We start from the raw sequence: 288,358 nt of genomic DNA, 5'->3' as shown, positions 1-288,358 counted from the left end.
GTCATCCACCCATTCACACACTGGTGATGGCAAGCTGCAGGGGCCCTTGGGCACACTGACAGAGGTGAGGCTGCTGGACACTGGTGCCACCGGGCCCTCTGCCCACCACCAGTAAGCAATGGGTGAAGTGTCTTGCCCAAGGACACAATGACCGAGACTGTTGGAGCCAGGGCTCAAACCGGCAACCTTCCGATTACAAGACGAACTGCCAACTCTTTGAGCCACAATCGCCGAACATAAGAGTCTCCATGAGTACATGTGGCACCAGGATGCTCTAGGCTGCAGGTCGATGATCGATTTTGTATCACCAGACCTGAGGCCATATGTTCTGGACACTATCAGACTTGACTAGCCTGTAGGACTTTGGAGGCAGCTCATAGGTACCAACAGGCCAGGCAGAATGTGGCTCAGGCGATGGATGAAGCAAAAACTCGGGTGTGGAAGGAGTTCAGAGAGGCCATGGACAAAGACTTTTGGACTGCCTCGAAGAGATTCCTGCAAACCATCAGGCGAATCAGGAGGGGAAAGCAGTGTTCTACCTGCACTGTGTATAGTGCGGGTAGAGCACTGCTGACTTCAACTGAAAAAATTGTTGTGCGGTGAAAGGAATACTTCCAGGGCTTCCTAAATCCCACTGAGGAAGCAGAGTCTGGGGACAAAGGAAATGACCTACCAGTCTCTGGGGGTGAGGTCACTGAGGCAGTTAAACAACTTCTTGGTGGCAGAGCCCCTGGGTTGGATGAGGTCTGTCCTGAGTTCCTGAAGGCTCTGGATGTTATAGGGCTGTCCTGGTTGGCACGCATGTGGCGTGGAGATCAGGGGCAGTATCCCTGGACTGGCAGACCGGGGTGATGGTCCCCATTTTCAAGAAGGGGGGCCGGAGGGTGTGTTCCAATTACAGGGGGATCACACTCCTCAGCCTCCCTGGGAAAATCTATGCCAGGGTGCTGGAAAGTAAAGTCCGTCCGTTAGTCGAACCTGGACTGGAGGAACATGTGGTTTTCCTCCTTGTCGTGGCAAACTGGATCAGGCCTTTATCCTCTCAAGGATACTTAAAGGGGCATGGGAGTTTGCCCAACCAGTCTACATGTCTTTTCTGTTTTGTCAACTGTGTCCAGGGTGTCTTGTGGGAGGTGCTGTGGGAGTATGGGGTGTTTGGCCAATTGCTACAGGCCAACAGTTGCAAGAGCTTGGTCCGCATAGCTGGCAGTAACTTGGACTTGGTCCTGGTGCGTGATGGGCTCCGCTAGGGCTGCCCTTTGTCACTGATGCTGTTCATAATCTTTATGGACAGGATTTCTGGGCGCAGCCAAGTGGCGAAAGGCTTTCACTTGGGTGGTCTGAGAATTTCATTTCTGCTTTTTGCAGATGATGTGGTTCTGTGGGCATCATCGGGTGATGGCTTCCAGCTCGCAGCCGAGTGTGAATGAAGATCAGCACCTCCAAATCGGAGGCCATGATTCTCAGCCGGAAAAGGTTCTCAACCTTTTGTGGTTGAGAACCTTTTCCGGCTCAGAGACGAGTTCCTGCACCAAGTGGAGGAGTTTAAGTATCTTGGGGTCTTGTTCACAAGTGATGTGAGAAGGGAGCCGGAGATCGACAGATGGATTGGTGCTGTAGCTGCAGTGATGCGGATGCTTTACCGGTCCGTCATGGTGAAGAGAGAGCTGAGCAGTTACGAGCTGTGAGTAGTGACCGAAAGAGCGAGATCGCGCATACAAGCGGCGGAAATGGGTTTCCTCTGAAGGGTGCCTGGACTCTCCCTTAGAGATAGGGTGAGAAGTTCAGCCATCCAGAAGGGGCTCAGAATAGAGCTGCTGCTCCTCCACATCAAAAGGAGTCAGTTGAGATGGTTTGGGCATCTGACAAGGATGTCTCCTGGGTGCCTCCTGGGTGAGGTGTTCCAGGTATGTCCCACCGGGAGGAGGCCTGGTGACACGCTGTCTCTCGGCTGGCATGGGAACGCCTTGGTGTTCCCCCGGACAAGTTGGAGGAGGTGGCTGAGGAGAGGGAGGTCTGGGCTTCTCTGCTTAGGCTGCTGCCCCTGCGACTCGGCCCTGGATAAGCTGAAGAAGATGGATGGATGGATGGTGTGAACATGGTAAGAAACGGACTGGTAATTAGAGGAAGCAGCCGAAAATGATATAAAAATGGCAGGAAGTGAATTGATGCAAAGTTGAAAACTTTGTGGAAGAATGAATTATAATGTGAATTTCATTTTGAAAAACGTGTATACCATGTGCTCTGAACTAAAGAGTAGAGAGACCATCCAGCTTATCATCAGTGCTCAGTTCAAAATCCTGCATCTCTGATTGTGTCAGAGTTTGTGAGTGCCTATGAAACTGGCAGATCTGACATTCATTTTGCACATGTTGTATCTCTGTAACCATCAGTGCTCTAAGCTATATACGAACAGATTTTAGGACAACATGTGCTCCCATTCTCATATCTTTTTTTTCAGAAGTGACAAAGTCTTAAGGACATTAAACCACAAGCAAAAGTCTGAAGTATGATTTTAGAATTTCACAAAACATTGACAGTCAGAATTTCCTAAAGAAACCCACCTGAGGAATTAATAAAGTTATATCTAATCTAATCTAATATCTTTTTCTCAGTTACTAGATTTTTAGGCTTCTTTGATTTAAAAATGAAAGCCACAGTGAGTCCCCCAGACCTAGAAACATTTGCTGTAACAAAAACCACGGACACTACAAATAGAAAATATGATAATTTGCATAAAATACAGGAAACATTTGTCTTCTTGTGCTGTTGTGGTTCCCCCTTTTTGTCGGTAACACCATCTCCAAACCATACATCACAGCAGGTCTCACTGCCATCTTGTAAACTTTCACTTGTTCTGCCACAAATCACCCCTGACAGTAATCTCCACCCACTCCACCCTGCTTGCATTCTTTTTCTTCTTCTCCTCTCTTGTTCATGTTTGCTTGACATTTTTTTTGTTTCAACACTGAATAAAAAGTTGGTTGAGTCATTGCCATCTCTTTACAGTAGACTCCACAGGCTGTGGTGACTAAATAGTGTTTAACACACGTTTTAACATCTCATGACAAAAATAACATAAATTCACTTTGTATCTGTAACACTCTACGTTTCAAACTGTGGAGATTTTTTGTTGTTAGTCATAATGCAGTTGAAAAAATAAACATAAAAAAACAGAAATATTATGAAGCCTGGATTATGATAACTAACAGAATCTAAGCCGTAATTACTGTATTTAAATAAGTTTTAGTACCTAAAAGTACCTAATACTGTGCAGTGCTGATAGAATTCATCATTCCAACTCATTCATCAAAAAACCTGTTGTGACACACAACCTCATCATAGTATAAAGTGTTTGGGAAAATTTTGAAATTCGCTGACACGACTTTGGAAACAGTTTTGAACAGAGTGCTGTTTAAACTCCTTCTCATGACGTCATATTGCATTTGCATCCTGCCACCTGTAGGAGCAACACTCGTGGTTCTTATGTGAGGGTGGGAGAAGAGAGCTCATTTCATCACTTTGACTGGACGACTTGCTCATTTCACTGCTGCTATAGGACTGAGATATCAAGCTGACTTTCAAAGAGACTGTGATACTTGGTGTGAAAAGCAGGAAATATTTCTTTTTCCGTGTCTGTAATTTTACAGGTCAGAAGCTGCAGCCTCAGCAGGCACTGAACTGCTCAAGATGTTGAAAAAACTCCTGCAATATGCTCGTAGTGGAAAAATCGGCACCACTGGCACAGGCTTTGGGATTTTCTTCGCATTTATGTATCTGCAGGCCAAGATGTGCGCTTGCTCAGGCCACACTTTCGATTGCAATGAAATGGTGGTCGTGCCTGTTTTTTTAATATTTTTCCTGGTGCTCCTGATAGACCAGACATTTCGGAGCACAGCGGAGCATCCATCCACGTTTTTATGCATTGTACTCAAGCGCGTTATCAGAGCGTTTCTAATCAGTCTGCTGTGGATTGTAGCTGTGTTGCTTTTCACAGACTGGTATAGCTGCTGTACCACTGATGAAAAAAAGAGGAAGCTGTTCTGCGAACCTGAGGGTCTCACAGCTAATGAAACAGCTCAAATAACTGAGCTGCAAATGAAGTCAAAGGTGAGGATGTGCATATGTACTCAGTGAATATGTAATGTTATTGTACTGTTATGTTTTTTTTAATTTATGAAAGTATAATAAATACACAGACACATTAATGCTGTTAAATGTTTTGTATGTTTGTTGCTTCTTTTTCAGCTTGCTGCTTACTCTCTGCTCCTCAGCATGACTCTTGCAGCTTTCTTCATGACTTGGAGTGGATGGAGAAAATGGTTTGAAGAAAAATACAGTTGGTGCAACAAGAAAACGTTTTACTACAAACTGATTTTGGAAGAAGAGAAAAAAGTTCTGGAGGAGCTTTTGAGGAAAGAAGCAAATGAAACTCTGACTAAAGAAATCATGAGCAACATAAAAAGGAAAGACTGGGACGGCTGTTTAAATGTTGCTCAACAAATGATCAATAAAGCAAAACATCAAAAACCAGAAGCAACCAACCAGCAGATCAACTGGATCAGTGAGGGGAGCTCCAACAGAGGGGGGCAGCATCATCAAGCAGCAGCACATCAGCAGGTAAAGTGATGTGTTATATACATACCAGATGTTACAGCTGCCAGACTCTGTCAGGGGCGCCATGCTCAATCACTGAAGGAGCACATTTTTTTTATTCATTCATAAAATTATTTTGCAGGCACAAAAGTATGAGCTTCAAGCATTGTCACAAGGTAAATACACCCACAATCCTTATTTCACCTTACAGCTTTCTTGATATCACTTAACTTAACTTTTACTGTGATAATTCAAAAAACCAGACACTTCACCCGAGGCCTCTGCTGTACTTGTTTTCACTAAAACTGTTGCATATCAATTGCTTATTTTTTGCTGGTTTTACATTTACAAAACTATCATAATGACACATCAGACAGTAAATTTCTAAACTGAGTCAAAAGCTGTGATTCAGCTTAGACATGAACTTTCAAACTGATCTGTTATTAGAAATTTATATTTTATCCAATAAAAGTAATAAGTGGTGAACCAGCGTATTTATCATCCTATTTGAATTAATGAAGGATGAACTCATTTAAATGTTACACTTTTTAATAATTAGAGTTCAATTTAACCACTTTATAGTGTGTTTGGATTGTGGAAAGAAGGCAGAGAACCGAGGTATTCTGGAGTTGTTCAAACAGACAAACTCCACACAGAAAGGCCCGAGCCAGGTTTGAATCTCGCTCCTGTGAGGTGACTGTGCTAACTACTGCGACGCCCTGCCAGCCTGTCTCAGATCTCCAGTCCATGTCACCTTCTGCTCCCTGTCCCCTTGAACTTTGTGGCATGTAGAGTTTCACAGTTTCATGACTCCATAAAATTAGTAAAATGTATTTTCCTTTATTTGACCCAAACTCAGTATCTCAGGAGCTACAGGTAAAATTTGACAGTCACAGCCTCAATGTAAAAAAAATGTAGCATTTGGAAAAGCAAAAAAAAGTATAAATTTTTTAAATAATGTATTGTTTGTGTATTTTGGGTCACTTCAAGTAATCAAATTTAAAGTTAAAAAAAATGAAATTTAGGGTGTTTGCTGCTGTTAAATGTCAAAATGGGTCAGTTCAACCTGAATAGTATATATGGGTTAAACTTCTTTGTATGAAGCTTCAGACACATAACAAACTGATGAGTCATGTGTTGGATGGATACGATGTGAATATATGAGTGAAAACGAGCACCAAATTACTTTAAAAATCTAAAATGGGATTAAAAGTAGTCTAAAGGGAATTTTTAAATGCAGACTGTCTGTATTCTGAACATTTTAAGTAGGAACTTGTTCACAGAAAGACATTCAGTCATTTAAATTATGTTAAACAACAATTTTAATGCTGCAGTTTTTAAAAATTTGGGCTGTACCTCAATATATCTTTCACTGAAAATCACCTAAATGGTCACTCATAGGCCAATTGCATAGCAAGAACATGAATAAGAATCATTAATTCAGACTAAATCAGGCTCAGATCCAATTCTGATCATTCTGGTCTTTTCCCATCCAGATCAGATTTTAGATCTGCTCACAGTGCCTGTAAAATAAAGCTTTTAATCGCCTATTCCTGTTTTTTCTATTCAACATCACCATCTTCTCAATTCCTCAGTGAACAAAGTCAGAACTCTGTGTTTGTTGCACACACTGCCTGGAATAGGGCCCAGAAGTAAGAATAGGCTTTAAGTACAATTTTGTCCCAGTAAAAACTAACGATTCCTCAGGTTGTGTGTGTATTGTGTTTTATTTTAATTGTTTTAATTTTTCAAGTCTGGTTTAATTTGATTCAGTTTACACCAAAGTTTAGTTTTCATTCTAGTTCTGACTGTAATAACTTTGTTCTTTACAGACACAATTCTGTTTTCTGACAAAAATGTTTTTCTGTCCGATAGAGATCAGAGACAGCGAACCATTATTTGATGAATCCTCCTGAAAGAGGATTATGAGAGGCAGCTACAGAATCAATGCAAGTTACCACAAGAAATCGTGCCCATCCAGCAGTCTGTTTTCTGAATCTTACCTGGGTTCATGTGTTGGGTTCAGCAGTCTAAGCAGAGACACCCAGACCTCCTTTCCTTTGCAACTTCCTGCACCAGAGGCCCAGTCTCTCTTTATACAATCTTTGTCAGACTATGTAAAGTGTCCATTTTGTGTTGTTGCTGTTTGTAATGATAAATCTAAAGAACTTTTTTATTATGCTTTATTGTCTCTGTAGCCTACTGAAAATTCAGCTTTCAGATTAATAAATATACAAACTGAGTGCTGTAAATAAAAAAACATTCATCAAAATAAATTCTTCTGCAAAAAAAGTCATACCATTTGATATTTTGTTGGTCCTCCTTAAGCTCTGATAATAGCACATTGTTCCCGTGACATTGTTTTGATAGCTAATGTGGTGTCATTTTACACAAAGATCTTCTCTTGATGATGGCAAAATTGGACCGCTATGATTTTTGGGGAGCACATAGAATTGGTGAACCTAGATCTCCAATCCATCTCTTACCTATTTCTCTAATTTATTTAATATTCAATCATGTTAAAATAGTGTTTTCCTGTTTTCTAGACTTTTTTTATGACTGCACAGGAAGAAATAAGAAATAGGTCTGCTACCTCAGTTTTTTGAATAAAATATGAAAGTCTAGAGAAATTAAAACTGTACATCCTGCAGTGGACTGCTACATAATGTGAACCTGTATGTGTCTGCCATGAAGTCATCACTGAGAGCTTGGAAAACTCCAGCAGTCAACCCACCAATCCAAGCACCAGAACACAAACTGACAGGGTTTAGCATACAAAACTGTACCAAAGTAATGAAGTACTTTAGCTTTCACTTGTTTTGTTTGTTTGTTTTGTTTTTGTAGTTTTCTTATTATTTTATTTTATTTTTAAAAAATATATAGCGATATAGAGATATAGATAGATATCTACAAACACATACACACGTTTTTTTGGACAAAATGGGAGAAATTTCTGGCTTTGCTGATAATAAAAGACTGCACATTAAGAACTCGAGTACTTGTATCCGGTGAGGCTACATATAAGATAAAAATATTACTACTACTAACCATTACATCACGGAAACCTTCATGTTGAGCTTAAAGTAGCAAACTCAAATCTCAGTCTCAAAGATTTCAGTTCTGCTTGATTTGGCAATATTAGTGGTTGGTGTTGGTAACAGCACATACACAGGTCACAATTATATGAGCAGCAGAACAAATTTCATTTTTTCTAAGAAAGATCAAAGGTCATTTTCAGGTGCGTTTGATGTTTTAAACAATTAAACTGTTCCATTTGCATTAACAGTCACCTTGCAGCCCATTGGGTCTTGTCTGACAACAATGCATTGTTTTGACCAAGCACTATCCAATCACATTCAGTTTCAGCACTAACTTCAAACAGCTTGTTTACCTTGTAACTGTCACCATGGACACCAGTTTGCCCACACACCAGCTGCTTCCTGTTCGTGTTGGTATCAGATGTTCCTCTTTGTTACTTTTTATGTTTTACAATAAGCTCACCACAAATTTAGTGTTGCATTTGAATATGCGTTAGCTCATTACAAAACCAACGAGATGTTCTGTGGTTTAAAAAAGAAAAAGACTGAATTTGCAGAAGTGATGAAGTTAATCCCTTTGATTTTATTCAAAATGTTTCCTGTCTCATAAATGTTTCTCAAAATGTTTCCTGAGCCCTTTGATTTGTTAACAATGTTTGTTCTAAAATCTAGTAAAGGAAGTCATGTTCTTCATTATTTCTCCTGCCTAATCACAGTGATTTAAAACGTTTTAATGGCACACATAATTGATCCTTAAAAGAGGCCAATCTAAGACAAATGCTGCAGTAGAAATATGTGTTTGTTTGCAAGTGCCTTATTGTGGAAAGGGTTACAAAGCCATTTGGAGGGCTGTGAGACTCCAGCAAACCACAATAAAATTAGGGATGCACTGATACCGATACTGGTATCGGGTATCGGGGCCGATACTGTAAAATGTGTGTGTACTCATACTCGTAAAAGTTAACCGATACCATGAACCGATACTAACTTATTTCATTAGTCAGAGGGTGGCTGGTCATTTCTGTTGTAGTTTTTTAGATTGGCCACTAGGGGGACATCCCGTGCTAAACAGGCACAGGGTTAGGCGAGTGAGACTGGCGGCTCCAGATAAAAAAGAGAAACTGGAGGCTGCTGTAGCTAGGCTAAACAAAATGTCAGCAGTGTGGACCACAACAGCTAACTTGAACTCAGGTTTTGGAAAAGCGATGAAAAATGTCAAGAGAAAATCCACTGGCTGTTAAAATAACAGAGGCTCTGACTCATTTTATTTCTCTGGATGACCGTCTTCTCAGCATACTCGAGCCGCGATATGAAATTCCCAGCCGCCCCTACATCAGGGAGATAATGGTGCCAAAACTTTCTGAAGAGGTAAAGACAAGCAGTGTGTGCGCGATGTCAGTCCTCAGTGTAACGGCACAGTGGACTGATGATCCACGGGCAGATGAGGAGTTTGTTCGTCAATGCCAAATACTTTGGTTATTTTGTTTGTTTGTTTACAATATGGACACTCTGCAATAATTTAAAAGTTTATTTTATTCTCAAACCTAATTTGTATTTATTTTATTCCAAACAGAAGTGTTTATTTATTATTCTGAAAGCTCGAGACAGTGCCCAATAGTTCAGTGATATTTTGTTAAATTACAATGTGGATACTCCGCAATAATTTAACAGAAGTGCTTATTTTTCACTTGAAATTTTTTTGTGGTCATTTTTATTAAGAATAAAATAAAACCTGTCTTCCAATTCATTGCATTTGTGTGTGTGTGTGTGTGTGTGGTAGAAGTATCGGTTTTTGTACTCAGTATCGGCAAGTACTCAGATCCAAGTATCGGTATCGTATCGGTTTGAAAAAATTGGTATAGTTGCATCCCTAAATAAAATCCATTATCCATAAATGGAGGAAATGAATGGAAAATTACTTCCAAAACAAACTTGACAACTCATCGAGGAAGTAATTAAACACGGAACAACATCTAGAAAACTGCAGGTGACACAGGGTTGTCCTGTACCCGTTATAGTTGTTGTGATATTTGATCGTAGCACACCCCAAAAAGAGTATAGCTCTGTATAGCTCTCTGTGGCGACTGAAGCAAGTCAGCTTGGCAGGTACAAATGGAGTGGTAAACAACCAGCAAAACACACAGGCAAGGGATCACTCCACAAATATAAACAATATTTCAAAATAAAACTGGATAAAGCAAGGTGAGATGAACAAAACAAGACAAGACAGCAGTTCCTTCAAGGATGAGCCCAAAGCAGTGGTTGGACCAACAAAGCTTGGTCAAACCACAAAGTGAGGCAGTAGTGTTTCAATGTGTGCTGCATATATGAAGTTTTAAGTAATGTAGAAATGTGTTTATGTAGTAATAAAATCCAAATGACAGCCTTTACCTTTATTTTAAACAATCAGGTTGTTTTTCTGTTCAGACACTGCTTCACGCTGGCCTGCAGCACTCTTTAGTCTATAGCGCCTCCCTGAGGATAAAAGCTCAATATGCAGGTAATTTACTTTCTTAATTCATGGAAAACTTTCTAGAGCTGAGGCTGATGTAAATTTTCAAATACAACCCTCCACCCCCCCCAACAGATAAACAGATGTAGTCATGTGGGCTACTCTCCACCGCTCCCACTCACTTTTTTGCTCTGTTTCTGTAGTGCTACTAGTCAAGTTTGGATGAGTGGGAACACACCTGCACTTTATTTAAAGGGTGGCCTATGCCAGTATAAGACCACACAGGCTTTTCCCCCAATCACTGCTCATTTGCCTTCTGCGAGCGCCGTATTGAGCACTAATGTACTTTCTTCAAGATAACCAGGCAGTTTTGACTAAGCTGCACGGCAGTCACAGGTAGGCCGTATGTTTGTCCTCCTATCCAGTCTCTAGATCTGAGCAGTATAGAAGCTTATTCATGGTCCTGTCTGTGGAGTGGCCATTTTTTTTATTCCAACTGTTGTGGAGAGGGCAGCAGCACTACTACAGTTCCAACAGTTCTAAGATCTAAGTTCTAAAAGTTCTACTAGGGCTGGGTCTCTGATTTTTTTAATTGATTCGATTTGATTCCAGTCGGGGGAAAATTGCCTCTGGCAGTCAGAAATATTATAATTCTGATCACTTATCAGTACATATCCATATTTTTATAGCAATAAAAAGAAAGCTGATACTTGTGAGACTTCATCAGAGGTCTGAGCATCACAGCACATGCCTTTGAGCCTTTATTATGTATTGATTAAAGATCCCTGATCAATGGCCATGAGTGCCATTCAGAGAAATTTGGGGAAAGGCTGCAATCACAGCACTGTAACATGGCGAAAGATGTACCACTAGGCCCCCTCAGGGAAATCAAACAACCTCTGGCAAAGCGGATGGCACAAAACAGAAGAGCTACCTCATCAGGCCAGGACTCTGCAGTCTGTTTACACCTACAGGCCGGTGGACACTCTTTCAAGGATGAAGATGCCCACATCCTGGACAGGGAGGAACGCTGGTTTGAGCGCAGAGTCAAGGAGGCCATTTACGTGAAAAGGGAAAGACCATCTCTGAACTGATTGCAGCCATTCCCCAATTAATGGTCTTGATCAATGATTAATGGTCTTTCATTAATGGTCTTTGATCAGTTGTTGTTGATCAATGGTCATGACAATTTGCATATTAATCATCAAGGAGCTGACCTCACAGCCCATTGTTCATTCAGTGGTGCTACTTTCAGTTACTGTGCAAATGTTTATAAGATTGGGGAAACCTGCAGTCAGCTGAGACTGAAGAAGTTACTTGTACATGGCGTAGATTGTTTTCGGGCTTAAAAGCCACAGAGACGCGGTGTTGTCCTTCTCTCCTGGATCAGCTGGAGCTTTCTTTTGGCGTCTTCCCAGCTTTGACAAAAGTCCAGCTGGGATAACAACATTTACTCAGGGCCTTCTTGATGTGCTGTTCTTCTGCTTCCCTGGCTGCTGTGTTTGTGGGGATGGTGTTCGCTCTGTGTTGTAGCGTCTTGATGACACCCAGTTCGTGCTCCAGTGGATAATGAGAGTCAAACATTAAATACTGTATGTGTTGGTTTACGGTACACATCAACGTTTAAATGTTCCCCATTACTGATGGAAATCTCAGTCTAAGAAGGCTTTGTACTGTTGTCAACAGTTCACTTTGGAGTTACTTGTCTGTTGTCACTGGGTGGTGTTTGGTGTCTGAATCTGAGGGCTGCTCATGTAATCACAAAGAGAACATAATCATCACAAACCGTTGTGAAATACAACGTTTATCCCTAATGTATTATTGCACTCTACATTGACAGAGAGGAAGTTACCGACCTTACCTGGTCCACAAACATTTCCTACCAGGTAGGAAAAGCACATCAAAGGATGTACTTTCTCAGGAAGCTGCGTCAAGCCCAAATACCCCAAAGACTGCTAATTAACTTTTACTGCTCTACCATCAAGAGCCTTCTAACCTACTGCTGTACACTCTGTTTCAACTGCTGTATTGTGGACGACAAGAGGTGGTGAGGGTGGCAGAGCGGCCAGTTGGCACTACACTAACTCCCCTCAGACACATTTATTCTGGCAGACTTCTGCGGAAAGCCAGGACCCCTCGCACCCTAGACACTCACTTTTTTTCCTCACTCCCTCTTGTACATTACACAGGTCCATCAGGACAAAGAAAAACAGACTCAATAGAAGCTTCTATCCACAAGCTGTCATATATGCCCTACCTCCACCCTGACTGTAGGTTAACTTACAATATTCATTACTCACAATGTTCATTACAATATAATAAAACCAACATTCCTACATCTATTTATAAAACTGTAATTTTTTACAGCAGGAACCAGCATTCCTACCCCTTACTCAATGTGAAAAACCACCAATCACGTCACACCTTACACTGCACTAATCACTACTCCTTACACTGTACCTGCAGATATATTTATATATTTTGTTTCTGTGTATAACTTGTGCAAATCCTTTTGTGTAGATATATTCCCTGTGTAGCTACCTCTTAAACTTATATTATCATTAAAGTAAAAACCTACAAGCTGCCAATGGAGAGATGCCAAACTGTGTTCTAGGAACAGTAACCACAGTGGCCTCCAAAATGAATTGAGAGCCACATATTCATTTAAAATTTCGATAGAAGAGTAGCAGTATAATCTCCTTGTAAGTGGATATCAGGCCCTTGTAGAGGAAGGCACATTAAGAAACCTAAAGTCTAGAAATCAGGAGATACTGTGGAACTAGAAATACAGAAACAAAAGCCAAGAGACTAGCAAAGATAAATTATAATGAAATCAAGGATCAATAATATTACAAAACACTGTGTCACCGATTCAGGACCATGACAATTTTTTTTTAACAAAATTTCACTGCCGCACCATTTTGTTGATCCAAGCAATGACATAGGAGTTGAAGCACAAGTGATACCAAGGAGTGTAATGAAGTCAACGCACTGAAAAAGAAGCATCATAAATTAATATTTTAACAGTTGTGTTTTTAGATAAACAGAACAATTTTAACTCTAGAGGTAATAGAAAACACTCATGCTTGAATAATATTTTAGTCCAGGAATGATTATTTGTCCTCTGTTGTGATGTTGGTTTTATCCTTGCAGGTTAACTGTCACGTCTGCTATGGCAGACAAGTGGAGGTGGAAAGTAGGACCCCAGATGCAGGCAGCTTCTGGTGCGAGCGAGCTTTACTGAAGTGACAGGTGAAACAAACAGGAGTATAACGGGCATGAACCTAAACCAAAGAATGACCTAAACAGGGAAAAACTAACAGAGACTAACCAGAAACGGAGATGCAGGGATACACAGGGAATTACACAGAATGACGGAGGGGAGTAACACAGACGAACCAGCAACGAAGACGAGGGAACACAGGGCTTAAATACACGCAGGGCAATCAGGGAATGGGAAACAGGAGGGAGGCACGGCTGGGAATAAAAGGACATAACGAGACAGGGGGAGTGAAACTAGAAACACTGACAAGAGACACGAACCATAAAACAGGAAACACACCGACTGAACACAACACACACAAACGTAACACAGACTGCGGGACACAGAACATAGGAACGTGAAACGTGAAAAAGGAGAGTACAAAAACCCAGAATAAACAAAACCACAGAATAATAATAAACTAAAACATAAACACGGAGACTCCGGACCATGACACTAACTGTGTTTGTTGTACAGAGTGATCAGTCTGTCAACAAACAAATCAGTCTCCATCGATTAAGACTGTGACAAACCACAGAAGACCAACAAGAGTAGTCTTCAAAATACTTCGCAAGAAAACTCCACATTGCTCGGTACCACATCAGAAAACTGAAGGAAACAGGGTTGATGGAAGAACTTCCCAACACCTGCTTGTCACTGTTGGATGCTGATTTAGTCTTCTGCCGTGAGACTTTCTGGCGCATACCAGGGGATTTAATCTTTTGTTAAATCAACACTTCAGTTATGTTGTAACCACAGAATTATCTGAAAAAATATACAGTTTTTGCATGGATCTGTCACGGTCCTGTGTCTGTGACCCAGTGTCTTCTGTTCTGTATTGTTAATCTTTGATTTCTTGATGTGTCTTTGTTTATTCTTGTGTTTTGGTTCTGTGTATCCCCTCTAGCGTTGTCAGATCTATGTGTTTAGCCCGCATCTCTGTGTCTGTGTCTTTGCGTGTGTGTGTTTCCTGTTTTACTTTGTTATGTACCAGGCTAACACCCCGGAAAACCTGGCCGTGGTGCAGAAAGGGCTTATAATAGCGTGGGAAAGGTTTCTATGAGTGTGATGAGGGGTTTTATGGATAACATATAAATAAACGGATGGTTTCTACTTCACGGATTTTCACCTTTTTGCTGGGGTTTCCGGTATTGTGCCAAAAAGTGATCATCTGCCAAAAACTGATTTCCGGTATTGTCAAAATCTGATTGCTCATATTTAAACCGCTTTAAATAACTTGCTGGCCTTAATATGTGAAACGTGTCACATGTATCCCTCATTAATGATGTCATGTCACCTTGAGACACAAACAACATTCCTGTAACAAGGTAGAAGCCGCAGTCAGTTTTTGGTAGTGACTTTTATATATCCTTTACTTATCCAGTTAAAAAAATCATTGACATTAAGAATGTGGGATACTGTTTGTCCGTGATTTGGAGAGCCCAGCGCTGCTCCCGATGAAGGGAAAACCAATTCTGCAGGGGAGACCTACCTCGGCACTTGTGCAGGTGAAGCCAAAGGGAAGATATGCTTCACCATATTTTCTAGTCTTTGGCTTAGAATGAAGTTGGTTTGGAAACATATTCAGCGATGCTTCATCTCCTGCTTTGCATTTGTGTGGGAGCCCCGTGCTAGCAGTGTCCAAGCGTTCCCCCCCCTTTTCATACCACGCTCCCCCTGCAATGACTCTGCCCCCCCACTTTGGGAAGCTCTGTTCTAACGTGATATTATGTGTATCTAGACAAAGGTGGGCTCTTGAACAGCTGCTTGAAAGACTGATAAAAATTTGGGGGACTACCCCTGATGACAGAGTCCTCTTAACACCCACCAGTGGCAGATCTAGAAAAATTTACACAGGATGCGGGTCAGGAGGGGAGGAACAGAGGAGGGCGAAGAGGTCTAGACAGTGTTGCGCATACCTTTTCAGTGAAGTATGTGAAAATTCTCTAAATGTAAATGGAGTTAACAAAATATCCAGAAAAACATTTTAAAACTATTTATTCTATCATTATTTTTGATACGTTATCAATTTTTGTGTATAAGTGAGTCAAAGAAAGTTCCCCAAAATACACAAATAAATAAATACAGAGAACAAATACAAAAAAAGAACTTAAATTACTGTACAGGACTAATTTCAGCATCACTTTTAGTAGAGCTTTAGGCGATAATTCATCTCACAATGACCTGCTTTGGCACGCTGCTTCTAAGGATAGCAGATTAATGGACATATTAAACTGTGACCTTCCATCACCTTCAGCAGACATTTCATTCATTACAAACTTAATTTGACTTTATGATTCAACAGTTTTTATTCATTATCAGCACAAACACAAAAACATAACAAAACAAACAAACAAAAACCCAAAGAGAATCACATACATTTAAAGTCATGCATACATTTACAGTTACACATATGGGGAAAGGACGAGAGAGGGGGAAATCTACAAGGAAAAGAAAAAAAAGGTATTTACCATGTATTCACCCACAGATTTTAAAAACAACCCACAAGAGTGAACTCTCATCCTTTGTGCTCACTTCCCAATTACCTGGGGGCACCTTAAAAACAACCAGCCCCTCTCAACAGTTGGGACAGAACATTTGGCAAAAAAGTAAGCAAAGGGGAGCAAACAGTGAGGAACAAATCCTCAGCAGCAACTCTTTCATGAGGAATAACTTTAAACAATTCCCTGTATCACTAAGTAACAGTGGGAGGTTTATCTTTAATAAGATCTAAATCTAAGATTTCTCTCCCATTTATGAATACCACTCAATGTGCTGTTACTATGAGCATATAGTAAAGAATAAAACGCAGAAATAAAAGTTTTATCTTTTCGCCTAATAAGAAATGTCTCCAAATCATCACACATTGTCACAGTCCTGGATGTTTCCCAGTGTTTTGTGTTTAAGTTCTATTTCCTGATGGTTATTCATGGTTTTGTTCTCTTGATGTTATTTGTTGTTCTGGTTTCTAGTTTGAGTCACTGTCTTCCTTTTGTTCCATGTGTCATATTCTTTCAATCTGTCTCTCAGTGTCTAGTCTGCATCTTTTACAGATTGTTTCTTGTTTTATTCATTTTATTATTGTTGTATAATTTACCCCAGCTGTGTCTCCCTCCTGTTTCTCATTCCCTGATTGCTCCTGTGTTTTCTCCTGCTTGTTACTGGTCTGTCTGTGTCCTTTCATGCTGTTCTCCCTGCTGGTCATTTTTCATGTTACTGCCGCTCTCTGTCCTCTCGTGTTCAAGTTGTTATTTAGTTCTTAGTTTTCCCAGTTTTAGAGTATTTCTTAGTTCTGTTTCTCACCACCCTCGCTTTTGGTTGTATGTTACTCTCCTTCAATGAAAGCTCACTCACATCTCAGCCATTGCCTAAATTTTGGGTCCTTATCTCACCTCCACACGGCCTGCCACTGCAGCCATGACATATATAGCTGTTTCTCCAGATTGTGAAATTTTGGAATGAACAAAATTACAAACCTGGAGAAAGCCAAAAAATTCAGAAACTGGGGTTTGGTTAACTGCCGGTAGATATGGTGCCCTAGGTGCTGAAATTTTATCTATAAAGTAATGTAAGATTTATTCACAGAGCCAGGGAGGCATCCCCCTGAGTGGTAGAGCAGGGATTAATAACTGAATTAAATATTTAAACAGAGCGTGGGGCTTGTGACTGTTGTTAGTAATAAGTTCTGTCAGGAAGGAAGCTTTAGCAGTTTTGACAGTCTTCTGATATTTTGATCGGCAGTTATGCAGGATTTCCAGGGACACCTGAAGTTTGTCTTTTTTCCATTTCCTCTGGGCTCGGCGACATTCATGCCTGAGAGCGCGAGTGGATTCATTAAGCCATGGTTGGTAAGTGGGCTGGAAGCGTTTAGCCCTTAATGGAGCCACAGTGTTTAACATCGAGGAGCATGTTGAAATAAAGGAGTTAGAAAATTCATCAACCGATATAGCTGAATTACAGTAGGTTTTATAATAATTAAAGGCCACAGAGAAGCTGGTGATAGTCTCAGGATTAATCACGCGCACTTGGCACAGGGGGCCCGCACAATTCAATTCCACATTACAAAGTTCAATATCAAACATGACTGGGAAGTGGTCCAAGATCCGAGTGTTGCTTATATCCGTAATGTGCACGTCCAGACCATATGACAATATTGGTCCACTTACCCACTGTGTAAGATTAAAAGAGTCAATAAGGGTAAGAAAGTCCTTAACCAGTGGGTCCTCCTCACAACAAACATGAATATTAAAATCACCAATAATAAGAATAGGATCGTACTGTGAAACGAGACTTCCTAAAAACCTAGCCCTCCACCTCGACCTGAGGTCCTGGGAGAGCTCAGAAAGGCATTAATGACCTGGTGTTGAGCAGTGCCATCCGGATCCTAGTCACATTGTCACTTCTAGGAGCGCGTCTCAACAGGCGTAGATTGCTGTGCTTCACGCCCCCTCTGGAGGTCCGCATCCAACACCGAGCAGGTAGACACTCAGCCGGTAAGTCCGAGTGGGCATGCTGGCCGACATGGCGGGTCCATCGATGGCGAATCAGCCTGAAGGTAGCCGAGCGGGCTGCTTCTAGGTTCTTCAATATAGTTTTGGACCCAGTGATTTTAAACTGTACTTCCAGTTTTTGTGTTGTGTGTTCTAAATCGAGTTCTTCTTTCATTAATGCCTTTTTCTCCGCTGTGGTATATGAAATAATACTAACCCTAAGATAGGCTTTAGCAGTCTCCCACAGTAAACATGGGCTAACATCTTCTGTTTTGTTAGTGGCCATAATTTGGAAATATATAAGAATACTAGTCTTATTCGCTGAATTGCTGTCGGTGTACTTCATTCTAACTCAAGCTGTCCAAAAAGGCAGGAGCATCTTCAGGTTTACGGAAAGAATAATTTTTCCCTCTGTGCAAAAAGTTCAGTATCGCAGGGTAGCGCATAGAAAAGCACGTAATTTTTGGATAAGCTTTGGCATTCCCCTTTAAATGCACGTTGTATCTCTTTAACTCCGGTTGCCAAATCTTGTCGGAAATAAATGATCTGCCCATTATAAGACAGAGGGTTCTCATCTAGTCCACCGGATTATGTAACTTCATAATTATTGCACGAGGATGATTAGGTCTTGATAATCCAATAGACTAAGAGGCTCTGTTAGTTTTGATCTTCCCCTGTTTAGTTCATAGACTCAGCAAAACTGGTAGCCAGCTTTCAAGGAATCTCACCTGTTCTTGTCCTTCTTCAGACCTTCTTTTAAATTCAGGATTACAATGTGATCTCTTCACCTCCAGCCCTCCAAATCTAGACATTTTCCTCCAAGCATGTGCAATTTAGTCTCCATATCAGCCAGTCTAGTTCCTATACCTGACATGGAGTCTTCTGCAGTTTATAGGCGATTCTCAGTGTCAGCAATCAGTTTAAAATTTAATTCAAATTGTGCTAATATATTCTTTAGTAGTGTTGAGAGCTCGTCGAATTTATTGTCCATCATAGTAGATATTTTGTCCACAACGTTCTTTGATATCTCCACAGCGAGGGCGTCAGCATCCAGGGGTGTAATTGGTGTGGTAGCTGTAACATGCCTTCCTTCACTCCTGACTTTTCAGGAGGGGATAGCACACCTGTTTCCGGACAAATACTTCTTTTTAAAAAATCCTGTCCTTTCTGGAAGCTTTATGATCTGAATTCACTATTGTGCCAAACACATTTTGCTTTCCCTAGATTAGCTCTATAAAACCCCTTGTTCATGTGAATATTTTATCTGTTTATTATTATTCTGTGTATTCATTAATACACAGAATTTCGGTAATACCTGAAATATCACAGGCAGAAGAAAAAGAAGTACAGGCTTTGTTTTTTATAAATATGTTTTGGACACATGAGTCTCCTGTAGAAAGACAATGTCTGCCTGTAGGTTCTTTAACTGGTTAGTAATTTTAAGCTTCTTTTCCCTTGAACCAACTCCATGTACATTCCATGTGACAAACCTTAGGATTGGTTAAACTAACTGGTGGAGTGTTGAATAGTCACGAAATTTCTTTGAGCAAACTTTCTGATCGCTTCCCATCCTGCTGAAAAACAGCACCTACACGATGATGCCACAGTTATGCTTCACAGTACGAGAAACACACATGGAAAATTAGACTAAGACACACAACTTGCCATGGGAAGACAATAGCACACACGGCAGACAAAGCCAAGAGACAGAGAGCGAGGGGGGGGACAACAGTGGCTGACACAAACAAGGAAAACAAACATGAGACAGCAGAGAACTGACTGAGGACTGACTAAGTTAGACAATAACTAGGAACTAGAACTTAAGTTACAAAACTCAGAGGCAGCGAACATCAGAATCTCAATATTTTGCAAAAAAAATCACAACAAGCTGTTTAAGCTTGTTGTGATTTGATGATGACCCAGAAGAAGAAGATCAGACACCAGCGAGGGAGGATAAGAAAGACAGACGCAACAATGTTGTCATCCCCTATGTAGCCGGTGTATCAGAAAAAGTCAGGAGAGTTTTCTCCAAGCACAACATCCCAGTGTACTTCAGACCCAGCAACACACTCAGACAAAAACTGGTTCACCCGAAAGACAAAACTCCAAAACACAGACTTAACAATGCAGTGTATGCTGTACAGTGCAGCGAGGAATGCCCAGACCTCTACATTGGAGAGACCAAACAGCCACTTCACAAGTGCATGGCACAACATAGAAGAGCCACCTCCACAGGACAAGACTCAGCAGTCCACCTGCATCTAAAGGACAAAGGTCACTCTTTCGAGGATGCCAATGTTCACATATTGGACAGAGAGGACAGATGGTTTGAAAGAGGAGTGAAAGAGGCCATCTATGTCCACTGTGAGCGACCATCTTTGAACAGAGGCGGTGGTTTACGACACCAACTGTCTGCCATCTATAATCCAGTTTTGAATTCCCTCCCCAGACGCCTTAACGCCCACTCACATCCTGGGCCATCTGACCTCAGGAATTTGCATGACAAGGTGGGGCCAGGTTTCACAATGAGCTCACCCAAAACCCTGGCTGATTGGGACCCACACCCACTTTCACACCTTGGCTCAGGTGATTAGAGGATCATCAGGGGGTCCTTTTGTCCCTCTTTGGGGGGGAAACTCCCACTGGGTTTAAATCTGGGACTTTCGGCCATTTGACCTTAGAACTGAAGAAGCTTCTCGGATGAGAGGTGAAACGTCTTCAAGCAACTTAAAGAAATCCAGACGCTTTTCTTTGCAAGCTCCTTTGACCATAAAGAATAACAAAATTCTTCAGGACAATATGACATCAATGCACTGAACTCACTATGTTATCCACCTAACAGCCTCCACATGTTCTCACTGTAATTTCCCCCTCATGAATGAATTTATGCTGCACTAATCTGAATGTTTGGAGGGAAATCAAACGCATTTCACACGCAGTACTCGAGCTGACTTACCTTTGTTTGAATGACAACTTGTACGCGCTGACTCCACAGACAAGGTACGAAAATATGTCAGGCTACGTCAATAGTGGTTGGTCTTCAGGGTTTCTACTCCACAGCCGTATTTCATACGGGTCCACATTTCCAATGCACGCTATTTTCTGCAAGTACCACTGCTTCGCCTCTGGACGCAATCGGTCTCTATACAGTCCATTCTCTCTTGAGCTGCTTTTAAGCATCTTTCTTGTCGTCGTCGTTCCAACACAGTGGTCGTGTCCAAATTGATTGATTGATTGATTGATATACCTTTATTAGTCCCAAGGGGGAAATTCATGGGCTGCATACTCCTGAGGCCACATTTGTAGACCGATTACATCACAGCGTCGCGCTGAAGGCTGTCCAAATTCGTAGACTCCTCCGAATGAGGCCGACAAATGCGTCCTCCTTTTCCCCGAATTTGAAGGATGGGTCGGGTGTGTCCTTCGTGGCCCACCATATCCCAGAATTCATAGCGCAGCCCAGCCAAACTCCAGTTTCCAACAATGGCGGCCGCTACTAAGTTTTAAAATTACTCTTACTAATCTTTCTAGTATTAGTATTATTAATCTTTCTGAGTCACAAAATAAACTTTTAACATATTTTCAGGCGAGAAAGTAGCTATGTAAACATCAAATATCTGCTCGGTTTATCAAGATATCGCATATTTGCAAAAGTGCTTCGATGTTTTCGGAGACGTCTGTTACCCACCAGCTCGATAGCTAGCCAGGAGCTCGAGGGTCACTGAAGCCGCCGAGAACGGCACAACTCCCGGCACATCATTTTCAGATCAATGCGGACTTTCGTAACTCAGGTTAAACGTAATATATGTCACTTAGACAACCTAAAAAGGATATTGTTTGGCTTTTTTCAGTGTTTTGTTTGTTCGTGAGTAAATCGGTTTGGCTGAGATTAAAGTTATTAGATTAGATTAGATAAAATAAAACTTTATTAATCCCCCGGGTGGTTTTCACACAGCTGACTAAACGTCAAACAGAAAACTGATTAAACAGAAGTGTGAGACGGTCGAGAATTTACGCCAGTGTCCTGTTATATTTTAGATAGCAAGGAGCAGATGGCTGAGTTTATTAAACTCCACCGACACAGCGGTGACACTAATCAGAAGGCTAGACCGTCCAATTTCCCCAGCCGTTTACTTCCGGCCTACCCGACCTTCTGAGGACCCGGCCCACGTAGACCGTGAAGGCCCGGTCCTCAGGAGGATGCAGCCCATGAATTTGGACACGACCTGTGTGTTTGTTTTGATTCGTAGACCCCGAAAATGGCACCGCGCTCCCACAATGCATTGCGGCGTGACGTCAACTCCAAAGCCCTATAGGGAAAGTTTATTGATCAAAATGTATTAAGCAAATAAGCATTACAATTTTTTCAGCCCCCCAAACGAAAAAAACAAAAAAATGTTCAAAGCAACGCAACGCAACGGTGGCCCAATATCTGTGGAGTGAACATTGATAATTAAGCCGTCCGTTTTATTTTGTAGATTCAAGCTGCTCTTCAAAATTTTCGCTACTAGATGTCACCAGAGAGGACTGTGTTGAAAAGCTTCGAGTAATGAACTGTTTTTCAATACAAGCGTCTGTGCTTCAGAAAGCTTCATTTGGCCATCACTACAGAAACCTAAACTGGGAACAAACTATAAAAGCTAACTATGACTGTGACTGTAACTATGGCGAGGAAAACAGACGACCTGACAATGACACACTGAAAACAGAGGACTTAAATACACAGGAGGTAATTAGGGGAAGAGGAAACACACGAGGGCAAACAGCTGACATGCATGAATCTAATGACAGGACAGGGAAGAGTAAAACTAAGCACATGAACACAGAACACAAGACCTTTTTCAAAATAAAACAGGAAACATGGAAACTAGACATGATAACACAAGCTTAACAAACCTAAAACACATGATAAAACTAGACAAGAACCCAAAAATAGAGACCAAGGAAACAATAATAAATAAAGGCTGCCTTTAACCTCAACTAAAAGCTAAATATGAATGACACAAGAACTATAATCACAAATCTAACATGAACTGAATACAAAACTATACCAAAAATAACTGGATCAACTTATATTGTTGTTACAGCTAGTAACGTCCAAATGTCCATGACATTTGTACATTTCTTACCTCTACGGGAATCCTCCATTGCTCTGAGGATTACCCAGAATTTCTTACCCTTTGTAAATATTGCAGGGTGATTTTTGCAACAGTAGGTGGTGCCAATGCTTTAACTTGGACTCTATTTAACTATGTTACACTTCCATAACCTTTTTTAAAAAACCTGTTCTAACAAACAGAATCATAGACTGAATGCTTTGTCATGCAAACACATTTTCTTTCACAAGAGGAGCACTGTGGCACTATCCACTCTTTGTAGGCTCCTCTTTTAATCTTGTTTTCATAATATTATCTGTGTGGAATATTAAAAAAAAAGAGACAGAAAGAAGGAGGGGAATAAGGCAGGAGGTGGATTGAGGCTCAAACAGAGAGACATGCTGCATCTGTAACAAAACACACTCAAACTCTACTCAACACCTGAAAGACAAGAAATGGAAGGTACATAAAGAAACATTGCATTCTCTGTGTGTGTGAGCAAGTGTCTGTATGAGCACTTTTCAAGAAACATAGTTGAAAATGAGTGTGAGAGACTACAATAATGCCCCTAGTGAGCCAGGCAAAGACCTCATATTACTCTGTAATATTCCTGTCAACATTCTTCATATTTATTTATAATCACCTCTGTCGATCCTTGATATTTATTATTGAGTGATTTGTATATATTTTGCTATTTCTTAAATCTGTAACATATTGTATTGTTAAAGATCTTGTCTGTTTCTGTTACTGTATTGATACTGGAGCAACTGTAACCCAGATAATTTCATTAGGGATTAATAAAGTATGCTGATTATGACCATCCACGGCTCCCCAAGAGTGCCGAGTGCTGAAGACCCAAGGCCACGTATCTCGATGAAAGCTGAAGCCCTGTCATGTTTCAACATGCTGAAGTCTCAGTACATGCACATTTGATGCTCTAGAAATGTGTGAAAAAGAGGTTCTATGTGGGTGTGTTCCCCGTCTTCCGTCAACATGCTGATGCCTCAAATAATAAATTAAATGCATCGCAAAGCATAAAGACTATTTGAGTATGTCAAAATGGTGGGAAGTCAGGACCCGAAATTCCGACTCGACAGATCGTTCTTGTCATGGATTGGTGCTGTGGCTGGCAGGATGAGGACCCAAAAACAGGACTCGTAAGCACAGAGAAGATGAACTCAAACAGGCAGCTTTATTGCACTGTTGATACTCGAAACACAAACTCACGAAGAATGAACCAAACTAGAAACTAAGAACTTAAACACTAGGGAAACCAGAAATACTAGAAAACTAGGAGTGAAGTAACTTGGAAACACACAGCACATAGAGTGGTATGACACAACAACAAACAGGGGAAGACTGAGGCCTAAAATCAGGACTGACGAGACAAGGAAGCAAAGCAGGACACATTCACATAAGACACGGACCTTCAAAGTAAAACAGGAAGTATGACACAGAGACGCGAACTTGGCACAGTGGAGACAGCAACCAAGAAACACAGAGACATAAATCATAAGGCAGAGGGCTCTAAGAACCAAAATACACAGAGGGAAATACTAAGCTTGGAACACAATTCAATTCAATTTTATTTATATAGCGCCAAATCACAACAAAAGTCGCCTCAAGGCGCTTTATATTATACAGTAGATCGCACAATAATAAATACAGAGAAAAACCCAACAATCATATGACCCCCTATGAGCAAGCACTTGGCGACAGTGGGAAGGAAAAACTCCCTTTTAACAGGAAGAAACCTCCGGCAGAACCAGGCTCAGGGAGGGGCGGGGCCATCTGCTGCGACCGGTTGGGGTGAGAGAAGGAAGACAGGATAAAGACATGCTGTGGAAGAGAGACAGAGATTAATAACAAGTATGTTTAAATGCAGAGAGGTCTATTAACACATAGTGAGTGAGAAAGGTGACTGAAGAAGAAATACTCAATGTGTCAAGCCTACACTTATTGCAGCATAACTAAGGGAGGATTCAGGGTCACCTGGTCCAGCCCTAACTATATGCTTTAGCAAAAAGGAAAGTTTGAAGCCTAATCTTGAAAGTAGAGATAGTGTCTGTCTCCTGAATCCAACCTGGAAGCTGGTTCCACAGAAGAGGGGCCTGAAAACTGAAGGCTCTGCCTCCCATTCTACTTTTAAATACTCTAGGAACAACAAGTAAGCCTGCAGTGTGAGAGCGAAGTGCTCTAATAGGGTGATATGGTACTACAAGGTCATTAAGATAAGATGGGGCCTGATTATTTAAGACCTTGTATGTGAGGAGCAGGATTTTGAATTCAATTCTGGATTTAACAGGAAGCCAATGAAGGGAAGCCAAAACAGGAGAAATATGCTCTCTCTTTCTAGTCCCTGTCAGTACTCTTGCTGCAGCACTTTGGATCAGCTGAAGGCTTTTCAGCGAGTTTTTAGGACATCCTGATAATAAAGAATTACAGTCGTCCAGCCTGGAAGTAATAAATGCATGAACTAGTTTTTCAGCGTCACTCTGAGACAGGATATTTCTAATTTTAGAGATGTTGCGCAAATGGAAGAAAGCAGTCTTACATATTTGTTTAATATGTGCATTGAAGGACATGTCCTGGTCAAAAATGACTCCAAGGTTCCTCACAGTGTTACTGGAGGCCACGGTAATGCCATCCAGAGTAAGAATCTGGTTAGATACCATATTTCTAAGATTTTCAGGGCCGAGTACAATAACCTCAGTTTTATCTGAATTAAGAATAATCCTTTAATAATCCTTTAATTGTCCCACAAGGGGAAATTTGGTTGTAACAGCAGCCAAAAAGACACATATACAAACAAACGGTACACAGGACACAGAACAGAAACATACACAATTTTTCTTACATATTTACATTAAGGACATTAAGAAGCAGAAAGTTAGCGGCCATCCAGGTCTTTATGTCTTTAAGACATTCCTGCAGTTTAACTAATTGGTGTGTGTTACCTGGCTTCATGGATAGATAGAGCTGCGTGTCATCTGCATAGCAGTGAAAATGTATGCTATGTCTTCTAATGATGCTGCCTAAGGGAAGCATGTATAATGGAAATAGAATTGGTCCTAGCACTGAACCCTGTGGAACTCCATAATTGACCTCAGTGTGTGAAGACGACTCTCCATTTACATGTACAAATTGGAGTCTATTAGATAGATATGATACAAACCACTGCAGTGCAGTACCTGTAATACCTACAGCATGTTCTAATCGCTCTAATAGGATATTATGGTCAACAGTATCGAACGCTGCACTGAGGTCTAGCAGGACAAGCACAGAGATGAGTCCACTGTCAGAGGCCATAAGAAGATCATTTGTAACCTTCACTAAAGCTGTTTCTGTGCTGTGATGAGCTCTGAAACCTGACTGAAACTCTTCAAATAAGCCATTCCTCTGCAGATGATCTGTTAGCTGTTTGACAACTACTCTTTCAAGGATTTTTGATATAAAAGGAAGGTTGGAGATTGGCCTGTAATTAGCTAAGACAGCTGGGTCTAGAGATGCTTTTTAAGTAAAGGTTTAACTACAGCCAGCTTGAAGGCCTGTGGTACATAGCCGATTATTAGAGATAGGTTGATCATATTTAAGATTGAAGCATTAATTAATGGCAGGACTTCTTTGAGCAGTTTTGTAGGAATGGGGTCTAAAAGACACGTTGATGGTTTGGAGGAATTAATTATTGAAGTTAACTCAGAAAGATCAATTGGAGAAAAAGAGTCTAACTTAGCATCAATGGTACTAAAAGTAGCTGTAGATAATATTACATCTGTGGGATGATTATTGGTAATTTTTTCTCTAATGATAAAAATTTTATTTGTGAAGAAGTTCATGAAGTCATTACTAGTTAACGTTAAAGGGATTGTTGGCTCAGTAGAGCTCTGACTGTTTGTCAGCCTGGCTACAGTGCTGAAGAGAAACCTGGGGTTGTTCTTATTTTCTTCAATCAGTGACGAATAGTAAGATGTTCTGGCTTTGCGGAGGGCTTTCTTATAAAGCAGCAAACTATTTCTCCAGGCTAAATGATGATCCTCTAAATTTGTGACACGCCATTTCCTCTCCAGCTTACGAGTTATCTGCTTTAGGCTACATGTTTGAGAATTATACCACGGAGTCAGGTACTTCTGATTTGAGGCTTTAGTTTTCACAGGAGCTACAGTATCCAGAGTCGTACGTAGTGAGGAGGTAAAATTATTAACAAGATAATCGACCTCTGTTGGAGTAGCGTTCAGATAGCTGCTCTGCTCTATGTTGGTACAGGGCATTGAAGATGATAACAGTGGGTGGATTATATTCTTAAACTTAGTTACAGCACTTTCAGAAAGACATCTACTTTGATAAAGTCTACTCTCCACTGCTGTGTAATCAATTATTGTAAATGTAAATGTTATCAGGAAATGATCAGACAGCAGAGGGTTTTCAGGAAACACTGTTAAATGTTCAGTTTCTATGCCATATGTTAAAACAAGATCTAGAGTGTGATTAAAGTGGTGGGTGGGTTCTTTTACATTCTGAGAGAAGCCAATTGAGTCTAATAACAGATTAAATGCCATGTTGAGGCTGTCATTTTTAGCATCTACATGGATGTTAAAATCACCCACAATAATTATTTTATCTGAGCTGAGCACTAAATCAGATAAAAAGTCTGAGAAATCAGAGAGAAACTCTGTGTAAGGCCCAGGTGGACGATAGATGATAACAAGTAAGACTGGTTTCTGAGTTTTACAGCTGGGGTGGACGAGGCTAAGCATCAGGCTTTCAAATGAAATTGAAAAAGAAACATCAAAAGAAACTAGACTTGAGGGAGTAACAAAAGACCAACTATGAGAACATAATTCATAATACAGAGTGATAGAAAACAAGAAACTCAAACATGCAAAGACAGACTTACACAGAACTGAGGGGACACAGAAACATGAAGGGCAAGGGATCAAAACTAGAAACCATAGAATAACTCACAAGTAGAATAATACAAAAACCTCAAAGAACTAAACACACTGGGTCAAGAGACCCAGGACCCTGACAATTTTATTATTATTGTATTCTAATTTTGCTATATAACTTTTGCACTGTCCACTTCCTGCTGTGACAAAACAAATTTCCCACGTGTGGGACTAATAAAGGTTATCTTATCTTATCTTATCTTATCTTATCTTATCTTATCTTAAGATAACAGTAATGGACTAAAGTCCAAACAATACATTATGTTACAGATTTTACACATTTAGGAAATAGCGCTAATATATGCAGATCACTCAATTATAAATATCAAGGATTAACAGAGGTGATTATAAATAGATATCAAGAAAAATGACAAGAGTTTTACAGAGTAGCAAAGAGTGTGTGTAAAAGGGGTGTAACTATTGCAGTGTTCACAGTGTGTTAGATGGAGGAGTTGTACAGGGAAATGGCCTCAGGCAGGAATGACTTCCTGTGCCGTTCAGTGGAGCTTTTTGGTAATCTCACGCTCTCACTCAATGTGCTCATGTTACTAGCCAGTACGTCATGGAGTGGGTGGGAGGTATTATCCATTATTGTCCTTATCTTAGACAACATCTGCCTCTCAGACACCACCCTAATGGAGTCCAGCTCAGTTCTCACAACATTTTGGAACAGGCACCGTGTCCTCAGGGGTAGTCCCCAAAATTTTATCAGCCTCTCAAGCAGCTCTGTTTTGGAGCCCGCCCACATAACATCACGATAGAAGGAACGCTCGGTTTCCTGTTTCTCCATTATAGGTTCAGAGGTGATAGGTTGCAAGTTACAGGTTTCGTAAGTAAATTCAAACGTTCTTTCAAAAATGGATAGTCTTAAAGTTACCCTGACAAAAATTGCAGACAGATTCCTTAAATCAGCAAGTCTCTATGTTGCAGTCATTGTGATTTTTTCTTACCATGTACTATTTGAAAAGGACTTGGCGTGCAGCTGCAAAGAACAAACATCTGACTGCTGGTTATACATGACTCTGCCTGCACTATGGCACTGTTCACTTTCTGTAGGCTTCTTTTCTAATCTTGTTTTCATAATATTATCTGTGTGGAATATTAAAAAAAAAGAGACAGAAAGAAGGAGGGGAATAAGGCAGGAGGTGGATTGAGGCTCAAACAGAGAGACATGCTGCATCTGTAACAAAACACACTCAAACTCTACTCAACACCTGAAAGACAAGAAATGGAAGGTACATAAAGAAACATTGCATTCTCTGTGTGTGTGAGCAAGTGTCTGTATGAGCACTTTTCAAGAAACATAGTTGAAAATGAGTGTGAGAGACTACAATAATGCCCCTAGTGAGCCAGGCAAAGACCTCATATTACTCTGTAATATTCCTGTCAACATTCTTCATATTTATTTATAATCACCTCTGTCGATCCTTGATATTTATTATTGAGTGATTTGTATATATTTTGCTATTTCTTAAATTTCTTAAATCTGTAACATATTGTATTGTTAAAGATCTTGTCTGTTTCTGTTACTGTACTGGAGCAACTGTAACCCAGATAATTTCATTGGGGATTAATAAAGTATGCTGAGTTTGACTGATTCAGATGCGTGGCCATCCACGGCTCCCCAAGAGTGCTGAAGACCCAAGGCCACGTATCTCGATGAAAGCTGAAGCCCTGTCATGTTTCAACATGCTGAAGTCTCAGTACACGCACATTTGATGCTCTAGAAATGTGTGAACAAGAGGTTCTATGTGGGTGTGTTCCCCGTCTTCCGTCAACATGCTGATGCCTCAAATAATAAATTAAATGCATCTCAAAGCATAAAGACTGTTTGAGTATGTCAAAATGGTGGGAAGTCAGGACCCGAAATTCCGACTTGACAGATCGTTCTTGTCATGGATTGGTGCTGTGGCTGGCAGGATGAGAACCCAAAAACAGGACTCGTAAGCACAGAGAAGATGAACTCAAACAGGCAGCTTGCTGTGTCAAAGGCACTTGCCAATACCCTTTTAACATATCCAGTTTAGTGATGTATTTTGCAGGCCCAATTTCATCAATGCAGTCATCGATAAGAGGTAAGGGAGGTGCATCTGGTACAGTGACAGAGTTCACCTTTCAGAAGTCAGTACAGAATCTTGGGCTTCCATCTGACTTCGTGTCTAAGAGACATGGTGAACTCCAAGAGCTGGAGCTTGGAACTGCAAACCCATTCTGAAGAAGATACTCAACTTCCTGTTTTATGATTTCCCTCTTTGTTGGACTAACCCGATAAGCGCGCTGTTTGATTGGTGTAGGGTTAGTCAGCACCACATCATGTTTTATGACAGTGGTTTGAGACGGGATGTCATTGAACAGAGATGGGAATCCCAATATGAGTTTTATGATATCATTGCTCTGTTCAGCAGGAAGGTGGGACAGGTATTGTGGTAGTGTTGACAATATCACAGAATTACCTAGTGCTGAGCACTTTGAGGCTCAGCACCCGGTAACACCAACCCATCTTCATCTGGAGTAATCTCCACCTTGGAAACAGAAGCCATCGGGGATGTAACCACTTGCTCTTGGACCACAGATGGCACAGTTGAAGGTTCACGCGAGTTGTACAGCTTCATCATGTTGACATGACACACCCGAGTAGGACGTCTGCGGTCTGAATAATGTAGTTGGTCTTGCTGAGTTTTCTCTCTACAACATAAGGACCAGAGAATTTAACGGAAAGAGAGGAGCTGGGCACCGGAAGGAGAGGGAGCACTCTGTCACCTGGCTGGAATGAACGGTCGACAGCCCGCTGGTCAAAGTGTCTCTTCATTTTCGCTTGTGAAGTGGCTAGTGCATTCCTTGTTAAGCAATAGGCCCTCTTTAACCTGTCGTTTAGTGTTTTGACATACTCAGGAAGGCTTTTGGTGTTGTCCACCGGATTAGCCAGCCTCTCTTTAAAAACCTTTAAAGGAACCCTCATCTCACGCCCAAACACAAGTTCCCCGGGACTAAACCCCAGAGACTCTTGGGTTGCTTCACGACAGGCAAATAAAACAAGAGGAACACTTTCATCCCAGTCCCGTTGAGAACTATAACAGTGCAGGGCTCTAGACTAACTTTTTGACATGGGCGCACTGGTACACCTAACTTTAAAAATTTAGGCGTACCGGCACAAAAGTTAGGCGCACTCAAATTTTTCAACCGCATCGCTTAACACCGCAGTTTTGCATGTGCACTTTCTTTGGGGGGGAAGTCCATACAGACAATATTCATTTCTAAATTATTAACTAACAAACTTGTGCTTAAAGTGCTTTGTCAATATTGTAGAAAATGTTAAACTTAATCATCATCTCGGCTCCTCTGACGACCTGTTTGCTGCTGCCTGCTGTTGAAAGGCAGTGGGGAGAGGGGACACTTGGGCAGTGCATTTATTGCAGCATATAATGTGTTTCCTGGATACACTGCTGTTTTTTCAGCATTCAAAGGTTGATGGCACCGTGTCAGAGCTGGCTATGAATTTCAGACGGATCAGGCCTTAACTTAACACAAAAGTTATCAATAGTTCTTTTCATCTTTTCTTATTACCCAAAGCTACATCCACTTCTGTCGGGCCTAGGCTGATCACTAGGGCTGGGTATCATCACTGATTTCTATAATCCATTCGATTCCGGTTCTCAAACTCCTGATTCGATTCAATTTAGCCTCAGACCGTCAGAAATATTATAATTCTGATCATTTATCAGCACTGATACACATGAGACTTCATCAGAATTGTGAACATCACAGCAGATGCCTTTGTGTCAAAGTAACTGAGAATAAAACACAGAAAAACATGAAGGAGATTTTCCTGGTCTCGCGTTTTATAGCAGATAACCTTAAAAATATTCTGCAATATTCTGCAATTTTGCATAATTTTAAGAAGTTTAAATTTCTTCAGTATTGAACAGCAGAAATTAGACTTTCTTGTCCGAGGTCATTTAAGTGAAAAAGAAAAGAAAAGAAAAAGACAGCAGCTGACAGCGCTGTAAACAACGGTAGACTGGTGGGTAATAAGCGAATGGATAATGCAGAAAACAGAGATTTGAGACGAGAAATTGTTCTTGAAGTACAGAGAGAGAGAGAGAGAGAGAGCTGTGCATGAAGTGTGATTTTTATCGTGGTGGAAGCAAAACAGCAAAAGTCAGAGGGAATTCATGACAACATTGATCAAATGTGAAGCGTAGTTTGCTGCTTCTTTTGCTGCTGGCTCGGCGAATTTTGGTTGGAGAGACAAAACCTGCAGCTCAGAATCTAGCGCAAAAAAGACGGAAACACAGCGCGGACCCGACGCATCAGAATCGCTAAGCTCCGACAGCGTGTCCGTGTTCGGGCCATGGGGTGAGAAAGCCGAGAAAGACAAAGCTGATTCTGATGCGTCGGGTCGCTCTGTGTTTACGTCTTTGTGTGGAATCCGTTAATGAATTGATATCGCTTTATTCAAGCTACTCACCTCTCTCTTCCACCTGCACTTTCAACTGGACCACGGCCAATCAGAGAGGTCCCGCCCCTGACTATCTCTGATTGGTTTAGTCCACGATAGGGGCATAATGTGTGTCTGTTGTTGACCACACGGAGAGTTGCAGAGATTTTTTTTGGGTCTTTTTGTTACCCGAAAATATTTGGTTGCACCGGTGCGACCAAATAATTTTTTTTTTAGTCGCACCACTGAAAAATTTGGTCGCATTTGCGACCAAATTGATCGCACTCTAGAGCCCTGCAGTGTTTCCTTAACATGGACTTCAAAGTCTGATGAAACCTCTCTAGCGCCCCCTGACTCTCAGGATGGTAAGAACTTGAGGTTGTGTGTTCAATGCCTAATGTTTTCAGGGCTTGGGCAAATATTCTAGACTTAAAGTTAGTGCCTTGGTCTGTTTGCACAACCTTAGGCAGACCAAAGGTAGAAAAGAATCTCAACAGCGCTTTGACAACAATCTGAGCTGTAATCCTCCGTAGTGGGATTGCCTCAGGAAACCTAGTTGAAACGCACATGACCGTCAACAGAAACTGGTTTCCAGTTTTAGATTTAGGTAAAGGCCCCACACAGTCAACAATCACTTTTTGAAATGGCTCCTCTACTACTGGGATAGGACAGAGGAGCTGGTGGGATTATTTGGTTTGGCTTGCCAGTCATTTGGCATACATGGCATGTACGGCAGTATTGAACAACATCAGATTTCAGTCCTGGCCAGAAGAAATGTTTCAGAATTCTGCTCTATGTCTTGTTAACCCCCAAATGTCCTGACCATGGGTGGTCATGTGCTAAGGACAATACCTGGGTACGATAGGCAGTAGGTAGGTACAACCACCTGATAAACGGCAGACCAGTCCACGTCTTCTGAGACCTCACTCGTCCATCTGCGCATTAGTAGATCTTCATCTAAGAAGTAAGCCAGCTTTTTGTTCTTGGCATCCTGTTGACTGAGGATAGAAGAATGACACTTGGACAGGGTTACATCATTTTTCTGTGCAGTAATGAACTCCTCTCGGGAGACTGGCAGATTCAGGATTGGTTGTGTTTTGTCAGCAGGTGGAACTTTGGCCTGACCCTTAGATCCAGAGGTAAATGTGATCACGTCACCAAAGGGATCTGATCTCATAAAGGAATTGGCCAAGTCAGGGCCATACTTTTTTGTCTGGGCCCTCGTAACTACACAAGCTGGAAAAATGGCAGGCTGTTCTTGGGCTGAGTCTGAGTCCAGACTCAGCTCAGGTCTGTCCAACACTTCAGGAACGGGCATGACCTTACCTCCAGCAAGGTCATTACCTAGGATGAAGTCAATACCTGGGATAGGCAATGCAGAACGAATAGCCACTTTAACAATCCCACTGACTAAGGAAGACTGAATGTGAACAGTGTGCAAAGGGGCAGATACAAATCCGAGTTCTACTCCCTGGACAATGACACTAGACTGGCAAAATGACTCCTCTGAAAACGGTAAGACATCTTCTCTAATGATGGACTGAGAGGCCCCTGTATCTCTCAGTATTTTTACTGGCTGTTGATCTTTTAGATTCCCAGTCAGTGAAACCACTCCCTCTAGAATGAATGGTTTGAAACAGGGATCAGGGTGGTTATTGTTCGGTTGAAATGCCCTCCCGTTCTCTGTAGCTTTAATCAGTCCCACCCCTTTTTGTTGTGAGGATAGTTGCTGTTTACGCTTTAATGCCTGACAATCTGCAATGAGATGACCCTTTTTGTGGCAATAAAAGCATTCACGCTCACCATGGGGAGGGGAAGGTAGTCTCACTGGCCTCGCAGCAGAGCGACTAGACTCAAGCTGTGCAGAGCGAAAGGCTGTGGGTCTATCTGGATGAGAAATAGGTGAAAAAACATTCTTATGTGTTAACACAAACTCATCAACACAGCTGCTTTTGACATTGACGTCACCTTCTGTTCATTTAAGAACATTATGACCCTCTCAGGTAATGAATTTTTAAAATCCTCCAGTAGCATTAACTCACGCAGAGACCCATAATCATCACCAACTTCGTTAGCAGTACACCACTTATCAAAAAGAGCCCCTTTTTCATGTGCAAACTCAACATATGTTTGACTGCTGGACTTCTTGTGGTTCCTAAATTTCTGCCTGTAGGCCTCAGGTACCAGTTCATAGGCACGTACAATTGTTTCCTTCAACACTTCATATTTCATGCTCTGCTCTAGCGAAATTGAAGCTACTACCTCCTGAGCTTTGCCCACTAATTTACACTGAAGTAAAATAGGCCACATGTCTCTTGGCCATTTCAGAGCAGTAGCCACCTTTTCAAAAGCGTTGAAATATGAATCTACCTCAGTCTCACGAAAGGTAGGTACTAGAGCAATATGTTTGCTAACATTAAAACTTTCCGGGGAGACTTTTGGGATTTCTTTAGTGGCATGTGTTTTCTCCTCTGAGGACATCTTCAGTGCTTCTACTTCAAGCTGCTTTAACCTGATTTCTTTTTCAGCTTCTATCTCAAGCCTACGGATCTCCAGCTGGAGATCATAATCTGCTTTACGCACCTTATCCTTCTCCTGTGCCTCCAACTGTAAACGTAATAAATGAACCTTAAGCTTTGCATCACTGCTAGATGTCTGGGATTCTGGAGAGAAAGGCTTAAAGCGAGGCAGAGTTTGGGGAGCCGCATCTGACTTAACTTGGGCACCCGGAGGTGTAGCAAGTAGAGCTTGCTCTTCAGTTCTCTCTGGAGAAGCTGGATTAGCAGAGGCTCCAGGGGAAGCTAAGGGGTCCTGAGAAGGTACTTCAGTTATAGCAGGGCTACTTAAGATACCCAACTCGATTAACCCCTCCAACAAAGCCTGCTTGATATAGCACCGGGAATACCCGTCTGTATTTACGTGCATGAAAGCTGGTGCAACAACGGGACAATTATAAACAGTCACTGCTCCCCGAACCTCGAGTACATGTCGGTAAGATGCCGGCCTTTTTTTCTACCGAGAGAGCTAACAGTAGTGATCATCACGGCTGTGTACATTCCACCCGATGCCAACGTAAACACGGCACTCTCTATCCTGCTGAACACCATTAACGAACAGCAGCGTGCCCACCCAGACGGTGTTCACATTATTGCAGGTGATTTTAATAAGGCCAACATAAAGACTGTACTCCCAAAGTTCTATTAGCATGTCAAATGTCCCACCAGGAGAGAAAACACTCTAGATCATGTTTACTCCAACATCAAGCATGCATATAGAGCCATACCCCTCCCCCACCTCGGTCAGTCCGACCACCTCTCCCTCCTGCTCTCCCCAGCCTACACCCCCCTCAGACGCAGTGCCAGGCCCACCACAAAGACTGTTACAACCTGGCCTGAAAATGCTCTCTCCAAACTACAGGACTGCTTCACAGAGACAGACTGGGACATATTTGAACACCAGGACCTAGAAACTTTCACAGGATCAGTACTGGACTACATCAAGTTCTGTACTGCAAATGTGACTGTGGACAAAAGCACTCGGGTTTTCCCAAACCAAAAACCCTGGATGACCAGCGAGGTCCACTCACTCCTCAAAGCCCGTGATGCCGCCTTCAGGTCAGGTGACAGAGCTCTGTACAGGCCTGCTCGAGCTGACCTGAAAAGGGGGATTAAAAAAGCCAAGTCAGACCACAAAAGGAACATCGAGTCCCACCTGTCCAGCAACAACATACGGGAGGTGTGGCAGGGAATGCAAGACATCATCAACCACAGAGGCAGCACTGCGAAAACAGAAAACCTGAGTGTGCAGCTGGCAGAGGAAATAAACAGCTTCTTCGCCCGCTTTGAAACACCACAACAGCAGCACTCATCTGCCTCAGCCCTGCTCCCATCCTCATCTGGTTCCTGCACCGCTCCACTCACTGTAACGGAGCACGATGTCAGACGTGTGCTCCTAGCAGTGAACCCCAGGAAGGCGGCCGGTCCAGACGGAGTACCTGGCAAGGTACTAAGAGCATGCGCACACCAGCTCACCCTCATCTTCACCAGACTCTTCAACCTCTCACTGGATCAGGCAGCCATCCCATCCTGTCTAAAATCAGCCACAATCATCCCAGTGCCGAAGAAGTCTCCCATCTCCAGCCTGAATGATTACCGCCCTGTGGCCCTCACGCCAGTAATCATGAAATGCTTTGAGAGACTAGTCCTTCAGCACATCAAGGATTACCTCCCCTCCAGAATTCGACCCCCACCAGTTTGCATACCGCGCAAACAGATCCACAGAAGACGCCATCGCCACAGCCCTCCACGCTGTGCTGAGTCACCTAGAGCAGCGGCAGAGCTACGTCCGAATGCTCTTCGTGGACTATAACGCAGCCTTCAATCATCCCGGACATCCTCATCACCAAACTGGTCACTCTTGGCCTCCCTCCTCTCACATGTGCCTGGATAAAAGACTTTCTCACAAACCGGCCCCAGACTGTAAGACTCGGCCCTCATCTCTCCTCCACTCGCACACTGAGCACCGGCTCCCCACAGGGCTGTGTGCTGAGCCCCCTCCTGTATTCTCTCTACACCCACGACTACAGTTCGACCCACAACAACACTCTCATCATCAAGTTTGCTGATGACACCACGGTAGTCGGACTCATCTCAAAGGGAGATGAGGCAGAGTACAGAGAGGAAGTCCTGAAGCTGGCAGCCTGGTGTTCAGAAAACAACCTGGCACTGAACACTAAGAAAACCAAAGAGCTCATTGTTGACTTCAGGAGACACAGCACTGACTTGGCCCCCCTCTACACCAACAGGGAGTGTGTGGAGAGGGTCCACACCTTCCGGTTCCTTGGTGTCCTCATCTCTGCTGACATCTCCTGGACAGAAAACATCTCAGCGGTCGTCAAGAAGGCCCAACAGCGGCTGCACTTCCTGAGAGTCCTCAGGAAGTACAAGCTGAACTCCAACCTGCTGCTGACCTTCTACCGCTCGTCCATTGAGAGCTTGCTAACCTACTGCATCACGGTATGGTACAGCCACTGCACCAAGGCGGATAGAGTGAGGCTTCAGAGTGTGGTCAAGACAGCACAAAAGATCATCGGCTGCCCTCTCCCCTCCCTGATGGACATTTATTCCTCCCGCTGCCTCAGCAGAGCAGCAAACATCATCAAGGACAGCTCCCACCCTGGCTTCAACATGTTCAGCCTGCTTCCCTCAGGGAAGCGCTACAGGTGCATCAGCACAAAAACCCACAGACTCAAAAACAGTTTCTTCCCCAAAGCGATAACCACCCTGAACTCACACATGCACCGATAACACAGCCCCCCACTTCCCACTTCCTCTATGGACCACCACTGTGCAATACCAATTCTATGTGCAATAACTCAACTGTATATACATAACACTATTTATTACATATTACTTTTTTTTTCTCTTTCTTAAAAATACGGCTTGTATATTGTATATTTTATATATATATAAACACCCAGCACGCCCCTGCGGGCGGTTTATCCTTCAAGCTCGGGTCCTCTACCAGAGGCCTGGGAGCTTGAGGGTCCTGCGCAGTATCTTAGCTGTTCCCAGGACTGCGCTCTTCTGGACAGAGATCTCCAATGTTGTTCCCGGGATCTGCTGGAGCCACTCGCCTAGCTTGGGAGTCACCGCACCTAGTGCTCCGATTACCACGGGGACCACCGTTACCTTCATCCTCCACATCCTCTCGAGCTCTTCTCTGAGCCCTTGGTATTTCTCCAGCTTCTCGTGTTCCTTCTTCCTGATATTGCTGTCATTCGGAACTGCTACATCTATCACTACAGCCGTCTTCTTCTGTTTGTCTACCACCACTATGTCCGGTTGGTTAGCCACCACCATTTTGTCCGTCTGCATCTGGAAGTCCCACAGGATATATATATATCTATATATATATATCTATATATAGATATATAAATAGCAGCTGGATAGCGTAGTGGTTAGACTACACGCCTTTGGAGCAGAAGATCACAAGTTCGATTCGAAAAAACTCATTAATATCAAAGCTGAATGTTTTTGGAAGTAGTTTTTAGTTTGTTTTTAGTTTTAGCTATTTTAGGGGGATATCTGTGTGTGCAGGTGACTATTACTGTGCATAATTATTAGGCAACTCAACAAAAAACAAATATATACCCATTTCAATTATTTATTTTTACCAGTGAAACCAATATAACATCTCCACATTCACAAATATACATTTCTGACATTCAAAAACAAAACAAAAACAAATCAGCGACCAATATAGCCACCTTTCTTTGCAAGGACACTCAAAAGCCTGCCATCCATGGATTCTGTCAGTGTTTTGATCTGTTCACCATCAACATTGCGTGCAGCAGCAACCACAGCCTCCCAGACACTGTTCAGAGAGGTGTACTGTTTTCCCTCCTTGTAAATCTCACATTTGATGATGGACCACAGGTTCTCAATGGGGTTCAGATCAGGTGAACAAGGAGGCCATGTCATTAGTTTGTCTTCTTTTATACCCTTTCTTGCCAGCCACGCTGTGGAGTACTTGGACGCGTGTGATGGAGCATTGTCCTGCATGAAAATCATGTTTTTCTTGAAGGATGCAGACTTCTTCCTGTACCACTGCTTGAAGAAGGTGTCTTCCAGAAACTGGCAGTAGGACTGGGAGTTGAGCTTGACTCCATCCTCAACCCGAAAAGGCCCCACAAGCTCATCTTTGATGATACCAGCCCAAACCAGTACTCCACCTCCACCTTGCTGGCGTCTGAGTCGGACTGGAGCTCTCTGCCCTTTACCAATCCAGCCACGGGCCCATCCATCTGGCCCATCAAGACTCACTCTCATTTCATCAGTCCATAAAACCTTAGAAAAATCAGTCTTGAGATATTTCTTTGATATTTCCTGAGTCTGTTGACTCAGTTTTTTGTTTTGACTAACGGTGCGTTCACACTGAACGAGATAGAGGCATCCAAAAGGCGCCAGATGCCCCTAGCTTGACCCGTGCACATTCGCACCTCGATTCGTGTCCAACGTGAATTATTCACGCGTCAAATATGCAATTTTGACGCACGTGAAGCAGAAATGTGGGAGGAAGCAGTGCCAGACGGTATGTTTGCAAGATGGCAGCTGTCAATCTAGTGTTTAAAGAGAGATTCTCCCTTCTCTATTTACTCTGGAGAGCAGCGGCGTAAAGGACGTCCTCACCGTACCTGGGTCCATCAAGTCCTCCAAAATCATGAGCAGTTTGGTGAGTTTCACCATTTGCTCCAGGAGCTGCAGCTGGATGACGGCCGCTTTCAGTGATACCACCGTCTTTCCCCCGCCCAGTTTGAGGACCTGCTGTCCTGCATGGTTCCAAGCATCGCCCGTCTAGACACCAACTACAGGCGCTCAATCCCACCTACAGAGCGCCTGTCCATCTGCCTGAGGTTAGTAAAAGTGTTTAATACGGTAGTCCTTTATTGATACCTGTGTTAATATATGGTAAACTATCTGTTTATACACTGATAACATGGATGTGGTATGCTAACAGTGAATGCTGTCGGTGTTTACTGATAGCAAACTGTGGTATGGAGACGACTGTTTATAATATTTCTAGTGATACTCGAAAGGTCTCATCAAGTCCCGATTTAATTCGATTTATGCTGTTATCAGTGTTAGCAATGATAGCATGGCTGTGGTGTCATATCAATGTATGCTCTCGGTGTTTGCTGATATCAAATTGTGGTATGAGGACCACTGTTGGTAATCCTTGTAGTGATACTCAGATGGTCTAGCTTATAAAGTCCTTTTTTTTATTTAGACCTGGTTTAATTCTGGTATAGAACCAGTTGAATATTTGTATATAATCCCTGCAGCTGACAGACTCTATAACAGGGGTCACCAGCCTTTCTTAAAACTGTGTGTGTGTGAACAGTTTGGTTCATCTTTAGTTATATGATAATAACTATTCTATCTTGATATGCTATGTCTTATCACAGGTTAATTTTTCAAAAAAGGCCTCCTCCAGAGAGGCTGTCCTGGTGAGGGAGAAGTTCATGGCCCACTTCTCAGCAGAGGGAGCAGTGTCTTGGAAGCCAAAAGAATAGCCTGTTTGAAGTCCCGGTGACTTCACCACAACGACTCTGAGCCACCCACAAACCTCTAAAGAGCGTTCCTGCCTTTTTAAAATTTTTCTTAATAAATGGAGCTTGCCTCCGAAATAAACTAACCTCTCTTTATTCTCTTCAATAATTGGTCTTCACTATGTTCCTATATATTAGTATATTTTGTCATTAGCATAATATGAAATAAATTCTACATGTGTCAAGTTGTGTGCCAATATTTGCTGTGTAGTGGAACTTAAAATTCTCAAACAGAAAACCATTAAACATAAATATATAAAATATAACTATTTACAGAGAGAAAGGAATAAAAAGGACCCAGCTTAAAGTGGAAGAGCCTCAGGGAGAAGGAGGAGAAATTTGACAAATTCTCTCGTCTGAGGCGGCATGCTCTCCTGAGCAGGAACAAGGCTGAGGAGGAAATGCTCCGTTGGAGACTCGCGTGGCCTCTTCAGGGACTCCAGGATGGCTAGCTCCACCGCAAATGGCCCGTCCTGGGACCCCTCCCTCGTCCGCCTCTGAGCTGTCCTGCTCTGTGGGCCTGTAAAACACAGCATAAAACAACACAAAGTAATGAGAAGGCTGCTACTAGATTTTCATTTTCAACATTGAAAAAAAACCAGGATATAATCAGATTGGTTGTAGATATTTAGTAAAGGTAATCACAAGGGAATCCAACCAAGTTAAATGCTATCACTGCTTGCTGTACATTTGTTACTACAATTGCATACCTGTGGGTGCAGCAGCATGAGCTGAGGGACTGGGGAGCCAGGAGAAGCAACAGGGGATTATTAAAACCCGGTTCTTTGATCCCCATGATAGAACAGAAAAAACCTGACTCATAGTGGTCAAAACATTTGTATTTCTTTTTATTTTACAAACTCCTACTCAGTTTCTCTTTTCTGTGTCTGATTTATTAATATGCCTGTGCACTAAAACTTCCTGTGCAGCTTGCAATAACTTCCCCTTTCTGAGGTCTGTTGCCAGGGCAACCTGTCTGAACTTAGTTTCACTCTGTCTGCTCCTCACATTCTGCAGAAACATGCAATTTTACTGTCAGCCTGTGACCCAGACTCAAAGCTTGCCCTCTCTTATACATAACACAATATAATCAGCAAATAAGCACTAAAAATATACATTTAAATCTCAATAGGATTAAATGTTAATAGGTTGAAAACAATAGTCATAGAGAAAGTATATACAGTGGTCCCTCATTTATTGCAGCAGGGGTTCTCAGAATAACTAGCCCCTTGCCACGCACTTTATACACTTTTTTTCACACACACATGAATATTACTCACAGTTCTCACACGTTAATTCTCAAAGTGCAAACCTTTGTAGATTTTAAAATGTAAAACTATTATTATGCTGCGTTTTTTCTTCGTTTGCGCACCACTTTTGTGCGCCTTTTTCCCTCCCGGTGCCGGTGTCTATTTCCGAATGAGGGTCATATTTATGGGTGTTTTTGTGCTGTTTTTTCTATTGGACGTGATGGTTATGTCAGGCTCAGAAGGGACTCAGAGGCAGACTGTCACAGAAGTTCACAATTTATTGACAAACGGACACCAGGTGCAGATATATACAGGTGAAGGTCACAGGGAAGGGGGCTCCAGGAAACACAGGCACGGGGAGGGAAACACACGGGGCTATATGCAACAATCCTCCTCCGCCGCTCAGGGTTGGCTCTTTCACTCCGGCTAAAGCTCACCAAAACAGCGGTCCTCAGGCTGGTGAGTTGAGTCTGGCACAGGGAGGAGAGAGCAGATAAGTCAGAGCACAAATGAAACTCAGGAAATAGTTAGAATCTAGCGTTGACACTGACGAGCGTTACACAATAATCCAGCGATGAAGTATTCTCAGCCGCCGCCTTAAGTAGTGAGCGTGATGATGAGATGATCGTTTGCAGGTGTCAGAGCCAGGGGCTGGAGTCTCCATGACCGGTAGAGCGCAGCGCGCGGGAGGAGAGAGAGAGAGACGAAACACAACAAAAATACTTGTGGCCATACTGAGTCAGCTGAGAAGGCACAGGGACCATGACAGGTTATCAAAACCAAACATGATAAATTTGGCAAGCGCAGGAGACATGACACGGAGGAGATTTGTCAATCAGGCTGCAGAATGCAATGCGCATTGTTGAAAGTTGTACTGAGTAATAAAAACCTCTGTGAAAAAGCGAGGCAGTGACGGATGAACAGCGGGACCACTGTATATTGTTTATAAATTAACGATAACATATATTCCTAACATACATATATTAACTGCCTACATTAATTCAATGTAAACATACCTTCTGAGTGACACTCCCCTGCTGCCTCTTCGGGCTGTCCCTGGTCCTCGGGGGGGATGTTCTCCACGGTCCCCACCATATTGCCGCTAGTCTCCCGCGGGGTGAAGAAAGGGTCCAGAAACCCCATGACGTGGAAGAACGTCCATCTCCTCCCGATCCTGCTGCAGACCCACTCCTCTTCTCCTTCTCCGTCCTCTTCTCCTTCTTGTATGTGCCCCTGAGGCTCTTCCACTTTCTCCTCTGAATAAACACATTATCTTGTTAGTGGAAAGGTATTTGTACATCAGTGTATTTTTATTCGCTCGTCAAACGTGTCAGTTGTGCGACTGACGCGTTTTCGTTACGCAAATTTGCTTCTGAATTTTCGCGGGACCCCGAGTCGTGCGTCATCGCGCTTCTCCATTGACTTTACATGTAAACCTGACGCTCTGGTCATCATGTGTTACACACCATAAGAGTGTCTTATGTGTCTGTCATGGCATGTGCTGTGTGGGAGAAAAGGACCCAAAATGCAGGCAACAGCTGAGATACGAGTGAGCGTTTATTTAGAACATGTGAGACTACAAACAAAAGTGAGGATGGCCAGAATGGAAACCAAGACACAAACTGAACTGGGAGAGCTAGCTAAACAAAACTGAAATAATAATTTGCTGGGTGAAACATGGGATGACATGCAGGGAGAATCACAGGGATGAGAAGCGGAGAAAAAATGAGAAATGTATGAACCGACAACGAGCACAGCTCTATATATCACTAAATATAAAGGGGAAAGAGGAATGGCGAAACAGGAGCAAGGCATAGCTGATCCTAATTGATATGAGGAGAGAACAGACACAGACCTTCAAAGTAAAACAGGAAATGTACGCAGACAGCAAACAGAGAAAACACATGGGTAGGGATGACTCGACACTAAAGAGAGGGAACACAAAACCAAAATTTAATTAGGAAAACATTAACAGAATACATAACCAGAGTAAACAAGAAAATAGTATAATATTAATAAACACAAAACCCTTAGTCAACAGACTCATGACCAGAGATGGGCAGTAACGCGTTACTTGTAACGTGTTACTGTAATCTGATTACTTTTTTCAAGTAACGAGTAATGTAAGGGATTACTATTGCAAAAATGGTAATTAGATTACCGTTACTTTCACGTAGAAACGCTGCGTTACTGCGTTACTAAAACCGTGATTTTTTGCGAGAATGTCTCATGACAGTGACGTAAGCGAGTGCGACGTTCGTGACAACAGCTGTCTGCAGATCAACAATGGATAAAATATGAGTACGGGAGAGAGTATGAGCGTGCAGCGTTTAAAGCGTGGAAGTACTGACCTTATTTTGAGTTTGATTCCATAAAAAGTGACAAAAACATTAGTGTCCGTTGTGCGTGGGAAGAAAACTTCTTTTTACAGCGATAAAAAACCATAAACTTCCAAGCAAGCAGCGAGTGCGCTACGACTGTAATGGGAAATTCACAGAGAAACTCGCGGAGTCTTCAACTGACCGCTGCGGCACACCTGCACCAGGGTAAACCCCCGCCTACCCCACTCCTGCTTTACAGGTGAAAATAGAGCAACTAGCCTTTGACTTTATTCATTTTCTGCTGTGTTTTACTTTCATCTATTTGAAAGACTGAGTGTAAACACAAAAACATATTTTATTTTATGTGCTGGAATGTGCAGAAAATAGGTTTAAATGTTAAACAAATTTCTTCCAGTCAGAGAATGTTGCATATAATTAAGTTTTTGCTTGATGCATAAAGTTAAAAGATTTGAAGTTTAAAGTTTTAAAAAGAGACGTTTCCATTTGATTACATTTTGTATGATGGATTATGCAGAAAAAGTAGAATTGGGCTGAAAGATCTATCGCTTTATCACCTATTCAGGTTGTAAATCGTGTTTTTAAAAAGTAACTGAGTAACTAAGTAACTAAGTAATTAATTACTTTTGAAAATAAGTAATCAGTAAAGTAACGGGATTACTTTTTGGGGGAAGTAATCAGTAATTAGTTACTGATTACTTTTTTCAAGTAACTTGACCAACACTGCTCAGGACCATGACAGTTTCCGTTTAATTCTTGTTAAGATTTGTTAGTTCTTAGGTTTTGGTTTCTGTGCTCCTTCTGTTTAGTGTCTAGTCTGTTTCTAGCCCTGGTCCCATGTCTCCTGTTTAAGTCATCCCTGTCCTTGTCTTTCCTCTGCACCGTATCAGTATTGTGTCTCTGAGTCTGTGTCTGTAAGTTCAGTCGGTGTGCTTCCCGTTTTACTTTGAAGGTCCATGTCTTATGTCAGTGTATACTGTTTTGCTCCCTGGTCTCATCCTGCCCAATTAGTCTCAGCTGTGTTTCCCTTCCATGTACCATTTACTGATTACCCCGCTGTGTATTTTAGTCCTCTGTCATTCCCTGCTTGTTGTCTCGTCGTCCCCTCAGCACGCTGTGTGTTTTTTCTTGTGTGTTCCTTGTAGTTCCCAGTGCTGTTTCCCAGTGTCTTAATGTTTAGATTTAAGTTTGTATTTCTAGTTCATCGTTTTCGGTTTTGTTTTCGGTATTAAGAGTTTTTACAGCCTCGATAAAGCTGCCTTTAGTTCAATCCAACGTTGCCATGAGTCCTGCATTTGGGTCCAATCTCCAGCCTGTCACACAGCAATTCATGACAGAAAGAAGGTACATAATTGAAAAACGCGCACAGAATAAATAGAGAATGCTTGTGACCAGTGTGAAGCGAACTATGAAAAGTAAATGTAAAGCTTCTTACTACAAAAGCTGCAATGTCACATGGGGGACAGTGGGGTGACAGTGTTCAGTTCAGTGATAGCTGTCAGATAGAAGCTGTTTCTTACTCTGGCAGTGGTCTGGCAATTTAGTATCATCTGTTTTAACACAATAGGTTTTTGCTATTTTTAAACAATTCTTAAATATGTCTTATGAATCATGTCCTATACCTGTACGATCCTTTTTAAATGAATCCCACAATATCAATACTAAAACCATGTGCTTGCTGTTATCATGTCACATTTTTAAACCAAAACCAAAAGGACTTGGAGACAACTCACTCAAGCAATGACACAGCTGGCTTTATATCATCCCATGCTTTCTGGTGTACTGCTATAAATAACAAACATTTTCACAGACGCATGATTTCGCATGGTTTCTCAAACAAAAACAACATTGCTGGAGACAGATAAAATCTTCTTGTCCCTAGTTTTTATCTACATCAGCTGAGTTTGTTTTGAGACTGGAATGCGACTATGCAATTAACCACAGGAAGGGGTTTGTAGAAATGTTTAGCTTATTTTAGAGTTTAGACATGTAGGAATGTTTAGTTTGTTTTAGAGTTTAGAAATGTGTTAAGATAGAATGTAGAATTATGGTAGAGACACTGATGCTGCCCTGGATATAAATAAAGGCCTGACTGTGTCGTGAGCTTAGAAGTAGATTTGTAACTGGATAACTGTGGTCTGGAGGGGAGATGGTATTTATGGCCCCTAGGAAGAGACACACACCCACAGTGTTTTAACTGATATACTCCCACACCTATATGCACACTCACTCACGTGCACTCACACATACACGCGGGTACGCGCACACACAGGCACTCATGTGCTAGTGCACATAGACACAGACACAGAGTTTGCAGCACATTGTGGGGGATTTATGATGGGGTCGCTGCTATAAAGCTGGGTGTAACTAACAAAGAGGTGAAGATTGTTTCAGAGGGACACCGGCCTCATCTTCCCTTCTAGAAGTGCATGCTTAAATGAAGATGAATAAAGATGAATAAAGTTTTTGTAAAAATGACTACTGGGTCCGGTGCCATCTCTGGAGGCCCGAGGAATAAAAAGAACCGGGGTAAAACTGATTTCCCAACAGTTTTGGTGCCGAAAACCCGGGATTCGCTCGAGGCCCAGAGAGGAATTGGCAGAGCTGAGATCGTGAAACGAGGCAAACAGAGAGCTAGCTCACATGATTAAAAGGTAAGCACGACCTGTTTATTTTCGAACCGTGCATATTTTTTAAAGCCTAAATTATCTGTTCGCTAAGTTGAGCGTATCTCAGTGTAAATTCACTCAGTAGCATAAAGGGGCGGCTAGGTCCGTCCCGGCACGACTAAAGCAAGAGACTTTTGCTAAGAACTCAGGTTGATGTTTAGCGTACTGATGAGAGCGACTAAAGCAAGAGACTTTTGTTAAGAACGTCAGGTTGATGTTTAGCGCCCCGTAAGAAAATCTCAGTGCGTTAAAGCAGGAGACGTTTGTTACGGATTAGTAGAATCGGTGTTTCATCCGTTTTAGTTATTAGGAAAAAGTGGCGGTGTGTGATCCGTCCTCCGTGCGTTAAAGCAGGAAACGTGTTACTATTAGTTAGAAAGCGAGGCTGAAAGGCCTCGTCGCAGCTGACGGCTGTGTGCTCAGAGTTTGGCAACTACACCCTCCTTTGGACATGTCGTTGGGACCAGTGGGACAGGATAGCCGGGGTGGTGACCTGGGCACTGAGTGCGCCTTAAATAACTAAAGCTAGGTGTTGGATCCTAGTCGCGGTTGATAACCTGACTGCGTAGTGTGTGTGTCAAAGCGCCGTTAGAGTCGGCGTCTCGTTTGAAGTACGGGAGTGTTAGGGTTCAATGTTGAGAGAGGAATCCATAAATAACCACAGATCCAGGCGTGTGCAATTTAGACGGCATTTTAATGAACACATGTGTGAGTTCAACAACCCAATCAGTATTGAACTGTCTTTACCATATTCAGACAACGGTTTTATGGGGTTCCAATAGTACAGCCCCCTTTTCTGTTGCTAGGCAGATTTAAACAAAGCATACGTCACTCCAAAACCACAATGACTTTTAACATAGAACATCATCTTCGCGTCGACGGCTGATGCTTCCTGTCTCCATCCTGCCCAGGCTTATCTTCCTGGAACATCAGGTGCACTTCCTGTACAAGATGTCACTCATACAGGCACAACTTTGCAGTTATAAACTCTTACCTAAATGAGTCTATCTGTGTGTGTGTGCACGTGCGGGGGCGCGTGCATGCTGTGTACTGCGTACGTGTCATGACCTCTCACTATTTGTGTGTGTATGTCTCGTCTGTCTGTACGTGCAGAGTTTGTATCTGCTTTCTGAACCTTAGTTGACCTCAACTTAAGCAACCAACCAGGCTAAGGCCATCCTGTGTGTAATGATCTTGACTTATATGTAAAATATATAAACAACTGTTTCAATCTACCACAACTACTTAAGGCTTAATCCGCAATAAATGCATAATAAACACCCTACTCTTTGGCTTGCACTTAAACTCTGGCTTCAGTTTCACTTCTGCAAAAGCATGCTCTGCAGACGCGTTTCCTGTCTCATTTTGGCACAGAGTGTATTTTCCTGTCTCTGCCCTCTACACAGAAACACTGAGATCATAGAAGCATTAAAAACATTTACAATTATAGATTCAACTCAACCGTTTAAAGTGATTCTTCTTGGACCTGTAATAAAGGCTAATATAATACCAATATATTTGAACATCTGAATGCATCTGAATGCAACATCCCTATTAACATGAAATGGTAATGATGATTATAAAAATAGCAGCAAATAATAGCAGGAAAATATTTCTATCCTTCACACTTCCACTCTCGACCTCTGGACCACCAGAGGTCGCAATACATTATGTTGGGTCACTCCTTGGCCCATTCAGCTGCTTCCCTGTCCACCCCTGACGTCATGGACATTAGGATCACTTTTCCCACTCTGACCCTCTCTCGGCATTCTGTGATTTAGCGAACCAGACAAACTCATGTCATCTAGGTGGTCTTAATAATAAAAGGCCCGCTCCCACTTGAGAACACTCATGCTTAAGGTTAATCACACCAAAGTATCAGCGAGCCTAAAGTTGATCGGGGGCATGAGAGAATAAGAGTGCGAGCAGAGCTCAATCAGCACTCCTCCCTCACCCCTGAACTCACTCATACCCGGTGAGAGACCCCCTACACTTGTGAATCTCCAGTGGTCTATCCCTTCCCTGGGTCCCTCTCTAGTGGAAATCAGGCCGCCTGCAAAGGATAGAAAACACCTTCTCCTCCTATGGCTCTAACTTACTCTGTTCCTCAGTGGTTCTCTTTATTCAAACCTGATTCAACCTAATATTACTCAAAACATGAACCTAATTGTGTATTCGTATTCGTAACATTACTCAGCCTTTGTAAAACTCTTAAAGCTCTGCTTGCAAGTCTCTGCAGGCTTCCTGTTGGTTCCTTATCTGATCACCAACATCCTATGCACAAAACTGTCGCTGCTGCTGCAGGCGCCTCTCATCTAAAGTCACCTATCACAAGAAAACTACTTATTCTACTAAAGGATCAAAGAGAAAACAACCACTTTAATCATTACGTGTACACACATAGTTAATTGCTCCTAGACAAATTTCATCATAGCTAAAAGCTCCCTAAGAACAACTTCTGTGTGTTGACACTAACTTCATTTTAAAACTCACATTTCCTGTGTTATAACCTGTTTTGGTATACCATTTTATTTCATTTTTGCTGCTCTTAATGTAATGATACATTCTAATTTATACTTTCTCAGACTTTACCAAAATATATAAGCTTTTTCCCTTTGCTTCTGTTTTTAAACAAAAACTTGGTCACTTCAACAAGCATTTGTTATTCTGTACCTGCATTTTATGTAATAAGACTAATTCAGAGCTGCATGTGTTATCTCAATATTTTACATGTCACACAGTTTAGTCACAAACAAACTCCTATTCAGTTCCTCTCTTCTGTCACTTGTTACAGGGCCAACTCAAATTCAGTTAAAAGCTAAATGGATTTCAGGCCTTTTGCCTGGAATCAATACTGTCCTGTGTGTTGATGAACTCTATATGTCTGTAAGCGTGTGCAATCCTTCAATAACTCAGGTCATTCTCACAGTAGATTGGCTAATCATAACGTTAACCAAAAGCTTGTGACCCTCAAGAGACGACTCTCTGAGCCACAACTCCGTTAAAGGCACAAAAATGCAATGTGTATGAAAAAATCATTTCTACATATATAATCTCCAATATTATTCATTTAAGTCAGCGAGACTTTTAAGCTCTCCTCTACCCTAGAAATAAATCTATTTACTATCTGTTTCTAAAGCCTACATTATAACAACATTCTAACATTATGCCACTGTGACAACTTATCCTAAAAATCAAAAAGAAATCCCACATTTTCTACTCATAAAATGTTCACTATTTTCCCCAAAGCATATCCTTTATTCCCACAATTTCCCTCTAAGTTTGGTGTACAACTTCTTATTAACACCAGCAATTTATCTTCTAAACAGAATTCAGTTCATTTTACTCCTTTCTTTAGAATTAACAATCTCTGCCCCAGTTTTACCATATCTAAATTATCAAACAACCCCAATCGTTATAAAATCCTAGTAAAACCCCTTTCAAATTAAACAAATTAAATCTTAAACCCCTCTCTTTTTGACACATCTCATGTGGCAAAAAACTCAAAATGCTCCACCCAAGCTTAACCAATTAAAAGGAAAAAAGGTTAGTCATATCATATCATTTCTCAGAACACTTCAGCCATCCTCCTCTCCGGTATTTTGCTCCAGCCCTGAAAACCTGTGTTTAAGGAACAAAATCAATTTAATCATCATGTCAAATCTTCTCAAACTCGTTGCTCCATCGAACTCTGGATCCTTGGAACTTCCTAGAAACAAAACCTGTACTTTACATTTCATACTCTCCCTCTATGATCCAGTCTGTGTCATGACAAAATAAACTTAAACAAAACAGTTATTAATCATGAGTTACCTCAGTTAATGGTAACTTGAATCTCATCAAACAATGTTTCCCTTTTAGCATTTTATAATGTATTAATATGGTCTAACCCAAATCAATAAAACAGAAATTCACTCAAAGGAACATCAGCATCCCCAGATTTAAGTCTCCCACTTGTCCTGCTTATGGCAAAAGCAAAACAAAGCATCCCCTTTCTTTTCCTCACATGATAAATTTGTCCACATTTATTCATCCCCACCTTAGTCTAGTCACTCACATTCACTCACATGCATTCACACATGATATTTTTTTGCTGATCTGCAGCCTTCTGCGCACGTCATCAGATGCTCCACATCAGCAAAATGAGCTCAATCATTTGTTTTATTTCGTTTTCCTTTTTAGGAAAATAGTTCTCTATATTTTGACTGGATTGACTCGCTGCAATCCTTACTTGGTAATTTGTCCGCGCCGTCAGTTCACTCTCTTCCAGGCCTGCTTAGAGCAAAAATGAGAAAAAAGAGCTGATTGTTAGCTCATCAAAGTACAAAACAAAATCACCTGACAGGTTTTTTTTCTTAAGTGCACTGTTCCAAAAACTATGGGCCCTTTTAGACATGTCCATGTTTATCAAAACTCCCTCTATTAAAATGAAAAACAACAGCCCCAAAAAATCTTAAACAATCTTAAATTTCACCCATTCAACGCACTGAAAACCTTGTCAAAAGATCAAAAACCGTTTGCACAATGTCACCCTTCCTCACTTTGGCATGTTTTCATTCAGCATATGATATAAACCGATTTTGACAACGTGTCATCACTAAATTATAAATTTCCTGTCCAAATCTGCACCTCTGAACAGACCTGACCACCGTAATCAACTATCCTGTTACTTTACCATTATATATCTCGCCAAATAATCTTCAACAGCCACCGCTCTCTCTTGAACTGAAAGCCTCCGACACACACGCACACAGGAAGTGTCTCTGCTCCAGCTAATTTGCATAGACTCACAGCTCAACAGCCAACCTGACAAGAGAAATACATGTTTAAACCTTATCACATTATTGAATTATTTTCATTTTCTTTCTATACTAATCACTGGTTTTAATCACTCAGTACGAGAGCACTCCTAAGTCACTTTTTTAAAACTGCTTTAGTCCCTTTTCTTCTGTTAATTTCCATAACTCACTCCCCTGTCATATAACTCCTCTGAGTCAACTTCAACTTCAAGCTGTAAGTCTATTTTTTTAAACATTCACACCATTCTATCACTCATACAAGTAGCAAGCTGATCTTCATTGCATATGCTTGTGTTCTTAGCCAGGTTTTCAATCAATGTCTCTATGCATTAAGCTTTGATTAGACAAGCTTCATGAGCTTGTCTTTGTAAGGTCAATGCATTTTCTGTTTGTGTGTGGTATTTTGCATGTATGGCTTCGCAGTCTCCCAGACACTTCCCAATTCTCCAGTTAAACAGTCAGTTTTCTTTTTCCCCGAGTTACTAACCCACATTTTTGATTTCCCACCTTAAATTACCATCCTCCTGGTCTTCAGCCAGGAGCTAGGGCTTGCTTTTCAGGTTCCTGGACACATCATGCTGTGAACAATTCAACCAGAAACTTGCCTTAACTTATCCATAGATGTTAACCTCTAACTTTCTTCCGACTGCTGGATCTGGAGACTTGGTCCAAGTCTGCTTTACTCCTGAAAATAACAAAACTAAGACATTTTCATTATTATCACAAGTGGTTAAATAACCCATTTCTCTATCTCTGATCAGAAACACCAATTATGCCAGGCATGTAAGCGTGTTCTTCCCTGCATTTTATGTTAATTAAGTGTAAACTGCTTCTTCATTAAATTAATTCATTGAGTTCTTCGTTACATTTCTATGTATTCATGTTAATGTACTCTACGTGTAAGCTGTTTCTTCATTGCATCTTAAATTATAATCAGTTTTACTTCATGCATTTTTTCACTGAGGTTTAGATTCAAACTATCTCACTTCTGATTCATTTCAAAAATAATCTCACATGTAACAACTTGTGTATGTGTGTTTTCAATTCATTAAGGTAATGACAATTATTTTCTTTCATTATTTTTACCTTTTCTAATGTTTACCTCCTTGTTATGCTGTGGTGGACATCCCTAAACAATTCATGAGTTCAGGCTTCAATTTTCAATCCAATTATATCCTATATTCTCGCAGTCAAACTCGTCCAGCTTCATCTCTCACCGGTCTCTTTTTCATTCACAATGTCCTGTTCGTGCTTCTCAACTCAGCTGTTGTCTTCTTCTCTGTTTCTTTACAGTCTTTTCTTTTAAGTTAAGTCCCAGGATGGCAAAATATCACATTCAGTGCCTTCAGTCTTATTTTCATTTGTTCTGTTTTCTTCTCCATTCATGGCAAATATGAGAGTCAGTGCCTTCAAGCAGACACATCACCCTGTTCTTCACCAGCATGCATGTTGCATCTTTCACACTGCTGGACTCATCAGTGGTCGTCAGTGTTACTGCCTTCGCTTGCACTGCTCTTAGCTTCAGTTAATTCTTCAAGTCCACGATGTTCTGTCGGTCTTCATCAGGAGATTGACTGTCCTTTAAGCTTCTTCTCAGGGTCAAAGACAAAGTGAGAGATCAAGCTGCACAATTTCGAGCCAAAGCCTGGCTTATTTTCTCCCAATTCTATTAATCTATTGTTCTGGTGGCGCACTCAAGGTTCCAAAGTTGAGAGACGTCCACCTGTATTGACACACTAAAGCATACAATTAGTATTATATTCATTTTTTCTTAAAGGCTTCATTTGCTTCATGTGCCTCATCTGTCTCTCTGTGTTCTTTCTTTACACACTCAGTTCCTTTTATGGGCATGCAGAGTTCCTGTTCACTATTTCCTGTTCTCTGCAGAGTCTGTCTCTCTTTATATTTATAGTCTAAAAACCCTCTTTAATTCTACTAAATCTTGATCTAAAAAACAATACACCTTCATTTCACTCACACACATTTAAATAGAGCTCTTTCAAACATCAGGACAACTAACACTTCTCCACACACATCACCCTTCACCCTTCCTTAGATCAGTTTGTAGCGTATACACTTATATGTTTTCCATCAGAAAAAATAAACTCAATTTCTCATACCATCACTCATGCGTTTCTTGAATTAAAAGCACTTGCAAACTTTAAACATCCTATTTTACATCACAAAAGAAATATATTTCACACTCCTTTATTTCATACACCCCTTTTAAATGCTCTAACCTCTTTCAGACGCCATAAATCGTCTCACACGCACTGCCTTTTCTCTCTCAAACTTCTCCCCTTTTCACTCACTCAGACAAATCATGCAGAGACATTCAAATCAAATACTGACAGCATTCACACAGTTAAAATCACTCAAAATACGCTTTCATACGAGTATTTTGGACATGCCTTCCATGATCAGAAAGAGCAAGTCAAAAGAAAAAAGAAAAAGAAAACTGAAACCTCTCATCGTCTCACAGCTTCTCCCCACACACACATAACTGAAAAATAAAACACACCAACATTTATGGCTCACGAAATATACATCTATCAAAATTCAGTCATTTACTATACATCCACACTAATATATTCAAACTGTATTTACACTCTCATGATAAGCAAAACCAACCTCTTATATACAGGCATTTATCGAAATTGGCAAACAATAGTCATAAAGCTCAATACTCTCGAAACTGAAACCACCCTCTCTGCGCATCACCGCTGCTCATTTGCATTTACACACACCATCAGTGCACATCCGGCTGTGCATTGCTGACACAGAGACTGATCTTACTCATAGATCTCATATTTTATATTACAGACGTCTTTAATTACAACTGCACAGATTTTTTAGGCCTTTTCAACTCCTATGTAATTTCGATAAATATAACATAACGGCTCCAACCGATCAGTCCCAGACTTTTTGTGCTCAATTCACCAGGGCGGTCCCAGACTGTCCTGTCCAGATTTCTAAACCTAACTTAATTTGCCAGCATACCCAATAAGCGCAAAAATAGGAGACTCTAACTCCTAGCAATTTTGGAGGTTCCCCAGTTCTCCCCGGTTTGTCGTACCGTACTATCCCATTAGTCGCCGCTAGGTCAAGGATAAACGTCTTTATCCAGGAGGGAGCGTTACCTCCGAGAAAATGCGCTTCTTAACAGACGCCGCTGTCGTCCTAGAAAAATTTAGAATAATTTGAAACAACAATCTACACCCAACACAGGATTAAGATTGAGGCAGATCTCCCGTTGTGGACATAGGGGACTCTAACCCACAAAAATGACCATCACACGTAGACCAGATGACCAACGGGACTTGAACCCACACAATGACCAAATTCCCTATCATTCTAAGAGTTCACTTAGCAGTCCAACTGCTTTCTCTTTTCATTCCTTTATTCTCATTACTCAGTACTGTCACTTATACTTCATTATCATTACTTCAACCGGTAAACTTCATGAAAACTTCACCAAAATTAAAAAACAGACATTCACCAGTAATTACAGTGACCAGGCTTTTAATTTGACATGCCCAATGTGACACCTTTTGGAAATATATTTCAACAGGCAGTGTCTTACCTTTAAATGCCCCGGGGAATGCCTGCTCACTTTCACCACTGATTACCGTCTGCCCGTCCAATTACCACGGACCCCGGATCTCTCAAAGTTCCTCCATCTCTCTCACCGGACGAAGCCCCCAAATGTTAGGGTTCAATGTTGAGAGAGGAATCCATAAATAACCACAGATCCAGGCGTGTGCAATTTAGACGGCATTTTAATGAACACATGTGTGAGTTCAACAACCCAATCAGTGTTGAACTGTCTTTACCATATTCAGACAACGGTTTTATGGGGTTCCAATAGTACAGCCCCCTTTTCTGTTGCTAGGCAGATTTAAACAAAGCATACGTCACTCCAAAACCACAATGACTTTTAACATAGAACATCATCTTCGCGTCGACGGCTGATGCTTCCTGTCTCCATCCTGCCCAGGCTTATCTTCCTGGAACATCAGGTGCACTTCCTGTACAAGATGTCACTCATACAGGCACAACTTTGCAGTTATAAACTCTTACCTAAATGAGTCTATCTGTGTGTGTGTGCACGTGCGGGGGCGCGTGCATGCTGTGTACTGCGTACGTGTCATGACCTCTCACTATTTGTGTGTGTATGTCTCGTCTGTCTGTACGTGCAGAGTTTGTATCTGCTTTCTGAACCTTAGTTGACCTCAACTTAAGCAACCAACCAGGCTAAGGCCATCCTGTGTGTAATGATCTTGACTTATATGTAAAATATATAAACAACTGTTTCAATCTACCACAACTACTTAAGGCTTAATCCGCAATAAATGCATAATAAACACCCTACTCTTTGGCTTGCACTTAAACTCTGGCTTCAGTTTCACTTCTGCAAAAGCATGCTCTGCAGACGCGTTTCCTGTCTCATTTTGGCACAGAGTGTATTTTCCTGTCTCTGCCCTCTACACAGAAACACTGAGATCATAGAAGCATTAAAAACATTTACAATTATAGATTCAACTCAACCGTTTAAAGTGATTCTTCTTGGACCTGTAATAAAGGCTAATATAATACCAATATATTTGAACATCTGAATGCATCTGAATGCAACATCCCTATTAACATGAAATGGTAATGATGATTATAAAAATAGCAGCAAATAATAGCAGGAAAATATTTCTATCCTTCACAGGAGTCAATTAAAGTAACAAAAAGAATTCGCGTCTAAAAGTGTGTGTTTGGGGAAAAGTGTGAGTGTGTGTAGGAACTAAGAGATTTGAGTTTAAGATTGTGTTTTTTGTGCTGTATGTGAACGGGAGGCCGTGCCACTAAATGTTGTGTATTCTGAGTTTATTGGGGACTGAATTTGACTGTGTTTTGAGACAGAAGAGAAATTGTGGTTAAAGGCTGCGATCTGAAGATTGTGAGTTTATAATTTTGTTTTTGTTCAGTTCTAAAAAGCGGACCATACCCGCTCTTTGTGCTGATCAGGGTGTTGTCCTGAGTCACAGCAGAGAAGGTGTTTTGCAGAGAGTTTGTATGGGACTGCGAGAAGCATGAGGTTTGTGTGAGCCAGCCTCGAGGGGCGGGTTCACAGGTGGAACAAAAGAGGAGTAAAATGTGTGTGTGTAAGTGAGAGAGAAAGAAAGGTGGGGGCGAGTGACCAGCCTGTGTGTGTGTGAGCTCCCTTGAGGAAAAAGGGGGGACGTTGATTGTCTGTGAAATAATAAGAGTTAAAAAATAAACGTGATCAAATAGGAGAAAGTGAACTAAAATAAATAAAGAAAACTAAACAGTGGATTAGTGTTAAGGTAATGATAAATAAATTGATAAAATTAATAGTGACATTTAAAGGTGACCAAGTACTCAAGGAGGAATGGAGAATTTGATTGCTGACTGTATGAGAACTGTTGGGGTGAAAGGAAAATGAGGTTGGAGGAGTGAGTTTACAGGTTAATGTGTGGGTGTTTAAAAAAAAAAAAGAGAGAGAGAGAAAGAAAATAATGACAACAAAGAAAATAAAAAGTGTGGAAGTGTGAGTGAGAAATTGTCTCCAACTGGGGAAAGCAGTGATACTACAGGTCATCTTCTTCCCCTGCTGGACACAAAAGAAAACATAATTTGGAGTGTTGTGGGTGAAAATAATTAATAACAACATTAAGAAGTTTTTTTGCGGTTAAGAACAATTAGGAATTTTATTTTCGGGGTTTAAAGTCAGTAGAGTTCAAAATAATATAAGTGGAGATGTGTTTCTTTAGGAGTGATGAAAACATATGCAGTCACACTGAATAATGAAAGTCTCTCAGTCTGTCGATTACAGGTGGGGAACGGACCTGGATCAATTCTCCACGGGCAGCAGTCGGAAGAAAATTATAGGTTAAGATCATTAGAAATTAAAAAAAAAAAGAAAAGAAACACCCAGCCACAATTTTTGGCTGAATTGTTTTGCAGCTTCCCGTCCTCATCCTGAAAAAGCAAGCTCCAAGGAAGCTAATCTCTCCCTGAAGACACAGAGTGCACTACCAGAAGCATGAGGATGAACATCAACAGTGGACAGCAGTCCAAGAGACCAGAGACCTGAGCAGAGAGGTCCAGCAGCACTATGGGCAAACGGCATCAGAAAGAGAAGATCCATCATCTTGATTGGATGAATGGAGATGCGTTTCCAGCAAGCTGCAACTTCACTGTGTGTGAAGGACCTTTGAGGAGATTGTTGGAGTTCGACATTTGCCGTGTTTGGAGCAAGATGGCAATGAAAGAGACTGAAGAGAACTGACTGCCATTGGACGGCAAAGTGGGAGAGGAGAAAGGAGCAGGTGAGGACAGAGGAATGCTGTTTTAGTGTGGGGAATCAAATTGGGTTAAGGAATCCAGGGAGACAAGCGACTGTCTTGAAGTGGAGAATTGACAAAGTGTCCAGACCACCACAAAAGGGGGAGGAAGACAAGCACTGAGGTATGCAAGAGTACTGTTAGAGAAAATGGAAAGACAACACCACACATGCACATTATATGCACTACAGAGAATACAAAATCATACATAAAGTGTTACACATCAAAAGAGGATATTTGTAGAAGGGGTTAATAACACACAGCGTGGTTGCCAATGGTAACCTGCAAGCATTTGGGGTTTAGCTGTGCCTGACTATGACAGAGGTTTTCATTTAGATGTTTCTGAAACAAAATTTGGAGTGAACGGAGTTTTGTTTCAGAAAAAAGGGGGAAGGTACATAAAGAACCCACAGAAATAGAAAATGTCTTAACCCTACTAACACACACACACACACACACACGCAATGAAGCTCATTAGGATCAAACACAATTTTAAGTAGGTAATACTGTTACCATCATCCTGTCTGGTTTATTGAGTGGGTTGAGAAGTGATACATAGACGACTGAATTAGTTTTATTTTGGGGAACATGATAACAGGGGTGAACAGAATCCTGCAGTCAGAGTTTAAATGAATAAAACTAGCAGATTTTTTGTTTTTTTGTTTTGTTTTGTTTGTTGTTTCTGATGTATGGGGAAGGTTTTACCATGGCACCCACTCTTAGACTTGGTGTGTTTTCACCCATTAGAAAAATAATATTCTGGGACAAGTCCTAAGACCGGGCTTCTGTATTTTTATTTAATTTTGTTTTTCATTTTGATCTGTTATTTTTATTTTTATTTTTATTTTGTTTTTGTTTTTTGGACAGTGCACTGGGAGTTTTGTTTGATAGTTTTGTTTGACAGTTTTGTTTGTTATTTTTATTTTATTTTTGTTTTGAACAAGTGCACTGACTTGTGTTTGTGAATTTCTTTTCTTTAAGCAGATCTGCACGACGGGAATTAAAAGCACTATACAACATGTCGAGAAAACCGTTGCAAGTGAGTTTCTCCAAAAATTACAATGGGCTCTGGAGAAAGCCGCTGATTTGGGACAATTAGAAAATGAGAGTCCCTGCCTAAAAAGGATTCAGCGAGATAATCCGATCTAAAAGGTCTTCTTTTCTTTTTTGAAATGACGTCATTTTGCTGTGGGTGGAAATGAAAATGCGATGATAATTTCCACTATCAGCAAAGAATGAATGAATGAATGAATGAATGAATGAATGAATGAGTGAAAGAAAAAACTGACTGACTGGTAAAAGCTGACAAGACTTGACCACTACTCAAGGTTAACCTCCACCTAGACAGGACAAAAGGGTGGATGAATTTATGTGTGTTTCTTTTACAGGAGCAGGAAGATGACAGCAGCATCCTAGGTTGCGCGACGATTTAACCTTTTAAATGCCACTTTCTGTGTTTGAGAATCTATCAGGGGTGTGTTATTCATGGGCTTGTGCGCAGCGTTAACATTTACATTTCTTTTCTACAGCAGAGAGTTAATCATGTGTTCGATTATGTGAGTTACAGCAGGACACACTAATGGTTAATGTTCTTTCTACTACAGGATTGCTGGGTTTATGTGGGAAGAAAACTGTGTTTACAGGTTATGAGTTGGTGATGCTGTTACACTGTGATGTTGGGAGAATGTGAAGGTTACTTTTACGATGTGAATAAAATGTAAGACACATCCTGTGTTGAAACCAGTGTCACTCCTTTTACAGCAGGCTTAACCTTATGACCTTTTACAGCACCTCTGGAACCTGTCGACCTGCGCCTGACCACCAGGATTGTCCATGTGTGTTGTTAATGTTTGTTTTTCTAAGAGTGCATGTAGAGGATTCAGCAGAAAACAGACAAGTGACATGAGAAAACAAATAAGAGATGCAGTGTTTATGGAATAGTTGAATATGGGCTCATTAGCTGGCCACTATTGAGCTCATAGTAAGTGGAGTGACATTGCTTAAGGAAAGTCACCGATTAAATTGTGGAATAAATTGGGATGATTCATGATTTGGGACAAATTATGGCAATAATTGTGATTTAATGATTGGAGACAACCTGCACATGATGCTTGTCTTTGATGCTGAATACTTTATTATTCTTATGATCTATAGTCGGTTGAAAATGTGAAGTTTGATTTAACAGATTTGTCTTCCAGGATACAGGCTCCAGGTGGAGCTGGGAGTTAGACAAGCTAAACATTTAATTGCTGACTGATGTTTTTACACAGGGTTACAGGTTGGAGTGAAGCTGCTCCAAGTGGGAAACCCTGGAGATTGTTTTAGGGAGACTGTGCAACATTCTATGTCTCATTGGGAAGTTGACACATGGTGGAAGCCATGTGGGGAGAGGAGTGTTATTTTTAAATCTGTAGATGTCGTGAGGTGCCATGACGAGAAGGAGTGACTGAGGAGATCGTCTACAAGATGGGAGCTGAGGCCAGGAGAGAGTCTTCAGGAGGATCAGAGATTACCTTCAGCACAGCAGACATCGTGCAGGAGATCGTCATGAGGAGAATCTGCACAGCAAAATCTTAAATAAAATGAAAGAGTGTCGACGTTGACGTTGAGGAAGACAACTAAGGTGTACGACATGCTCTGCCTTAAAATCTTCAGCAGCGTTGGAACGTAAGAATCGAGGGATGGAGAGAGCGTGCCAAGCTCCAAAAGTGACAGCGCAGAGGAAGTCCAGCGATGGAATTGTGATTCTGTGAACAGCACAAATGATTTGATGCTCTGTAGAGAAGCCTTCTGTGTGGGAAAAGATGTAAACAGACGAGCCTTTCATCTAAATTTACATCATGTCAACTTGTCTAGGCTGGTTGAGGGGAAATTGGAGAGAAACGGTAGTGTTAGGTGTGATAACTGTTGTTATTGTAACTGTGATTTTTCTTATAAGTGAATTGCCCAGAGACAGACCTGAATCCACTCCGGCGACTCCACCATCACAGGCCACGGCGAAGCGAACCAAACGCAGTGAAACAGGTAACTAACAAAGAGGTGAAGATTGTTAGAGAGGGACACCGGCCTCGTCTTCCCTTCTAGAAGTGCATGCTTAAATGAAGATGAATAAAGATGAATAAAGTTTTTGTAAAAATGACTACTGGGTCCGGTGCCATCTCTGGAGGCCCGAGGAATAAAAAAGAACCGGGGTAAAACTGATTTCCCAACAGTTTACATGAAGAGGATGTTGGGCCTATGGAATTTTCAATACCCAGCATCCAGGCTAATTGGAAAACAATTAGTAGCTTAGTGTTCCAAGATTCGGAAGAAGGAACTGCTATCAAAGCTACAGATCGATACAACACAAGTTGTGTAAGGACAAAAGAGGAGGAGAGGAAACTGCCTTTGATGCTGTTTGTGAGATCCACTGTACAATGAAACCACTGAGAAAAACGATGTTTTCTCAAATCCAGGATCATTTTGATCTCATAATGGCAAATAACTTAAATTGGTTTTTCCTTTTCAGTTTCCACTTTTGCTCAGTTATCCTTTAAGTTAATTATATTCCAATTTCTTTCTGAAAAACTCTTTATTTGAATTCATTTATTTTAAACAAATTAACATTATGAACTCCATTTCCATATAAAAGTGTCTACTCCTCTCACATACAAATACACAAGCACTATTTCCTGTGAAACTACTTGTAAAGTAAAACTCATGAGAAATAAAGACTTCACTTTTGTGTCAAGATTTTCTGTAAATTCTGTATTTGACAAACTGTGTTAATTAATCAAATGATTTTGATATCAAAAATCAAAATCAAAATCAAATAAGAAGTAACACACAGAGAATGAAACTAAGACATAAGGACTTGACACTTGGACAGGGGAGAAAAAGATATAGAGGTGAAACTAGGACAGACATGAACAGACCAGAAATTAGGGAACTATAAATTGAACTTAAAGGTGTGTAAAATGTCTGATTCATTCATCGCATACAAATGGTGAAGAAATATATCTCACTGACTGAGACTTGACAGTGTTTTCAGGCATCTCACTGTATGAGCAAGCGCACGTGACTGGGCATTAGGTCTGACTGTGTGTGTGTAGGCCTGTGTCTGTGCGTGGAAGGCTGTAAACAATGAGTTTGGTTCATGGACACCACTAGAAGAAGCCCAAGGCCAGAATGATGTCGGCCAAACAACAGCTCACACAGACTGGTGCCCGTTATCTTCCTCCAGCCGGTCAGCTAGAGCTACTCTGTTCTGTGGCCTTTTATGAGGTCCATGTCTTATGTCACTGTATACTGTTTTGCTCCCTGGTCTCATCCTGCCCAATTAGACCACTAGAAGAAGCCCAAGGCCAGAATGATGTTGGCCAAACAACAGCTCACACAGACCGGTGCCTGTTATCTTCCTCCAGCTGGCCAGCTAGAGCTACTCTGTTCTCTGGCCTTTTATGAGAACTAATAAACAAACTTGCCAGCAAAACTTGAGGATGCCTAACTGGCCATTTGAAATGGACTGCCTACTCTCTAAGTTAATAGTTTGAATTAGATATGTCCTTATACCTTCTGGTAGCAGCTGACAATATACAAAATGTTGGATTTGATTGATGGGAAAAATGTTGTCTTTCATGGCACATAAAATAAAAGATGTCAACATTTCAAAAAAAAAAAAAGAACTTAAAGGCACTCAAAATGTGACATGTTCTGAAACTAGAACAAATTACCTTATACTTTCAAAGAAGTACATAACAAATTCAACTTTCACAGACAACAAATTCAAAACAAAATTCAAACAATGGGTTGAAGACCCAGGACCATGATGATCCTAAACCAAGGCACCTACACTGTGCTTGCTGACTTCATGTCAAATCTATGCATAGACTAAGCCTTTCTTTGAATTCTCTTCTATATTTAACTCCCTGAAAAGCCTTCAGTTAATCAAAAATGCTGCAGCAAGAGTACTGACAGGGACTAGAAAGAGAGAGCATATTTCTCCAGTATTGGCTTCCCTTCTGTTATACTACATTTTAATTTGCTGCAAAGTTTCTTTCCCACTCCTGGAATTGCAGCAACTACAACACTCAAAGAATATCTGCTGAGTCAATCAAATTATTTCACTTTCATCTGCTGACAAACAGTGGCGGTCCTAGCCTGTTTGGCGCCTTGGACGAACACTCCCCCCCCCCTCCACACACACACACACACACACACACACACATACATACAAACAAAACATGTTAAGGATTGTACATTAACATAAAACTGTTGTAGGAACCATACTGTTTTTAACCAGAGAAACACACACACATGAAGACAGAGAGAGTATACATAGTATGCAAACGGCTACTAAACAGCCATCATAATTCGTCATACAATGAGAACAGGACAAATCAACAACTGACAATGACTAATTAATATTAAAATCTGTAACATAATGTATTGTTTGGAGTTTAGTCTGTTACTGTTACTATTTTTACCATTTCTTCTTGGAGCCACTGTAACCCAAATAATTTCCTTAGGGATTAATAAAGTATTCTGATTCTGATTGTTTCAGGATGACCTGCCATTATCCAATGACACATCTGCTTACCTGGATCTTTGGCTCGTTTCTCCTCCTCTTCTTTTCTTTTTTCTAAACTGAGCACCTGATGGCTGTGAACTTTTATTGTCCATCTTTCATTGGTTTTAATTTTGCACTCCAGTATGAACACCCATCCCTCAACCAGAGGATCACCGCAACATAACCTAACACACCTACACCTTAGTTCACAGATTCGCTTTGTCAAGCGTTTATTTTTGGGATTTCGCACAACCCAGGATTCAAATCATGAATACATAATGGGCTTGGATTTACAACATTATGAATGAAATGTGCTCTATTTGGAAGCAGCCGGGGCCCTCCCCTTTCAACAGGTTGTGTGTGAGACTTTAAATCATCAAACTGTAAAATATAAATTTTAAATTGTTATTGATCCCTTTACCCCGAGTCCTAAAGTGTATATTTATTTTCTTACTCTTCTTATATTTATTGTTTGTTTACTTGCACTGCAGGCGCACCGAGGGCTCTCTCGCTCACTTTTCGCGTATAAAATTTCGAAAAAAAAACCCCCCATCGGTGCAAATTATAAGTCTGTATCATGATGTCTGGTGTTTTCGTGTTCGTTGGTTTGTTTTTATTTTGTTTTATTTTGCGAGTTGGTTATTAGATGCTGCTCCAGCCAGCCAGAGAATCCCCGCCGCCCCGCCCTCTCCTCCCTGTGCCGCAAGCAGCAGGCGCACCTCGCAAACGGAGGGCGCCCTTACTCCCAGCAAATGGGCGGCAGAAAACCGATCGGTGCCTATGCCATTCCCAGTATGCGCTGGCTGATGTCGGGACAGCATGAGTATGAGCAATTTTTTTTTTTTTTTGCTGATGCCCATGATGCCGCCCTGGGCAACCGCCCATGTTGCCCATATCAAAAATAGAATAGAATAGAATAGAATAGAATTCAACTTTATTGTCATTGCACATGCACAGGTACAGGGCAACGAAATGCAGTTTGCATCCATCCAGAAGTGCTTTAGCCATGATATAGATATATTACAAATATATATTAGCAATAATATAGATATGTGAGTATATTACAGAAATGGGTCTATTATGGTATGTTATAATGTACACGGTATGAAGTATGTTATGAATATTCTATAACTATAAGTATGTACAGGCTGTAGTGAGTACAAGCTATGTACAGGCTATGAACAGGATATAAATATGAAAAACTATACAGAAATATGAGATATACAGTTATACAGAAATGGGAACTATGCAAGTTATGAACAGTTGTAGGATTAAAAATTATTGTATGTACAGAATGATTATTTACACAGAACTATACAGTAGTGCAGTTAAGATAAGTGAGATATGTGGATAATTTCTACAGAGGCTGTATAAAGTGCTAGTGGTTGTGAGTGGTGGTTCAGTCCATGTTATTATTGTGTGTTTGAGGGTACAGTTGTCCATTGTGTGTGTGTAGGTGGTTGTGGGTGTGTGTATGTTCAGTCCATGAGTTTAACGTGGGTCAGATGTCAGGAGGCAGAGTTCAGGAGTCTGACAGCTGCGGGGAAGAAGCTGTTCCGGTACCTGGTGGTCTTAGTCCGGAGGCTCCTGTAGCGCCTCCCAGAGGGCAGGAGGGTGAAGAGTCTATGTGATGGGTGACTGGGGTCTCTGATGATTTTCCCAGCCCTTTTCAGACACCGCTTCCTGTAGATGTCCTTTATGGCAGGAAGTGGTGCTCCGGCGATGCGCTGGGCAGTTTTCACGACCCTCTGCAACGCCTTCCGGTCCGAGGCAGAGCAGTTCCCGTACCAGACGATGGTGCAGCGATAGAAGTTCATCAGGATGTCTGAGGACAGGTGGTTCTTCCTCAGAGTCCTCAAGAAGAAGAGGTGCTGGTGAGCCTTCTTGACCAGCTTGGAGCAGTTGGTCGTCCAGATGAGATCCTCGGAGATGTGGACTCCCAGGAACTTGAAGCTGCTCACACGCTCCACAGCCGTCCCCTTAATGTAGATGGGTGGATGTGGGTCAGCATTCCTCCTGTAGTCCACGATGAATATGTCTGTCAGGACTCCTGCAAGCTCCCCAGAACACGCTCTGAGAACACGCCCGGGGATGCCATCAGGACCTGCAGCCTTGTGGACATTGATCCTGCTCAGCACCGCTCCTACATCAGTGGGGGAGAGAGTCAGAGGTTGGTGGTCTGGCGTCATGTCTGTTTTGGTTGTGGTTGTGGGGTTCCCTCGCTCAAAACGAGCATAAAAGTTGTTGAGCTTGTTGAGGAAGGAGACATCAGAGGATGCGGGGGAGGGTTTGGTGGTCCTGTAGTCTGTAATGGTCTGGAGTCCTTGCCACATGCGTCGGGGGTTGGAGTTGGAGAAGTGTTCTTCTACCTTCTTTTTGTAATGGTGTTTGGCTTTTTTGATGCCCTTCTTTGGATTAGCCCTGGCTGTACTGTAGGCGTGTGCATCTTCTGACCTAAAGGCGGTGTTGCGGGCCTTCAGGAGGAGACGAACATCCCGGTTCATCCAAGGCTTCTGGTTGGGGTACATGGTGATCCGTTTCTGGGTGGTGACACTGTCTGTGGTTTTGGAGATGTAATCCAGTACAGATGAGGCGGACTGGTCCAGGTCTGTGTGGGTGAACATATTCCAGTCTGTGTTTTTAAATCTGTCCTGGAGCACTGCGTCTGTCCCCTCTGGCCACACTTTAATTGTCCTCACAGCAGGTTTCACACATTGGATGAGTGGTGAATACCTAGGTGTGAGGAACAGGGAGAGATGGTCCGATTGTGCACTGTGGGGGAGGGGTGTTGCTTTGTAGGCTCCAGCCAGGTTGGAATACACATGGTCTAAAGTCTTGTCTCCTCTGGTGTGGCAGGAGACATGTTGGTGGAATCTGGGGAGGACTGTCTTTAAGTTGGTGTGGTTGAAGTCGCCAACAACAATAAAAGCAGCCTCGGGGTGTTTATTCTGGTGTTTGTTAATGGCTGCAGAAAGTTCTTTCATGGCCAACCTAGCATTAGCGTCCAGGGGGATATACACTGCAGTGAGTATGATCGAAGTGAGTTCTCTGGGGAGATAATAAGGTCTGCATTTGACCATTAAAAACTCTGCATTAGGTGAGCAGTGACTCTCAGTAGTAGTGGAGTTCATGCACCAAGCATTGTTAATATAAATGCACAAACCTCCACCTCTGGTCTTGCCGGAGTCATCTGCTAGCCTGTCGGCTCGGTGTGTGTAGCGTCCTGCTAACTCGATAGCATTGTCCGGGCAGCTGTTGTTCAACCATGTTTCGGTGAAAAACATGACATTTGAGTCCATAATCCGTCTGTTGTTAGTGATGGAGAGCCGTATCTCACCGCTACTACCGCTACTGCTGGCAAACAAAAGCTATTTTCACATCTTGTTTAAGACTATATAACCAATTTTTAAATGGATCTACTGTAGTGTAAAGTTTCAGAGTTCTAAAGTGCAGCTGTGACCTTTGACACAAACAGTACTACTAGCAGCGCACTTAGCCATAACGCCTAATGTATGAGTTTTTGAGATATGTCAGTGTTACGTCCCTCTGCAGCCCCTAATCTCCTCAATCTTCTCACTAACACTCTGGTATTCATCTCCTATCCATCTGCCTGTATTAGCATTGTTAGCTGGCACATTCCTAACTCTTGAGACTGACTGTTTCTGTTTATAGGCCTCACAATTTGCTATTAAATGGCCAGACTTGAAACAGAAAAAACACTTTCGTTTTCTCTTGGGATGGGACACAAGTACCTCACTCTTTGGGTACTGTGCAGCTGGCACATCGCTAACCTTCACTGAGGCGTCGCGTCGGTCATGCTTAATGACACTGGTTTTACAGATGAGGGCAAACTCATCAGCCAGTGTTGCAGCCTGCTCTAATGAGGAAACCTTCTGTTCGCTAAGGTATACTGCGATGCGCTCGTAGACGCAGTTCTTAAATTCCTCTATCAGCATTAATTCACGAATCGACGCCAGGTCAGTAGCTTTGCTGGATACACACCACCGATCAAAAAGTAGGATAACACATGCGACTGGTCATGCAAGAGTAAAACCTATGACAACCAACTACTGAAACCCAAGGCCACACATGTTGACCACACATTTTCGGTATGCACAGCAAATGTCACGCCCTAGCCCAGTCTCTCTCTCTCTCTCTCACACACACACACACACACACACACAGGGAGAGAGAGAGCGAGAGAGAGAGAAAGATGCATATCACAAAATTGCAGAAAACAAACCCCTCTTCTTGTTAGGGCTCATTTATCTTTCTGCTGTGAGACTTTACAGACATAATAGGAGATTTAAACTGTTGTTTTGTCTACACTGTAGGTATGTTGTAACCACAGTCCCATCTGATAAACTTTAGTCCTGGAATGGGTCAGTGAGAGAATACTAATCGCTGCCTCAAACTGGAGACAGATGTCCACAAATTCCTGGAGGGAGAATGCCCAAAACTATCAGAACAGACTGAAGGAAATGAGGAAGAAGTAGAAAAAAAATTTCATCCAATAAAACCACATATAAATTAGCACAAAGTAATTAACATAATGAGTGAATGAATGGTACATAAACATGAACAACCACCCCAGAGACCTAAGTTTGGTTCTTGCACAACTTATTAATTAAAAACTGTTACATTTATGTGAATGTCAAAACCTCAACAAGTCTCTAAAAGATAAGGTATTAATACTTAATTCATCTTTTATAAAGTATTACTCCTCCTTTGTATATCATATATAAATGTGTCTATAAATGTAAATGGTTACAAACTGGAATACCAGCCAAAACTTTAGACACACCTTCTCATTTAAAGGTTTTTCTTTATTTTCATGACTATTTATACTGTACAGGGAGTGCAGAATTATTAGGCAAATGAGTATTTTGTCCACATCATCCTCTTCATGCATGTTGTCTTGCTCCAAGCTGTATAGACTCGAAAGCCTACTACCAATTAAGCATATTAGGTGATGTGCATCTCTGTAATAAGAAGGGGTGTGGTCTAATGACATCAACACCCTATATCAGGTGTGCATAATTATTAGGCAACTTCCTTTCCTTTGGCAAAATGGGTCAAAAGAAGGACTTGACAGGCTCAGAAAAGTCAAAAATAGTGAGATATCTTGCAGAGGGATGCAGCAGTCTTAAAACTGCAAAGCTTCTGAAGCGTGATCATCGAACAATCAAGCGTTTCATTCAACCTATCTCTAATAATCGGCTATGTACCACAGGCCTTCAAGGTGGCTGTAGTTAAACCTTTACTTAAAAAGCATCTCTAGACCCAGCTTTCTTAGCTAATTATAGGCCAATCTCCAACCTTCCTTTCATATCAAAAATCCTTGAAAGAGTAGTTGTCAAACAGCTAACAGATCATCTGCAGAGGAATGGCTTATTTGAAGAGTTTCAGTCAGGTTTCAGAGCTCATCACAGCACAGAAACAGCTTTAGTGAAGGTTACAAATGATCTTCTTATGGCCTCTGACAGTGGACTCATCTCTGTGCTTGTCCTGCTAGACCTCAGTGCTGCGTTCGATACTGTTGACCATAATATCCTATTAGAGCGATTAGAACATGCTGTAGGTATTACAGGTACTGTGCTGCAGTGGTTTGTATCATATCTATCTAACAGACTCCAGTTTGTTCAAGTAAATGGAGAGTCGTCTTCACACACTAAGGTCAATTATGGTGTTCCACAGGGTTCAGTGCTAGGACCAATTCTATTTACATTATACATGCTTCCCTTAGGCAGCATCATTAGAAGACATAGCATACATTTTCACTGGTATGCAGATGACACGCAGCTCTATCTATCCATGAAGCCAGGTAACACACACCAATTAGTTAAACTGCAGGAATGTCTTAAGGACATAAAGACCTGGATGGCCGCTAACTTTCTGCTTCTTAATTCAGATCAAACTGAGGTTATTGTACTCGGCCCTGAAAATCTTAGAAATATGGTATCTAAGCAGATTCTTACTCTGGATGGCATTACCTTGGCCTCCAGTAATGCTGTGAGGAACCTTGGAGTCATTTTTGACCAGGACATGTCCTTCAATGCACATATTAAACAAATATGTAAGACTGCTTTCTTCCATTTGCGCAACATCTCTAAAATTAGAAATATTCTGTCTCAGAGTGATGCTGAAAAACTAGTTCATGCATTTATTACTTCCAGGCTGGACTACTGTAATTCACTATTATCAGGATGTCCTAAAAAACTCGCTGAAAAGCCTTCAGCTGATCCAAAGTGCTGCAGCAAGAGTCCTGACAGGGACTAGAAAGAGAGAGCAGATTTCTCCTGTTTTGGCTTCCCTTCATTGGCTTCCTGTTAAATCCAGAATTGAATTCAAAATCCTGCTCCTCACATACAAGGTCTTAAATAATCAGGCCCCATCTTATCTTAATGACCTTGTAGTGCCATATCACCCTATTAGAGCACTTCGCTCTCGCTCTGCAGGCCTACTTGCTGTTCCTAGAGTATTTAAAAGTAGAATGGGAGGCAGAGCCTTCAGTTTTCAGGTCCCTCTTCTGTGGAACCAGCTTCCAGTTTGGATTCGGGAGACAGACACTATCTCTACTTTCAAGATTAGGCTTAAAACTTTCCTTTTTGCTAAAGCATATAGTTAGGGCTGGACCAGGTGACCCTGAATCCTCCCTTAGTTATGCTGCAATAGACGTAGGCTGCCGGGGATTCCCATGATGCATTGAGTTTTTCCCTTCCAGTCACCTTTCTCACTCACTATGTGTTAATAGACCTCTCTGCATCGAATCATATCTGTTATTAATCTCTGTCTCTCTTCCACAGCATGTCTTTACCCTGTTTTTCTTCTTTCACCCCAACCAGTCGCAGCAGATGGCCCCGCCCCTCCCTGAGCCTGGTTCTGCCGGAGGTTTCTTCCTGTTAAAAGGGAGTTTTTCCTTCCCACTGTCGCCAAAGTGCTTGCTCATAGGGGGTCATATGATTGTTGGGTTTTTCTCTGTATTTATTATTGTGCGATCTACTGTACAATATAAAGCGCCTTGAGGCGACTTTTGTTGTGATTTGGCGCTATATAAATAAAATTGAATTGAATTGAATTGAATTGAAAATAGTCAACAGGGTCGCAAGAAGCGTGTGGAAAAACCAAGGTGCAAAATAACTGCCCATGAACTGAGAAAAGTCAAGCGTGCAGCTGCCAAGATGCCACTTGCAGTTTGGCCATATTTCAGAGCTGCAACATCACTGGAGTGCCCAAAAGCACAAGGTGTGCAATACTCAGAGACATGGCCAAGGTAAGAAAGGCTGAAAGACGACCACCACTGAACAAGACACACAAGCTGAAACGTCAAGACTGGGCCAAGAAATATCTCAAGACTGATTTTTCTAAGGTTTTATGGACTGATGAAATGAGAGTGAGTCTTGATGGGCCAGATGGATGGGCCCGTGGCTGGATTGGTAAAGGGCAGAGAGCTCCAGTCCGACTCAGACGCCAGCAAGGTGGAGGTGGAGTACTGGTTTGGGCTGGTATCATCAAAGATGAGCTTGTGGGGCCTTTTCGGGTTGAGGATGGAGTCAAGCTCAACTCCCAGTCCTACTGCCAGTTTCTGGAAGACACCTTCTTCAAGCAGTGGTACAGGAAGAAGTCTGCATCCTTCAAGAAAAACATGATTTTCATGCAGGACAATGCTCCATCACACGCGTCCAAGTACTCCACAGCGTGGCTGGCAAGAAAGGGTATAAAAGAAGACAAACTAATGACATGGCCTCCTTGTTCACCTGATCTGAACCCCATTGAGAACCTGTGGTCCATCATCAAATGTGAGATTTACAAGGAGGGAAAACAGTACACCTCTCTGAACAGTGTCTGTTCAGTGTCTGTTCAGAAATATAGAAATTATGTGGTAAGGAACAAAGTGGGGAAAAACTCAAAATATGTTTTATGGATTCTTCCAAATAGCCACCCTTTGATTTGATTACTGCTTTGCACACACTGTCATTCTCTCGATGAGCTTCAATTTTGAATAAATCCCCAACAGTGTCATCAGCAAAGCACCCCCAAACCATCACACCTGCTCCTCTGTGCTTCACAGTGGGAACCATGCATGTAGAGACCATCCATTCACCTTTTCTACATCGCACAGAGACATGTTTGTTTAACCCAACCAAATCTTTTCTGACTTAGTAATGGTTTCTTAGCAGCTACTTTTTTCCCCTCACCTGCCTAAAACATTTGCATAGTATTGTATATGAACTACAAATATTGGTCAGGAGTAAACATTTCTAATTTGATTTAATCAATTTTCTGTTTTGGGGTGGATTTGGTTGTTAATATTAACTATTTGTTGTTAATATTAAAATGACCATAAAATAGTTTCAATGTCAGTTTTGAGATTTTTTTCCCACACTGTAAAAAATGTTTGTGAAATTAACAGTAAAATTGTGTAAATTCTTGACATCAAAAATGTGTAAATAGAAAAACAAAAAAGCAATGTTTAATGTACATCAACATTTTGTAAATAATACATATATACCTGTAAAGTCCTGAACCAAATAAAAGTGTTAATATTACAGTAGTAATATGTTTTAAATATCAAATGTCCTTGTTGAATTTACAGTTTACTGTTTTATAAACACTGAAAAATTGTAATTTAAAAGTCAACACGTACAACTGAAACGGTAACAAAATAATGTTAAAATTACATATTTTGTTAGTTTTTTAAAGAAATTCAGAAAGTATCTGTATTACATTTTACAAATTCATTCAAACTCATTTACAACGTTGGTCACATACAGACCACTTTTTAAGTGGGCCAGACCAGTACAATTTCTGTCAGTGTAAAGAAGTTATCAGCGATATCTTTATATGACAGTACAATTTCAACAGTACTTGTCAGTTTTTCTACATTTTAAAGACAAACTGCTGTAGTAAATAAATGAAATAATTCAGCATAAGTCTTCAGTCTTAAACTGTAATAAATAAATGTTAAAAATGACCTAAAAGTTATGACAGCCCACTGGCCAGACTGTCATGTAATTATAAAATAGAAAGGTTTTGTTGATTCATAGAAAATGTCCTGGTTTTTTTTTAGATAGTTAAAAGACAGGAACTTTTCTTTCATTTAGTTGTAATTACTTTGGTGTAGTATGAATGGCTATGGGGAAGGTCTTTTTCAGTGGGAGAAAAATCCAAAACTTGTTAAAATCCAAATTTCCAAAACTGGCCAGCGGGCCAGACTAGAGTCTGTGCTGGGCTGATTATCTTTCAAATAGACAGCTGGTCATCTCCTCCATGTTAGTCATTTCTTTAATTTTGCACCACGTTCAATCAATTTTAGCCAGATTTAGTAAAAGTTAACTTAATCATTTGCTCAAATGTTTATTTTTTTTAATTGCCCAAAGTGTGTTAGTATTTAAAACTACACGAGCTCTACCTTGGCAAATCACTGAGCGTGAGAGTTTGTTCCTATTCTTTGATTGGACTAATTAAATTATTGCGGGAGTAGCAAGCTTGGCGGCTCGTGCCATTACGCGCTCAGTCTGCGAGCAGAGTGGTGGAGATGTGTGTACGTTGAGATATTCAGCTATTTTAGCACGAGCAAAAGATTTGGTAAGCTAACGTTGCATTTTCTGTTATCTTTAAATACATGAGAGTATGTTTTCCAGTAATAGTATTAATGGCGTCTGACCGAGCGATAGGCTAGTTCTATTTTTTCCAAGCTGTTTTCAAGCAGTGGTTATTGAAAGGTCATAGGTGGTTAGTAACCTGAAACAAATGTGCTGTCGACAGCTACAATGATTTCGTGCTCTTTTTGCAACAAAACGCTGAAGACGTTGAGGGGTTATGTGCTGCATTGTAGAGTTCACAGGAACGAACCCCATCATTTTTTCAAATGCGTCGGTAGTGAATGCAGACGTACATTTTATGCTTACGCGGCCTTTAAAGCCCATTTCTATGGGGTTCACAATGTACCTGCACCCCCTATTGCTGGTAGCGCCATTTTTACAGACTTGAAATGTGCCACTACACTCTGTGAGCCAATTTCACACAGTGAAAGAACTTATATCTCACTTAAAACAGCATATAGTGGAGGGGCGACCTGTGGCATGTCCAGTAACTGGTTGTAAAAGTATGTTTCTGTGAAATCATCATTTACTGCTCATATGTCCAGAAAACATAGAGAATGCTCTGTTGAAAGCATAAGCGACATGTATAGGGGGACACTTCCTCAGTCTTCTGCTGTATTTGCAGGTGAAGATGCTCCCCAGAGCTTAAATGAGGCAACAACAAATGAAGGCACTGAACTGCCACAGAATTTCAGTGAGGCCTCCCTTAGGAATGTGTCTTTGTTTTACCTAAAACTGCAAGAGCAGCTCCTTCTTCCAGCTTCAACAATACAGCCAATTGTTGAAGAGATGCAAAACATGCATGGGTTGGGCCAGCATTATGCTTTAGGTAAATTGCATTCACTTTTAAAAAATGACTTGTGCCTAACAGATGGCACTATTGTTAAAATCTGTGATTGTATTAAGGAGTCAGATTTGTTTTCTACCTGTCACAAGGGCCATAATAGATATAGAAAACCTTTGGCAAACAAGCCCACTATGGGGCTGCCTGTCACAAAGTGTCAGGGTGTCATTGATGGTTAATTACTTTTTATTACAATTAACTGCAGCAGCAAGTCAGGCTTACAGTTTTTGTATTTGGCAATGTTTTACACAGAAGACTCTTCTCACACAACTCCAACACCACAGGAAGACAAATGTTTCCTGTTTTTCATACCAACTATCACAGAGTCTGGTTGCCCTTGTGATGTACAGGGAGTGCAGAATTATTAGGCAAGTTGTATTTTTGAGGAATAATTTTATTATTGAACAACAACCATGTTCTCAATGAACCCAAAAAACTCATTAATATCAAAGCTGAATGTTTTTGGAAGTAGTTTTTAGTTTGTTTTTAGTTTTAGCTATTTTAGGGGGATATCTGTGTGTGCAGGTGACTATTACTGTGCATAATTATTAGGCAACTTAACAAAAAACAAATATATACCCATTTCAATTATTTATTTTTACCAGTGAAACCAATATAACATCTCCACATTCACAAATATACATTTCTGACATTCAAAAACAAAACAAAAACAAATCAGCGACCAATATAGCCACCTTTCTTTGCAAGGACACTCAAAAGCCTGCCATCCATGGATTCTGTCAGTGTTTTGATCTGTTCACCATCAACATTGCGTGCAGCAGCAACCACAGCCTCCCAGACACTGTTCAGAGAGGTGTACTGTTTTCCCTCCTTGTAAATCTCACATTTGATGATGGACCACAGGTTCTCAATGGGGTTCAGATCAGGTGAACAAGGAGGCCATGTCATTAGTTTGTCTTCTTTTATACCCTTTCTTGCCAGCCACGCTGTGGAGTACTTGGACGTGTGTGATGGAGCATTGTCCTGCATGAAAATCATGTTTTTCTTGAAGGATGCAGACTTCTTCCTGTACCACTGCTTGAAGAAGGTGTCTTCCAGAAACTGGCAGTAGGACTGGGAGTTGAGCTTGACTCCATCCTCAACCCGAAAAGGCCCCACAAGCTCATCTTTGATGATACCAGCCCAAACCAGTACTCCACCTCCACCTTGCTGGCGTCTGAGTCGGACTGGAGCTCTCTGCCCTTTACCAATCCAGCCACGGGCCCATCCATCTGGCCCATCAAGACTCACTCTCATTTCATCAGTCCATAAAACCTTAGAAAAATCAGTCTTGAGATATTTCTTGGCCCAGTCTTGACGTTTCAGCTTGTGTGTCTTGTTCAGTGGTGGTCGTCTTTCAGCCTTTCTTACCTTGGCCATGTCTCTGAGTATTGCACACCTTGTGCTTTTGGGCACTCCACTGATGTTGCAGCTCTGAAATATGGCCAAACTGGTGGCAAGTGGCATCTTGGCAGCTGCACGCTTGACTTTTCTCAGTTCATGGGCAGTTATTTTGCGCCTTGGTTTTTCCACACGCTTCTTGCAACCCTGTTGACTGTTTTGAATGAAACGCTTGATTGTTCGATGTTCACGCTTCAGAAGCTTTGCAGTTTTAAGACTGCTGCATCCCTCTGCAAGATATCTCACTATTTTTGACTTTTCTGAGCCTGTCAAGTCCTTCTTTTGACCCATTTTGCCAAAGGAAAGGAAGTTGCCTAATAATTATGCACACCCGATATAGGGCTTTGGAGTTGACGTCACTGGAGATGGGCCACGCCCCCTTTCCGCCATGACAGTAGGCTAGACACAGGATACAGCTTCAGCTATGGTTCGTACGTGTTGTGTTATCAGTTGCAACGTTTGATCACACGATCGTGAAGGCAAGAAGCTGGATAATGGGCTCTCTTTTCATTGTTTTTCAACCTGGAGGCAATGTGAAGGATCCCATGTATCCGATATTACTAAACAAAGACGTCAGGCTTGCATTGCAGCGGTGAGACGAGCGGATCGAGTTCTGTGCAATCCCAGCTTTTTGTTGGTTTGGTCTCCGCATCTTCTTTCCGGTGAGTTCTAAATTAATTCACATCACTATTAAAATGCTTTTAGTGTTTTTTCAATGTGCTGAGGTCATAGATAATGAGATAAAACGTGCTAATGTGTGATGCTGCAGAACCACGTCATGTCATCTTGTCGACTGAGTAGCTTATGATTTAGCATTATTGCAGGCAAACCAGCATATGAAATGGATGTAACAAATCCAGACTGGGCACCAACACTGCTCATGGGCCTCTAAAAACATACTAAATAAATACATACTCTCATTGTACACTAATCCGCACATAACTTCCAGATGAATCACACACCTGTCATGTGCACTAATTTTATCTTACAGGCTTTTATTATGCAGCTGCAGAGTCTGAAGGTGTGCCCCGTGCAGAAGTAATCGATGAAGATCTGACAGAAGAACAACAACAAAATTACAATGTCATAGCTGTGGACAGCAGTTGTGTTGGACAAGTGGAGGTTGAGGTACCACCTGTAAATGTGGACAGTGGCGATCGGACAGACAGCATCACAGAAGCTAAAGGGCAGACGAAGCATTGTGTGTGCAATGAACAGGGCAGAGCAGAAATAAACACAACACTGCTTGATGAGATTGTTAAGGTTTGCTGTGTTTTGGTGAATATGTGCCCCAGTGTGGTTGTCAAACCAGCGCCAAATGAAACTTGCTCTTGTTGAGTATTCATAAAGCTGTTGTGTTGCATGTGTAGTTCATTGTAAATAATTGTACTTTGTGTGAAGTAGTTTCAATAAAACAGAAAAGAATAGTATACATGTTTTTTTTTTTTATTCTTGATCTTATCACATGTACTTAGCAAGAACATAGAAATGAAATGCAAACTATTTACATGGCAACACACAGCTGGCATCAATCTTGAACCACAAAATGAAACATTACAGGCTATTTAGAGCAGCACGTTGTTTGGAGAAGTATTTCCCAACAAGTTCAGGAAGACACACTTTAAGAAAGAAGTCTTGTGCTTGCTTTAAACGTGGTTCCCAGAAATCCACATCAGGGAAGATGCGTATGACAGAAGGTCTCTCTGTGTCCACACAACGAGGTCACAGTGCAGTTTCATTCAGTCGTTGTGAGTGCAGTACCTGAAACACACAAAAACCACTTTTAATAAAAGGTCTGTAATGAACCAAGGCTAATATAGATGGGTTGGCTGTACGTGCAAATCAAAAACTATAACAAGGAAGTTGTTTAGAAAGTTATCAAGTTCAAACCAACTTACCTTTGTCTTAACGACAACGTACAGTTGTCGCAGCGTGGAGGCATAAAGATGGACAAATCTTGCACCCAGCCGTTCGTGAATTGGATGTGGGCCTCCAGGGATTTATAATTCTTAAACTGGTTTGCTGTGTATGCGCCGACTCCACAGACAAGGTATGCAAAGATCGGGATAGGACAAAGGCGGTAAGATAAAATTAGTGCACATGACAGGTGTGTGATTCATCTGGAAGTTATGTGCGGATTAGTGTACAATGAGAGCAATTTAGTATGTTTTTAGAGGCCCATGAGCAGTGTTGGTGCCCAGTCTGGATTTGTTACATCCATTTCATATGCTGGTTTGCCTGCAATAATGCTAAATCATAAGCTACTCAGTCGACATGATGACATGACGTGGTTCTGCAGCATCACACATTAACATGTTTTATCTCATTATCTATGACCTCAGCACATTGAAAATAACACTAAAAGCATTTTAATAGTGATATGAATTAATTTAGAACTCACCGGAAAGAAGATGCGGAGACCAAACCAACAGAAAGCTGGGGATTGCACAGAACTCGATCCGCTCGTCTCACCGCTGCAATGCAAGCCTGACGTCTTTGTTTAGTAATATCGGATACATGGGATCCCTCACGTTGCCTCCAGGTTGAAAAACGATGAAAAGAGAGCCCATTATCCAGCTTCTTGCCTTCACGATCGTGTGATCAAACGTTGCAACTGATAACACAACACGTACGAACCATAGCTGAAGCTGTATCCTGTGTCTAGCCTACCGTCATGGCGGAAAGGGGCGTGGCCCACCTCCAGTGACATCACGCTCCAAAGCCCTATAGGGTGTTGATGTCATTAGACCACACCCCTTCTCATTACAGAGATGCACATCACCTAATATGCTTAATTGGTAGTAGGCTTTCGAGCCTATACAGCTTGGAGTAAGACAACATGCATGAAGAGGATGATGTGGACAAAATACTCATTTGCCTAATAATTCTGCACTCCCTGTATTTATGGGGGGTTTTTTACATTGCAAATCTTTCCAGGTCTGGCTGACTCATTGCGTTTTTGGTTTTTAAATCAATCCAGCCACTAAATTGTATTTAAAAATACATGGATGCATGGAACAGAGCCATGTTTACCACTGCAGCACTGTAGCATCCCCTGTTATTTTGTCAGCAGTAAACATCTGGGAACTAAGGACACCGGTTACTGGACCTTTGGGAGAGGAGATTGTCCCATTGTTTTCTGACAGAGCATTTTAGCTGCTACACAGTCCTGAGTTTTCTTTGCCAGAGAACTGTTTGCCATTTTGCCTCAGTCCATTTTATATGAGGTTTTGCAAAGAAACAATGTTGGTGTTTCTGAATTAAGTTCACATAGAATAGAATAGAATCATTCTTTAATTGTCCTACAAGGGGAAATTTTTGTTGTAACAGCAGCAAAAAGACACACATACAAACAGAACAGGAAACAGGACATGGAACAGAAGCACACAATTTGTTTATATATTTACATCATGGACAATAGTTACCAAAACAGAACTGTACGGTTATTAAAATTAAGGTACAGATAAGTGGCAAACCTAGGTTGTAATGTGCAAACAGAGCAGGATACTGAAAGATGTTTAAATAGTAAGAATATTTAGAATAACTTGAAATGTACAGATTGTGTATCGTACCTGACTTCTTTTCTGTATGCTAGAGCTTAAACCTGCATTTTTAGATGTATTTATAGTGCAGTGTAGCTTGAAGGTCTGAAGCTCATGGGCAGTGTTGATTTTTGGCCTCATGTCTGTGCACATTGATTTCTCCAGATTTTCAGAATCTTTTGAAGACATTTTGCACTGTAGATAATGATTTATTCCAAGGATTCATAACTATACATTGAGGAAAATTATTCTGAAAATTAATATACAATTTGTAGACAGGGTTTTTTGCAGATTGGTGAATCTTCTCATCTCTACATCTGACAATTTCTAAAGCCGATGAAACTCTTTAAACATAGTCGTGTTAAAAAAACAGCAGCATGTAGCTTCATACTTGATGTGTTTAGTTGAATCCTAATTGGCTAATCAGTGACATATAAAGGGAGAGAAGAGAAAGAAGCTTTAAATAAGATCAAAGATTTAAACCTACATCACCCATCATCAGTGCAGTGGCCATTTGTCACTGTTTCAACACTAGAAATACAAATGAAAAACTAATGAAACCATTTAGCAAATTTAGGCCATTCCTGTTATTAAAGCGCTGACTTCTTCAGCAGTGTTGAGCAAGTTACTTTGAAAAAGTAATTAATTATAGTTACTAGTTACTTTTTCAAAAAAGGTAACTGAGTTACAAGATTCTAAAAGAAATTAAATACTTGAAAAGTACCTATTGTGTCACTTTCAAAAAAATATTTAACCCTCTGGGGTCCAGGGTATAATTGGCCATTTTTTAACTACTTTTGATGTTTCCTCTACATTTCACCTTTAAAAACTGTTTATTTGCCTTGTTTGGTATCATTCTGTTCAGCACAGCCTCACGTGTCTTAAATTACAGTTATGTTTTCAATTTGACATACTGTATTAACACAATTGGTCCTAAAATCAGACAAAAAACATAAAATACGAGTAGAAATAGTATTTTTTTTACTGTAAGAACCACAAACATGTTTATTGAATCATATTTCATAACTTTAAATGCAAATATAAATTGTAAATTTTAAAATCATATGCACAAGTTTTGCAAACAACAAAGTTATTTGCATCCATTTACCTTTTACTGTGAATTTAACAAAGGACCCAAGATGCGGATATGCAGTGAAGTGAGAGAGCTTTATTGACACAGAACCCGAGTGATAACAAACAAAAGGTGAGTGTGGCGAAAAACAGAACTTAGAAATAAACTACACTGGGAAAACTAAAACCTGAACAACAAACCTGAACACGTGAGAAAGCAACTCGTAGGGAGAATTCACGGGAAAACAGCGGGAGATTCCCAGACAAGAAAACACCAAATAACACAGACGAACCAGCAACAGGCAGGAGAACACACAGGGCTTAAATACACACAACAGTAATCAGGGGATGGGAGACAGGAGGGAAGCACACCAGGGTGAAATCACAACTGACGAGGCAGGGGAAACGTAAACTGAACACACTCACATAAGACAAGGACCTTCAGAATAAAACAGGAAACTCATAGACACAGAGAACCAGACAAGACACTACACTAAAGACAGAAGTGGGAGCAGGCAGGCACAAAACAAACCCCTAACGAATGGCAAACCGAACCCAAAGACCTAACAGAATAAACAAGAACACAGAATAATATAAAGAAACACAAAACACTGAGCCATCAGACTCAGGACCATGACATTTACTCTTTTTTTTAATAACCATTTCAAACTATTTACAGAACAATCAGCTGTTCTGCATTCAATAAGATGCCACACAAATTATTTGTGCCACTCCCAAAATTTCTGTCCACTATAAAGGAGAACATCACAGTCTGATACCTGCAGGCAGGGGTAGGCAACCTTTCTGATGGCGAGTGCCATTTAAAATTTCCTCAGAAGTCAGTGTGCCATATGATTGCATTAGCAATAAATTTAATAACGCTCTATATTAACAGTTACACACTATATAGAACAACTTTATAGAATTATATTTGTTCGCAGATGTTGGCAGCTATCAGCGAATAGTTATCAGCTATTTTGAAACCAAAAAAAGACACTTTTTATTCATAACAAGAACTCCATGACAGCAAATACAGAAAATAAAGATGCTATTTATGGTCTCCTCACAACAGTGATAAGAAAAATAAACTCGGCCAATATGGTATGTTTGTTAATACAGAGACACACATGTTAATGTGATCTCTGGTCTCCCACTCAGAGACACAGGTCTCCGAGTGTCCAACATTCAGAGGCTACCTGAGGACACTCATGTGAGAGAAAATCTGCTCACACAGATATGTAGAGCCAAATACTGTCAATAAGGCCTCTGCAATGTTCTGAAGACAGTTAAACTTGTCAGGTAGTGATGTCCAGCAGGTGAAAATGCAGCTCCATGAACACGCACATCCATGAATTCCAGCTACTTCGATGTTATATGTATGATTTCTATACATTTTACATCAGATAAAAACTTTGGTTGTAAGCTTCAGATAATTATTTAATAACAGCCAGACATTTTAAATGGGAATAAGAAAGTATTTCTTTGTGCCCCCCTTTCCCTGTTAATGCCCTACCTGGCCCCCCTGGCAAAACTTTGCTAGACCCGCCCCTGCACAGTTACCAGCTGTCGGCTACGTAGAAAAGGATCCTGGTGTTATTTGTCTCTCAGAAACAGTTCATAACTTCCCTTCAACTCATTCATGTCACCGAAAAGGTAAACCTGTTTCTCCATCACCTGTTCAGCTCTGATGATTCAGTAAGGACATCTCCTGGTTTCATCTTCATGTTTCCCTCTCACCACATATCCAAACCATCATGACCAGCAGCTTTTACAGCTGTGGCTCCAGCAAACATCAGCTGATACTAGAAAGTAATATTAAATAAATTCTAACAACAGCTGAGCTATCATCGTGATGTTGTTTATTCTATTACTCTCGTTTTCTTCTGCTTGTTTTCTTTTTTCTTTCTCAACAGGTGATCCAGGTGATTGATATATGTATTTTTTGTCTGCTTATTTTGTTGTTTTTTGTTTTTTGCCCTTTATCCCCGTCCCTCTTCTCCGCTGTTTTTTTCCCCTCTTTCTTTCTCCCTTTTCTTTTCCTCATTCAAGTCTGTCCTGTATCTAGCAAGTGAAAATAAAAAATAAAATAAACAATAAAAGGTGAATCAAATAGACCATTACCGAAAGGCTGGGATGGTCCATTTGGTAAAGTAAATCCGTTGGGCATCTTTCTTCGCCTTTAGACAATAATTCTGATGGCAAAAGAACCAAACGGGACAGGCCCCCCCAAAAAAGAGTAGAAAAGCATTATATAAGAACCAGTCCATTTACCATTTGCCTGTCTGGTATATATTTAAGTTCCTTTACTTTATGACCCGTCTCAAAAAAAAAAAAAAGCTGAGATGTTGGTAGGTTCCGCAAGTCCAACAGCATGGCTAAGGTCAGGCTTCTTCTTTTACCTCTCCTCCATCATAAGAAGCAGGTGCACACTAAAAGCAGTGCCCTAGCTTCCTTCTGGGTAGTGTAACTCCTGTCCTCGCCTCCAGCAGGATGGCCAGGACTGTTTGTTGAACTGCCAGCTGACCCTTAAGCTATGCTGGCCCGGAAGCAACTCAGCTGTTGCAGCAGGTGTAGAGAGTTGAAAATAGCTTTCTAGTAAAATCTGGTATCAGAAATAAACTGGGGAAAACAGCCCCCCCCCCAAAGGTTTTAGTTGTGATTGTATTTTGTACCTGTCATTTACAATGCTATTCTGCATCCAGCCGCTAGAGGGCGCATTACTCGCAGGGTATCGAATAGCGTTTTGGGGCACAGAGGAAGAATAAACCTTCCTGTTTTGAAACTGACATCAGCTCAACGTGTGTCCATTTTTCTATTCTTTATCACAGGTTAGTAAATGCATTTAAATGAATGTATACTGCAGACCTTACAAACAGAGGATGTTGTTTATGTGGGTAATGAGCACAACTCGCTAAAGAAATGGATTCGTTCTGAGTTGTGTCTGAATTGTGGGTTAAGGCTGCAGGCTAAATGATGCTAATGCTAGCGGACTGGGCTAATGTGGGATACTGAGTGTGTGTGGGGAAGCTAATCTGACCTGTGAGAGACTTCTGGACTGTGAACTATTAATGTATTATGCACTCTGATAAATGGGTTTTATACTATGTTTTATGCTTCTGGTTGATGTTGTGGTTACAAGAACAAGTTTGTTGTTTAATACAAAGACATTTATAGAGTGTTATAAGGAAACTGTTTGATCAATGCTGACGGCGCAGTAGTAGTGAACGCTGTTAAAGGAGCATTGCACTCTATATAGTTGTAGGTTGTATAAGAACAGTGAATATGTTGTAAATGTAGTTAAAAATGAAGTACAGAATACACTATTGTGTTTTGTTTATTTTGCAAAACAAATGTTTATTGTGATACATTGTGGCTCTGATATTATCAATGGATTTAAGCAACATTTTGTTTATGTTTTGTCAAAGTTGTATTGAGAGGTTTAAACAGTCTCTAGCTCAGGGAACTGTGGCCATGTATGATAAACTGGACTGAAGCATAAGGCCATTTCTTTGCAGTTAGTGTGTTGATACCTGAAGCTGTTCTAAGCTGTTGTGAAGAATAAACCTTCCTGTTGTGAAACTGACATCAGCTCAACGTGTGTCCCTTTTTCTATTCTTTATCACAGCACCACACGTTCTTGAACAGGAAACCAGTTGCCCCTCTGATCATCATCTTAGGGAGGCAACACAGGCTTGGGGCCACTGAACTGCATTACCAAAATTACCGTATTTTCCGCACTATAAGGGGCACTTAAAATCCTTAAATTTTCTCAAAACTCGACAGTGCGCTTTATAATCCGATGTGCCTTGTGTATGATTTCTGGTTGTGCTTACTGACCTCGAACCGATTTTATGTGGTACACGGCGCTCAAAAATCTGTCCGCACCGCTTGAAGGATTGTCGGAGCATTACGGCTACTGTAGTCAGGAACCTCAAGGAGTAATCTGGGTCCAAAACTCCGTCAGCTTCAGGTCCCAAATTCAAACGAACACTGCGGGTTAAAAAGAGAGTTAAAAACTGTCTAAATTCTGCGTTGCTGCTTTACCAGGTGTAACAATTAAGTTTAACATCCAGGCATCCATGAAAACATAATTTATTAAATTTAAAAGGAGTTAAATTTAATAAATGGAGAAGCAGGAAGTTAGCTCGCTAGTTTCCACCTAAACATGATATACCATGTTCTGACTGACAGATTCTGAAAAATTAGAACGTACAGCTCTGCTATCACTTCCAACATAAATGAAGACAGAAAATTACACAGCAGTGATTTTTGTAGGGTTACTAAAGTTGGGCTAACTTTTTTCCACTCGATAAAAGTTAACGTGAGGGTTCCCGATGGTTAGGGACCAAACTTCAGTCTGGAGAACAACTGAGATAATCCATCCACAATACGAAGTTAGTGATTGTGGATGGAGCCAAGCCAAGAAAGATGCCCAACGGATTTACTATACCAAGTGGACGATCCCGGCCTTGCCGTATTGGTCCATTTGATTGACCTTTGTTTTTATTGTTTATTTATTTCATTTTATTTTCAGTTGTTAAATACGGGACAGACATGACTGGGGAAAAGGAAAGGGAGAAAGAAAGAGAGGGTGTTAAGGGTTCAGAAATTGAGGAGGAAGACTAGAATAATGACCACTGATCCTGCCGGGTGCAATTAGACGAAGATTTTAATGAATACACGCGTGGAGTCCAACACTGTGCAGATTCAGTGTTGAACTGAACTTACAATCATCAGACAAAGGTTTTATAGGGGTAAGACAACAAAGCCCCCTCTTTTGCAAAACAGACACAGTACAGCCTACGTCAATCTAAAACCACAAACGTTCAGTTAACTTTTGACAGTTTAAAAAGAACATCGTCTTCGGCTCGAACCCAGGTGCTTCCTGTCACCATCCTGCCCAGGCTTATCTGTCTGGAACATCAGGTCCACGTTCTGCACAAACTGTCACTCATGCAGGCACAATTTTGCAGTTGCAAGCAAAACATGATTAACTATTACCTATATAAATGAGTCTATCTAATATGTGTGTATGTATGTGGGTGTATGTGTCAGCTTCTGCTGCCCTTTGTTTCACCTCTCAGCTCCCCAGCTAGACCTTGTAACCTTTCCACCAGACAGAAGGCCAGCACGTACACAACTGAAACTATGTGTGTGTATGTGTGTCTCGTCCTTAAATGCTCTCTCATCTCACCCTTTGCACTTCTGACCTTTCACCAGAACAGAGGCTCATCCTTACATGTAATACCCCAATTGGAACTATATATGTAATATGTTGAGTAAATGTTTTAATCAAGAGCCTCTACTAAAAGCTTAATCCAAAGATATAAATGCATAATAAAATAACCTGCTCTTAGCTTGCACTCAGACTCTGCTTTCACTTTCACTTTTGCAAAGCATGGCGTTTCCTGTCTCCTTTTGCACAGAGTATATTTCCTGTCCCTGCAGTCTGCACAGAAACATTTAAGATTATAGGAGCATTGAAAAGCATTTAGAATTATAGATTCAACTCAACAGTTTAAAGTGGTTCTTCTTGGACCTGTAATAAAAGCTTAATTGGGTGCCAATATGTTTAAACATCTAAATGCAATATCAATATTAGTAATTAATGGAATAGTAATAATGATCATAAAAATAGCAGCAAATAATAGCAGCATAATATTTTACTATTCCTGACAAGGGAAAGGAAAAAAACATGGGGGAAGAGGAAGAGTGATAAAGGCCACAAAAAAAAGGTGGGGGGGGGGCCAAAAAATACACACACATATGTGTGTGTATTTATATATATATCAGCTGGATCACCTGCTGAGGAAAAAAAAAGACAAAACAAGCAAAAAAGAGAGCAATATAATAAACACCACCATCGCGATAACCTGTGTACATAACAGTAAATACTAAATATTGAATATTATTGTGGAGCATGTAAGACCAAAAGCGCACAGTGTGCTTTGAGGTAGCAGACAAGAAAGGTGTGGTTTGTGTCTGTGAGCATCCGTTTGTACACCTGTGAGCATGAGTGCACTTGTATTCAAAAGGTTTCTTCATGTAATGATCTGCTAGAGGGTGTGGGGGAGCCACAGCCCAGTCCTCCAGGGCATGAAGCAGGTATGGAGGAGATCCAGGCTCCAGACATCCAGAGACTCCCAGAGTGCAAGAGTCCAGCTGTGCCAGAGTGGACCGAGCCCCAGGCCCAGAGGCCGAGGGCACCCCACCCCCGAAGGGGCCCGACCAAGCCACAGGCACCAGGCCCGACAAGCAGCCACTGGGGAGTGAACGGGTGCATATCTGAGCGCCCAGCCCTGGACACCAAGAACCACCAATGCACCGATGTCTGAGGGTGTCAGCCACTGGCAGGGAGAGTGGTGGGGGGAGATAGGTTTCCATACCTTGGAGGGCCTGAGATGTCCCTAGAGAGGTGGCGTCTAATACCCAACCTGACATATAGACACAGACAAACAGGCACACACAGATACGAATATCCATTCCAGACCCCCCATGCACACATATTCAAATACTCAGTGCTTACCCAATGTGGAGACAGACATAAATATACACTGTACGCACAATCACTCTCCCCAAACGTACTCTATACTCCAGGTCCAGGTATCCTTGACCCTGGAGGGGGAAACTGCACCTAGACCCAGGAGGTGTTACCCTTTTCCCTGGGGTGGAGACAAGCAGACCGCCCCCGACTCTGCAGTAGCAGGAAAGGCCCCACATCCCAGACCCCAATCGGACAGCCAAATCCTCCTCCCAGCCAGAGAACGGGGGTGGGTGAAGACCTCTAACCCTCCCTCCGCCCGCTCATATGTAGTGTTGATGCATGTGTGTTCTAAGGTACATTTAAAACCCAGGAGGGCATGGAGCTACCTGCCAGAAAGCAGTAGGTTACTGCATAGCCCCTCCCGTGAACCCTCAATGTATACATGTATTTAAAATTGAAAGGTAGGCACCAGTGCCAGAGGTGAGGTTGTACACACAGATGGTCCTCCTAATGCTGTGTAGCGTGCCCACCCCCAAGGTCCTATATGTATGTATTATGAGAGTGTGAGTAATGTGGATTGTGGAATAAAACTGAGGCACAGGCGGCCAGGAGGGGACTGGGGGGGGATGCCTCCCCTACACTCTTTATGAAACTCGGCATTAATGTCACAATATTAGATCGTTAGCTTCTTTGTAACTCAACCTGAGTCTTTGATCCAAACTTTGTCCATTTCAACATTATTCAATCTGCTTTAGTTAATTTATCAGTTATCAATGTGTGATTCTTGATAAATTGGTAATGGTCTCTGCAAAGATTTTTATCTTTGCCATATCAAGAGATACGAAGTGTAGATTGTGACTAACATAGACTGATATTTCTTTCCCAAAGTCCCACCCCTGAAAGAACCTTTTTTTCTCAAAAGGGAAATGCTTGTGGTCTGGTTGATACTTGTTCACATTTTAAGTTGCAGTGCTCATCAGATACAAACTGTCTACCAAAGATGAAGGACTTCCTGACAAATTTTCCCTTCAGGGCTCTCAGCATTTTTGTTACCATCGTTGGCAGTTTTACTTACAACATTTTACTTCAGCGTGATGTGTCATGCACTTGCAAAGATGTAGCTCAAGACTGCACGATATACATGAGCTTGCCATGTGCCATAATTTTTTTCTTAATACTCTGGACAGACAAGACATTCCAGAGGACCTGCAAGTATACATGTGGATATGAATGCAACTGTGGATTCAAATTTGAATGTAATTGTAAATGTAAGCGTAAAACAGAGGGGCAGTGGACAATATATGATAGTTGTTGTTGTTCAGTGAAGATTCGCAGGACAGAGTTATGTGGAGTTTTCTGGAGTCGAATTATTAAGGCATTTTGTGTTGGTCTGCTGTGGGTTGTCTCTGTGCTCGTTGATGGAGACTGGTATGTTTGCTGTTTGAGTGGAACAGAACAATCACAGTTAGCCTGCAAAGATAAAACCAACATCACAGCTGAGGAAAATGTGGCCATCAATTCTCTGAAAAACACATCAAGGGTAAGTGTTTCGTTTTTTTTCTCACAGCATTGAATATTGTTTTATCTTATTCTAACTGATTTTTGATTATTCCTTTTCAGATGGTCGGATTCTCTGTGCTCCTTGTTATCATTTTTATAGTGGCAGTGATGTCACTTTGTTATTGCTGTGATTGCTGTTGTAGTAAAAGAGCCGGTTATGACATGGTGATCTTGGAACAAGGAGAAAAGGTATTGAAAAAGATTTTAAGAGAAGAAATAAAAGAAGAGTTGAACAATGACATCATATCAAAAATAAGTGCAAATGCAAAGCAAAATGCGAACGCTTCAGGGACAGAAACTCAAGATCAACAAGATCAAGATAAATGGATAAAAACTCTTAGAAATGCTGCTGCAGACATGATTGTAACGTCAAAAATCCCCAAACTTTCTAAACAACAACAGGAACAATTGAAAGGCATAACTGACACAGCAACAACTGCAGCAGGAGGGGACACGGCAACAACTGCAGCAGGAGGGGACACGGCAACAACTGCAGCAGAGCGGGACATAGCAACAACTGACACAGCAACAATTGCAGCAGGAGGGGACACGGCAACAACTGCAGCAGAGCGGGACATAGCAACAACTGACACAGCAACAACTTCAGCAGGAGGGGACACGGCAACAACTGCAGCAGAGCGGGACATAGCAACAACTGACACAGCAACAATTGCAGCAGGAGGGGACACGGCAACAACTGCAGCAGGAGGGGACACAGCAACAACTGCAGCAGAGCGGGACATAGCAACAACTGACACAGCAACAACTGCAGCAGGAGGGGACACGGCAACAACTGCAGCAGAGCGGGACATAGCAACAACTGACACAGCAACAACTTCAGCAGGAGGGGACACGGCAACAACTGCAGCAGAGCGGGACATAGCAACAACTGACACAGCAACAACTTCAGCAGGAGGGGACACGGCAACAACTGGAGCAGAGGGAGTGGGGTCAGTTTGTGAGGCATAGTACAGTAGGCTTGAGTAATGACTGACTATTTCTAACCTGATGAGTCAGCTGCAAAAAAGAAAAAAGAAAAAAAAACTATTTGCACTATTTGCATCTGTATTAACGATCTGCTTCAAAATGTGTTTCTACCCTTGTACATTTATATTAAAGTTCCTAAACTGGACAGTTTGGAGAACTGCAGACGTGTATATAAGAACATAATATTTCTTTTACTTGCAAATAGTTTTAGCTTGAATCATTATCTTTAATAAATACAAAAAAATACAGTTTTAAAACATCTATTATATTTATGATTTTAAAGACTGTGACCATAGTGTATTCTTTGTGAGAACGCATGTTTTTATGTGTCTCCATCTTTTTTATATCATGGACTGTGGTGCGATGGCATATAGAATATTTTAAATTTCTGTTATATGTATGTACTGTTTTAGCCTTTTTGGTCTTATGCAAATGTAATCCAAATGCTACAAATGAGGAGAAAGAAAGAAAGAAAGAAAGAAAGAAAGAAAGAAACACATTTCTTGATATTTTTGCATCTGCTACTCCCCTGAAAGGATTTGGTTAATGTAAATATTTTATTTACAGTCATATAAGCGTATGCTGCCCTCTTGTGGCACTCCTATAAAAAAGTCGTTTTAGTTTCAACAGTAACACAATATTGGAAACTGCAAGATGCTTGTAAATGTTGCAGATATTTAGATCTTAAGTTAAGGCAGCAAAAATTTCAAAATGGTATTATTTTGTCTTTATCCAAGCATGGCATGAATTCAGTTAGGCTGCTGTCTAGCATGTACAGCCAGAGTCTGTTTGATTTTTATGGTATTTGTCTCATTTTATTGGTTTTCCCTTAGCTGTCTCCTTAATAAAAGTTAGATTTAAACTAAACTGAATCATTGTTATTTTGGTCACACAGAAGCCTTTGGTTTTCCTGTATCTAATTTCTTTATGGTAGTAAAGAGTCCAAGTTTGTTTCCCAACTGGGGGGAAAAAAAAACCCTTTCCTCTCACAAAACAGTCACAACATTTCTCTCCAGTGTCCAAAGATAAATATCACATGTTGTGCCTATTAGGAGCTGCGGTATGTTGTGTTAATACTGGACTCTGTCTCAGTCTGGAGTTACTCCTGGTGGGAGCCGGCGGGCTGTGGTGGGTATCCTGCTAGCTCCTCGGCTTGCTGCCTTTACTTTGGGGTTTCTCCCAGTGGACGAGAGGGTTTATTCCCAGCTAGAGGGTTAACCCAACAAATCATGAAAAACTAGGTTAAAAGTTTGGTGAGAAATTTCTTCATGACAGTGCAGATTTCTCACATTTTGTGTAAATTTAAGCAACAATTTGATTATTACTAGTAAATAAGAGAGTGAAGCTTAAGTTAGACTTGTGTTTGTAAATGAACCCCCCATGTTGTCTAGCTTTCTTGATTTTATACTTATTGGGCTACATACTTATGTACTATATAGATTATACAGTACATAAAATCAAAATTCACATGTTTTTAAATGTTTAATTATCTGGGCTAAAGAAAGTAATTAAGTTACAGACTGTATACTTACTGCATTTGAAGTATTTTAATCCTATATAATGCATATTACAGGATGTAACATCTGATTCCGTGTAAAAAAGAAAACAAAGAAAAGGCTTTGGCTTTGACACCCTGTTTGATTTTCATGTCACCCTAATAACGTTTCTCTACATCCGCCCCTGGGAACATTGCAACAGAAAAGGGAGACGAGACATGAGAGAGACAAACACAGAGGATGTGACAGACTCGGACAGGAAACTGGGAATGACACAGCAAGAAGAAAAAAATGGATCAGAAATATAACAAAACTTAGTATTGAGTTTAGTCCTGTTTTTGCTTCTAACTGTAAAAACTGGAACTTAAACACCTCCAAAAAGCAGCAAAGGGGAATCATAAATACAAACAACACGTTCTCACTCCCAAAGCGTAACATTTTACGCTAGGTGACAAATCGTCAACATATTATGTTTTCGGCCACCCCACAGGTTCCTAAATGACGACATCGGAAAAAATGAGGAAATATGAGAACCTTTTGGACTCAATCCACACATGTTTGCTCTTTCTCTTAAAATCGCTTGGGAAAACACTATTTAATGTCATTAAAGTGCTGGTTAAGGTTAGGAATAAGGTTATGGTTAGGTTTAGGGATAAGGTTAGGTTTAAGGCTGCAATACAGGGCTGGAACCCAGCGCGTACCATTAGAACGCGGAAGGTCACCATTCGCGTTCCTCAGGAACGTGACAAAACGTCGGGATGTTACGCCTCGGGAGTGAGAACTGACATGGAGTCTTCTGCAGTTTATAGGTGATTCTCAGTGTCAGAGATCGGTTTAAAATTTAATTCAAATTGTGCTAATATATTCTTTAGTGATACTGAGAGCTCGTCGAATTTATTGTCCATCATAGTAGATATTTTGTCCACAACGTTCTTTGATATCTCCACAGCGAGGGCGTCAGCGTCCACAGGTGTAATTGGTGTGGTAGCTGTAACATGCTCTCCTTCGCTTCTGACTTTTCAGGAGGGGATAGCACACCTGTTTCCTGACCAGAGATGGGCAGTAACGCGTTACTGTAATCCGATTACTTTTTTCAAGTAACGAGTAATGTAAGGGATTACCATTGCAAAAACGGTAATTAGATTACCGTTACTTTCCCGTAGGAACGCTGCGTTACTGCGTTACTAAAACCGTGAGTTTTTTGCGAGAATGTCTCATGACAGTGACGTAAGCGAGTGCCACGTTCGTGACAACAGCTGTCTGCAGATCAACAATGGATAATATATCAAGTACGGGAGAGAGTATGAGCGTGCAGCTTTTAAAGCGTGGAAGTACTGACCTTATTTTGAGTTTGATTCCATAAAAAGTGACAAAAACATTAGTGTCCGTTGTGCGTGGGAAGAAAACTTCTTTTTACAGCGAAAAAAACCCTAAACTTCCAAGCAAGCGGCGAGTGCGCTACGACTGTAATGGGAAACTCACAGAGAAACTCGCGGAGTCTTCCACTGACCGCTGCGGCACACCTGCACCAGGGTAAACCTCCGCCTACCCCGGTCCTGCTTTACAGGTGAAAATAGAGCAACAGGACCGCTAGTCTTTGATTTTATTTATTTTCTGCTGTGTTTTACTTGCATCTACTTGAAAGAGTGAGTGTAAACACAAATAAATATTTTAGTGCTGGAATGTGCAGAAAATAGGTTTAGATGTTAAACAAATTTCTTCCAGTCAGAGAATGTTGCATATAATTTAATTTTTGCTTGATGCATAAAGTTAAAAGATTAAAACTAATAAAACAAGTTTTAAAAAGAGACATTTCCATTTGATTACATTTTGTATGATGGATTATGCAGAAAAAGTAGAATTGGGCTGAAAGATCTATCGCTTTATCACCTATTCAGGTTGTAAATCGTGTTTTTAAAAAGTAACTAAGTAACTAAGTAATTAATTACTTTTGAAAATAAGTAATCAGTAAAGTAACGGGATTACTTTTTGGGGGAAGTAATCAGTAATTAGTTACTGATTACTTTTTTCAAGTAACTTGACCAACACTGTTCCTGACAAATACTTCTTTTTAAAAATCCTGTCCTTTCTGGAAGCTTTATGATCTGAATTATCATCTGAATTCACTATTGTGCCAAACATATTTTGCTTTTCCTAGATTAGCTTTATAAAACCTCTATAGGTTCCCCTTGTTCATGTGAATATTTTATCTGTTTATTATTATTCTGTGTATTTATTAATACACAGAATTTCAGTAATACCTGAAATATCTCACGCAAAACAAAAAAAGAAGTACAGGCTTCTTTGTTCTTTTTTTCTGCCTGTCCATAAAAAAAAAAGAAGAAAGAAATGCTCAATGTATAGCCAACCCCTGCACCCGTAAGAGGAACAAACTTACAGCACCTACACAAAAATTTGAAAATGCACAGGTACAGAAATCTACAATCTTCTTGTGCTGTGTGAGTGAGTGAGAGAGTATGTGTCTTTGACACTAAATGTATGTTAAATGTGTGTTTTATTGGCTGAGTTTCTAATCTTAAAGTATTTTAAGGTTTACATTTACAAGTGAAATTTTGCAGTAGCTGAATAGGAGCAAAGGATCCTTTGCTTTGATCAGTTGACCTGCAGTCAGCTTTGATTGAAGAAGTCACTTAGATGAGTGATGAAACATTTCTCCAGCTGAAAACGCTGCGTCCAGATGAACTCAATCAACCTTTTGGGATCTCTCATAATGGAGCTGCTAACTAAAAAGTAGTCTAAACCAGTGGGAGTGGTGTACTGGTGAGAGAAGGTGTAATCCCTAAAAGCAGGTTTATGTGAATGTAAAACATTGCAAAGTGTTTTGAATATAACAGGCTGGGAAAGTACGTGAGGGAACTGTGGAGGAGTGTGTGTATAAATATGTTTTGGACATATGAGTCTCCTGTAGAAAGACAATGTCTGCCTGTAGGTTCTTTAACTGGTTAGTAATTTTAAGCCTATTTTCCCTGGAACCAACTCCATGTACATCCCATGTGACAAACCTTAGGATTGGTTAAACTAACTGGTGGAGTGTTGAATATTCATGAAAGTTCTTCAGCAAACTTTCTGATCGCTTCCCGTCCTGCTGAAAAACAGCACCTACACGATGATGCCACAGTTATGCTTCACAGCACGAGAAACACACATGGAGAATTAGACTAAGACACACAACTTGCCATGGGAAGACAATAGCACACACGGCAGACAAAGCCAAGAGACAGAGAGCGAGGGGGGGGACAACAGTGGCTGACACAAACAAGGAAAACAAACATGAGACAGCAGAGAACTGACTGAGGACTGACTAAGTTAGACAATAACTAGGAACTAGAACTTAAACTCAGAGGCAGCGAACATCAGAATCTCAATATTTTGCAAAAAATCACAACAAGCTTAACAAACTCAAAAATGATGATGACCCAGGACCATGACAGACGTGGGAAGTAAGTAGTAGCTAATGAATAATGTCTACTGTTCAGTAGACACTTTTGATTTCTGTACTATCCAGCTTTGTTTCATCAGATGCCCCTTAAAACACAAGTTGGCAGTTTCCTGGCAGTTTCAAGTGTAAAGTAGTGACTTGAATAGATCACAGGGTGTCACTCTTGACCTGCGTATACACTGTAAATTCGAGCAATTTCGGGCATTTGTCCCCACAGGACATGGTAGTTTCTCATTTGCGTGGGCACCATCCTGACTCAGTGTGATTGCTTTGTAAGAAGGTAAGTACTGGTTGTGGCATCCCCCATGAGTTTTGTTTAAAATAAGTATTATATTTTGTAAAATGGCGATTGTCCAGTCAAATTATGTATACACTGAGTGTATTCAGATGTTCATGTACTGTCCGATGAGAGTGTGAGGAGTATGTGGTTTTATGTTTTATTTGGAAATATCTGCTGCGATTTTGTGCCATGTTTCCACGTGTTAACAGAGCACTCATTCATGCAAAGTAATACAAGACAAAGCATCAGCGCTTCAGCTACGGTTTAGTCTTTTTATGTTAATTTTGTCTCACACGTGCACCTGGACCCAGAGATTGTTGTAAACGTTCCTTAATTACATGATTATATTTTGAACAATTTGCTTTTTTGTTGCAATTAACTATATTTTAATGTTTAAGCAAAGTGTCTACTGTAATTGCTTTGCAAGGGCCAGCAGCAGAGTTGAAGAGGTTTATGCCCCAGTGTCTAAAAAATGGTGCAATCCCAGCCACAAACTGAAAGCTTGTGTCCGACTGGTCTCTGTGCTGCACACACCAATCCAACACAAAGCAACACAACACAGAGTTTGGAGTGCAGGAAGGCTGCTGCACTGGTGGGTTACACAAGGTTTTAGAGTTTCACTCAATGTTGTTAAACTGTTTTAAATCCTGATCTCTGCCTCACTACAGTTTTATTAGTTCTACAGCAAGTTCATTACACTTCATGCCTCAGCGTGTTGCCCTTATAGTGTAAAGAGTTTACATACTTTGCTGAAAATCTGCTGTAAAGATGCATTTTATTTATCTAAAGCCTAATTGCCCAGACAACTAAAAAACATATGTAATGTAAATTGAGGCCACTGGAGGTCACTGCTGTATCACTTTTTCTCTGTAACCTCTTGTTAGGTTGATATTCCAGTTATTTTCCTACAGTAGTTCTGTTCAGACACTTCCTTCCTTCTTTTTAATTTTCCTTTTCTTTTACTTTTTTGCTTCTACATCTACATGATGATAACCTTTGCTAAAGTTCACAGTGATTTCCCGGAGGACATTTTGCCATATTTGTTGTATCAGTGGTGGATGTTCATGTTCAAGTTTAAAGTTTCACTATATAACCAATGCTTGTGAGTCAAAGCTCAAGAGATCCTAATATGGTCATCTCAGGTGAGCACAGACACCCCACCCATCTGCTGTTCAAGGCTTGTTGTTGTGAATGGTAGGCAATCAGAAGAAAGTTAAAGGAAACTTGGTCTTAAGGAAGGAGGAGTTAAAACAGCTTGTTTTACACAGAGGATGAACTGAGGGGCTGCACCAAGGCCCCATTTAATATTAATAAAGATGATTCTTCTTAAACTGTGTATCATGCTAGAATAAAAATATTGAGGTGGAAATGAACATTATAAAATCGTTTAAAGCTATAATATGTAATGTTGTTGATTAAAAATAGTCTTCACAGACTTATATAATTTACATAATTTACTCTCAAATTAGTAAAGTATTCTGATTCTAAAAATTCATAGCCAGGTATGGGCTGCCCATATAATACCACCCTGTACAAGATGAAACAGAGAGCCAGTGAAGTGTACAGTCAAAACCAACTTTACTGTCAGTTCTGTTCAAATAATTCATAGGATCAAAATGTGTGCAATCAAAGAGATGAATTGTGAAAAAACAGAAAGGATAACAATATGAGGTTCGGATAATAATATGGAGTATGCAGGAATTATTACATCATATACACATTATTGCAGTCTAATACAATCTGCCTCAACAGTAAAAACAGTAACCTGCTTTCAATCATATCGTAGAATAGGCAACCAACAACTGGAGAGCAGAAAGGTCAGGGCTTGCTGTCATCCTACCATATTTTGCTGCACTTACATCCTTACATATCCTCATACACAATATACAGTCTGCACTCACAGTATTCTCTCGCTGGACCACCTGCATCAGGTGAAGGCTGTGTCGCCACAACAACCTGGGGTTGTGCAGCAGGCATCATGCATGTTAGCTGCTGGATGGTTTCTTTACTGTAGCGGTATCTAGTGGTCATAGTCATATCATGATATCCATGTGCTGTAGAGTTTAAAGATAATAAGGGATGGAAGTCACTGCAAAATAATTACAACTCCTTCTAAAGTCAGGTATTTTACTTATTGTACCTTTAATTGAAAGTGCCACCCTTGTTTCAGATAACACTGGCTCATTTTAACCCCTGAATATAAGAGCTGACTGTGACCTTGACAATGCCTACATTACCAGATAATCAATATTCTAAAAATACAAAAATTAGATGTCATTGAAACTAGTATCACTTGCTATATGGGCACATCAGCTCAGTTTCAGGATAGTCTTGAAAAATCCAGATGATAGAACATCGTTCAAATTCTTAGTAACTTATCCTATAAAAACACTATTTTGTTTGTAATGTGCTTCCTGAGATCCTGAGATAAGAAGCATAAAACTGCTTCTACAAACCATCAGTGCTCTGAGTTTGTCATCCACTGAGCTCATTCTCCCAGTTCCTATAGAGCTGTGTATATATATTCATTAGGAATATCATCTGTCCACTGATAAAGAATACAATAAGATACCCAGAAACTCCACATCTGTATCACCTGTGAAAACTACAGAATGCTAAACAATTCGATTCTTGTAAATAAAAAACTGCGAACATTTTAAACTTTGACTTAAAATCCAGGACTGTGGTCCTCCACATAAGACATCCTTAAATAAATCTGATGTCTTCTTCATCTCATTGACTTTTCTCTCTTTAACCTCTTCATCACTACTCTTTTTGTTGTCTCTTCTTTTAAATTTTCTTTCCTCCTCTTACTTCCTGCCTAATCACAGCCCTCAGCTGCTCTTTCTATTTTCTGCATCCTTTCTTTCTGTCTGTCTCTTGTTTCTTCTCTCCATCTTCTCCCCATGTCCCATTATGACACAGATGACAGTATGAGCGCTCCCTGTGTCATTAAGGGAAAGAATTAAAGTATTTTACTTGTGAGCTGAATTGCTTTCCAGCGCTGTGCTGAATTACCATAGAAACTAATGAAACAACTTCACAGGGAGCCGCTGAAGTCAGGAGCGCTGTAGTTCGCTCAGACTCCCCTGTCTGATTCATTCAGTCATTTTGCCTTTATTGTTCATAAGGGAAATTTGGTTTGCAGACAGGCTTTGGAGGTAAACGCACAGCAGCTAATCGCACAGCATACAGAACATCAGCGAGGTAAACGAGGGTGGATAAGAGCAGACGGGGAGAGCAGAGCAATAAGATGCCACTGATGAAACACAGAGCCGTTAGAGAGACCTGTGAGGCGGCATCATTGCATGTACAAATGAAGGCGAGTGATTGCAGCGGGGACAAACAAGCCCGGAAGTCTTTTACCAAACAACACGCATGTTTTCAGTCTGTACAGAGAAAAGTCTCTGAGGTGAATCTGATCTGAGCTTTTAGGCTATACAAATAAACTTGACCTCTGACCTGCATCCACGCAGGCTGAGACGCATGGTGTGGAGACAGGACTGATGAGGACCGACGTGAAAAGAGCTGAAGGGAAACCAAAACTCCAGCATCTCCTGAGATTTTTGCAGGAAGGGATGGAATGAACTCACATTTGATAAGTTTGTTTAATATTTCTCTTCTTGGCATCTTATCAAATTAATGCTGCGTTAGTTTAACGTCAGCATAACAGGAAAAACCTGAAAAACCACCAGTTACTCTGACTTCAGAGTAAAAACGCTTTATTAAAGGAGGCCTCCGCAGACCTGTTACCTTTCTTGTTGTGTACAAAACAAATCTTCGCTGTAGTACAATACAAAGCAACATGATAGAGTACTCAGATTACTTTTTTTGTTATAAACAGTAGCAAAATCATTAGTGTTCTAAAAATGTGTTGCTTTGTTACTTTTATAAATAAAAGGAAATCCTGTCTGTATGCAGACAGTGTTCGTCAGGAGCTTCAGGGAACCAAGAACAATGCAAGGTTTTTTACACCAGTGAGGCGAACACTACTTCACTATTGAGCTATACTGGAACACCTTGGAAACATGGAAGCAGTGACTGGGGAGCTCAGTATCTGCACAGACTACCCCTGTGGCCAAGACCCAGACAGACCCACTAGAAAACCAATGAACAGACGGATGAACGTGGCCTTAGAACACAATTGTCAGGTCAATAAACTAATGCAGATGTAACACATGACTATTGGTTGACATGAAAACTCAAAACTGTAGCTCCACAGTGCCAAATGAGGCTGGCTCCAAAAGCATGTCAGTCCCCATCCACTGTGTTAAAATATCCAACTGTGCAGCATCACAAAGTATATTTACCGCGTGGTACACAAAAGTTTTTCCCCTCTATGTCTCTTCCATCTTTGGACTATTTCCTCCTTTGTAATATTTCAGAGTGATATGATTTTTTTTTAAAAATAATTAATCCATCTGGATAATTGAGTTAGGGGCACAACTGTTTTTCCGTGTTTGACGCACGTAGCTAGTGTTGATCGGTTTATGTTAGGCCTCATCCACTAGGTCATGTTGTTAAACTTTTTCTACTGTTGGAGCATTTTTGAGTATTTTTGATGAAATGAGTAATAGTTTATGGTTTTTCAGGGTGATACAAACCACGACGTTCAACCTCCTTCTGTAGGAAGGAGGTTGAACGTCTGGTGTCCTGGTGCAGCAACAACAACCTGGTGCTGAATGCCCAGAAGACAGTGGAGATTATTGTGGACTTCAGGAAGCACACAGCCCCACTCCCCCCCATCATCCTGACTGACACCCTCATCACCTCTGTGGGCTCATTCTGCTTCCTGGGTACCACCATCACCCAGGACCTGAAGTGGGAGCCCACCATCACCTCCGTCATAAAGAAAGCCCAGCAGAGGATGTACTTCCTGAGGCAGCTGAAGAAATTCAACCTGCCAACATGGACGATGATGCAATTCTACACTGCAATCATCGAGTTCATCCTCACCTCCTCCATCACCGTGTGGTACGCTGGAGCCACTATCAAGGACAAGCAGAGACTGCAGCGTGTTGTGTGCTCTGCTGAGAAGGTGATTGGCTGCAGACTCCCATCTCTGCAGGACCTGTACACCTCCAGGACACTGGGGCGTGCAGCTCGGATCTCAGCTGACCCTTCTCACCCTGGACACAGACTGTTTGACGTGCTCCCCTCAGGCAGGAGGCTCCGGTCCATTCGCACCAGAACCTCTCGCCATAAGAAAAGTTTCTTCCCCTCTGCTGTTGGACTCATGAACAATAACCATATGACTGTTCCCACCACTAACACATGACCCTACACTGTGTTCACTGCATCATTCCATGTTTGGACCTGACGATCACCTGCACCCATGTATATATCTATCTACTTAGCACTTTTAATTCTTTAATTCTTATTTTTATGTCTATTTAAGCGTTATATGACAGTATGTTTGCACTAAGTACCGTAGCAATTTCCTAATGTTGTAAACCTGCTCAACATTTGGCAATAAAACCCTTTCTGATTCTGATTCTGAAAAGAAGTTTGTGCATCTGGTTTGATGAGCAAAATTCTAGTATTTTAATGCATTAATTAGCACTAATTAATATGTGTGTACGTGCCTAGCACCCATACAGTTTAAAGCACCTGGAAGCGGCTGTTGTGATTTGGCCCTATTAAAATAAAACTGACAAGAATATATGAATTCAGCTGGCTCATAAAGCTAACTAACATTAGCTGATAAGTTAGCACCACTTGCATATAAGGTTGCTTATGGCTCCAAGAAGCATAGCAGCAGTCAGAACACTAATGTCAAAAATTCATAAAGTAGTCCAAAACCACTGGGTGGCATCATGGTTACTGCTTTTTAAGGCTACTTTCTATAATACAGCAAAGATTCAGTCTAAAAAGGTGGAGCCATGGAAAGTGACACATATTATTTTAAAATAGGCAGCTGTTAAAAGAGGAAAATAAGAATATAGAAAGCCGAACGGGACAAAGTTCCTTTTATAGACACTTGAGACTACAAAAGCAAGTCAGTGCCACAGACTCCCATGGTAAAATCTCCAGCTTTACAACTGATGATGTGATACTCATAATTTGGATGTTATTCACGCTTAAAGTCAGCTGTGTGTCAGCTGACATGGGCAGAATCCTGCTAGGTTTTCCCTCTACTAACCTGAGTCGCTGAACTGGACCTCTCTGTGTGGTACAGAGCACTATTCATCAGACATGGAGGTTTGTGAAGTGATCAAGTTTGAGAGTGACTGAGATGGACAGCTCAGGTTGGAAAGTTTGGAGTGCAAAGGGCAAGACTGGGAATGATTTAGCCACATCAGAAGAAACATAATGGATATACTGGGAACAGTGTGTCGAAACCTTAGCTGCTAAAGAGGAAGACAAAAAAGGTTACTGGATATATGAGAGAGGGCATGATGTGTACAGGGTGAGATGGAGGCAGATTCTCCATTGTGGAGCTGAAGAAGAAGGCCTGGGCACCCTACAGCTTCCTAATCGAGTTTGCTGGCTGATAACAGCACTGCGCCCTCGTGTCCAAATATGGTTACTTCTGGTTCCCAAAGATTGTTCCAGACTAAACACCAACACCAAGGCTTAAAAATGCAGAACCAAAACCAGTGAATGATATCGCAGTTGTTGCATAGCTAGCATATTAATGCTAGCGGGCAAAGGGCCACAACCAGCTAAAATTAGATTAGATATTTAGTTTAAATGCAACATTTGTTTGAGAAACTACAGCAACACATTTTAAGAAGTCTGATTATCACTATTATAATTTCATGTTGTATAGGCCTTCCTGTTGTGACTTTGTTTCACTTTCCATTTTCTGTTTGCTTCACACAATGAACATAAAAAATCATTTGATTCTGAAGTCGTCAGCTTTTTGTTTTTGCCCTTTTTTAATTGACAGTAAACAGCAGACCGCAGCAGCTAACACCGAATATGGCCGTCAGCTTTTCAAATTAGCTTTTTAGCTGCACACAAATAGCACCCCAGCTCTGAAAAATAACCTACAGCCAAACCGCCACATAAGCGTCTCCTGATGTGAGAGTCGTGAACACCAGAGTCTGTTTCTGTTCATTTTATTTCTGTGGTGAGTGCTAATAAAGTTAGCGGGGTTAGCCTTCCCGGCTGTGTCCCAATAGGTTTTAATCCTGGTGCTGCTCATCTGACAGCTGGAGAGAAAAAAGATGTGGAAAATCAGTTTGTACAGCCCCACTGTGAAACACTGCTGATAGCCTCAAACACACACACCAAATAAATACACAGAGTTAAAGCCTGTGGCGTGCAGTCTAAGGGGGACCCATAACCTTGGACGAGGGGAATAGAAAGCGTATGTGTACGCAAAAAATGTGTGTGTGTGTGTGTGTGTGTGTGTGTGTGTGCGTATGTGTGTGTGTGGTAATGAGTGAGTGGGTGGATGCAGAAAAGGAAGTGGCGGCGAAGGTAGAAGTAAAGAGAGAACAACAGAAAGCAACAGCAACAGATGAGAGCGACGGAAGAAGAGAACAGAGAAGAAGAAAGAAGAGGAGAGGAGGAGGAAGACCAGAAAGGCGGGAAGGAAGGATCGAAGGATACGGGGAATCTCAGAGAGGTGAGGAGGAGGAGGAGGGGGGTGAAAACTTGGCAACCTGAGTGTGGATGCAGTGTGAGATATTTGTGATGGTCATACTTATAACAGGAATACAATATGAATGACAAACTTTTATCATACAAAGTTTATGCAATCTTTACTGCTGGATGCTAAAAACAAAGGTAAATCTGTTTTAGTGCATGTAAAGTACTAATATAATATTTAATACATACATCTACTGAGAATAATATGTGAGTTCAGACTAAATATTTACTTTTACATGTATATAAAAAAAGATATAAATAGGATTCTTATATCAAATTTATTCTTATAAATATGTCTTACATGCATTGTGGAAAAATCAAGATAATGAAATTAAATGTTATTGTTTATTGTAGATTTATAGAATGTTTAAACAAAACCTGACAAAATATACTGCAAAAAAAGGTAAATGCATGAATTATTGTTATTATTTACATTGGTTAATTCAATCTGGTCAAATTTGTGCCTTAATTTCTGGAACAGCTGTTTATGAAAACTGTGAGCAGTGAAACTTTCACAAATATGCTTTAGATGTGCAGCGTCTTCTCCTCCCACTTTAAAGTAATTTCAAACTTTTTAATTGCAGGTTGTTTTACAGCAATACTGAGCCCGGCTGAATATTTCTGCTGATGTTAACTGTTTCAGATAACATCTTAAAAATCATAACTGTGATCTCATTGCAAATATTGTTTTTCATTGGTAAAATGTGAAGTTGATGGCATAAAGTCACAAAATGTAAATAGATCACTCAAAACTCTTTACAAAAGCTACTGTAGTAAAGTACAGTCAACTACCTATACTAACTATAACTGCACCATTACTGTTTATTACCAGCAGGCTGTTTTTAACATTATACAATCTGAAGAAAATAACATTACTGTATTAAGTGATGTTATCAATGTGCGAGAAACCTTTCAAAACCCTTTATGGACCAATCTGGGTTCTAAATAATCTTTCAGTGTTTTCACCCTGAGTAAAACGTTTTAAATTTGGGGGGTGTTTCAGTATTTGCGCGTGTGATGTGATTCTTGGCCACTCGGCTTTTTATGTCACCTGTAATAAATACAGATAAGTAGCGAAGGGAAAATCCGACCCTGTCCTAATGGGAGTGGTCTCTTCCAGGATGCCAGGTGGGTACCCCCCCCCCCAATAAGGCAAAGTCAGTAACTGAATATTCTGATGATTTAAGTGATGAGAACTATTTGGCTTAGCATCAAATAAAGATTAAATCGCTGTGAAGCTCATTCATCCACACCTCACATCGTGTTATGATTAGAGTATAAGAAAGGAAACCAAGAGAGCGTTATTTCTCTTTAATTTTATCTCTCCTCACCTTTCAAAAAGTAGCAACCACATCAGTAATGGTTAAGTTAACTATTGCTATTGGTTCCCAATACTAACCACAATAATTAAGACACACGTTACAAACACTAACAGTACGTGTTTGTCCTTTAATCTTACGCTGGCTCTCAGTTACTAAATATCAACTCAAATCAACCTGACATGTTAAACCCTGGAACGTCTTTTGGATGAGTTGCGTTTGCTCTGGAAGCGAAACAGAATCATTAGCAAAACTCATTAACAGTTTTGTTTTCTATTGTCACTCATCTTTGTGTTTATTGCACATTACTTGTTGCTATTGAACTGTAGACTTCAGCCCAGTATTTTTTCCAGTAACACATGACTCAGAGTTTGTTGTTTACCACGCTTTCGAAAAACAAAATACTATCTTGTACCATTGGAGGTAAAGAAACCTCTGCTGTCAGACTTTTCAGACGGAGTATTTGTCGTTGTGAAAAGAGCACAGCTGGAAACTGCTGGTGGAAATTTGTACGTTAATATAACCTGACTTTAAAAAAACACTAGAGAAATTTCAAATGGATGGTCATCAGTTTATCACTTTTACAGACTTGCTGACCAATCGGCTTTCTCACATCTCACATCTCCACCTACAGCAACCACAAAGATAGATTTAAAGCCAGAACATTATCGCTGTGAGGCAACAGGGCCTCATGGAGCTAATCTCTGCATCGCTGTGCTGCTAAAACACAAGACACGTCATTCAAACCTTTTTATATAACTCAAAGGAAGAAGCAGCAAAATGTATATTTTTGTTTTAGTATTTGATTATAGACTGTCGTGAAAATTTGCACATTAACACCCAGAAAAAATGCTGCAAATATTTAACTTTTGCTTCTTGGTAACATGAAGTTTCCAGACGTCTAAGAGCAACTTAAAGCCCAGTTATTAATCCTCAGGGGTTCTCCTGTCTCCACTGCTCTCTTATTGTACCTCTGCTCCTGAGTGTGTAGAATATGAATATAATATAACATGGCATAGAAAGATGGATGGATGGTATAAGACAGTATGAAAATACATAGTGCTTAACTTCTCTTACTAAAACATGATTGAAATTGAGACGACAGTCTTGCATATTTTCATTAGCGCAGTGGTGACTGGCTGTGAGGATTTGGTAATGAAGTCCGGACCCCCCGAGCATTCACCCCTTTAACTTCACTTAAATTCCACTTAGTGAAAGTGAAATTTAAGTCCCTTCCCTCTTATTGCTGCACAATATTAAAGTCCTAGATGCAGCTCCATCATCGTGTTATTTTGGGGGGGGGTTGTGCAATTTTTCTCAAAATTAGGACGAGCATCAGCCTCTATTACTTAAATGAAAGAATGCATCCATCATTTCTGACAAAAATAAAAGCAGGTCATTTGTTTTTTTAGCCCAAAAGAGAAAAGTTGCTGGAAGCTAAAATGAACTCTTTGATCTGCAACCTACTGAAAAGTCTCCAGATGAGTTTTACATGTTTCCAGGTGACTCAAATGTGGAGTTTATGGCTCCATAAATGATTTGAGTAAGATTATGATTGTTTCTGTTACTGTTTTTAATATCCTAATATAGAATATGTAAAGTAATACGGGCAAACTTCTCACTCTTTGTTAGCAAGTGTGTAAAAGTTCAAGTAAATTTAGCTTCCACTTGTCTTTAGGCTCCTGTGACTATTTAACCTGCCTGAATGCAGGTTTTAGATGCGTCTGTAAGATTAATGCTAGGTTTGTTTTGCTAGCTCTCTGTTAATTTCGCAATATTTTCTAGAAAGCCTGATCTAACCCTTCTACTTGGATGTAGGAAGAATATCTTGAATATTACTAGAGATATATATTTTAGAAAGAAAACCAGCATTTTTGTGCTAAAGTAAGTGTGGTGCAGCATAGATACATAAATGGCTTTTGTAACAAAGCAAACAGTCGCTGCTGATTCCCGTATGCACCGATCCAGTTCCACATGCTCTCCACTTCAACAGGTGGAGTAAAATGCCTAATATTACATCCTTTATTTCCCCAATTTAAAGTCATATTGAGATTAAAATGAATGAGAGCAGCTCTTAAGTACAGTGCGCTGCTCTTCGGTAGGCTTCCAGAGAGAGCCCAGTCAAGAGTAAGCTTTTAGGGAGATGGGAGATAAAACAGCCGGCTCGAGTGGATTTTCATGATAAAACGAAATAAAAATCTTCTAAAGGAGCAGAATGTCCTTTAAACAAAGTCACACATTTGGGGTTCAAAGGTCCAAAGGACAGAATTTTCCATTGTCGAGCGACGAGTGAAAAACAGTGTGGAGGTGTGAGGGTGACTCAGTGTTTTCTCATAAAAAGGGTTGACTTTTAAGTTTCCTCTGTGGTAAATAGCCATCAGTGTCAGGGGGTGCAGGCTAATATTCCTGTTTGTTATTTTGCTGTTTTATATGAATGCGTGTTATATTAGTGCATGTTCCTGTACTGCTGCTGTTAGCGATGTGCTGTGTGATTTGACATGAATGATTCATGAGCAGCTGTTGCTGGTGTGTTAATAATCAACGCCCGGAGCATTTCACTCTTCCTCTCTTTCATTATCTCTCCATCTCTTTTTTTCTTCTTTTTCTTTCTGACTAATTTTCCCTCTCACTCTTTCTCACTCTCTTTCTCTCTCTTCCCTCAGGTCTCTCTGCCTCTCCCTCTCTACCTGCACAACTTGAACCAAGGTAATAACAGCCAGAAAAACAGGACAAGTCTATTCCTGCTGCTTCTTCTCTCTCTTTCACCTAATGTTCAGTTTTTTCTCCCTCATTTACTATCACTTTCCCTCTCCGTTCGCTTGTTTCTTCTTGCCCCTGGTGTGTCAGTAAGTAATCTGTTTCATTTGAGGAAGGTGGGAAAGAGAGAGAACAAATGGAGAGCGCCCATTTATTCCAGTGCTAGTTAGCGATTTGCTGAGCTGCTGGTTAGTTTATTAGTTGTGCGAGTAAAGTGAGCAGGAGCTTCAGTATCAGTGGAGGATTTACATCTTACAGAGCTGAATTACACAGAACATCATGGCTAAGAAACATCTGGTAAGCTTGATCAATTTAAGACATTCTTCTCTTCTTGTCTCTGAAAACCTTCGATAACTCGTGTTCTGTCTCATGGGACCTAAAAAGATGAGTACTTTTAACTATAAATAAATCCAGAGCGACCAAAAAATTTTTTAAATTTGTTACATGAGTGTAATTAGAAGCTTGAGAGGATGCAGTGTTTCCAGGAAAATGTTGTGCACAACAAGCAACCTCCTGAAGATTTAGCGTTTGCTATGGCCAGGGGTGTGTCCAGGAGGGGGGTGTGGTGTTCATGTGTGTGCGTGTGCATGTGTGTGTGGATTGCAGGACTAACATACCATTTACCTTACAATTCTTGACATGATTGGATGACAGAATAGGACCAGCGGAGGAATGTAGCGTAGCACATTAGCATCTTTATGTTGCACTTTTACTCCACTGTACTTCAAATATAAACAAAGTACTTTGCACTCAATACCATTTATTTTAAAACTGCAGATTTTAAAATCTAAATCAACTCGTATGTTATGCTACATTCAAAATGTACCCAGAAATATGGAAGTAATTAAAATCACCTCCTGCTGCAACATTAAAGTTTTCTATTTAAGTGACAGAAGAATTCCGATGTGTGCATGATTCAGCATAATAAGTTCATTTTGTTAGGAACCTGAAAATATGCAGTGCTGTGAAGCCCCCCCCCTTCCTGATTTCTTGCATACTTGTCACACTTACATGTTTCAGATGTTTCCTGACCTCGTTGACCTCGTTGACCTCGGTTCTTTAAACATTTATAAAAAGCACTTTGCGAGGAACAAACACATGAATGCTGTCATCAAAGCTAGCTTCTTTCATCTCCAGCTACTCACAGAATGACATCATTCTGCTGTTTCAGAGACTTTGAGAGAGCTACCTGTGCACTCGACTGTAAGAGTCTTTATTCAGGTGTCAGTCTGTCACTGCGTAGCCGACTGCAGCTGGTCCAAAACGCTGCGGGACAGTTATTAATTGTCCCGAGGTCCCTATTAAAGCAGAGAGGAACAAATAATTCCTTACATCGGGACCTCCCTAACATTAAACCCATTTTTATTCCCTGTTATTTATTACTGATTATACTTTTTAGTTCTCTTTATTCTTGCTTTTAGATCAGAATGATTCACTTTTATTTGTGTTGTTTTTACTCAGTTTGTCCTCAGTTTCCTTTTCTGATTGGTAAAGCAAACATGAACATCTTAACACATCTGGGCTTGATATCAAGTTATAATCAATGGTCACATATTTGAAGATTATTACTTAAACCATAACCAAAGAAATAAGGTGCTTCTGCAGCCAGAAAGCGTTAATCTGTGTCTGTGTGTCTGCCTTTGCACTCTGGGGTTCTTATAACATTTACTGTTTTCTAGGTAAAAGCCTAAAGGAGCTGTGCACAAAAAGAAAACAAAAATTCATTAGAGCAAGACGAGAATGTTTGACATCCATGAAAATCTGGTGAAACTCGATTGTCCATTTCCATCTAACTCCTATCTTGATTCTCTGTTAAACAGCACTTCAATAAGTTACTGAGAACTTAAACCAGTTCTGTGAATGCACACATAATGTACGTGTTGATTTGTAATTCTGGTTTATTCCGGCCTGCTGTGTTTCCCATTAATGTGTCTATTGCGTCTCTGTGAATCATCCAAACTTAGCTAAGCTCGTGGTAGAGTTTTGACTCATGGATCGAGTTGCATAACAACAGCATTGAGCACAAACTCTCTGCAGCTTTCTAAAGAAATACATTTTGTGAAGTTCAATTCAGTCTAAAAAATCAAAATAGTAATATATGTAAGTCTGGCCTTTATGTTTGAGTCTACTGACTGAGGCGTGTGTTTGTATGAGTGTGTTGAGTAAGTGTGGGCGTGCTGACTTCCTGCTATGAGGAAACTCTCTTCCGATGGAGACACGCTGAAACGTTTCAGGTCCGAACTGATGTGGAAACACACTGAACAGTGACAACACACACACACACACACACACAAACACACACACACTTATTTACACATACTTGTTTTCACTTCATCAGGGTTCAGGCAGGTTGAGTTTGCTACCAGCGCTCATCGGGTCTCGTCTGTCGGGTACTGATGACAGACCTGTGCTGCGTCTGACGAGAGCGGTGCCTCATCATCGCATTAATAATTTGTTCAGCATGTCAGATGACAACAACAAACTGTTGCGATCACGAGGGCTGTCAGAAGCGACACGTGGAGTGTGATCTTCTCATTTTGTTTGGAAACTCCTGAATGACAAAACAGAACAAAATTTTAAGTTAAAGTGAACCTGAGAAGCAACAGAGGAACAGAATGGTGAGTGCAAACACACTTTCTGTTTTTGGAAAACTGGCCACAACAAAAAGGCTGAGACTAAAAAATGCAGGAAGTGTGAACTAAAAGAGACTAAAAATCTCCAAAATGCTGCTTAATTCAGTTTTTTTGCACTGTAGCTTCTCTAATTTTATACAGTTGGGTCATGCAGTTGCAGAGCCACATGTTTCAGCATGGGGCTGTAACTGTCATTCATCCATATGCTGTAATAACAATGACAATACAGGCTCTCAGATATTATACCATACCATGCATGATTTTTCATACAGTGCTTGTGCTGTAGGCTGTTATAAAAAGCAGTGGGGAATATCTGTTGTACTACAGTCCCATGAGTCATATTCAGTCATATTCAGTATTCTTTCTCTTATGATGCATTCTGAGTTACTTTGACCATAATTACATGATAAAAGCTGCCAATGTCTTCTTATTTCTTCCTGATGTGCCTACACTTATGTTGTCACTCAACCAGGTTGGGCTAGAGGCAAAATGGACCTGAATCTGAGCCAGACTAGACCCAAGAATAACTACTGCTGATCCAAAATGCACAGGAGCAGAACACTAACAGGCATAGAACAGAAGCAGCACCAGAAGCATGATGATCTATTCAGAAATTCAATTAGTTATCAGGATGCATCAGTCTAATAGTAATAACGCACTAAGAGTGGATGTGAACTCACAAAAAGTCATTTATAAGCAAATTTATGTAAAAATGGGTTCACAGTTTGCATAAAAGTGTAAAAAACAGCTGAAATTCCAGCAAGGTTTATCTCACTGCAGCTGATAAAGAAATCCTCTGTCTTCTTCTTCATGGTTTATATTCTGTGTCTCATATCAAAACACGCCGTTTTTTCACGCCACGGTTGAAGACAGAGGTTGGCGTTGCTTTAAACGTAATTCCCAGGCAGCAATCTTTCTCAATCTCAATCTTTCTTACTTGTGTTGGCAAGTCACTTAAGCCTGTTTTACATTTTTGTGTAGATCTCACTGGCTGATTTTGCACTTGAACATCACCTTTGTGACGTCTTAATTTTTGGGAAGCAGTTTTACACATTTACAGAAAAAACAAGAAAAAAACCTCAAAAATCATTTATCTACAGTTTAGACTGCAAATTAACTTCAGAAATAGCGTGTACTTCTTTTCCCAGAGTTCAGCAGGCTTTAGTGGGTGCAGTGAGGCTCGAGCGTAGTGGCTGCTGATTGGTCAGCAGCTGCTCTGATTCACACGATCACTCTGCCAGCCTATCCTGCTTCCTGGTTACTGAAAAACTAAATGATGTGATGATATTAAAGCTCCTTCTTTGTCTGTACTCCAGCATGCTGTGGTGATGAGCAGATAAGGAGGACCCAACCACTGAAATACACCTATAGTCATCATGAGCATGTCAGCAGTGCACTCCGCCTCCCCTCCTGCTGAGGAACCAGTGACACCCCCACCCTTGACCACACCTCCTCGCAAAGCTTCAGTCCGGCTCCAGGAGAGGTGAGTATTACTATGCATAATGTTGCTTTCTAAAATCCTCAGTCCGCTAATAATGTCATTTTTTTAATATACAGTTTTGCGACTAAAATGTGATTTTTAAAAGTCTGAATATATTTTTTCTTTAATTAGTTTAAAATTGCTATCAATCATCTTTTTTCTCTTGAATGTTGTCTTATTTTGCAGGCGGGGCTCTAATTTGTCTCTCCTTTTGGATGTGAACACTTTGGGGGTGGAGAGTGTCTGTTCTGTCTCCACCCCAAAGGAGGTGTGGCTTCAGCTGCTTCACACCTCCTCACGACCACTCACACACACGCTGCTGCAGGAAGCTGCCATTGACACAAATACGCTGAATGTAGAGTACCAGGTACACTCAAAACATTGCAAACATTCAACACATTAAAATTAAGCAGAGACAAAAGGAAAATATGAGGTGAAACAAACAAATATCTGCAGGACTTTGAACTGTTCCTGCTGTGCATGTAACAGGTGCCAGCAGGAACTGCTGATTCTGGAATGAACGTGTTTTTAGGTCTACCTTCAGTAGATGTGCTTCATGTCTTACAAGCAGCACTGTGTCAAAGTCTGAATGGACCCAACTTTCATGTTGATGATTATCATCAACATGAAATATTAGTCTTCACTGTAAAAGCCAACACCGGAGATGGCTCATCAGCTCAGGATGATGGGGTTGGATTCTGAAAGTGAAGTTAAAGTTCAGGTTTTGACACAGTGGAGCACATTCACTTGTGTTGCACTTTGTGCTGTCATGGAGAATGGAAAACCCCTCAAATTGCTCATATTGTGAAGTCTTTATCGGAGCCTTTTGCCCAAAAAAATGTCTATGCAATTTTTTACCTTCCTCCTGTCCTTCCTGTTTGTTTGACTATATTTACCTGCAATACAAAAACAAAGCTATGATATCTAGAAAACATCAGATCCACCAGTTACCTTAAAATCCTGAAGATTTACTTCAGAATTGGTGCTTTTTAGCCTTTCTGAGTCTGTTAAACTCTCCAACTTTCAGGACAGTTTTAACATTCATTAATATTCCCGTCTCCCCAACAGAAAATCCCTCCGAACTTTGTGAACGCTGCTGACCTCGATGTTCCGGGACACATGATGAAAGACCGATACAAAACCATCCTCCCCAGTCAGTTCCTGTCCGTCTCATCTCACCTCAGTAGAAAAGCTCTAGATGTGTTTATTACCATTTATCACCGTGTATTATTTGTATGTTTACTCTTTAGACCCTGAGAGCCGAGTGATCCTGAGGAACCCGGACGATGAACCTGGGCCTGATCACTACATCAACGCCAACTACATCAGGGTAAGAGTCTAACATTATTTCTTACCAGGTTAACTAACCCCGCAGATTTCTGTCACCTCACACGCTTTATCAGGTGGCCCTTTCCCAGTGACCACATCAGGTCTACTTTTTTGTCTCAGCACAAATGAGCACATTGTGTTGTCGTGGTTTTAACTTTACTAATTTTAATGGTTCAATGAAAAGTGTGATATATTTACTGGAAGTAATATATTTTTTGTTTAAACAAAAATTGGCAGTATACACTCATCAGCAACATCCAAGCCAATCACAGGAAAGCAGCTCATGGGATTTGGACATGTGGTCAAGATGATCTGGTGAAGTTCAATCTGAGCATCAGAATAGGGAAGAAAGGTCATTTAAGTGAATTTGAATATGGCAGCTATTTCAGGAACTGCTGAGAAACACTGGGATTTTCACACACAGAGTAAAAAACAGTCAGAAAAAGAGAAAACATCCAGTGAGTGGAAGTTCTCTGGGTGAAAATCCCTCATTGATTCCAGAGGTCAAAGGTGAATGACCAGACTGGTTTGAGCTGATACGAAGGCAACAGTAACTCAAATAACCACATTTCAGCCGAGGTACGCAGAAAAGCATCTGTAAATGCACAACATGTGGAAACCTGAAGCAGGTGGGCTACACCAGCAGAAGACCACATTAGGTATTCTGGAAAACAGAAGGTTGCCTGGTCTAACGAGACCACTGACACCTTTTCTGCTGCAACATTCGGATGGTGTGGTCAGAATTTGGCATAAACAACATAAACATAAACATATTGTTACTGACCATCCTTTGCATCTTCGCCAGCTGCATCAGGGCCAGTTGCAGACACACTGCTGGTCCTGTGCTGGCCCAGAACAGTTTCAGCTCTGGCCCCAGATGTCAGCCTAATGTGTACCTTAACAAAGCCATGTAATAACAACATGTGCCAGAACATAATAGTGCAAAAGTAACATGACAAAACTCTGTTCAGACAGTGAATGGACTGATTCGTATATAGTCCTTTTTTACTCTCCCAGATTACTCGAAGTGCTTCACCCAATTACACACTTTTTCTAAACTGAGTGCTTCCTAACTACAGTCATACACATTCAGACCCTTGACAAGCAGACTGGAAGAGCCGGCGATCAAACCACTAACCTTCTGATCAGTAGGTGACCTGCTCTACCTCCTGAGCTACAGCCACCCGGTGGTAAACATGAGTAAACCCTCACTAGGTTTTGGATAAAGTGTACACTCACAAACCTGTCAAACCTGCATTTGAAACATTGGCTACCATAGCAGTATAGTGTTGCAATATGGCATTTGGGTCTTCTAACTAAAATAGGAAAATAGGACGATAAATAGTGCCATCACTGCCAGACCTGGCCCACATCTGGTTGACATACACCCTGCCATGACACTAGTCAGTCAGAAGTGCCGGCTTGACACCACATAGCAGACAGGCCAGACCTGTCTGCTATGTGGGTTTTAGGCTGGGCTGTCATCTTCAGGGCTCATCTTCAATGAGTGTATATTTATTATCTATGCTTGAAAAAAATATACTGCAGATAAATATACTGTCATTGAGATCACAGGTTCAGTTGTCTTTTCTTTAATTTGAGCCGTTTCATTTTATTACTTAGTCCTGGATTAAATGAGTCAACTGACAGTAAAGAAAATATGTTTCCTTCAGGGTTTTATTAAAAAGAAAACAAGCCGATAGACTGTGTGACAGCGCTGTCACTCTGCGTGGGCGTCTTCTCATTTGTGTGTGTCCACGTGTCTTTTGTGCGTGTGTGTCTGTGTGTCCGCGTGTGTGTGTGTGTGTGTGTGTATGTGTGTGTGTGTGTGTGTGTGTGTGTCCGCGTGTGTTTTGTGCCTGTGTGTCTGTGTGTGTGCGTGTGTGTTGGACAGCTAAACAAACAGAAACTCAGATATGAGCCGTCGGTTTGTCAGCGTGGGAGTTTGCAACCAGGAAAACCACAGGAAGTGAGGGAGGAAGTGACATGTCCCCGACTCCCCCTCCCCCTGTCTTCCCTTACGGCCCACGCATCCCTCACACTGTGCAGCCTCAGCTCAATTTGTGTGTGTTTGTGGAGTGTGTGCGTGTGTTGTTAATCACAAGCTTTTTGACAGTTTTCATAAAGCACCTGCTGCCTCTGCTGATGTGCAACAACAAGTAAAAAGCGGCATTCATTCATTTGCCCGTTCAGTTAAACTCCTGTAATATTTGGTGGCGTGCTGGTTGGACACTTGACGGTTGTTATTGAATCTGAATCATTTACTTCCTGCCCTGTGAGGCCAGGGTGGTTTTAGAAGTCTAGGGGATATGATGAATGTGTGTGACAAAAACAACAAGTGACATTTTTTAATCTGCATTTGCATCCATTTATATCAACCTGAGAAATGAAACAACACGAAGAAAACGGTCAAAGTGCATCCAGCCCTGCTGGAAAATACCTCATAGCTGATTTGTGCAAGCCTAGATACAGGACATAATGAAAGTTTAAAAGCAAAAAAGGTTTATTGCAAGCAAATGAATAAAGAATATACCAAGCAGCTCAAAACCTACTGCTGCTGCAGGCTGGAGAGAAAGCTGGTCTAGAAAGGCCCGGTCCACAAGTCAGCAAATGCGCTTGTCAGTCACCTAATCAGAGCTGAGATGGAAACAGAGAACACTAAAATAGAAATTAGGATGTAACACATGCTTTAAACTGTGGCGTCAAGGCTGGGTGAACTGTGCTTTGTCTCAAAGACACAACTGCTGCAGCTACGATGCTGAAAAGGTGTCCCTGGGATCTCTCTACCACAAGTACAGAACTCTGTGGACTTTCTCTTTATTTATTTGGACAACAAAAGTCTCAGTTTCACCCAAAATATCATTAAATGTTTCCTTCCTATACCTCAATTTTAGACACTAGAACCTCCAGTGGTTCTAGTGTCCTGGTATTGACCTCACAGGAAAGCATTAACCTGTAAGACAGTTTACTGACTGATTGTTGTGAGATTTGACGTTCTTTATGTGGCAGGGCTACAAAGGGGCTCCCAGGGCCTACATCGCTACCCAGGGGCCCATGGTGCACACCGTGGGAGACTTCTGGGACATGGTGTGGCAGGAGAGGAGCAGTATCATCGTCATGGTTACGAGGCTGAAGGAGAACAACGAGGTGAGGAGACGCAACTGCTGTTTCCCTGTGATCATTTCATCCTTTTGTGTGATAGCTGTGCTGCACAGCAAATTTATGGAAAAACAATCTGAAGTAGTGACATTATGCAGCGACACACCCGCCTCTGCACTGCTGTCACTCTTGAGACACTCCCTGGTTGTCCTGTTTTCTCCTCCATTGTGTCAAAACTTCAACCTGAACTTTATTTTGGAGGAACAGGATGACGTCACAGGGTACCAAATCTGGCAGGTAGGCTGAGTGATGAGCAGCCAAAATTGTTGTGGACTGTCAGTACACTGGGAGCGGTTGCATTCAAGATGGAGCACAGCAGTGCCTTTTTACCAACGTTCAGATTGATTAAAGTGACAACGTTAAATTAGAAGTTGCTGAAGTTGCTGTTGCACAACAACACAGATATCGCACAAAAAACAACCACAGTTCTAGTCATGCATGTTTACTCACGCAGCTTCCTCTGTATTAAGAAATTCTGCGTGGGTGATTGGCAGGCCAGCTTTCATCAGTAAACATGATGTTGGAGTTTTGCTGTTGTGACAGATGATTGCAGAATTCAGCGTTGCAGAGTTGCCAGTGTTGAGTGTGTAGTACAGAGTCCATTAAAGAAAACTGCTTCTAGCACCTGTTGCATGCTCATGGCCCGGCTGTGACCCCTTTCTGAACTTTTGTGTTTAAATATTTATATTTTATATTTTCTACTCTATTTAATGTGACTTGATTCTTGTATTCTACTGTGCATTGAGCTGTGCATTCATGCAACATCCATCTGATTATGGATCTCAACACTTGGCTGTATGTCTGTTTGAAGAAATGTGAGGTGTACTGGCCACAGCCGAGAGACAGGACGAAGAGGGTAAAGGAGGAGGACGAAGACCAGGAGGAGAAGGACGGGCAGAGGGAGAAGGAAAATGAAGAGGAAGGAGAGATGAGACAAATCGGCAGATTCATTATCAGAGTGAAAGACAGCCGAGAGAAAGACGGGTTCACTGTCACAGATATGGAGATTCAGGTACAGTAGAGTTCGCAGATTTCACCTCCATGAACCAGATGAAGTCATGTGTTAAATGTTTGTCATTTCTGAAGATCGCCGTCTAAATGGATGACTGGATGACTGACGTTATTGCAGTCCTGTTCTACAAAGCTGCACTGCTCCACTGCTTTGTGGTTAAACAAAGATGGACAGATTAGACGTCTGCAGAGGTGTTTTTTTTTTCTGATGAAACCACTCTGATTACAGACTTATGAAATATGTTTTAAGCTTTTATCAGTTTCTTAAAGCTTCTAGAAGATGTTATTATATTTGTACATTCATAGCAGTGAGTGGAAGCAGCTGAGTGAACTAAAGCAGAATCATGATCAGTGAAAATGAAATTACTTTTGTCATTGCTGTGCGCTGGTTAGGCTTTAAACAAATGGTACAAAAACTAATTCAGAGCGGTGAGTATTAAAAATCTTCATATTAAAAGTACTTTTTCTAAAATGTCTCCACAAACAGAGGTGGAAAGCATCACATTCCTCTGGGTGAAATTTGAACTGAGTTTGAAGTAATCCAACATTTCTTTGTTCGTCTAACAAAAAATATCTTTGTAACGAATAAAAAAACCAAGATTTATTTATTCACATTTTGCTGATAGGTTTAGTTCATTTTAGAAGGTTTAAAAACTATTTACATTTTAGGAAGTGACTGTAAATAAAATAGAGTTTTATTATAAATGCACATGTCCAAAATAAAAACAACAGAAACACCTGTGTCTGTGCACCTGGTTTGATAACTGTGTGTTTGTGTGCTTTCAGCTCCATTCTGAGCGTCGACACGTCAGACACTACTGGTTCACATCTTGGCCTGACCATCATATCCCACAATGCATAGCTCCTTATCTAAGGCTGGTGGAGGAGGTGGAGACGTACAGCAAGTCCCTCGTGCCTCCCTCTAGCTCTCAGGAAGTCTCTGCGCCCGCCTCCAGCCCTGGACCAATCATCGTCCACTGCAGGTCGGTTTTAGTTTTCCTTTAAAAAAATTGTCATTTCCCAAAATGGATAAAATTGGTTCTGGTTAGTTCACGTTAACGTAATGAAACACAGGCAGGTGTCATATCTTACTCAACTAAACTTACTCAACTTGCTCACAGCATTGAGAGAAATGATCAAGTTAGCCAAATAAATAACATCTACCTTCATGCTCCACCATGGCCTCTATTCTATTCAGTTCATTCCATTTTTATTTAGTATATAGCACCCAGTCACAACAACAGTCTCCTGAAGGTGCTTTACATAGTAATACAGTGCAAACTCCAACAATCATCCCCTCCAAGCAAGCACTTTGAGAACAGTGGGAAGGAAAAACTCCCTTTTAACAGGAAGAAACTTCCAGTGGAACCAGGCTCAGGGAGGGGCGGGGCCATCTGCTGTGACTGATTAGCAATGAGTGGAGGAAGACAAGACACGCTGGGGAAGAGAGCCAGAGATTTATAATCACTAATGATTAAATGCAGAGAGGTGTATAAGCACATAGTGAGTGAAGAAGAATCACTCAGAGCATCATGGGAAACCCCCAGCAGGTCTATTGCAGTGTAACAAAGGGAGGATTCAGGGCCACCTAATCCATCCTTAACTATACGCTTCTTAAAAAAGGTTTAAGCCTAATTTTAAAGTAGAGATAGTGTCTGTCTCCTGAATCCAAACACTGAGGTGGCTCCACAGAAGAGGCCACTGGCCAATTAAATCACATTATGAAAAAGTCCCAAGAGAACAGAACAGCTGTTTATGCTGTTTATGCATGGAAATGAAGAAGTTGATCATTGCACTGGTTTTTATAAACAACGTTGGTAAAAGAGAACTAAGTGCTAACCAGCTACAGTTTCATTTTTCTCCTGCAGTGAAATGAATGCAACAAGTCACACGCTGGAAGGGCAAAAGGATTTTATAAATAAAAGCTTGTGGGCAAAGAAATTTGCTTCAAATAAAGTCACATAACTGATTTACAGACTAATTTAAAAAAAACAGCTTAGTAACCATTCAGGAACATGTTTTTAAACTTAAGTATAGAAGTCATTGCGCAAGAAGGTGCTTTGCAAAAATCCAAAAAGAAAATAATACAGTAAAAATATCAAATACATTGTGTACATAAAGCAGAGTGAGGACCATAAACAGAAGTTAAAACATGTATAGCACAGTGACATCAAGAAACCACTTTTGAAATACATCCGCTGAGAGCAGCGTGATGGTTATGGGTGAACAGACTGCGATGTGTCAAACCAGAGCCGCGGCCGATATGTCAAAAGCTGCTTCCTGCCTGAGAGCAGGCATGGCTGCCTTGACTGAGCAGCCGACCACAGCAGAGAGGACAGATAAAAGTTTAAAGCGACGGGGCTGCGGTGTGACGGTGACCTGACACACGTCTTTGAGTACAAATATGCTGCTGCATGCCTGAAGCACACAGAAACCAGAGATTCTGAGCAAAGAGTAAATAAATCTGCTGTGACTGAGTTCAAAGAAAAGTCAGCACAAAGGTCATGGATCTTACCAACTTTTATAGAACCTTTCCCTATCATTTCCTCCAACTTAGCTGCTTTTTAGCTGAATATCGCAGGACTGTCACAAGACAATCTTTGTAATTGTTCCTGTTCTCAAGTAAAAACTGCATCCAAAGGTGGCGCTCTAAAAACTTTGATTATTATTTGATTGATCAAGCTTTTGTTCTTTGTGTTGGTGAGAGAGACGGATGGGTGGGATGAATACAATACTCATCCTAAATCTACGCTGCTGCTCTCCTAACATCTCCTCTGTCCTCCCCTCCACAGTGCAGGTATCGGGCGGACAGGCTGTTTTATAGCCAGCACTATTGGCTGTCAGCAGCTCAGAGAAACCGGGCAAGCTGATGTCCTGGAGACAGTTTGTCAGCTTCGACTCGACAGGTGGGTGTTTTCCTCTCTCTTTCCTTTGCAGTTCATCTTTAACATGCACTTGCATGTTTATAACCTGTGGTCTGTTCGTTTGCAGGGGCGGTATGATCCAAACCTCAGAGCAGTACCAGTTCTTGTACTCCACACTGGCCCAGTACAGCTCCCAGCTGCAGCAGAAACAGGTACACAGCAGCACCCTGCTGAGACCGCTGCTTGTGGCCTTCAGCTCTGAGCCCAGTGGTTGTTACAAATGTCTAAAAACACCAAACAGATAATTTAAAAAGTCTAGTTTTCCTTCTTTAAATGTGTTTGTAGATTTATTGCACATTGAGTGGCAGCAGCTATAAATACTCTTATTTGGGGTCCTGGTGTTGTTGTTGGGTACGTGCCCTATCCTACAACTCATAGACTGTATATAAAAGATGGAGCCAATCATGGCGGTGTGACCCACTAGTTGTAGTGTGATGTCGTTAAAGGCCTCTGTGTTTTGGGCAGCACAACGATGGGTTTTTAAAGACAAATGTGAATGGGAGGGTGAAGTGCTAAATAAGAAGCTAAAGTTAGACTGTTAGAGTTAGAGTAAGTACATTTAGAAATTGTTCAGGGTGAAAAGGCACAGTTTTTTAAACTAGACCTAGTGAGTGTGGCTGAATCTAAGCATGATACTGAGGGTCACTATTAGGGATGGGAATTGATAAGATTTTCACGATTCCGATTCCATTTTCGATTCTGTTTAACGATTCGATTCTTTATCGATTCTTTTTAAAAAAGGAGAACACTAAGGTCGATTAGCTTAGAACTTTGTTTTATATCTTCTCTTTGAACAAGATAGAAATTTAGCCATGGCCTTACAAACCCAACAGTGAGATCTTAAGAGATCCACAGCCTACGGCTCTTCAATGGGGTGTCACAGGGTCCCCAGGAAAAAAAATTGTAAATGTAAAATAATAAAATCAATATTCTTCTGTAGCAATAACAAAGTATAACATAAATTATTCTGTAGCAATTACACAAGAATATCCAGTAATGTCCCTGCCTACAATTAAACATATTCACTTACCGAAAATCGGGGGCATCTGCTGTGGCAAATGGGTGCAAGCCTTTGACCACAAACTTAGTCACTGCTCGGTGACATTCGTCTATCCTGGCCTGAAAGGAGACGCTACCGGTAGACTGCAGCGAGAACTGCCAGCCAGATTCTGTCTTTCTCATCATGGTCACCTAAATGCACAGTAATGGCAGGTTTTGTAATAAGGCAGATCGCGCTAACATAATATGCACTGTTAGCTGATTATTTACCTGCCGCATTAACGGGAGAGGATGTGCAAACGTTACCGCTGCTGCTGGGTTGAGATGCACGAGTCCGGAGCGGAATTAAAAACATGACATTCATTTAAGGTCATCGTGTGTTTTGTGAGCAAATGCTTTTGCATATTCGTAGTGTTTCCTCCTGTAAATGAAATATCTACTTTGCAAGTATTGCAAGTTGCCCCGTTGTCATCTGTTCTCGTAAAGTATAACCAAACTTTTGAGCGTTTGAGCCGCTTAGGCGCCCTGCCAGGTAAATGATGCTCCGCAACGTGGTGACGTCATTCGGGGCGACTGGAATCGATACGGGAATCGTTTGCAAACATGGCAAACAATTCCAAGGAATTGAAACAGTGGGAACCGGTTCTCAACAAGAACCGGGTTTCGATACCCATCCCTAGTCACTATAGGCTCACAGGCTTGTCCATCACAAGCCTGTGAGCATGCCCTACTTTAGCCTCTTTTTTAAGTGTAATTGCTACAACAAATTACATGATAAGTTGTACTGAGTTGTATTCAGTAAGTACAAAGGGAGCCAAAGGGTGTTTTCCCATAGTCTTGTAAACAACCAGAAATGCAGCTTTACGGCACTTCCACACTGACTCTGTTCATACAGTCTGTGAGGATTGGCACACTGTTAGAGCCAGCCTCGAGTGGCCATTATTGGAGCTGCAGCCACAGGTTGCTGCTTCGTGTTAATATATGCATCCATTGCTGCACAGTGCTTTGCACCAAAATAGCTATAACTTGGTGGTTACTGTTTTCATCAACAGTTGGTGCTGTGGTGCATGTCTGTGGTGGCAGGATGATGTGGTTGGAACTGAGTCCAAGTAAACAACAGTTTGTGTGTTAGCAATGAAACATGTAACATCAGCCACACCTTAATCACCTGAACCACAGCAGCCATCAGAGGACAGCTGCATCTGTAATTTTTGGTTTGAGGTTGTAAACAGTGTACCAATTCTGAATATTTACCAGAACCAGCCTGCCACACTGCCTCAGAGCCAGCAGAACCCAGAGGACCAGGTCAGCATACAGCTGCAGAACCTCGAGCTACACAGCAAACAGAACAGGAAGATCTCATAGAACCTGGATAACCAGCAGTGTCTTCAGAAAAGTCCAGGAGAAACAAGGAGAAAGACGCCAGCAGCAGCAGAACTTAAAGAACTGATGCACCAGCAGGAGGACGGCTGGGGGAACGAGGAGGATCCTCCAGAAGAACTGGTGTTTGGCTCCAATTTGACTGAACAAGCAGAGAATATGAATAATTAGAAGATCAAAAGCATCATGTTCATGACAGACTGAGACTGAATCAGACTAATTAAATAAAATAAGGCAGGAATATTCATTGGCTTGGCTGTGGTATTTTTCGAGCAGATATTTACCACACACATTTATTTGTTTAACTCTAAATATGGCCTGCTAAGTATGAAGACATTTTTTAATAGTCAGAACATTTGAGGGTATCAAAACAAATCACGTAGATCTCTTCATGAAATGCGACCAGGACAGTTTGTCACATTAGCAGTGGGCATGTTTGACAATCAGAAATCATTTGATCACCATGTTTCTCTCTTATTATTTTTGAAATCTGCTGTTTTTTGATCTCCTCTAGAGACTAATGTGTATAAAACAACCAGATCAATAAATTATGAATATAAATACTTTTTCACTCAGAGAGCAATTTTTAAAGGACACATTCAGCCGACCAGCTCTGCATTAATTTTTTTCAGAAAATTTAAATATTTTAATTCAGTGTTTTAAGCTTCCATTAAAGTCCTGTAAACAAGTAAGTACACCCTATGAAAATATCAGGACAGCAGGTAAACATGTAAGGACCCTTGTGTCCAGAGATAACGGTGGTATACCTGAAAACACTGAGAAAAAATGCTTCCTTCAAGCAAAAATACTAAAAGATGTAATATTCTTCTGTTCAAAAAGTAAGCGCACCTCCTGACATCAGAAATGATTTTTCATTGGTGTTGCTGTCCATTCAAAATTCCTTCCGCTGCCAGCTGTTTAAAGTGAATCATCAGAAAGCAGATCAAACATTCAAGGCACTGCTGCTTGTTCCTTGTCCTCTGTGTCATGGACATGCAGCTTTGCCTGGAAACAATGATCTGTGCCGTGACCAATGTTCAAAGTCTGTTATAGAAAAAATGGTCTTTTAACAAAAATGTGATTCTGGTTTCAGATTCTGCCACGTGTACTATTTGTCTTATTAATTTAGTTAAAAGCCTTAAGTCCTGCACTTATGACATAACCGAGGCAAAACATGACCCACCCCATCTACTTTCAGTGCCTGTAAATGGGAAAACGCTTCATTAAAATTATGACGAATTAATTTTTACATTATGACTAGAATCACTGGTCCATTCCAGGTTCAGGTTGAACTTTAAGATGAATTGTTTCATATTACTGGAATTATAACTAGGAGCCTACGATTTCACATGCAAGAAAGGAAACACACAATCATTTCAACAATAAATGTAAAAAAGATGAATGTTTAAAGTGTTACTAATAATGCATTTATTGCACAATCAGTTATCAATAGCGTGAAAATTGCAAAGAAAATTGCTAATAATGCAGACATGCACAGTGAGTAAGTGCTTCATATTAGCTTTAATTATTCCAGAAACAAAAAACATTTATTTCATAGTGGTGACTGTCATCGCACATAATTTGCAATAACTTAAGTTATTGCACAAAACACATTAAATCATATTTATGATTTAATGTGTTTTGTGCAATAATTTAAGTTATTGCACAAAACACATTAAATCATATTTATATGATTTAACACAGAGCAATGAGAGCGAGAGATGGACGAGAGAAGCCGACAGAGAGGTAGGTGAGAAGAAGAGAGAGACACGGATGATCGATGCCTGTGGAGGGTCATTATTGTTATATCTTAGATAAAACATTTGTTGAAACCTGTTGTCCTTAATTAGATGGCCCTGTAGCACCTGCAGGGGGCAAGAGGTGAAACAGGTTAAATCGAGGATGCGAGGGGTCCATCTAAATATTTTTGGCCTTCACGAGGCAGCAAAGGTGTACAAGCCCTGCTGGGAGGGCAGAAAGCAGCCGACTGCCTTCTGTGCTGTGCTGATGAAATCCTGAAGCACTCTCATCTCTGCTTCAGTGCTGAGAGGACAGCTTCAGTATGCCTTTCTTTACAGAGGGGATGTAAAAGGTCACCAGTAGCTTTTGACTCAGGGTTTTCTTCCTGAGAACTCTCAGGATGTGCTTAGGATGTGCTTTTTTTTAACAGCCACTGTGGAGTCAGTAGGCCAGGACAGGACATACAGAAAGTTAATGTAGAGGCACAAGGGCACATAAAACTATAAGAAAAACATATACAACAAAATACATATATCTGGTTTGCAAAAAGTAATTTTTAGAGATGTCCCTTAAATTTTGATATTAAATGACTCGTTACTCGTCACTGATAAGATATTACAATACTTCCCTTTACTGTCAAATGTGTTTCACGAATGACGCACCTCACGGTGTCCTCTAGTGGTGGCCCTAGTGCCATTCCTTTAATGTCAGTCCTTTAATTAATTCATTTCAATAAGGTGCTCCAAGTTTAATAATTATATAGCAAAGCAAACATTTTTAAAATGAGAATGTGTGTTTTCCTAACATGATAAACTTCTATTATTATAAAGTTTAAACAAGAAAAAAGGAGAAAGACCTGTGTATTTTTTAGGATGAACAGCCGAAGGAGGGCAGTGTTTCATTCATACATACGTCTGACTCCTCTTTGCTTTGCTTTCTTCTTCATGTATCAGCCCCACCCAAACAGGAAGCAGCCCCGATAACCCCCCAACACATTAACTAACGATTTAAAATTACCTAATGAAAATTAAAACTGTAGACTAAAACAGCCTTAATTTTATTTACTGTAGAGACCCTCTTGTATACATGTATACGGGCCCACTCTAAACTTTTGTTTAATTTAATGTTTGAGCATAAGTTTTATTGTGTGCTGTTTTATTTTGAAGGGTGCCACACCGGATGTCTTGAGCTGCATTACTTTCGTATTTGACATAGCTGTGAGTAAAAGGCGTAGCTAGTAAACACCACAGCAGACGTCAGAGGCCGAAAACACCGACTGATTAAACCCGTGTCCCGGTACATGTAAAGCCTACCGGTGTGTTTGGTTCTCCCGGTGCCGTCCGTGGTTGTCATAGTGACTGTCAGCCTCCAAAACAGCAGAACCGTCGGGCGTTAGCCAGCCAGCTAACAAGCTAGCATAGCCATCAAGCCGTAGCAGCATCAGTCGCAGCTAGCATTAGCATTAGCAGCAGAAGACAAAGATGATAGCGCTTATCAACAAGCTGCTGGACTGGTTCAAGGCGCTCTTCTGGAAGGAGGAGATGGAGCTGACCCTAGTTGGGCTGCAGTACTCGGGGAAGACGACCTTCGTTAATGTGATAGCGGTAAGGCTAATTTTTAACTGCTAGCAGATGTGCCAGCTGTCAGTTAGCATCTGGCTGCATCCATTGTTGTTCTGCAGCGGTGAGGTCAGCTTGTCTCCAACAGGAGTCGATAAGGTGGCTGTAAAATCAGTTTCTGCACAGAGCTGCAGCAGCCTTCATGCTCCCCCCTGTGATAGAAGCTGCTAACGCTTCGCATGAAGCCCATGATCGAGCGATAATTTATCACAACTGCTTTTACATTTGCACCGGTGGGCTTTGGACAGAAGTGAAGGCCACCCTTTGGGACTGGACTGTCATGCTTGGTGCTGTTATCGGGGCCGCTGTTGAGACTTTCATGTCTAGTGATGATGGGCGCCCCACCAGCCCAACCCGACCCTGCCCAGCTCATGTCAGAGTGACCTTCCCTGTCTCGCACTAGTCACCCCTCCGTCATACCTCATAAGCCTCCTGTGCTGCCCAGTAACATAGTTAATGATTGAGTGACCTACTAACATATATTGTCCTTAACTCAGTGAGGTTTCCTTGGTTGTGTTTTATTGATTTTGACACCATCATTTATTATTCTTATGGCTCAGATTCTTTTATTGATTCACCATCAGTTTTCTGTGTGACAGATATTAGATCTGCACAGGTTTTCACTTCTATTATCTTTGAGTCTGAAGAAGCTTTATAACATACCCGAAAAAGGTGGGCATGGTTTTCAGATATGCAAATATTAGTTCCAAAAATCTATTAGTTTGAGCTATTTTTTCTCATGAATGCTCTTCTTTCCCTTAAAAAAAATTAGAAGAACAATGTTCTGTTAAGTTTATATTCACAATTTATATATGTTCTCTGTAGTTTCACTGTAGTTTTTGTTTAGGTTTAGTGTTAGCTATGTTTGTTTGCTTTGGGGGGGGGGGGGGTCAACTTTTTGGAAGCCAACTTTGTGGCCTTCCTGATTTCAGACTTTTCTGTGACCTGCTGATATTTTGCAGATTCAGCTTTTCTTTCTACGAAACTATAACTGAAAACATATCAAAACAAAAATCAAGCTTCAATGGTGTTTTCATAACAACAAAACTGATTTAACTTTATAATGGCCAAGCTGCTGTAGCTGGCTCTGAGCTGTGGATATCCTTATTTTACATATATATAGGTTCAAAGTAAGTGTTAAAATACAAAAGTAACACTTAGGATACTTCCAGTATGTTTTATTTTAGTGAGAACTCAATATTGTTTTTGTCTTTTCCAAAAGTCTTATTTTTATTGTGGTTATCTGAACTGTTGTTTCACACAAAGTGAGTAGCTAAACCTTCCAAATGAACTTTACCAGCCAGTGGATGATGCCAGAGTTACTCTCTGCACCTTTATGATATAGTCTTTGTATAAAGTGTACTTGGCGTCTTTTTTCCCCCCATTTTAAGATTGTGTTTTAAGCTTTTGGACCCAGTAAAGTCCTGTGATCTTTTAACCATTCACCAAGTTAATGTAGCATGAATAAGTAAATATCTGCAGACTACATGTGTTGCACTTAAATGCAGTGTAGTCACTGATCATACTGCAAGCATGAAGCTGCAGCATGTGTGTCATGCATAACTGCAATATGATGCATTTTTTATCAGCATCAGTAACTGTAGGTTTCTTTGTGTTTTTCAGTCTGGTCAGTTCAGTGAAGACATGATTCCCACAGTCGGATTCAACATGAGGAAGATCACTAAAGGCAACGTCACCATCAAGGTCGGTAGCTCCGTTTGCTGCCTTTGTCATGTGTGCTTTGTGGATTCTTTTTTTCAAATTAATTTGAAACAATAATCCATAAAACATGTATTTAACATTATAAGGAATTAAATTAGATATTTAAGGCAATCTGGTTTACGATGCCAAAAATAATTTACATTAAAAAAGATTTTACAAAACAGCTTTTTGTTTTTTCTTTTGTTTTGTTTTGTTTTGTCCTCAATTTATAATTCATAGCCATCATTCTGGTCTCTCTTGCTGCATTGAGCATGTGTATGACAAAAGAATTTCCCTCGGGATAGGGCTGGGCGATATGACCCAAAATTCATATCTCGATATTTTTTAGCTGGATGGCGATATAAGATATGTATCTCGATATTTTTTCAAAGCCATGAAGTAAGAACAAAAAGAGAGTTCTTAGTCAAAGCTGTGTCCCAGATGTCACACAGGCACTTTTATTAACATACAGCATAGATGTACATGAAAAAAACTACTCAAAAATAAATTATGAGCATTTATTAAATAATGATGCTCCATAAATAAAATAAAACTATGTTGTTTTGTGCATAACAAAGAGCTCACAATTGTGCAGTCAAAATGTAAACTAAAAGACGCTGAACATAATAACATAGACAGATTTCACAGCTGCTCTGTTCCCAACTTCTACTGCGTGACTGACAGCCTGGAGTTTGAAATCCGCTTCGTAACCATGTCTCTGAACAGGTGCCATTCATGGTCCTTATACACACACAATACGGTAATATTACGTTGAAGCACAGTACGTATCACTCCGCGAGGCTCCTCGGTAGCCGTAATGCTCCGACAATCCATCAAGCGGTGCAGCTCCGTAGCTTAGCAAAGTCGGACTAAAACATTTTTTGACAGATTGCTGAGCGCTGTGTATCACATAAAATCGGTTTGTAGTCATCAAGCACAACCAGAATTCATACAAAAGGCGCGCAGTCAACTTTTGAGAAAATGAAAGGATTTTAGGCTGTGCAGCCCCTCTGGGCTGCATGGCGTTAGCGTGGTTAGCTCGTTAACACGTTGACGCCGTCCAGCCCCACACACGGGGCGATGCGCGGTAACTCATTAACGGAGATTTGCCGTGTCCATCTTGTCACTGCCTGCAGGTGAAGCGATGGGGGAGGAGGGGGAGTTGTGTTCAGTGAAGGAGAGGCGAGGTCGAGTAACGTTGCGTAAAGACAAAAGTGGACGAAAGAGAGGCAAACTTGCGGCTCCGCAACTATAATTATAACGTAACACAGGCTATATCGATATAAAGGATATTGTCACATCTTATATCTCTTATAAAAATATATCGATATTTTTAAAAAACTCGACATATCGCCCAGCCCTACCTCGGGATCTTATCTTATCTTAATATTATACACTATATGTGTCTCAGCTGTTCCAATAACCCTTAAAAAACAGCAATTTTAACAAAAATAATAATATTGGCATTATTTTTACTTTTTTATCAGTATTGTTACTTTTGTCTTTTAATTTGTAGTTTATGTTAAATTTGTAGTTCTCACTTAGTTTCTTCTTCCTTGTGTTTGTAGTTGTGGGATATCGGCGGTCAGCCTCGGTTCAGGAGCATGTGGGAGCGTTACTGTCGAGGGGTCAGTGCTATTGTGTAAGTCCTGGTTTCATTAACTGAGATATTCCTGACTATAGAACCTGCTGAATTTAAAAAGAAAAAGTTCAAGGCCTGAGCTGTAAAACTGCTGTGGGTATGAGTGGTCAGATTAATGAACACATGTTAGAAAAACCCTTGAAACTGATCTTTAGAAATGCAGGCTTCTCATATTAACCCAGTTGTGTTGTTGAGATATGACAGGAGCGCTGCAGTGAATGTGGGTCAGATTTGAAGAACCAACGCTGGTTTGCAAATGCAGCTGAGATGCAGTAACAGTGATACTGAAATGCTCCCAAAGATTTTCATCAATCTTGATATCTTAAAATGTGAAGTGCAGCAAATTTTATTTGTCAAGTTGATGACTTTTTACACAGGTTTTCCATATACTGCATATTAACCATGGACAGTCTTAGCAATTAGTCCTTTGTCATTTTGGAGTGTTTTAGTGACCGTGTTTAGATGAGACGATGGAGTACTTAGTTACCAGTTAATGCAAGCAATCCATAAACTGTCACGTTTAACACAAAGATACCCACTGTCCTGTATTATTAGCAGATCAATGAAATGATAGAATTATTGCTGAACAGATTTTTAGACGCTTAACTTCACATCGAGTCATGATATGTCAAATAATTTCATTAAAGGCTGCTATAGGCACCAACAACAAACCATGGTCAAGAGGCTCATTTCAGTCATTGGAATCAGTTGAAGCCCCTAATTATTCTTACTGGACCTCGTTTTTCCTCTAGTGGACCTTAGAGGAACAAGAATTTTTCTCCCAATTTTGTGTTGACTATTTTTCAGCCCTCAACCTTCCCACTTAATTTTGTCTTGCTTTTTCTTTTTTCCCGTTGCAGTTACATGGTGGATGCAGCGGACCCAGAGAAGATTGAAGCCTCCAAGAATGAACTCCACAACCTGCTGGATAAACCGCAGCTGCAGGGGATTCCTGTAAGAACAACAAACCCAACTGACCCGAGCAGAGCGGAGCTTTCCCACTGAGCCCGACTTACACAAACACAAAGCTGATAGCAACACATAACATGATGCACAACATGAAACGGGAACCAGCTGAACCTAGGAGAAGCTAAACAGACAGAAGAGCAGTTATCAAGCCACCAGACGAAATGAGGGGAGAGCACATTTAAGAAATAACCAGGGTTAGCTGTTTGAATTACATAAAGCTCAGGCCTTTTCCATATTTACGCAGGTAGTTTTTTAAAACTAAAACAAACAGCAGAGAAAAGTGAAATCTTGTGCTGTCCAAAGTAATGTGCCTGTGTTTTTGCCTTGAATACAGCAGTTTAAAAGTGATCAAATCAGAGTTTAAGTCTGCTGTTTACAGCTGCCATTTAACAAGTAAAACTAAATATTGCAATATGTTCAGTTGATGTTTGTTCCACCTGCGTCTCCAGGTTTTGGTTCTGGGGAATAAGAGAGACCTACCAGGAGCTTTGGATGAGAAGGAGCTCATAGAGAGGATGTAAGTCCACGCCAACACACTGACTCTCACTTCTGACTCAGACCTGATGTTCCCCTGTGGAGTCGTTTGGTGCATTGGTTGTAGTATCATCACACTCAGTGTCCAAAATTAACTTTTTCACTGAATGCCTAAAAAGCATCCAGTGAGCAAACATTTTTTTCTCAAGGCAAAGCAACCTTTTGATGTCACATATTTTTTTTTAATTTCTGTACACTTTCATACATCAATATTTGATGAATTCTAGCCTGAAAAAAGAAGTTAAATTCAAAATTCTTCTGAATGGAATACATTTTTCTTTGACCTTGTGTGTGTTTGTGTTTCTGATCAGGAACCTGTCGGCAATCCAGGACAGAGAGATCTGCTGCTACTCCATCTCCTGCAAAGAGAAAGACAACATTGGTACAACACAAACACACACACATGCTCATAAATTTAAAAAAATGTATGTTCTTTGTGCACTAGCCCTAAAGTTATGTTCAGAACAGTATTATTATTTTGTGGAAACAAAACAAACATATCATTACATTTCCATGCCAAATTGAAGTTACTGGCAAATAAGTTAAAACCAGCATAAACCTAAAAGTCAACCAGCAAAACACTCAGTGTCTACTAAATTGCACAAACATGTGTACATGTGTTTGGCTGATAACTTTTGTCTCTGCTGAACGCAATGAAATCCCTGAGAAACATTAATGAGACCACAGAGACGGGAGGTTTGTTCAGAATACAGTGCTGATAGCAAATCTTTAACTTTGGTTTCCATTAAGACACGTGCTATGTGAGCGTAAACCACAGAAACAATAGCTTGTGATGGTAAGTTGTTAAAAAATGTTTTGATTTTGTTATTTTGAATGAACGAGTAAATTTCATTCATCATTTAACACGAATTTAAGGACATCAAAGGATGTTGTAGTTACTTTCATAGTGCTGTCGGGCTATTGAAAAAAAGCACTATGAAAGAGTTTGTTTAGACAATTATTACCAAAAAAAATAGAAAAACTGTCAGTGTTAATGAATATAATATAGATCTTCATATTTATTTTATCCATCCATTAATCCCTTCTCTTACGTTTATCCAGTTCAGGGTCGCGGGGCCACTGGAGCCCATCTCAGCTGATGTGAATGTGAGAAAAAGAAAGCTTTGACTTTTTATGAAAGCACATTGGGGACCTTATTTCTCACAGTCCCTGTAGCATCCCTGTAATATGTCTGACACAAGTTTTTACATCTCAGTTATTAATTACGAAACGTCAAGTGCTAAGAAGTATCATGAAACCAATTATTTCGTACTCATTTTGTAAATAATATAGCAGTTGATGATGAGTCTGTGTTTATCAGGCTAAGGTGGAGTCAGAACAACAAAAGAAAACACATGTAGGAAGAATGCGACTGTGCGACAATGACATCAGTGACAAGACAGGAAAACTGGTGAACAGAACTCAGAGAGCACTGGTGACTTCAAGCTGTAAGCGTTCAAAGACTCCAATAAATATTTACACCTTACCATATTCAGTACAAAGTTTGCCCCCTTTAACTTCAGATTAAACACCATTATAATCAAAAGAAGATTGATGGTTCCATCCACAGTCATTTAGTTTTAGTAGTATGGCTCATTTATGGGTCGTCCACATCCTTTCAGGCAACAGCATGAAAGGAGGAACTGGGGTTGCAAAGTGGCTTGCAGATGAGTTCCTGTGGGCAGGCTGAAGGAGCTTCAACAGCTCACTCTGTATATGAGATTTGTCAGCTTAGAAGAGTGGAACCATCAGCAGTCTGAGCTTACATCATGGCCAGCCTGAAAATTACACGGTTTTCAATTAGTGTTTACACATATAAAAACATGTCAAAGAAACGAGTTTCAAGCCAAGAGCTAAAACTGTAAGTTGCTCTTTACTTTTTTTGTGTGTTCTCTGGTTTTTTTTCACACACTTCTATACAATGCTGACGTCACACCTCTCTCTTCAGACATCACTCTTCAGTGGTTGATCCAACACTCCAGGACTAAGAGGAGTTCCTGAGAAATGACACGTTCCCAACAGTACAGGCCAAGCCCACCTACCCCAATACCTCCCAGCTGTCCTCTCTGTCATCTACCCGTCTTAATACCACCCAACCCCAGTTACCTGAACCCCTACACCTTTGGATGCACTGATACCTCTTTGTTTTTTGATGAAGTATCATAGCAGGTTGAATACATCAGAAACCAAAGCAAAGCCTTTTTCCTTATACAGGCAAACACATTTAACCTTCCAAATAGGGGTCAAAAGTTATCATGATGGTTTATCTTGTGAGATATTTAAACACAGAATTAAGGATGATAGTTGAGTTCAAGAGATCTAATGTTTGGATGCTCTTCTAAATATTTTTTGGTTATGTCCTAGTAGAGTAATCATTCCAACTCAACAAACATCATCTTTGAGGTAGAAAAAAATGATGACAACCAATCAGTACAGTTCCAGTAGAACTTTGCATTGACAGTCTCACCACTGGGATAAATTTACAGTGCAGAACTCAATTAATTTTCTTTTTGTTCCTCACATTGCACACTTCCTTCAACTTGGAAACGGTGAACTCGAACTGAAAACTGCTCATTAGTATCCAGAACCTACCTCTCATCATCGGCAGTCTGCAGTTTGCATTGAAATCGAAGCTGATGTTGTTTAAACTGCACACAACAGACAGTGTAAGTCATAGGGGGACTTAAAGAGTGTTGTGAACATATCAACTGCTCTGAGAGCTTTCTGCACATGGCCGCAGAACTTCCCCGTGTGCCCTGATGCAGCCAAAATCAGCACAAGGCCAAAATAGTCCAAACAAACAACCATTTTGTTTCATTAGGCAAACTTTGGGCTGCTTGCGTGTGTCTGCAGAAGGATCTAGATGGTCTTTTCCTGGTTCTTCAAAGCATTATTCAAAGAAGCATTATGTAGACTGCCGACCTGTATTGTTCATGTATGAAGGCAGACACATTAAAACCTGTAAGTACTGTGCATGATTGCATGGTAAAAGACGACTGACAGCAGGAAAAGTGGTATCTGTGCATCTTTACAGATTCGCACAACAGCCGCCATCTTTACCTAATTTTAAACGATCAAATGTTTTTCAGCCATTTTTAGTCTTAATGATCAGGAGAAACTGTTATTTTTGATTAATGGCCATAAAGACACAAGTTAAGCATTATTAGCTGGTTAATGGGTGGCTGTTGTGTGCATCTTTCCTAAAGATTTCCCATGAGCCTTTTCAGCCCCCTCCAAATGCTATCACCACAAATCATTTATTTCTTCTCGTCTTTCTCCCATTTTCCCGTTCTACCTCCATATCTTCCATCCTTCGTATAATCCTGAGAACCTCCTCTTCGTCCTCCTTCGTCTGTTGCAAACTGCTTCTCCTCCTCTGTATTCCCTCTCTGGCAAGGACTCCCTTCGTTCTGTCCTTCCTTGTCACCAAGCCCCGCCCCTTGTCGTCTCCCTCTCTCTCTCTCTTGCAGAGCGAGGGGTTAAATACCTTTTTATTGCACTGTTAATTTTGTTTTTTGTAAGATATTAATAATGAGAATAATGTTAATAATCTTCTTATTGTGACATAACCTGATCTGTCCAGACTTAAGGAAATGGTACTTTAACTGAAGAAGTGTTTATGTTCATATCTCTGTGATAAGCTTTTATTTTGTATTTGTTTTTTTGCTTCTTTTTTTTTATTGTTGTTTTTTTGACTTCATAAGTCGAGTATGGTTGTCTAACTAGACTTCAATGTTTACTGCTCTGAAATGTCTGCTGATTGGACAGCGGGGGTCATGTGATCACATGCAGCAATCACATCATGTTGGCCAAAATGAAACCATGTAGTTTGCTTGACTTGGAGAAACCCTCACGTATCAGATTTTTATTTTAAAGTTGATCAACTTCCAAGTTTTTATACACTTATTTACCACATTTCACCTTAATAATACCTCACATCAGATTTGACAATGTGTTATTTGAAATCACCACAAAATGGCATCATAAATATCTCCCATATTCGTTCATCTGACTGCAAATATGGATTAAAAATTATTTGTTATTTTTATGCACAGAAAGGTCTGAAAATGATCAAATTCCATCGAATGAACATAAACAAAATTGAACTGAAATTGGAAAGAACTAAAGTTTTCACCAGAAACTGGACATAATTGCCAGTTTTTATTATTTTAAAATCAAAACAATATTCCTGTTCACTTTTTTAATATCATGTTCATAATTAGAATTCAGTCATTATACAAATGAACTAAAATCAGAACATGGTTTAGAAAGTTAAAAATTCAGTTTGCTCTTTAGTTTCCAAGTTTTGATTACACGTTTTGCAAATGAGTCTTTCACATTTACTTGCATAGTTATTTTTTTTTTTTTGTCTATTTGGTCATAGTTTTGCATAGTAAGTCTTGAAATCGATGCTTTTTCTACAAATCATGCACACATCGTTTCTTTTGACTATTGGGAGCTGTGAACGTCCACATAAACTCTCTACAGCAAATGTTTGTATTTATATTGAACACAACAAGAGGACTTTATTTTGGGTGTTGCTGGTATCAAAATGATGCTACACAGAGATATCACTTTACTCTTATTTGTATAATTTATATTTATATGTTCAGTTGGTGCTCAGCTAGCTGCACTTGACCTCTAGGCTAATGTTGAACCTTTAGGTGTCTAGGCACAGGGTTGACAACAAGTTATCACATAATTATGTCAAGTCACAGAAGGTGGTTGGAAGGTCTCTCTCCCAAAATGGTTTCCATAACGTAGCACTGGAACACCCTTAACATTAATATTGTTTAGGCATGTCACGTCACCTGTTTGTCTCATTTGGATTTCATTTTGGTCAACTCCTGTTGGATCACATGACATCCTGGTCCTGGCAGCAGCCAATCAGACAGGAAAAGGAAGAAGCATTACCTGTTTGTTCTGTAATTCGGTTGCTTTGCTCAAATATGGTCAGACTGTCAGCAGTGCACACACCTGCTTTACACTGTCGCGACAAACAAGGTTAGTCTGCCTTAAAATTTTAGGTAAAGATTAGCCTGTGTTCCTGTGACACAAACATATAGATCTTAAATGTTGCTGAAATTGGAAAAAAAAAACAGGATTCAAACAGCCCTCTTTGCTAACATTTTCTTGGAAATCCAGCCAAACCTTTTTTAGATGCCCTGCTAACAACCAACAACACAAATTAATCTCAACACCTCTTTTGTGGCAGTGCAGTCACAGGAGGTCAAGTGGTTCTGTTAAAAGTGCTTGATTCGTCCAAACATCAGTTTTAATTCCAGTCTTAAATAGCACCTTAAATGGTGATTGTTAAGAATTCTGTTGGCCCAGCTGAAAATCTCTAGAATGGAAGTTCCAACAATAAAAGATTGTGCTTCCAAGGAACTCCACAGATCACGTATGCTTCCGAGAGGTTTGCTTGGTAGACGTATGACACTGCACTCTTAAAAATGCCGACTCAGGAAATCAAGATTGAATGTAAGAGGGTGCAAGATACATGCTCCCATGCCAAAAAACAAAGACTGAACTCTAGTTTTTAGCAACTCTGTTCAAAACCCCTGAGAAAATTAGCTAAGCGCTACCACCAGAAAGCTACACTGGAAGCTTGAGACAGTGCAGCCCTTTGAGGTTGAATCCAGGCAACTCCATGCAAAACTTAGAAGAATGTGAGGTTAAAGTTATACAGATATTATTACCAGCGGTATCGCTAAATCTGCAGTTTGGCCTTTTTTATCCCGACAGTGTAAAGCTGCCTATTTCTTAACAACCGCCCAGAGCCAGCGATCTGAAGGAGCTGTGTTCGTGAGCTGGCAGCCCCAGTAGGTGCAGTATTTTCCTAACCAACAAACAGTAAGCACAACCAGCGCTAGAAAAGAGAAAACTGAATCTCCCTCAGCCTCAGAAAGCTCTGTTTGCTCTCCAGCTGCTCCGGGTTCAGGTTCTGGTGTTTTCTGAACCAGACAACAGTTTCTGACTTTGTCCACTCGAGATCTATCAAGCCAGCAAAGTCTTTTCTTCTTTTTTTTCTGTTTAGTTATTGGAGCCATCAGACAGACTTATCTGCAGAGGGGAATTTACAGTAGAGTCTCTCCGTCTTTTACTTTTTATTTGGGAAAATGGACAGTCTATACCTGAACAATGGAGATTCATCGTTTCAGCTCCACCTCGGCTCGTAAACTCTGAGATTCACCAGCCACGTTGACTAGTTTACCAGCCTGCCAAGAGTCCATTAAGGCAGATCAGCACCATTCAACAACAGCTGTTGGTTCTTTTTTGTCCTTGTTTTTCTGAATGTGTGAAACTTCAAATCCCCCTGCAGGTCTGCTCTGATTGGCTCTGGCCTCTTCTGTTTGCATGCTAAGGACAGGGATTATATATCTGTGGGACCTGATGATGTAAATGCATATTTTGGTGTAACTTTACCATAAAATGGCCTTAATCCAGTGTGTCAATTTGAGTATTAACCATCAGAAAAGTAAAGCAAGTGCACAAGGGGAAATGTAGGTAAAACAGTGCAATAAAGTATTGACATGTGCTTAAATATTGTGTTTTTATGACTGAGGAGAATCACACAAAGCTTGCAGTGCTTTTCCTACAGGTGAATACACTGGAATATGGTCACTGGGATAGAAAGTTGGACCTGATTTTTGTTTTTTTGTTGTTTTATATATGGCAGATAATCTAGTGTAGACCAGTGATCCTGCATGTGCAAAACAATTGTGCAGGATGTGTTGTAAAATGTTTCATGGTCATCTTGTGCGCTTACGTTCAGAAAGCTGTCAAGATTTCTGCATAAATCAGCAGCAAAAACCTGAAAAATCCACACCCTAAAACATGTAAATGGTAACAATGTTGCACTTTTCAAACCAAGCTTTTTGTTAATCTTTCAAAAATTACTGCAAATACTCTCAATTTTTCGTTATGTGTGCACCCAGTACTGCAAATCCTTTTCATCAGGGTTATAATTTTACATTTTTTTGTAACTTATTGATTTATTATAAGTGAAACAGCTTTCACACCACTTCAACCACTTTAAGAGTTAACGTTGTAACCTTCAAGAAAGAGAAACGTACCAAAACAAAGTAAACTAAAATTCAGCGATGCCCTAAGGTTTTGGTTTTTGGTTTTAAGTGAAGCCGACTCTAAAGAACAAAACCCGAAGCGTCTTAGACTCTGCTCTGATGCTGACTGGATTCTTTGTGCTCATGCTGCTGATTCTGTTGTTTTGTGTATCAGAGTTTGCACATGCAGGATGATCACAGTGAGACAGCCTGTCATTTTGAACCTGTTTGTACATTATTGTTTAATTAAGTTGATATAATGTGTTTTAATAGAAACATGCTTGTGTATGATACTAATTAAAAACTATGGCGAAATGTGATACATTACTTATTTTTTTTAACCAGATTTTATTATATTTGTTTGTAACTAACTATATATATATATATATATATATGTGTATGTATGTATAAATAGATGGATAGATAGATCCAACTGTGAATAAGTATCCAGAGAATAAGTAATCCTCTAGGTCTGCCTCAGAGTTTGCTCACAGTTCAATCAGACATTGTCTGAGCTAAGGTAATTAAATATCCAGCTTTAAGGGAAGCATTACTTTTTTCTTTATTTTGTAACTATTTATTAGCTTAAACAGGCATATAAAGTACGACGTAACTGTAAAATTAAAAAAACTTTTACTACACAGTTGACTGAGAGCTTCAGACTATAAACAAACTGTCAAATTCAGAACTGACTGAGCCAATCGGGAAGCAGTATTGTCTGTGACATGTTGGAAGAAACCAGTATATCCGATGGAAATACTGCAGTATACTGATGAGACAGCAGGGGGCAGTGTGTCCTGTCAGTTAATGTGTCTGAAGAGTGTGTGTGTGTGTGTGTGTGTGTGTGTGTGTGTGTGTGTGTGTGTTAGTTAGGTCAGCTTTCGGGTCAGATTCAGACTAATTTGTCACTTGAGCAGCAGCAGCTGAGCTCAGCAGTTCAGCTGCTCTATGACAACCATGATCGCAGTGAGACCGAAGGCTGTGGGCTGCTCTGAGGCTGCAGACCACAGAGAAACAACTGAAAACAGCAGTCAGACAGCAGATGTTGGCACAACTGATGTGAAATGTATCTGCTGCTGTATTTTTACAGACAGTTCCCACGATAAAATAAATGACTTGTGGTCAACACTCATTATAATTTCCAAAACATTACAGGGCTGACATACTGGAGGTATCGGAGATTTATAGCAGTTAAGATCTGAAATGATTAAAAAGACAATGATTAATGAAAATGTGATATGGTGCAACTGCCAGAAGATGTTTTGTAGAATTTCTGTAGTACCCTCTACTGCCACTAGGTGATGCTGCTTACTGTTTAATAAGAGGGCATTCCAGGTGGGTGTATAAAGGGAATTTTACTGGTAAATAGCTGCTGTCAATGGCAAACTAAGAAGTTAAACATCTTTATTTTTCTCTGTTTTGGGCTTCTCTTTTTTATTTTATTTTTGAATGATTGAAACCCCCAATCAGTGGACTAATGATAGCTAACGCTAGCTTTCCCATTAGAGCAGATAAATTCCTAAATATCTTATGTAGAAAATTCCTGTGTTAAGAGCACAGACAACATAAAACATCTGGGTTGGAAAATTGAAGCCAACGAGGAAGTGCCTTAAACTTGCTTTGTAGCCTTAACCCTGCATTCTCTGTGATGGCCAGCAGAGGGCGACTCTCCTGGTTGCAGACAGAATTTTATAGACGTCTGTGTGGAAAACAGACTCCAACTCCCTTGCTCATTGTCCTAAATAAACACTTTCCTTACGAGATTATGAGTTCCAGCTCTAGTTTCAAATCATGTTTAATACAACATGAAGTTCATTTTAAAAATTATTGTATGACAGATGGACATTCAACAAAGCTCTTAGTTTGAAGCCTTTCGAATCCCTCCACCACGGCCTCCCGAGGAATGTATGGTTGCATCACGCTAGCAGCTCTCTTACCATTCAGGGTTTTATTTTGGTGGTTAAGTGACAGTTTAGAGGAGAGAAAAAGCAGTGTGGAGCTCCGTTTTCTCAGCGATTCAAAAGCAGACGGACAAAAAAAGCAGAAGAAAAGAAGCTGAAAGGGAAAAAAGGAAAACGCTGGTCATTTGGTCATTTGGTTGTGACGTGATCGCACTGATAAAAACTCCCAACTAAGTCTAACCTTATCCTCATTTCTCCTTCTCTGCATCCATCCATTCCTCTCTCCGCAGACCCTCCCTCCGTTTTTTTCTCTGAGCTACTTGTCAACAAGTGGGCAAAACTTCTTTCATAGTGTGAAGTAAGTGTGTGTGTGTGTGTGTGTGTGTGTGTGTGCGTGTAACTACTTTTATTCCAATCGACAAAGAAGCAGGCCTCACAGTTTCCTGTCTGCAGTACAAGGTGGTCCCACCAGTGTGTGTGTGTGTATGTGCACGTATTTGTTTCCAGTGAGAGTCAACCTAGCTCTCCATCGGGGGACCCCGTCCTTGTAGCCATGGCAACATTATCCCCCTCCTCCTCCTAACTCCTTTCCTCATCAGTTTTCCCACAGAACAAAACCAACATTGTGCTCCTGGTTTTCTGTGTGTGTGTGTGCATGAGACATTCAGGTCAGATTAGTTTGTGTTCATTGAGCTTGGACTCGAAGACACACAAATGCACGCACACATCCTCACACATACACGCTTGTTGCTCTTCATTCACTCGGCCTCATCTTGCTGATAAGAGGGCCAAGATTCACACACACACTTTTCCAGAGAAGTTCTCCATATCAGTGGATTTCACACGGGGAGTGCGAGGTTGCCTTTTCAGATGCAAAGTAATGAGGACTATAGAGAAACCTTTTTATGTTACATGCACCGAACATATCGAGTGTCAAAAAGCATTTTTTATGTTTGTTTCCATAACTCTAAATTTATTTGTCATATCATGTGGAGCTTCTGAATTTGGCTGCAAACACTCACTTCACATCAACTGAAATAAAACTCTAATATTTATGCTGTTTAAAAGGTCCACTGTGAGGGCTCAGAGGTTTATCATTAGCCGTATACACTGCTGGGCCAGAAAAAAGGATTGATATTTTATTGGCGTGCATTCATGTTGGCATTGTTTAAATAAACTCATGCAATTTCATATATTTAATTCTGTCCAGAGTTTCTTTCATTTTTCACTGAGAGCTTGTATTGATAATAGCAGGAGTCAGATCACTGCTTCAAGTTTCTCCAGCGCGTCCCAAAGATTGTCAGCAGGGTTACGGTTACTATGTGGACTGGTGGCCAGTCACTGTGTAAAAAAACTGATATCTGATTAGGTGTGATGGGTGCATCACTTCCTCAGCGTCTCTTATTATTATCCAAGGATGCTCATCACTCTGGAATAGAGTACATCTTATTCATCAGACCTGGTGACCCTTCTGAATTACTCCAGAGTTCAGTCTTTATGCTTCCTGACAAGTCAAAGCCCTTTTTTATCATTAGCCTTTCTTTGTCACATTATGTGTGAAAATGCTTTTATTTTCACTTTGAGACAGAGCTGTGAGTTCTACTGTTGATTTGTTGTATCTGATTTTCATCAGACGTTTAAGTGATCATGTTTAGTGAAGATTCTGGCATGTGATGGTTCACCGTCATCCTTCCAGGTTTTAATAATGCTTTGGACCATTCTTAATCCAGCGTTAGTAATGTCAACCATCTGCTTAATTTTTTACTTTGTGAATAATTTTACGCTCACAAAACACAGTAACATCTTTTCTGAGACCGCAAGATGTCTTCCAGCACAGGAAATAGACGCCTTCAATGGAAGTCTCAGTTAAAAATCCAGGTGATGAATTTTGTTGTTTTGGTTAGGATTTATTTAAAATAAATGGGAGCCTTTGTTTTTGGTTTAGAAGACTAAACATTAAGATACACAGTACCAGTTGGTCCCACCTGTGTGTGTGTGTGTGTGTGTGTGTGTGTGTGTGTGTTCTTGTCTAGCTATCTTTGTGAGGACCGAAATCTGCATTCTACTATACTTGTGAGAACCAGCAGTCACTTGTGAGGAGTCAGGGTTACAATTAGGTTATGGTTAGGTTTAGGTTTAGGGTAAGGGTTAGGGTTAGGGTTAGGCATTCATTTTTAATGGTTAGGGTTAGGGTAAGGGGCTAGGGAAACCATTATGTCAATGAGGGTCCTCACTAAGATAGCTGAACGGGGTTGTGTGTGTGTGTGTGTGTGTGTGTAGGTGTGTGTGTGTGTGTGTGTGTGTGGTCAAAGGAGTTTGCAAAGAAAAGCGTCTGGACTTCTTTAAGTTGCTTGAAGACGTTTCACTTCTCATCCGAGAAGCTTCTTCAGTTCTAAGGTCAAATGGCCGAGAGTCCCAGATTTAAACCCAGTGGGAGTATCCCCCCGAAAGAGGGACAAAGGACCCCCTGGTGATCCTCTAATCACATGAGCCAAGGTGTGAAAGCGGGTGTGGGACCTAATCAGCCAGGGTTTCGGGTGAGCTCATTGTGAAACCTGGCCCCACCTTGTCATGTGAATTCCTGAGGTCAGATGGCCCAGGATGTGAGTGGGCGTTAAGGCGTCTGGGGAGGGATCTCAAAACTGGATTATAGATGGCAGACAGTTGGTGTCGTAAACCACCACCTCTGTTCAAAGATGGTCGTTCACAGTGGACATAGATGGCCTCTTTCAAACCATCTGTCCTCTCTGTCCAATATGTGAACATTGGCATCCTCGAAAGAGTGACCTTTATCCTTAAGATGCAGATGGACTGCTGAGTCTTGTCCTGTGGAGGTGGCTCTTCTATGTTGTGCCATGCGCTTGTGAAGTGGCTGTTTGGTCTCTCCAATGTAGAACGTCTTCAAGCAACTTAAAGAAGTCCAGACGCTTTTCTTTGCAAACTCCTTTGACTACGATGGCCTGGATGACTGAGAACCTTCACAGACACGTGTGTGTGTGTGTGTGTGTGTGTGTGTGTGTGTGTGTGTGTGTGTGTGTGTGTAAAATGCCCCAACAGTACTAACACAGTTGAGAGGTCTAGTTTGGTGGAGCTGAGCCCAGCATCTCTGATCTGCTAAAACTCCCCATCTCAACATCTGGCAACCAAAGAGAACTAATTCCTAATGCCATCATCCAGATGGCTGCGATACAGGAAACCTCACATAGTTGTGATAAAGCAGGAAAGTGGCCATAGTTTTTTAACACTGTAAGGTTGGGTGTGTTGACATGATCTCTGGGGTCAAGGTCTCCCAACGAGTTTTATCCTTAGGATCTGTGTTTAAATGCAGTTGGAAATAATAAATGATCATAGTAATTGTTAGCATTACAAGTATGACACATAATACAAACACAAAAATAAGCATGGGCAAAAAAAATAATAATTTATGATCAAAAACCAGATTACCTCATGAAGATGTGCAGAAATCTGTATTTGTCCCTGGTGGTTGGATGGGTGCTAATGTCATTAAACGTAAAAAAAAAAAAAAAGGGGGGGGGGAGTCTTAGATATTTTTTCCCACTCGTATTTATTTACTTATGTTTTGTGGTGCTAATTCTTCCAAAACCCCAAAGATGTATTATTTATAATGACATAATCTTTACATTTTACAGCTAATCCCAGTTTGCTTGTTTTTCTTTACTTTTTATACCATTTTTTTGAAAAATAATAACAACTGTTAAACTGATGGCAGGTTAATCATAAAAAACAGGTACGTAAGTATTATTGTCTCTGCTTGTCCACCATTGTGCTGCTATAAAAATAGAGAAGTTATTACATTACAGCTAAAACTGTAAACATGACGTTACAGTCATGAAATCCCAAACTTTAGTTTAATCATTTAAAAGAAAGAGTTTTAAAGTGCATCTAGAAATGTTGCAGGAAACACACACCAACCTCAACTACCGATGTGGGGCTCGAACCTGTGACCCTCCTGTTATGCAACTGCAGCCAGCAGTTGGTTCCCATCCAGTCTGTCCCAGCGACACTTTCGCATGACCAATGGAGGTCTAGTCGCCCCTGTGTGTGCGTTCATTAGCGAACAGAGGCGGTTTGTTCACTAGTTTGGATCACAGAGGCGAGCCTCTCATCACTGCTAATGAGAACAACATCTCCAGCCTCCTGAAACACTCTGTTCCTCCAACTCTGACTCAGTCTCTCGCTCTCTCTGTTTCTCCACCTCGTTCCACTCTTTCATCCACGAGTCATAAGCAGATTTTAGAGGCACTCAAATTACATAAACATACCAAATTACATAAAGTTCAGCACCTCAAGCCTCTTTTTTTATTGGTTGCATCCGATAACTGGATCAGATATTGGTCCAGTCCTGACTCAGAAAGCTGGATTGGGTCCTTACGCTCCTAATCGACAGTTTTGTAATTTACACGTACATGTGATGAACTGTTATTGTCATAAACACTCCCATGTTACATGTTAGATAGAGTTCACAGGCAATATTTAATCCAATTTAAGAAGCTTTGAAAATAAGAAAATATATTTAAAGAATTACATTCATTCATTGGTGGGTTTGATTAGATGATTATGGATGATGTGTGTCCTTACATACAGCCTGTTTTTTCTGGTTGTTTTTTTTTTTAATCCTCCGCCTTCGTGTCCGTTTGTCCGTCTACAGGACGTTTACATTTGTAAATACCCTTCTTTGGTTGCTCGGAGTAACCAGGCAAAGACAGGAGAGGAAAGACGCTCACACAGATTACAAAAGAGTTTGAGTTTCGAGATTAAGAGAACTGTGTGTGTGTGAGGGAGAATTTGGGCTTGTATCCCATGGAGACAGGACAGTAGTGAGGCCATTGACATGCAGAGCAGCAGCGGCTCTGCTGCAGGAAAATCCTCCTCACTATTAGACTCTTCTCAGAGAGAGGATCCCTGTACTCCATTTAAAACAGCATGTTGGACAAATGCTTTAAAAGCTTTAATGAGATCCTCAAACCAAGAACTCAGAGAGGAACCAACAACCAAGAAGCTACAATTAGGACCTTTAAATTCTCCACAGAGAAATTCAATACCTGTTTCATTTATATTTATTTGTATTTACCAAAATATGAAGATCTTCTATGAAAACCAATCAAAGAATGCATAAATGATTTGGCACATGCATAAATGTATTACTAATTTGAGCTAAAGTGATGAGTCATTTCACTTTTTACTTGATTATTTGGCTGTTTCAGTGTTGCCTATATGGGATTTGTCGCTGTTGTTTGCTTCACATTGTTGAAATTTTAATGTTTAGTTAAAAAAACAAACCTAAACTTAGACGGACTGGAGATTTTTCAGTGCTGACCTATTAGTGATGATTTGAAAACAGCTGTTGAATCCCAACAAGAATGAAAAGCAAGTTCACTGACCGAACGCTAAATTTAAGAATTCTACAGCCTTTACATATCGTGATCTTCGACAGACCTGTGAATTAGTAAGTTGATGTTTCTGAAATTTAACATCACAAAAAAACACCTCGACCAGTCAGGGTATGTGGAACCAATAGCATGTTGCAAAAAAAAGGACACGGTTTAAAAGGAAAGTGAGAAGGACTTCGAACAGTCCTTCTGACAACTGTGGAAACAACCTGATGGATTTTCAGCTGCTGGACGAGGCTCTGGAAACTCCCTCTCTTTTTTTAATCTTCTCCGGACCTTTTAGTTGTAGCTGTAGTTCTCAGGACCTTATAGTTGAGATATAAGAGACTATAAGAAATACAGTGGCTTGCAAAAGTATTCGGCCCCCTTGAACTTTTCCACATTTTGTCACATTACAGCCACAAACATGAATCAATTTTATTGGAATTCCAGGTGAAAGACCAATACAAAGTGGTGTACACGTGAGAAGTGGAACGAAAATCATACATGATTCCAAACATTTTTTACAAATAAATAACTGCAAAGTGGGGTGTGCGTAATTATTCAGCCCCCTGAGTCAATACTTTGTAGAACCACCTTTTGCTGCAGTTACAGCTGCCAGTCTTTTAGGGTATGTCTCTACCAGCTTTGCACATCTACAGACTGATTCTTGCCCATTCTTCTTTGCAAAACAGCTCCAGCTCAGTCAGATTAGATGGACAGCGTTTGTGAACAGCAGTTTTCAGATCTTGCCACAGATTCTCGATTGGATTTAGACACCAGACAGGTCAGGGATAAAGTTATTGAGAAATGTAAAGCAGGCTTAGGCTACAAAAAGATTTCCTAAGCCTTGAACATCCCACGGAGCACTGTTCAAGCCATCATTCAGAAATGGAAGGAGTATGGCACAACTGTAAACCTACCAAGACAAGGCCGTCCACCTAAACTCACAGGCCAAACAAGGAGAGCGCTGATCAGAAATGCAGCCAAGAGGCCCATGGTGACTCTGGACGAGCTGCAGAGATCTACAGCTCAGGTGGGGGAATCTGTCCATAGGACAACTATTAGTCGTGCTCTGCACAAAGTTGGCCTTTATGGAAGAGTGGCAAGAAGAAAGCCATTGTTAACAGAAAACCATAAGAAGTCCCGTTTGCAGTTTGCCACAAGCCATGTGGGGGACACAGCAAACATGTGGAAGAAGGTGCTCTGGTCAGATGAGACCAAAATGGAACACACCATCCCCACTGTCAAATATGGTGGTGGCAGCATCATGCTCTGGGGGTGCTTCTCTTCAGCAGGGACAGGGAAGCTGGTCAGAGTTGATGGGAAGATGGATGGAGCCAAATACAGGGCAATCTTGGAAGAAACCTCTTGGAGTCTGCAAAAGACTTGAGACTGGGGCGGAGGTTCACCTTCCAGCAGGACAACGACCCTAAACATAAAGCCAGGGCAACAATGGAACAGTTTAAAACAAAACATATCCATGTGTTAGAATGGCCCAAAGTCCAGATCTAAATCCAATCGAGAATCTGTGGCAAGATCTGAAAACTGCTGTTCACAAACGCTGTCCATCTAATCTGACTGAGCTGGAGCTGTTTTGCAAAGAAGAATGGGCAAGGATTTCAGTCTGTAGATGTGCAAAGCTGGTAGAGACATACCCTAAAAGACTGGCAGCTGTAACTGCAGCAAAAGGTGGTTCTACAAAGTATTGACTCAGGGGGCTGAATAATTACGCACACCCCACTTTGCAGTTATTTATTTGTAAAAAATGTTTGGAATCATGTCTGATTTTCGTTCCACTTCTCACGTGTACACCACTTTGTGTTGGTCTTTCACCTGGAATTCCAATAAAATTGATTCATATTTGTGGCTGTAATGTGACAAAATGTGGAAAAGTTCAAGGGGGCCGAATACTTTTGCAAGCCACTGTATACAACAGGAGAAGAACAGTACATTTGTATTTTGTAAAGTCCTGTTTTAAAAGCTTTGTTGCCCTGTCGGCAGTAATGTAGTCTTTCCACTTATTCCCAGATCTTACAGTTTCTCCAGTGTGTTCTCAGGGAATGTTCTCAATATTTATTTAATTGCTCTATGCCTCATCCTAATGAGTCTACAGGACAGCAAACCTTGTATAATATAAAACACAATCTACAGCAGTTTAAAGTTACAGTTTATATTTTTGTGGTTTTGGTTAGATATAATATGTCAAATGAACTGAAATCAATATGGAAAATCATATTGATTTTTGCAACATGAATAATGAGTCTGTGAAAGAACAAGTGGTGGTACTGTCACTGCAAAAAGAAACCTGCAGCACCCACCAGGTGGTGTTTTAGTCTGTTTCCTATAGTGTGACATATTTAAAAAGCATTGGCTAAATTACCAGACTTTGCTTTCCAGCCGCACTGATTCAAAATTTCAAACAAACTGTAAGAGATAAACTCTTGTAGCATAACTGTTGTTCCACCTGCTGTTGGTTAGCCCTCCTGGTAAAGTTGTATTTTACAGATTCATGAAACAGACTTGAGGAATTTTTCAGTTCAATTTTATTTATATAACACCAAATCACGACAACAGTCACCTCAAGGAGCTTTATATTGTAAGTTAAAGACCCTGCAATGATACAGAGAAATTTCCAAAAGAAATTCTACTTTACATGCAGGTGACTGCAGGAAGCAAATCTGTGAGTTTCTATTGGTAAAGTTGCTTATTGTGATTTTATTTTTAGAAAGGTTTCCAGTCTCCATTTCATGGCATCACAAGAGCAAACTAAGTGTAGATTTAGATTATCTCTAACAAACATAAAGTACAAACAACTAAAATAATTTCTTGAAACGACCATGGTAAAGTTTAAACTCCTGGATGGAGCTGAATTTCATCATCCTCTCATTGCTTAGCCAAACCTTTGTGAATCCAAAACTTTCTTTTTCATTTATCAAAAAAACATGACTCCAATAACTGCTCATCAGTAGCACAACGACATGGGAAAAGACCAGGAAGAAGTATAAATAGTATTTAATCTTTCAATTTATCTTACTTTATCATTTGAATTTTTGATGTGGTGCAACAGTTTACACCTTTGTTTCTAATGTTCATCCACATTTCTCTTCTGTTCTAACAGATAACATAAAATGATGGCACCAAATATCAAATCCCAGAGCTTGAACCGAGATATTGAAACAAACTGTCAGCTGGAGATGTTTTGAGGATAAGAATACATACATTTAGCAATTTAAATGTTGAGTTCGAAACTGTTTGTAACATAGTTTGGTACCAATCCAATAGCAGTCATACTACTGAGGAGTCAAAACATTATCACGACCTGCCTAGCTGCACTCCACAGATGGAGTTATACTCTGTTACAGACATGGACACATGAGTCCATGAAGTCACAGACAAAAGGTGGCAGACATGCAGAGCTTCTCCCACTCTGTGTCTGAACACAACCTTTACGTCATTTAGACCCAAGCAGATTGTGGTATACTTTTCCACTTCTTCCCACAAAATTTCAATGACTCTCCAACTCATCTGTGCGGCCATGGTAACTTCGGTCTTGTCAGAGTTTCTTCCACATCAAATGTGTAGTAACATCTTTTTACCACATATTAGATCTTGTTACCACAAAATCAGCTTGATTAACATCATCGGTGTCAACAATTTTGAGTTGTAGCAGAGGAGATCTTTTTTTTCCCTCCAGGTTTAATTTGCAGATTTGAAATAGTGAATAAAAAGCACTTGTTTAAAGGCTGTTCTGCAGATCTTGAAATAAGGCAGTCAACATTTTGCAAAGTTCGTATGACTACTTCTTACTGGCACTTTGTTGTTTCAGACACTTAAAGCCCTTTTCCACTAGTACGGATCTGCTCAGTTCAGTTTAACTCGGTTTTTAGGGTTTCCCTGGCATGCGGTATTAACAGGTACCAGGTACTTTTTTAGTATCTACTTGGCTGCCCTTCCAAGTCCAATCCGAAAAACGTGATGTCAACAGACTGTACCCCACCAATTGGCTAGTCAATGCCGTCACTCAGTGAGTCATGAGAGTGACTCATTCACGAAAATCAAAACTGCCAATTTTGAAACCCGGCAACGAGGGAAATGGCTCCACAGAAAACAACACGGCGGTCCCAGAGTCTGCCAAAAACTTTTAGACTGAGCAGCAAGTATACCATCGCCTCAACACCCTGTTTGTGTCACATCCAAGTGTCATCACAGGACTTTTGACCGCATTGGTATACAGACCCTACGCACATTAGGGAGTCCCCAATTGTAATCGAAAATAACCCAAACCGAGTTGAGTGGTGTCGAGTAGGTATTAGTGGAAAAGGGCTATCTGCTTAGCCAATGGTCAGAAATTCATCATGGTGACATCAAATATTACAAATGCATTCTTGTGACATACAAAAAACTAATAACTCATTTCCTGCCATACAAATATGTCATTAGTTACACATCTAGCATTAAAAATAAGCTACATTCATGGTTCTCTTTCTTCGTTTGTTCTAGTTGTTTGAGATTGACAGTCTGAGTGAAAGCACTCTGTTAAATACAGATTACGTCTCTTAAAACTACACAGTAGAACTTCCTGTACAAACAGAGCACCTCAGTATTGACAGGGTGAGAGTCCTGTTCAAAAACTCTTCAGATATCCTCCCGTCCCCGTTTCACCACTTTCTTCATCTTATTGCTTCAGGATGGGTTAGTGGCCTCACGAAGCGCCACATCCTTTCCCAAAAACAGAACCCATAGAAATAACTTTAAACACATCCTGATTTTCCTTCCACAGGTGCATATTATGCATATATGAGCTGCACAGTTCAATGGAGAATTCCTGGTTGTTGCTGAACAGATGCTGCAAGCATTGCTGAAAGGCAGCACTGCACTGGAGGCAGAAATAATCTAACCCGAACTCTTTCTTTAAATTGTAGATGATGCGAAAATGTAGAAGGAAAAACTTTCAAGATAAATGGTAAATGTTTGTTGTCAACTTTTAGGAATTTCCATCAAAGTTCTTGGAATTTTCTGGTTTTCAAGGAAAAATAGTTTCAAGGTCTAAACTTATTTACTTTTGGTTGAAATGTTCAAACATTTCTAAAAGCATTTTTAAACACTTACTCTACACAAAGAGCGAAATTATGTGAACATGAGCAGCTCATCATCCCACCCATAAACGAACCGTTCCAAAGTTTGTTTGGGACCAGAATAAAACCACCTGTAAAGGGTTTTGGTGTGTTTGCTCTTCACTGTAGTCACACCTGCCCAGATAATTCATATTGAGAATCAGATTTAACTGAATTAAGAAGTGCAGGTGTAAGTGCACTCTAAATTAAATTTGGGAAGCTAAAGTTAACCCTCTGTACATTATCATTATTTTTCCACTGGCGAAACTAACATGCAAACACAAACTAGTTCATAGCCAGAAACTGTTGATAAAGAAAAAGTAAAATGTACATCCTGCAGTGACCAGGATAACTCGTATCCCATTTTACAGGAAAGGATTTCACAAGATTATTTCTGCCTCAACAGCAACATTTGTTTAACTAAGAAATGAAGCTGTTTCGGGCTGGCCTGTGTCAATAAAATGTTTCAGTTCAATCAGTTACAGAAATTTGTATTTTTTAAAAAAAAAAAAAATATTGTTCCAAAAAGTTTTTCATTTTATATTTAAGCAGATCAAATGTTTATATTAAAATGTCATATTAATTTCAAATTTATGCTCAGCTCTCTATAGAGTTCACCTCTTATCACAGCAGCAAACTTCTATGCCTTGCACCAAACTAATGTTGCATATAAATGAGTTTAAATTCATGTTCCAAAAAAAACAACAAACTTGAGCCCCACAGCATCGATCTAAGGAGTGTAACCAAGGAAGACTTTCAAGACATTTCCATATATTGTGCAGCAGGATGCCAGAGAGATGAGTTCTTTCAGAGTCCTGAAACAGGCTCCTGCATTTATAACAAGTGGTTGTGCAAGTACACCATCTTCTTCTAATCTTGCTACAGATTAAACATTACTTCCTGCACTGACAGGAAGCTGAAGGGAGTAACTCTGAGTCCACATGGGAGTATCATACAAATGATGGTCCGGTAGAACGAGAGAATAGACAGAAAGTTGAAAAATATTTTCAAAATAGTGAAAAATGGAAAGAACGTGTAGGAGATGGTGGGTATACAGGTAATGTTGTAGAGAGGAGCAAAGGAGGAAAAACTAAGAGAAGAAGAGATGATCGACAGTCAGAGACAGACTTGTTGCTCTAGCTAGAGATGGACAAAATGGCTGACGTGTCTTTAGCCTTATCAAAGAAGATGGACGTCTCATTGGCCCCCTTGAGTTTGACCTGGGGAGGTCCTGGAGAGCCTTGGGCTCCGGTTGGCTGACACTCCTGACAGCAGCAGCAGCAGCAGTCCATAAAGGCTTGGCCAAGAGCCTGAAATGCAGACAATGCACAGCTTTGGTAAATTACAACTATACGTCCAAAATCAAACACAATACTCCAGTAGACCAAAATGCAATGAATTAAATCTTTTCAATCCATCTGCCATTTCTCATAATGGGAAATGGACAGCAGGGGGTGAATTCTCTGCTTGGAAAAAGACTTCAGTTGTACAGAAGTCTTTGGGAAAACACCTTTTGGCTCGGTGGCAACCTACCTTACACAGGCACAGCAGCAGCACCGGCGTCACCGATGACTTGAAGAACAACAGGAAGTGATGTAACAGCACCAGCATGGTGGCAGTGTCTTCGGAGATGGTGATGTGCGTGTAGGCCAGCGTGATGTTGCAGACATGCTCGGGCAGAGCACACACGCCATACACAACAGCTAGAGCTAGTAGAGTGCAGTTCAGCTGTCGCTCCAAGGCTTGGTGCTGTTGACGCTTCTGGTTGGAGCGTTCATCAAGGTTGCGCTGCTTTTGGGTGGCGCTGGAGTCGTTATTGACATTCCGGGTGGCCATTTGGCAAAGGATAGTGAAGAGGACAGGGAGGCAGAAGTAGCAGCCAAAACACCACCACATACGACCCTGAAGCAGAGAGGTTAAAACAGTAAAAACTGAAAGAGGAGAACTTTTAGTAGTTTGGGAACGTTCTGGTTTTGTCTGGGCAAAAAAAAGCCACAACAGCTTTTCTCCACACCTAAATAGCCCTTTCAGGAACTCAGATCTTACTGCTTTTCTACCTAAAATGTTCTGGACAGAAAACTGATTGTGGTTTCATTTACGACCACTGAGCCAGCCTGTGTGTTGGCTGAAGCTGCTTCTCTGAGACAAACCCATGATATCTCTGTCCTTACTAAATCCTTACTCATCAATTCAATAAACCAGAAAACAAACAGAAATGCTTCATGTTTTTTACTTTCATTTGAGCTCTGACTGGTGGTCTTTTGACAGTGTCCAATTGGTGTCCATTTCTTCAGTGCCAGTGTACACAACATGTGGACGGCCACCAGTTAAAGGGAGAAGCATCATTATATAAGATCTACGTCCAGATTTACATGTTCCATTTCTCCTAATCAACACGCGGATACTATGTGTTGGTCAGTTCAGTGCATATGTCTGCTTTGGTCTCACCTGGTGATACCTGAGCAGCAGGGAGTGAAGAGAATCAGGCAGGTAGAGGGACAGAGGAGAGGAGGGCGTGATGGTGCAAGAGTCGACCAGCTTGCCGGTGGATGGAGACACGGCCTGGCTGAGCTGCCATAGGAAGATTTCAGGGCTGGACAGCAGCAGAGCAGAGAGCCACACCAGCACCATCTTCATCAGCACTGAGCGACAGCGCTCCACCCGCCGAGCCTTTGGCTGGGAGGATGAGGTGGCAGCGTGGAAGCGATCGATACCCAGAGCGCACAAAGTGAAAGAGGTGATGCCCAGAGATACAACCTGCAGGGAAGAGGAGGGCAACAACCGCAGTAAGTCAGTGTGGCCGTTCATCAGAGAAGGAAACTGTGCCATAAAATAAAATTTAAATAGTTTACAGTAAAACTGCTGAATTCTCTGTTAAGAAAACAGAGTTCAGAGTTTGAGTTCATGTTGCTGTTTCTGAAATCAGTCTAATGCCTTATCTCACGTAGCTCACCTGATGAAAAAGATTCAATATGTCACATGTTGAAGTCCATATAATAAATATATATAACGAGAGGCATGGTTACTATGACATCACCAATGGGTTATGAAGCCTAAAGCTGAGCGTTTTGATTGTTGTCTCCATCCTGGTGCTTTACAGACAAGCTAACTGGGCCTAACATTGAAACAGAGGACAAAGCACGCTCAGTGGCTAATGACTTCTCATGGAGCATACCCAACTAAATCTAACACTGATCATAATGAACAACATCAGTATTATGTTTTATTTAGTCACTCTGGAATTGTCTATAGACCCCATTAAGTCATATGGAAAATGTTTACTGAGGTCAAAGTGCAAGACAGCTGAGGATTCTTTTCCCGTAGGCTTCTTTACAAAATAATCTTTTTATTAATGTTATACTGTTAATATATTACAATATATTAACAGTTCATATATCTGTTTGGAGTTTGCATGTTCTCCCCGTGTTTGCGGTGGTTCTCTCTGGGTACTCCGGCTTCCTCCCACAGTCCAAAGACATGCAGCTATTGGGGTTAATTGGTGATTTTAAACTTCCCATAGATGTAAATGTGAGTGTCAGTGTCTGTCTGTGTAATATTTAAAAATTGGAGAAAGAAAGTTCTGTGGTTTGTTGGATTTTTCAGATGGAAACGCAATGGCATCTCTGTGCCTCCGTGATGTGAGTAGCATAGATTTGAAGAATGAGTACCTACAACAATAATCAGTACCTCGAAAGCTGCTTGATTCTATAGACGATGGACAGAGACACTGCCAGCTCTTCTCAGAGCTCAGGGCTTCCATAAATCATACAAACACATTTTCACCTCCAATTTGTTTCTGTTTAACTGAAAGCTGTAGCAGGAAGTTGTAGATCAAATCTTCATCATACTGTTTCAAAGGTCCCTATGACCATTCTAATCATTTTCTGTGTGACGGACCAAAAAACTGATACTCTAGTAGTGTAATATATGTAATATGCAGTTGTTTGGGTATTTCGAAGAGCCAGAGAGCATATTTCAGTGTGGCTGTCCTGCAGCACTATCTTTAATTAACGAATCATTAACAAAGCTGCCAGTAAACTAATCTAGTAACAGACGTACGTTTTGGACAGCCAATCAGTAACAAAATAACAGAAAAACATTAATCACTCACATACAAGGTCTTAAATAATCAGGCCCCATCTTATCTTCACGAGCTTGTAGTACCATATCACCCTATTAGAGCACTTCGCTCTCACACTGCAGGCCTACTTGTTGTTCCTAGAGTATTTAAAAGTAGAATGGGAGGCAGAGCCTTCAGTTTTCAGGCCCCTCTTCTGTGGGACCAGCTTCCAGTTTGGATTCAGGAGACAGACACTATCTCTACTTTCAAGATTAGGCTTCAAACTTTCCTTTTTGCTAAAGCATATAGTTAGGGCTGGACCAGGTGACCCTGAAGCCTCCCTTAGTTATGCTGCAATAGACGTAGGCTGCCGGGGATTCCCATGATGCACTGAGTTTTTCCTTTCCAGTCACCTTTCTCACTCACTGTGTGTTAATAGACCTCTCTGCACTGAATCACACTTGTTATTAATCTCTGTCTCTCTTCCACAGCATGTCTTTATCCTGTCTTCCTTCTCTCACCCCAACCAATCACAGCAGATGGCCCCGCCCCTCCCTGAGCCTGGTTCTGCTGGAGGTTTCTTCCTGTTAAAAGGGAGTTTTTCCTTCCCACTGTCGCCAAAGTGCTTGCTCATAGGGGGTTATTTGATTGTTGGAGTATGTATTATTGTAGCGTCTTACAATATAAAGTGCCTTGAGGCAACTGTTGTTGTGATTTGGCGCTGTATAAATAAAATAGAATTTAATTGAATTGAATTAATCATCATTTCTTCTTTAATACCATCTACAGCTGTTAGTCTCAGTAAGATTAGAAATGTAAAATAATAAAATTCAGGTCAGTTGCCGCTATTATGATGATTATTACAGAACTAGCACATACCTGTAATTTTGGAAAGTTTTTTGATATTTGTTGTCATTTTAAACAAGTAGTTGTAAAGGGAACCTTAATTGTTACCCATCTTTGGATCTGCTTACTTTTTCTACATTGGCAGTTTGGACAAAATTTCTACTTCACAGTTGTATTTATACAGTCTGCTGTCCAGATGTACACGCCATTACACTGACTTCCTGCTTTTTAACATAAGCCACACCCACCTCCATATAAGGCACCATGCGACAGGTGATGTCACCTAGGATCCTCCTATGGGATAGCTGGTTGAGAACCACCACAGGAAGGCACAGAACCAGAACCAGGAAGTCCCAAAATGCCATGCTGGCCAGCAGGTAGTTCCAGGCTGACCTCATGTAATAGTTGTTCCAGACAATGCACATGACCGCCATGTTTCCTACTACGCCCACTGCCAGCACCAGGCCAGCCAGGAACAGGATGGCGTAGGCTGCATATGAGCTCTCCATCAGGGGGTAAAAGGGGTTGAAGAGTCCTGGAACATCATGGTCAGCATTGGAGGTGTTTGCGTGGAGGTTATCATCTTCATGAACCACATTTCCAGCCACTGTAGTCGTTTTATTGCTGAACTCAGTAACTTGAGGCGTCGTAACCCATTCATTTTCGAAGGAATCACCAAAGGTGGACTGTTGCTCCTCTTCATCCGCACCACGGGTTTGGCGGCGGTTACGGTCAAGGTCCAGGTCCAGCATCTCGGGTAGGGGGAGGCTCTTGTCAAGGACGTAGGAGTCATCCTGGGTTTTGACCGGTTTGCCGATCCAAAGGGGCTTCGGTTCGACAGGGGAGGAAGGTCTATCATTGTTGCTATGCTGCCCATCATGTTGCTCAGCACTCTTTGCATCAGTAACCAGCAGCAACAGATACAGACACAGCCACAGACCGACTGACAGAGCCATGATGCAAAACTTAATATGACAGTTTCCTTTTAAACCCAAACCAGAAGAGTTCAGGACTACCTGTTGCTACGAAATCTGCAAATAATTCAGTACAAATCCAGAAATGTTCCCAGAAATTTCCAATCCACTGAAAACAACAATTTGTAACTGATGTTGGCAAAGTTTCCAAAAATTTTCAATTAGATTGAGCAAGTCCAGAAATCCATAAAATTGTGTGTGGGGTGGGGGGTGCTGTTTGTTTGTCAAAGTCAAAAATCAACGAAAAAGAAATGCTAAGATTACTTCAAGATTGTTTCATAAAACTTTAAAAATAACAGTTTAAAAACATTTCCAGTTATAGAGAAAGCCTGTTGTTTCTGAAGATAGCCAGTAGGTTTTTGTACAAGTTTGAGGTCCAGGATAGAGGGGTCCTCTATTATCTCTTCTCTTCAAACTCCAAACACCCCCAATTTACTCACTTTAAAACTTCCCTCTGTTTTCCCATCCATTAATAATCCAAACAGGTGTTGAGGCTCCAGGAGAAGCAGAATAGTGGGGGCAGCAGCAGGGTGAGTGTCCGTGTCTGGGCTGCTGTGTCTTGGCTGCAGGCAGCGCAGAGACTGGGCGTCCTGGAGCTCTGAGGATCTCTGGGAATGAGCAGCCCTCTGCAGCACGGCTGGATGGAGCCTTTGTCGGGACACACACAAGCATACAAACAAGGCTGGCACACACACGCAAACACACACATTTGTCTGCACGATCATGCACGCATACTTTCTTTTTCTCTTTTTGGCTCTCACCTTCTCTCACACACACTTTAACAAATTCTCAGGTCTGCTGCCCCCTGGTGGTGGTGGGTGTACTTGGGACCTAAAAGCAGGTGGATTGACTAAAGAAAGAGAACTGAGTGTTGATGAAACTGCTCCTCTGAGTTTTTTGAGTTTGCCTGCAGCTGCTACTACATACATATCAATTCCTACTTATGTAACCTTAACAATGTCATCAAAGTCTGACTGTATGATTGTACAACGACACTTTCAATCCCACTAATGTGTGGGAGCTCTTTTACCTGGTAGAGCTCCCACAGTTACACATCCTCAGTTAATACATCCATTATTTCATCTAGACACTAGCAGCTATCATCTAACTGCTATTTTAAAACATTTCAGGATATGTGTTTGTGCAGTTTTTCTGCAGCATTGTCTAAGTCGGTCACCTGTCAAATCTGATAGCAAACCTCTTTCAAATTGACTTTGTCCAAAAATAAAGTTTTATAAACGTTTTTTTCTACAGGAAGTTATACTTCTACTGCTATCATTGATTTCAATGTTAAATTCTTTCTCTGCCATGTTTTCATGGAGGGCTATACTCTCGTGTCACCTGTGCACACCCATAAACAGTGACTTAGCTGTGAGTGATCTCCCCACTCACAGCCATTGTACGTACAACATACAAGTGCATGCATCCATGCACATATTAACTTAACTGGATGAAAAAGGTATTCTCTAATAAGACTAAATATTTTATGATGCTTTATTTTATTTTCAGTTATTATATATTTATTAATTGTAAGCCCTGCAATTTCCCATTTGATTTGATCACTGAAAGAGTAAACTGTGTGTCCTGGAGCAAATGACAAAACCAAAACTAAAGTTGCAACTTCAGAATAGAATAATAGAATAGAATAGAATAGAATAGAATAGAATAGAATAGAATAGAATAATCCTTTAATTGTCCCACAAGGGGAAATTTGGTTGTAACAGCAGCCAAAAAGACACATATACAAACAAACAGGACACAGAACAGAAACATACACAATTTTTCTTACATATTTACATTAAGGACAATGGTTACTATATACAGAGTACTGTACAGTTATTAAATTAAATAAAAATAACTACAGATAAGAGGCAAACCAGGTTGTAGTGCGAATCGATTAATTAACTTATTGCAGTTACAGCGCTGATGTAAACATCTGTGATTGTTGGGAGCAGTTCTGATTGTACAGTCTGACAGCTGCAGGGAGGAAGGACCTGCAGAAACGCTCCTTCATGCATCGAGGATGCAGCAGTCTCTCACTGAAGGAGCTCTGCAGTTCAGCAACATTTACATGCACTCATTCACACATTCAGCACTCAGTAGGTGTGGGTAGGCAAAACTATTTTCTTGTTTTCAGTTTAAAAAAAAATATTATCTAAAAAAAAAAATCAATAGAAAGCATAAATGTATACAAACAGGACAGACCTCCAGTTGATTGGAAATCAGTTACTGGCCTTTGGCCTCATGTGGTATTGATCTGTGCTAATAACTGCTCAGCTGCCAGGTTTGATACATGGATAGATTTTGTGCATTCATTCATGCAGAATCAGGATAGTCCACTGGATCAGATTCTAAGTATGAAAATCTTATTTGTGATCGTGAAATGTTTCATTGTTTATCCACAACCTGCAGTTCAGCTTTCTTCCATCAGAGGTCGATATTGCACCGTCTTAGCAAAGTCAACTAACGTACAACTCCTCCAATTCTTGGACCACTGATCAACATTTAGTCTCCACCTATGATAGAGCCTCCTGCCGTTCTCACTGATTCCCTCTAATGAAGATAAATAACATTTACGACCATTTAAACTCTGACTGTGAGTCACTGAAGGTGTGAACAACCAGGGAAAATTTTGGATTAATGCGCGAGGATCATTGAAAAAAGATGCCCAAAAGAGTTTGCTCTGTGCTCCTGGTTTTGTGCCGATTCATTTCACTGAAATTCATCTTGGATTTTGTTTCACTGGTTTAAATTTGCACAGACTGATATGGGGGATATGGGGCATTACATTGTTTAAACTTTTGATATGAAGCGTGCCAGTAAATGTTTGAGCAACACTTCCCTCGAGTTTTAGAAGTACATGGGAATTTGATTAGATGCCAAATGATGATAAAGAAAATGAAACTTGATTCTCTCACAGAAGCAGAATAGAAGCTTGTTTCTCTGAAGAACTCGGTTCACAGGTCAAACCCAGCACTGCAAGTTATGCACAAAGATTGGAAGGTCTTCGTTCTCATCCAGAGGGCCTGGTGGTCTTTATTTATTTAACCCCTTTAGATTAATGTGAAGATTTGGAGGAATTTGCCGGTTAAGTGTCTTGCTTTATGATTTAGAATATAAAGTTTCTGTTTAGTGGACTAATTAAACTCTTTGTGTGAGAGTGTCACCCACCCTGTCTTATGAAAATGGTAATCCATGAAAATAAAGAGAATTAAGCCTTATCTTCCCAGATTATGATTGTGCAGTGACATGTTCTCATTATGTTATTGATAGACATATTTGATCTTCTGAGGCCTTCTGCACTAACCTAAATCTAACCACAACCCTGAAACCGAGTCTGAACCCTCAAACTGTGGCGATGTGATTATGGGAAATGCAGGAACATCTTCAGTATGATGGACTGTGAAAAGACACACCTACGATCTCTGATTGCTTTTGAAAGGAGCGCGGCAGTAATAGTAATAATTAGTAATAATAAAGCATTTCATACTGAGCGTCTGGTTGCTCCAATTCAACCAGCTACAGGCGGAGCCAGCACTGTGACAGGCTGTAGGTCCTCACAGAGACGGCCATCAGGTGAGTCCAGGAGCTGCATGCGGACTCGCTGTCCTACTTTGTCCTCTCTGCTCCTGCAGCTCTATATAAGGCTGTCAGTCTCTCCAGTGGAAGACATGGAGGGCAGCACGGGTCAGCGGACACACACACATGCAAACCTTATATGGGAGAGAAAGTCGGTGGAAAATGTTGGTGTGAAACAACAGAGCATGAAATTCCTCCTTTCCCTTAAATCCGATTTAAATCTCCCAGGCTGACAGTCATGTTTGGCTTGGAGTGAAGCATCCTGCAGCTGACCTCAAATATTTAAAAAACATCCAATCTGTCCTCATTAATACACTGTCCCTGTCCACCAGCACCTCCAGGCCATGTGTTCTGTCCATCCTCAGGGGGAGAGACCACGTTCATCATGAAGATGCACGACGCCAGCCGATTGTCACGCACTGAAACATTCTGGAGAATCTTAAAGCCCAGATGTTTGTTCCACAAAGTCCTGATGTAAATGATACCATATCCATCAGCCCAGTCCATGCTCCTCTGACAGCCTCATTCTATCAGGATTCTATGGAAGCCCAACTTTTTCCACCTGTGTTCAAAATCCCAATGTGCTTTTGGGACTTTGAAGTTTAACTGAAATTTAAAGATTCATGTTCAGTGACTGATGTTTCTTTGGTCTTTGTTTCCATAAACTAAGCACAGCACTGCTTCAGTGCATCATTCAGGTTTTGATTTCTGTGGCTGATTCAACCACAGCTAAACATTTTCTGCAGAAGACACAGAGTGAACTGCTGTTGTCGTGTCTGATTTACCTCGTTCACCATCTCTTTATTTGGAAATGAGCTGTATGTCAATATCTGAATGTTTCTGAGTGTTTTCACACCTCTGCTGTTTGGTCCATCAGCTGTGCTAAGACCCTTTGGAGGAAGTGACCCGACAACTGCATAAACACCTTTCGATTGCCAGGTATACTTTGTATCCTGGGATGCAATGGAGTACCACAGGAAGAGTACATTATCAGCATCATCCACTGGTCCAAACACAGCAGCTTCTTCCTGTCTTGTTCCTGCCCCAAACACACCTGGCCTGTAAGAGGAGTACATGTTCTCAGGTGGTTTGCAGTAACATCTTTTGGTTCACCTGGAGTTCCTTTGGAGTTTTCTCTGTAAAAAGAAACCAAACAGGGGGAAAAGCTACAAGTTTACGAACTCATCAGCAGATTATAGCCACAGTAAATCAACTAGAGGTGTAGGAAATGCCCTAAATTACAGCTAGAGAAATCAGTTTGACCCCCGGCTCCTTTAGTCTGCATGCTCCAGTTTCTGGGCCCAAATGTTTCCAGTTATTTCTGCTGCATTTATGTGACATGGTTAAAAAGTACTTAACAGCACAGAGGAAACTGCTGCATGGACTCACTCTTACAACAGAGTAAAGTCATTAGTGATGCAGAACTATAAAAATATCAGCTGTTTACCAGATTAACTACCATTAATTTATGAAACAAACCTCACACAGGACACATCTGTCCATAATTCTGGGCTTTAATGCCACATTTCAACCAAAAAACTGAAACACAGTTCAAAGTCATGCTTAATCGTATCCATCAACTACAATATTCGGAGTTTATTCGTCATGCAAACAGCTAGTAATCTAATTGGTGCCATTAAGCCACAGCAAAGAGGTTTAATGGACACAAAGAAAGTGCTCCGCTCATCTCATGTTTTTTTTGACTCTTTTTCTCCCTGTTTGAGGGTGAAGTCATGTTCACGTATTCTCGGTATCTGATCCTTTTCACCCAGTTTTTCTTTTAAGCCTTACCAGCATCCAAATGGATGAAATATTTTAATTTACTCCCCATACAGTGGGTATGAAGGGGGTAATTAGCTCTAGAGACCAAAGGTTTTCTGTAGCTGACTGTGTAGCTGAGTGTTTTAACGTGTGAGTCTGTGGGGATTCGCTCACGTTTGGAGTGTCCATTAGAAGAATTGTGGTTTTTAGCGCTTCTGCACAGGCTTCATTTTTCAGCCCTGGGGATTATCGCCTGTTTGGTACTTCACATCATCCTTTCCTGTGATTGAAACTGTTTCTGACAGAAGTCTCTGTGTGCTGACGTGCTTGCCTTTTCAGTCTTATGAGAATGAAAATTAAACACCTTTTGCTACTTACTACTTTTTTTAAACTTTAACAGATAATTGTCGTTTTGTCTTTTCTTTCCTTTGCTTTACCAAAAGTGGCCCAGACTCTGACCCCAAAACTGTGAATTTTGTGCACCGAAATGCACCGGCTCTAAACTGCAACAAGGCTTTTCTGAACTTTTACCTCATCTTCTTCTGGAGCTTTTCAGCTCTCCTCCCTCCCATTGCCCCAGATAAGCACCCACGTCTGGGTTCATAACCTCCAGAGAGGAGTGTGGCGTGTTTTCAGGTTCAGATGGAAAGTTTTCTCTATTTAAACAGATGCCATTTTCTAAATCTGTCCACTCCACATTACTTCAAATGGTCAACACAACTATGCCACACACACACACACACACACACACACACACACACACACACACACACACACACACAGAAAGCTCATTTCTTTGGGGCATCCACAAACTGGGAGGTTGTTGGCTTGGATGTTTGCTTCTCCCTGATGGCTGACATTTGAAAACAAAGGAGCTGAAAACAGGAGTCAGTCATTGTAGAAATTTGGACATAGTGGGGAGGAACGACCTGCTCAAACCACCAAACACCACAGTTTGATTGAATTGTGTCTCTGTAAGATGAGTTTTTGTCTCTCTGAGAGAACCTTATTTTTATTTAAAGACGACAGACGCTGCCAGGTGTCACAAACACACCCAGCGTCTTTTTGTTTTCTGTACTTCAGAAGACTCTTCATTGATTTCCTTTCATCTCAATGTGACCTTAAACCAAACCTTAAATCAAAACCAGGATTTCACCCTGAAACCAAAAGATTCTCAAGGACTTGCTGTTTGCCCCTAAACGTAGTCTAGTTGTGTTCCAGTGGGAGAAGAAAGAAACGCATTGTTGGCCTTATTTTTTCAGTCAGCACAGAGACCACTGAAACTGAGTGGCCAGCGACCACGTGACCACGGAAACTCACATGTTGTTATAAATCTGTAAATGGACAGGAAGAGGTGGCGTGAATGGACTACTGATTACTATTATTGTGTTCAGCTGCGGTTTGCCTTGCATTTACGTACAGCACATGGAGGGATAACTGCCTCTGAAACTACAACTATTAATCAATCCAAAAAGCCTTTAAACAAAACACAAAAAGAACAAAACATGTTGAGTAAAGCAACAACACCTATGGAAGTGACAACCATCAAACTGCATCTTTTTCAGGGAATGTCCTGCCCATTTGAGCTGAACGATGCTAAACCACATACTGCATCTATTACAACATCATGGCTTCACAGAAGAAGGGACTGGGTCCTCATCTGGCCTGCCTGCATTACAGACTTCTCACCAAACATTTGGTGCATCATGAAATGAAAAACTCACCAAAGAAAACTCAAAACTGCTGATCAACTAAAATATTCTATCAGACCAGAATGTGACAACAAAACGCAGCAGCTGCTCTCCTCGGCTCCCGCACTTTTACAGACTGCTGTTAAAGGAAGATGAGATGCTACACAGTGGGGAACATGGCCCTGTCACAACTTTTTTGAGACATAAAGAAGCTAATATTTTTCTTAAAATGGAACTTTGTCTTAGTTTAAACATTCGATATATTTTCTGTTTTCAATTGTCAATAAAATATGAGTTATGAGGTTTCTGATTGCATTCTGTTTTTATTTAAACTCTCTCCACTTTTTTGGGACACACAAGTCACCATCCTTTTTTTTATTTTTAATATATTCAACTTTGCATGTGAGTGGAGCCTTTGCAGCTGCAGCAGTTGCAAATAATCACTTGTGAGTCTATGCTAGATTTCTGCCATTAAAAGGAGCAAAGCAGTCATACTGGGGGCCTAAAATGTGCCTGATTAACTATTAGCAGTTGCTGTCATGGATGTACAGGCAAAAACTAAAAACATGACGCCTCAGTTGATCCACTGTCTGAAATGAGCCATTCAGGCTTAAAGCCCATTTCAATCTGACTGGCTGGCTTCCAGAAGCAGAGGGGTGGGACACAGTGCTGCTTGTGCCTCATTGTTTGTGTTGTGCCTACAACACATGACTGTATAAAAACAAATATAAAAAGTTTTGGTGGCAGAGTCTAAAGCCTGAGCTTTTTTTTTTTCACATGGATTAAATATATAAATCTGTTGAGCAATAATGCATGAAAACAGCTCTCTTTGACCTAGTGGTCATTTGTGGTATTGCATCCCATTACCAGCCAGTAGGGATGTGAGTCAGTGTGTGTGTGTGTGTGTGTGTGTGTGTGTGTGGTTCAGTATCCAGGTGTTTGGTTTTTAGCACAAATAGACAGGATTAAGTTGCAGATCATAAATCGTCACCTGTGTGACATGTATCCAGTTCCAGTGAAGATGAACTGGAGGCTAAAGGTAAAAATGACCCTAACAGTCCACATAAAAAAACACCTGTTTGCTGTCAGTTCATTGCGATTAGATTTGTTTAAATTACAACCACAGACATGAGGCTGGCATTTTAATCCTGGATGCATTTTAAGAGCTAATATTAAAGTTGTTGTTGTTTTTTTAAAGCATTGTTCAATAAAGGTCTTCACTCATGTTTTCATGTGTTATTTACACTTCCAGGTATGACACTGTGCATTTCTACATTACTCAACAGAATCATTTAAATCCCTGAAACTCAGATGTGGGCACCAGTTCAGCGGTCTGGAACCAATGTTTGTGTCGCCTCAGTGTAGCGTGTCACACCTGCCAGCCAATCAGGAACAAGACTGTCTTTCGCCCTGCTTGTTTTCCTCTTCTCTTTACAGAGGTAGACTGAGTCGAGGCTACAGACAGCTGTTATTTGATATCACTTTGGTCTGTTTTCTTTATGCAGATACTTGGTGTTTCAGAGGTGTTCAGTGCTTCGTGAACCGTCAGGCGAATAAGACCTCTGTGAAGTTTCCTGGAGCATAGCTGAAGTACATCAGACAGCTTGTTACCTGCTCATTTAACAGTTAAAAGAGGAGCTCCACTCAGCAGGAGTCCACAGACACACTCTGCCTGCACATCTGTGGGGTAAAAACACGGCTTCTGGGTGTTTCTGTCTTGTGACGGAAAATTGTGGTTTACAATAGCAAACCACAAACTTCTGCATTTCACATCTTTGAGAGAAACAAGTTGTCATGGTTTAAATTTCAGTCGCATAACAATGATGGGGAAATCGAGTTCTGGTTGACAAAAGAAGACAAACATTTTAGTAATTTCTCAGATGCTGGAAAACTTCAGGATGATTTGAAAGATGTGTTCCAGGGATATTCCAAAAGGAATTTAAAAAGATCCCTGTAAATATTTAGAAGTCTATAAAACAGCAGTGGGCTTTAGAGAAACATGGCTGGTTAGAGTTAACATTTAAAGACTGAAGACTGAAAACTGCAATGTCTCTAATGTCCACTTGAGGAACTCTGAAACCCAGAAATAAGTTTGCATTTCATGCATGTTCTTGCTTAGATGCCACAAATTATGCCTGCAGTTGACATTTTCATGTTTTCTTCTACAACATATGAAAAATCAGAAACTCATGGATTTTGTTGCTTTTACAAAGAGTTTTTTCTAACAGGTGATTAAAATTGTCCAGAACATCCAGCATCATAACCCGACTTCCGGTTGCTGGTGATGACGTTTGTTTATTGCCAACATTTTTTTAAATATAGAGACTTCTTTTACACTTTAAAAAACATAAAACATAACTGAATTTGTAATGATTATATTGTGGAACAAAATGTGAATCGTGCCATTTTTGTATCCTCAGAGATTCTTTCCTGTTGATCCTCAATGCTAACCACAGCTAAGACCCACTCCATGCTATTGTACTTTATTCTACTGCACTTTATTTTTGGATGCTAATATTGTATTTTGCTCACCACACATTTACACTCATAGCCACTTCATCAGGTACACCTTGCAATTGCAGGTTGGAGCCCTTTTGTTTTTAAAACTTCCTTAATGGCACCGATTCAGCAAAATGCTGGAAACATTTCTCAGGTATTATATTTCATAATCAAAAATAGCCTCGCACATTTGCTGCAGAGTTGTCGGCTGCACATTCATGATGTGACCCTCCTGTTCTGCCACATTCCACAGGTGCTTTATTGGATTGACATACAGTGACCTCATTGTCATGTTCAAGAAACTGAATTCAATTCAATTTGATTTATACAGCGCCAAATCACAGTAACAGTCCCCTCAAGGCGCTTTATAATGTAAGGTAGACCCTACAATAATACATACAGAGAAAACCCAGACAATCATATGACCCCCTGTAAGCAAGTGCTTTGGTGACAGTGGGAAGGAAAAACTCCCTTTTAACAGGAAGAAACCTCCAGCAGAACCAGGCTGTGAAAGAGACCCATAGATGAATAATAACTTATGATTAAATGCAGAGAGATGTATAAGCACATGGTGAGTGAGAAAGGCGACTGAAGAAGAAACACTCAGTGCATCATGGGTATGCATAAGGGATGATTCACGGTCACCTGATCAACCTCTAACTATATGCTTTAGCAAAAAGGAAAATTTGAAGCCTAATCTTAAAGGTAGAGATAGTGTCTGTCTCCATGGAGACAGACACTATCTCTACCTTTAAGCAGTTTGAGATGATCTGAGCTTTGTGACACGGTGCTTTATCCTGCTGGAAGTAGCCATCAAGACCAACGTAGTCATCAACAATGTTCATGTAGGCTGTGCTATTTAAATTAGGCTCATTTGTTGCTAAGAGACTAAAAGTGTAGGCCTTCTATCAGTTCACGCCCTTGTGAACTGTAACCTCAGTTTCCTGTTCTTAGCTGACAGGAGTGGCAGATGGTGTGGTCTTCTGTTGTAGCCCATCTGCGTCAAGATCTAATGCACTGTGCGTTCAGAGGTGCTCTTCTGCATACTTTGTGTTAATAAAAGATTGAACTGGTGTACCTAATGAAGTGGCAGGTGAATTCTAAATGTGCTTTACTTATTTGTTAAAATGTGAACCTGTACTATACTAGATGTGTTACAAATAAGTATGTTGTTATGATACAAGCATTTAGAAGCAGGATTCTGAATTTTACTTGCATAAACAGTTTTATAAAACTTTTATTGATCGCAAAATAACATCTGAACTCTGCGCAGCCTTTTTACATGCAGTGACTGCACAGAGTTGCACAAGAGGTCCAGTTTATCTGTATCTTTTTTCCTCGCTGTATTTATGATCAAATATTCTGACCGATTTTTGATTTGAACCGTTTCTGGCTACAAGTCACCAAACTCGGGAGCGCACGGACACGTCCTGCAGGCTGCCAGTGCACGCCTCACACCGGCCTCCGAGCTCGCGTTGCGTTCACTACACCCGTGTGTGTGTGTGTGTGTGTGTGTGTGTGTCTGTGTGTGTGTGTGCAATTTTCCTTTCTTGAAGCCGTCTGTCAGCCTTATCAACGCCTTAACTCACTTCCTGGTTTGTAGTACCCGAGTCTTCGGCGTGAGCGCGCGAGCGTGCACGGCCCCCCCCACACACACACACACACTGAGAGGGAGGGACTGAACAGGTTCGCGTTGCGTGTCTGCGCCTCTGCGTGAACACTTTAACCTGTGGCACGATCTCCACACAGATGTTTCCTCCGGTGGTCCGCACGGCCTCTCAGCAGACTCGGGTACGGATCAGCGGTGGGTCCCCGTTGCGCTCCTGTTGTGAAAAGTTTGCGAGCTCCTTCAAAGTGTTTTTCTTCCACAGTTCGCTGTCATGCAGCAGCCGCCGGTGAGTCCGTGAAGGCGGCAGGACTGAAGCGGGGTGAATGTAAAGAGCTTCTTCTGAACTCTCAGGACTCCAGCTGCTGCATGCGAGGAGGAAACTTTTACTTTCTTCGCTGCTTCTGAACTTCCACACACGGAGAGAAGAGGAAAGGACAGGAGGGGAGGAGAAGGTTCCTCTCTCTCGGCTCTACCTGCGGGTTCCTCTCGCTGTTGAAATAAATCAGCTGCAGAATGTCTGACTCTGCATCCAGCTTCCTCCACATCGGGGATATTGTATCCCTGTATGCCGAGGGCACGGTGAACGGCTTCATCAGCACGCTGGGGTGAGTGTACCGTCACTGTCATGTGTTCTGTGCGCACTTGTGCGCTGTGGAAATGACTGTGAACACCTCCATTGTACTTCTCTGTGCACACATCCGTTAACAGCCTGATCGAAGCCCCCAGCTTCATTAAAATGTGAAGATAAGGAGTTTAAAATGGGTTCTGTAGATGGACACGTGGCTTCAGGTGTCAGTACTCAGCGCTGAGCCGACACAGAGTTGAATGATTAGTTGTTGACTATCCGTCCCCGCGAGGAAGAGACTGGGAAGCATTCTTCCATCAGACAACATCAAACGCAACTTTAATCTTATTTTCTTAACGTTGTAAAATAAAACATAACAAATAAACGCATGGAAGAAAAATAAAGTTACAGGGTTTATATTTACTGGCACAACAACAACCCGCAACATGACCAAGATAAATACCGTTAAAATAATAACGAAATCTTCTTTTTTTGAGCGGATTTACGTGCACTAGTCTCATCTCAGTTTAGTTTGGTCATATAACCGGAGCTGACAGCAGCAGGATTAGCCTCCTTACAAGCTTTAAACCCGCCTGTTGCGGTCGTATTGTGAGTGGAGCATCTCAGCGCTCACTCGCCTGACCATAATTTGGCACCTTTTTTTTTTTTTTTAAGATGCAGTACCAGACATGAAATAAGTCCAAACTGCTTTTGTCTTTGCTTCATTCATTGTGTTCTAACTCTCCTGATAGCAGCAGGTGCACTGCTGCTGATGCTTGTAAACACAGAACACCATGCAACACAGTTCAGTGGAATTAAATAGAATAGCTTGTCGGCCACTTGCCATCATAACCATTACAGCTTTTTAAGAGAGGACTGGACCGCTATCTGATACACTGTTACTTAGTTGTGTGTACCTGGCTTTTAGGACGTCTAGTTCAACCTTGTCTAATATAGTAATAACAGTTTATTGTTTGCAGTAAGAGCTGTTATATAGAAACTCTGACCTGGAAGACTGAGCATGTATCAAGACAATGCTATGATGCCATCGTGTAAATATGCAGTTGTTGCTGGTACATGTATGTTTCACAAATTATTGTGTTTTTGATATTTGCCCTGTTGAAGTGAATTAGTTGTGGATTAATAAATAGTGTGATTAAATTCGGAGTATACTGTCAGCGCCGGTTTCCTCTTCAGATCCACAACAATGCTTCTGACTCACAGGAGTATCATGAATTTAACCTCTTATTTGTCTCTTCACTGGAGTAGAACTATTTGATAAAGTCATATTATGGTTAAAATATGACTGCTATATCTGATATACTGCCCACCACTGATTGTGAATAATATCCGTAGAGTCATTTAAAAAGCCTGAAACAGAGGAATTAAAACTCTTATAGGTCTAGGTGCATCAGGAGCAGCTGCTTTAATGCAGAAAGCCTGCAGTTAAAGAAAAAAGAGCAAAGACAATATTTGCAGATGCAAAGTTTCACAGGTGATGGAAAAATAGTCCATGAGATGAATTGCTTTATCCAGAACTCCAGAGATGATAGACTGACTCTGAGGTGAAGAAGTGTACAGGCTCGTCAGTGTTTGAAAGAAGGACGGAGACATATGAGCGTTTTTTGTTTTTGTGGAGAAGCTTCTGTGTGTGTGATTTTCCCTGCAAACAAAGTGTGTTTTTGTGAAAACATACCAGACTTTGTCCTGTGCTGAGAGAACTTGTTGAACATATTTTTTTAATGAAGGAGTGGCTTTGAAGCTTTTGGTGTGAGATTTGTTTGGGCAGTGTGAGAATGTGTGACACCCACTGAAAACGGGTGGTGCAGGGCAACAGTGGTGCATTGTATTGGGCCCACTGAGTGTATGTTATGGATGGATGTTGCTTTCAGGTCTGAATAGTGAAGCCAGTTTGGAAGTGCTGTAAGCCTGAATTCTTTCTAACGGCCAGCATCAGTGGCCTTAATGTCTGCTTTGATGGAGGTTAATAGGAAAGCAGCCCTCCTGGTCTGGGACTTGTGTAGTGTTAGCATCACCACTACAGCAGTAACAGTACACTTTATAAAGTGGCGTAATCGCATCACTGAATCCAAATGGGTCAAACTGGACCCTTTTGTCACACCCCTGTTTTATTTCAGGGGGAAGGAAATCCCCACGGTCACTCAGTGATACCTCACATCTGTAAGGCGACACATGGACAAAACAGTCTGGATGAGAGACCCCGTTCAGATCCCTATCACCAGGGCAGCATGAGATCCCACCTACTCAAAAGTCAGATGGTTAATAATGTTCTTACAAGAGTAAATTTGTGATACTGATGTTGCTGAACCTGTTTTAAAACTTTAACTCACATACTTGATCAAATTTGATGCAACAGTAATGTAAACCACAGTAATGCTGGCTCATTTAAGTCCTACTGATGCTCTAGAAATGCCTAAAAATTCAGCAGCCACCATGGGACCTGTGGGACAATGCAGCAGCACCACCTTCAGCATCTCTGCCTGACCTGACAAGTCTGTCTTTCTGTTGCTTTAGCAAGCAAGTTGATGACCGGGCTGTCAGTTAGACATTTGCTAAAAGTCATTAATCAGCTTCAGTTACCTGCAAGAGTTAGTGTCCTGGTGTGAGGCCCCTTGAGTGGCGGCGGTTTTAGGCATTTGGACAGAAAAAAGAAATAAATACATCCAAGTATTAAGAAGAGATGCAGTTATAGTATTTTGCAAAAGTCTTGAGCAAACTACTATTTCTTTATGTTTTGGTCAGACAGTTAGAAGTGGGTGTTTTTTCTTGTAGTTTCTTTAAGTAGTCTTCAGTCTATGCTAGAGGCTTTTTAGGATCTTAGCTGCCTTTTGTTCCATTCTGTGTCAAACCCACGATGATCCCACTGCTTCTCAATTATGTTGAGATCCAGGCTCTGGGGAGGCCAATCCATGACTCAGTATTTTTTAAATACAGATATGCTTTAACTGTATTGCCAGTGTGATTGGAATCACTGTCATGCTGAAAAATTAAACTCTTGCCAATCAGATGCTTTCCAGTAGGTATTGCATGGTGCCTCAAAATCTGATGGTACTGATAGTAAATTCATAATTCCATCAGTTTTGAAAAAGATCTCCAACACCACTGGTTGACATGTAGCCCCAAACCATAGCAGAGCCTCCACTGTTTTACTGGATGGCTGTTGTACTTTCCTGTTGACGTCCTCCATACATCTCGATGACAATTTGAACTAAAAATTTCAAATTTAGATTCATGAGACTTTAAAAGGTGTTATTACCGATGTTCAGTTTAGTTGTTGTCACAGTAACTGGCATACCTCAGCCTTGGTTTGCTTCCTTAAGAATGGCTTCCTGACAGCCAACCTTCTCCCGAGACCACTTGTAGACGCTTCAGCAAACAGTAGGTAGAATTGGATCAACTCTAGGGCCAGAAGCAAAACATGTATCACTGTGTTTTTATTGTGTTGAGAGGTAGCCTAAGTATAAGCTCAGTGACATCCCTACCCTCACCTCCTGTGTGATCAGCTGTAGATAGAGCTTCAGTCCTGCCACTTCTTTGGTCCTCCACTTGTCCGCTTTCCAGCTAATAGCTCTGTGGGAATTTCCTTGTTGGTGCAAAAATACTATTTTCATGGCTGTCAAACAGTTCTTCTGAGTTCTCGAATCATTAAAAGTTTTTGTAGGTTTTTGTAGGGTTTTTTTTTTTTGCCTTAACATACAGTTTAAAATTTGGCAACTTTGCCAAATTGGCTGTTATGTGTAAACACCGATTCATCCCCTGCGTTAGGGACCTTTTATTACTGAATATCTGGGTCAAGTTATGTAACAAATAAAATAAAATAAATAAAACAAAAAAAATCTTTGGAAATGTACAAGGACTGTACTGAAAATGAGTGAAATTAGTCACAAAAACAAATAAACCCCCAAATGACATTAACCATATATTTTAATAAGAGATTTCAACAATCAGTACATCCCTGTTAAGAACCTAAATGCTTCTGGAGCATTTCACAGAGTATTGACTATGAAGTGTGTCAAGCATGTTGTCTTTGTCAAAAGGGTTTCAAAAATACACATTGCAGCTAAAGTCCACTAAAGCCTTTTGTAGGTCGGAAGTCGTGCATGAAGGCTGCTTCAGAGTTAATGTGCTCATTACACACCTACCAGCTTTTCTGCCGGTATGTTACGTTTGTTATCAACTACATCAAAAGAGGAGTGCAACCAGGAAAACATTAATTTATGTTTTAGTAGTTTCTGATTTTTACTAACTTTCTCTTATATGTGTTATTTCAATAAAATTCAAAAACTCCAGAAGATTGAAGTAAAAAAACAAGAACAAGTTCAACAGAAATGAGATCATCTTTTTCCGAATATTGTCCAGTCTTCTGGAATTGCTGATGTTTCACTATCTCCAACACAAACTTTAACACAAACATGTTGCATAGGGTAGTGGCAGCGCTGTCTGATTGCTTGGCAGGAAAAGGAAGTGGTACTCGGCATGTCCAAGAGAGATTTCCATTGCCAGTTTGTGCGTTTGTCCCTGCTGGTTTTAATGTTAGCTTTATGAGGACTTTGTGTCTGGTCATCGCTTTCTTTAGGTTCAGATTTGTTTTTCAGGTTTAGATTAGAATCAGTATTCAGTAAGAATAGGGAGGCTTTCATTTTTGCGTTATGGTCTTGAGAATGTGTTATGTCACAGAGTCCTCACAAAGACATATGTACCAGCGCTTGTGTGTGTGTTTCCTGTACCATGGTCTTACACCCACTCCTTTGAATTTAACTCAGTCTTGACCTTTACAGCTTTATTCATTGACTGCCCCACTGATCTGAACAAATACAATAAAAACTATAGGTCACCCTTTAATAGCTATGGTGACGTCACAGGCAAGAGTCATGTTTTGCCCACCGATTCGTGAGGGGAGCTAGACAAAATTAGGCAGGTAGTTTGAACATTGTAAGGGGTCTACCTCTATTCTTCAGGGCTGAAAAAGAAGCCAAATAGGAAGTGCAACAGAAAAAACTTCACTTTCTTCAATGGCAGTTGAGGCAGAGTCTAAAAAAGAAAATCCCCATATAGTCCCAGATGAAAACGTCCGGCTTTACAGTGTTAAAGAGAATGTTTATAACCTGGTACGAAATACTGTTTTGGTGTTATCTTTATCTATATCCTTTAACTGTGCAGGCTTTTTTTAGCTGACAGGCTTTTCAGCACAGGCAGTTGTAACTGCTTACTATCTGATGGCTTTACCTTTCCAGGAGTGAGTTCGGTAACATTTATTTGTGTTGCTGGTGCCTTTTAAAGCATTGGAAGCGTTCAGGTAGAGTAGTCTGAAAATAAACATGGCCTGCTGTGAGGTACAGTTTGTCAACAAATTCAGTTTAGGGGAGCAAAATTCGCACATTTTATTAGTACTCTACAGTTTCAGTGCTAACATTATGGGCTGACAGCAGTCTGTCCTCTCATTCAAACATGGTCACGTCTGGCTTCAAATAGTCAACACAACAGCAGTCAACACTGAAACTTCAGAATGGGACTTCACTAACCAACACATATGGTCCATGTAGTCTATGCATGATCCCGGGGACTCTAGTAAACTCTGCACCTTTCCTTTCATACACGTCCAAATTCACACCCTATCATTTTAATAGCTAACAGGAGGCTGTAGCTCAGGGAGTAGAGTAGGTCATCTACTGATCAGAAGGTTAGTGGTTTGATCCCTGCCTCCTTCAGTCTGCATGCCAAGTATCCTTGGACAAGATGCTAACCCCAAGTTGCTCTCTGATTCATCCAGTATGAATGTTAGCTAGGAAGCTAAAAGCTTAGAAGGAAGTGCTGGTGTGACTGGGTGGATGTGACCCCCAACATATTTAGTTTATCGCATTATAAAACAACAAAAGTCAACAAATGTTCAGATTTGGGAAATGAGAGTGTTGGGACTTTATTTTATCAGATATGAAGGTGACTCTAGTATACATTTAAAAAGTTTGAATTTTAGTTACACACTAATTTTCCACAATAATGTGAAATTCCCTTTACTGCCACTTTATCCTAGTGTCCACTTATGGTACTGTAACAAAGAAATCTCCTGGGCCCCATAAAACATTTTTAGTATAGTCCCACACTATAAAATGTAAAAATGTAACCACATCAATTATCCATATTTTCATTCCATGTAACCTTTATATCAAAAGGATATCAATGATGTCAAGTCCCTAACTGTCTGTGGTTTGGATAAGCATTACACACTACGGTCAACATGCTAACTGTTCAGTGTTTCGCCTATGCTAGCATCTTAGACAAGAGAAAGGTAAATATTTCTGCACTTCCTCCACCCCTTTAATCAAACAAAAGGAACCTGACCCACCTCAAAGTCTTGCAGTGAAAGAGAACAAAAACACGGTCAGAGTTGAACATTTATCTGTTTGATGGAGGGTTTAACCCACAGTTGTTTTCACATTTTATTGAACCATTATTTAAACAGGAAGTCCTTTAAGATTAAAATCTCTTTCTGGGGAGACGTGGCCAGGAAAGCATAGAAGGAAAATGATAGAAATTGACCAGAACAAAAACAGACATGGGACAATAAAGGATAAAAAAAGCAAAAACTAAAAAAAAAAAAAACCAAATAGAGAAATACGAGTATGTAATACAAAATCCCTTATTGGAATAACAATTTTATATACCTTAAGGGCCACATTTTGATGTTTTGGTATGCATGTGGTTTCTGTTCACTCTTTACTTTGGGAGGGAGACATTTGAATAGGGAGTTCCTGCCAGGTGAGACAGTGAGTGAAGTACGAGTGGATGAACCTACTGGTTTCCCTACAGTCAAATTCAGCTGGAACAACACAAACAGGATTCAAACAGTAGAGAAGCACTGAGCTGCTAAGGTAGTAAAGTACAACTACTAACAACACACTGGAGACACATGTCATCCACGCTTTCGCAGAGAGATTAGTTAGTTGTCTCCTTCCCAGAAAACAGATCTACTAAATAAACACTGTGAGAGCAACGTGTCAGACTGCGATCATGTGATGCTCACAGGGGAATGCTACGTAAATGTTGAAACATCTCCGGCTCTCCTCCCTGCACACTAATTCAAAGCAGGTGGTGAGTAATGAGAACAATGAGCTGAAGTATCACGACAAAACTATAATTTTTCTGGTATGCAAAACAACAACAGAAATTACAGTGGCACTCTCTGAGTCTAACACTCTCCACTACAAGAATAGTTGAAGGACATATGCAGAGATGCTTCAGGCTTTTTGAGTGTTTTAGCCAATTTTTTGGTAAAATACCCGTTCTTACCTTTACAGAAGCAAAAACTGCAGTTTCATCGTGATTACATTTTACGTTTTAGTTATGGGTTCCAACAGAAATAAAAAATGGGAATAAAAGATGTTTTAATTGAATTCCATTTTATGTATATATCGCCAAATCACAACAACAGTCACTTCGAGGCCCTTTATATTGTAAGTTAAAGAACTTACAAAAATAGAGAGAAAACCAAACAATCAGACAACCCCTTTTGAGCAAGCACGTGGCGACAGTGGGAAGGAAAAACTTTCAGCATGACGCAGCCCGCAACTGTTGTGACCGGCCTGTTCAGGACCATTTAGTCCTCCTGTGAACTTCTTGCGACTTTTTCACCACAGTTTTTGAATTTATCAGTGAGAGAATAACAATCATCTTCTCAATATAAGAAAATTAATCATGAGGACTCACAAATCAGCAAAATCCTGGAAGGAGATTGCTGAAACTATCAGAATTGATGTGGGGGAGTATACAAAGAAGTGGAACAATTTGAGAGAAAAATAGCACAACACGTGTTGTTTCTATTGGCTGTTACTTCATATAAGCACCAGAATACAACCACACAGTAATTAACACATAATGCACAAGCATAAATCCTGGCAACCATGTCAGCCGCTCACATGGGTTGTGTCATAGGCTCTTTTTTGCCACAGAGGTCTAAATCAGGCTTAAGTGCTTCGATTCACCACAGACCACTTAACACTCATCCACTTGTTGACTGTTATATTGCTCTTATAAGTCACATGATGGCTAGGTGACTTTCAAGGTGCCAATGAACCCACAAATGATGCCACTTGAGAATCAGCACTTTGGACTACTCACCAGTTTCACTGAGATATTACTGTCAGGGCGTCGCTGTGTGGATGTGGAGAAGAGAGGACCCAGACGCAGGCTGGTATTTATTATGTGGACAGGATGAACAGAACATAGGAGATAGACTGACTGAACGACTGCATGACTAGTTGAACTGAACTGGAAACACACTGAAGCTCACTCAGATTGGCAACAACAATGACAAGACCATTAACTGAGGGAACTGAGGGTTTAAATTCACTAGCTAATCATAACCATTGGAAACTGGTGAGTACTTTAACTAATGATACGTAGGAAGTGGAACAGAACATAATGCACACAGACAGATGGCTAAAATAATAAAACAGGAAATGCGAACATGTGGAAAATAAGCAGAGAACATGAACAAACTGAAAACACTGGGTCAACAACCCAGAACCCTGTGTTTTGTGTTCACTTGCTGCACTTTAGCCTTCTGTCTGCAGCTGAGTTTACTAAAGTCACTTTGGAAAAGGATCTGGTCTCCTTGGTTTAAAAACTGAAAGGCGTAACTGAGATTTGATTTGTCACTCAGCATCATTGAAACCTGTGGCCTGCCAGTTCATTTGCTGTTTTCTGGGAGGGAAACATGGAAAACATCTGTGTTTATTCAAATACCTGGATCCATATTTAAATGTCTCTCTTCCTGCAGCAGAAGAAGGAGGGACAAAAAAACAAAACAAAAAACAATTATTGCCTTGGCCTAAATACTGTTAACATACTGCGTTTAAAATTTTCTCCATCTCAAAGAAGCAAAGTTAAAAAAGACTTTTATCTATCAATCAAACCATTTCCACGCCTGACTGGGTGCAGTTGAAGCAGAACCACCCAGAGCTCCATCCGGCCGCTGCCTCCAGTTGCTCTGGCGTCCCAAAGCCAGTCAAGGGGAAATCTCTGGGATGGAAGGAAGTCTGAAAGGAACTCAGTTTTATGAAGTATTATGACAGTGAGCTGTGTTTAGGGCAGTAAATAGTTTTCGTGGGGTTTTTGTTTTGTTTTCTTTGTTTTTTTACTTTCTTCATGTTTCATATTTTGGTGGAGTTTGACATGTGGGCTGGTGAAAACATGCAGGGATGTGGATGCTGTGTTGGTTTATTTTGGTTAAAAAAAAAAAAGAGCTGAGTTTGAAAATAAAGCTCTCAATTTCTGTTCCTACTCTCACCTACGGCTGTGAGTGTGACTGATGAAATAAGACTGACAAACAGGAGAGATGCAGTACTCAGTATTAGATTGGCAGAGGGCCTTGGTCGTGAAGGAGAGGCTCAGAATAGAGATGCAGTTGTGGTGGTTCAAGCACCAGGATGTGTGCTGGGTGCCCTCTAGATGAAGTGTTTCAGGCATATCTAACTGAGAAAAGACCTCATGGCTCTTGTGAGATGGGGTCTAGGCCTCTCTGCTTAGACTGCTAAATAAATAGTCAGTTTCAGATCAGTGGACTTCATTAATCAACATCTCTGATCTACTGCTGTTGGGTGCATCGCAGATTTCTGACTTTCTACCATCATAATCTACAGTTTATACTCATTTTATCCTATTTACACTATAAGCAAATTAAAAGGGAATCTCTTAATAGCAGCAAGCTAAAAAAAAATTGGGGGGTTCAGGGATTGGATTTATTTAGATAGGCTGTGTGAAGGCCTTTGTATGTGAGTCCTGAAATATGTTGTTTCTTAAAATGTGGTCAGTTGTAGGGGTGCAGAGCACTTCAGCGGCTAAGTCAACACACCTGAGTTTGTGTGAATGGAGCAATCAACAGCACAGACGTCCTGAAAGACATGCACGCACCTGTGAGGCAGACAAAGGGACTGATTGGCTGTTTTTGTAGTTATGGCGGTATCACTGGGGGGGAAGAAAATCCCACCTCAAGAGTAGAAAGAAACATAAAGAGGATGTCTGGAAATCAAAGGAAGTAGATGCTCCAGAAGAAAAAAAAGGAGAAAAGAAAACAAAAAGAGGCAAACGAGGACATTTTTCAAAACTAGGAACAGTTTTTTTTTAAGAAAGACAAGAAGAGAGGATTGGAAAATGCAAAGGAAAGAGAGATGGAAAGAAAAGACAAAGGAAAAAGGGAAAGATGCAAAATGAAAAGGAAGAGGAGAACGATAAAACAGGAAGAGAAAGGAAAAGAGGGAAAGACAGAATCAGGAAAACAAAATATAATAGAAAGAACGTAAAAGATAATAAAAGATACATGGTGCGGACATTTTCCAAGCTCGTTAGATATCATGAATCTTCGGGGTAAACTAAGAAAAGGTTTCGTTTCTTTCTGCTTTACCTCTGGCTTTGTCACGTAAGGGTGAATAAACTTTTGCTAGTGTGAACTAAACCTGATTTGTGTACCTACCCACTGGCATTCAGCTGAGTAAACAAATGAATGAACGAACACGACAGTAGCCTCTGCACACCATCCATCCTTCCTCAGTTTGATTGTTTGTTTGAAGTGAGCTTATAAAAGCAGCTTTGTGACTGATGAGCCACAAATACGTGGACGTTGGAGCTTTTCACAGTCATTTTGCGGACACCTGATTTGTCTACAGGTTGTGGTTTAGTTTGCACCACGATGCAAAATATTATTCAGATAATGATGGTCGCTATGAGAGAGCTTCAAAACAAGCTTCTTTTATAAACTCAGTATAATAATGCACAACAATGATGAGTGTGTCATTTTATAGAGTCATGATAAAGGTGAGATCACCTTTTCAAGATTTTCCTTCAGATCAAAGACAAGCAGATGGAGAATCAGTGAGTCAGTGTGTTCCAGGTGTAGACATGTTTCCATCACTGCAGGGGACATTTCCTGGAGACTTAACTTAAAATTAACTTTAAACCAGGTATTCATTCTTAAATGGAATGATTACATTAACGGGAATTGCTTTTTATCTCCACAAAGGAGCCCCTACAATAGGATGTGTGACACACCTGCTGTCCTGCTGAAAGTAGTTAAAGTGCAAAAGTAATCCCGCTGTCTGCAGCCTTAGTGCATGAAAGTGTGTGTGTGTGTGTGTGTGTGTTTGTGTGTGTGTGTGTGTGTGTGTGTGTGTGTGTGCGCGCGCGTCTGTGTTTTGTAGTCAAATCTCTTTACACAGATTAAGTGAAGCAATTTTCATAAAGTAAATTAAAGCATTTCATTGTTAAGATTTTATCATTTAAGGTGAAGATAATTATATTTTATAAGCTGAAATGAAGTTATGCAAATACATGTGTGTATTTGCATGCGTGTGTGTGTCAGACTGCCAGAGGTCTTTGTATGTCTGTCTCCTGGTGTTTCCTAAACAGCGATAGTAACAGGGATTTACTCTAATGAGCACACGCACACGCAGAGTCATGCTCTGAATAGTCAGCTGTCAGCAGCAGATCCTTAAATAGTCATATTTAACACAAAAATCACCAAAAACAGAGAAGACAGACCCAACGGATGAAGCTGTATTTGGTTATGGAAAGTTAGAGCTCCATCACCTTACTTAGTGAGGTTTTGTAATCTGCTGAAACTTCAAGGAAGGTTGAAATATGTTGCAGAGGTTTTTTTTGTTTTGGTACATGTGCAAGATGGATGTCACGACACCGTGACATCCATCTTGGATTTGGTTGTGAGTCCTGCTTTTATTGAAATTCACTGCCAGACTAAATGAGTCAAAGTCATTTCATGTATTTCACCCCAAACTCTGTTAGTGGTTGAGATATATTAGGGAGTAAGTCAATACTTTGTAACTGGGTCAGAGCAACTACACACCTGCAGCTCTTGTTCCCAGTCTGCAGTGGGAAGAAATAGTGTTGAACCAGTGACACGGTCACGGATGGCCGAGGCTCACTGATGCAGATGGAGAGCGAAGACAGGCCCATGTGGTTTGATCTGACAGACACACTATAGTAGCTCAAATACTCAAGAAGTTAATGTTGGTTCTGATAGAACGGTGTCAGAATACACAGTGCAGCACACTCTGTTGTGCATGGGGTTGTATAGCTACAGACCAGCCGGGGTGCCCATGCTGACCCCTGTCCATGGTTGAAAGCACCAACAATGGGCACGTATCAGGACTAGACCACAGAGCAGTGGAAGAAGGTGGCCTGGTCTGATCAATCACGCTTTCTTTTACATCACGTGGATGGTCAGGTGTGTGCGTTACCAGGTGTTATCTGAGAAACACCACTATGAGAAGGAGCTAAGCTGGCGGAGGAGGTGTGATGGCTTGGACGGTGTTCTGCTGGGAAACTTTGGGTCCTGCCATTAATGTGGATGTCACTTTGACACGCAGTGCCTATTGTAGACCACACACACCCTTTAGCGTTCCCTGGTGGGTGTGGCTTTTTTCAGCGGGACATTGTGTCCTGCAACAAAACAAAAATAGTTCCGGAAGGAACTTTGAGGAGGAAAACTATGCATTTCAGGTGATGACTTGTCCTCCATATTCCACAGATTTCAGTCCAATTAAGCATCTGTGAAATGCGCTGGACAAACAAGTCTAGTCCTGGAGGCCCCACCTCCCAATCTACATGATTTAACGGACCTGTTGCTAACATGGTGACAGGTAACACAGCACACCTTAGGGATCCAGTGGAGTTCATGCCTCGATTAGTTGTGCCTGTTTTGGCAGCAAATACACACAGACACAGTGTTATATGTTGGTAGACTAATGGGCAGCACCCAGCTGATGCCATTACCCTGCACTTTGGTCTCCACATGTGGACATTGTGGTGCGTTTGGGCTCATTATCTTGTTCCAATTTGAATCCTTCACCACAAAGATGCAAAGCAGAGGGTGGAGCATGTCTCTGAAGAAATCAGTGCTACCTTTTAGTGGACAGGGTGAACTCCATTCACTGCAAGTTTCCAGCTCCATAGCTACAACCCCCAAGGCTTAAATACCCCACCCCCCACTCCTTCCAAATGTTTCTTTAGCAGTCCCCTTCTCTTTCTGTTCTGCATGTCTTAGCCTATCCAAGTATTTGATCTTGTATTATTTCTTTAGTCATGTTTGTGTGGTCTAGTTCTTTTCTGTCTCTCAGTGAGGAAACCTCTTGGTCCATTTTGAGGATCAGCTAATCCTGTTTTTCTCCGTGGGTTCGTGGACTTCCTTCCTTAGAAACGTGTAATCTAATCATGACTGTGACTCTGAGGAAGCCTCTCACTGGGACTCATTTTTTGACATGTTCTTTTAGTTCTTATACCATGTTTTCCACTATCACAATACTACTAATGACAGTGTTTAAAAAATGCCTTAAACCTCCTTTATCTTTAATGGCCAACAGTAGCTTTTCTGGTTGCACATGTTGTCCATAGACTGTGTTGTATTCTATGGGAAAATGGCTCCTTTCACCCCAGAAAACATTTAAATATGAAGTTTATTTAGTCAGTTATGCTAATTCATGGGTTCAAAAGGAGAACTAGCTAACTTGTGCTTATTGGCAAAAGACATGTTAATCACAAGATGTTAGCCACTGTGTGTGCCTCACTTTCACTCAGATCAGCCAAGATGGTGATGGTGAAAACTGTTATAATAACACCTCATAATGTGCCTGCACAAACCAGTGAGCGTGTCACGGCGGTTAACTAAAGGAAATACAACTTTTATTGATATGTTTTTTATACAGGCTCCGAACACTCCTAAATAAAAGAAAAAAAGTAATATATATCGTTGCTACGTGTTCCAAAACTTAAATCACTTTCACTGTGTGTGTTAGAAAGATTTTAAAAGTGAAGTGAATAAAAAATAGATAAAGGGACATCATTTCTATCATAACAAAACATGGTAGAAGTAATATGGCAAATATGGCTTGTTTGTCTGGAACAAACTAATCCTCTAATATTGGTATAGAAATGTTCTCACACTGCACAAAAAACTGTGCATGTAAAATTACCGTTGGAGTCACAAAATGTGTGCAGCAGTCTCTGTTGTTCTTACCACTGTGCATATGCTAATGAATCAGTATCAATCTAAATCAACATGCTTGCCCAGTCTGCCTAAATACTGTTTCAACATATGGAAAGTGCAACTGAAGAAACTGAAACAGCAGTGTCTGAGAGGAGAAAAAAAGCAGACTCCTTTTCATTTTGTATTTTTTTTCTTTACATGCAAGTTAATCTTTTGTTTTTATTTTTTTTATTTTAATTTTTAACATTTTTGGGGGCTTACGGCTTTTTAGAAAATTGCAGTTAAGGACTAAAAGGAAAAAATCGCTCATCTGTATTCCTGCATATTCTAAATGTGAGGCATCTGTCCAAACGCTAAAGCTTGGCACAAAGTGAGCGATGAAGCAGAATAATGATCCCAAGCACAGCAGCAAACAGAATGGCTGAAAAAAGAAAAGTATGAAGGTGTTGCAGTGGCCCAGTCAGACGTCCAGACCTCAACCTTAGGAGAGCTGTGTTTAAACAACTGCCCACAAACATCAAGAGATCCTTGTAAAGAAGAGCGGATTAAAGTTCTTCCACAACACTACGAGAGACTGTCAAACAGAAAAAGAGAACTTGTTGCTAAAGGTGCTGAGTGCTGAATCATCGCTCGTTCTTATTCACAGAACTGCATTGCTGAACCGAGTCCTATGAAACCTTTCTGTTTCACATCACTGTAGACACATACCCACTGATATCTAAAGAAGTGTGACTGGGAGGTTGTACAAAGGAGTTAGCGTGGTCAGTCCCAGTATTGTTATTCTTCTGTTTGGTTCTAAATCATCTAAGCTGCCTATTATTTCTAGGTTAATGTCAGGAAACTAACAGAAAACAATGTAGGACTATAAAGTGCTCTCAGATGTTTTGAACACTTTTCATGCTGTCGATCAGTTTAATCTGTATCGATGTGGGCGGAGTCACCGCTCACAGCTTGTGTCTTGGCAGCACTGGTTGAAAACCTCCAACCCATTTAATGAGAAAAGTTGTCTAAAAATAGATGCAGAGTTACCACAAACTTCTTCACGAGACTGCAGAGTGTTGCTTCCTGTCATCTCTTAAAATGACTGTACTTCTGCTGTTTAACACATCAACAAGACATTTCACACCCTACTTAGAACTTTCCAAATTAGACCATCTGTGGGAGAAGAAGCTTTAATCAGTGACCTGTCACCAAATGCTACCGGTTGTTTTGTCAGATTTCACTGGAAATCAGTTTATCGGTATTGAGCTCTGCGTAGCTGCACTGACAAGTGTTATATTTATTTATTTATTAAAGTTCCATTGTATTTCTAAGGTTTCGTTAACAGGATTGTATTGGACTTTTTTTTAAACATTTTAGAGATACAAAGTAAATGCCACGTATAGTTAGCTACTTATTTTTTCCAAGTTTGTTTTTAATTGATTATTTAACCTTGCAAAACACAGGTGTTTATTTGTATATCTAATAATGCCACTCTTGTTCAAAAGACCAAAAAAGATATAAATTGGAAAAGCATTTCAATAAAACCCCAAAGTACTGTCCTTCAACCCGACTGTCGTTTCAGCTTGTTAGGTCATGTGACTAACTCTCTACAGTGTCTACAAAGTTGTCTCTACAACCTTCAAACTACAGAGCTGCATATTTCTGAAACCAAAAAAACCCTACAGCCTCAGTCGCACAGGCCTAGAGACGGTTCAGCGACGCCCTCAGCTGTCTATGGTCACCAGGGAAAAAAAAAAGGATGTGTATTCATTAACTGGAAAAAGACACTGAAAGCAGGCGAGTGTTTGGGAGTGGGCACCTCCCACGGCAGGGTGGTACAGGTGATTGTGGCAAACTATTATTATTGGTACAGCACTGCATGGCTCTTTATGGCCAGCAATCACCGGCTAACCAGTTAGAGAATACAGCTTTTTCCCTAGTGACTTGGGCTTTGGCAGTTCCTAGTGACAAACATCAAACTTGCTTTCTGGTTGGGGATTTTTTCCATAACAAGCAGTGGTTACCTGGCTGCTGCTGACTGGTCTCTAAGCCTGTCTAAGGCCCTGACTTTTTGCATTCTCATCAGGTCCTTGACATGAATTTTAAAGGGTGATTTTTCATCAGCAGAGCACCCGAGCACCTAAAACATGAGATTTTAGTTCATGTTCTTTTCTTTTTGAGTCCCAGTTAATGTCATGTCTTAATACTTGGTGATTTTTACATGTGGGATCTGGTGAAAATTCACATATTTAGTTTTACCTGGATGGTAAAAAAGGTTAATGTGCTTGTTTCAGACAAAGGATGAACTGAAGAGCCTCACCAAAGCCCTTAATAAGATAAAGGATTTTCTGAACTGTGAATCACACAAAACTACTTTAATTGCTTTATATGTATATAATTGCTGTATAACATGCAGCTAGAAATAAGCACAAGAAAAGTATGTAAAGTATGTAATGTTTTCTGGTTGTGATGTTGTCAGTAATTCACCCCAAACTGTGGGTGAATCTGTTAACTGTCCCTCTGAGTGACACCATTGTTGACGACATGTTTCCTGTTCTGTGTCTGTCTGCAGGTTGGTAGATGACCGATGTGTGGTTGAGCCAGCTGCTGGAGATTTAGACAACCCTCCAAAGAAATTCAGGGGTAGGAATGACTGTTGTCGTGTTGCTGTGTTTTGATCAGTAATGGTATTTTGGTATTTATTTAATTTGGTATAAATGTCTGCTGCTCTATTTAAGTGATAAACAGATTCATGACGATGGGACCGAGTGAAGCCATGCAAACCTCCAGCGTGTTGTATGAAATATAAATGGAGTGCGTGTGATGTTAGTCCAACTTCGATCATCAGAGACCATTGGAGGAGAAGTTTTCCACCAGCTGCTCTCTGATGATTTCTCTCTCTTATAAACTTACTTCACCATCTGCTCTCCTCAACTCTGGGACATTGAGCAGCTGAACCAGTTTATAAGTGGACCACAAACAGTGACTGACAGCAAAAAGTTAAAGTCCAGAACAGACAGAGTCTCCAGTGTCTGACGATCAAACTTATGAAATTGTTAATTTGCATTTAAACATCTCACTCATTTCCTAAGCTGGTGCCTTACAGCATGCTGACAAGACAGTCCACATGGAAAAACAGAACCATCTGATACCAAAACAAAGAAGACATAACAGCAGTGTAGAGCCTTAACAGGTAGACTGATGGACTGAAGTTTACTGTGCGGACTGTTTAAACTAATTTTACAAATAAATAATCTCTTTTTTTTACCATAAGTCTTTAACTTTTGAACTATGACTCCTCATGTTCCTTATTTATTCGAAATTTGAAATCTTGATGTTAAGTAGGTCACATTGTTAAGACTGAGATCTCAGAGAGTCTTAAAAAATAATCATCATGAAAACAGCAAACAACTCTGACACATAAAAACTATTTCAAAACCTAAAAAAATGTATGAGGAAGTACACAAAGGAGCGTGGACGCAGCGTTAAAGTTGCAGGAACACACCAGCAGTGGGCAAATGCATTAATTTACAAGAAAAACATGCATTATTTGAAGTAAGAACACAATACAGTTCATATAATGATAATATATAATAATGATATAATTTGAATTATTAAAAAAATAATGTTCTGAAATATAAACGTTGAAGCTGTTTCTCCAAATGTTTTTAACCTAATTTTTATATCAACTAAAAAAATGACGGTAGTCCAAACGTCATGATTGTTCCTCCAATTACACCCTAATTAAATACTATATGATTTTCTATGGTTGTGTCCATGTTTAAAGCTTAGTACTCTACGTTAAGCTGATTTTTACAACATTCATATCCTAGTAATGTTACACAGAGCGATTACACACAGGCAAATTCTGTTTGCTGTACAAACACACAGTTGGAACAGCGTGAAAACATACAGGATCTGCTGGAGGAGAGTCAATATTTGCCCGTCTTTTGTGCTCTTGCATCACTTCGCTCCAACTGTATTAGTTTTACTGAATGCTGCTCTCTCCAGCATTCTTTTAATTGCTTATTTATCTTGTCTAATTAAACAATGTAAGTCTGTCCATCTTCTGTGCACTCCAAAACATACTGACATTTCACTCATTCATCGTGCCCACATGATGAATCCTAACAGCCATGGCGATGCCTCGAATTTTCACTGAGCACAAATGTCTGCTACTTCCGCTTCCACAGCACACAAACAAGTCGCTTTGAAGTCATTTATCACACAATTCTTTTTGGCTTGTGTTTAAATAGCAGCATGATTGGTCGATTTCTGGAAGCCTGCCAAAAGGAAACGCTCAGTGCAAAATAATATTTTTGTTACTGATTAACCTTTTCAATATTTTTATTAACCCTTACGTATCATAAAACAAGACAAATGTCCATCAGATTTTATATGTTATTAAATCCCTTGGGATTTAATAATGATGAGCTTAAAGGTATTACAATATACTTCAATGGAAGTCACTTATTACTCTGCTTAAATATGACCTAAAAAATAATAACTAAATGTTTCAATATTGAGTTATTTTTTCAACAGCTGATGACACACAACATAAAATTGTGTGTCATCAGCATAGCACAGATTGAGATCAGCGTCTTGATGAAACTGATGGTGACATATAGATAGTAAAAAGTGAAGTCTCCCCTCGTGGGCAGGCAGTCCATGTGCAAGGGGCTGAGTTTGAGTTGACCCCAAACCCTTTCATTCTGAGCGTATCTTGTATATATTACAGACTCAAAGTAAATCTTCCTAAAAACATTTTAGGTCCTAAAATTGATCCTTGGGAAATAAGCCCATAAACAGGCAGCACTCAGCATAAGGATGAGTTCAAATTATTTTCAGTATTGATTCACCAATCCATCAGATGTTTGCCATTTCTGCTTAAATATGACATGACCTTTTTTATGTGTGTTGACTATATGTTGCATCTCTATATATAATTCCAGTTTTCATCTATTATACAACTAAACAACTCTCATTAATTCGTATCTTCTATCTTGCAGGTGGTTTTGTGATGTAATAACAAAGAAAGTGCCTTCTTCTTGTTCTTCTTCATCTTGCAGACTGCCTGTTTAAGGTTTGTCCTATGAGTCGGTACTCGGCTCAGAAACAGTTCTGGAAAGCCAAACAAGCCAAACATGAGAAGGACAAGATTGGTGATGTGGTTCTGCTACAAAAACTACAGGTAACGCACATTTCAGCAGAAGCACAATCACGTCCAACGCTTCCAAGTTGCCCAGTACAAAAATAACATGGCTTTGACAGGATGAAGCTAGGCTAGCATATCCTCGTGCTTACAGTTTTTGTGCGAAGCGAAACATAGATATTCTTGGGTATCATTGTACATCAACAGAGAAATATGACTACACACTTGCTGTTGGTGGTTTGTTATTTGTCAAATTATACATCAACCTGAGAGAGGGCTCATTGGCAGACGTTTAATTAGATTGAGCTGTGTTTAATTGGATTTAACTGTGTCTGTTGCAGCATGCATCAAATCTGGAGCAGAAGCAAAACGAGACAGAAAACAAGAAAGTCCATGGAGACGTGGTCAAATATGGAACTGTCATACAGGTAAATGAATTATTTCTCATTCGAATGAAGTGGAGCACAAAGATTTGTAGACTATTTATGTGATTATAGACCAAACACAGACAATGATGAACATTTAGTATGACTGATTGGTCACAGTATTTCATGATCAAGCAGATATTCTCCAGTACACTGCTTGTTGTCATTTCCATTGATTAATGGAGCCATCCAGTTCATTTATATATTTTTTAAAAGTGACTGAATGACTGCAGGAGGAAACCCTCCACAGAGAAATGCAAAACCAAAAATAAAGCTGGCACAAAATGGCCAGAAACACATGCCCGAATGCCAAAATTATTTTAAAAAGACACGAAAGAAGACAAAAACCTGCCACAAAGAAACATGTAATCAATAAAGAGGGAAGAAGGAAATGGCACAGAGAAAGACGGTAGCAGGCCTATCAGGGAAGGATGCGAGGAGCCCAGAATCATGTTGCCTCGTGATCTGCTCATGACTGAAGGTAAACAACGTTTGCAGTTGTTTCCTTTACCTGCATCTGACTCATCAATTTGTTTTCACTCTTCATGTTTTTTCAATGCAACCAACCCAAAGACGAAACATATCAGACTTTCAGTCAACATCATGCGCCCTCTGGATGTATTTACTTTTCCCAGTAAGCTTCTTTCTATGAGCACATGCTGTGTCAGTGAAGTTCAGACATTTCCTTTTTCACTTTTTACATAAACCATTCAGCTGAAATTTGAGACAGAAATGTTCAATGACAAGAAGTACCATAAAGACGTCGTTGTTTGACACGACCTGACAGCAGCTTGACTGATATGGGCACATAAAACGTAGAAGCAACTGCAAGTTTTCTTTTTTGCATGTCAATCCTCTCATTTTATGCTCTTGTGTCTAGATATGACTCAAAAAGCAGTCTTGATGTGTCAACTTGCCTCAGCTTTATGGAACTTTAGGTTGCAGTACAGTGGAAATAACAAAAGCTGGAAAATGTTTTAGTTATTGTACGAGTTCTTGTAACTTGAAAGAAGCCCTAATGGCTCAGTCAAGGAGAACAAATCTTAGGTTTCCCTTCATTAGGTGGACCCAACCATGATTTTATTTAAAAAGGATTCACTAATGCTGAATATTCCTTATATATAAATCCCTTGATCCAGAAGAATATCTGAACTTGGGTTCATTTTTCTTATTTTGAGTGAGCATATGACGCAGAATGTCATGTCAGATAGATTGGCCCTTTTTGTCATAAAGACCGGTAACCAACCAGCCACATAAACTTTTTGTTGAAAGTAATAATGCTGCCATAAGGGCCCGTGCCCACTGGCAGTATCGTTAACAGGAAGCGTGCATGACCTCGTTTTCACAGCGCTCCTAAGAGCCTCCTGTTAGTAGGTCATACTGCTGTTTTCTTCAATTTCAGATGGGTGGTGAGAGAGAAGTGACATTTAACTGACACTGGAAAAATGGAAAAGTGAGATTTTAGCCAATGACTGAACACCATCATAAGATTATGAGAGCGAAAACTTTCAGTGGTAGCCTCTGAGTTAGCCAACAGTTTGCTAACTTTCTCTTCATCGACTTCCCTCCCAGAACATCTCTGATGGCCCAGTCATAAATTTTAATTTTATTTAACACATTGCTAAAAACTCTCTTATGCTACTTTATCTATCAGTTGGTCTGATTCTGTGTTTTTATCCCTTTTCAGTTTAGCTAAACGCGCCACATCGGCTGAATATTGATACGGATTAAAAAAATGTCATTTACCAGTATCCATGCTTGAAATTCATTTTCATGCATATTTTGTAATAAAAGTTTTTTGTATCCCTTGTGGGGAAAGGATTACACTAAAAATAATCACATAACAAACATGCAAACATCTGTCCCTGCTGGCCCTGCGACAGACTGGCGACCTGTCCAGGGTGTACCCCGCCTCTCGCCCTATGACAGCTGGGATAGGCTCCAGCGCCCCCCGCGACCCTGAAAAGGATAAGCGGAAGTGAATGGATGGATGGATTTTGTAATAAAGGTTTTTATTTTATCCCTTGTGGGGAAAGAATTACACTAAAAATAAGCACATAACAAACATATAACAATTTAACACATGGTGTGTCTGTAATGTTAATGTCCTTTGTGTGCAGCAGCTGCAGTTTAAAGAAATCATAACACATTATCTACAACAATTTTTTCCCACCGCCCAGCAGAGGCCAAAATCCAACTTACTGCACATTTAAAAGTTCAAAAGGAACAAGTTTCCAGGTCACTGCAGACGTGTTTGTAAATCTCACTGTGGTGATGTTAGGCGGCACTCACAGGCTACATGTCTGAACACGTCTGCATATAAGAGCACGTCTGCACAGTTGAATTGTCTATCAGGATTTCCTGCTCTGAAGCCAACCAGTGTCTGCACTGTGACTGCTACTCTTTGCTAGCGGGCGACATCAGTTGCCATGATAACCAGGTGATTCACACGCCTCTGCTCCCCTTTTTATAGGTGTAATCGACCCTGCTGGTGTTTGTATGATCATTCACACACACACACACACACACACACACACACACACACACACACACACACACACACACGAAAACGCACACAGGAGCACTGCTTTAGTGTGTATGTACATGACGTTATCTGTTAGTGTCAATATTAACCTCCTCTCAGGGTTGAAGACCTCTTGTCATTACTCTCCCTCGCTCTCTTTCTCACACACGGACACACACACATTTTGCACAGAAACATTTATCTTAACAATCTAAGATTCAGTCAGAAGATACCACACCCAATGTGTGTGTGTGTGTGTGTGTGTGTGTGTGTGTGTGTGTGTATGTGTGTGTGGGTCAGTGCGTGTGTTTGTTTTTAAGGTGTAGGATGTATGACTGTGTCACTAACCTGAAAAGCAAAAGATTAGTGAAGATACTTTTTCACAGGTTTAAACACATTCAGCCATGAAATGGAAAAGTGTGTCTATTATGTTTATTAACTAAGCAACACAGAAGCAAAAATTCACTCCAATCATTTCTGATGTTTATTTGTCTTCATGTAGCAAATCTGTGACACCACGAGTGCAGTGAGTTTCTAGGTTGACGACTAACTCGGTGTTAGTGAACTTGAAGCTCCCAACACTAAAGTATTGAAAACAAAAGTAATTCTTGCAAATGTTTCAACAAAACTGAAAGAAAAAAATACAAAACTCTTTATTAAACATGAAAATATTTTTAGTTACACTGATCTAATCCTAATGAAGAAGTGAAAAAGTCAGTGTTTTCCTTCAAATGTTATCAAATGTACAGTAGTGTCTCTTTTAAATACCAGAGCAGCAAAAAACCTGAGGTTCTTTGATTTGTGTTCACTTTTTCCCAGTATGTTTAAAAAAAAAGACAAAGTAAAGATCTTGGTTCCAGAACAGTCGCTGAATCACAAACACCCCAGAAACCTTTTAAAAACCTTTCAGGTGTAATCGAAAGCAAAATAAACAAACCAAAAAAACAACAAAGGCTCTGTTGTTTCCAAAACAGCTGCTCACTATACTGGGGACTATTTTAGTGGCACATTAATTGGCATTTGGTTATATAATGGCCTAGTGACATATTTCTAAATGCTGTCTATGTGACATACGGTGCAAGATGATGTATATATGTCTGCAGCTGCTCCACATGAAGAGTAACAAATACCTGACGGTGAACAAACGGCTGCCGGCTCTGCTGGAGAAGAACGCCATGCGAGTCACTCTGGATGGGACGGGAAACGAAGGCTCCTGGCTCTTCATCCAGCCGTTCTGGAAGCTGCGTGCCAATGGAGACAATGTAAATGCACATTAGGCCGCACACATCTGTGAAATACTGTTGCACATTACAGGAAAATCTGCGCTCATGGCGACAGCCTGACCTTTCATTTTTAGTGCCACCATCAGAGCATCAAAATATATATAATAGATCCATAGTCGCGGAGTATTCAGTCTGCTCTCTGCTGCAGGTGGTGGTGGGAGATAAAGTTATCCTGAACCCGGTGAACGCTGGTCAGCCGCTGCACGCTTCAAACTACGAACTGACCGATCATCCAGGATGCAAAGAGGTGAGAGAAAGTGACGATCAGAAAACTGAGAGAAATATTCAGCATTTGTCATTTCCCTTAAATTTCCAAAGGAATCCGACATTGGCGCCCTCTTTTTTTTAGAGATGGCATGCAGGTTATTCTCTCACATTCACTGTGTCATTTCCCATGATGAAAGGAAAATACATGGCTTGCATTTTACCCAGTGATATAATTGTTACTGTGAGCAGAGTCTGCAGTTATTTATTTAAATGATAAGACTGAGGCTTCTGGAAAATTATTAACATGTTAAGTTTAATGATTTCTTAAAACAAACCGTTTAAAATCAATAAAAAGAAAGAATAAGCAGCGCGTTCTTTGGATATATAGAAATATTTTTCGCGTGGGGAAACTGCTGACTGTCTAGTACCTCAAGTGGCCCGTGGGTTTCTGTTATTCTAATGAATTTCACAGTAAAGTGACTCACAAATGCCTACAAAGAGACAAAATGATAAGATCTGTTTTATCCTAAAATCTGGAAATTCCATAGTTACAGTTTGTAAAATTAAACACAATAAACCTGTTTTGTAGCACAAACAGGTAAAATGTCATATAGCTAAATAAATATAATGCAACATGAGAAAATAGATATTTTAATAATGTAAAAACAAATCTGAAATCAGAATAAATGCCATTAGATGAGGCAAGAAATAACACAAGTATTAGGCTAGAAAGAGATTCAAAGCACAAAACGTTAAAATAAACATAAAGAAACACAAATGTTTTGATTTGATCAACGTGTTTGATTATACAAATGTACCCTGCCTCTGCTGCTCTTCCCACACCCTAACGAAAGCATGTTTGCGCCCTCTGCAGGTGAACTCTGTGAACTGCAACACCAGCTGGAAGATCAACCTGTTCATGATGTTCAACGATCACAGAGAGGAAGTCCTCAAAGGAGTGAGTGAGCTCACAGGGAAGCAACACTGCACACAGTATAAGTGCACTAGAAATACAGGCATGCAGTTAGTGTTTAAAAATGAAGTCATGTTTAGTGCCACAGATAGATTTTAAATTTTCACATGCATATATTCAAATTAGACATTAAAACAACATCTGAACAATAACTTCAGTAATTTAAAGTCTTTTTCCCTGTTTTTTGCTGTTCCTTTGTGGGGTCCTCGCCTGCAGCTGTTAACATTTTCCGACTTTTAGTTTTCATTTCTAAATAAACATTGTTACTTTTTATTTATGTGTTGGAATATTTGTAGCTGAGGGTGTAGCTGTGATGCAAGCAAACAGCTGATGGGATTTCTATCAGAACCAGGTCTTGCTGGAGTCATAATTGAGTCTGAACTCATGTTGTCAGACTGTCAGAAATATTATATAATGTCCGTGAGGATATCATCGTATCAACATGGGATCATCTTGATAAAGCTGATTGTAACTGTGACAGTGATCATGCCTAAAAAGAAAAATTCTATTTAAAAAATAGATGAAAACTGGTGTAATATAGGTTTATGTTGTGACTACTGCCTCTGATTATTATTTGTTTTGTCCTCGTTTGGTGTATCGGGTCATTAAATGCAACAATAGCGACAATGGAAAAGGACCAGTAAACAAATCATGGTGACCTGGTTACTGGTTCAATCTATCCAAGTGAAGATTATAAGATTACTTTTTCAGGGTCAGTTTTGAGATTTACTTGTTGGGTTTTTTTTTTTTACTATCATGTTCAATCTAATTTTATTTATATAGTGCCAACTCACAACAACAGCTGTCTCAAGATGCTTTATATAGTAAGTAAAAGACCCTATATCCAAAAAAAGCAGAAAACCAAAAAAAAAAAAAATTGTGAGCAAGCACTTGGCAACAGTAGGAAGGAAGAACTCCCTTTTAACAGGAACAAACCCCCAGCAGAGCTGGGCTCAGGGAGGGGCAGCCGACTTCTGGGACCTGTTTAAACTCTTTGCATAGTACAGTTCTGTGACTGCATGTTTTATGCTGAAATTCACCCCAAGAGTCAGAGTTATTGTCAGTAAGTCAAAGAGCCAGCAGGAGCGCTGTTTGTCACCAACATTGTTTCAGAGATAAACGATAAATGCACGGAGAGGCTCAGGAGATTTGCAGACAAACCCAAAGGAATTGTCCTTCAGTCCTCCTTTAAGATCTTCCTGTCTCTGTCAGGGCGACGTGGTGCGTTTGTTTCACGCTGAGCAGGAAAAGTTTCTGACCTGCGATGAATACAAGAGCAAACTCCACGTTTTCCTCCGAACCACGCTGAGACAGTCAGCAACATCGGCGACCAGCTCCAACGCCCTGTGGGAGGTTGAGGTACACAAACAAACACACACAAGTACACAAATACTCTAGAATTTCTTCTAAACTTGCACTTGTGTCAAACTCTTTCTCTATGTGCTGATTGGTTTGACAGGTTGTCCATCATGACCCATGCCGCGGAGGGGCGGGACATTGGAACAGTCTCTACCGTTTCAAACACCTGGCCACTGGAAACTACCTGGCTGCTGAGGTAACTATTACATCATGCTGGCAGACTAAAGAAGCAGTCCATGAATGAAAGTTTGACCTTTAAAGCAAATACCAAACACCACGCTATGGCAGTAGTTTTGCTACAACAGTTAACAGTCATTATTACCTCAGCGTTTCGTAGATGTAGATGCTAGTTGATAATTATTTATCTATAAATAATATGTCTTTTAAGATCATATTTTCTGATAGAGTTGTTGGAAGGAAAGGAAAGAGCTGCTCATCCAATAAATTCATTGTTGAAGAGCGGTCATTTGTGTTGCTGTTGTTGTTGTAGGAGAACCCGGGTTATAAAGGAGACAATGTGGAGCTGTCTTCCTCGGTGAGTCTCTTCCATGACACATAAGATATAAGGCATCTGTAAATCAGAGCAGTCGTCCAGGTTTTATTTTGAAAGGGCTAGGTTTTAATTACACTCTGCAGGAGACGGGACACTTTGTGTCTGACTTTCCTCTGATGACATTTACGTTCAGGTATATAAAGCAAAGACATTTTCATTTCAAAATTTTCAGGAAAAATGAAATATTGTTTCCGGGAAGTGCCCCAACACTTTTGCCTCATTTTGATGTGTTTTTCAAGTTCATAAAAGATCGATGCAGTCAGAAACAGCAAAAAAATTCCTGTTGGAGAAACAGCGTCTTCTGTATGAAGTCCACGCTGATCACTATTTTAACCCCTTTGCATCCTATTCCTGACCTCTGACCTTTCTGTAGATGGACGGTAGCCGTAGCAACAAGCGGTCCCACGGAGAGAGGATCAAGTACAAGCTGGTCGCGGTGCCTCATGGGAGCGACATCGCCTCGCTGTTCGAGCTCGACCCGACTACGCTGCAGAAAACCGACTCCTTCGTACCACGGTAGGAACACACGAGTCTTTTAACTTCCTGCAGATGTTTCACAGTAAAAGACTTTAGAGGATAAGGACATTATGGGAGCGAGGTCGACTTTTGCTTCAGATAGTAAGACATTGAATAGTGTACTGGGTGTGTGTCTGGTTTGGGAAACCATTTTAATTATGTAGGTCATGAAATTTTATGAAATAGTTTAAAATCGTAATTGACTGAATGTAAATTTAATGAATCCGTTTTGCTCTTCAACTAAATACACAATGACTGTTTGTCTAAAAAAGAGAATGATGCTTCTAGAATTATTTCACTGTACTTCACAGAAAAAAGGGAAAAATAAAAAACAAGATTTAAGAGAAGCTTGCAGCTTTATGTGCTCATCTTTCCAACTTTTAAAAAACAAAACAAATCTTTTAAATCATCTGATAAAGTGTTTTTCTCGTTATATTGCTGTTATATGCTGCTGTTTCTTTACATCTGATTGTATTCTCATTAAATTTCCCCTAAAAATATCCAATAACTGTTATATTTTTATGGGGAACTCTCATTTCAGATAGTTTGTTTTTACAGGGAAACTATTAAAAATGAATTATAAATACTTTTGTGAAACTGATCTACAAATTTTGAATAAATAATATATAAGACATTGGTTGACAATGATTCTTAAGCTGTATTTGTATGACAGACATTAGTTTTAGTTTTTAACGAGGAGCCCACAGACTTCAGAATAAAGTTGAAGGGATTAAAACAGGGGGGTGCGTATCTTTCAGAAACTCCTACGTGCGACTGAGGCATCTTTGCACGAACACCTGGATCCAGAGCACCAACGTCCCCATTGATATTGATGAGGAGCGACCTATCAGGCTCATGGTGAGGTCTTAGTTTTGATCAGGTTTGCTGCAAAAAGGTGCTTAGCTGATTTAGTCTTCCATTTAATTTAAGGAACTATAATTACAAAAACATTTGTAGTAACTGCAAATACTTGGTATTTTGGTATTGTCAAATCTGACAAAGGAATATTTGGGACTTTTAAGATGGTGGCCAAACAAAACAAAAGAAGTTTGTTGATGTCACCTTGAGCTTCAACCATTTGGAATAGACATTTGCTCTTGTTTCCTGGTTAATAGTCTACATGACTGATTATTTATAATCATTATTAAACTAATAGTCATTGCCTCAAAACCAGCAGTCAAGAATAATTAACCATTCATCCAAACCATCAATTAAAAAATGCACAAAAACATGAATTTTTACCAGAAATAGCAAAAAGATGAAGTTACTCTTTGAAGTGTATGTTTAATATTCATGTAAGTTCTTTTGCAGTTGGGGACATGTCCCACGAAAGAGGACAAGGAAGCGTTCGCCATCGTCTCCGTTCCTGTGATGGAAATCAGAGATCTGGACTTTGCCAATGATGCCAGTGCCATGCTGAGCACTGTGGTGGACCAGTTCAGCCAGGGCTTCATCAGCCAGAACGACCGCAAGTAATGAGCCACGTGGAAAGGAAAGTTTACTTTATTTGTTAGCACTGAGGAGGAGTTAATGCTTTCTGGTGTTTCTGTTGGTCAGGTATGCCGTCAAGCTGCTGGAAGATGTGGTTTTCTTTGTGGCTGACGTCATTAACAGCGGGCAGCCTGTCCTGGATGTAGTCATGACCAAACCTAACCGAGAGAGACAAAAGCTCATGAGAGAACAGAACATCCTCAAACAGGTCTGATCCTAAAAATACTCACACACCTTTTCCAGTAAAATTGTACAAGGGATGGTTTGGAACCTGTGCCAACTCTTGAACCAGTTTCCTTGGACTCCTTCCCAAGTGCAACATCAAATAATACAAACACCATCTCCTAAAGGACTTCCAGCTCTCTGAAAGTGTGTGGTTGTGTGTTTTGATCAGATCTTCGGCATCCTGAAGGCCCCCTTTAAGGACCGGCCAGGAGGGGAAAGTCCTCTGCTGTGTCTAGAGGAGCTGGCCGACCAGAAGAATGCTCCCTACCAGTATATGCTCAGACTCAGCTACAGAGTCCTCCGGCACTCTCAGGATGACTACCGCAAGAACCAGGTGAGGGGGACGATGACATTCATACTAGTTTTTATTGTTTCAAGTCTTTATTAGCTTTATAACGTTAAGACTTTTAAGAGTTTGGAGCTGTCCCAGTGTTTTCTGTGTTACAGTTTTTTCTGATGGCTTGAGCACATTTTTTGTAACTATTGGCAATTTTTGCAAAACTCTACACACAAATAAGAAAACTCTTCACCAAATCAGCAAAACATTGTAGTTTTCTTGCAAAAGCTAATAAACCTTGCTCAACTCTCCAAACCTTCGTCAAAATGGTATTTTTGTATCAGACAGTTAACACAAGCCATCATATTAATAAGCACACAATGCACCAACTACACACTGATGGTATGAATAAAAAACACATCTGGCTTTTGCTTTCTCTGTGCACAAGGTAGGCTATGTCAGTTTGAGCTCATACTTTTGTCATAGATCCGTAAGCATAGAGGGATCCAAACTTCAAGTACTGCTGTTTATTCACACACATCAAAACAAACACAAGTGTTTATTTCCAAGTATAGGATTATTTGCAATCGCCATAATGACTATATGGGTTTCTTGGTCTGCAGTGAACATTCTTCCTCTGCCCCCAGCATCTGGTCGTCTAGCAATTCTGTAAAGTAACAATTTCAGTATTTTTACATCTATGGTATTGTTGTGTTTCTCATTAGCATGGCAGTGCTACAGATCTTAGTGCAAAGTGACTGTACTAACCGACTCTCATTTCAAAATGTCCTTATGATGCTTGCTACAGTGTAGCGGCTCGAGTTAGGCTGAACCCGTTGGCCAGCTTCCCTCAGGGTCACTCCATGGTTGATTACATGGTCCACTATTGTAGCTCTGATGTCATCAGCAATTCTATTTCTTACTCTTCCTACCCTTCCTCTCCCCCCTCCTCGTCCTCCTCTTGCTCCTCCTTGTCCTTGTCGTCCTCTTCATCCTACTTCTTCACCTCCACGTCCTCTTCCTCGGCCTCCTCTACTTCTCACTCTTCCTGCTCCCTCCATTGTACTCCACACACACAGCTTACCTGTATTATAGTGCTTAGGCTGATTGCAAAGTGAACTAATTCTCTAAAACAGTTTTCACATGTGACAGTGTGCCAGACAGTTGATAAAATAGTGTAAATAATGGCCTTAAATATGTATAGTTTTGCTAGGAGTGCGTTGATCATTTGGAAATTGAGTGTAAAGCAGTGAGTTGTGTTCACAGTTCTGCAAAAAGAGTGCTGTGCAGTGGATTGTAGCTACAGGTTTGCAAAGTGTGTGTTACAAAATGGCAAACTGAGTGCAAAGCAGTGTTTGTGCTTTTAGTTTTGCAAACTCAGTGAGTAGTTTTGCTATAAGTATTAATAGTTTTAGAAATTGTGTTATAATCACAGTTAGGGTTTAAGCATTCAGAAAAAACTGTAAGCCAAAAGCTCTTACTTTTGATCATTTAGGAAAGCAGAATGACAAATCAGCTACTAAATGCTAAAAATGACACAACTTTGATGCCTGATAAAGCTCTTAATGGTAGAACAGCTGAAGATACCAGTGATCACAGAGACTCAAAATTCGCCCCTCTCCAGGAGTATATAGCGAAGCAGTTCGGTGTGATGCAGAGTCAGATTGGGTATGACATCCTGGCTGAGGACACCATCACTGCCCTGCTGCACAACAACCGCAAACTGCTGGAGAAACACATCACCAAGACCGAGGTGGAGACTTTCGTCAGTCTGGTCCGCAAGAACCGAGAACCCAGGTATGCACGGAGACAGTAGCAATCCCGACTAAATGCTGAGTGCAGATTAGACTAGGATTTTGAATCTTCAATCCAAAGATACAAACTGCGTGATGTGATTAAAATTTCTAACACCAAGGCAGCAATGGTTCCTGACTTTCTAATAAGGATGGATCGTGGAACTTTTCTTTATACGGTGGAAAACTTTTCTATTGCTCATCCCCTGCAGAAGTCAAAATCCTCAAATTCCTGCAGTCTGCCTTAGATATGGATGATTACATTTTTTGGGCAAATCCAAGTAGTGATATATTCCAAAGTTATAGCTTTTACTTTTGAAAGTGGTAATAAAGTGCTGGTTTGTTATATTCTGTTTTACTACTTGACTTGGTGTTTCCTGGACTTTGCAGGTTTTTGGACTACCTGTCAGACCTGTGTGTGTCCAACAACGTGGCCATCCCCGTCACCCAGGAGCTCATCTGTAAATGTGTACTGGACCCCAAAAACCAGGACATCCTCATTAAGACAGAGTGAGGCGGGAGGGAATAAGGATCTTTAACCAAACTCACTTTACCTTACCCTCTGGGCACTGCAGTCAAACTTAGTTTAGTTTCGGAGAATGAGATTTTTCAATTTACACCCCCACCCCACCAACAAAAAAAGAGAAAAAATTGAGGAGTGTGTGTAATCTGTCTTTACATATCTATCTATATATCTATATATCTATATCTATCTATCTATATATAACTATATATATATCTATCTATATATAGATATATATATCTATATATCTATTAGGGGTGCAACGATACACAAAATTCACGGTTCGGTTCGGTTCGATACTTTGGTGTCACGGTTCGATATTTTTTCGATACAAAAAAATGTTCATGCCTTTTTAATATGTCATCTATTTAAATTATAAATATATATTTTAACTCAAAAGTACAGTTTTTAAATTTAATGTTGCTGAAACAACAAAATAATAATAAAAAAAAAAAAATCTATCTGATGGAGAAATCACTCATCTTTGGAAAAGAGAGTTTATTACAGAGAAATGTCTCTTTCCAAAATAAAAGCTATACTATACGCTTCTTCTGGGCTATATTCTCAGCAGCATATTAAACATATCAGGTCCCCATAAGGAGAATCATGTGCTGACGGCTGTCTAAATGACTCGGGTAAAGTTTGTAGCATGCGTGCTTGTTGTTTTTGTCTGCTTCCGCTTGTCTTTGCACTTGGATGATGTCGGCGTAAATGTGCAGTCATATTCGTTGTGTTCCCACGAGTGCTGTCAGCATTAATCTCGTTAAAATGACATTAACGCCATAAGGCGGCAAATCTCCGTTAACGAGTTACAGCGGATCGCCCCATGCGTGGGGCTGGACAGCGTCAACACGTTAATGAGCTAACTGCGCTAACACTAGTTCCCACCAATTGAGCATTGCATGGCACATCCGACATACTGTTTTACTTTTGTCCATGACGTGCTGACCATCAGGGTCATGCTTCACATGAAAACCAAGATAGTTCCAAACGCCAGATCTGAATGAGGGTGGGGAGGCTAAATTTCAGGTAGCATTGAGGCAGTTGCCATGTTGCAGCGGAGTAGTCGAACGCAGATCCACTGAGCGCTCAGACAGCATCGTCAGAAGAAAAGTTGATAAAATAAATAAAAAGTTTTGTATTGTTCGATACATATGCGTACCGAACCGAAAGCACTGTATCGAACGGTTCAATATCAATACGATTATTGTTGCACCCCTAATACATATATATATATATATATATATATATATATATATATATATATATATATATATATATATATATACACATACAGGGCTCTAGAATGCGACCAAATTTTTCAGTGGTGCGACTAAAAAAAAAAATATTTGGTCGCACCGGTGCGACCAACTCTCCGTGTGGTCAACAACAGACACACATTATGCCCCTATCGTGGACTAAACCAATCAGAGATAATCAGGGGCGGGACCTCTCTGATTGGCCGTGGTCCAGTTGAAAGTGCAGGTGGAAGAGAGAGGTGAGTAGCTTGAATAAAGCGATATCGATTCATTAACGGATTCCACACAAAGACGTAAACACAGAGCGGACCCGACGCATCAGAATCAGCTTTGTCTTTCTCGGCTTTCTCACCCCACGGCCCGAACACGGACACGCTGTCGGAGCTCAGCGATTCTGATGCGTCGGGTCCGCGCTGTGTTTCCGTCTGTTTTGCGCTGATTCTGAGCTGCAGGTTTTGTCTCTCCAACCAAAATTCGCCGAGCCAGCAGCAAAAGAAGCAGCAAACTGCGCTTCACATATGATCAATGTCGTCATGAATTCCCTCTGACTTTTGCTGTTTTGCTTCCTCCACGATAAAAATCCCACTTCATGCACAGCTCCCTCTCTCTCTCTCTCTCTCTCTCTCTCTCTGTACTTCAAGAACAGTTTCCCGTCTCAAATCTCTGTTTTCTGCATTATCCATTCTCTTATTACCCACCAGTCTACCGTTGTTTACAGCGCTGTTGGCCGCTGTCTTTTTCTTTTCTTTTTCTTTTTTCACTTAAATGACCTCGGACAAGAAAGCCTAATTTCTGCTGTTCAATACTGAAGAAATTTAAACTTCTTAAAATTATGCAAAATTGCAGAATATTGCAGAATATTTTTAAGGTTATCTGCTATAAAACGCCAGACCAGGAAAATCTCCTTCATGTTTTTCTGTGTTTTATTCTCAGTTACTTTGACACAAAGGCATCTGCTGTGATGTTCACAATTCTGATGAAGTCTCACATGTATCAGTGCTGATAAATGATCAGAATTATAATATTTCTGACGGTCTGAGGCTAAATTGAATCGAATCAGGACTTTGAGAACCGGAATCGAATGGATTATAGAAATCAGTGATGATACCCAGCCCTAGTGATCAGCCTAGGCCTGACAGAGTGGATGTAGCTGTGGGTAATAAGAAAAGATGAAAAGAACTATTGATAACTTTTGTGTTAAGTTAAGGACTGATCCGTCTGAAATTCATAGCCAGCTCTGACACGGTGCCATCAATCTTTGAATGCTGAAAAAACAGCAAAGTATCCAGAAAACACATTATATGCTGCAATAAATGCACTGCCCAAGTGTCCCCTCTCCCCACTGCCTTTCAGCAGCAGGCAGCAGCAAACAGGTCGTCAGAGGAGCCAAGATGATGATTAAGTTTAACATTTTCTACAATATTGACAAAGCACTTTAAGCACAAGTTTGTTAGTTAATAATTTAGAAATGAATATTGTCTGTATGGACTTCCCCCCAAAGAAAGTGCACATGTAAAACTGCGGTGTTAAGCGATGCGGTTGAAAAATTTGAGTGCGCCTAACTTTTGTGCCGGTACGCCCAAATTTTTAAAGTTAGGTGTACCAGTGCGCCCATGTCAAAAAGTTAGTCTAGAGCCCTGATGTGTGTATATCTATATCTATATATATATATATATATATATATATATATATATATATATATATATATATATATATATATATATATATATATATATATATATGTATGTAGCAAGAGAGAGAGAGAGTGAGATTGGGAGCATCTATTCTACATAGTTTTGATAGTTTAATGAAAATCTACATTAAAATTCTGACCTATAACTTTTAGTCTAATTCTTTACCTTGATCTACTTTACTACTTTTCCTAAAATTACTTTCAGGCGTCGTGTTCCAAAGGAGGCGCCCTCTGGTGGTGTTCAAGGAGACTACATGGCAATGGATGACTTTGGAGATGAGGATGAGGTGTGTTTGTCTGTATATTTGTAAATCGTTACCATAGATATAAAAGACGGATGTAGTCTTATTTACGCCACCCATTTGTTGGTGAAATCACAAGCTGAGTGTTTTCACTGCAACCATTTTGGTGTTTATATAGGACACTGCACACTCATTATGTGGTAAAGCTGCTTTATCATCCTTTATTAAATTAAAGGGGACCATAATTTTAAAGTGAACATTTTTTCTTTAGATTTATGTAAAGTATAGTGGGACATGTTTTTACAACTAGAACCATAGTCACTGCCTGCTGGTTATGAGAAATAATGCGGGGCACTTCTGGAATGGCTTTATGTATCAGAAATGGAAACTTTGTCCATCTTTTGTGGTCATTGCCACAATACATTGAACCAATTCAAAATCTTGTTTCCCAAGACACAGAAAACTTTGATTTTCAAAACCACAGTAGGCTACTATGTTTATCTAGAATACTGATTGGTTAAAAAAGTTCAGAGCAAAAATTGCATCAACAATTACAAAATTTAATTACAAACTGAATGAAACAAGAAAAAATAATCAAAGATCAAAACCACAAATGAGAAGCACAGAAAATAGTGACAGCAGACAGCTTTCATTGCTTTCACCCCATTAAAAGGTAATTATTTTGTCTATAAATTATAAGCATCTTGATATTCCTGAAAACTGCTCAATCATTGCCAGAGAATCTGTTGTCATCATCGGCTATGATTTATGAGAATTGTGTCATTTTGAAACAGACGTTTATGTTTGTTCACTGGTTGGACTACTACTTGTTGAAGTAATGTTTATTAAAGTGATCATAAAGTTTATGAACATTACTTCTTTCTTGTATATTGATTCCCTATAATTAATTTTTTCCACATTGTGGACTGAATACAATATACCTACTGTCTGATAGCAAAGTCACATGTGACTCGGTAGTAGTATTTCTAGAAAATTGTATAATGGGCAAACATCTCATATCTAAACAAATCACTTACTTTCATATCATTGTGAAAGGTTCATTACATTTGAAGAAGACTAAACAATTAATGACAACCAAATTATTTTGGTCTTTACTGCAGTCATGTTCTTACTTAGAGGAAGTTCTTTATAGTGTCCTTTGGCCGGTAACATATATTTGTAAATCATTTCAAACTGGAATTTTTCCAGATAAAATGAAAATTGCCAAAGTGATCCCATTATATAAAACTGGTGATAAACAGATTGTGTCAAATTATAGACCGGTATCTTTACTGCCTCAATTTTCGAAGATTCTTGAAAAACTATTTGCAAACAAACTAGATTCTTTTATTGATAAATTTGATTTATTGAATGATCATCGGCATGGGTTCAGGAGAAATCGTTCAACATCTCTAGCTGTGATGGAATTTATTGAAAATATTGCAACGGATGAAAAACAGTTTGGAATAGGTGTGTTCATTGATTTACGTAAAGCCTTCGATACGATAGATCATTCTTTACTTTTACAGAAGTGTGAAAGGTATGGTTTAAGAGGTGTTGTACAATTTTGGTTAAATAGTTACTTGAATAATAGGTTCCAATCTAAACTTAGAAAAGTAACTTGTGGAGTTCCGCAAGGATCTGTTTTGGCACCTAAGTTATTTTTACTTTATATAAATGATATTTGTACAGCCAGTGATACTTTAAAATATGTGATGTTTGCTGATGATACAAACTTATTTTGCTCTGGAAAGGACATAAAGAAATTACTGAAAACAGTGGAAACAGAACTCATGAAGTTAAATAGATGGTTTGTATTTAATAAATTATCACTGAATGCAAGTAAAACAAAAGTTATGTTATTTAGAGGTTGTAAAAGTAATATTAAAGTAAAATTGAATTTAAATAATGTTGAAATTGAAAGAGTATATGAGACAAAATTTTTAGGAGTAATAATTGATGATAAACTTTGTTGGAAGCCCCACATAGAACATGTGAAATGGAAATTATCCAAGTCCATTTCTATTCTTTATAAAACAAGAGATGCTTTGAATAAGAACTGCCTTTATTTATTGTATATTTCCCTTTGTTTGCCTTATATGACCTATTGTGCGGAAATGTGGGGGAACACATACAAAACATATTTGGATTCCATTTTTAAATTGCAAAAAAGAGCTATTAGAATAATAAATAAAGTTGGATATAGGGAGTCCACCAACCAGTTTTTTGTAGGATCATCTATGTTAAAATTCATGGACATTATATAATCTAAAACTTTAGAAATGATATTTCGAGTGATGAAAAATAATGTTCCAATTTGTATTTTAAGTATGTTTAAACTAAGAGATGGAAAATATGATTTGAGGGGGGCTTATGTGTTTGAAATACCTAAAGTGAGAACCAATGTTAAGTATAGATGTGTGTCAGTTTGGGGAGTGAGATTATGGACTGGACTTAATGATGAACTGAAGATGTGTTTTTCTTTGTCATTTTTCAGGAAGATTTTAAAAATTTGTATCATACAAGGTTATCGAAATTTGGTTTGATGAATAACTTTGTGTCGGTTTAATTTCTTGATTTATCATTGTTTTCTTTTCAGACTGTTATATAACGTATTTATCAATGCTATTTATTTTCTTGGTTAAGGATTTGATTATTCCTATGGGGGTAAAGGATAGGATAATTATAAGCCACAAGGCTTCAGCCTATTCCTTTTTTGGTTACTGTTTGATTGAGTACTTTTATGTAAAATGATCATCTGTTGTTGTTGTTGTTGTTGTTGTTGTTGTTGTTGTTGTTGTTGTTGTTGTTGACTGAAATAAAATATTTCATCATCATTTCATCATCATCAACTTATTAGATGGATGGGATTACGAAAATGTCTGTTCTACCCTTCCTGCAGGTGTGGCTGATGTGGATAGACAAAGCTAATGAGAAGCAGGAGAAAAGCATCAGACAGCTGGCTCAGGAAGCAAGACAAGGAAATGCTCATGATGAGAACGTCCTCACTTACTATAGGTACAGCCAAACAAAAACAGCCATTCACTTCAAATCTCATAAAAATCCAACAAACTTTTGTAAAGTGATCCAAGAGCAGGACAAAAAAAAGCAAAGCTCATAGAGCCTGCCTCTGTGGACTTCCTTAGGTATCAGCTGAAGCTGTTTGCCCGGATGTGTTTGGACCGTCAGTATCTTGCAATAGATGAGATCTCCAAACAGCTGGATGTGGAGCTGATCTTCCTGTGCATGATGGATGAGACTCTTCCCTTTGACCTCCGGGCATCCTTCTGCCGCCTCATGCTCCATGCTCACGTAGACCGAGACCCTCAGGAACTGGTGACTCCTGTAAAGTTTGCCCGGCTCTGGACTGAGATTCCAACCTCCATCACCATCAAAGAGTAAGTCGATTTTACTAAGCAGTAATATGTTTCTGGAGAAGTTGTGATAGTTGTCTTGTGGTTGCTTTGTGCTTTGATTCACTCTGACTAGGGATGGGTATCGTTTAGGTTTTATCCGATACCGGTGCCAAACCGGTACTTTTGAAATGGTGCTGGTGCTTAAACGGTGCTCGAACTGGTGCTTAAAGAATGGAGAACACACACTTTGTCCAAAAACCTCTCATGTTTAGCCGTTTTTTTGAAAAAAGATAACAATGTTAGCCTTTTCTGCAGCTATAGGGCATATATGGTCTCACTCTTGGCTGGAAGCAGTGCTTAATCAATGGAAAAAACACAAACTTTGTCCAAAAACCTCTCATGTTTAACTGTTTTCCACTTTTTCTTTGGTCATTTTAGCCTACTTCATCTTTATCCCAATATAGGTAATGTGCCCAGCAGTCATAGATGCTTCACTACGTGGCACAAATGGTCAAAAAGATTGTGGAAATGATCCGTGTGTACAGTAAGTCAGAGTCCCCAGGGTTGGGACCCTTTGTGTTCTGAAAGGGTGATAATGACTATGCTACTTCACTTTGGAAAGCTGTTGAGAAGAGTAGCTCTGACGCCATTTTATACTGACATTTTTGAAGCCCTTGTGCTCAAGCTTTAGCGTCAGCATTGACATGACTTTCAGGGCCTGGATAGCTCAGTCGGTAGAGCATCAGACTTTTAATCTGAGGGTCCAGGGTTCAAGTCCCTGTTCAGGCGTTGTATCTGTTTGCACCTCAAGGTAAGCACACTTCTTAACATTTGGTGGAGACCTTTGCGTAAACCTTGGTGTTGGTCATCCATTCCGGAGTTCCTACGTGACAAACCGTAGTGTATCTAAAAGCCAGGTTTCATTCCATTGCTGAGGTGACACACCACACAGGACTAGTCTCCTTCACATTGCAACGTATCGACATGAGGATGTCACAAACTACTTGCTTTCAGAAAAGGTGAAAATGAGCCTCTTATTTATTTTCTGAGAGGCGTTTCTGACAGTTTTTCCAACACTGGCATGTCGTTTACACATAAATGTGGTGTTTGGCCTTTAGACTTTGCCGAGACATTTCTGGCCGTGGCCGGCATAACTCATTTGGTAGAGCTTCAGACATTTTGTCGTGCATCTTCGTTTTGTAACTCGGAGAGAAAAGCGTGGCCAGTGAGCTAGGTTGAAGACACAAGTCAGTCTTTACCACCATTTCAATGAAATACACCTTGGAGGGGACACTGTTTATAAGCATCTTATAAATGGTGTCGTGGGTTCATTGAAGAGCTCCAAAATTTTTGACAGTCATCTTTATCCCAATATAGGTAATGTGCCCAGCAGTCATAGCTGCTTCACTACGTGGCACAAATGGTCAAAAAGATTGTGGAAATGATCCGTGCGTACAGTAAGTCAGAGTCCCCAGGGTTGGGACCCTTTGTGTTCTGAAAGGGTGATAATGACTATGCTACTTCACTTTGGAAAGCTGTTGAGAAGAGTAGCTCTGACGCCATTTTATACTGACATTTTTGAAGCCCTTGTGCTCAAGCTTTAGCGTCAGCATTGACATGACTTTCAGGGCCTGGATAGCTCAGTCGGTAGAGCATCAGACTTTTAATCTGAGGGTCCAGGGTTCAAGTCCCTGTTCAGGCGTTGTATCTGTTTGCACCTCAAGGTAAGCACACTTCTTAACATTTGGTGGAGACCTTTGCGTAAACCTTGGTGTTGGTCATCCATTCCGGAGTTCCTACGTGACAAACCGTAGTGTATCTAAAAGCCAGGTTTCATTCCATTGCTGAGGTGACACACCACACAGGACTAGTCTCCTTCACATTGCAACGTATCGACATGAGAATGTCACAAACTACTTGCTTTCAGAAAAGGTGAAAATGACCCTCTTATTTATTTTCTGAGAGGCGTTTCTGACAGTTTTTCCAACACTGGCATGTCGTTTACACATAAATGTGGTGTTTGGCCTTTAGACTTTGCCGAGACATTTCTGGCCGTGGCCGGCATAACTCATTTGGTAGAGCTTCAGACATTTTGTCGTGCATCTTCGTTTTGTAACTTGGAGAGAAAAGCGTGGCCAGTGAGCTAGGTTGAAGACACAAGTCAGTCTTTACCACCATTTCAATGAAATACACCTTGGAGGGGACACTGTTTATAAACATCTTATAAATGGTGTCGTGGGTTCATTGAAGAGCTCCAAAATTCTTGACAGTCATCTTTATCCCAATATAGGTAATGTGCCCAGCAGTCATAGCTGCTTCACTACGTGGCACAAATGGTCAAAAAGATTGTGGAAATGATCCGTGTGTACAGTAAGTCAGAGTCCCCAGGGTTGGGACCCTTTGTGTTCTGAAAGGGTGATAATGACTATGCTACTTCACTTTGGAAAGCTGTTGAGAAGAGTAGCTCTGACGCCATTTTATACTGACAGTTTTGAAGCCCATGTGCTCAAGCTTTAGCGTCAGCATTGACATGACTTTCAGGGCCTGGATAGCTCAGTCGGTAGAGCATCAGACTTTTAATCTGAGGGTCCAGGGTTCAAGTCCCTGTTCAGGCGTTGTATCTGTTTGCAACTCAAGGAAAGCACACTTCTTAACATTTGGTGGAGACCTTGCGTAAACCTTGGTGTTGGTCATCCATTCCGGAGTTCCTACGTGACAAGCCTTAGTGTATCTAAAAGCCAGGTTTCATTCCATTGCTGAGGTGACACACCACACAGGACTAGTCTCCTTCACATTGCAACGTATCGACATGAGAATGTCACAAACTACTTGCTTTCAGAAAAGGTGAAAATGAGCCTCTTATTTATTTTCTGAGAGGCGTTTCTGACAGTTTTTCCAACACTGGCATGTCGTTTACACATAAATGTGGTGTTTGGCCTTTAGACTTTGCCGAGACATTTCTGGCCGTGGCCGGCATAACTCATTTGGTAGAGCTTCAGACATTTTGTCGTGCATCTTCGTTTTGTAACTTGGAGAGAAAAGCGTGGCCAGTGAGCTAGGTTGAAGACACAAGTCAGTCTTTACCACCATTTCAATGAAATACACCTTGGAGGGGACACTGTTTATAAACATCTTATAAATGGTGTCGTGGGGTCATTGAAGAGCTCCAAAATTCTTGACAGTCATCTTTATCCCAATATAGGTAATGTGCCCAGCAGTCATAGCTGCTTCACTACGTGGCACAAATGGTCAAAAAGATTGTGGAAATGATCCGTGTGTACAGTAAGTCAGAGTCCCCAGGGTTGGGACCCTTTGTGTTCTGAAAGGGTGATAATGACTATGCTACTTCACTTTGGAAAGCTGTTGAGAAGAGTAGCTCTGACGCCATTTTATACTGACATTTTTGAAGCCCATGTGCTCAAGCTTTAGCGTCAGCATTGACATGACTTTCAGGGCCTGGATAGCTCAGTCGGCAGAGCATCAGACTTTTAATCTGAGGGTCCAGGGTTCAAGTCCCTGTTCAGGCGTTGTATCTGTTTGCAACTCAAGGAAAGCACACTTCTTAACATTTGGTGGAGACCTTGCGTAAACCTTGGTGTTGGTCATCCATTCCGGAGTTCCTACGTGACAAGCCTTAGTGTATCTAAAAGCCAGGTTTCATTCCATTGCTGAGGTGACACACCACACAGGACTAGTCTCCTTCACATTGCAACGTATCGACATGAGAATGTCACAAACTACTTGCTTTCAGAAAAGGTGAAAATGAGCCTCTTATTTATTTTCTGAGAGGCGTTTCTGACAGTTTTTCCAACACTGGCATGTCGTTTACACATAAATGTGGTGTTTGGCCTTTAGACTTTGCCGAGACATTTCTGGCCGTGGCCGGCATAACTCATTTGGTAGAGCTTCAGACATTTTGTCGTGCATCTTCGTTTTGTAACTTGGAGAGAAAAGCGTGGCCAGTGAGCTAGGTTGAAGACACAAGTCAGTCTTTACCACCATTTCAATGAAATACACCTTGGAGGGGACACTGTTTATAAACATCTTATAAATGGTGTCGTGGGTTCATTGAAGAGCTCCAAAATTCTTGACAGTCATCTTTATCCCAATATAGGTAATGTGCCCAGCAGTCATAGCTGCTTCACTACGTGGCACAAATGGTCAAAAAGATTGTGGAAATGATCCGTGTGTACAGTAAGTCAGAGTCCCCAGGGTTGGGACCCTTTGTGTTCTGAAAGGGTGATAATGACTATGCTACTTCACTTTGGAAAGCTGTTGAGAAGAGTAGCTCTGACGCCATTTTATACTGACATTTTTGAAGCCCATGTGCTCAAGCTTTAGCGTCAGCATTGACATGACTTTCAGGGCCTGGATAGCTCAGTCGGCAGAGCATCAGACTTTTAATCTGAGGGTCCAGGGTTCAAGTCCCTGTTCAGGCGTTGTATCTGTTTGCAACTCAAGGAAAGCACACTTCTTAACATTTGGTGGAGACCTTGCGTAAACCTTGGTGTTGGTCATCCATTCCGGAGTTCCTACGTGACAAGCCTTAGTGTATCTAAAAGCCAGGTTTCATTCCATTGCTGAGGTGACACACCACACAGGACTAGTCTCCTTCACATTGCAACGTATCGACATGAGAATGTCACAAACTACTTGCTTTCAGAAAAGGTGAAAATGAGCCTCTTATTTATTTTCTGAGAGGCGTTTCTGACAGTTTTTCCAACACTGGCATGTCGTTTACACATAAATGTGGTGTTTGGCCTTTAGACTTTGCCGAGACATTTCTGGCCATGGCCGGGATAACTCATTTGGTAGAGCTTCAGACATTTTGTCGTGCATCTTCGTTTTGTAACTCGGAGAGAAAAGCGTGGCCAGTGAGCTAGGTTGAAGACACAAGTCAGTCTTTACCACCATTTCAATGAAATACACCTTGGAGGGGACACTGTTTATAAGCATCTTATAAATGGTGTCGTGGGTTCATTGAAGAGCTCCAAAATTTTTGACAGTCATCTTTATCCCAATATAGGTAATGTGCCCAGCAGTCATAGCTGCTTCACTACGTGGCACAAATGGTCAAAAAGATTGTGGAAATGATCCGTGCGTACAGTAAGTCAGAGTCCCCAGGGTTGGGACCCTTTGTGTTCTGAAAGGGTGATAATGACTATGCTACTTCACTTTGGAAAGCTGTTGAGAAGAGTAGCTCTGACGCCATTTTATACTGACATTTTTGAAGCCCATGTGCTCAAGCTTTAGCGTCAGCATTGACATGACTTTCAGGGCCTGGATAGCTCAGTCGGCAGAGCATCAGACTTTTAATCTGAGGGTCCAGGGTTCAAGTCCCTGTTCAGGCGTTGTATCTGTTTGCAACTCAAGGAAAGCACACTTCTTAACATTTGGTGGAGACCTTGCGTAAACCTTGGTGTTGGTCATCCATTCCGGAGTTCCTACGTGACAAGCCTTAGTGTATCTAAAAGCCAGGTTTCATTCCATTGCTGAGGTGACACACCACACAGGACTAGTCTCCTTCACATTGCAACGTATCGACATGAGAATGTCACAAACTACTTGCTTTCAGAAAAGGTGAAAATGAGCCTCTTATTTATTTTCTGAGAGGCGTTTCTGACAGTTTTTCCAACACTGGCATGTCGTTTACACATAAATGTGGTGTTTGGCCTTTAGACTTTGCCGAGACATTTCTGGCCATGGCCGGGATAACTCATTTGGTAGAGCTTCAGACATTTTGTCGTGCATCTTCGTTTTGTAACTCGGAGAGAAAGCGTGGCCAGTGAGCTAGGTTGAAGACACAAGTCAGTCTTTACCACCATTTCAATGAAATACACCTTGGAGGGGACACTGTTTATAAACATCTTATAAATGGTGTCGTGGGTTCATTGAAGAGCTCCAAAATTTTGACAGTCATCTTTATCCCAATATAGGTAATGTGCCCAGCAGTCATAGCTGCTTCACTACGTGGCACAAATGGTCAAAAAGATTGTGGAAATGATCCGTGCGTACAGTAAGTCAGAGTCCCCAGGGTTGGGACCCTTTGTGTTCTGAAAGGGTGATAATGACTATGCTACTTCACTTTGGAAAGCTGTTGAGAAGAGTAGCTCTGACGCCATTTTATACTGACATTTTTGAAGCCCTTGTGCTCAAGCTTTAGCGTCAGCATTGACATGACTTTCAGGGCCTGGATAGCTCAGTCGGTAGAGCATCAGACTTTTAATCTGAGGGTCCAGGGTTCAAGTCCCTGTTCAGGCGTTGTGTCTGTTTGCACCTCAAGGTAAGCACACTTCTTAACATTTGGTGGAGACCTTGCGTAAACCTTGGTGTTGGTCATCCATTCCGGAGTTCCTACGTGACAAGCCTTAGTGTATCTAAAAGCCAGGTTTCATTCCATTGCTGAGGTGACACACCACACAGGACTAGTCTCCTTCACATTGCAACGTATCGACATGAGAATGTCACAAACTACTTGCTTTCAGAAAAGGTGAAATGAGCCTCTTATTTATTTTCTGAGAGGCGTTTCTGACAGTTTTTCCAACACTGGCATGTCGTTTACACATAAATGTGGTGTTTGGCCTTTAGACTTTGCCGAGACATTTCTGGCCGTGGCCGGCATAACTCATTTGGTAGAGCTTCAGACATTTTGTCGTGCATCTTCGTTTTGTAACTTGGAGAGAAAAGCGTGGCCAGTGAGCTAGGTTGAAGACACAAGTCAGTCTTTACCACCATTTCAATGAAATACACCTTGGAGGGGACACTGTTTATAAGCATCTTATAAATGGTGTCGTGGGTTCATTGAAGAGCTCCAAAATTTTTGACAGTCATCTTTATCCCAATATAGGTAATGTGCCCAGCAGTCATAGCTGCTTCACTACGTGGCACAAATGGTCAAAAAGATTGTGGAAATGATCCGTGTGTACAGTAAGTCAGAGTCCCCAGGGTTGGGACCCTTTGTGTTCTGAAAGGGTGATAATGACTATGCTACTTCACTTTGGAAAGCTGTTGAGAAGAGTAGCTCTGACGCCATTTTATACTGACATTTTTGAAGCCCTTGTGCTCAAGCTTTAGCGTCAGCATTGAAGTATCTGTCAGGGCCTGGATAGCTCAGTCGGTAGAGCATCAGACTTTTATTCTGAGGGTCTAGGGGTCAAGTCCCTGTTCAGGTGTATTGTCTGTGAAGGTGATTTTCCTGGTCTGGGATTTTACAAAAATATTCTGCAGTAGATCAAACACAAAAGAAAACCATTAATCAACATATGAACATTACCTGATGTTGCTGAAGTGAAGCACAGCAAAGTTACAGAGGTTTGATTAGAGACGCAGCTAAGCGTTTTGCAATTTTGCTTAATTTAAAGTTTAAATTTGTTCAGTATTGACGTCTCGCTGATTCTGATCCATCGACGGGTCCGTGCTTTGTGTTTACATCTTTGTGCAGAATCCGTGTACCTGCTCTCATTTACTGTTTTAGCTGTTTGGTGGTTGTTGAAAATTTGTGAGGTTTAACCTGAGATTCTGGCATTTCGGGCAAAATAAATTTATATTAAAAAATCAATTCAATGAATCGATATCACGTTATCCAAGCTAGAATCGATTTTAATTGATAAATCGATAATCAAAACCCGCCCCTACTGACAATAAGTGAGAGGTAATCCGTAGGTGCAACACAAAGAGGGAGACCACATATGTGCCTCTTTCTTGGTGACATATATTTTAGACAGGATCATGAACCACTTCTTTAAAATTGAATATTGTTGTAAAGACTTTTCTGACACTGTTCCAACACTGTCATGAAATTGAATCTGTATAGGTCATTCAATTCAATGTGATACTTTTAATCTTACTTTCCAGTGAATATTCTGGGGCCTTGCTTTTTTCACAACAAAGATTGTGGTATTTCTTTATGTCATCATTAGTTATGACTCTAACATGGACGACAGCAGAGACAACAAGAAGAACCGGTTCTCCAGTACTATGGCCTTCATGGAAGAGTATCTTAACAACGTCCTTAATGATGATGTGCCATTCCATAACGAGGAGAAAAACAAGCTCACATATGAGGTCTGGTTCTACTCCCTAGTCTTACAACTTCACTGAAATGTTCTACTACTACTGTCTGTGATTACTTCTTCCGTTTCCTTTCTTCCTTCAGGTGGTGAGTTTGGCTAGACATTTGATCTACTTTGGCTTCTACAGTTTTTTTGAGCTGCTCAGACTCACAAGGACCCTGCTGGGCATCATTGACTGCAGACCCAATCCAGGACACGTGATATTCAATGATGATGCATCAGGTGACTCAAAATACCGTAACAATCTAAGACATTCGATTGTTTAACAACAACTTGTTTAACAACATCACAAAGAAAGTATAAGACACTGTTAGATGATTTCACAGACATTTTCAGGTTCATGGTGGTCATTCCAGTACATTTGCACTTTGTCACCTAAGCACATGAATTGTTTCTCTTGTCTGTTGATACTGCTTAGGTTTGCTGCCAAGTTTAACTTTATTTTTATCTTCAATTACTTACCTAATTTTATTAGTTCTATTTAAAAGAACTGGGAAATTCTAATGGGTCCTGTTTGTTTGGATCTCTGTTTGTGAGCAGTTTAGATTCCACCATTTTAAGATATCATGTTCAGATTTTGTGCGATGGTAGATTATAACAGCCCAAACTGTAATTTTGGTGAAAATCAGTTCAAGGTCAAGTTCGCACCGATCTCTGAACGCGCTTGTTCTATTTAGTCCAATGAAAGTCCACTGTCAAAAACAAAAAAGCACATTTATCTTTGATACCTTGATAACTTATTCATCTACTATAACGTTAAAGCTCACAATAAAAAGTTAAGACTGCCTTGGCAATTGTTCCTTCCCTTATGAAGAAAAGGTCTTTTTGTTTATGAATTTATGGGAATTGCAGGCCCCTCTGCAAATCTTTTTTGCTCTCTCTCTCTCTTGTCTGCGTTTGTATTCTGGTCATTTGATCTGTATTTATCAAGTCTAGCTCATTCTCTGTTTCAAGCAGTTTTTCATTTGTCTTTATTGTTTATTGATTCTTTTCAGTTATTTTCACCTTTCATTTTCATTTTGTGCTGTTTTCTACTTGTTTATGTCTCTTTTTCATTAATATAATTTTTGTTTGTTTCTGTGCTGATTTGTCAATTTCCTGACTCATTTTTGTGTTTCTCTGTGGTTATATTGCTGGACCGTCCAGCAACAACATTCTTGGACTCGTTCCCAGAGGTCTCCTTGTGCCCACATATAACTGTTATTGACTTTATTTCGAATATTGTCGGGTTAATTACACTGACATGTCTTTTTTCTTCTCTCTGTTAAGGCAAGAACGTGAAGCGCTCTATACACGGGATGGGTCAGATGATGTCGACCATGGTCCTCAACAGGAAACAGTCCATATTCGGAGGTGCAGTTCCCAGAGGGGCAGGAATGGGCCCAGCGCTTGTGCTTGAAGGACAAAGAGGCAGTAAAGATAGTCTCGACAACATGGACTTGACAGTGATGGATACCAAGCTGAAGATACTGGAGATATTACAGGTAATATACAATCATTTTAACACATTTTACACTCAGTGGCCACTTTTTTGTTTTTAGGTACACCCCTCCAGTGCAGTACAATATTTAAAATGAAATTTATTAGATATTGATTAGACAACATTGCAAGAAATAAAACACTGCCCAACCAGTGTTTAGCAAAAGGGCCTGCTCACAAAATGCCTTTAGTTTGTAAGCAAAGTTAAAAGAATGACATTCAAACCCTATATGTAAAATTATGTTATTGTAACTGAATTCCACTTTCCTTTTCACCAGTTCATCCTGAATGTCCGCCTGGACTACCGCCTCTCCTTCCTCCTGTCTGTATTTAAGAAGGAGTTTGTGGACGTTTATCCCATGGCTGACGCTGACGCTACCACTAATATGGAGCATGCAGGTAGAAACACAGCTGGTGGAAATAAACTCATTCAATTCATTTTACTCTAACATACATAAACTATGTATAAAAAGTTGTCTTCGGCTTCTATATGCATGCATGTGTATGTGTGTGGTAGTTGGTAGTTTCATTTTAGAAATGCTGTATTTTGATTAAAATAGAATAGAATGCCTTTTATTGTCACTATACACATGTACAGTGAGATACAGAGCATCTCCTACTGCAGACATGTGGGAAAAGACAAGAAAGGGCGTGAAGTTCTGCAGCACTATATACATATGAACAGTATACAAAAATATACGATGTACAAATATGCAAGTCAGGACTAAAAATAATGTTATATATTTACAGTGTGGGTTACTGCACGTAAATTAAGTATTGCACAGAGATGATGTGTGTTCTGTTTATGGAGGGAAGTTCTTGGATTGGGGGGTGGAACTGTGTTTTCAGTGCATGTGTGAGTTCAGCGTGGTTATGGTATTTGGGAAGAAATTATTCTTGAGTTTGTCAGTCTTTGTGCTGATGCACCTGTAGCTCTTCCCTGAGGGAAGAATTAGTGCCCAATATATATCTAAATACTTAAAAACACAATTCAAATCATCTGGGACCTGTTATGTTTTTCCTTATTTTCTGAAATCCATATACTGTTATAATGGTGGAGTTTTTTATGGACAAACCTTCAGGTAATGAGGTCATTATTTGCACTACTGTAACTGTGAGTCATAAGCTGCACAGCTTTTTCCTGCTCTTGGATGTGTGTGATGTCAGAGTGGTTATGAAAATATGGCCATCTTACGCACAAACCTCAAAAGTTTTGTTTTCTTAATAGTAGGGGCAGGACAACTTCAATGGCTTGTCTCAGCCAGGGCTGCACCAAGGCCAACTATAAGATGAATAAAGATTTTTATTGGTTTTAAACTGTCATGAAACTGTGTGTGGCAGGCAGGATTGGACCCAAATGCAGACTCTTAAACATGACTTTAACACAAAATCCAGCTTTTTTGCTGAAACAAGTCAATAGAGAAAACTAAACTAGGACCAGAACACACAGCCTGGTTCGAGGGAGACGCTGACATAAATACACAGAAAGATAACGAGGAAAGTGAGAACACTCGGGGAACGCAGCTGACATGAATTAACGTGACGCCACAGGGAAAGCAAAACAGGACACACTGAACATGGAAACACGAGAAAACAGTAAATGGAGGAACACAAGACTGAGACGTGTTTGACAGAGAAGTAGGGGGAAAGGCAGACGAGAGGGGGGACAGAGAGGAGACATGACGGGCTGGAGAAACATAGAATGGAACACAAGGAGGGAAACAAGACGCGAGGGCTCACGTATAAACACAGACACACAGAGAGAGACACAGAGGACAAAGACACAAGAGGGAATCTAATAATCAAGAATCTAAACAGGGAATTAAAGAAACTCACAACAGAACAACTAAGACTACAAATGAACCTGAACATAAACCATAATCCAAAATATTACTAGAACACAAGAAACTCAAAATGCTGGGTCCAGAATATTGACATAAATTGTGAGGTTGTTCTACTAGGATCCAGAAATAAAAACATGTATATGGAAAGAGGTATGACAGGTCCCATTAAAATATGATGAATCTAATAATTGAATATTTAACAAAACTTTTATGGGATGGGATAAATTTACACCAATTTTAGAAAAACATTTGCATGTGGTCTACCTGAATATCCACCCTGCAGTTTTTGTTAAGGTGCTTGTGGTACTTGTCTCCCTATGCTTCAGATGTCCCAGTTAACATGGACATGACAGGTATGCATAGATAAGCTCATATTAGAGGCAAAGAAGAACCTACAGAGAGTACACACCACATTTATTCACCAGTTTACGTGTCATTTTATTATTATAATATAAATTATTGTGCAAAAGTCTTCAACCCTATTTCTTAATAGTTGGTGCAAGACTTAGATTGGAATGTCTTGTTGCATGCTCAATCATCCAGGTAAGTAAATCCCCAAAAGTTGATTCTGGTCATCTGGACGTAACGTTTTCAGTGGGAGAAACGTTTTGTCACTCATCCAAGTGACTTCCTTCAGTCTCAGCTGACTGCAGGTTTCCAACCTTATAAACAGTACATTTGCACAATGACTGAAACTAGCACCACTGAAAGAACACTTTTCACGTAAATGGGAAAGCATCTCTGAATCGAGGAGGGGGCCAAAGAGTACATCTTTCGCAATCTTATAATGCTGTGATTGCGGCCATTCCCCAACTGTCTTTGAATGGTACTCATGGCCATTGATCAGTGGTTGTTGATCAGTGGTCATGACAATTTGCATATTAATGATCAAGGAACTGACCTCACAGCCCATTGTCCATTCAGCGTCCACATGAACAGAACTTAGATTGAAAGATTTCCATAATGTGAAGCAGTGTGGGATCATCTTGAAAGAGAACAGAACAACCTAACCAATCCAAAGAAGGTTTGGACTGTTCAAGAAAACTGGAAATTATTCCTAAAGAATCATTAAAAGAATTTAACGATAGCTTACTTAAGAGAGGTAAAAAAGAGAGAGTTCAGGTTGTGTTGAAGAATAAATGTAGTCATATTAAACACTGACTTTCAAGCTTATTAGAATGATCCATACTGTTTGTATTTCTTTCTATGTTTGCAAGTTGTCCATCTTCCTAGCAGAGCATCAAGAAATGAGGGTTGGCTCAAGACTTTTGCACAGTAATGGGTAACATTTAGAGTGAACCTTATAAGCAACTTGGTGTGAAACCATGAATAATTCATTTCAGTTCTGTTGTTTATTAACGTCGGCCTTTTTGTCCCTACTCAGCCACCATCAACCTGCAGTACATTGGAGAGCAGGCAGAGGCCATGTTTGGAGTTGGGTATGTATTGCTGGACATGCATTTATGCAAAGGTTTTATCAATATAACATACACACATCTTAAGTACTTTGTGTGTGTTTGTGTGCAGTAAAGGGAACAGTATTCTGGAGGTGGACGATGAAGGTGGTCGCATGTTCCTGCGGGTGTTGATCCACCTCACAATGCACGACTACGCTCCTCTGGTGTCTGCAGCCCTGCAGCTGCTTTTCAGACACTTCAGCCAGCGGCAGGAAATGTTACATACCTTCAAACAGGTGCACACAGACATGCAAAATCTGCATAAATAAGCACAAAACAAAATCCAGTATCTCTTAACTAAAACGGTGACCCCTTAAAATGCTTTACTTTTATTCAAGAGGGAATGTAATAAAATGCAGAAAAAGTACAGTCATGAGAATCAATGTACACAACATTAGCTAGTTCAGTATAGCCAGGCTTTCTTTGTGTTAGCTAGTTTAATAAAACCTCCAACATAACGGTACTTACCTGCTTTCTTTGGTAACCCAGGCTTTCTGCTATAGTCTTCTGTGGGAACTTAGAAAATGAAAAATATAACAATATATTTGCTGGTCTTTTGTGTCCTCTTGTAAAAAATAAGTTTAAGCAGAATATTCATGTTAATCCTCCAAGTTCCATTTCGGTCTGACTGCAGGTCCAGTTGCTGATCTCCGCTCAGGATGTGGAGAACTACAAGCTGATTAAGGCAGATCTAGATCGCCTCAGGACATTGGTGGAAAAATCTGAACTGTGGGTGGAGAAGAAGAGCTCAGGAGGAGGAGAAGGGAAGAAAGACAAGAAAGACAAGAAGGAAAAAACAGAGGTAAGGACTAATGAGATAAGAATAAGATAAGGGCATCCTTGCAAAAGAGATTTTCTAATCTCGGTGGGTTTTTTCCCTGTTTAAATAAAACATTTTTAAAAGTATTGTGATACTACTGAGTGTGTGAAAGCTAACGTTTTGAGAATGCAGGAACCCATGATGAGAAATTATGAAGATATGGTCTGATGATAGTTTGAAGATCTTGTGGTTTAAAGATATCCTATATTTACTAATTCATAGTCGCCAAAAGCCTTTGACTTTACTTTTGAAAGGTGCTGACCTTGTACAATAACTAGCTAACAGTCGAGTGGCACAGTTTCTCTGTTCTCCCTGTTCTCGAAATCTCGAGGAGTTCAACTTTTTAAATCAAAGGTTTAAAAATGTACATAAGTTAAGTCTTATGTAGACGCGTAATACAAAACCTGTGTAGCTCAGCTGGTAAGAGTGTTAGTCTTTGATTGTAGTATGTTGTGGACACAACTGCAGACTTGATGACCAAGCAGTCATTCCCTGTTAGGTGAACCAGCATGCTCGAGAGCAAAGCAACGTAGGACTTTCAAACTGAAAAATCTCAGATGAGTTCGAATATCAGGGTCAGAGGTCAAGTCTTCTGAAAATCTTGTGAATGCGATAAGTTGAGAACAAGGTGATACCAAAGGTGGATCTACTAGGAGACTGAGGGGTACCACTGAGTGCCGCCAGTATTTTTAATTCAGTGGTCATCATTTTTAATTGACTATATGACCAATAAACCTATTATAATAAAATTCATGAAATATGAAATTATGAGGTTTTATTTTAACAGAGTTTGCTTTAAATTACCAAGTGTCAAAATGACCGCCTTGCCAGTTTTATACAGCGTTTGTTTTCACGCCAAGGAGCTGAGGCCATTTCTCTTCACAAATATTATCTTGTGTACCTTGTTATTGTGTCCTTTGTCTTTAAAGTCTATAATAGTGATTCAAACCTTCCCATATCTAAATAATAACAGTAGATGTATACTGAGCGGGGTGAGATGAGAATCTTTGATTAAGTCTGGGTTTTTAAAGGCGAGCTCAAGTCAGTATTACTTTGTTTTGTATGTTCTCTAAACTGCTTTTAAGATTTCAATTTTTTTCAGAACCAACAGGATCTTCGTGTCTAGGTGGCTGATTGACATCATAAGCTTTTGTCAATATAACAACTAACCAATTATTAACCACTGACTAACTAACCAACTGCCCCATTCAGTCACTATTTAAAACAACACATCAACAACATATTATTAAAAATCCAAATACTACTAATAAAACTAAAGTACTAAACAATAACAAATAAAAATATCTTTTGAACTTTTGCATCTTGGTTTTTAAACTCACTTCCTGTTGGTGTTGGGCTTCCTGGTGTAACATGTGGATATATGGTAGTGGGTTTATATGTGGCATGGCACTTTCACTGCATGGCATCTCTCCTTCTTTCATTCTTTCTATCTTGTTGTTTATACTTTGAAATGCAGAAACATTATTTCTAAAATGTTTTTCTAGAACTAGTTTCTTGTTGTCATACATCTTATACACTCACACTGCATGTTAAAATGTTAGCTTGATAATGAAGACAACCAATCGCATCAACATGAGAAGTTGTTTTTGTAATAGAGAATTTAATGTGAAGAAAGAGCTTCATTCGCACCAAAATGACCTCCTTATGACTTCACTCCGTATGTTCCACAACTTCTCATAGAGAAGTACCCTCGCTGGTTCCACCAGCGTGGGTACTGTTCAAAAGTTCTAGGAGTTTAAAAATAGTTTAAAAACCAGTGACCTTACAGAAGAGACAGCAACGTTTTAAGAAATATTGGAATAAACAATAAACAATTTGCATTACGCAAAGTGTTTGTTTTTGGCATCCGATACTGGTGCAACGCTCCAGTACACTACTTCCTAGGGAAACTAGATGTGCTGGTGTGTTTGCGGACATCACATCTGTCCAGACACTTATTATACCCTGCTACCCATGTCTGTTTAATGATATATTTGCTTGGGGTTAGGTTAACATCCACGCCTTTTTTTTAATGCGATTTGTGGCTATTTGAAGCACCCAAATCAAAATGCTTATAAGGGAAACAGCTGCAATATGAGACTTTATTTGGAGTATAATATCTTCTAGTTTCTTGAAGTTTGCCTTTTTAGCATGCGGCTAAAACAAAACCTAACACTAACCAAGCTATGTCCAAAAGTTGATTCTGTTCATCCTGACATAGTGTTTTCAGTGGGAGAAACGTTTCGTCACTCATTCAAGTGACTCCAGTCTCAGCTGACTGCAGGTTTCCCAGCCCATTGTTGTTTCAGTCATTGTGCAAATGTACTGTTTATAAGATTGGGGAAACCTGCAGTCAGCTGAGACTGAAGTCACTTGAATGAGTGACGAAACGTTTCTCCCACTGAAAACGTCCAGATGAACAGAATCAACTTTTGGAGATTTACTTACCTGGATGATTGAGAAAGCATCAAGATGTACTAACCAAGCTAGTTTGCTAGTGAGCTGGTAAATGTTATGAGGTTAACAAGTAAATCTGGGATCTAGGATCAGAAATGTAGTGTGAAGTCCTCAGTGAGGACCCAATGAGTGTATAATGTGGTACCATACCCAGAGAGAACTGCATATGCTGTCTGACCCTCTGCATCCTGCAGGGGGCATCACAAGAGGCAACACCCAAGAAGGAGAAACTGAAGGAGGGTAACGAGAACTACCAGAAAGTCAAAGAGGTGAGAGCGCCCGTTCATTAATGTGTCTTCAACACGTGATCAGTTTTTCTTTTCGATTTGTCTCCATCTGTTGGGTTTTCTGGAACGTTCTTCCAACAAATCATCTATTAACTAATCAACAAGGGCACAGCTGTGATGTATCTCTCTGTCGAAAAAGTCCTGCACGTGGTGATCTTATCTCTTATCTCTGCAGCAATGGTGGTTTTTCTCTGCTCAGGATAATTCCATCATTATTCTCTCCTAATAGTTTCTCTGGTGAACAACATCTGCAGAATGTCACAAATGGAAACGAAGATGAAAATTAAAGGATAGATTTAAGTCCTTATTTGGTATAAAATTATATTCCAAATTCAACCAATCAAAACCTTCCTTTTGCTCTGGTAAATTTTAGCTTCCATATGTTCGGTTGTTGCCACTATGACTTCAAATTATCTTGTATTTCTTCAATGTTTTGAAAGAGATTAGGTTTGGTACATTTTCTAATCATGACCTTTGTCAGTGAATCACTCTCTCCACATTGGAATGTCATTAATAATCATTATTTATGTGGTCCATTATTTGTTTTATATCATGTGCTACAATTTTTTTCATCAACCCAAGAATTATATTTCTTTCTTTTTTCAAAATTTTGGCCACTACACAAACTCACAAAATGTTCATTAAATTAAGCTTTCTTAGCCCCAAAATGTACTGAAGTAAACTGAAATACCAACAGTTGTTTTTTCGTGAGTAATACTCATTTGTAGACGTGCTTAGTTTTTACAAGTCCGATTGATCATTTTTCATGTTGGAAATTTTTTTTTAAATTCACCAATTTATAGATTTTAATGTAGCTTAAACATGATCTACGCACCTGCGCCACATGAAAATAAAATACACACATTTTTGAAAACGTGACAAACATCGTGCACAGTATATTTAAAGAAATAGTAATGGGCCCATAAGTGCGTACTGGGGAACACTGGAAGTATTATTCAAGTATGTCTTTAAATTAAATGCTCGGGAAACAATGAATAAGTAAACAAGCGTTTTATTCACAAATAAGACTCATTGTAGCGTTTTCAGAAATGAAAAATATCTTATCACTTAGAACATGTGTGAAAAACACTGAGCCCAACACGGCACCTTGGAGAACCTGCTCTAGTTGTTCTAAAGATAATTCTACAGACACATTAACAGTAATGAATGTGTTACATTGTGTGTGTTACATAATGTGTTTTATGTTAACATTTTTAGTGTGTAAAGAAATGTTGTACTTTTTTTCCTAAATGTTGAATGGCTTTATGAAAGACTGTTTTTACACAGTGCATACTTTCTTTGGGGGAAAACTTTAATTGCTAAAAATGCTAACTGATTTATTAGCTTATACAGCCCATCAGATATACTATAGTTAATTAAAACTAAGCTAAAAAAAAATAAGTGTGAAATACACAGTGGGATACTTAGAGCTTAGAAAAAATGTACAAAAATATAATTGCAGTCTCTACAGTACCATGCAACAGTCTTCAACCAGACCTCATTATATTTTATTTTCATGGAACCAGACTTACTTGGAATTTGTTCAGTCCAGTGTTAGTGGAGTGCTTATTGTTTGTTAAGCTTAATGATAACCTAAGATTCATTCAAGGACAAAAAGACCTAACTCAACTAACTCAAGAGATAAACCAGTGTTCTGTCTCCACTTAGCAGACAGCCTAGCAAAGAACCCATTTTAAACTCTAAACACAGTGCCAGTGCAGTGAAAGCATAGCTGGATAGAAAAACACAATGAAACACTATCGGCCATGGATTGGCCTCCCCAGAGCCTGGACCTCAACATTATTGAAGCAGTGTGGGACCGAGAGTGGAACAAAGAAAGCAGCCAACATCCGAAGAAGAGCTTCGGATGTCCTTCAAAAAGCCTGAGAATTATTCCTGAAGTCTACTTGTTGACATGTTGAGAAAAATATTCAGGCTGTGTTGAAAAATGAAGGTGGTGATACCAAATACTGACTTTCAAGCTTGTTGTATACTGTATTTTCACAGATATTTGCACATATTTTGATAAATCACTGCACCTATTTCCCCTTTTGCTAGCAAAATATAAAAAATGAAGGGTGTCGTTGCACTCTAATGTCCGTTTTACCCCTGAAAACACGGCTCATGAAAACAAACTAACATTGACACTAGAAAACCCAAATTGAGTTGAAGTATTTCAACCAATAAAAGCTAAACTGAAACTTTGATGACCTTTGAAAACTGTGCTGCCCAGAGTCTGACCATCATCTGTCTAACTGCACATGACTCCGCTGTCTGCCATCTCTCTCCTCCTCCTCCTCCTTTGCAGATACTGGAGAGGTTGCATAAGATGTGCAGCAGCGGAGTTTGGAAGAAGCAGCAGAGGCTGCTAAAAAACATGGGTGCTCATAAAGTGATGCTGGACCTGCTGCAGGTCTCCTACGACAAGGTAAGACCCGACACCCCAAAATAAAAGCACTTTAGCAGGCTTAATTAAGCAGGTCAATTCAAATAGTGCTGCACTTGGAGCCATGCAGCATTATTTTAAATGACATTGACAGAAATCTGACAGTGGAGAACCTTGACTTTAAAACCTACCTTTTTCATCAATAACTTATTACAGGTGTTCTTTCTTTTTCCAGTCTTCTTTTCATTGGGAACTGTGGAGTAGTTATAATAATGTAATACCTATTAAACAGGCTGAGATTTGTTATTTAACAGCTATTCATATTTATTGTAGTTAACTTTTACCCCTACTGGTGTTCGTGGATTTCTTTTGTTCGATTAAAAACAATATATATTCAAATAGTCCGGCTGTAGCCAGATTTGAGAGGACAGTCCAGCTCAACCAAGACTAACCATCATATTTGTCTCTTTGTGTGTGCAGAACGATGTGAAGATGCAGGAGATCATCAAGTACACTCACCTGTTCCTGCAGAAGTTCTGTATGGGGAACCAAGAGAATCAGGCTCTGTTGCACAAAAACCTCAACTTGTTTCTCAACCCGGGGGTAAGCTGCTTTACAAATGTGCAAAAGTTATACATAATGCTTATTTAGTTCATAAATCTGAGTGGACTTTCAGTATGCTTTAAGGGTGGTTGATTTTATGTGTGTGTGTACATGTTTAGACATCTTTGTGAGGACAGAAAATTGTCATGCTACTATACCTGTGGGGACCAAGAGTCACTCATGGGGACAAAATGCCCATCCTCAACAAGTTTGAAGGTTGAAGTTTGAGGCTCAAAATGTAGTTTTAGTGTCAGGTTACAGCTAGGTTATGGTTAGGTTTACGGTATGGGTTAGTCACTATGTCAATGTGATTTCCTCACTAAGATATAAAAACGAGTGTGTGTGTTTCTTTTTTTTTTAAAGAATATTTCAAGTGAGAAAACAGTCTTAATATCTTATCTTCTGTCCCACACTTTCTGACACCTGACTCCAATTATACAATCACCCTCCTGTTTATATATCCAGCCTACATTTAAAGACACTCGTTGACAGATTGTCTTTAAATGCAGTGTAGTCAAACCTTGCAGCGTTCCTCATGTGTTACTGATCTTAGTCTTCTGGTAAAATATTCAAGAAAGCCATCAGCTTTAGTTTTAGTTTTCTATCAGTTTTGATTATCTTTACCTGTAATTTCTGTCAGCTCTGTGAAGCTAAACAGGCTGAAATCAGAAATCTGTTTTTGTACAGTTAGATTGTCTTCTACATAAAACACCTGATCAAGTTACTTCTGTTTAAACAGCTTTCATTTATTTTACTTTAGCTAATCAACTTTTACTCGTTTAAAGAAAATGTCGGTTGTCTCTGGGTTTTTTAAAAAGATTTGAGCAGCTGGTAGAGAGAAACGTCTCTGACGACTCTAATGCTTGTTGTACTGAAGGGGACTTGAATGAAAATTAATCAGCTAGAGAAAAAATATCGACCCGACCCGAACTCTTTCATGACATGAATTTTTAATTTCTCTTTGCTATTTGGGCTGATTGGGACCCAATGAATGTTAAAAAACAAAGAATCACCAGATTTTTTTTTTTACACGATTTTTGTTTCTGAGAAAAATGAGATCCACATATGAGGACATTCGTTTTAAATTTCGATAGAGCAGTGGCAGTATAATGTCCTCATAAGTGGATATCAGGCCCTTGTAGAGCAAAATTTTATATTTTGGTCTAGACAACCCAAAATGTGATGTCCACATATGTGGGTGCCAGGTCCTAGGAGGTTAATGATTATAAACCAGCTGTTTTGTGGTTAGATGATGTTACAGGGAGTTCTGGGAATTTGTTTTCACTATTTTCCAACATTCAGAAGGCAGTTGGCAGTTTTGTAATGAAAAAAAATGTCAAAACATAGTCTTCTCTAAATAAATATCAGTGTTGATGTGACTGACCTGAAGAGAAACCCGTTTTTGATTTCTAAACGTTTCCTTGTTGACGTCCAGCTCCAGGAGGCGGAGACGGTGCAGCACATCTTCAGTAATAACTACCAACTGTGCAGCGAGATCTCTGAGAGCGTGCTGCATCACTTCATCCACTGCCTGGCGACGCACGGCCGCCACGTCCAGTACCTCAACTTCCTCCACACCATCATCAAGGCCGAGGGCAAGTATGTCAAGAAGTGTCAGGACATGATCATGACCGAGGTGAGGATGAGACGCACCGCTTTGCTTCTACCAAAACATAAACCCGTGTTTTCATGCTGATGTATTCAGGTTTTCCGTTCGTCTCTTCTTGTAGTTGACAAACGCCGGTGAGGACGTGGTCGTCTTTTACAACGACAAAAACTCGTTTAAAGTCATGCTGGAGCTGATGGCGGAGAGCAGGGAGGGCATCAGTGAGACCAGCCCACTCAGGTAAGGAAGGCAGCGATGATGACGACGATGATGATGATGAAATAATGAAAAAAAAGCATAGTTTTATTAATGTATCTATCGTTGTTAAACCTGATACTAACCATAACGTGGTCATTTAAGAAATGACAGGATTCTATTTTATTTGTTAAATGACTGAAAGCTTCGAGCTTGACACTATTTTTTTAACAAACTTCAATCAATAATATTTGTCAAACATACTTTAAAAGTGTTCTGCATGAAGGAGGCGTAGTGTCTCGTAAACTACGGCTGCTCCAAACAGCATGTAGCTCTGCATGTTTAAGATTTTTTTATGCCAGATGTGTCCTTCCTGATTCAATCAAAAAGGAATTTGTGTCCCCCCCGATCTTGAAGCAGGTACTCAAAATTTTTATTGAATTTATAATCATGTTTTCTTGAGAAGTTCTTGCAGTGATTGTGAACTTTTTAGTAAAATTATAGTTATACAAGTGTTGTAATGCACTATCTGACCTGATGGTGGCAGTGCTGTGTCACTATTCTAATACCAAAACCCAGACACAATGATGCAGTGTGTCTGTGTGGCTCTGTATGCGTAGCTGTACATTAAGCTACAGATGATGTCGAGGAGTTCATTTGTTTCATCAGTCGAATCGTTTAAAAGAAGAAGCAGAGCAGAAGTTTGTACCACCTTAACTCTGCTGCTATAAACAAGCAAGTCGGAGCTCTTCTGATGCCAAAAGATCTGCGCAAGTGGAAAACATGAGCTTTCAGCTGATGTGGCCACAGCTGCAAAACAGGAAACACAAGTCATGACTTCTTAAAATGGACTGAAAGTTTATAAATCTTTAGTTTTTCCAGAATATCAGAACTGATTTAATTTTTTAAAAATTACATTGACAGATTTGGTTCTGACTCTATAAGACATCACATCTGTTTTCAAGTATATATACGTACTGGTGCATATATATTATACTTGAGTGTAAATACTGTGTGGACAACAAGGTTTTTCAAGTTACCATCAGGTGCTTCTATTTCCCATCACAAACATGCCGTCGTGTTTCCATCTGAGGCCTGAATGTTGAAGTCATTTCTCCCCCTTCAGGTATCACATCTCTCTGGTGGAGCTTCTGGCTGCTTGTGCAGAGGGGAAGAACGTGTACACGGAGATTAAATGCACCTCCCTGCTGCCCCTGGAGGATGTGGTCAGAGTGGTGACCCATGAGGACTGCATTACTGAGGTTCTCACCGTGTTTGTGTGAGGCTTAAGGTTGTCAAACTGCTTTGATTAAACCAGAAAGCTAACCTGGCTTCGTGCGTGTCTTCAGGTGAAAATTGCCTACGTGAACTTTGTGAATCACTGCTATGTGGACACAGAAGTGGAGATGAAGGAAATCTACACATCCAACCACATCTGGAAACTGTTTGAGGACTTCACTGTGGACATGGCTCGGGTAGGAACAGCACCATAGTTTGTCATCGTAAATGATAAACTATTGTGAAACATTACCTCATTATTTAAAACTGCACCCAGGTTTAACACAAGCATCCAGCTTTGTAACATAATATGTACAATAATGTGCAAGAGTTTTTCTTTATATTTTGCTTCTACTGAGTTGGATTTGGGGAAAAATGTGGCCTTGAGCACTTGAGGCTTTTTTTTTTTTTGGACATTGGCTGATTTTTTCCTTTTTTTGTTAAACCTCACCTAAAAGGCTCCTAATTCAACAGATGGACCAGTGTTGCCTGCACATAACAGACAATTTAGCAAAGAAACAATTTGGAATTTAGTCTCTTTCTTCCTGTTACTTTAGTTCAGGGGTCTCGAACTCCAGGCCTCGAGGGCCGGTGTCCTGCAGGTTTTAGATGTGTCCTTGATCCATCACAGCTGATTTAAATGGCTAAATGACCTCCTCAACATGTCTCGAAGTTCTCCAGAGGCCTGGTAACGAACTGATCATATGATTCAGGTGCGTTGACCCAGGGTGAGATCTAAAACCTGCAGGACACCGGCCCTAGAGGCCTGGAGTTGGACACCCCTGGTTTAGTTGGATAACAGATTTTGGCATAAAACATTTGTACACCAACAAGGTGTTCTGTTCCCCTAAAAAGGTCCAGGGGATGAGGGAAAGTAACAAAAGATATCCAAGTTGAAAAAAGGAGACAGGGAGGCAAAATAGTTAAATTAACAGGTTTATTCATGTTTCTATTAATAACTGAACTAAAAGAGACGGACAAGCTGCTGTCACCTTTTAAAGAAAGAAAACAATAAGCTGAAAATATGCCAAAAAGAGTTAGTACCAAAACACACTCCTCTCCACACAGTAGGAGCAATCCACCACCAAACACACACGCAGCTCACTAGCTGCAGCCCAACAAGGCTCTCTGGCACTAGAGCTCACCGTCTCTGGCTTTAAGTATTCTTAGTTGTTGATGGGAGTCAGCTGTCCAAAAAAGGTGGCACCTAAAGCAGGAGATATGGCACGACAACACCAGTCGCAGCAGATGGCCCCGCCCCTCCCTGAGCCTGGTTCTGCCGGAAGTTTCTTCCTGTTTAAAGGAAGTTTTTCCTTCCCACTGTCGCCAAACTGCTTGCTCATAGGGGTCATATGATTGTTGGGTTTTTCTCTGTATGTATTATTGTAGTGTCGACCTTGTTGGGTTTTTTCACACTCTGCAGGTCTGTAATAAACGAGAAAAGCGTCTTTCCGATCCCGTTCTGGAGAAATACATCATCGGCGTGGTTTTTGACACCATCAACGCCTTCTTCAGCTCCCCTTTCTCTGAAAACAGCACTTCTCTGCAGGTGAAGGACATGCTGCACCTTGGTGAAATAAAACTGTTTTGTGTGGTTCTAGTTAGTTTAATGCTTCTCTGTCTCTGTCAGACTCATCACACCATCGTGACTCAGCTGCTTCAGTCGTCCGTCAGGCTGCTAGACTGTCCCTGGTTGCAGCAGCAGCACCGAGGGCAGGTGGAGGCCTGCATCAAGACGCTCGCTGTGACAGGTAACAAACCTGGCACCGCACTACGTCTGAGCCATGAATGATTCTCAAGGTTTTCCCTCACATTCCTGCTTAAAAAAGGTGACTTAGTCTTGTGAAATTTGAAGACTAAATAAAGTTTTCTCTCTGTCCAGCTAAGAGTCGCTCCATCTCTGTGCCTTTGGAACTGGAGGCTCAGATCAACTCCATGCTGTCCACTTCAGCTTTGAACTCTTTGTCACGCACAAATCCAAACTACAAATCCTCCTCCCGCCACATCCGCCCCAGCGCTCCCACCAACCCCTGGGACTACAAGAACATCATAGAGAAGTTGCAGGTGCACAGGGGCACACCAAAAAAAAGACTTTTTTATTTTACATTAACTTGCAGTAAACTGTATTTCCCCTTGTTCCCTCTGTATCCTCCTCAGGACATCATAAACACTCTGGAGGAGCGTCTGAAGCCACTGGTGAACGCTGAGCTCTCTGTGTTGGTGGACGTTCTCCATCAGCCAGAGCTGCTGTTCCCTGAAGGAACCGACGTTCGACAGCGCTGCGAGTCCGGAGGATTCATTTCCAAGTAGGTCACCTGAGTGTAAAGCATGCTTGAGCACTGACACCGTCACAGAGGGATGAGGGGAATTATGATGTCTGTGTGCTGTCCAGGTTGATCCAGCACACCAAGGCGCTGATGTCTTCAGAGGAGAAGCTGTGCATCAAAGTCCTAAAGACTCTGCAGGAGATGCTCATCAGGACTCTGGACTTTGATGAAAAGGTGAGTCAATAGTAGCTGAACTACCACAATCAACCACGGTCGGACAACAAAGGCATATCCTTAACAAATATATTTTAAAAAACCACAGTGTTGTTGTGGTCATTTTTCTTTGGTCCTTTTGCAGCTTTTCCATATCTATGCTTATTTTATTTGAGATCATTTATCTGGAATGGGGCCACAACCCAAACACTTCCCTTTCACTCGAACATACACCTGTTTGTTCGTGTTTGCGTTCCCCACCCTCTCTCATCTGTTTCACCGTTTGTCAGCCTTTCTGCCAGGCCTTGTTGCTGCCACTGTTAATGAATGAAGCCTTCCCCAAACTGAAATCTTTGGCTTATTTCTTGGTTTTGTTTCAGTTAAATGTAACAGGATGGAGACTGAATGAACTTTCTAATGATTTGTTTCAGGGAATGGTGCTGCGGAAAGTTTTACTGCAAAACTACTTGTTTCCAAACAAGAAGACCAACCAGAAGAATGAATTGGCTGAACTTGGAGTTCCAGGTAAACTGCTTCATACGGACACTGTTCAGAGGAAATAATAAACACTGCCCAAATAAAATGTGAGAAACATTTTATCATAACAGTATAACACAGACAGATAAGTTCAGGAATGTCATTATGTTCAGTGAAGAAGCACAAAACATCCAAAATCCATTTCACCTGCTTTGTTAAACTAAATTGTAGACTGGACACGAACCCAAAAAGAGGATGAGTTTGCAGGTGGTGGCTTCATTTCTCTGTCTTTATCTTTCCTTACTGATTTTTCTCTAGTGCTGCTTTTTGCTAGTGTCTTTGCTGCACAGGTAGTCCAGCTCCTTCATGATGACACATCCATATTTGACACTGATAGGTTTGTCATGTCATGTATATCCTCGGAGGCCAGCAGTATTCTGACTGCTGTTAGGTACCAGGATGAAATCCTCAGACCACCTATCATGTTTTATGTTGTTGTAGCGGACCCTGGGTTAAAGGCTTTTGGTGTATTTATATAGTTACTAATGAAGAAGGAATTGAATTCCCCAGACTTGGATTTAATTTATAACCTGTTGGAAGTTATGTGTCGGTGCGTTCAGTGTTGCTAATTAGAACCACTGAGCTCACTGATCCAAGTCTGGGGGGAGATTCCCCCGGACACCATTTATTTAACATGATTTACTTAACACAATAATACCAATCTAATGTGTCTATGATGCTACAATCTGTATTGTCTGTGCACAAGCTGCTATATTATGCAGTATTTTTGTTTCTGTGAGTTAGGCGGTGAACAGGAGCGGGACTGGGCGGCAGTGGCAGCAATCCAGTGTCGTCTGGACCGCGAAGGAGGAACAAAGCTGTTCACAGATCTGGTGATGAGCACCAAGAATGATAAGATCTTCCAGGAGAGCATCCAGCTGGCCATCTGTCTGCTGGAGGGAGGAAACACTGAGATACAGGTAACAGACACGAGACGTTTCTTTGCTCATTTTAGTCACTGTTGTGAAATTACAGAGCCAAGTCTGTTCTAAAAGCACAGGAAAAACCAAAAAATACAGCAAATGTGAAAAAACAATAGATCCGAGACAAGAATGGTCACATTTTTTTTTAAATTGCGTAGTTTAGTTTTCTCCAACATAGGTGATCCAGAGATCACAGGATGTGGTACTGGCAATGGGACCATTTTAATGAAATAAGTTGGTTCTTGGTTAGATGTGGTTGTTCGCTGGGTTTAGTTTTCACTTTCTTTTATATATTGTTTAAGAACAAAGACTGTTTCAGAGCTAGTTTTGACTCATTCTAGGCATGGTTTTAGACTGGTTTGGATGGTTTTTGGTCCCGTGTGAAACTGGTTTGTTGACTCTGTCCACTTCTTATGCAGAACTCCTTCTACAAACTGATGATGGGTGACAACAAGTCAGAGAAGTTCTTTAAAGTGTTTAATGACAGAATGAAAGAAGCTCAGGCCGACATTAAAGCAACGGTTTCTGTTAATGTTGGAGAGATGACACACAAGGCCAACGAGAAGCTGGAGAACGGTGAGTCATCTGAAAATAGTACAGTTTTATGAGGACACATCTTTGGAATCCAATTATTGTATAGTTTTCATGTAAATCCATATTTAGGGTTCCTTAGATTTATTTGATAATGATATGATCAAACCCCGTTTTGTAATCAATGGTTTGGCATCACTAACAGGAACTTTGATCAAGTTTGATTTGATATGATGTTTTAAAGGGTTAATTAACAAACAATTTTGTATTATGCACCTTTGTAAAGGGAAAAATAAGACTCCGAAAAAGTTTGAGTTCTGAAAGATGTTTGTAATAATATTTTACTGTTTAAAGGTGGCTCCACCACTCTGGGTGTACTTCCGGGTACAGGGGGTCATCCATTGTTGGTACCAGGGGTGCCCATTGCCCCAGGCACCTCCACCCTGCCAGCTCAACCTATTGAAGAACAGAAGGAGGTGGAGACAGAGATGGGACCAGCTGTTACCATCATGAAGCCGATCTTGAGGTTCCTACAGCTGCTTTGTGAGAACCACAACAACGACCTACAGGTCAGTTCCTGCTAACTACTGAACAGTGTAGAGCCTTTTTTTTTTACAGATTTTATAGCGTTAAACACGTGACAAAAAGGTCATATCTACTACTTAGATTTTAGAAAAAGTTGGATGTGTTTCTCTCCACTGTAAGCAGTTCTTTTACCACCGTCTGTTGGAGGCCAGTACAGGAAGTAAAGCTATCTGTTTGCCCCAGCATCGTCTTCATGTGAGCACACATACAGAAAATGTAAGGCTCAAGTTTGTGACTTTGTGTTTCCAGAACTTCCTGCGTTGCCAGAATAACAAAGCCAACTACAACCTTGTGTGCGAGACGCTTCAGTTCCTGGACATCATGTGTGGTAGTACGACGGGTGGCCTGGGCCTGCTGGGCTTGTACATTAATGAATCAAATGTCCACCTCATCATTCAGACCCTGGAAACACTTACAGAGTACTGCCAAGGACCCTGCCAAGAGAACCAGGTACATGAGAACAACAGGGTGGAAATAATGGTTTCTACTTTTCTTTGGCAGTACAGGTGCCAAGGTGGTGCAGCTGTAGGTTCAAACCTGCAGCTGGAAGTTGAGTGTTCTTGCTCTGCCTGTGTGGATTTCCTTCCTCCAATAGTCCACAGACATGCTTGTTAGGTTAACTGTCCATAGTCAGTAGTGATGCATTTGCTGTAAAGCAGATGGTTGCATTACTGTGCATTTATGGGGACCTTTTTGGGGTAACTACTCAGTAAGGAGTGGCCAGTGATTTCCATTTCCTAGTCTGGGCAGATCGATATAGCTGCATGTAACACAAAGCCAGTGGTTGGTAATGTAAGACGGTACTTACTACTAGAAATATGAGAAAGTTGAGGATATCAGCAGTCCCTTTGTTCAGTGCTAATGTCTGCTACCAGACAAGAAAGGTACACCCATTGGAAAAAAAACCCAGAAACCTCAAAACATGGGCTCAAAAGGCACCAAAGTAGCACGAGTGCCAGCACAACAGAGGAAAAGACCCGATGTTGTCCTCTAGTTTTTCATTTTCAAGACGTTCTAAAGGTGTCCTTTGTTTACTGCACACAGACATTTGTTTTCTGTGTTTCAGACATGTATCGTGACCCACGAGTCCAACGGCATCGACATCATAACGGCTCTGATCCTGAATGACATCAGTCCTCTATGTCGCTATCGGATGGAGATGGTGCTGCAGCTGAAGGTAAAACTGATTCAGCTTTTTCATTTAGACAGAGTCCAGTGTAGTGACACCATAGTGGCAAAAGTTTGCAGACATTTTTCTTATTTTCATGTTTCTGTGCATTAAACGAAGCACCAGGAAATCTAACACTGCTTAAAATGTAATTATGTTTAAACTTGTAATCTGAGGCGCAGTGTAGGAGGTGATAAAATGTAACTAAACACCAATATTTATCCAAACTCTCTCCAGTTAATATGTGGGTTTGCTTCCAGGCTTTTAAGTCAGCATTTCCACAAATATCATTCCTGTCTGTGTAAAGATAGAACTCGTTGTCTCTAGTACTTGACAAACGGCTCAGTCCATTTGTTTGACTGCTGTTTATCCCACTGTTCGACAGGACAATGCCTCCAAGCTGCTGTTGGCTCTTATGGAGAGTCGTCACGACAGTGAGAACGCAGAGAGGATTCTGCTGAACCTGCGGCCACGAGAGCTGGTCAGAACCTGAACCACATGTCCATAAAGCAGCTGTTAAAGATCTTATTGAAAAGCAAGAAAAATCTAAGTGTGTACATGTCCACTGTGCCAGGTGGAGGTAATAAAGAAGGCCTACAACCAGGAGAGTGAATGTGAAGGGGTGGAGGTGGAAGTTTCTCCTCGGGAGGTGGGACACAACATCTACATCCTGGCTCAGCAGGTGACTAAACACAATTTCCTATTGGCTATCTGGAAAAGCTCATGATATTTTGTGGTTGGTTAGGGTCAAAATAAAGTTCTTGATGTGTTTTTGCAGCTGGCGAGACACAACAAAGTCCTTCACAACCTCCTAAAACCTCAAAAGAACCTTAAAGAGGGAGAGGAGGGCATTTCCTCAATGGTAAACATCCATCCATCCATGTCAAGTTGTAAAGTTCTAAAACTGACACCATGCTGTGTTTGTGTGTCTGCAGCTGAACCTGAACAACCGGCCTCTGTCCCAGATGTTGAAGTCCTCAGCTCCAGCTGCTGTGGTGGAGCAGGACCCGCTGGATTACTACGAACAGCTAACTTCACAGATAGAGGTAATACTACCACTAAAATAAACATCTTTATCCTGAGCCATCAATACTATAATACTTTGTGGTTTCTTTATCAAATAGCACAAAATGGCATTTGATCGTTCGGGTAAAACGTAACTTTTTCAAATTATTTATTTAACAAGCATCTCTGTTCCTCGGTTATACAACTCTGTCCTGGTCTGAGTCACAACAATCTAAGCAGTTCAGTCACTGACCATACGCTGTATGGGAGGACAGCAGTAGGCCCGGGTTCGAGTCCGACCTGCGTCCCTTTGCTGAATGTCTTCCTCTCTCTGTCCTGTCTATCTACACTATCCATAACCCAAAAAGGGCAAAAGAAACCCTGTAACTTATGAAAATGTGCTTTCTTTGAGTTTGTCAACTTCATCTCTAGGTCATGTTTTAGAGAGGATCGAGTTTTTATCATCTGTGTAGAAGACGTTGTCTAAACTGCGTGCCTGTCTGTGCCCAGATTGTTCGCGAGGACCGCAGCATGGAGCAGATTGTGTTTCCCGTTCATCCCATCTGTGAGTTTCTGACAGAGGAGTCAAAGGTCAGGGTGTTCAACACCACCGAGCTGGATGAGCAGGGATCAAAGGTCACACATTTCTTCGAGCAAACCTCATTCCTGCATGGAGAAATGGAGTGGCAGAAGAAGCTGAGGAGTGAGTACCTGCACTCAGTGTGATCTGTATAGGTTTCATCCCTGTGATCCAGGCGCTCGCATCAATTCTACTTGGATTCAACATTCCAAAACCCAACAGTGTGTTCAGGCTCAACGTGTATGTGCTCGTGCAGGTATGCCAGTGTTGTACTGGTTCTCCAGAAGGATGACTCTGTGGGGAACAATCTCCTTTAAACTTGCCCTGTTCATCAACCTCATCATCGCTTTCTTCTACCCCTACGACTCCGGACAAGGTACTACTGCAAGTCCTGCTCGATCTGAAAATATTACTAAACACATGAACATGAACATTTTTGTCATGATCTGGGGAAAGTGTGGAGGACTGGTCGAGGTGAGGACGTGGCACCTAAAACGATGCTCTTCTCCTCTGTAGGTGCAATCGACGACTCTCTGTTGTTGATGCTGTTCTGGGTCCTGACCGGTCTCTCCGTCCTGGGTTTGTTCTCTCAGCGTTATGGCCTCACGCCGCTCACCGTCGCTCTGATACTCAGGTCCATCTACCACCTAGGCATTGGCAACACGCTCATACTGCTGGGAACACTTAATGTGAGAAAAGACCACACTACACATCTGCACCCTGGGTATTATTAGCTTAGCATGGCTCAGTACCCGTTTTAAATATTTACATATTTAAACTCTTGATTCACTGTTTACATTTCTAGCTTTTATTCAGAGCTGATGAAGAATGTTTTCTTTTTTAAATCAAAATAATAATTTCATGTTGTTTTTTAGTTAAGTTTGGTGATCAGTGAACTGGTCGATTAAAAAAGATAAACTGTGAAGATACTGAACATGTGCTTTGCTTATATTTATCAGATGTGACTGTATCCTGAAAGGAAAATATTCTCCTGTTCTTTTTGAGCTCTAGATTTGAATTATAGTTCTAGAGTCGAAAATTCTAGATCAGAGGTGTCAAACATATGGCCTGAGGGCCAGAATCAGGCCTTGTTTTATTATTAAATGAGCTACCAGAACTTTTTCTGTAATTTTATACTTTGTTTTTCTTACATTTATTTCTTACAATTGGCCAGCGTCCTTTTACATCTCTTTGGTAACAACACCTCCAGCCTGATCATCCACTGTGCTGTCCATGTTTTGTCCATTTCCAGCTCATCAATAAAGTGGTGTTTGTGGTGAGTTTTGTGGGGAACAACGGCACATTTATTATGGGGTACAAGGCCATGGTGATGGATGTGGAGTTCCTCTATCACCTGGCATACGTCCTGACGTCCACACTGGGACTCTTCGTTCACGAGCTCTTCTACAGCATCCTGGTAAACAGCAGACACAGCGACCTGTCAGGTGTTTGTGCTGTTTGTGGTAGGAAGGAAAATCTAAATGTCTGTGTTCATTTTGGGGCAGCTTTTTGACCTGATCTACAGGGAGGAGACTCTGTTAAACGTGATAAACAGCGTGACGCGTAACGGGCGCTCCATCCTGCTCACGGCGCTGCTCGCTCTCATCCTTGTGTACCTCTTCTCCATTGTGGGCTTCCTCTTCCTGAAGGAGGACTTCATTATGGAGGTCGACCCGCTGCCACAGATCGCTGCAGGTAAATTCACAGCTGTTAAAATTAACCCTCATACCAAAACCGTAATCGGTACTAGTTACTGTCTCCTGTTCAGCTTCTCAAAATAGTGAAGCCTCTCAGGACTTCCTCAAGTCGTGCTCTGCAGACGGAGTCAGCTGCACTGCAGAGACCAACACTGAGGAGGAAGGTAAGAGATAGAGACATCAACACATGGTCACTGACACTTATCAGTTTTTGCAACATGTATTAGAAAACAACTCTTTTAGCTAACTAAAATAGATACAATTGTCCAATTTCCACCACTTACTGGAGTCCAAGTATAGACAGGGAGCTAAATATCTCCAACTAGATAATTGATAGTTTAGAATAGTGTTTATCCACAGTGGCAAATTCAAAAATATGTTTTGGAGCCGTAAAATGGTAAATGGGTGGTTCTTATATGGCGCTTTTCTACTCTACTGGAGCACTCAAAGTTTCTTAAAGCTGGTAATGATGCAATACCAGCGTTAAGATGCATTAAGTCATCATGTGGTTTGGATTTGAGAAGGAGGATGTAGAACAAAATGGGGTAAATGAAGGAAAATGGTTAAGGTTACTTTATTCATACCCAAAGGTAAATTTGCTTTACAGAAAAATGATAGCATAGGGTTAGGGTTAGTAGCACGCCCAAGTCTGATTGCATGTTATTGCTTATCGAATGTGAAGCATATTTGTAGCTGGTTCAGTGAAATTTGGTAGAAGTGTGACAAAACTTGCAGTTTTGGAATCTGTGAGATCTCAGGTTTTAGAAACTGTGCCGTTTGTTTGGTTACATGAAGTCGAGTGAGTTCATGGCTTTGTTACTGCTCTTTTAATTGTTTGTTGTTTTCGCTGTGTTTGGTGGTTGTAGAAATGGTGTATATGAGCTTTTAGATGAGATTCTGAGGTTTTCATGGTGATATCTATATAAAAACCTTGACTTCAGGGAGGGTTAAACTGCAGCTCACCCCTTTGCCCCTGTTACCAGGGGCTTTGGGGCTCAAGACATATTGCGATATATATATCGTGTATCGAGGTATCCAAAAAAATATTGCGATATTAGATTTTCCTCAAATTTTCCAACAAATCTTCAGCATATCCTCAATAACTCACTTAGTATCACTGTCATCAGTCACAACTGAGCTTCACTCACTTACAGACTCGTATCCGACTGCTTTCACAAAGTTTTTAAAGGCTCTTTTAGAGTAAATGTGGACGCTTCTTATGCGGCATTGACAGCTGAGGTAAACAGTGCACTGACAGCCTCTACGAAAAGGAATAACTCTGGGGTGGATACAGATCCTCTCCAAACAGTAGTAGAAATATGCCAGCAATGGCAGTTATTGTTTACAGTTGAAGTTTGATATTTTTGGTCTCTTTTGCCTCACTAAAGCATGTTTGTGCTATAGCAGCCACCATAGCTGGGATTATGCACTTCAATTGGGAAGAGTAGATAAACAGAACTAGTGGTGAAAGTTTTTACACACCATAACTTTACATTTAAACCGACTTTGTATTTGATAATTGTTAAATGTCCTTAATGAATCTTTGTGTGTGTGTGTTATTCAGAGGAGCCCAACTCTGAGCGAGCATGCGACACTCTGTTGATGTGTATCGTTACTGTGCTGAACCACGGACTGAGGAATGGAGGAGGAGTGGGAGACGTCCTCCGCAAACCATCTAAAAATGTACGAAACACTTTTTACCTGAACGCTGCTCTCCGATAACAAAATGCACAGCCTACATCTTTGGCTTTTATCTGATGTTTTCTTTATCATCTGCCACAGGAAGGTGCAGTTTGGTTTTTAAATTTGCTGTTACTAAAAAATTATCTTAAACTACAGAACTATAAATTCTAGTTGCTCTGAAGATTACGTTTTAAAATAGATAAAAGATCATCAGGTAAGAAGTTAGTGCAGAGTGAAGGCTAAATACATTTCCCGGGTCTGTGTTCAGGAGCCACTGTTTCCTGCTCGAGTTGTGTATGACCTGCTGTTCTACTTCATCGTCATCATCATCGTCCTCAACTTGATCTTCGGTGTCATCATCGACACGTTTGCAGACTTGAGGAGTGAGAAGCAGAAGAAGGAAGAAATTCTGAAAACAACATGTTTCATTTGCGGTTTGTAGACGTTCCTCACAATGTGACTAACAAACCAAACGGCTAACAGTTGATTTGTTTAAGAACCTTTGTCTTCTTTGTTCGTCTGCAGGGCTCGAGAGAGACAAGTTTGACAATAAGACAGTGTCCTTCGAAGAGCACATCAAACTGGAGCACAATATCTGGAACTACCTCTACTTTATCGTTTTGGTGCGCGAGAAAAACAAGACAGACTACACAGGACCGGAGAGCTACGTGGCTCACATGATCAAGGTGTGAAACCTTAAAGAAAGAAAAGTGACATGGCTGTGATTTCAGGTTCACCAATGAACTGCTTCTTCTGCTGCTGTTTCAGAACAACAACCTGGACTGGTTTCCACGGATGCAGGCCATGTCGCTGGTGGTAACAGACAGCGATGGCGAGCAGAACGAGATGAGGCAGTTACAGGACAAACTGGTATCAACCATGAAGGTGGTCACAACCCTGACCACCCAGCTGACGGAGCTCAAAGAGCAGGTATTTGCACACAAAGTGACATATGCACTGACAATAACAAACTGACTGTGATTTGACAAATTACAGCTCGCTTTAACTTTTTTAAGCTGCATGAATCTCTTGGTCAGTTCATAATTACTTTTATCAGCCATGGTTAACTGGTTACCAGTCGGCTCAGCTACAAGAGTTTGGATGAAATAGTCAATCATATGCAATCATTACCAAATATGCGGTATGTTTTCCATCTTAAGTTATGTTACAGCTACCTCAGACAATCAAAAAGTCCCTGATAGGTCAAAATATTAGGCTTAATATGTGAAAAATCGTTGGTGCACTTATAAATCTATGAATATTCTACCCCACAACATCCTAACACTGCAGCCCAAATCAACTAAATGCTGATCATACTTTTATCCATTCATGAATTATCCCTTGATTAAAAGCAGAAATTCATAATAATGGATTGGATTTATATAGCGCTTTTCAAGGCACCCAAAGCGCTTTACAATGCCATTATTCATTCACGCTCACATTCACACACTGGTGGAGGCAGCTACGGTTGTAGCCACAGCTGCCCTGGGGCAGACTGACAGAGGCGAGGCTGCCATATCGCGCCATCGGCCCCTCTGGCCAACACCAGTAGGCGGTAGGGTAAAGTGTCTTGCCCAAGGACACAACGACCAGGACAGAAAGGGCGGGGATCGAACCGGCGACCTTATCATCCAGGATAAGCAAGCTGATCTTTAAACTACATTCACAGAGTCAGATTAGCAGGACAACATTTATAATGCACCATATTAGTGGCACCATAACTGAGGAGCAAAGCTCTAATCACAGCAGCACATATAGACACTAAATCACCGCTTGGGTGGCGTTTAATGACTCTCTCTGTGTGTGCGCAGATGACGGAGCAGAGGAAGAGAAGGCAGAGGATGGGCTTTGTCGACGTCCAGGCCGGAGCGAGCGGCACGGTGCCTCCCAGCGCCGCAGGAGGAAACCATCAGATCTACAAAACATAAAGACACTCGACACATTGGCACACAGACGGACTCGATGTTCACTACATGGTCATCTCTAGATCTGTAAGCCATCCAGCTGGACTGATGGACGCAAAGACAGAAACACTAGAAGAGCTGAAGCACATGCAGCTTTCACAGTTTCATAACGGCAAATATCCAACAGATATTTCCCAAATTTCCCACAAAACAAATTTCCCAAATGTGGGACTAATAAAGGTTATCTTATCTTATCTTAAAGTTCTGATTGTCAGCAGATAATATTGTTTGCTGGGTGATAATAATAATTTACTCGGAATAGCTGATCTGACTCTCTTAAACCTGCAGCTTCATCCCGGCTCAGGTCACACGACAAATTTAGCCCTAAATTTTCTCATTCCAGGTGTTTTGAAGGATTCTGCTCTGGCGTTCTTCACGGCCCAGTTTAAAAAAAATACATGAATAAAGCAGCCATGGTTTTCTTTGTGCAGCAGAAGTTTAGGGATTCTTTCCACCTAATCAATTTTAAATTGAGTGTATTTTATTAAGCTTACTTCTCGTGGAAACAGCACATATTAAAGGTTTATGGCTTCAAGTGAATAATGAATAAAAGAAATTAACCAGCACATGGCTATTTTATTTATGCAGTGTGTTGCACAGCATGTCCAAAAATAATTTCTAAAGTAATTCCTTAATTGCTAAACTAACACGAAGCTGTCTGAAAACAGCCTACAAGTAAGTTCAGAAAAACACAGCTAAACTGTTTTAAATCAGATCTGGAACCTTTCACAACCAGGGAGAGAACAAAAGCCCTAACGGGAGTCTAAGACCCGGCTAAAACCCCATGTTAGTATTATTATAATTAATAATATTCATCTCCATGAAAACAAAATTTAATTATAAAAATGTATGTTTGGCGCACTGATACTACCAGAAGGTAGCTATAATCTACTAAAATCCTTGCCAGCAACAATCAAACAACAAAAGTTGAAGAGAAAGTCAGTTGCTAACCAATGCTGGACCAGTAAAATGAGGCGAGATTAAAATGAGCTGCTGCTGCACAAACAGGAAACACAAAGCCAAAGACGGACGCAGCTGTCAAAAAAAAGAAATATTGATATAATAACTGGCTAACACATCAGGAGAGAAAAGCTTGGAGAGAAAAGCGTCTGGACTTCTTTAATTTTCTTGAAGACATTTCACTTCTCTTCCGAGAAGCTTCTTCAGTTCTAAGAGCAAATGGTGGAGAGTCTCAGATTTTTAAGCCCTAAGCTTCTCGGATGAGAGGTGAAACAAGTAACTTCAAGTAACTTTAAGAAGTCCAGATGCTTTTCCCTCCAAGCTCCTTAGACTACGATGACCTGGGTGACTGAGAACCTTTGCAGACATAGCTAGCACGTCACAAGTCTGCCACAGTTATACAAGTCATTTGAGATCAGTGTGGGCTGGGTGAGTGTCTTAAAAATGAAATATGAAACACAAGGCGATTACGCTCTGACACAAACATCTGGAGACAGAATAGTTGATTCCTGTTAGGCTTTAAGTCTTCCTGAAGGGCGCGTGGGTAACTTGTAAATTCTCAAGCCTCTGTAGATCATGACAAAAAAGAAAAAACATGTAGACACGTGGACATCTGTGAACCTCTCGCTCACCCACTTATGAAAAACTTCCATCAATCAGACCCAAGTGTACTATAACAAACTATAACACACAAATGTCCACATCAAGTACCTGGTTTGAAGAAATGTTTGAATTGCCAGACGGCTTTACTTAGAAATGTCTAATTTATTGTCTAGCTTCTTAGTTGTTAATATCTCAGAAATCTGTTCTTGTTTACTTGAATACAGATATTAGTTGTCATTAATGAGCAACTTGTTTCACGAGAAATAAACTGTAGATGCCGGCATCCACACAGTAGGGGGTGCTGTAGGAAGCGGTTTGTGCATTTTGTGTCACATCTTTGGGTTTTTAAGATGCAGTGAGACAAAAATGGGAGCGTCATGTTGCAGCTGGAAAACCTCAGGCTGTTTTGTTTTTTTCTTCTGTTTCTTTTTATCTAAACAGAAAATGAGTTCAATTTAAATTATTACTTGGACAAAATGTTTGATGGCTTTAGTGATAAAGAGAAGGAGCAAAACGACTACAAACTTCCTGTTTTGGGATGTGCTCAAGTTTCTACCAAGTTTCATAAAAACTGCGTGTGTGAATGTGTGTTTGTAAAACTAACCTTCAACTCACTTTAATAATTTTAAGAAAATGTAAATAGGAAGAAACATGCAGCTTGTGTTTGCCAATTTCATTTGTGCTTCTGTTTGTAAAGCGAGCTGAACCCACATGTGTGTTTTTGGTTTTTTAAATTGTACATCTGGGGAACTTGTAGGATTTAAGGTTTATGTGAGATAATGTTTATCAGACAGAAGATATGGTTTGTTTTTCTTTAACACTGTAACAGACCAGCACCGACGCTGGATGATGGATTTATGAGTAGAAATGTCATTTAGCTTTTTCATTGAGAAACAAACGAGTCAGAAGTATGAAGACGAAAACCCACGTTTTCTCACGTTTACATTGAATGAACTGTATTTAATGCAAACAATTAAGTTTTAGATTTAAAATGCAAATATTAAAGTTAAATGGTTTCACTTTAAGTTTTGGGTCTGGATTGTAATTGTTATTACTCCGGCTGCTTTTGAAACCTGTTTGCATGACAGGAAGATAAACCTGAAAGGACTCACAGATAATCCTGAAGGGAAACGAAAACATCATCACTTCTTTTCAAAAGTCAGTTGAAAATGCATGAAATTAAAAAGGTCTGACAAACATAAAAAGATAAAGAAAAAATATATTTCGACCCATCAAATGCAAAAGAATGACATCATCATCATTCAGAAAAATGTTATTTCATTAAATGTAAACTGTTAAAGACTTTGATTCAGAGTCTCTTTTTCATTCACGTCCAGGAAAACCTTTCACAGTGTGCAACAACCTCTGTGATGACGAGTGACCGAAGGTGAACGCGGGAGCAACACAGAGAAAAAATGGGAAACTAATTTTAGCTGTTTTTGTTTTTGTTAAGGCACGAGCTGTTTCAATGTATTCAATCCTAATTTTTGAGGATCGTCTCAAACGGCCTGACTGTGTCCTAAACTGAAGCACAGCCAGTTTTTCTTTAGAACTGGATTAACAGGAAGTGGAGCGGCAGCTCTCCATAAAGCCAAAACTCCACCATCAGCTTCCTGCAACACGTGACCCGTGGATCTGTAAACAGCACACACACAGTGAGACTGTGTTTCTGTGCAGGCTATAAATAGTGTTTACTGTTCTCAGTTCATTCGGCTCTGTGTGTGAGAGAGTTGTGCATGTACAGTGCCTGTGCAATATCTGGCATAAAAATAATATTTATGGTTAGATACATCGTTTCTGTAACAACAGGTAATCTCCTGGTCTGTAGTAGTGATGTGTGTCTTTTAGTGTGTGTGTGTGTGAGAGAGTGAAGGATTACTGAGCTTTGGCGTGGAGCCTCAGAGGAATGTTGACCACAGTTGCTGCCTGACTCTGTGTGTGTGTGTGTGTGTGTGTGTGTGTGTGTGTGTGTGTGTGTGTGTGTGTGTGTGTGTGTGTGTGGCTTCTTTACAAACATGACAGTTTCAGTTTTAGTGAGTCTGTCATTGTGAAGTTCTCTAAGGTGATGTGAAATTATTGTGTGAGCGTCTGTGACCTCAGGTCAAGGTCATTTCTGAACTGTTTTGGATACATTTGCGGTCTGACTAATCTCAGCTTCTGATTGGATCGATCCCCTCCAGCTGTTCACTGTCAGGCAGCAGCAGCTGTTGGCTAATTAGGCTTCAAAGAATCACAGAAAACGAAGCAGCAAAGAAGCTGAAATTATTTTACAGGAGACTAAGCAGCAGACACATCAGCAGATTAACTCATTTTCACAACACGGGGGCGTGTTGGTACCCTGGATTATAAGACGAGTCGGTGCTCTGTTCTGTGATATTTTTCTTAATGTGTCCCACAGTTACAATTACATGACTGAATTAGGCCTTGTTACGCAGAGAGGTGTAGTGTGGAAAACAGCAGAGTGTTACACACCTCCTGATCCTCCTGATCCACAAACTGTAGAGTGACTTTTATGAGAAGACCAGGAGTCGATTGTTGTCTCGAGAATCCAGAGACCCTCACCTCTCCTCCTACAGTGAGCATTCATCTTAAATGACTAGAACTTATATAACACTTTCCTACTCTAATTCTGGATTCAAAACACTTTTTCTACTCAGTCGCACACCTGTTCATGCTCTACGATGGATGCATCGGGGGAAACTTGGAGGGTATCCAGGGATACACCCTAACCCTCTACCCCTGAGTTAGACACTTAGAAATACCTAAAGTATAAAAAACAAAACAAAACTGTAAAATAAAAACTAGCACATTAGGAGTTAAATCTAGCACGTTGGAGATCGATCAGTTTTGTATTTAATATTTGTCTTTGTTATTAACACTATTTTGGGTTAAGATCAGGTGACCGACTTGGCACACAGAAAAACACCCCACGTCTTTGCCTTGAGAAACTCTTTGGTAGCTTTTGCAGTTTCCTTTGGTTCATTATTGATTCTGCTTCTATCACCAGTCACATCATCGATCAACACCAGCAGCCGTACATGCACAACTGCATTTAGTGAAAGCTATAAGGTACAATTTAAACGCTTCAGATATTACTCCTCACCAGAGATCAAACTACTTGTCAGGCAATTATTTAAATACTTTTAAAACTCTAAAAATATGTGACTAAGTATAAAAATGTAATTCCAAATGTTTGTTTTTTGATAAGGGGAACATAATCTTATGTTTAATAAGTATATATTAGACATTCTTAACTAAACCAGAATCATTCAGGAAAATTAAAATGTTCTTTTTCACAACTACTAAAATCAAAGTTAACATTTTATCTTAAATAAAGAATCTGTTGTAAACTGCTTTGAAATCTTTCTAAAAGTCATTTTATAAACAGAACTCACGATGTAAGGACTTTTATTGTGAAAGGAAGGAACAGAGAGAAGCCTGCTTCACATGTGTAGAACAAATCGCATAGAAACATGGCTTCTGTCAATCAAATCAAATGTGACCCAAGAATCCACAGAACAACAAAACTTTGAACATACATCTTATATTTTTCTACTTTTTCGGGCTGGATGATGGAAAATTATTTCAAGAATGCAGCTTAGGATTGTGAGTCATGTCACACGAGCATCAGCTCACTGCTTCTACGTTTGCATTCTAACTACTGCAGTTAATTTAGCTTTAATTAAAAGGAGGTTTAACATTTACATCCCTGTCTGTGTTTGTGAGGCCATTTTGAGTGACAGCGAGGGACTGGGGGGACTAGCTCGGGGTTCCCATGGCGTCTCTGTGTTTTCTGACTAAAATAAGTTTATAGCATCCACCCATTGTTCTGGGATACACTGGGCTGTGTGTGGAAGGCAGGATGAGAGCGCTGTGGTTGGTCTGACAGCTGTTTAAGTTTAGACTTTATAGTGTATTATCCTGGCATTAACACTATGCACAAGTGCTATGTGTCAATCTGCATTTAAAAGTTAAACCACATTCGAAATGGCCCATAAATGTTTGCACAATAAAAACATTTTCATAATTTTGGTCCTGTCCTCCATCATAATAGAGTTAAAATAGAAAACTGCATTATTGCATTAAATGCTGAGTATTTAATTTATACCCAGGGGCCCAAATGTAAATGGACAAACTAACATGATTAATGGATATCCTGTTAAAATGCAACTGTTTTCAGATACATGTCTTTCCTTTGTGTCTGTCTCTCGTTGTCTGTTGTTTGTGGCTCTTGCCTTTAATTTCGTCTTCAACACTGAAGACTGAGATCAAGTAATAGCTGTTAACTGGTGTGATGTTTACAGAGAGATTTTATTTTGAAAGGTCGAATGTAAGGCGGAAGAAAGATATAGAAAAAAGGACAACGGAAAACGGTAGACGAACAAGTTAGCGCTGCAAGCCTGAGAATTAAAGAATGTGACTGAGAAATACTGAAGGTGTCATCATTAACGTTTGAGGCATGCAAACATTACAACTGGGTTGCTTCAACTGCATGTTTTGGGCCACTGTCTATATAAACTGCAAAGCACCATCCAAGGAATCATTCACTTCATTTTTATGCATAGATACATTAAAAATAGGGATAGCTAATGCTATAACTTTGTTCAACCCTTTTAATTAAAGTCGAGAGTCTGAACTTCAGCGGCATCTGGATTGTTCCACTTCAAATGAGTTTGCAGTACATTAAATTGTCTCTGAATAGTTAAGGCAGTGGAAAGGCCAGAGCAGAGGCCAGATGCATGCCAGCCACTCGCTCTGAGTATTTACCAGACTATTACCTGTGCTATTTGCACCTTGGCACAATGCGTCGCGCTGGCTTTTTACAAGGGGAGCTGGCAGGTTAAAGACCAGTCACGTGTGCTGGAAACGTCTCCAGTCATTTTCCAGCTTAGCTTTTGAGTCAATTTTGAAAAAGAGACTGTTATTACAGGAATCTAAGTCCTAAACCTTTACCCAGATTGATATGAAATGGGTCAAACAGAAGCTAAAGTTTAACCCAAAATGAAATTGCATTATTTTTCCACTATGTGCAATATGGTCCTCACCCTTAAATCATATTTTTAAAGTTATTTCTGAGACCATCAGTTCAGCAGGAAACAAAAAAACAAAAACAAAACAGAATTTTTAAAGAAGGCATTTCAAAGTCAGTGGTTCAGTGTGTTTGTGTGTGAGTGGAGCATTTGCAGGGATTTATTATGGCTGCGTGAGTCAGTATTTAGGCTTCACACAAACTTGTCCTGGATTAGAGCGTATTAACTGGAGAGAGAAAGAGAGAGCACCGAGTTGGATGAAAAACCATAAATTTAAAAAGTGGAGTGGAAGGGTTGTTTAGGTAAAGAAAAGAACGGACACAACAGAGAGAAAAAGTCATGAATTCGGCAGGCGTCTTAGTTATTTCCAAGAAAAAGTCAAGGCACTCTGGAAAAAGAACTATTAATTATTCCCTCTCTCCTCTGTCAGACAGCTGAGGGATGGAGGGATGAAGATGAGAGAGACAGCTGGTTGGAATGGTTGAATGGGTGGATGGGTGGAGGGCTTACATAGATATGTGAGGTGTTATCAGCAGTAAGTTTGTGCGTAAACCTTTATTTATAAAAGGGTCACAAAGGGCTCAGCCAACAGGACGGCAGCAAGGCAGGAAAGCTGACAGGATGACAGTGAATCAATCACCATAAGACGGACTTATCTCCGCGCTGAAGTCACTAACTCGGAATACTTAACAGCACAACTTTCAGAAAACAGGTCACATGACACAAACAACAGTTTGTATGATACACAAAAATCAATACAACACAAAGATAATTATCAGTATTTCTACTCTTCCTCACATGCTAACATGGCCATCGCTATTGTCCTTCTGTCTATCAATAGATCGATCCATTCATCCATCATGGAAATATCCAAATACACTATACTGCTGTTTCAGTCACTCACATGGCCATAGCTGTCAAGCACCTAGGCATGCAGACCACTTCTACAAACATTTGAGGGTCACTCTCAGGAGCTCAGGTCCAGTCAGGAAATTTCCTTGTTAGCAAATATTACACAGTGAACTGGTGTTATAAAAGGTAGAAGCGATTTGGGAAAGACAGCAATTCAGCCACAAAGTGGTAGGCCACATAAAATCACAGAGAACAAAGTGTGCAGAGGTCACCAAGTTTCTGCAGAGTCAGTGACTACAAAACTCCCAAATCATGTGGCTTTCAGATTAGCTCAAGACCAGTAAACAGAAAACTTCATGGAATGGGTTTCCATAGCCCAGCAGCTGCATCCAAGCCTTACATCACCAAGCACAATTCAAAGCATCCGATGCAGTGCTGTACGGCACGCTGCCACTGGACTTGAGAGGAGTGGAGAGTTGTTCTCTGGACAGAAAGTTTGCACTTCTCTGTCTGACAATCCGATGAATGAGTCTGGGTTTGGTGGTTGCAGAGGCAACGGTGCTTATCTGACTGCATTGTGCCAAGTGCAAAGTTTCAGGTGGGGTTCAGGAGTTGGGCTCGGGGCCTTAGTTTCAGTGAAAGGAACTCTTCTAACTTCAGCATACCAAGACATTTTGGACAACTTCGTGCTCCAAACTTTATGGGAACAGTTTGGGGATGGGCCCTTCCTGTTCCAACACGACTGCGCACTGGTGCACAACGAAAGGTCCATAAAGACATGGATGAGCGAGTTTGATGTGGAAGAACGTGACTGGACTGCACAGAGTTGTGACCTCAGTCCAACAGAAGACATTTGGGATGAATTAGAACAGAGACTGCAGCCAACATCAGTGTCTGACGTCACATGCAATTCTTAAAGAACGGCCCAAAATTCCCATAAGCACCTTGAGGAAAGCCTTCCTAGAAGAGCTGAAGCTACTATGGCTGCAAAGTGTGGGCTGACATCATATTAAATCGATTTGTTACGTAACCATCCACCTTTTTCACCTCTTCCTCATATTTATATCAGAAAAGACTGATGCAGGCGCGTCACAACAGTACTGCTGGGCCCAAAGCTGGAACCACGGACAGTAGCTCTGGGAACAGCCTGCAGATTCTTTTGGTAATCTTTATAATGTGACTGCCCCAACTTACACCACCTACTGCTATGTAATGTTCAGTTCCCCAGCCTGTTGATATGTAAGGTGGTTCTCAAAAACCAGCCGATCAGTGCAGCCAGCTGAGTTTTCATGAGTTTAAAGAGGCAGCAGAAGGCTGGTTGTTCTCAGTGTAAAAATAGCACAATATCAAAGCTGAAAGCCCCGAGTTTAATCCCCACATCAGATCTATTATTTCAACTCTGCACAGAGAAATCAAATATCAAAATCCACTGTGGTCCAAATCCTGCCTGGACTCGCTCAGTGTGTCAGGTTATCAGTCAGTGAAACACGATGTGCATCATTGCCTTATTTATTACTGTCAGCAACTGATGGAGGAAAACAGAGAAGGATGATGGGAGCTTAAAAGCAGCTTCTGAGGCTGGTGTTTGCTTGAAAAGACAATCACGGTTTTAGAGTGAATCTTTTCTATTATTAACGGATACAGAAGCCAAAACCCAGAAGACCAATGCCATTATTTTCTAATTAAAGTAGTGGTAGGTAGTTCCATGAACTACCTACCACTGAATAGCTTAATGTGGTTACACAGTGGTTACAAAGTATTTGATGGGGGAAGCAATTAGAAACTGCATACAGATAAATGAATTTATAGCTGCTCAATCTGCTGATATGAGTTAGTGTAGAACACATCTATATAATTATTCAGGCTGTATTTAATTACATCTTTGCTTTCAATGTTTATGTGAATGAATATTCTATAAATAGAAGCAGGTACTGAAAACTAACTACTGAAGACACAAATGACTTTCACCCATCAAAAATCTGAGTTTAGCACTGTGCTGTCATTAAAACCAGTAAATATAAGAATTTTTGTTTACAGGTGGTCTATAAGAAAAAAAAGGTAGAAGAATAAAAAGGACATTTCTGTGAATTAATTTTTCTAAAGGTCTGAGCCTCCGGCATTTCTTTACCTTTAGAAATTCATTTCTCGGAGCTTCACTGAGCCTGAGGAGCAATGCTGACAGGTTTCTCTGATTTACCACATCAGCAGTTCATTGACAGCGCGGCTTAAGTTTGACGCCACTGGGTTAAACAAAGAATAATTGGGGTTTAATACCCAGAGATAGCCTGGATGGAATACATGTCAGAAAGATGGAACAAAACACAGATGGGCAGAAGCACAGAGGGGAAAGTCAGCAGTGGACAGTCAGTCTCCATAGATAGACCAGGATGCAGTGGGAGAAAACGGGGATGAGGAGGGAGCAGATGGGGCTTTGGTTCTGCTTCAGTTGGTATTCTATCCTGACCACAGCAGGCCTTTTATGACCGTCCAGCAGACCAGTCTGCCCAGTCAGCTGCAGGGGAGGGGGTCACATGCTGCAGTGACCTTCACAGTGAGGTTATAAAGCAAAGTGATGCTCTTTGAGTTGCGCTATTGTGTTTTTCTGCACATCCTCAAAGATCTTCCAAACAGAGCCACCCAGCACAGTAAGTACACTGCCCCCATTTTAATAATCAGATTACATATTTGTAACTTTCTGTGATGTATGCTTTGATATTTGAGACTGACTGTCAGATATCCTAAGATGAATTTTATTTGTACACGGCAGCTTGGGTAACTGAGTTTCCCAGCAACCTCAGCTTCTGAAGGTGCTTACCCAGTGTGTAACGGTATGAGTCCAGTATAAGCAACACTGTGTCACACTGATCTAGTGAACTCAGGAAAAGCTTAGTGCAAGTTTATTACTGAACTGAGGACAAGATGCACGGCTAATGGCTAACACCATTATTATCTGCTCCTTGGTAACAGCTGCAGGATTGTGATGGAGTGATGAAGCTAGATGTACCCATTTGCTAATTTCCTAAAACAAATAAATAAATTGATCTTTACGTTTTACTTTGGTTCATTTTGCCAACATTGAGGTGCGTTATTTCCTGTTGCACTCCCATTGGCAGCAGTGAGATGGGCATCCTAAATTTGAGAAACAGAATTGTGTCCCAGGTTATTCATTAATGTCATTTTGTATTAGCTGTTTTCTGGTCCGTTTTACAACAGATGCGTTTCTAATTTAATCATTTTAAACAGAATTTAAAGGACCTGAAGAGTTGGTTTCAAATCTGCTTCATTTTTAATGAAATAAGGTGAAAACTTAGCTTCATGAGCTTCAACAACTAAAGAGTCTTTTAATCTTTCTGGTGCTCAGAAGTATGTGAAGTCACAACGTTCTTACTCAGCCTCGTTAAACTAGAAAGGAACAGAAGCCTCGAAATATAAATGAAACATTATTATTTTGCATTTATTTTATAAGAAGCAGACTGAGAAACAGGTTTCTGTGTTCACTCCTAAATAGTCAACATTTATCAACTGTTCAATACTTTACTCACCATATTTAAACAGTGCACTTCATGTGGACTCAGGGGTGAAAGGATTTGGGTTTATTTGGTTAAATGTGGCCAAGCAGATGATTTCTGCCCACTAATAAAACAGTCTTCTCCCAGTTAACTCTGTCCTGATGTTGAAAAGGAAGAGGAAAGGCCAAGTGGACTTATACTTGTACAGCACTTTTCTACAGTATTTGAGCACTCAAAGTACTTTCTTATTAAAAGCCTGATTCATTCAAGCACTTTGTTCTATGCAGAATCAATTTTACCATAAGACACTTCAGTGGATGCAAACCCAAGGTTCAGTATCGTGCTCAAGGACACTTCAACGAGTAGAGAAGGCAGGGATAGAACCACTAACCTTCTAATTTATAGACAACCTACCTTTTGAACCACAGATGCTCTATAGAGGCTTCATCTCATCTTGTGAGTCTTAGTTAAGGCACTCAGACTCACACAAAGGCCGATAATTGAAGGGTTATATTTACTGGAAGAATTTCTGCAGGCAGCATCAGCTCAGCTGTGGGCAGTAATGCAGGGAGACGCCTGAGCAATGCAAAAGGATCCTCTTGAGCTGATGTGGCAGCTGTTAGCTCTCTCGGAAAGCCTGAGTAATGCAGCGAGGTAGGCCAGAACTACTGTGAATGACTGCCATGCCAATTTGTTGACATCACAGTTTAGTTCAGTCTGGGATTTACTCGCAGCTAAATAAAGATTTATAGTGCAGTCGATGGGATGAATGATTGTGGCTTATAATGTCGGGAAACCAAAGGTAAATGTGCTCATGTTCTATTTTTTTCTCACTGTAAATAATTTCAAGAAACAGACGCAGCCTCTACATGAGAAAGCTACTGCTGACATTTGCATTAAACAATGACGGTGCACATCCTCTCAAATGTGACTGGTGGAAAATGAGCATCTGAACTTTGTATCAGAACATATCTGCAGCCAACGCAACAGAACGAGAAGAAGTACCACATCTTTTCCACACCATTCGGGAAATAACGACCCTCTGAGGCTCTTTAATGAAAGCTCATATCTGTGATGTTTGTGTGTTCAGATGTCTCGGTTCCTGGACATGGCGGAGTTTGGAGAAGCGGCTCGCTACCTCCGCCTCACCAACTTGGAGCAGCTGGCTGCCAAGGCCCAAGCTTTTGACGGTCTCTGTTTCCTTTTTATATTTCTCTGTACCGGAGGTGGAAAATACTGACAATCTGTACTTGAGTATAAGAAAAGAAACTAGTGTAAAATAATATTCCAGTAAAAGTCAGAGTAGTGATTCAGCTTCTTTGCTTAAGTACTGCTGCTCTGAGGTTTACTGCTCTTTGTGGATTTACACAACTGAATTCAACAAGATGTAAACAGATGTTTCAAGAGTTGCCTCGGCTGATTTCCATCTTCTACACTGAGACTAGTTTATGCTGTTTTTATACTAGATGGTATGAAGGTGGAATTCAGTGACTGAATCTCAGCATCATCACCTAACTTCCAATTAATCTGTGCACCAATCACACACTGTTCTTTACTTTAAACCCACCAAATCTAAACTGCAGAGTATTTTTACTGCAGCCTTTGAATAACACAAAATTAGCATGCCTCAGTTTGTTTTGTAGAATGTTTCACGATATGAATACGATGATACACAGATAATATCTGACTTTTTTAAAAAAGAGGACTGTCGTGTAAACTTTAAATTTCCAGTTTATCAAATAACACCGAGCAGTTCTTACCTTTAAAAAAACAAACTATGACGCACAGCATGCAGCATCCCCTGGTCATTAATACGCAAACAGTACTTCACCTTTCATGCGTTACTGTTTAGGCTCACATTGGTTTGATGTCTGAAGGTGCGCACTGACGTGCAATAACTCCCCTCAAATGTTAAACCAAAAGTAAGGAGCCTGTTTTGAAAATGTAAACAGTAGAAAGTACAACTATACATGTTGGGAGTAAAAGTAAAAAGTTTTCAGAAAAATAAATACTCAAATTAAGTACAGATACCTGAAAATGAGAAACTAACAAAGTATTTGTACTTCCCACCTCTGCTCTGTACATAGCTCTAGATGCTGTATGTATTAAAATACTATGTAATCCATTTCTCTCAGGCACGAAGCGCGTTTGGATGCCCGATGAAACTGAAGCATACACTGAAGTGGAGATCAGAGAGCTGAATGGAGACAAGACTACTGTGGAGACCAAAGACGGACGGGTTAGTCAGCCAGCTAATTCTAATTACTCAATATGCTGTTTATTTATTATTATTTAGTAATTCAATATATTGAGTAGAAACATGCAGTCCCCAATTATCCCCCAAAATAAAACTACATCTCCTTTTAATCTTTTTTGTTTCCATGCACCGTTTTGCTGTCCTGATATAAAATGTTTTTCTTAATACATTTATTTTTTATTTATAGGCGCCTTTCAGACCCTCAAGGTCACCTTACAATAACACATGAACAATAGCATAAAAAAACATAAAAAAAAATATGTATATGTGACCTCTGTGTAGTGTCTTCTCTGGTCTGCATTCACAACAAAAAGGCAAAGGTTAGAATGCTCTCTTTTAATGGCGTGGGCAGGCAGCACAAGGTCTCGCGGGAATCCTCCATTATTCTGAGGATTACCCAGAATCCCTTGCAGTGTGATCGTATAGTGGTAAATTTATACAACCAAAGTAGAAAAAGCTCAACACCATTAACATTGCATGTTAAATTTCCAAAATGAAAGGAATACAGAAATATATTTCAAAACTGTACATGAAACAATTTGAAATTCTCTAAACAGTGTGGCACAGTCACATACCTGCATTCACAACAAAAAGGCAACGGTTAGAATGCTCTCTTTTAATGGCGTGGGCAAGCAGCACAAGGTCTAAATGGGAAAGCAACAACAGAGTTAGCTAACTATGCTCCCATTTTTTTCTCTCTTCCCAATAAAGAAATCTCACATAAACGTGCACTCAATTCAACATAAAGACTGGAGAAATGACCCGCAACAAATGATGTATAAACAACAAAAAATAATCGGGTCAGATTGTATTACTTTAACAACCTGCAATATGATTTTTCTTCCCCACGACATTTGCGCATTCCTTACCTCGCGGGAATCCTCCATTATTCTGAGGATTACCCAGAATCCCTTGCCCTTTGTGAATGTTGCAGGGTGACTTTTACAACAGTAGGTGGCGCCAATGTCCCATTTAGCGGGATTTAACTTCTACTCTATTTAACTATGTTACACACACCCCCCTTAAATCCTGCTAAATTGGGGCATGACAAACAGAAAAACAGGAAACGTCCAATGTATAAAACATAACAGTGTGATCGTAGGAGCACAATATAGTTCAAGTCAGTTAAAAAAACTTTCCATATGGAATAAGGTAAGCAAGAGAGCGGCCAATTCCCCTGCCAACCCAGATATGAAAGATGCCATATACACCTCCCATGATGTGAACATTGCTCCAAGAAGGAATTACCCAAAACGTTCTGAGTAGCAGCACATTTGCAAAACACCTAGTAATCTATCCTGAAAACATGTTACGCACAAATGAAAACAAGGAGTCAACTGTTGACACTGAATCATCAACATGTTGTTCATTCATCTCACAAATAAGACGTGTTGGAGGTTTCACAGGTCTACCTGATCTAGTACAAAGAGGTGGTGGCTGTGTTCGCACCACATGGCCCTCTGTACTCAGTCGTGTGTCAGTCACAAGATCAGGGGAAAGAACATGTTGAGCATCTTCCGCCAGAAGCTGCGAGGAGGCACTCCGAGACACAACACATTCAACAGAGGGGGCAGGTGAGGGCAACTGGGAAACCACCGGGTCACACACAGCAGGCGGAGCCACAGTCGATTCTGCCTCAGAGTTTGGGATGCTCAAAGCCGCATCAAGAGAATAACCAGGTTGACCAACCGCAGAGTCCCTATCACTCGCCTGGTCTATCTGCATGAGCCAGCGGACCGTCTTCGTCTCACCATCCTGCACATCACCTGGAAGTTCTGGTCCACCTTGTCCGCTATCCGCAACCGAGGGGCAGGTTGACACTGGCAGGAATTCATTTCCTGCAGGAAGGAAACTGACAGGAAGTAGTAGGTTTCGGTGAACAACTTTTTCCCTCAGTGACACAGGGTCTCTGATGTGGTACACATTGATGTCAGGTTTCACAGATACCACCTCAAAAACTGTGGATTCCCATTTGTCAGCGATCTTCCTCTTTCCTCTCTCACCACGATTAGCGAGTAAGACTCTGTCACCGACTGAGAGGGGCGCACCCTTAGCCTTGCGGTCATAATTCTTCGCCTGCCAGGCCTGGGCAATATGGCTGTTCTGCCTGGCAATGCGGGCAGCCTCAGACAGGTCACGCTTCAAATGGGCGACAAAGTCACTGTGGTCAACAACAGCACCATCAGGGAGAACATGCTGGAAAACAACATCAACAGGCAGACGAGGAATTCTCCCAAATATGAGAAAAAAAGGTGCGAAACCTGTTGTTTCATGTTCAGTGCAATTGTAGCAGAACGTCAACATCTGAAGCATTTGCGGCCACCTGGCTTTGGATTGAGGGGGCAAAGCCCGTATCATGTTCCCCAAGGTCCTGTTGTATCGCTCGACAATACCATTTCCCATTGGGTGGTAAGGAGTGGTGTGTGATTTCTGGATGCCAGCCATGTCCAGGAGCTCCTTAATGAGTTGACTCTCAAAGTTGGCTCCTTGATCAGAGTGTATACGTTTGGGAAAGCCGTATACACAGAAAAAGTCATTCCACAGGCGGCGAGCAACCTGCTTGGCAGACTGATTCTTACAAGGGAATGCATGCGCTAATTTGGAAAAATGGTCTGTGACAACCAAAACATCAACGCACCTCTTGTCAGTCTGTTCAGCAGTCCAGAAGTCGATGCAGACTAGCTCCATCGGTTCAGTGGTACAAATGCTCTCCAGTGTGGCACGGTCATTCGGCTCCGGGGTTTTCCCAACCACACAACGAAAACAGCTTTTCACATGATTGATGATGTCACGCTCCATCCCTGTCCAAAAGAATCTCTGCCTGGCAAGAGACAGGGTGCGGACTTGGCCCTGATGACCCGCCGTATCATGGATGCCTTGGAGAACTTCAGTCTTCAGAGTGTCCGGGACAACAAACTGGTAAATCGTCATGTTCATATTCCTGTCTTTCTTCACCTTATACAACATACCATCTTTAATCAAGAGTCTGGACCAATGTCTGAGTAATTTCATTACACCACGGGACTCGCCAGCACGTTCACGCCTGGTGGGCCTCTTGTGACGCCGGACATAAAAGAAAACTCTGCCCAAAACCTCATCTTGTTCCTGCAGGTTAGCGAGTTCACTTCTCGGCGTACAGGCAGGATGGGCAATAGTTGGGAGCTGAGGGATATCAGATCCCACACCTCTCACACGGCTGATACCACCAGTGTCATGTGCAGCCAACACAGCAGAAACATCCTGTGACAAGAGAGAACCTTGAGGGTTAGCTAGGATAGTGGTAGCTTCCTCCTCAGATTGATCCACGACCAACTGGCAGTTTGCAGCACACCGAAACACATCTTGCACAGTCCCATCCACCAGACCCTGCATTTGGTTCAATAGGGCAGCATAAGGTTCAGTGACTAGCCTGTGGCCTATGCACGACTGGACAAATGGCTCTCTACTCAATGCATCCGCAACAACATTCTTGGTGCCAGGGACATACTTCAGCTCAAAACTGTACGCTGCAAGCTTCGAAACCCATCGTTGCTCACATGCATCTAACCTAGGCTTGGTTAAGATGTACGTCAGTGGGTTATTGTCCGTCCACACTGTGAAGTGGCTCCCTTTCAGCCAATGGCTAAACTTGTCACAGACTGCCCACTTCAGAGCAAGAAACTCCAAACGATGCGCTGGATAGTTTAGCTGAGAGTGTGACAGGGTCTTACTGGCGAATGCCACTGGTCTGGCGATCCTACCATCAGGGGGCAACTGTGAGAGGACGGCTCCAAGGCCGTCAAAGGAAGCATCAACTGCAAGGATAAAGGGTGCAGTAAAATCTGGATGGGCTAATGTGACACTATGCACAAGGTCATGTTTTAGGGCCTTGAATGCTTCCCTGCACTCATCAGTCCAGTCAGCAGGAGACAGCTTCACGTGGCCCCTTTTAAATTTAGGCTTATGGCCTCTACCTCTCTTGCGTGGCGCAGCTGGTTCAGCCACAAGATCAAACAGTGGCCTAGCTTTTGCAGAGCACCGCTCAATAAAATGATGGTAGTAGAGAACCATCCCCAGGAAGGATCTGATTTTCCTTGCACATGGTGTCACCCCGTCAGACTCCATCAGGTCTGCTTCCTGCACATTGTCTATAGCCTGCACTTTACTTGGGTCTGTTTTCACACCCTCACCACATATGATGTGTCCCAGGAACTTCACAGACCGTTGAAGAAAGTGGCATTTCTTAGGTGAGAGCTTCAGGTTGTTGGCAGAAAGTCGTGAGAAAACCATCTGCAGACGTTCAAGAGCCACCTGTTCGGATGGGGCATAGACCATAAGGTCATCCAGATAACACAACAAGCTTGTGAAGTTCTCATCACCAAAAATGGACATCATCATTCACATAAAAGTAGCAGGACTATTTGTCAGGCCTTGAGGCATCCTGTTATATTCATGAAGGCCAAATGGGGAGGAGAATGCCGTGTATTTTTTGTCGTCCTCGTGGAGTCTGACATTGTAAAAAACGATGTGAGATCAATTGTAGAAAAAAAGACATTCCCACCAAGTGCTGCGAGGGCGTCTGACTGATGAGGCAATGGATGTGCATCTTTAACTGTCCTTGCATTTAACCATCTAAAGTCATTGCATATGCGCAGGTCACCATTTGGCTTAACAACTAAGACAAGGGGGGATGAGAATTCACTCTGGGACTTACGGATTATCCCTGACTCCTCCATCTCATCTAGAGCAGTGCGAAGCTTCTCGTAATGGCATGGTGGGACCCGTCTGTATGGCAGTCTGAAGGGCTTGTCATCCACCAGGTGGATTCTGTGGACAAAGTCAGCAGCCTCACCACAGTCCATTTTGTGCCTTGAAAAGATGGACTCATACTGCTCAATGAGTCGCAGCAGCCTATCCCTCCATTCTGGGGAAACTTCACAGGACGAGAGGTCCAGGTCCTGCAGGCCCAAATCACGCAAGTGCTGTGACATCTCCGCTTCTGATCTCGGTGCGGGCGACGAGTTCTGTGTGTATTGTGTACTGGATCGAATTTGAACAGGTTCAGGTAAGTCCTGCACAGAAAGACAGGGGGACACATCAGCAACCTTAGCATTTCTCCTGAGAGTGAGGGGCTTCACGGAGGGATTCACCACTTTAACAGGGACCCAGCCATCCCCGAACATGGAAGTGACAACTCGCCCCACTAGGATTTGTGCAGGTTTGGATCGAGACTGAGTGGGTTCAACAATGACAACACTTCCCACCGCTGAAGCATCAGGAGCAGGCAGCTTAGCCCACACTAAATGTTCAGACAAGGGCTGCAAGGTGACGCGTCTCTTAAGTTTTGCAGTGCCAAAACTTGGAGGCATTGCTCTGCCACAACAGTCATCAGAATAGGATAGCAAAGTTGCCAAATGAGGAAAAGCATCATCCTGGGTACCAACAGTCATTTTTAACTGCGAAATAAGCCACTTTATCACGTTGCTGCCCAGAATCATTTCATCAGACTGGCCCGGAACCACCAGAACGGGAATCACCACCTTAAAGCCATATATTGATACAGTAAGATCGTACATAGCAGAAGGCGTAACAAGGTGACCCCCACAACCAACAATGACAATGTCTTCAGCTGAACGTCTCTCAACATCAGGTATTGATTGTGAAAGTTTCTCATCAACTGTCTCACTTATGGTGCACGCCATAGATCCACTGTCCACTAATGCTTTAAGAACTTGTCCACTACTAGTAGTCACTGCAGAGTAGAATAAGCTATCAGTGTTTGAGAGCCTATGCAAGCCCTGAGCAATCAGTGTTTTATTTGGTGGGACGATGCCACTGTAAGTGGAATACAAAGTGTCATAATCATTAATATCAGACATGTCCAAGGTGGGAGGCTTACTTGCTGGATCTGCGCTGTCCTCCCCTCCACGCAGATCATTCAGTTTCCCTGATGACCATTGGAAGGAGGACACTTGCCCTCTGGGCAGTCACGTCTTGAATGACCAGGTAGGTGACACAGGAAGCACAATCTGTTCTCCCGACAGTGCGTGAGTGTGGAGTGGGAGCCATCTCTGCAGATGGAACATGGTGTGTCATCCAAGCCCGGTATTCTCGGCAGTCGGGCACTCTGTCGCCTGGCATTAGCCCGAGCATAGCCTGGGCCTTGAAGCAGCACCTTCTCTAGCATGCTGATCAACCTCTCAATAGCAGGGCCATCCTGACTCACAGCTGGTCTCTGCTCATGGTCAGCCAAGCAAGGAGCAGCATTAGTGCTAACATCTGCTTTATTCACATAGACACAGTTACCCTTCCGCGGAGGAGACTGGAACCCCTTTCCCAGGTGATACTCATCCAGTACCTCCTGAACTTCACGAGCTGACCATTTATCACATGTTTTGGTTCTAAAAATAAGAGCCAAGTCTCTGCAGGGGCAGTGTCTGATGAACATGCGTGCAACCTCCACACCAGAGTTCTCAAACGATTTCCCCTGCTCCTTAAGACAGTTGCCAACAACATCAGCAGCCTTGTTCAGCCTCAGCCAATACTCATATGGATCCTCCCGGTCCTTTGGCAGAGTGGAATAAAAGTCAGCCAGGGGCACAGACGAACACTGGGTGGAACTAAAATGTTTGTGCAGAAGCCTGTAGATAGCTTGTGGATTATGCTGGACATCAATTCCACCATTCCTCACACCAAATTTCACAACATCTTTTGCCCTGCCTCTCAGATGCATCAAAATCTCCTCAGCTTGGTTTTCTGGGAGAATGCCACTCTTCTTTATGTAACTCTGCATGGCTTCCTGCCACTCATCAACAGACAATGAGTCCGAACTCTCCCCCGAAACACAGGTGGGTCTTTAACCTGTCGTGGAGCCACCAGCTGGACTTGAGAGAGGTCCAATGAGCGGCTGGAGGGGATATCCGTTGTTTCATGCGCCCCCTCAGGACATGTATATGTAGCAGATGCAGGGCTTGAAGTGTGTGGCGGAGTCAGGTGTGACAGAATGCTATCAGCCAGGCGTTGCCCAATTTGCTGCACAATGTCATTCATTTGGTCGACTAGACTCATATCAGCTATTGGGGGGTCTGAGGTAGATGCCTTAGTGTACTGTACTGACTGCGACTCAGCCACAAGCCCACAAGAACTATCTGCTTCTCTTTGCCCCACCCGACAGTCACCCAGTGAAAAAGGAACAGTTGTGAACCCTCTACCCCTACCCACACCAAGGGGAGTCACATTTGGGGTGTCATCAGAGTCACTCAAATCCATATCTAGGAGGATATGAAAAGAGCTAAGACGGGCTTAATACAAAATGGCAATAGACAAAGCCAATATAAAAGTATATCCAACAGTCCCCAAAGTTTGATTCCGTTACCCAACAGTCTAAACAATAGGGAAGCTGATGCTCCGCGATGATGCTGCGACGAGAAGACACCAGCCCGATCCAGCAGCGTCATGAACGAGTCACGGCACCAATGTGACCTCTGTGTAGTGTCTTCTCTGGTCTGCATTCACAACAAAAAGGCAAAGGTTAGAATGCTCTCTTTTAATGGCGTGGGCAGGCAGCACAAGGTCTCGCGGGAATCCTCCATTATTCTGAGGATTACCCAGAATCCCTTGCAGTGTGATCGTATAGTGGTAAATTTATACAACCAAAGTAGAAAAAGCTCAACACCATTAACATTGCATGTTAAATTTCCAAAATGAAAGGAATACAGAAATATATTTCAAAACTGTACATGAAACAATTTGAAATTCTCTAAACAGTGTGGCACAGTCACATACCTGCATTCACAACAAAAAGGCAACGGTTAGAATGCTCTCTTTTAATGGCGTGGGCAAGCAGCACAAGGTCTAAATGGGAAAGCAACAACAGAGTTAGCTAACTATGCTCCCATTTTTTTCTCTCTTCCCAATAAAGAAATCTCACATAAACGTGCACTCAATTCAACATAAAGACTGGAGAAATGACCCGCAACAAATGATGTATAAACAACAAAAAATAATCGGGTCAGATTGTATTACTTTAACAACCTGCAATATGATTTTTCTTCCCCACGACATTTGCGCATTCCTTACCTCGCGGGAATCCTCCATTATTCTGAGGATTACCCAGAATCCCTTGCCCTTTGTGAATGTTGCAGGGTGACTTTTACAACAGTAGGTGGCGCCAATGTCCCATTTAGCGGGATTTAACTTCTACTCTATTTAACTATGTTACATATATATAATAAACATGGTAAAATAAAATTTAGACATAAACAGTCATAAAAATATAAAGGTAAGTATAAAAACTGAGCAGGTAAAAATGGACTAAGACAGATCAGGTGTGTGCAATTCTAAATAGATGAGTTTTGAGACATGATTTAAAAGTGGTGAGACAGTGTGTGGTCCGGAGAACAAGTGGAAGTGCGTCCAAAGTCTCGGGGCAGAACAACTAAAGGCTCTGAGTCCCATGGTAGTCAGGCGAGCAGGTGGAACAGACAGAAGGGAAGCTGAAGAAGAGCGGAGTGTATGAAGGGGTGAGTATGTATGGAGAAGATCGGATAGATATGGAGGAGCGAGGTTATGAAGCGCTATGAAAGTGAGAAGCAGGATCTTGAAATTGACACAGAGGTGAACTGGGAGCCAATGGAGCTGTTTAACAACAGGTGTTATATGTTCAGTGGATCTAGTTCTGGAAATAATACGAGCAGCTGTATTTTGAACTAACTGCAATTTATGGAGGGATTTATGAGGTAGACCATAGAGGAGAGAGTTACAGTAATCTAAACGAGATGTGACAAGAGCATTGACAAGTATGGCGGTACTGTGTGGTGTGAGTGAGGGACGAAGACGGTTAATATTACGGAGATGAAAGTAGGAAGACCGAGTGATATTATTTATATGTGCTGTGAAAGACAGAGTGCTATCGAGGATGACACCAAGACTCTTAACCTGAGGGGAGGGTGTGACGTCAGAGTTATCAATGGATAATGAAAGACTGGTTGGAACTGTAGTCAGTTTTGATCTGGTGCCTATTAAAATGAATTCTGTTTTATTGCCATTGAGTTTAAGAAAGTTGTGAGTAAACCAGACCTTGATTTCACTGAAACAGTCAGAAATGGATGTGGGTGGGAGAGCGGCTGTGGGTTTGGAGGATAAGTAGAGCTGGGTGTCATCTGCGTAGCAGTGAAACTGGATGTTATGCTTCCTAAAAATATTACCTAGGGGTAGGAGATAGATGATAAAAAGTAAAGGACCCAGGACAGAGCCTTGGGGTACACCGGAATTAACTGGAGTAGATACTGATCTGTGAGGGAGTAATTGAACAAACTGTGAGCGGCCAGAGAGATAAGAACTAAACCAGGCGAGTACTGTACCATTGATGCCAATAGATGCTAATCTGTGAAGGAGGATGCGGTGGGAAATAGTATCAGAAGCTGCTGTAAGGTCAAGGAGAATGAGGATGGAGATAAGTCCTGAGTCAGCTGCAAGCAGAAGATCATTGGTGATTTTATTTCATAATCAAAAAACAAATAGTTAAATTTCATTGTGTGGGGTTTAACTAAAGCTCTGTCTAAGTGTCTTTGTGTGTTTCAGTTTCTAATAGTAAAAGAAGACGACCTCCAGCCAATGAACCCTCCTAAGTTTGACATGATAGAGGACATGGCCATGTTGACACACCTGAACGAAGCATCTGTCCTCTTCAACCTGAGGAGGAGATACAGCATGTGGATGATCTATGTTAGCATCTACTCTAATATATAACCATCAAAAACATGTTTCCATCTTCCTCACTGTGCGTTTCTAACTGTGTGTCTCTGCGTCAGACCTACTCTGGTCTGTTCTGTGTCACAGTCAATCCATACAAATGGCTGCCGGTCTACACTCCTGAGGTGGTGACAGCCTACAAAGGGAGGCGCCGTGCAGATATGCCGCCCCACATCTACGCCATCGCTGACAATGCTTACACTGACCTGCTTCAGAGTGAGTCACCTTTAGCCTCATTAGCCATGCTGTCAGCTTTCTCATTGCAGTCGTTACCTGGCAACCAGCCACTTGACAATGTCTTCTATGCAGCACCTTTTATTGCAATTAAACATTAAGGGTATAGTCTGTGTTTATGGTGTCAATATACGTACCACTTTAGGTGAATGGGTGAATACATTTTTTTTTAACAATCTGCTTAGTGGAAGGCAGTGTTAGTGAGACCTGACAGTCAGAGTGTGCTTCCCAAAGGTTCCCAAAGCCAGAAACAGCCATACAGAGGTGCGTCTGTTTGGCTATCATACCAATATTGTCATGCAGGAACTGGAAATCAGTTTTAGTTCATTGGATCATTTGCTTTGTGATTTTCTGTTTGCTTGTCATACACACATGTGGGTGCTGATAAACATTGAGCTCATGATTTGCCTCTTGGACGTTTATTCACTTGGTTTTATTTCCCCCACAGATCGTGAGAACCAGTCTATGCTCATCACGTAAGTCAGAATCACAGCTGGTCTAATATTACAGTCGGTAATATGACCTCATAATAAAAATACACATGGAAATCTGAATTTTATGAGAAAAGCAAACCATGTCCTGTATATAAACTTGCAGTTTATTTAATTTAAACCACAGATATATATGCATATAAAAACATGGAAGTAGCTTCTAGGTCAGAACATAAAGCTGATAACCAGGAACATTCTTTCTATTGGCCAGCAGGGGGAGACTCCTCTAGTGTAAATGCCTGCGCTACTCCCTTGATTGTAACTTCAGTAACTATTTCATGATGGCTTAATGGTCACAGTTTATGGTCTTATTGAAAAAAATGTATTGTGGAAATCCAAATCTAGAAAAAAAAGATGGTGTAGAGATGCTGAAAAGTTGCTAATGGGCATCTAAAATCCTCCAAAACTGCACTTCTGTTCACAGAGACACCCATGCTAGTCGAGTCAAAGGGTAAAGGCCAGACAGATTTGGACCATCTCTCCCTGAGGAAAAGGGGTTGAGATAGGGCTAAGGGCCCAAACAGAGAAACACTCACAGAAAACTCAGATAGACTTTGATGAGGAAGGATCTTCCCTATGAAAGGAGTACGTGCTGCAGTTAAAGGTGGATTGGTCTCAACCTCGGGAAGCCAACCAATAACATCTCTAACTTGCTAAGACTGAAATGGAATCCAAAAAGAAAGAGGAAGAGAGAAAGCCGGAGGAACACAAGGCTCAGGGATACTGAGGCACCTTGGTTCTTCTTTAGGAGCAGAAAAATATAAACCACATACCAGGATTGGATTCAGAATTACTTCCAGTTCTTGGTAGCTGAGTGATTGTTAAACATCACAGCTCTCATCTGACTAGCATGATTTAACTTTACTCCACATGGGTATCATGGCATAGGGATGGCAATAGGTATTCCAGTTGTTTCAAACAAGGTTCCAGTCTTGGTTGTGTAAGTGTTACATCCCTAGTCACTACTGTAAGAGAGCACAGGGCCTTGGTTTCTTCCGTAGACCCATCCATCGCTCATTACATCCAGTTTCAAGTTACCACAACAGAGACATGTCATGATGAAGTAGCACCAATATTTTATTGCTCTTATTCACAGATAAAGGTATATTTTAAATTGTTTAACTGAAAATTTGCTCTGTTTTTACACCATCCTTTCAGCGGTGAGTCAGGTGCCGGGAAAACAGTCAACACCAAGAGGGTGATACAGTACTTCGCCATCGTCGCTGCTTTAGGAGAAAATGTGAAAAAAGGAGTAAGATGTCTCAACAGTTTCCCTTTTCCTTAATTGTTCCAGTCCATAGTGAAAAAAAAGAAAGAACCATACTGGGAATATGTCTTTGCAATGTTTCTCTTTGTATTCAGGGATCTTTAGAGGATCAGATTATTGAAGCTAATCCAGCCATGGAAGCATTTGGGAATGCCAAAACCATCCGCAATGACAACTCCTCCCGCTTTGTGAGTTCATCCTGAAGGCTGGAGTGGAGAACACAGCTTTGTGTCTCGTGTGAATTTTTGTGTAGACGTGTTGTAAAGACTGTGGGTTTGTATTTGTGTGCTTCAGGGCAAGTTCATCAGAATTCACTTTGGCCCAACAGGGAAACTGGCGTCTGCTGACATCGACATCTGTAAGTGTTCTCAAAAAGTTGTTCTGAGTTTGAATTTGTTTGAACTGCACTAGCCGAACATGTTAGCTTTTCTACTCAGCATTTTTCAAATGGCATTTTATTATCCCACAGCCACAAATACGTTTTAATTAAAGCCATCCATCATTAGGTAGTGTAGAATTTTGTAAGGCGTGCGGGTGTAAAAAGGGCTGAGACAGCACATTAGTTCACTGGAAACTTGTCTCAACAACTAAAAGCTCTGGGGCATTGTTGGAAAAAGAGGTACATCCCAAACACTCCTAATGCTCCGTGACAAATTACTGAGGAATAGTTTAAGTCATGCAGCAGCTGAAGTTACTATACAGTCCTCCAAGTTTCCAATATCTTACATTTTATGGCTTAGTGGTATTGCAAGACAAGATGTGTTACTAACATCTCAGTGTCAGATACTGAAGGGTTGTGAGGTGTTGTGGGTGTCTCTCGATGCTTTGGCTGATGAGTGACGTAGTTTGTGTTTATTTTACTCAGACCTTTTAGAAAAGTCCAGAGTTGTTTTCCAGCAGCCCGGAGAGAGGAGCTACCACATCTATTACCAGATTCTGTCCAATCACAAGCCAGAATTACAAGGTAAAAAACAAACAAAAAAAACAAAACAACCAGTGCAATAAACTGTCCAATGAAAAACTCCAGCTATATAAATAACATTGAATTCAATAGAATTGCATTATTAACAGAAACAGAAATAAAACCAAGAACATGCAGAACAATAAAAACAATGCATGTCTTTAAAATCAAATGTATCAACCCAGCAATCTGGGGAGGCTTTGGTGCATAAGTCTATGCACCCCAGACAAATACCTTAAAAAACTATCATCCATCCATCCATTTTCTTCCGCTTATCCGGGGCTGGGGGCAGCAGCCCAAGCAGAGAAGCCCAGACCTCCCTCTCCCCAGCTTGTCCGGGGGAACACCAAGGCGTTCCCAGGCCAGCCGAGAGATATAATCTCTCCATCGTGTCCTGGGTCTGCCCCGGGGCCTCCTCCCGGTGTGACATGCCCAGAAGACCTCACCCAGGAGGCGCCCAGGAGGCATCCTTATCAGATGCCCGAACAACCTCAACTGGCTCCTTTTGATGTAGAGGAGCAGTGGCTCTACTCTGAGCCCCTACCGAATGGCCGAACTTCTCACCCTATCTGTAAGGGAGAGGCCAGCCACCCTTCAGAGGAAACCCATTTCCATCGCTTGTATTCATGATCTCGTTCTTTCGGTCACTACCCACAGCTCGTGACCATAGGTGAGGGTAGGGACGTAGATTGACAGGTAAATTGAGAGCTTCGCTTTTACACTCAGCTCTCTCTTCACCACAACAGACCGGTACAGCATCCGCATCACTGCAGCCGCTGCACCAATCCGTCTGTCGATCTCCCGCTCCCTTCTCCCATCACTTGTGAACAAAACCCCGAGATACTTAAACTCCTCCACTTGGGGCAGGGTCTAGTCCCTGACCCGGAGTGGGCACTCCATCCTAAAAAACTATCACTGAACCTAACACAATGAGGCAACTATTATAGTTTTCTATCTTTGCCTCTGCGTACCAAATAACTGAACAATAGCATTATGAAATGTAACCACACAAAATATAAAAACATGCCATTTACAGTCTGAGGAGCGTGGGAAGAAAGAGAGGGTTAACTATGATAACTAACTAACTAACTAACTAATAAAACATAATTTCATGATGTGTGACGCAGACATGCTGCTGGTGACCACCAACCCCTACGACTACCACTTCTGCTCTCAGGGTGTGACCACAGTGGAGGGCATCAGTGACGGAGAGGAACTGAGGCTCACCGATGTAAGATGAACACAGCGTCTCAAAGAAAAGTCTCTCTCTGATGGTGTGTGTAAACTTTAATCTGTTTGTGTGCAGCATGCCATGGACACGCTGGGCTTCACTCCAGAGGAGAAGTACGGCTGCTACAAAATCGTTGGAGCCATCATGCACTTCGGTAACATGAAGTTTAAGAAGAAACAGAGAGAAGAACAGGCTGAAGCGGACGGCACAGAGAGTATGACCCGCTTAAACACCATGTGATCAAAGACACAACAGTTAGTTTGTATAATGGGTGCAAGTGATGCTGCCTGGCAGAGATTTTGGGCAGAGCTTTACAGAAAGCTTTCTGTTGTCTCACAGTGTGTTATTAAAGCAGACAAATGCAGGTAAACCCGCCTTTTACTGCCAATGCTATACTGCCAAGTTGCAAGTCACCATGAAGTCACAAGCTCTTCAGATTTTGGTGGGATATGATGAAAAGATAACGAAGCAACAATATAGAGTTTTGGTCCTTTTTGTCTTTTTAGCAAAAATTACTTTTTCAATTTCAATTTCTTGGTTAAGGTACAGACTGTACCAATGCAATACCAATTGTGGGCCAAAGGTCATGAGCTAGGACTAACATGGAAACAGCAGACCTCACCCAAATCTCACAATACACAACCTCAGAGGATGTATTATGAACTTGTGGCTGAGCTGCCACAATTATCAGTTGCAAATGGTCCATTGTAGTTGATCTTTATAACTACCTGGCATTCAATTGAGCAGATCATTACTTTTTTTTTTTTTATCTTTTTGTATAACTGTGAAATATATGTCTAGTCTGTACTGGTAGAGACCTCAGATAATTACTTGCATGTGTTGTGTGTGTTAAGGTGCAGATAAGGCAGCTTACCTGATGGGCATCAGCTCTGCTGACCTGCTGAAAGGCCTGCTGAATCCCCGAGTGAAAGTGGGAAATGAGCTTATTGTTAAAGGACAGACTGTAGAACAGGTGATCAAAGTTTTCTGTCTTACTACATAAACTTAACTGTAAATTTCCAAACATGTTTATCTTTGGTTCCAGGAAGCCTAACAGGTCATGTTTTGTGTGTAGGTCAACTATGCAGTGGCCGCCCTGGCCAAAGCCACCTATGACCGCATGTTTAAGTGGCTGGTGGGTCGTATCAACTCGTCCTTATACACTTCTTTGCCTCGTCAGTACTTCATCGGTGTCCTGGACATCGCCGGATTTGAGATTTTTGAGGTACAAAGGAAATACAAAGAAACACATTCAGCAACTCTCAAATCCAGCCAAGGTCCAGGTCTTTCCAGTGACACCAAATATATGTTCTGAAAATAAATGCTACTGTAAAAATAGTGCGCAATCATTAAAATAAAAGTCCTGAAATACAGAAGGATATCCTAGATGTCAGCTAAAACTCAGCACAGGAAACAGTAGCAGACAGCTTTTCAGAGAAAAGATTTGTCTCGTTTGGTGTCACTCGCCAAGCAGAAGCTCATCTGGCTTACTGTCATTTTGCAGAGTTAAACATCTTTTGATCAGTAACTTCAAAAATATGGTTCATTTCTGTTTGCAGTTCAATAACTTTGAGCAACTGTGCATCAACTACACCAATGAGAAGCTGCAGCAGTTCTTTAACCACCACATGTTCATCCTGGAGCAGGAAGAGTACAAGGCTGAAGGCATCGAGTGGACCTTCATAGACTTTGGTTTGGACTTACAGGCCTGCATAGACCTCATAGAGAAGGTATGTTTGTGTGTTACATGGATTGTGTTGGATGATTGCAATATGAAGCCTATGTGAATATGAAGTGAATTAATTAGAGCTCCTTTGTCCAGCCAATGGGTATTCTGTCCATCATGGAGGAGGAATGTATGTTCCCCAAGGCCACGGACCACAGCTTTAAAACCAAACTTTACGACAACCATCTAGGGAAGTCACCTAACTTCCAGCGGCCGCGTCTAGACAAGAAGCGCAAATATGAGACGCACTTTGAGTTGGTTCACTATGCTGGAGTGGTGGGTATCCTTTCATAGAGTCACTTTTTTCTGTTGTTGGTCACGTTGGCCTTTTCAGGTGAAGCCATAAAGCTTTGGATTTTACACTTGAGCTTGGGTTGAAACTCTGGACATGTAGAATGTTGCTGGGGAGGGAACGTCGGGATGGGAATTGGTCGGGTGTGACTTTGAATAAGGAACACAAAAAATCCTAAAGATATAAACATGGACAGAATTTTTGTGTGATATTCTCAGCATGGTTTTTCAAGGCTTGAGTTGACAAAAAAATAAATCTTATGATATTTTAATTTGGTATAAATGGATTTTAGCACATCCAGTTATTTATTATATGGGACCATAGTTATGCTTTAAGTCATATGGGAAACCAGTGGCTAGAAGAGCTCAGCAGCAAAGTGGCCACAGAACATCAGTGAAATTCGGTTACTTGTAATGACAACAAGGAAACTAACGGCTAGCAATGTGAACTGGATGGCTCAACAGTTAAAACTTATCTCAGCTTTGAGGTAAGCAGTTAAAACAACTATCAGTGAGAATAAAGGATACTGTTGATTGACATAAAATGAGGTGGGAAAAACATCTGGTACATCTACAAGCTAACATCTGGACATTTTCTTTGACCTGAGAGCGTCTGTCATGCAAATAAGCTTTGAATGCAACGCCTTTCTCTCTCAAGTTAGATCTGGCCAAGGTTGATGTCACATTAAAGATTTGGTGTAAAAAGCTGAACTGACTGGTGTGTGTTGTAGGTGCCGTACAACATCACAGGCTGGCTGGACAAGAACAGAGATCCTCTGAATGAGACGGTGGTGGCCCTCTTCCAGAAATCCTCCAACAAACTGATGGCTGGACTTTTTGAGAACTACGTCAGCTCGGATATGCGTAAAAAAAACAGCTGCACTAAATATTTATTGAAAACCGTTTTACTATAAAAATGAATTCAAGTATATGAGTGTGTTGGGATTGAGTCTTGCTTTTTTGTGTTATTTTAGCTATTGATCCGAAGGCTGAAACCAAACAGAGGAGGAAGAAAGCAGCTTCTTTCCAAACTGTGTCACAGTTGCACAAGGTGGGTGTGACTGGCAGCTTCCCCTGAGACACTATTACAGTACACCAGGGGTGGGCAATTCATTTTCCCAAGGTGCCACAGGAGAAACTGGGAGTGTCATTGGAGGGCCTAACCAATAAGCTTAATTTGATCTCTTTATAAGTTTATCTGAGAGAGCCTCCACAACAGTCTCAGTTTGTCATGTGACCCTTTAGCCCCTGCTGTACATTATGACAGAGGTTTCAACTAACTGTGTGTTTATTACAGGAAAATCTTAATAAGCTGATGGCTAACCTTCGCAGCACTCAACCTCACTTTGTGCGCTGCATAATCCCCAATGAGAGCAAGAATCCAGGTAAACCCATGAACCCTGGTATCTACTGACGGCTGGTCTCTGTCCAGTAGTCGTCCTCACCCAGAAAAATAAACTTGCTAAATGAATGGTCTGTATGTGGTGGTGTTTTTCACGTTGGCACCACTAAAGGTGATTTTATTGTCTCGTGCCAGAAATATTACCAAAGATATTGTTAGCACTACTTTACAAGTCACAACAGCCATATTATGTCTACATGCATTTGTTGATGCAGTTTCTGTTTCAGTTTGGTTTTAGCGTAATGCTCAATGTACTTTTGTAAAGAAACCATCTGAAGTAATGGCTTTTACACTGACACTGACACACTTTTAAATTGCACTGACAAAAGGAAATTATAGTTCCTTGCCATGCCCCAAATAACTGCACCAGACTGCACTGTTAAAATTATTTTTTGAGATGCCTTCCTTTGTTTTTCCAGGTGTGATGGATCCCTTCCTGGTCCTCCATCAGCTGAGGTGTAACGGGGTCCTTGAGGGGATCAGGATTTGCAGGAAGGGCTTTCCGAACCGCATCCTGTACGCTGAGTTCAGACAGCGGTGAGTCCCATATCTAACACATATTTATTTACTTCATCTACTATTTTCATATTGCTCTTCAATAATGGAATTTTCTTTTCTTCCCAGTTATCGTATCTTGAACCCTTCTGCTATTCCAGAGGACTCATTTGTGGACAACAGGAAGGCTGTGGAGAAACTGCTGGGCTCTCTTGAAATAGACCACAGCCAGTACAAGTTTGGACACACAAAGGTACAACAAACTCATGTTAACCCTGCTTTTGATACCTCAGTTCTTGGAGTTAAGCTGATGGTCCCGTTGCTTCGTCTCAGGTGTTCTTTAAGGCGGGTCTGTTGGGTCAGTTGGAGGACATGAGGGACAACCGTCTGTCTCAGATCCTCACCACCGTTCAGGCCATATGCAGAGGGAAGCTCATGAGGATGGAGCGACAGAAACTGATGCTGCAAAGGTCAATATCACATCTATCAGAGGAATGAATGACAACATATCAGTACAAAGGAGTGCTGATGCCAGAGAGGTTGATCAGAAGGAAGGAGGAAGTTGTATTTGTAAGAAAGAAAAGCAGCCTCTACAGAGTATCATGAATATATGACCACGCCAAGATGTTTAAACTTTGCGTAGTGCAGCATGTTGCTGTTGTTTTGACTCTCATCACCTGTTTTTTTGGGCTGATGTGATTTTTAATTCTTCTTCCTCTCAGGGACGCTGCGATGGTGATCCAGTTTGCCATCAGGGCATTCTTCTCAGTGAGGACTTGGCCGTGGATGATGTTGTTCTATAAGCTCCGTCCGCTGCTCAGGAGTGCCCAGGTAGAGAAGGAACTGGCCGCTCTGAACGAAGAGTTCAAGAAACTAAAAGAGGCCTACGGCAGGTCTGTTAATCCGCCTGCGCTTGAATCGGGGCTACAGACTGAAATGAGCTGCACGCACACAGACGTCTGATGTTCTGCCATTTTGTTTTTTTCATCAGGTCGGAGGTGAAGCGGAAGGAGGCGGAGGAGCGGCAGGTGGCTTTGGTTCAGGAGAAAAATGACCTGGCTCTTCAGCTTCAAGCAGTAAGCCACAAAGAAATTTAAAGGAGCAGTGCCAACTTCAAATCAGGATCCTTACAGCAGGATCACGGAATAATAGAAAACAGAGAACTGAGTCAATAAGGGCAGAAACCTGGTGGTCATTAAAAGGTTAACAAAGGTTTACTTTCTGCATGAGCTTGTGTTTTGTCCTGTTTATTGTTCATAGTCTCTATAAATCTCTTTTTTATCTTTGGCCCCACATCTGCCCACTGGTAGAAGACCCAGCTTAGTTCTGCTCGAGATTTCTTTTTGTCATTGTAATCGTGCGTTCTCGCTCGCTGAGGTCATAGTGATAATATTCCTGCTTTGCTATTTAAAATATGTTGATTCCTTTTATTCTGGGTGCTTTTTTTAGTCTCAGCAAACCCTCTGTGGGTTTAAGCACCCACCAATAAAAAACTGTCATTGTTTTGGTAATCCAGTTAGTCATTATCATGGAACGTGCTGTCATAAGAGCACAATTTTAGTCACGCTATATACAGTGTAGTCCATTATACAAGAATTTTATGCACCTATTCATAATTTTTAATATACCCTGTCCATAATACAGCTGTTAGCCACTGATATACAGACTGGCCTCATATATTTCAATTACTTTTTGTATCCAAACAATCCAGGAGCAGGACAACCTGATGGATGCCGAGGACCGCTGCAACCAGCTGATTCAGTCTAAAATCTCTCTGGAGTCAAAGCTGAAGGAGATGCAGGAGCGCCTGGAGGACGAGGAGGAGGTGAGCTCCACGCTGACGTCCAAGAAGCGTCAGCTGGAGGACGAGGTGTTATCGCTGAAGAGAGACGTGGATGACCTGGAGATGACCCTGGCTAAAGTGGAGAAAGAGAGACATGGGGTTGAGAACAAGGTTTGTTCCCCAAAAAGGACTATGTCAGTGCTGCTTTCCATCACTTCCCTCACTCATAGAATAATGTTTGTTTTTTCTCTCCATGCAGGTGAAGAACCTATCACAGGAGATGTCTGTTCTAGATGAATCCATCGCATCTCTGAGCAGAGAGAAGGCTGCCCTGCTGGAAGCTCACCAGCAGGCATTGAATGACCTCCAGGCGCAGGAGGACAAAGTCAACATGCTGGCCAAGGCCAAAGCTCGACTGGAGCAGCAAGTGGACAGTGTAAGGAAAGATATTCCTGGAATGTCTGACATTAGGCTGTAATAATAAACTGTTATTTGTGGCGCTCGAGTAGAAGGATGAGCAGCTTGAGACGACTGGTTGAACCTGAAGTTTATTCAGGTAACTTTTTCATTTGTTTTTGAGTTTTAGTGTTGAGAAAAATCTTCATATGAATTCCCTTAAATTCTAGTATTTTACTTTTCTGTTATTTAATTAGCAGAAATGTGTCTGTGTTTGTTTCAAACTTGCTAGCATTAGCTGGTCATTAGCATCTCACCCCAACCTTAAGCCTTAACAAAATCCAAACGAGTGGATAAAATTTTCACTCATACAGCATCACGATAGAGAGCCAACATGTTTAACTCTGCTGTAAAGCTGGAAATTTCAACACAGGAGTGTGTTACAGCTTTGACTTACTTTTGGAGCCAGCTTCAAGTGGACATCACAGGTTTGGGCTTTTGGCAGATTTTGGCACTTTCAGAATTTCTGCAACCAACTTTTGAAAGCTTGTTTAGCACGCACTGGTCCAGAAAAGACCTGTAATGTTCTCTACTGTTATTACTGGTTTCTAACTCATGTGCAGGTTGAGACTTCGCTGGAGCTGGAGAAGAAGGTGCGGACCGATCTGGAACGAACCAAACGGAAATTAGAGGGGGATCTGAAGCTGTCCATGGACTCAGTGCGGGACCTGGAAAACCAGAAGGAAGAGCTGGAGGAGAGACTGAGAAAGTAGGAGAAATGTCCAGAGCTTTGGAATATAAATGTTAAGCTGAAAGGGCTCATTTTAACTGAAAAAAGGGTACTTTATTACCATCAATGCTTTTCTCTCTCTTCCCCCTTCTCTAAAGGAAAGACTTTGAGTTGGTGCAGCTTCAGTCAAAAGTGGAGGATGAGCAGAGTCTGGCTGCTCAGCTTCATAAGAAGATCAAAGAGCTTCAGGTTGGTGCAGAGAGGCTCTTATTCAGCTTCAGCTTCTTCACTGCTGCTGCTATAGTTTGTTTTGTACTTGCCCTCCTCAGACTCGTATTGAGGAGCTGGAGGAGGCGCTGGAGGCGGAGCGGGCATGGCGTTCCAAGGCGGAACGTCAGAGGAACGACATTGCCAGAGAACTGGAGGAGCTGGGAGAGAAGCTGGAGGAGGCAGGAGGAGCCTCAGCGGCTCAGATCGCCCTCAACAGGTTAAAATAGGCTTCGGTGATTTATAACTTCCATCAAAGGGATCCATTAGGGTCCATTAGTCAGAGCCACAGCAGCTACGTTAGAGGTGACCCGTCCTGTGTTTCCTTACTTTCTGTCATATACATAGTGCTCAGATCATGGCTGTTTTAAAATAACATGGTCATTGTATGCACAGGTACTTACTGTGAGACGTCGACACTTTATAATGTCATAAAGAACAAAGACCCCTAATATGGGGATCTCAAGAACACAGCCGTAGCTGTATGTCAGAGAAACCCCTTAACCTCCTAGGACCTGGCGTCCACATATGTGGACATCACATTTTAGGTTATTTAGACCAAAATACTCAATTGTGCTCTTCAGGGGCCTGATATCCACTTACGAGGACGTTATACTGCTACTGTTCTATTGAAATTTCAAATGAATATCTTCATATGTGGCTCTTATTTTTCTTAGAAACAAAAATCAGGTAAAAAAAAAAAAATCTGGTAATTCTTTGTTTTTACATTCACCGGGTCCCAATCAGCCCAAATATCAAAGAGAAATTAGAAATGCATGTCGTGGAAGAGTTCGGGTCTTAGGAGGTTAAAGATTAGGCCTAATGATAATGAGAAGTAACCTTGCACACAGGATCTTTGGGACTTCTGTCATGGATCATCAGGATTGTTCTGCAGATGTAAATTCCTACCTTTAGACTTTGACAGTGGATGGATTAGTATCTCAATGCTGAGATTTACCCAGAATATCACAAATACTGTTTTATTGAACAGGAAGCGAGAGGCAGATTTCCTGAAGTTGCGGCGGGAGCTGGAGGAGGCGGGGCTTCACCATGAGGCAACAGCAGCCACCCTGAGGAAGAAGCACTCGGACATGGTGACGGAGCTCAGCGAGCAGATAGATGCTCTGCAGAGAGTCAAACAGAAGCTGGAGAAGGAGAAGGCGGAGTTCCGGCTGGAGGCTGATGACCTGGCTGCCAGCGTGGAGCAGCTCTCCAGGTCCAAGGTAGGAATAGACCTCCAGCTTAAGGGGCCACTCCACCAGGTTTATCAGTGTCAGTCTACTCGCATGTTGAGTCCTGCTGGCCCTGTAAAGAACTGATGGCAGGGCACAAAACAAGGGTGGCTCTTGCTCTTTCAGCTATGAACTTTCATCACTTTATCAGAACCTTAAAAATGGCCATTAGCCGAGTGGTAAACTGTAGAAGGTGAAAGATGATGGAGCCTGAACACACTGACCTGTTTACACTTTAAACCTTTGTGAAACATGTTAACGCAGTGCAGTGGGACCAGATTTCAGTTTTACTACAGTCTCTACATTGTAACCACCACACGTTGATCATGTTTCTTAGACCACATTAACTGTGACTTCTCTGTTGATTGATCTTCTCTGTGTGCAGGCTGCTGTGGAGAAGATGTGCAGGGTTTATGAGGACCAGCTGAATGAAAGCAGGAGCAGAGCAGATGAGCTGCAGAGACAACTGTCTGAAGTCAACGCTCAGAAAGCACGAGCAGTCACAGAAACCAGTACAGCACACAGACACTCCAGACACTGATTGTACAGATTTTTATGGCTAAACTGGGGCAGATTAAACACATGATTTTAGGCTGCATGAATTTTCTTTCTCCTACATCTTGCAGCACTCTGTGTGGATGTCCTCTCCTTTCTGCACCCCTTCCTGTCTGTTGTGTTAAGATTATTAGAACAAAAATGTACTCTATAGAAAAAAAAAGTATTTAAAAATGATTTTTATAGTGATCATCATAATAATATTAAACATTAATTGACAGCGAAAGGTGATGGAGAATTATTGAGATGCCAAAAATTTCTCTCCCCTCTCAGCTTAAGCTTTGCCAACAGGACAAAGAGAACCTCATAAAATGTTAATAAAAGCTTATTCAAGCTAGTGATGATGGCCATCGCTACAATCGTGGCTGAAATCGAAACCACTAGTAGATGATTTTGCTACTTTTAATGGCACCAATTTTAAAAAACTGAACTTCTTTAGTTTCCTTACATCGATGTATTGGTTTCTACAGCTAGATTTGAAAAAATCCCGTTTGATATTCCTCATTTTGTCCATCTAAAAAAAGAATTTCAGGCTCAACTGATGAAATACCTTAAAAGTAAAAACTTACATTACAAACATGCAGCCCTTGTTAGGATCACACTAACAGTAGTAAATAGTGAACCATTGAACTGGTGGATAATTTAAGTATCTGAGGGTTGTTCTTGATAGTGTTCTGTCCTCTGAGTCATAAAAAAGGTCCAACAACAGCTGTATTTTTTTAATGTTTGATCTGAAATGATGAAAGTTTTTGAATCTGAGCAAATGTTTTGTCCATGATTCTTAGTAAATACACCTACCAAAAATACAATTGTACAAATGATAAATGAATATCTGATGTCTAAGATACAGCAAACTTATGGTACTCATGTACCTTTGACTGTCGTCTTTTCAGCCGAGTACAGACGTCGTCTGGAGGAGCGAGACGCTACGATTGCTCAGCTCCAGCGCTTGAAGGTGGGCGTTTGCCAGAATGTTGAGGATATGAAGAAACAGCTGGAGGAGGAGAGCAAAGTAATACTTAACTCTTACACCTGTAACACATCAGGTCACTACAGTGCTCTTATTAATACCTTTTTGTAGGTATTTTATTGGAACAAATGTATCCTGTGTCTGTGTTTTAGGCTCGCGTGGCGCTGGCTCATGCGGTGCAGGCATCCCGACACGACTGCAGCCTCCTCAGGGAACAGCTGGAGGAGGAGCAGGAAGCTAAGGCTGAACTGCAGAGGGCGCTGTCTACAGCCAACAGTCAGGGGGTTCAGTGGAAAGCAAAGTATGAGACTGATGCTGTGCTGAGGATAGAGGAGCTGGAGGAAGCAAAGTAAGACAACACTGCTGTAGCTACACGTCACTCTGAGGTCCCGTTCTAACACATTATAGGGCAATGCAAAGACCACAGTTTAAATTCTTTATCTAGTTTGATTCAAAGCAGCTACTGACTTTAGACTTTAGACTTTGGTAAGGTTTAATAAGGTGAACTGTTGTATTTGCAGGAAGAAACTGGTCGTGAGACTGCAGACTCTCGAAGAAGTTGCAGAGGCGTCTCAGGCCAAATGCTCCTCACTGGAGAAAACTAAACAGCGTCTGCAGATAGAGATGGAAGACCTGATGGTCCAACTGGAGCGCTCCAACGCTGCAGCTTTGGCTCTGGACAAGAGGCAACGCACCTTTGACATGGTCAGACATATGGCACGATTCCCCATTATAACATTGGAGAGTTACACTTTAATGCCCATAATCTGTAGGTGTGCTCAGAAACAAATCTGTGCATTGGTTTGATGCAGGTGCTCAGTGACTGGAAGCTGAAGTTTGACGAGTGTCAGATGGAGCTGGAGGCCTCGCAGAAAGAGTCTCGCAGTCTGAGCACTGAGCTCTTCAAACTGAAGAACTGCTATGAAGAAGCTCTGGACCAGCTGGAGACGATTAAACGAGAAAACAGGAACCTGCAGGGTACTGCAGTACCTCCCCTGTGCTCTTAACTTACTGTAATTACACTTATATGTTCACTTCAGGGACCTGGTCTTACAAGGTCAATATCATGGAGAATATCATGATGTGAAGAGAGGTAGAGGTTTATCATATAATGACAAGCCACATGCAGTGCATTGTTTTCAGCATAGCTGTCATGTGAGGCAGTGGCAGGCAGGAGGTGGACCCAAATGCAGGACTCGGACACAAAAAGTGAACTTAAGGCAGCTTCTGCCTTAAGTTCAAAACATAAGCACAAAAACTGAACTAAAGTCCAAAAGCTGGAAAACTAGAAAAAGAACACTGAGAAATTTGAACTAAAACTCAAAGAAACTAGAAACACGGAACTAACTCTGAAACCAGAAACAAGGGGAGGTACGACGCGACAAAGGGCAAAGGAAAACACGGGGCTTAAATATACAAAGGAGTAACAAGGGACTGGGAAACAAGGAAAGCTGACAAGGAATAAGGGACTGTCAAAGTAAAACAGGAAACAGGAGACAATCACAGAGATGCAGACACTGAGACATAGAGACGACTGACAGGGAAGACAGAGGGAACATGGAGACGAGTGGCTACACGTGGAACACGGAGAAGACAAAGTAACAGAAACCTAAATTCTATAAACTAAAATATAACATAAGTAAAGAACATTGAGAATCAAAAACCATGAATAACAATAATCAAGGAATATAAATTAACCAATAACCATGAAACGCTGGGTCACAGACCCAGTACCGTGACAGCTGGTGTCTAAAGAAAGTCGACATAAATCTGAAAAGTTATTCCAATACTTAAGAGCTGTAAATCTGCACTCTTTGAAATAGTTAGCAGGGGGCGACTCTCTGTTTCCAAAGAGAAGTCTGATTGTATAGAAATCTATGAGAAACAGAACTACTTGAACCATAATGTTCAGCAAATGCCATCACGGCGGGACACCCTTCAAACGAGCGGTGTTCCTTTAATCTGTTTCAACAACACTTCAGTTCCTTACATTGTAGCTAGAGTAAGTATTTTTCCAAAGTTGTAGTTCAGTGAACAAACTACTTCAATGTTTTAATCTTTTTTAATATTGTGTGAGTTAAGGGATTAAATTCCAGTGTATCAAAGTGTTTTCATTATTTTGTCTCTAGAGGAGATTATGGATCTGACAGATCAGATCAGTCAGGAAGGGAAGACGATCCATGAGCTGGAGAGGATGAAGAAGATCCTCGATGTGGAGAAGAGCGACATTAAAGCTGCCCTGGAGGAAGCAGAGGTAATTACCTGCTGTAATCAATTATCTATAAAGGTTTTTTTGCCTGAACTGCTACATTTCCATTGATCAGGGAACCTTGGAACATGAGGAAAGCAAGATCTTGAGATATCAGATGGAGCTGGAGCAGATAAGGGCAGAGATGGACCGAAAGATTTCAGAGAAAGAGGAGGAGATCGACAGCCTCAGGTAATAAATATATTAATGACAGACTGAAAGGGACTTAGTATATGGAATAGAATAGAATTGAATTAAATTGAATAGCCCTTTATTGTCATTACAAAGTGCTTGGAAGTAATGCAAAGAAAAAAAACTGTTGTGTGGAAGAAGCTGTTAGTGAGTCTGGAGGTAGGTGTGGGACCAGGTTGACCTGAGGCGCTGACCAGAGGGCAGTGGGTCAAACAGGTGGTGAGTGGGGTGCGAGGGGTCACCTGTGATGGTCTTGGTTTTCCTGAGACAGGAGGATCTGGCGAGGCAGAGGGAAGCTCTTCACTGAGGTGCAGTAGAAGGCCAACAGCAGCTTCTGGTCCAGGTTATTCTTCCTCAGGACAGGTCTGCTGTTAGCTACTGTTAGCTACTGTTAGCTAACAGGTAGATGGAAGGCTCTGCACTGAATGGACGGCCTCTAAGTGCAGCGAGCAGTGACTGTCTATAATTCTGCTGTTAAGGCCTCAGTCCTAAAGCACATAAGCACAGAGCCCACAGCTCCTTCTCTGTGTAGGGTCTGCCCCAAGCAGTCATACCAGAAAAAAAGGTTCATAACCAGAGAAAGACCTGACAACTGCAACCTTAGTGTTGATGGACTTGAGAGGTAACTCCAGTGCTGTCCACCAGGGGGAGCCAGCAGCGTTCCCTGGAGACTATGCAGGCCAATTTGGAGGCAGAAATTCGTCATCGCAGCGAGGCGGTTCGTTTGAGGAAGAAGATGGAGTCTGACCTGAACGAGATGGAGGTTCAGCTGGGAAACGCCAACAGACAGCAAGCAGAGAGCCAGAGGATCATCAGACACCTGCAGACACAGGTACCCCCACCTGTTCACATCAGATTGATGAGCAAAAACAGTGTCCAGGGAATGTGCATTTTACTGACCACACTGGGCTTCATTATCACATTAATCATGGACTGAAAAATGCAGTTGAAGTGAAAACTTCAAGTGACAACCAAAACAAAGCTTGCTCAAACAGCACCGCAAATGATATAATGTTTAAGCTAATCTTGCTGTGCTGAACTCTATCGCAGGTTAAAGAGCAGCAGGTGGAGCTAGAAGACAAAGTCCAGCTGACCAATCAGCTCAGAGAGCAAATCGCCCTCCTGGAGCGGCGGTGTTCGCTGATGTCAGCGGAGGAGGAGGAGCTGCGGGGGGTCCTGGAACAGACTGACCGCGCCCGCAAGATGGCCGAACATGAGCTGGTGGAGGTGTCAGAGAGAGTTAACCTGCTTGCTACACAGGTTAATTAATTATGGCACATCAAATACAATCATGTTGAAATATGAGCATGATATTTCATCATGACGGACGGTTTGACGACTTCCTGTTTTAGAACGCGGGCCTCATGAACCAGAAGAAGAAGCTGGAGGCCGATCTGTCTGTGCTGACTGGAGAGGTGGACGAGGCGATGCAGGAGAGCCGCAACGCTGAGGAGAAGGCCAAAAAGGCCATCACTGATGTTAGTCCTGACCCATGACCTTTGACCCCTGATCAAACCAATAGCTGAGCTCCTGCTGCTGTTAAATTGTATTCTTCATCATATGTTAACTGAGTTCGATGCTGGAAAACCTTATTAATCTTTAAATTTAATAACTGAGACATTTCAGCATTTCTTAATCATTGTATCCCCAATTTATTTACCCCATAAAGCTGCGATTCATGCATCCATCACACGCTCTGTCAGCCTCAAATACTTATTACATGAATCCTGTTAACGTTTGTGCTTCACCAGGCGGCTATGATGGCGGAGGAGCTGAAGAAGGAGATGGACAGCAGCACTATGCTGGAGAGAATGAAGAGGAATATGGAGTCTACTGTAAAAGGTTCAATAACATTACTGACAAAAGATGTCACCTGTCATAGTTGGTTAATAAAACAATGGAAATTAGCTGATCAAAACTAAAGCACAGACTTCTTGGGCAGTGTGCACGTCACAATCAACCAGAATTTTAGTCCTTTAAAATGCTTTTTTTCAGAACAGCTACTTTATTAATGATAACGTTTTCTGGCACATTTGTTATCTGGATTATCTGAACCACGCACAATATATATTCTTATTTCCTCACTTTTAGAAAACAACCAAACTGTTTCTGTTAGTTCACTTGTTCACATACTTTACCTGCAGATGTCACCGTGTTTTTACCAGCATCTCTGTTCTTCTGACAGAACTGCAGGTGAAACTGGATGAAACGGAGCAGATGGCGCTGAAGGGAGGAAAGAAACAACTCCACAAACTGGAGACAACAGTGAGTGAAAACTCAGTCACGAAGTTGTTTCTCACTGTGAGTTAAATCAAGTTTCAGAGCAACGCCTGGTAGTTTAACAAGGACACATTCTACTTTTCCGTATTTCTGTCATACAGATACTCTTCTACACAGTGGTGGATGTGCTACATGCATTACATAAATAAAACCCCAAAACGTCTGAGTAATTTCTTAGGTCAGTTTCCAAAAAGGCACATTTACTTTATCTGACAAAAAAAAAACTGCCTCTGTCAAGAGTCATCTTAAAAAAGGGTAAACATCTTTATTTGAGGTTTATCAAAAAAGTAATTGGCAAAGAATATTTGTGCTGGGAACAATTTTCCTCTACTGTTATCTGCCTGTTAAAAGGAAGTTTTTCCTTCCCACTGTTGCCAGGTACTGGCTCACAGGGGGGTTGTTTGATTGTTTGAGATTGATTGAGGTTTAACTCTACAGTATAAAACACTTCGATGTGGCTGTTGTTGTAAACGGGCACTGTATGAATTAAAATATTGTGGCATGTTGGGGGATCAGCTAGTTATCTCCCATCATGCCTTGGGACATGTGCTGCTGTTAAGATGTTCTTGTTGTATTGTTTACGGTTACATGACTTTTAACTGTTCTGTTTATACTGCGGTACAAAGTCATTGGCAGTTATTGTTTGATGGAAAGAATGATTTACCATGAGTGAGTTTGGTTATGTTGTTATTGACGCTCGGAAGCACAGTGTAGAAAGAGCATGTGTTTAATAAAGAGCTACCCTTACCTGTTTGGGGAGGAACAGCGAGCTCAATCTCTGAGTGATGCTTTGTTGCTAAGATTCCTCTGCCTGCAAAAATATAATTAAAAATAAAACTGAAAAAGTAAATGGCTCAAAAAAATCCAAATATGAAGACACCATTAAATGCACTAAAAAAATGCACTTGATAATAAATTGAGACATTAAGTTATAAAATGGAACATCAATTGATACTTTGTTTTTTAATTTTCCTTTTTTAAATCAATTCCTTTTATTGGGCATTTTGCCATATGATTTTACCTTTTCTCATAGATTAATTGATGCATGCATATAGTGCAAAGTTGCACATTTTTTATTGAGTCATTTAATTATTTATTCATGCTTGATTTTGGCAGTTTTCCTCCTCCATATCAGTAACAGGTAACCAGCAGGAAGTAAATCAGCTGCTGTGTGTGCAGGTGAGGGCGCTGCAGACGGAGCTGACTTTGGAGCAGAAGAAGAGCGAGGAGTATCAGAAGGGGGTCCGACGCTACGAGAGGAAAGTGAAGGAGCTGACGTACCAGGTGTGAGGTCCTCACTGCATCCAGCTGCTGCTGTCATACAGATGTTGGTCCCGTCTTCTGTGTTTTTATTGGATCTTTGTGCTTTCGTGCAGTCAGAGGAGGACAAGAAGACTTTGCTCAGGATGCAGGAGCTCATTGAAAGGCTGCAGGCCAAAGTGAAGAGCTACAAGAGACAAGCTGAGAACGCTGTGAGTGTTTATTTATTTCCTGAGCGCCACAGTTATTTGGGACTTTTAGTAAATGCACCATTTGAATTTACTAATTGATATTCTGGCATGCAAACACTGACATCAACAGAGAGCAACCGTGGCAGAAAAGCCCTTCCCCTCACTGGTCAGGGCACATGGCCGCCCCTCCCTGAGCCTGGTTCTGCTGGAGGTTCTTCCTCCTAAAAGTTTTCTTTTTAGAGCTGCTCTAATTTGTATAAAATAACATTTATTTAAAAGGGATCATCTTTTTGTCCACCAGGAGGAGCAGGTGAGCTGCACTGCCATACGTTTCCGCAAAGTCCAACACGAGCTGGACGAAGCCGAGGAGAGAGCAGACATCGCCGAGACGACCGTCAACAAGCTGAGGATTCGAACTCGCGAACAGACCAGCAAGGTCGCCGTGGTGAGTTATGGTCGCACGAAGCAGAGTTTAACACTGTTTTGCTTCCATCAGCATTCCTAATGAGCCGTTTGTGTCTCTGCAGATCACTGAATGAAGCTCTGCAGCATCTCCATCACTGATTAACTGACGTGTTGTTTGTTACCTGCTGTGTGTTTTTATCCAGTGTGTTTGTACATCTGCATCTACTGTACGACAATAAGTTTCTTCAATGAAAAGTAATATAACCTGGTTTGAAGGGGAAGTGTTGAGGGCTGCGAGTACGTCCATGCAAGAACATACGATCAGTCTCACCCCTGTGTAAAGCATCAGTTCTCACCACCTTAAACTTTCTTTTAAACAGTTTTATGCGTGTTTGTTCTCAGGGGGGTCAGCATGCTTAACCAAATTAAAGAGAAGACTAAAGATCTTTTTAAAATAGCAGTTTAATCCCCCTTCCACAGTCAGCGATACTGGAAAAATAATGTAAGACAAAAAAGAAAGAAAGACAAATTATTTGTGTTTTACTTTGTCAGTGCTTCTTGTATTTCTACAGGCATGAGGCGAATCCAGGAAACGACAACTGTACAGACCTACAAGGCTGTATACATACCACTGGGATGGGATCAGTTGAGCCATTGGTTCATGTAGACTGGCACTATTGGTTTAATAGTGATAGATTTAAGAGGATTTCTCAGAGATTTCTCCTCATAGTTTCAGACATTTCATTGTAAAGATTAAGGATGCTGTACTTTTATTTGGACTGTCAGACGTTTGTGTGGCAGTACATAAGATGCAAGATGTTAGGGAAGGGGACCAGTTTTGTCATAGTGGGTGACAGAGTGTGAGGCTGTGGCTATTTCTGGAGACATACTAAATGTTGATGAAAATGCTGCTGGTATTAAAAAAAAATCATGAACCAGTCCAATAAACAGCAGCAAGAGTCAGTAACAGAATGAGCTGTTGGACATTGGCAGAGAAGATTTGGCAAGTTTTTCATGGTTGCAACACACACGTGGAACCATTTAATAAACGGGAAAATAAACCGGCTTTCCACTGGGACAGGATTTAATGCAAAGAAGCGTCGTTACAATAAAGAAATAATAAAACTATTAATGAATAAAAAATGTTTTGTGCTAAATCAATTTAGCAGTGTTTTACGTCAGTACTGAATCAGATGATTTTGTGCATAAAAAGTTTGGTTTGTAACTGTTTTGTGGTGTCAGACTGTAACCACTGTGCATAAAAGCTGTTTGCAGTCACTTCCCAATTAAAGAAAGAAAAAACAGTGTTTAGAGACCAGCTGTTTAACCGAAGGGGGAAAAACATAGTCAAGAGGTGGTGGAGACCAAAAATGGAGCTAAAAAGAGAGCTTTCTGATTGCTGGATGGAACATCAGTGCTGGATTCTTCTCTGCCCAGTGATGGCCAAAAGCATGTTAATGGGAAAGAATGCAAATAAAAGAAATGTACCTGTATTCAGACTGTAATTATGTTGATGTGTGGCTTTATAATTATTTTGACTGAGTTGTTCTTTGTAGTGACCAATAAAAGCCCAATGCTGTTGATGCTGCTTTTGGTCCACTCTTCTATATGTTGTTCTTTCATGTTTGTGGCCTTTCATTTATGCACAGCTCTCGTAAAATACCATCACAGCCTTTCAGTCCAGTTGATATCTGGACTTTGGGCCGTTGCAGCAACATTTTGTTGTAGATCTGCTGCAGTGTGCTGCAGGATCATTAGCCGTGTCTCAATTCAGGGGCCGCATCCTTCATAGGACCCGGACTTCGCGGTCTACATGGGCTGGGTCCTCCGAACACCGAGAGGGGCGCAAGTGCGAGGCTGTGAAATGGGACGGTCTAGCCTTCAGATTTGCATCACTGCTGTCTCGGTGGAGTTTAATAAACTCAGCTGTCTGCTCTTTGCTCCCTAAAATATAACAGGACATTGGAGTAAACTCTCGACCATCTCACACTTCTGTTTAATCAGTTTTCTGTTTGAAGTTTATTCAGCTGTGTGAAAACTATAACTTTAATCTCAGCCAAACCGATTTACTCAGGAACAAATAAAACACTGAAAAAAGCCAAACAATAACATTGTAAAGTCTAAGTCTAATCTAAGTGACCTATATATCATGTTTAACCTGAGTAGTGAAAGACAGCGGGGGGTTTGAAAACGATGTGCCGCAAGTTCGCTGTTCTTGTCGGCTCTAGTGAGCCTCGACCTCCCGGTCAGCTATCGAGCTGGTGGGTAACAGACGTCTCCAAAAACGTCAGAGCACTTTTGCAAATATGTGACGTCTTGATAAACCGAGCAGATTTGAAGTTTACACAGCTACATTTTATAATTTCTGAAAATATGTTAAAAGTTTATTTTATGACCCAGAAAGAGCAATAAGCGTAATATTAAAACTAAGTAGCTGCCGCCATTGTTGGAAACCGAATTGGCTGGGCCGCGCTATGAATTCTGGGATAGATTGGGCCACGAACGGTGCACCCGAACCATCCTTCAAATTTGAGGAAATGAAGGACGCATTTGGAGCAGCCTTCGAATGGGACAGCCTTTGTCGTGTCGCTTTCACATAATCGGCCTTCAAATGCGGCCACGAAGGATGCAGTCTATGAACTGGGACACAGCCATAGTCTGTCTCCGTCACACAGGTGTCACATTGGATTCCATTTTACTTGTGATCGGAAAGTGCCCAAGCCTAAATCATCATCCCTCCGCCGCCGTGCTGACAGCTGGTGTTCGTGCTAATATGCTGTTTGTCACAGCAGCACACTAGGAGGAAACCAAACATCTCCACTTTAGTTTCGTCTGTCCAGAGGACATTTATTCATTTGCAGCTTTGCAAATCTAAACTGTACTGTCATGGCCTTATTTTTTAGGGAAGAGACTCTTTCCTGGAAACCTTTCAAAATAAGACACACACTGAAAAAAACGGTTTCTTATAAATCTTCAATGTAAAACTGGCATTAAAATATTGAAATTGTTTTTTACTTGATTTTTGATACTGATTAAGGTAAATGTTTTGGAGTTCATTAATGATTTTAGCAAATAAAAATGTAATTTGTGGTTATTTTTTGTCTTTGTAGTGATCAGTTTTTGTCTTAATTCAGATTTTCTGCAAACAGACATTCACAGATTTCTATAGACAAAAACACATTGGACAGAAAAGGCACAGTTTGGCATTCAACACTTTATTCACAAACTAAAACCAATCACTGTATCCACAGGTCAGTGGGTGACTGTACAGGTGTGTTAGATCAGTATTAACTGGCTGCACATGGCAGCTTTACATCATGCCTCACCATGAACCCTCCATTGGTTCATTCGTCCCCTGCATCCTCCAATCAAAGTGCTCTGCAGTTTGTCCTTCAGTGTGTGTGTGTGTGCGTGCGTGTGTGTCGGGGTGGATAAAGTGAAAGTGTGTATGTGCGCGTCTGTCCAGGCTCAGCTGGACCACATCGGTCCGGTTCTCGTGTGCGTCTTCAGAAGACACGCCTACACATTTACAAATACATTCAAACACAACCAGAAGGTTTTTCCTAGATATCTGTTAGACAGCAAATAGCACCGCAGAGCAAAATACACTTTGGGGTTAAAGAAAGAAAGAAAAAACATCTACAGACAGCAGAGTGACAGCTGCGTTCACACAGGAAGGAGGAAAATCACCTCCAGAACTCTTCATCATGGTAACTCTGATACGACATTAATGTCACGTAATGGAACAAGTGCAAAGAACAAATACATATGTATATGTAGTATATGATGCATGTTCTGAAAAAGCCAGTTTAGGAATTCAGAGACTTGTGGGACTTTAATAAAATCTGTCATCTGAGTGGAGAGAACATAAAGACACCATCAGACCTGTTCCCTCAGTGCTCCTGCTGGTCTTCTAAATTCTTATAAAGCCCTGAAGGTGGCTCTTTAAAAAGGATTTGAATTAGATTTTAAATATAAGGTGACATTTTTTGTCTTCACCTGCCACACATCATGCATGTAATGTGTTGATTTTTTTTTCTAAAAGCCCAGATTAGCCAATGAACAGTTGTCTCACTGTGGTGTTATGATATCATGTTAGGTCACTGTGTGATCTCCCTCTTGACCCTTGAGCTGTTCGGTATTCCATACATTAAATCAAAACTTTAAAAAAAATGATATTACACAGACTCTTATAACTAATGACTGCTAACTTCAGGGAATAATAGGTCACAAATAATCTGGATCACCGAGTTCACCGAGATCTATTCTACTAATTTCCAGCTCCACATTTTCAGCCTTGGACTCTCTAGAGTAGCTTTTCCTAAGTCCAAGTTCAAAATAATCCTTCTTTATGTCAAACAGGGATGTGGTGCCCGGTTCACTGCCTGTTTTAGCTCCTACAATCCAGATTTCTGCTGCGTTTGTAGACCAGGTGGGTGAGGCTGTGCGTGAGATGACAATATTTGGGATATTCCCTCTCTATGATGTCACACAGACCCAAGCACTGAAAAAATGGGCTGAGACTGTTGAGAGTCTGAAGCCCAGCGCTAGCGGGGATTATTTGTACACACTGACCTTGGTGTTTTGAACTTTGGCCATGTTTAATATGAACATTCAACACTAGACAGCTGATATGTTACAGAAAATACTGAACTGCAAAACAGGGCAACTGCAGACATTAAATAAATGAACAGCTGAACAGCATTCTGGGAAATATAAGAAACCTGGGCGTAGCCTGAAATCACTTCCTGTCCAGCTGTACCGATGTTGATCTTCTCTCAACACTTAGCATTAATATTCAGACGTGGAAATTCAAACATAAACGACTTCAATCTTTTGACTTCCTGTGTGAATCCAGTCGTGCTTTTCTGTAGTTACAATTTACATTTCATATGTTCTGTTGTTGATCTAGATGAAAAAAAAAAATCTTTAAAACTCAGCTGAGGGGACGAAACAACTGAACCAAAAGGAAGGTGTGCAGGTACGATGTGATTGGACGATGAAGTGTTAAAAAACAAAAACACTGAACCAGATCTCTGTGAACTCTTCTTTGTTTCTAGACCTGATGACATCATCACCGCGCCCTCGTTTAACAGACCTTTTCCCCCCTTTGCTTGTTCTCTTCAACTCTGACATGTTCTTCTCTTCGGGGCTGCTGCATTGCATCATGGGAACTGTAGTGAGTCACCAGGTTAGTACAACTGTAGCTCTGTCATCAATAAAGCTGTCGGTCATGACGGTAACCGACACCCAAGTTAGCGAAGGGGAAAAACGCGACATCACATTTGCATCAGCAGTGATGTCAGAGTGGTCGGCGTGAAAGTTTGTGGCGTCCGCTTCAGTCTGCGTTTAGTAAC

At 40.9% G+C, this 288,358-nt stretch overlaps 6 protein-coding genes and 8 non-coding genes across 23 annotated transcripts; 13 read left to right on the top strand and 1 right to left on the bottom strand.

Moving 5' to 3' along the window:
• Nucleotides 1-3,459: 3,459 nt before the first annotated feature.
• On the top strand, nt 3,460-6,892 carry LOC102081346 (uncharacterized). Of its 2 annotated transcripts, XM_005466536.4 has the most exons (4): nt 3,467-4,110; nt 4,249-4,620; nt 4,739-4,772; nt 6,472-6,892. In XM_005466536.4, exons 1-4 carry the CDS (start codon nt 3,691-3,693, stop codon nt 6,510-6,512), a joined length of 867 nt encoding a protein of 288 aa, XP_005466593.2. In that variant the 5' UTR covers nt 3,467-3,690; the 3' UTR covers nt 6,513-6,892. The 2 variants fall into 2 exon arrangements, with proteins under 2 accessions (XP_005466594.2, XP_005466593.2); XM_005466537.4 differs by lacking the exon at nt 4,739-4,772 and having other exon boundaries at nt 3,460-4,110.
• A 94,651-nt stretch (nt 6,893-101,543) lies between these two features.
• Nucleotides 101,544-121,254, top strand: LOC100706921 (protein tyrosine phosphatase non-receptor type 7). 4 transcript variants are annotated; one of them, XM_005477833.4, is made up of 12 exons: nt 101,602-101,692; nt 105,698-105,740; nt 109,741-109,907; nt 110,091-110,271; nt 110,973-111,057; nt 111,155-111,234; nt 114,243-114,380; nt 115,204-115,404; nt 116,190-116,386; nt 118,196-118,309; nt 118,395-118,479; nt 120,584-121,254. In XM_005477833.4, the coding sequence occupies exons 3-12, from the start codon at nt 109,801-109,803 to the stop codon at nt 120,689-120,691; spliced, it is 1,296 nt and encodes a 431-aa protein (XP_005477890.1). In that variant the 5' UTR covers nt 101,602-101,692; nt 105,698-105,740; nt 109,741-109,800; the 3' UTR covers nt 120,692-121,254. The 4 variants fall into 4 exon arrangements, with proteins under 4 accessions (XP_005477889.1, XP_005477890.1, XP_005477888.1 ...); XM_005477832.4 differs by lacking the exon at nt 105,698-105,740 and having other exon boundaries at nt 101,544-101,692; XM_005477831.4 differs by lacking the exons at nt 101,602-101,692; nt 105,698-105,740 and adding an exon at nt 105,831-106,088.
• Nucleotides 121,255-123,610: 2,356 nt separating this feature from the next.
• LOC100698319 (ADP-ribosylation factor-like protein 8A) lies at nt 123,611-136,295 on the top strand. Of its 2 annotated transcripts, XR_270222.4 has the most exons (8): nt 123,611-124,050; nt 125,689-125,769; nt 127,335-127,408; nt 128,269-128,362; nt 128,827-128,894; nt 129,223-129,293; nt 130,233-130,359; nt 130,860-136,295. XR_270222.4 is itself a non-coding variant. In XM_003445970.5 (7 exons), exons 1-7 carry the CDS (start codon nt 123,928-123,930, stop codon nt 130,910-130,912), a joined length of 564 nt encoding a protein of 187 aa, XP_003446018.1. In that variant the 5' UTR covers nt 123,613-123,927; the 3' UTR covers nt 130,913-136,295. The 2 variants fall into 2 exon arrangements, 1 of the variants encoding a protein (XP_003446018.1); XM_003445970.5 differs by lacking the exon at nt 130,233-130,359 and having other exon boundaries at nt 123,613-124,050.
• Nucleotides 136,296-145,794: 9,499 nt separating this feature from the next.
• Nucleotides 145,795-154,956, bottom strand: gpr37l1b (G protein-coupled receptor 37 like 1b). Its single transcript, XM_003446001.5, has 4 exons — nt 153,538-154,956; nt 150,832-151,140; nt 149,917-150,285; nt 145,795-149,693 (listed from the first exon to the last, which is right to left on the bottom strand). The coding sequence occupies exons 1-4, from the start codon at nt 154,243-154,245 to the stop codon at nt 149,520-149,522; spliced, it is 1,560 nt and encodes a 519-aa protein (XP_003446049.1). The 5' UTR covers nt 154,246-154,956; the 3' UTR covers nt 145,795-149,519.
• A 10,494-nt stretch (nt 154,957-165,450) lies between these two features.
• Nucleotides 165,451-242,314, top strand: itpr3 (inositol 1,4,5-trisphosphate receptor, type 3). 5 transcript variants are annotated; one of them, XM_025901782.1, is made up of 62 exons: nt 165,451-165,584; nt 165,665-166,007; nt 182,536-182,606; nt 185,033-185,154; nt 185,457-185,543; nt 189,168-189,326; nt 189,496-189,594; nt 190,429-190,512; nt 191,740-191,886; nt 191,987-192,082; nt 192,377-192,421; nt 192,813-192,955; nt 193,714-193,813; nt 194,267-194,427; nt 194,513-194,654; nt 194,841-195,005; nt 196,573-196,745; nt 197,132-197,251; nt 200,422-200,503; nt 203,361-203,476; nt 203,605-203,856; nt 211,734-211,878; nt 211,970-212,108; nt 213,156-213,370; nt 213,644-213,764; nt 215,536-215,562; nt 216,594-216,648; nt 216,737-216,902; nt 217,301-217,468; nt 220,138-220,212; nt 222,539-222,658; nt 223,097-223,219; nt 224,655-224,855; nt 224,950-225,065; nt 226,147-226,282; nt 226,370-226,495; nt 227,722-227,847; nt 227,929-228,049; nt 228,181-228,362; nt 228,456-228,604; nt 228,691-228,799; nt 229,210-229,303; nt 230,060-230,235; nt 230,658-230,814; nt 231,124-231,338; nt 231,604-231,804; nt 232,421-232,531; nt 232,908-233,003; nt 233,097-233,204; nt 233,301-233,384; nt 233,458-233,568; nt 234,038-234,230; nt 234,364-234,483; nt 234,624-234,796; nt 235,360-235,524; nt 235,613-235,802; nt 235,876-235,968; nt 237,369-237,487; nt 237,756-237,921; nt 238,013-238,173; nt 238,256-238,417; nt 239,299-242,314. In XM_025901782.1, exons 2-62 carry the CDS (start codon nt 165,916-165,918, stop codon nt 239,413-239,415), a joined length of 8,088 nt encoding a protein of 2,695 aa, XP_025757567.1. In that variant the 5' UTR covers nt 165,451-165,584; nt 165,665-165,915; the 3' UTR covers nt 239,416-242,314. The 5 variants fall into 5 exon arrangements, with proteins under 5 accessions (XP_025757567.1, XP_025757566.1, XP_025757570.1 ...); XM_025901783.1 differs by having other exon boundaries at nt 165,457-165,597; XM_025901781.1 differs by having other exon boundaries at nt 165,451-166,007.
• Nucleotides 204,531-204,603, top strand: trnak-uuu (transfer RNA lysine (anticodon UUU)). Its single transcript has one exon. It is a non-coding gene; the product is annotated as a tRNA-Lys (tRNA).
• Nucleotides 205,444-205,516, top strand: trnak-uuu (transfer RNA lysine (anticodon UUU)). The gene has a single exon. It is a non-coding gene; the product is annotated as a tRNA-Lys (tRNA).
• On the top strand, nt 206,357-206,429 carry trnak-uuu (transfer RNA lysine (anticodon UUU)). The gene has a single exon. It is a non-coding gene; the product is annotated as a tRNA-Lys (tRNA).
• trnak-uuu (transfer RNA lysine (anticodon UUU)) lies at nt 207,269-207,341 on the top strand. Its single transcript has one exon. It is a non-coding gene; the product is annotated as a tRNA-Lys (tRNA).
• On the top strand, nt 208,181-208,253 carry trnak-uuu (transfer RNA lysine (anticodon UUU)). The gene has a single exon. It is a non-coding gene; the product is annotated as a tRNA-Lys (tRNA).
• On the top strand, nt 209,093-209,165 carry trnak-uuu (transfer RNA lysine (anticodon UUU)). Its single transcript has one exon. It is a non-coding gene; the product is annotated as a tRNA-Lys (tRNA).
• trnak-uuu (transfer RNA lysine (anticodon UUU)) lies at nt 210,003-210,075 on the top strand. Its single transcript has one exon. It is a non-coding gene; the product is annotated as a tRNA-Lys (tRNA).
• Nucleotides 210,914-210,986, top strand: trnak-uuu (transfer RNA lysine (anticodon UUU)). Its single transcript has one exon. It is a non-coding gene; the product is annotated as a tRNA-Lys (tRNA).
• A 7,146-nt stretch (nt 242,315-249,460) lies between the features above and the next one.
• Nucleotides 249,461-284,584, top strand: LOC100707717 (myosin-7B). The gene is made up of 46 exons (XM_005477827.4): nt 249,461-249,541; nt 251,496-251,595; nt 252,541-252,644; nt 262,224-262,367; nt 262,454-262,610; nt 263,077-263,104; nt 264,278-264,371; nt 264,482-264,574; nt 264,681-264,744; nt 265,252-265,350; nt 266,475-266,578; nt 266,654-266,792; nt 267,433-267,551; nt 267,654-267,803; nt 268,138-268,308; nt 268,401-268,580; nt 269,327-269,459; nt 269,570-269,646; nt 269,893-269,980; nt 270,417-270,534; nt 270,622-270,745; nt 270,826-270,962; nt 271,215-271,385; nt 271,484-271,568; nt 272,204-272,446; nt 272,535-272,711; nt 273,295-273,440; nt 273,560-273,650; nt 273,731-273,888; nt 274,660-274,891; nt 275,286-275,412; nt 276,349-276,467; nt 276,578-276,774; nt 276,947-277,130; nt 277,238-277,403; nt 278,555-278,679; nt 278,750-278,865; nt 279,511-279,697; nt 279,916-280,125; nt 280,218-280,343; nt 280,617-280,707; nt 281,051-281,130; nt 282,325-282,429; nt 282,522-282,617; nt 282,898-283,041; nt 283,124-284,584. The coding sequence occupies exons 2-46, from the start codon at nt 251,496-251,498 to the stop codon at nt 283,133-283,135; spliced, it is 5,811 nt and encodes a 1,936-aa protein (XP_005477884.1). The 5' UTR covers nt 249,461-249,541; the 3' UTR covers nt 283,136-284,584.
• The last annotated feature ends 3,774 nt before the right edge of the window (nt 284,585-288,358 follow it).

Source organism: Oreochromis niloticus, linkage group LG20 (assembly GCF_001858045.2).
Source record: "Oreochromis niloticus isolate F11D_XX linkage group LG20, O_niloticus_UMD_NMBU, whole genome shotgun sequence".
Classification (NCBI taxonomy): Eukaryota; Metazoa; Chordata; class Actinopteri; order Cichliformes; family Cichlidae; genus Oreochromis; species Oreochromis niloticus.
Note: the sequence above shows the minus strand (reverse complement) of the source record. Positions and strands in the feature narration are given on the sequence as shown.

Coding starts and splice junctions, on each gene's coding strand:
- LOC102081346 (XM_005466536.4), top strand. CDS start 3,691: ATGTTGAAAAAACTCCTGCAATATGCTCGTAGTGGAAAAATCGGCACC. Junction 4,111..4,248: donor AGCTGCAAATGAAGTCAAAG/GTGAGGATGTGC, acceptor CTTCTTTTTCAG/CTTGCTGCTTACTCTCTGCT. Junction 4,773..6,471: donor GCTTCAAGCATTGTCACAAG/GTAAATACACCC, acceptor TCTGTCCGATAG/AGATCAGAGACAGCGAACCA.
- LOC100706921 (XM_005477832.4), top strand. CDS start 109,801: ATGAGCATGTCAGCAGTGCACTCCGCCTCCCCTCCTGCTGAGGAACCA. Junction 110,272..110,972: donor CGCTGAATGTAGAGTACCAG/GTACACTCAAAA, acceptor TCTCCCCAACAG/AAAATCCCTCCGAACTTTGT. Junction 116,387..118,195: donor CCAATCATCGTCCACTGCAG/GTCGGTTTTAGT, acceptor TCCCCTCCACAG/TGCAGGTATCGGGCGGACAG.
- LOC100698319 (XM_003445970.5), top strand. CDS start 123,928: ATGATAGCGCTTATCAACAAGCTGCTGGACTGGTTCAAGGCGCTCTTC. Junction 127,409..128,268: donor CGAGGGGTCAGTGCTATTGT/GTAAGTCCTGGT, acceptor TTCCCGTTGCAG/TTACATGGTGGATGCAGCGG. Junction 128,363..128,826: donor CGCAGCTGCAGGGGATTCCT/GTAAGAACAACA, acceptor CTGCGTCTCCAG/GTTTTGGTTCTGGGGAATAA.
- gpr37l1b (XM_003446001.5), bottom strand. CDS start 154,245: ATGGCTCTGTCAGTCGGTCTGTGGCTGTGTCTGTATCTGTTGCTGCTG. Junction 151,141..153,537: donor GCATGGTGCCTTATATGGAG/GTGGGTGTGGCT, acceptor TCTTCCCTGCAG/GTTGTATCTCTGGGCATCAC. Junction 149,694..149,916: donor TGCTGCTGTGCCTGTGTAAG/GTAGGTTGCCAC, acceptor TCTGCATTTCAG/GCTCTTGGCCAAGCCTTTAT.
- itpr3 (XM_025901782.1), top strand. CDS start 165,916: ATGTCTGACTCTGCATCCAGCTTCCTCCACATCGGGGATATTGTATCC. Junction 197,252..200,421: donor GACATCCTCATTAAGACAGA/GTGAGGCGGGAG, acceptor AATTACTTTCAG/GCGTCGTGTTCCAAAGGAGG. Junction 235,803..235,875: donor GCTGCCACAGATCGCTGCAG/GTAAATTCACAG, acceptor TCTCCTGTTCAG/CTTCTCAAAATAGTGAAGCC.
- LOC100707717 (XM_005477827.4), top strand. CDS start 251,496: ATGTCTCGGTTCCTGGACATGGCGGAGTTTGGAGAAGCGGCTCGCTAC. Junction 276,468..276,577: donor AGCTGGAGGAGGAGAGCAAA/GTAATACTTAAC, acceptor TCTGTGTTTTAG/GCTCGCGTGGCGCTGGCTCA. Junction 280,708..281,050: donor TATGGAGTCTACTGTAAAAG/GTTCAATAACAT, acceptor TTCTTCTGACAG/AACTGCAGGTGAAACTGGAT.